The following is a 288,358-nucleotide window of genomic DNA, read 5'->3' as shown; positions in this document are numbered from 1 at the left end:
TTTTGTAACGTAGCTGTAAGTTCACGTAGGGTGATGTTCTGTAACAAAACTGAAGATGACCGTGTAGAATCGTTGCTTTTAGGGATAAACTGTGGGACCACCGTATTCGGAGTAAATGAGTAAAGGAATTGTTCGAATATATCGGGCTGAATTAAAGGTCTAGTAATTTGTGTGGAGACAAGCGTCAGTGCTCTGACAGCGTTCCATAAAGTTGTTATTGATATGTATTTATGGAAAGATGTAATAAATGTTTGCCAAGCTTTTCGTCTTTCTTGGTGGAATATGCGGCGTAGTGTAGCAGTATGGTGTTTCAGCCGAATATAATTCGCTAAGTTTAATGTTTTTCAATAGATTTTAAAAAGGCGTTTCCGTTTAAGAATTAAGTGGTGGCATTCATCATCCCACCATCTGAGGCCACCAATATTGTGGGACTGTGCGTTAGGTGTTGACTTAAATGGGTGATAACATTCTAGATATTGATATATCTTTTGAAAGAGAGTATTGTAATTAAACTCATCGTCTGTATGTTTTTCAATCTGATTGAGTATAAACTTCTTGAACGCCTCAGGATCAAACTTATGCAACGAGCGTGTTGTACTCGTTACTTTATGGGACCATGGGGGTTTCACTATTGATTCGGAACCATGAGTGATAAATATTGGAAAGTGATCACTACTATGGTTATCACTTAATGTACGCCAGGGAGTTGTGGATGCTCTATTGTAACTGCATAATGAAATATCCACTGCACTGGGAGGTGCTCCAGCGGGGTTAGTCTAGTCGGTGACCCATCATTGAGTATTACTAGGTTACTTTGTTGTAGTGCTTTCAAGAAGTTAGTTCCCCTAGGTGTATCAACTTGGGAACCCCACTGGGTATGGTGAATATTCATGTCCCCTAAAATAAGTAGCTGGCTGGTGTCGGGGAATTGTTTAAAAAATTGTTGCCATTGCATATGTGATATATATTGATCAGGTGGGCAATATATGTTTATGACATGTATATTGTTAGATATTATACCAAGTACATATGTGTTAGGTATTTCGTATTGGGGATGAAATAGCTGATATGATAATGATTGATGTATTAGAAATGCTACTCCATCATACCCCGGGCCGTCTTTGCGTTCAATTTGGAAAGAAAGTATAGAACAAATGTTATCGGGCGCAAGCCTAGTTTCTTGTAGGACTACTATAGCCGGTGATGATTCTTTTATCAATATTCGCAATTAATGATATTTATTCAGAATACTTCTAGCATTCCATTGAATTATCTTCATTGTCTTGATTGAATAGGAGCTGGAGGCTGTCGCAGAATTGTCCAATCATGGTCAACATATAAGGTTGATCCTTAAGTAATGGTGGTAGTAGCAACATGAGCGTATGTAGGCGCATGTATGCAATGTAGGACTTGGTCCTTTTGTGTATCACGTTGCGAGGGCAAAACGGCTTGGTTTACCGCTTGGTGTGTCCGACTCGTTGGCTGAACGGTCAGCGTACTGGTCTTCGGTTCAGAGGGACCCGGGTTCGATTCCAGGCCGAGTCGGGGATTTTAACCTTAATTGGTTAATTCCAATGCCACGGGGGCTGGGTGTATGTGTTGTCTTCATCATCATTTCATCCTCATCACGACGCGTAGGTCACCTACGGGTGTCAAATAGAAAGACCTGCACCTGGCGAGCCGAACCCGACCTGGGATATCCCGGCACTAAAAGCCATACGACATTTCATTTTACCGCTTGCTGTGATGAGTGTTGTCTCGATGTAGATGGGATCGGCTGAGGATGTGAAGGGGGGCTTTGCTGAGCCGGTATCGATGCATGCCGAGGAAGTTGATAGTGTTGCAGAAGTTGCATATGCCCCATACGATCGTAACCGGGAGTTGGTTTGGGTGGCAAATCTTGAACAAGAACCTGTGTAAACTTCCGCTTACGCGGAGCTTCAACAACAGTTGGAGCCGCATGAGTATGTAGGGGGGGGGTGTATTTTGAAGAGTATCTTGTGGAGCTATTGGCTGTGGGATGGACGCGAAGAAGCCTCAGAAAATGATACATTCTCCAGGCACATAAGTTTTTTTATGTCCACTTGGCGTTTGTGTACCTCACATTCAGTCAAACCCGATGCATGTTGCTTATTGCAATGCAAACATTGTATTACATTAGATAGACAATCAGCTGTCGCATGATACAGTGCACAATTCCTGCATCTATAGTGGAAGATTGACAATTTCTAAGCGTGTGGCCACATATTTGTCATTTCGCACAAATAATTGGATAAAATGTAAATGGAGTAACTTCTAACACAACCTGGAAAATGGAGACATATTTGGGAAGATGTTTCGCACAAAAGACAACTTTGACTGAGCCAGTCGGCACATATACTACCTTCCCCATCTATAGACTTACGATTTAGCCTTTGTACAGAATGTATCTTTATATCACTTTTAATTAGTGCTAATATGGCTTCTGTAAGATTTTTCTCAACCCCTCTAATTATACCAATCCGAAATAGGTTTGAATGTGGAATGAATGCATGTAAATTGTGTGAGGCAAGAAAATTACTCTGTAAAAACGAGTTAGTATGTAAGGCAGATTGAAAAGTGATCTGAATCCTGTTTCTCCCTTTTGGTTGAATGGAGTGAACATGGAAGTTACTTTCATCTAGAAGTCTTCCAAGTGCCATTGGGTGTAGGTTGCCAATGTTATTCGTATTTTTGGCGGACACAAATACAATATATGAACCTTGGTGATTGGTAGGGTAGCTATATGAAGCAAACTTGTTGTTAGTGGTTTTAGTAGTTGAATTATGAACATTATTAGTTGGAGGATTATTAGCCACGGTGGTATCCTTAACTTTCTTTGCTGAATTTTGATTCGTCTTCATTGTTTCTTCATGATCTGCGTTATCGTTAGCTGAAGGATCAGGTTCTTCACCTCCGCCACTGTCACTAGCCATGTTGTCCCACACTGTGCACTCTATCACTCTTCAAGCACTAAGTAGAAAATTCTAGAACCGACTAGATACAACCGCACGCGCTATACAACCGCACCACTCAACAGAGTGAACAAGACTGACGATCGCCTTCTACTATGTCTGCGCTAATACGCCTTCCCAATCAACGACATTAAAGATATATAGCCTGCTAAACATACTCGTTACAGCGCCCCTGTATGAAGCTCAGTGAACTACGGCCGCTATGACAGTTGTAGGCAAGAGAACTTGACACTTCGAGACTGGCCAAGCCACGGTCACTTTAGCCTCAGTCGTATTATCAGTTCATGAGTGGATGTGGTTATTTTTGTTGCAAAAACAAAGTCCTATTTAAAAATAGCGAGTCCAGACGTTTTGAAGACCCTGTTGACATTAATTATTAAAAGACTTTTAATGAAATAAGCCCACAAAATCTGGCGGCCGTTTGGTTGGAAGAAGATAAACAGTAGTATGTTGTAAAAATACGAGTTTTTATTTTTCAAGATGCCCACGTCGTGCGCAGCATTTAACTGTACCAATCGCCATCAGAAAGGGATTAACGTTACATTTCACAAGTATGTATGAACAATTAGGTATTTGCGAATTATTTCAGTATAGGCCTAAACACAATTTCATATCCCATAGGCCATTCTAATCATGACACATTTTTTCCTTCAAGGTTTCCTTTGAACTATACACCTTTGTTAAAGAAATGGTTGATTGCAGTAAGGAGAGACCACTGGGAGCCAACCAATGCAAGCAGATTATGTTCAGATCACTTTATACCTTCAGATTTCAGGTAAAAATTATTATTAGCCTTCAGCAATATAAATTCTTATTAGGGGAAAAATGCTTAGCTCCTCCAATATGTGGAGCCTAACATGTAAAATAGAGAAATGAAATATAGAAGTTAAACTCTTCATTTATGAATTAATGAATTTAACTTTAAGCTCCTGTTGTCAATCAATCAATCAATCAATCAATCAATCAATCAATCAATCAATCAATCAATCAATCAATCAATCAATCAATCAATCAATCAATCAATCAATCAATCAATCAATCAATCAATCAATCAATCAATCAATCAATCAATCAATCAATCAATCAATCAATCAATCACTACTGATCTGCATTTAGGGCAGTCGACCAGGTGGCAGATTCCCTATCTGTTGTTTTCCTAGCCTTTTCTTAAATGGTACTAATCACAAGTAATCACTTGGGTTTTTAACATCACTTGGTTGCCCCCTTTAGTGGGCTCTTATGACAGGCAGGGGATACCATGGGTGTATTCTAAATCTGCGTCACCCAACCACAGGGGGGAAATCTAATTTATGGTTCATTTGAGATATTGCATTAGTTTTAATTATCTGATTTGTACTTAACTGAACTAGCCGTTAATAATCTGATGTTAAGTTCAACCCCTTACATTTGTATAGGCCTATTTGTGTGTATGTAGATGCCAAAGTATATATGGTGTATATTAAATTTGTACAATTATTTTAGTTTTAGTTTTTTATTATGATCAGGAACTGTCTCAACTGTACTTGGAGATTCTACAGTAGGTAGGCACTTACAAAACAGTATACATTATGTCAGTTATAAAGTGATATTTTCAACAGAAATTGTGCTTATAATATTGTTTAAGGTATATTACTTTTGTATATTTGTGTTCAAAATCTACAAGAGGATTAGACATTTCATTCTACTATACTAGAAATAGTTTGTTTGTTTACATTTTTATATAGGCTACAGCCGACACAGTATCATACCAAATTCTCCCTTAAGTATTATGGAGATGGCACTTATAATCTACTTTTGAATACCCCTGCTTGTGTATATATAGAGACCACAGTGTAAAATATGGTGTATATTTGTACAATTATTTTAGTTAGGTTTTTATAATGAGCATAAACTCTTCCATCTATACTTAGAGGTTATAGGTAGTACAATAGAGTACAAAATTATGTCAATTATGAAGTGATATTTTTAATAGAAGTTGTGTTTATAATATGGTTTATGGTGTATTAATTTTGTATATTTGCGTTCAGTACCTACAAGATGATCAGATATTTCATCATATTGTATTAGTTTGACGTTTTGTTAGTTTACATTTTTGTATGGGCTAACAGCTGACATATCCTAGCAAACTGTTCTCTAATGAACATATCTAATAGCATTTCACGGCACTTACGAGTGAACTGGCGATGGTTGGCTTGTGTACCGTAACCCCCTACTTACTTTGAGCATTCAACATTATTTCATTAAATATTGCCAATTACAGGAATCTGGAGCTACCTTACAACCAACAGTCTATTGTCACACAACCACAAATTAATTATTCACATTCGTTAAACACTGTCATCACACAACTTCTACTGTACATTTAATACATGTATTTAAAACAAGATTTTTATCATAACTAAGGCCGATTTTATTGCATGAAATACAAAGAATAACGAATTTAACGTATACGTCTATACAAGTACCGTCACTCTGCCATGACACATGTCGTTTGTTTTGCCTGCAAGTGTCATGGCTGCCAGAAGTTCAAAGTGATTCAAAGATGGTCGGCAGATAGCAGTCTATACCTTTCATATCGTTGTTCCCAATACAGCAATATGAGCGATATCACGGCCGACTTGATGCGTCGCTCTAGCTAGCTCCTTACCGCCCTTGACAATCGGTCCACGCACTGTAATGGGAGTAGTTACACAGCTCGACACATGGCGCTGGCGGCCGACCCATTTGCGGTAGAAATGCATACTTCTTTATGGAAAATATATTGACTTTGATTGCCGATTTATCATAATTTAGAGGTATTGAAAATGTTACATAGGTTAATACTGCTAAAATGATTAATCCTAAAGGTTACTTTCGTTGATATTTGCCAAAATGATGTCGTGAAATGAAACTGCGGGGAGATGACTTAGTACAGCTGACGTTCTGATATTGACTCTGATTGCCGATGTATCTTAATTTAGGGAATAAAATAGTATGTTACATTGACTAATATAGTTAAAATGATTACTCCTAAAGGCTACTTTCATTGATATGTGCCAAAATTACGCTGTGAAATGAAACTGCGGAGGATGAAGTGGTCCAACGGATGTTCCTTAATTGTGAGGAATAATAGTAATCGTTTTATTATCATGGTATTTAGATACATAGCAGAACTTACCACAATACTCTTGTCTTCTGATGTTAATATTGATATTAGGAGTCATCGTTCTATTAGAGTTATAAAAATCTTCAAGCACTGCTCTTAGGAAGGGGGCTGGACAAAACATAAAAGTCTTACTTTTTCCATATTCGTTGTATGCATAACATAAATATTTAGACTCAACATGTTTAAATTTTAATTTCAATATATATAGTTTCAAATTATATTTCACTCATAACTTTCACTAGAATATTAAATACCGGGCAAGTTGGTCGAACTCAATTCAGACAAAAAAATTTACTTGAAATACAGTAGGGTGAAACATGTTGGCCGCGCGGCGTGCCGCTGTGAGCTTGTGTCCTGGAATAATGGGTTCGAACCACACTGTCGGCAGCCCTGGAGATGGTTTTCCGTGGTTACCCATTTTCACATCAGGCTGTACCTTAATAAAGACCGCGGCCGGTTCCTTCCGACTGCTAGCCCTTTCCTATTCCACCGGCGTAAGACCTAGCTGTGTCGGTGTGACGTAACACAAATAGCGAAAAAGAAGAAGAATTTAAAATAAAAATTCGGTGAGAGAAAAGTCTTTTGAGTAAATAAATTGTAAACTGTTCTCTGCTCGATGATGATGCTTGTTGTCTAAAGGGGCCTAACATCTAGGTCATCGGCCCCATTGCTCAGGTAACAATACTTCATACTGAATCCTTGAACTTACCATTCCATCGTTGGTCGGCCACAGCTGCTACAGCGGAGCAATATTGAACTCTTAAATCATGGGTCGTTGCGGGAAGAAATTCGGTCACGATCTTAACCAAACGATGGGGTTCAGAAGAGAGCCTAACTACTTGAAATGAGGAGCAAATATGTCCTTACTAACTTTTATTAAATTCGAAATGGCACGACAATATTATTATTTTATATAAATCCTTGAAATAATAAAAAAATTATAAACCATTTATTATAGAATGTTTCAAACGCAGTCACATTGCATAGCGTTCATTTATTTCTCACAATATCGAAGAGTTGCTTCGGGGAAAGTAATAAATTAGTGGACAGCGAAACTGAAAAACTGAAAAAGGAAAGACCTGAAAACCTATTAATCCAAACGAGAACTGAGAATTAATCCACCCGATCCGTGGAAAATCTGACTTTCAACAAGTAGAACGCCTGATTTCCTCTCAATTAAGGTTATCCACCAGTCGAATACCCTTGCGGATACGGAACACCCGCCGAATGGACCCTTAATCGAACCAAATTGACTATCAGTTGCTTTTGATAGGTTGCGAAATATTATGGGAAAGCATGGTGTTCACTACGAGTTCAATTGTGAATGGAAATAAAATTCCACCATGTATTTGTCATTTCATGACACCCTTAAGTGATAAAATAATCCCGATGCTAAATGTGCATCACCCAAACAGCTGTTCAGAAGGAACCAACAACAACATGATCCGCGAGGATCTTACGTTACCTCGTTCTGAAGGAACAGAACTGCGAAATGCAGGAAACACTTATTCATCACGCATTTAGAAGAAATGCCAAACACAGAAGTTAATTAAAAAGTGGTAAATCACTTCAAAAGTATCATTATCAAACCGATTTTCAGATTAGAAATGGTTATGTTACGCTTAATAAAATTACCAGTCCACATTGAAAAATACAACAAACTTAAGGAATTCTTTCCTTTCTTAAACAATGTCTACCATTACAGATCCATCTACTTATTGTTTGTCCCAACACACTACCCACAAAGTTAGCACTTAATCGAACTCAACTACGTATAAGAAATGAAAGAACGACAAAGATTGAAAATAAAAATAATATTACTGGCTGACGAATCGAAACCACATTCGCAACTCAAGTCTCACACTAATACATTGAGTGTCAATATGCACACTATCAAAGCGAAACGGACGTCATAATGACAAAACAATTAAGTCCGTAAAATAAAATAAAATAACGAATTTATTTAAACTCAACACGCATGGAGAATTACAGTAAAATATTTAATCACCCTTAGGTCGATATCCAATGTTGGGCAACCCTCATTTGCCGATAACGGTCCCATATCTTAGAGAGCACCTCCCAGCTGTTGGGAGCTGCGCACGAGTTGGCCTTATTATTACCGATCTAACTCTCTTCATATTTCATATTTTATTGTAGATGCTACCTTCGCCCAGGTCACTTCGCAAAAAAAGAAAAACATCTAATCCGAGACTTGAGTATGTACAGCTGACATCGCAGACCTATCGTCGGGCTTATTTAAAATCTGTACACCCTAACACTAATCTCTATATACACAATACCTTCCTAATTCTATCGTCGAGCTTGAACTGGGACGTCTCATCATCAGTATACTCCTAGGATAACATGTGATGTCGTAAATCCATTATCGGGCGGAAACTGGGTCGTGTTATGCTTCCCCTGGCATATCAGGCGAACTAGGAATTTTAAACAAACTCTGACATTTCAGTAATAACCTGGTCAGACTAATAACACACACGGAACAATGTCTCTTACTATTAAACGAATGCAAGTGGGAAAATGCAGTAAGTCTTTATCTCGTTACAAAATTTGAACTCGAAAATAAATATTACGTGACGAACAATCCCCCAACTCAAACGCGATCTCAGAATGCGCAGTGAAGTTTTAGGGAAGAAATAATAATTCCCGACACACGTCTACCATTCAGTGGATGTTGTCCAAAAATAATAATCATCACTACCGCATTGGAAACCCTCAAATCGCCTACCGTCATTTTCAAATATTTATATCCATGACTATCCAAAGAAACGAAATTCAATAAATTTACACGGTCACACAACACCAACCGTGTATTCTAAATGCTCTTTTATCCTTGAGGTCACATTATCCTACTATTCATACTGACTTCACGTAACTGGTCGCTTGACTTTTACTACCAAGATTCTTAATCTTTACTAGAATCGTTTTTCACTTGGGATCTTACTAGTAATCTACGGCGCCTCGCAAAGTAGTCGTCTCAATTTTCGGATTGTTAGCGGAATACAATACAGCCTGCCTCAATACAGCCTGTCTCACAAATCCTTCCTCGGCAAACAGCCTGTCTCAAAACTCATTCTCCTCGCCTTATCCCAGCGGTATTACTTAAAATCCTGGCTCCCTTTCCCCTTCAGTATTCCTATCACTCTCATCTCCACTTATATAAATTCTTCGCTCTCAATCCATTTTTCTTATATTTCCAAGACCCTTTTCAATCCTCTTGTGAAAAACAATAACCATTACAAAATACACCTCCTTATTTTACTGTTACTACAACTTTCGGTCCTCGAGAATATAAGAACACACCGCGACATACACTATTGCACCCATCAGATGAGTCTGATTGGCTAAATTTTAATAATTGTATTTGGTAATTAGTAGTAATAGCCCGGCGGGTTAAAGCATAGGACAGCAGTAGAAAATGCTGGTAGCCAGCGCGTGTGAACGAAGCCTTGATAGGAACCCACGCTTCTTTCTCTGCTAAAAATAAATTAATGTCTCTGGGACACCTGTTATTGCATCATCTTTTGAAACTGCGTAATAGGAGTGGAAAAGTACTGGCAGGAGTGACTGAGATGGAGAATCGTGGTCCTAAATACCCGAATCCACTCATTTTGAAATGGACCCGTCCAAATAGATGAACATCGGAGTATGCGCTCCAATCAGATTACTGCATTTAAATAATTTCAAAATTAGCGCGACCAAATGATATGTGGCTTGTAATTAATCCCTGTCAGTATTTAAGGAAGATTATATCAAGAGGAGATGTCAGTAATTATTGTAATAATTCTTGACTAACTTACTGGTTTGTGGGAAATGGATTGGAATATTGTGTACCCAGGTGTTTGATATCAACAGCAGTGGGAACCCCTTGCCAGCGCGGAGAGTGGTTCACCAGCGCGGCAGAAGATATAGTCCAACTAACGCCTACTATATTGTAAGAGTAATTACGAACAATTCAAGAGTCACGGTGCATCATGGCAGTAACAAGAATTTATGCAGTTTGTGTGTACAAGGCATTTCATGTTTTTAGTAACTTTGTTTTGGAGCTACCCAGCACTACTTTAATTGGGATTTTTGGTGGCAAGAATTAGTGTTCCTACGCCGATTAGTGCGCCAACATCCCCGAGCAGTAGCTTCTCACGAGTCAGTCATCATCCAGAGTCTTGTGGCGGTCAGACGTGTCTTAACTTTGCTCCGTATTCAAGTATAAATGTACAGAATTGTGTGTATTTATTGCTGCATTGGAGATGGAAATAAGTTTTATGAACAGGAATTGAGTTGGTAAAGTGTTTGAAACCACGTAAGTGAGTGGATTAACAAATTAACAGATTTTACAAGTGTCCAATCTACGCAGGGTAAAAATGAAACTTTGAATTATGCAGTAGTTGCATCTTATGTGACGCAGTTTCAATATGTAGCCCGCAGAGCAACGCAGACAGTTTAATATGTATTGGTAAGCCGTAGGAGTGGAAAATATTTGCTCGCTACAGCTGAGCTGTTAGTTGTGTTTGAAACGTTGAGCGGAGAAAATACTTTTACTCTCTATAAGATATTTAGGTCAAGTGAGGGTAGATGTTTTCCCCAGCAGCTTGGTCTACACAAAGGGAGCGGCTGAGCCCACGAAAGACTTCGCTACATTAGAAGCAGCTGTGTGTTAGAGCATAGTACGTGAAATCAGGCCTAAGTTACAAGATAATCTGAGTACTGCGTGTGTTGTATATATATATATTATAGTATAATGTCAAGTGTTAAAACAAGTTGTCGTGTTTAATATTATGAGCAGGAAATAAACGTGTGTAAAGTGTCAAGCAAGAGTGGAAATTAGTAATATAAGCCAATGCCGGATACAGCAAGAATGATCGATGATATTAACATGTTTGTCATGAATCTGTAAGACAACATGGCTGCCTTTAGTCCTGGTGATCCCGAAATGCCATCAATGTGAGTACAAAACCTCATGTTTAATTAGAATCTAAAGCTTTCCTTTGATAATGGTATCTTGATGTAAATAGGTATGCGAGTGACGATGGTATAACTATAAAACCCGAGTACACAGCCAGAAAATTAGGATAATTCTGTTTATGAGTAGTGTAAATATTATTATTATTATTATTATTATTATTATTATTATTATTAGTCGTGTGTGTACTAATTTGATCGGTCAGTATCGAACAAATTATATTTTTGAGGCAATTATAATGAACAGTTTGCGTATATCTACACTATTATTATTATTGTTATTAGTATCATTATCAGTATTTCATTTAGGCAGAATTTTATTTGTTTGACGCAAGCATAGACACCGTGGTGGATGAGTGATGAAGTCAATTAACGATAATAAACATATATATATTAAATAGTTACTGTCGAAAATTCTGGTTGGACGACAGTAACACTGATACATCCATATATTTTTGTTGCTATGGCAAGTAACGTGGTTAGACAGTTGGGTGAACAGTGCTAAATAAAAGGATTTTTTTGGCTCAGATGAATCGAAGTGTTGTCAAACAGTAAGAACGATATTGAGTGACGGTAATTTGTTTGAGATGTTTGAAGGTCCGTAGTTAAGAGTATATGGTAATACATGATGTTATTTACCTGAAGAAAAGTATGTAGAACAAAGAGTATGGTGAACATATTCTCGAAAGGGGACTGGAAATGTAGGTATTCAGCGTGATAGCTGAGAGGTGATAGAATTATGCAGAATAAAAATGATAATGACGTCGTACAATGAATAATGTAAGAAAGAATATAGGCCAGTCAAAGATGGTGTACGAGTTAGAAGGACCAAATGATACGTATAATGGTTTAGCCGTGACACAATATCGTTTTATTCAGAGGAAAGTTATAGTACGCATTTGAGTGACATTTTAAAGTTAGGTTGTAACATGGGTCACCCAACTGAGCTGGTGTGGATGCTTGCCAGTAGGAACTACTTTTGTTGGTTTTAACAGATGATGATGATTATTATTATTATTATTAAATATATTTAATTATTTTTTGCCTCGTATTGACCATCATTTAGGTACATTCTTTTATTGTCTGTGCATTGTCTGTGTATTTTATTGTGAGGAAGCCACAGTAACATTTGCACTGGGTCATGGTTATGTTTCAGCGAATTATAATGTATTGGGACGCTGAAATAAGCCAAAAATGTGGTATGTGCATATGATAAGGTTCATCTATGTATATATTAGTGAAAATTTAGGTATTAGGTTAGGATTTCTGGCTGCGTTATCTCGCTTGGTGTACATAGTAGAATAAGTTATAGTATATTTTATTTTAAGTAGGAGAGTTTGTCTTCTCCAGATTAATTTACGGTATCTAAGTAAGGGTCACTTGCATATATATGAAAGCAAAGCTTTAGATTCTTATACAACAACAACCAAGGTCCATTATGTGAGTTAAAAGTTACTGAATTCTCAGGTTAAAAATTATTGTTTATTGCACCTGGAAGGAGGATATTGAAATTATGGGAACTCAGTAACAGTTTTGATCAGAGAAATGTTATTATTATTAATAACGGTAAAATCTATTATGAGAAGTTTTGTGGTTACGCCTTTACACAGTGAATCAGGTATTTCATCAAATTATAATTTATTCTGGCAAATATGGTTTTATAGATAAAGAAAACTCAATAAGCACTGTTAAGAAAGATTCTATTCCAATGGTGTTATTTATGGTAAATGAATGTTCTAAGATAACAGCCACAAACACGTTATAGTTTATCAGGATGGTGGATCAATATTACCGTAATTACAGGTCAGGTTAAAATATTATTATTATTATTATTATTATTATTATTATTATTATTATTATTATTATTATTATTATTATTATTATTATTATTATTATTATTATTATTATTATTATTATTATTAATATTGGATCTTATTATTTAACATTTTACCAATGCAATTCACAGGCTATTAGGGAGTCCTGACGAATACAATATTAATCACTTGTGTCAGTCAATTGTGGATTTATTAATTAATTAAATATTAACATTTTATATTTTTTAAATCCAATTTTATCGACGATTTGGTTATCAACAGTATTGGATTTTGGTAGGCGAATATTAATTCTTAAGGATTTAGTAATGATATCCAATATAGAAATAATATTCAATAAGTGATATTATTATTATTATTTCAATTATTATTATTTTTATTACTATTATTATTATTATTATTATTATTATTATTATTATTGCAATATTATTATTATCATATCAATGCATTGTAAATTCATTTGATATCACTATATTGGAAGATTTGAGTCACAAGATAATGGTTTCCAGTAGTCAGTTAGGCAATTAATTATGTAATTAATAAATTTGATCGCAATTAAATTAGTAAAATTAATTAATTATTTTATTATGGTAACTTCTTGTATGTTTGTTTGTAAACTTATTTTACATATTTGAGGGATTATTAATGACATTTCTAGATTTTGATTTGCGCAAAATCGTCGTATTATTTCAATTATTATTATTATTATTATTATTATTATCATCATTATTATTATTACTATTATTATTATTGCATTACATTTTCAGGTTGGTTTTCCAAGCTTTGTATACGCATTTAGGATACACTGTGGAAACATTTCCGATTCCTTTTAAATAGTTCACAATGCAATTCAATGATATCAAAATAATTTTATTAATCAATTAATATCAACATTTTATTTACTTTTAATATCTTAAAAATATCTATTATAATTATTTTGACTGATGGCAAGTGGTATTTCGATGAATAACTTGAGTTGGCCACATAAAAATTTATTCACATCAATATTATTATTATTATTATTACTATTATTATTATTATTATTACTAAATATTCTCATGATTATTATTGTTATTCAATTGGTCCACCTGGTATATAAACAGTATTATCCTAGTAAATGTGTACAGTTACACAGACATCATGTAATTAGATGAACAAATATGGAAAATATCATTTGATATAAAAATTTAATGATAAATTATAAATATTTTTTTATGGATAAACGAGGTGGTCATGTGTGTCATTATGAGAATTCTGGTTGTACAGTCTCATAAGGTAATAATGTAACATTAACAAAATCTTATTTTACATTTTATAATATTTATCTATACTTTTCCTTCTTTTGATTTTTATATAATAAATTTTATATACATATTTAAATTTAAATCAGTCTGAGTCATAAATCATTGTAGTGAATAGTTTACCAAACGCAATATCCCTATGCATCCTGATTCGACGACGGGGACTGATCGCGCCTGAGAAGAGGATCTCACCCACCTTCGGTAAGTATTTTATTTTTTTAGGGCAGCCGAGGCAACAGTGAAATCCAGTCAACACCGAAGGAACTCTGCAAGGGTGCACTATGTCACAACATTTTACTTCCCATGAATAAAACATAACTCTATCGAATTTCACTGGAAATTTTTTAAATGCCTGTGATCCTTGTAAAACATACTTGTTAAATGCACTTTTAACATAGGAAAATTTTTATCCCGCGGTAGATATTATTATTTTTTGCTAGGGGCTTTACGTCGCACCGACACAGATAGGTCTTATGGCGACGATGGGATAGGAAAGGCCTAGGAGTTGGAAGGAAGCGGCCGTGGCCTTAATTAATGTACAGCCCCAGCATTTGCCTGGTGTGAAAATGGGAAACCACGGAAAACATCTTCAGGGCTGCCGGTAGTGGGATTCGAACCTACTATCTCCCGGATGCAAGCTCACAGCCGCTCGCCTCTACGCGCACGGCCAACTCGCCCGGTATTATTATTATTATTGTTGTTATTATTATTATTATTATTATTATTATTATTATTATTATTATTATTATTATTATTATTATTATTAATTTCGACAAACATTTCTGAATTCAAATGATATATGAAATTAAGACATTCGCCACGACTACTTTACCATTATCGCTTTCCTAATTTTCCTCACTTTGGACAATATCTCATAGAATATTAACACCAGATTTAAACGCATTTTACAGTTTCTTGACGTGAAATTTTACAAAACTAAAATTTTCACACGGTGACCAAAATTATAACACTTTTCGCCTGATAATTACAAATATCAACCCGACACTGGTCTTGAAAAATTGGTTGGGACAAACAATTATCTAACTGCAACATAATACAAAATATAGACAGACCTGCATTGACGTCATCTCCAGTATTCTGGCTACATTTTGCCAGCTGACCTCGTGCTTAGCCGCACATTGGTACAAGGAACATCTTCTTAAACATATCTATCTTACAGATACTGCTTTTTCACACGTTATTAAATGACAACACAAATCACGCACTTTCTGCGTTATAATTTGTACAGCAAACCTCCTTCGTTCTGCAGTCGACTGCGACTGTCTCCCTTCTCCCCAGACTCCGCCTTCATTCACCCTAATACAACGGGTGTTCAACAGATAACGAAATCAGAACTACTCTGACTAGCTTCCCAACTCCCTTAACACTTTCCAACACACACTAGGTGATACAATAAAATCTGCTATGTACTTTAACAGACGCCTTTGTTTTCACAGTTTTGTCGTCGAAAGTTCAGAAAGATTTCTATCACCTTCCTTTTCTAACAGAAAATGTAGACCACAGCCACGAGCAGGTACTAAGTTATTTGTAGATCAATCTTATACAATTTTCTGTTAACGACGGGCGTAAGCTTCCGCTGCTTCAGAAACCAGACCGACATTGAGAAATATGCAGAGGGGGTTTCTTTTATACTCTTAGGAGGTGACGCTACTCAAACCACTAAGCTTGATTATGTAATCTGGTAATTTCGAGTCCAATAGACCGATTTTCATGAAACTTGTTCCAGAATTCCGGGCAGACTTGCGATTTAATTAGATGTTAATCTCATAATTTTACCACACTCGCAAAAGGTGAAATAAATTATTTCTGTCCGGGCGTTTTGCGGGTTTTCTTCATCCATTGACCTTGGCACGTGGAACTAGTTCTCGGATCTGACGCTGATTTGTACTTATGCTTAACTGCATGTATATTTACCCTGGGGGTTCTGTCTTCACGTAGGGTTTAAGAATAATTTAGATTATTTATTTCTGTATTTACTGTGTTGCCAAAATCTCTCGTTAAGCAGGATTCCGTGAATTTGAAGAATTGTTGGGTACTCGAAGTCCACCGAGTTGTCACGGTATTTCACGAGCATGCCGCGGGTGAGTTCGTTCCCACGCGACAGCGAGGCTATGGAAGTTCAACATGGCTGCTCTCAAACATAAAAGTTGCTTGTTATTTGAAATAAATATTGAGAAAAATAAAAAATAATTTTCTCATCGTAGAATTATGGGTTCATAATCCACCTACAACGACGAAATGTTTACCCAGTAATGGGAAATATTTATATACGTATATATTCCTTCAAAATTCTGAATTGTACATGGGAATTTTGATACAAATGAACCATGATTCTACGTAAAATTTCCCAGTCGATCTCACTCCTGACGTAGGGCTCTGTTGCTTTCACGTATTTTCCTGTGTTCTTCTTCCAACAATAGAATTGCGTTACATATGTCATCAACAAAGTCTTCTCTTAAGAATGAACACTGTAAGCATTCAGGGTCTCCCTCTTGATTACTGCAGCTGCCTGCCTGTCCTTGGTGTGGTGTCTCGACCTGTGTTGACGTGACGATCATATTCACGGGATGTGATTCTTCTTCTTCGTCTTCGAGTGGGCATAAACGAATCGAAAATAATGGTTGGAGGGAAGGAGCAGAAGTAATGGGTGCCTTGACTAAAGGGAGAAGCCTGGGTTTGAAGGAGCTATGGGGCAAAACGGGAGAACCTAATGAAGGAGTAATTACGAGAAGCAAAAAAGATAAGTGGCAGTAGTAAGTAATATGGATTGCCTTCGAAATGATTAGTGTAGCGAAAATAAGAGTGTGACTGTATACATGCTTAGAGAGATATTGAGCGTGATTTGTCTGATAAAATGTAATTGTATTTGAAATGTCTAGTGTCTTGTGTATATAGTACAAAAATGAAGCTGTATTTGGTATGTAAGTGAACGGTGGTGTATGGTGAATGTAGGTGTATTGGTTGTGAGAGAGAGGTTGAGGATGAGGTGGAGCTGGATGTATATATTATTGAGTCGGTAAATGTACGTAGAGAGTTTGTTAGTGTGATAATGTTATCTGTATTGAGGGAACCCATTGAAATGTTTAAGTGTAGAGATGGAGAAGTGATGGAATACAGAATGCCAGAATTCAAGAGATGAGAGGGAGGTAAATTGATAAGTGGTGTTTTTTTTATAGGAAGTGTGTTTGTGTTTAGTTTATTGAGTCGTAATGGCAAAATTTAATGTGGAGATGGTATATGGTGATATAAGGTTGAGAAAAGCGAATATTTTGTGTGATGATAGTTGGTATATGTCGGATGTGTTGTTTATTGAATTAAGAGTGAAGTATGGCAATTCTAATATGGAGTCTGGCTTGGTATTTTAAGGTAATTTGTAAATGTAATTAGTTGAAGGGGAAGAGTTTGACTGAGGTGGATAAGTATATTTGATTGATGAGTTGACGCGTTGTTTGGTGTTTTAAGGTAATTTGGAAAAATAATTAGAAGAAGTATAAGAGTTAGGGTGAATTTACTGGTGAAATGTGGTTTGGAGATGTGATTATGGAGGTTGGTGCCTGTATGGTGAATTCAAGGATGGTGAAGTGTGATTATGAGAAGTTTGTTTATAGTTTAGATGGTATATGGTGGTATAAGGCTGAGAAAAGTGAATATGTTGGAGGTGTTGTTTGTTGGATTTAAGAGTGAAGTATGATGGTGTTAGAAGGCTGAGAAAAATGAATATTTGGGGTAATGTTGGTTGGTATATAAGTAGATAGGAAATCACAGTCACGCAGTGATCGTTGTACGGTACACTACCTTAGTTGTGCGAGTCAGTGGTGCGCGGTAGTGGTAATCAATTGTGTTTTGCTTAAGTGTGGTGAAGGAGTGAGAAGTTATGGAGACCGACAGTGGCGGAACGTTGAAAGTGGCCGGGCATAATCTACGAGTGGAGCGTGAGATTGTCGTACCCATGGATGAGGAATCCATAACTGATTTACCTAGTAATACGACAAAACAGCAAGGTTCTCAGTCATCTGAGACTAATGTACAGCGGCGTAGTACGGAAGTGGCAGACCGTTCTAATCCAAAACTACTTAACAAACAATCCGAGGTCTCCCCAGTAGCTTCTCCCCCGGAATATTATAATCGCTTTCATCATGGACCCTTCTTTGTATTCGTTGAATCTATTAACGATCAAAACATAGGCATTTTACACCCTATGGCACTTGGTCGCCGATTCTATGAAACTAAGCTCAACGTCAAATCTATCCAACGAAAGGGACGCAATAGACTACAAGTCACTTTCCATACGGCTTCTCAAGCCAATGCCTTTTTGAGTAACCCTATTCTTGAAACCCTAAAAATTAAAGCTTATATTCCATCTTCACAAGTGTTACGAGTAGGAATTATTCGTGGAGTTGAAAACGGCCTATCGAATGATGAAATCTTACAGTATCTGGAATCTGAGGCACCAGTTAAAAGCGTGCAACGTCTTAATCGTCGTGCAATTCAAGATGGAGAAACCCAATACCTTCCTACAGGTTCTATAAAAATAGTTTTCAGGGCTCAAACGCTCCCATCCCATGTAGTCTTATATAAGGTGTATATGGCAGTTGAACCTTACATCTTTTCACCTATTCGCTGTCGCAAATGCCAGCGCTATGGACATACAATTCGGCAATGTCAAGCCAAAAACGCACGTTGTGGGAAATGTTCGCAGCAGCATGAAACCCAGGCTTGTACTTAGCAATTCACGCAATTCGCCTACTGTAAGAAAAATCATGTTACGGGTTCCTCAACTTGTCCTGAACACAAGTATCAAGTTAACATTAAAAGGTTAATGAGTACTGAATACCTGCCTTTCCCGAAGCTAAATCTCGAATTGCCCTTCCAATTTACCATTCCGAACAACAAGAACATCAGTTCCCTCCTTTACCATCGAATCCCTCATCTCCTCCGACACCAAACCCCCGTTAACGTAAGTTTACTCAAGTCATCATGCAATCTCTCCCTCCTACACCCGAGCCCGGCTTTGATAGGCAAGGATACATGGCCATCCTGCGAAATGAACATTCGGTTCCAGTAAATTCATTCCCGTCAACGAGTGCCATGCAAGAACCTCTGCAATTATTGCAACCTTACAAAAAGAACACTAAACATCAAAATGAAAACCAGCACAATACTTACCGTAAGGGCAGTAGTACAAAATATGAAGCCTGGAGGACATAAGCATAAAGGAAAAAGGCCAGGGTCTTACATAAACGTTGATAGGTTGCCAGGTAAATATTGCTAACTACCAAATGAGAGATCAGATTAAATTTTAAAATAAGGAAAATTTACTTAGTAAATAAAATTTGAAAATCGGTATAATATAAGAACAGTTAAAAATAGATAACACAATTAAACTATAAGAGTGAAACAGGATTTTAAAATAATATGGAAATCAAGGTGAAATGAAGCTCACATTAAATATAGGCTTCCACCAAAATTAAGGTTTGAAAATTCATAAATAACTTGTTACCTGACGTACAGAAATATTAAAAATTTATTTAAAATTAGGTTGCAACCGATATGCGGGCCCGCGATATAAATTCTGTTTAAAATTGAAATTTGCTACACTACAAACAGGTAAAAGGATACACGCACAAGAAAAACACACACAATAGCCTACAATTAAAAATCAGTTGCTCCAACCGCGAATAAAAAACTACATAATTAAAGGAAACCAGATTAAATAATAATAAAACAAGGTGGGTAACTATCCCAACCAAATTAGAAAATATCAATGGAAAAGATACATAATGTGTTCCCACATAATAATAGAACTCGGAGCACACCCCAGGACTGACATTTACAGACGCCAAGCCATCATCTCATCATAATCATCAAAGCCACCAAAATAAATAACGTGTCATCAGATAAGATAAGGAAGCGGTGATCATCATGCAGTAATAACAATGGCAAGAAGCCGCAAACAAAGAGCAGAATGAGACAGGCAAACGTTAGGAGTTAGGCATATGTTGATAAACGGGGTTAAAAGTCAGGTTGTGAGTTTCACAAACAGGAAAAGTCCTCTCAGTTTTAATTACTGCGTTGATGGGGTGAAAGTTCCTTTTGGGGATCATTGTAAGTATCTAGGTGTTAATATAAGGAAAGATCTTCATTGGGGTAATCACATAAATGGGATTGTAAATAAAGGGTACAGATCTCTGCACATGGTTATGAGGGTGTTTAGAGGTTGTAGTAAGGATGTAAAGGAGAGGGCATATAAGTCTCTGGTAAGACCCCAACTAGAGTATGGTTCCAGTGTATGGGACCCTCACCAGGATTACCTGATTCAAGAACTGGAAAAAAATCCAAAGAAAAGCAGCTCGATTTGTCCTGGGTGATTTCCGACAAAAGAGTAGCGTTACAAAAAAATGTTGCAATGTTTGGGTTGGGAAGAATTGAGAGAAAGAAGAAGAGCTGCTCGACTAAGTGGTATGTTCCGAGCTGTCAGCGGAGAGATGTCGTGGAATGACATTAGTAGACGAATAAGTTTGAGTGGCGTTTATAAAAGTAGGAATGATCACAATATGAAGATAAAGTTGGAATTCAAGAGGACAAACTGGGGCAAATATTCATTTATAGGAAGGGGAGTTAGGGACTGGAATAACTTACCAAGGGAGATGTTCAATAAATTTCCAATTTCTTTGAAATCATTTAGGAAAAGTCTAGGATAACAACAAATAAGGAATCTGCCACCTGGGCGACTGCCCTAAATGCAGATCAGTATTGATTGATTGATATATTGTTCAATATCGACCAGCAAATTTCAATCTTTTACAGACTCAGCCTTATTAAAATCATAATAATTCTTTTCATTACTCCCATGAGTTACAATACGAAATTACATTTACTTTTGTTAAACAGTACGCCAACTGCTTAAATAATTTAGAATCGAGGGGGCTTTGGATCACGCCAAGATGCATATATGAGGTGTCATTTAATTTAAGTCCCAACAATGCAATTAACGATCACATCAAAATAATAACCAAGTAGAGGCAATAGTAACAGGTAGAAGGTAAATACGAACAACGTAGATAATTAGGGAGAGAAATAAAATTAAGTGAACATAATAATAATAATAATAATAATAATAATAATAATAATAATAATAATAATAATAATGTCGACAATAATAATGATAATAAACACCACCAAGAATGTGTAGGCAAACAAGATACGAACCACAACACAGTAAGTTTAAACAACACCCACGAACTACAGCCTCATACACGCATACCTAGCGATTCCAAGTTCCCGTAAAATTTTGTTACATACTTTTACAAATTTAAATCCTATCCGTTACAGTAAATTTTGTTACCAGACGTTTACAGCTTTTGATTAACCAACAGACATTTCGAAGATGTGCTCCTTGGCTGTACAAGCTCACTTGAATAAACTATACTTTACAGTACTTACTTGTGTAGAGTTAAGATATTCAACTTACATCACATTTTGCACATCCCATCTAGTTAACGGTAAACACTCATATGGAGTTTTTTCTTACACCAATAACAAGGAATTAACGCTGGAGCACACTGATAAATATTTTTTAAAAAATTAAAGGGCATAGCCCTGAGGTTGTCGAAGTTTTCCTCCAGAGTCAAGCTTCATTATTAAAGCGCTGCGATCCCGCAACGATGTCACTTCAGCAGCTCGGCTTGACGTAGCCATGTTGAATACTCAACCACCAGAGCCCGACAGGTCTCTCTTACAGAGAAGGCGGAAGTGGCAAAATTCCCATGATTCAAAGCCCGCACCGCGAAGGCGCGCAGAAATCAAACGGCAATTCAGCGAATCACATTAATCCAGCCAAATGTCCAGCAAATACGTAACATTTAGGGATATAGTTTTGAATTAAATGCTGATGGTAAATTCCACAGTTAGGCAGCAGTTCCAACAATGGCCGATAATGTAGATAACGGCTAGATACGCAAGCAGACATGCCAGGTAAATAAAAAATCTCGTAAATGTTTTGATGTTATAATTCAGTTATGTCCAATAAATATTAGTTCCCATTTTCACGTCACACTTATCATACCCATTAAGTTCGTCACCATCTAATGGGCAGCAACCTTCCGCAGCCCCCAAGACATAAGCTATCCTCCTACCAAGGAACGACTTCAACAAGAAATCCAGCAATTGCTGGTAATGTTAATCCAAAGTATGAGCCACGAGCCCCAGATTCACCATGTATTATATAAACTACGAGATTCTATCAAGAACATTCTTGCATGATTACATTACTCCAATGGAATTGTAGAAGTGTCACCTCTAAACGACATGAGTTACAAATATTAATAAACGAAACGCAAACTAATATTATTTGCTTACAAGAAACGTGGTTTCAACCACATTTCATTTTCAGATTAAGAGGTTATCAAGTATTCCGATACGATGGTAACGGTTTTGATGGAGTCGCCACATTTGTACAAACTTCATTACCCTTTACTCAATTACCTTTGCAATATTTCATCCCACACACTTATGCAGTAGGGATAGTACACCATAATACTTGTTTTATAAATATCTATTGCCCCCCCCCCACATCTACATTACTCAGAATTTTTCCAACAATTTGAAACATTCTAACACCTTTTCATTCTCGGTGATTTCAATTGCCATCACACTGAATGGGGGTGTATCATAGATACAATAAAAGGCTCCAATTTACTTGCTACCTCAAATCATCAGAATCTGTTTATTTTAAACGATGGTTCCCCGACCCGTTTAACTCCGCCTGGATCTCCACCCAGTGCCGTAGACCTTACATTATGTCGCCCAACCATGGTCCCTGTCACCACCTGGCACACATTATCTGATACCTACACCAGTGACCACTTCCCCATCAGCATAACATATGGTAATCGCCCAATAATAATCCCAGTTTAAGACACCTTCATGTATAAGTAATGTCCGATCTTATAAAAATTTCAATATTTCAAACTATCAATCATATCTCAATCATATCTTGCAGCAGGAACCCGAGTCACCTATTACCTTTCCAACCTTACTCCCTTATTTAACCCAATATTTAAATATGTTTCATCCGTGTCGACCGCTTAAATTGACGACCCACCCACAGGAATACGAAACAAAATGGTGGGATAAAGAATGTCACGATCTCATTCATCAGCGAAAACAATTATTTAAACAATACCGCCAATCAATGACTCAGCAGCATTATTTCCAATTGCGAAATCATATTGCAAAAACAAAGCTTGTCTTTAATACTAAAAAACGAAAAGCTTGGCAGTCTTTTATTTCTACATTAACTCCTCAATTACCAGCAGCGAAATTCTGGAACGTGATCCGCATGATAACGCGAACATTCCAATACCAAACTTATTCTTCCTATCCGCGACAAGTTTTAGAAGACTTTTTATATACCCTCGCCCCAGTATCGGTAAATCCGCCATTTCTACCCACCTCACAGGATAATTCTCGTTCTTTTACTTCGTTATTAAAGCCAATTACATATAACGAACTACAATCTGTATTATGTACCGTTAATAGCTCGTCCCCAGGACCTGATGCAATTACTTATCTCATGCTCAGGGCCCTACCCCCTCACGCCCAAATTTATTTACTACAATATTATAATAGTATTCTTGAGACATTACACGTACCAACAACATGGAACGATTTTTTCATAACTCCTATTTTGAAACCTACAAAACGACCTACTGAACTTGAAAATTTTCGTGGCATAGTTTTGGGATCGTGTATACGGAAAGTCTTCTGTAAAATCCTCATGAAACGAATGGCGTGGTTATTGGAATATCACTCGCTATTACCTAAGTATCAGTTCGCTTTTAGACGTGGTAATAGTACACAAGAACCTATCATTATTTTCCTACTCGACATCTTATTGGCAAAATGGCGGAAACAATCTACCGTGGCAGTCTTTTTGGATATTAAAGGTGCCTATGATGCTGTGTTATTGCATATTCTCTGGGAGAAATTATTTCTTTCTGGATTTCCCATCAAATTCCTTTCTATTTTAAATCAACTATTTACCAATCGCCGGTTAACCATTAAATCAACTCAACACACAATTGAAAGCCGCTACACATCACAAGGATTACCACAGGGTTCGATATTAGTTGGAATTTTGTTTGCCCTTTATATGAAAGATCTGGAATCTATTGTGACTCTACACTCTCGAATTCTAGCTTACGCGGATGATTATGATATTTATTGTTCTCACTCCAACATTGATCATTGTAGAGCCACATATCTCGTATTTTAAGTTTAGTCCTTCGGGGGCTAACAACCCATGGACTTTCACTTTCAATCGCTAAATGTGCAGTGATGATCTTTACAAATAAACGAACCTATGATAAAAGCCCTATTAACTTTGACACCTATAGCATACCTTTTGTCCCACAACACTTATATTTAGGCATATATATCGACCAAAGACTTACATGACAACCCCAAATACAGTATTTAATTCGGAAATCTGATCGTTATATTTCTATCTTACGAACGGTAACGAAACGTGCATGAGGTGCTGACCCCTTATCAGCATTACAACTATATCGAGCAACCATTCGGTCCATACTTGATTATAGCGCCCATATTATTGATTTAACCGCTAAACACAGTTTACTAGCTTTGGATCGTCTACAATTTTCAGCACTACGTATCAGTGTGGGTGCCCTCCGAACAACACCAACTAACGCTTTACTAGTAGAAAGTACAGAAGAACCACTGTATATTCGCAGGATAAAACTTTCAAAAAAATCCTACTTAAACATATTAGCAGATCGAACTCCCTTATCGTCCCTAAATTAAAATTATTATACGAATATTATCAACAGCGTCCTCCACCTCATCATCAGTACCCCGCCATATATATGGCGTATGCTGAACTGCACCATCTTATTGAGACTATACTTCGCACACCACGCGTAAATTTGTATTCATATGACTATGATATTCAAACAGTCCATCCTTCTATTATCATTGCCCCTTCTGATTCATTAAAACAATCAATGTATTCACCTCATCCCAAATTATACGCTCTTAAGTAATTTAAAAGTTCAATAACCTCACCAGATTATCTTTTTACCGATGGGTCAAAATCGACTACTGGAGTCGGAGCAGCATTTTATGATCCACAAACACAAACTAGCTTGAAATATCCGTTGTCTAATAATTTAACTATCATTACAGCAGAATTATATGCCATATATCAAGCTCTCATATATGTCCAACAGCTGCAATCCAAAAAATAAATATATTCAGCGATTCTCAAAGTGTATTGCAAGCTCTCCATTCCTTCGGCCATAGTCAAAATACATATGTCTACGAAGTTAAACACCTTATTTTTCAACTCGAAACATCCGGTTTTGTTATAACGTTAATATGGATTAAAGGGCATAACCGACATGTAGGAAACGATATGGCCGATATAGCAGCAAAAGAAGCCAGTGCAGATACCGCGAACTTATTACAAATCAAAATCCCGCTTTCTGAATTCTTTCCATCTATTAAAAATGAAGCTAAACACACATGGTGCACAAAATGACGTTTATCAGATAGTACGTAAGGCCACTATTACTATCAAATTAAACCGAGTATTCCCACACTTCCGTGGTTTGCAAATGGTACGTATACACGACGTCACATTACTAACATCATCAGACTACGTTTTAATCATGCCTTAACCCCGGTATATTTATCTCGATTTCATATTACGAACGACCCAACTTGTTCCTGTGGAGAACCTTAGGGCGATAGTGACCATTAATTTTTTCATTGCCCCCAATATGCACGCCAACAGGCCATTTTAATGCAGAAATTAATAAACGTCCACGTACCTTTCCCTACACGACTTTCAGCTTTGTTGTATCAACCTTCGCCTATGATCATTGCTATCTTAAACGAATACCTTGATAATAATCACATCAAATTGTAATTACGATCTAGATTTTCAGTTGTTTTTCCGACATGTTTGTGAAGTGTCATTTCTATATGTTCCGGGTAAGTGGATCTCGCACCAAGAGTTTTTATTACTCTCCAATCTTGTACAGTGCAACACGTTTCAATTGCCCAAGATTAATAAGTTATGTGTGTATTCGACCAGTGCAGGTAGTTTAATACTTTCATGAACCTACATATACACGATATAATACTGCTTCTTTCAGTTCACCTATCTAAGTGTAATCGTGCTAAAACCGGCCATTAATGATGTAAAGGTGTGCTGTTGTGATATAAGTGAAATATTTCATTGGACTCGTGACTGGGAAAGAATATATTGAGTCCCAAATAAATATCCACAAGACAAGACAAGACAAGTAGATAGGAAATGGGGAGACTGGACCATGGGGAGCCTAGACCAGCCGCTGCCTCTGCGCGTGCGCGGAGCGCTTCCCTCCCTGAGGGCGCCTCTCACTTGCCAAGGCGCGTGTGGAATGTACTCTCTTGTACGAAGGGGCCTATTGCTGTCAAGGCTACACACAAGTGTGGAATGTCGCTCCTTGCGGCAGCTTTCTACTGCTATGCCGATGTGGGTGGGTGTGATAGGTAACATCAATGGTTATGGTGCGTAATTGAGTATCCTTTACTGAAAGGTATTGTAAGAGCAAAACAAGTTAACTATTAACCTTACTCTCCTAGTAGAGATTAAAACAAAAACACTATTGAGTGTAATTAACTGCTTAGTTCAATTACAAAAAATCTACCCTTCTTACCTATTTGATTAGCTCTTAAATTATTTATGTTGGTGACAGGAAGGACATCTAGACATAAATCATCATGTTAGATAATCACATTGTTTACTAAATTTATATTTTTGGGGAGGCCTCTCACTTGCTGGGGCGCATGTGGGAAATATTAACTACACTTACCAGGAGGTCTTTATGTAAGAGGTAAATATTTCTTTAAAGGTGTTGGCAAGGTGCTGTGAGTGGATTTGTTTCTAAAAGTTACTTGCTGGAGTGCCACTCACTGCTCAAGGAGGCCAGTTACATGTGAAATAATTGCAGCAACTGGATTTGTTTTAAAACGTTACTTGCTGGCGAAAGGTGAACAGGATGTTAGTTTTTGTAAAAAAGAATCTCCCTCTCTTCCTCCCCTATTGTGAGTGAGGTGAAAACACTAAGGAGTGGTTCAGTGCAGCTGTTACTAGCCAAGATTTGCTTTGCTGTCTGTTGAAGGTTATCTCTATCATGAAAAGTAAACAGGATGTTCATGGCAGGTTGTAATTTTAAGTGAAGGTAAACCACTATCGACTCCAGCCCACTGGTGAGGAGTGAAGGTGGTGACAAAGTGCTTAGTTTAATCAAATAATATTTTTTTCTCAACTACATACCTTTTATTATTTTCGTTCTTGATTAGCTCTTAAATCGGTCATGTTGGTGACAGGAAGCACATCCAGCCGTAAATCTTGACGTTAGATGCACGAATTGTTTACTAAATATTTATATTTTTTCTCTCTTATACTAACCTTAAGTGAATAAACATCTATGAAATATCACTGTACTAGTTAAAACAAATAAAACTCAGATAGAGTCTGAAATCGGATGTTGATTAAGAAATTCTATCGTTACAAAATAGGTATACTAGTACGAATTTTTATATACGGAATAAAAAACAGGTCGCCATTTTTGCTATAGATTTCGCTGGATACGTCATCAACTGTTTGTACTCTTCGTGGTCAAACAGCCCATACATGAGAGTGTCATGTCTGTGATTTCTTATTATCTTTGTCCAAGATGGCTAACACAAATATTTTTGTTTAAAAATGCATTATGATCTCTGAACTAATAAATTAGTTAGGCTGACACATGATGTGCTATCTCATCAAAAATTATATCGAATATATATGTTTAGCACGGAAGATGAAACAATAAATCGTCTAATGAATCAGTTAGAGGCACGTGAATTGACCGCGAATTAAATGATGTAGAATAAGAAACGACACCAAAGAACTTCGGTGAACAAAGACGTCAAACACGACAGTGTTTTAACAAAACAAAAGAACACGTTGTCACGTAGCAGAAATATTGTTTGAAAAACTGTAAAGCATGGCTTCTTTAAAATAAAATATTACGAATTATTCCTTAATCAAACCTCTGACTTGAGACAGTGTGTTTGTGAGTAAAAGCTATAATTTGTCACACCCACACAGGTAGGTCCTTTGATGATAGAAAAGAATTCTGGTAAAGGAATCGAGGTTATAGCATTTGGTTGGTGAAAAAACAAAAAACAAAATATGTGTCTACGTATATAGGTTAGGAAAAAAAAAAGCAACTCGAATAATAAGTGGAACATCACAGTTTTATTTTCCTGTTAGTTCAAAATAAATGATTAAATTCATTCCTACATACCTCACAGTCCTTAATCATTGGATTCGGGCTGTCAAAATAATCAACGGGCCGGTGACCTTCGATGTTAGGCCCCTTAAAACAACAAGCAAGCATCACAACAAAATCATCAACGTCATCTTCTCCTCTGTAGAAATAATGTCTGACACATCGCCTGCAAACTGCTATTTCCAGTTTCGTTTTAGTATAGAAGGGAAGATTCTCCCGTGCCTCATCTAAATCTTTAGCAGCATATGTTGAGAGAAACCCAGATGGTAAATAGTTAATTAGATGTTGTGGCATTCGAAGTAAACTAACGTGTGTATAGTATGATGTAATAGACTCACTTACTTGTGAGAAATATATTGTACGTAAAGGATCAAGTTTAATATTTGGTGTACAAAGTTCACATTTATACTGGATGTTACTGTTACGGTTTTCTTCTCACCAAACTCATTCTTTTCTTGTCGCTCCATGATTGTTGACACACACTGTTGCCAACGATGTCAACACCTTACTATTTATTCACACACCTTTTTCAATAGTGTGCTACAATTAACATTACGTCACACTGACATGTCGTATAGTCCAGTTAGCTTTAAGGTACACTTCACTTAGCAGTTGCCTAGTGTGAAAATAGCGAACTAGAGAGAATTATTTTATGATTGCCAACGAGGAGGATCGAACTTGCACTCTTCTAGCTAGCTAACTAAAGATGTGAGCGAATTCTCTTTTTTATAAAAAAATTAATACTAGGTGTAAGATAATCTCACACTATATTACCAGACGCGACTTTATTGTGTGTAAAAATATTATTTCGTACACATATGTTTGAAGCAGAACGTCGCTTCGTAGTGAATATCAAACCCGGATGTTTCCTGCAAGCAGCTTTCGCTAAACCGGTTAACGCCTTACTTCTTTCGCGGTCATTGCTGGTCATGGCCGTGCTTCGACCACGGTTTCATCCCCTCAGGGTACGAAAAAGAATGCGTAAACTGAGATGCGGCAAGCCATGCAGGTTACAACAGATGTTGTATCCAAGCATTTTTTGAAACTAGTTTTTCTTTTCAAATTACATGTCGCCGTTAGAACGGGTATATATAGTGCGAATCGCTTGCTGTAAGTACGTCAAAGTCTCGAAAAGCTTTGCAACGTGTCAACAGTGCAAAGAGGCCATTTTGAAAAACTGGTAGCGCTGCGGGAAGTAGTCAGATTACAAGAAATCTGTGAGTTAAATATTATTGCGGAAGTGGAGGGGCCGTTTGAACGCGCTGTTGTAAATAGGATGAGGGATTTGAGTCTGTACACTCGCATCGTTTCACGGCGTGATAGTCCTCACTTCCCACTATTTTTTATTCACAAATGTTGTTACTTTTCCTGCAGCGCTATATTAATAAAGCTGCGGGAAATAATAGACGCGTATGAAAGTGATGATGATATAATTGGTGAGTTTCAACTCTTTTAATTTCAAGAAATCGTCTATTGTAGGATCGGGAAAGATTTAATTTTACTTTAACTTTTTCTTTTGATATAGTAGAAGAATAAGAAGTGGGAGAGCCTGGAGGAGGAGGAGAATTTAATTTATTTAATCGGTTATAGATGAGTGTAAATATTATTTTCTTGCTTTCTTTTTTTCTGCTCTTAGGAAGATAAACTAATTAAAGAAATTATTTTACGTCGCACTAACACAGATACGTAACAGAGTAGGAACCGTAGCTAGATGTATATATTTAGGAAAGAAAGAATGGAGTCTATTTTTTAGGAAAAAAATAAATATAAGAGGTTATATTTAGTTAAATTTTGTTTAGTTTTGTTTGATGTAATTTATTAAGATACATGTTACATAAATGATTCGAATTAATTTTGCATAGTTGAGGTGAAAATTTCTTCTTGCTTGAGGTAGTGTCCAACGTTGTCATCATCAAAACAAACAGCACTGTTTCCTGAGCAAGGGAAGTATGCAACAATAGAGAGAGGTCACTATAAGATGGTAAATCTATCAGACAGAAAGAAATTAAAAATATCTATATATTATACTAGCGTACTTACTATTGATTTTTTTTTTCGAATACATATTCCTTCGTAATCCGTGAATTATGCGTAGCGTCGAAACCTAGCCAAGAGGTATATTTTAGGATGTTTTTTCTTCTGCAGTTCTTGTTCATAGAACGCTCCATATATTGGTTTATTTTGATAGACGTGAAGCAAATAAGTTCTCGGTAATGTTTCTTTTACTTTTCTTACAGTAAATGATTCATTACTCCAATTAGGACTATAGACCTTTGTAAAATATCGCTTAATTTTACTTATTCGTACTGTGTCACCTACTTTAAATTTTGGTGGATAAGGAGACTTCTTTTTCTTCATTTCTCGTAATTTGTACACAATTGCAAGTTGTTGTGGATTACTTGTTACGTCTATAGGTTTCATACCAATCGTACGATGTTTTGTATTATTATATTCATATAATAGTTTTGGTAGCATGCGAAGCCAGTAGTATGATCCACATGCCGAGAATTTCCTCCACATCCACTGCTTCAATGTTCGATTGAAGCGTTCAACTACGCTTGCCTTCAAGCTGCTCCCTGTCGAATAGTGTTTAATTTTTCTTTTTGTAATCCACTGTTGAAAAATCTTATTATAAAATTCTTTTTCCCTGTCAGTTTGAAGATGTTTTGGATAACGTTTTCATTTTGAATAGATGCGTTCCATATTTTCTACTACTTCGTTTGCTGTTTCTGTTTTAAGTGGAACTGTCCATGCATACTTTGAATAAACATCAATAACAGTTAACATGTATTTATATCCACTATTAACTTTCGAAAACAGAGACATATCAACAAGATCAGCCTGATGCAAATCATCTCTTGCCCGGCTAATGACGCTCCGTCTTTCAAAATTCTTTCGCACTGGAGCGTGGAGTTCATTCGCTATTTCTTCTCTGATTTTGTTCATTAAGTATGGGTAAAAGAATTCGTTCTGTGTCGTCTATTCGTTTCTTGAATCGGAGTCGATCTATAGCCAGTTATTTCTTCTGTCTTCACATCAAATTTCATAGATTACTGAAATATCCTTAGAGAATCTAACCGCTTTAAATATATTTGCGAACGTAAGTTCGTCCCATCGCGCAGTGTTCATTTATTCGATAAACCTCGATTTTCCAAGTTCTTCTTCGATTGTCAAGATTTCGTTTTCGTGTGACGAATGACCTGCACTTCTAGATGCTATTAACTTTTTCAGTCTCTCCACAAGATTGTTTGGATCATTCCAATGAACTAATTCTATCTTCTTTCTTTGTTCAATTTTCCACTTAGCTACTTTTGATCCTCTTCCTGTACGTTTGTATTTGTGTACATTCACGAATTTTGGTGTGCTCCTTCCTTTTTTCACTTTTGCATCTTCTACTAATGGTTTGATAATTTTTTGAAATTTGAGCGATTTTGTGCCTCTCATTTACACTCCAGCGTCATACTGTTTCCTGTGCACGTTAGTGTAATTTAACATATGACTGTAAGCCGACAGATCGTTATCATCATACAACTGTGCGTCCGGATCTTTCTGATATAGTAATTCAAGGAGACCTTCAGTTCAAGGATAGTTAAAATTGTCAATTATGAGATTGTTATCGCGAAACAGTACTTTTTACTGCCTAAATAATGTTCTCCATTGAAGTACTCGAACTCCAAATATTCTATCAAATTTGTGTCTCAATTATGGGTTAAGATAACTTTGCAGGAGAGTCGTAACCTTTCTGTCCAGAGCTTCATCTTCTGATTCTTCTTCTTCATCACTTGTATAACTATTTAATTTTCGGTTCTTCTTTGCATTTAATCCATTCGAGTTAACTGTAAGCTGCTGCAGTTTATTTAATGGTTCAGTTATTCTAACTTTAGTTGGTTTAAAGCCATATCTGCTTTAAGAGAGTTATATTTTTTACATCTTTTCTTAATTTTGCTAGTTTATTCTTTACACGTGTTTTTCCATTATGTTCGCCTGCATTTTTAAACTGAAGTGTAACGTCTATTGTTTTACTCATATATAGTATATTCAAAGAGTATATGGAGCGGAAGATCGACACTGTTTTATTCTGCTACCAACTATTTTTTTCTCCTCTGCAGATCTCTTCTCATGATGCGCACAACATCAGCACCAACGTCGGAGCTTGATATTAGTTACTATTTCAACAATTATTAAGGTAAAGGAAAATAAATATTAGTTTCCTTTTTTCTGCTTGCTTTTTCTGTTTTATTCTGCTATCAACTAATTTTTCTTTCCTTTTTCCCTCTGCAGGTCTCTCCTCGCGGTGGCAGTCAAAGATTCAGTCTCTGCAGATCTCTCCTCGTGGTGGCAGTCAAAGATTCAATCGAAATTTTATATCAAAAACAAAAACCCTGTAGTTTCTCATTCAATAAATTTGATTGTAAAAAGGAATATGTTCTCTTTTCTTCATTCTCCTACTCCTAATTTAGTTAGAGTACAAGGAATAAAAGGAGAGGCAGCGCAGGATAGTTGAAAGAAAAACTTTTTAACAACTTTTTGATCATCTAGTTTGGATTTTTATGTTTTCGAAAAAGAATATGATTAAATAAAGGTTTACAATGCACTTTAATATATATATATAGAAAGTTAACTTACAGTACAATAGTATACAGTGCACTTTAAAAGAGAAAGTATAAATAAAGTGCAATACATTGAATAAAAGAAATAGCGAGTGATATTCTTAAAGACTACATTTTTTCTTAATCAAATACAGAAGAAACAAAAGTTTCTAAAATAAAATTAGTATACAGTGCACTCTAAAAGAGAAAGTAGTACAATACATTGAATAAAAGAAACATTGATTGAAATGTTTATCTAGTTTGAAATTCTATAAGATCACATTTTTTTCTTAATCAAATACAGAAGAGTTTCTAAAATAAAATGATTAAAGCAAACACATAAGAAACAAGAGCTTCTCATCCTATTACTTAATAATCACCTAAGAGTATATTACATTATTTTTTACATACGGAAGGGTAAACTGATGAGGAAGTAGAGGAGGTGCTCACAAAAAAAGCAAACCTACTATGCAAGATAGCTATACATTGATTAAACTTCTTTTCTCTGCAAGACTAATGTCCAAATGGTAATGTATTAATTTTGTTATCTGTGATGTACCTTTTGTCATTATTAGCTGTGAGTGCCAGTTTGTATTGACGAACCGTGAACACAGATGAGAAGTGGAAGTGATGCACACTTGTAGTTTAGTCACTCGCTCACCTTCATACAGACAACGTCTATACTGATAAATTGTAAGGTGATCAACAACATTTTTGACACCCTTAGCTTTACATGTTGGTTTCTCTTTATAACATAACATAGTAGCATACGTCTTTGGTCGCAGAGCTACAAATTCTTCAACAATACTTCCATCGTTTTCATCCTTCATTAAACCTACTTCACCTGATTTTTTCTTTCAATTTGGAAAGGATTATTTTCATCATAATTTCCTGTGTCAAACAAAACTGAATTTTCCTTCACAAACTCGTATATACCAAATGAAAAACTGTATATCAAACTATCGGTGTCAGTGTATAGTAGTTGTGAGTTTGAATCACTGTTTCTCAAAATAACGTTATAGTGAAAATCGTTCATTTTCATTTTCATTTTTGACAAATCTAAAATTGTAGCACCGAGGTAAACCGGTTGATTGTGAAAAATTTGAAGTTTCTTCATTTCGATAATCATGCACTGATCGTCTACTATAATACGACGTTTGAAGTTTGCTCTTGAGATCAACGTACGTGCACCAGAGCGACCCTCCCACTGTGTGACCCATCTGACGTCGTGCAGCTTCCTTACGTTCATTAATGAACGACCAAAAATTGCGTTATTCATTAATTTATAGAAACTTTTCTCGAAATCATTTTTGCTAACTTTCGTTTCTCTGTGTTCAAATCAATGTAGCGTTTTAAGCATGCGCTTTGATTAAACTGAATCCCTCTGTAAATGTGAGCTACTTTCATACCTAATTCTATACACTGTTTTAACAGCCTATAATGAAGAACATACCGTTCCTTGTGATAAAGAGTGCACATTAGTTTTGTAGATATTTCAGGGCACAATGGATAATCGGCATGTTTATCATGAAGTTCTGGGGGTAGATTAAATCAACCTCCACCATAAACGCAACATCTGATTCATCTCTTACAATCATAATGTCTAAATTCTCGACGTTCTCTACCCATTGAAAGCCGCCCGTTGGAAGAAACTGTTGCATAGCGAATCCATACAAATTGTTCACGTCAAAGTACATTATGTATAATTCCGGTTTGGACTCATCGTATGTTAACATGTACTTCTTATTTGCTACTGCATGCCGCGTAACGCATTGCACAATACCACCGCGTTTGGAGCGTTCGAAAAACTGCAGCATGTCGACATCTTGAAGTAATTCTAGCTGGACAGCTGTTACTTTTTTCATAGCACCCCATGCCATAGACGGTACCGTGTAGAAATTAGCGGCATCAATACCATATGTATCTTTTCCACTCAATCTAAAGTTTTCAAATATATCGGCCAAGAGTAAAGTATCGATTTTCAACTAAAGATCAGAATATTCACCCAACGATTTACAGTTAAAATTATTCCAAATAAGGTGATAAAACGCGCAGTTTTCTTCCGAAACAGTTTCACCCTTTAAGGAGCTAAAGAATGAACTCCTTGGCGGTAAACTAGTGTCGTCTAACACCTCCATACTAGTGATATATTCGTACTGAAATATCCCTTTCCGAGAAGCGAGTTTAAACTGTAAATCATCGGTGAAATACCGTCTCGTTACAAGCTCTGACTCGTCACTAAGTAATACTGCCATTTTGTCCAGCGAAAAAGGAATGAAGTTGTAAGTGTCTATAAATCTTAGTTCAACACATTGTCTTTGGTTATAACGTATGAAGTTTGAAAATCCTCTGTATCGCTCCATGTTCACTGGTAATAGTTTAATGTTCGCTCTGAGATTCGTCACAACATCCCCTCCCTTCCTATGCAGTTCTCTAATTATAAAATGACCATCATAGGTTGTCAAATTATGGAATGATACCGGCAAGACAGAAATTTTACGATACTGTAAGTTACACGAGTGATGTGCTGATCCCCTGTAGACACCCGTTAAATGACAATGATCGCGAACTTTAATTTCATTATCTGCGATTTCCTTCTCACATATGTGACATAATGTAGACGAGAGAAATTTACTTTCTTGCTCAACAGTCAATGGTAACATCGGTTTCGTTTCAAAATAATAGGGCGCAAGCTTGTCCACTAAGTTATACATCTCATCTACGAAACATTTAACACAATCACTACCTCGATAGAGTTTGAAAGAGCACAAATCTCTGTCAAAACTACAGCGTAAATAATATGCTACGCTGTATGGCACATGTTCGTGAATTGGAGTTGAATGCGACGTGCTATCATTTGGAAAACAAGTAGACACAGGTTTCAGTATGCATTCTGTGTCTGCATACACAATAAAAGGCACTGTCTCTTTAACCTTATACTTCGCAGAGTACACTAGCCGATCCCTATCCGAAGGCATTATACATTTGCCCACCGGAAATTGTATACAGCATTACTATGCAAAGTTAAGTTTTCCTCATTTTGGAAGTAAGACAAACACCGTCTGCAAATATAAATTCTATTCCGGTTCTTCGTAAGAGATGAGCGCACAGGACGTGGAAGATTTTTAATTAAACAGAAGTGATACTTCTCACTGTCGCCAATCTGAAGCATTAGAAGGTCAACTTTCTTTTCGCACGTTTTATGTGAAATGTACAAAGGTACAAGAGTAAACTCTTTTTTGTCATCTTTCTGTCCTATGCACACCCAGTTGTTCTCGTCGTACTGCACTCCGAATACATTGACAGAGATTTCGTTTTGTTCTTCAAATTTTCTCATGTATCTCATTTCCATCGGGATTGGTATCTTTTAAATTTAGAATTAAATTATAATGTGGATAAGAAGAAATGCGATCTACATGATGTTTAGCTGGAACTAAGCCAGCAACTACACTCCACGCTAAGCAAGCATCCCGTGTGTTCTGCAGTTCTTGTTTCTAATTGCTGCTGGCAACGTTAGAATAGTTGGCGACTTGCCTACGTGAAAACCTACATTTTTATTAATGTTTATTCGAAATTCGCGAATTCGTAGCAGAGACCAACCCGAATCACGAGCCTCGAACTCTGATAAATTTTTCAGAATCGGTTTAGTTACATGCTCGTTGTACCATTCTCTTAAATTAGTACCGTCAGTAATTTCTGCATTCCTTGAATGAATATTTGTTATCGATTTTATCATGAAGAACATGTTGTGTGCAGAGAACGGTATTTACTTTTAATGCTTGTGTGTTAAGTGCATTCTTCACATATTTATTAAACCACACGTAAGATTTATCTAGGAACTCTTCGGGAAGTAAGAAATCATTGTTAACATTTACCACCGCTAGTGTGTACACTCTACGCCGAAAAGCTTCCTCGATTTGTTTACACTGGAAAGCAGACAAATCTTCTATCTGAAAAGTTAGCCCATTAACAGTGCGAGCGTGAAAATAAATTTCTAATATCCGATTACGCATTTCCTCTAGCTCGTTAAGATTTTCAATCAGCTTGAACTGAGCTTCTTCTCCCTCCTCGCTAGGTTCGAACCGATATGAAATTAGTATTGTACCATTGCATTGCCCTGGTCATTTAGAATCGCGACATTGAAATCGTCATTTGCCGAGAATAGCGGTAAAGTTCCGTAAATCGTGCTGCAGAAAGTTCGAAGTAATGAAATACAGACTAATGGAATCCATGTGGCCGCTAACATAAGGGAAAATATACAGGCAAACGGAATCCAGGTAACCGTGATATAAGAAATGTTCACTATAAACCAACAGTATAGTAATGGGAAGGAGCAGTTCACCTGTGGGAACTAGTTCATTTACTCTCGCTCCCAAGAAAGAACTACTTCATGAACTACTTCACCAACTACTTCAAAATGTTTAACTTTCCCGCTAGAGTAATCTGCAACCGCTGAAGTAGTTCGTCCGCGAACAAGTTCTTTCCCATTCCCTTCACACTCGTGAAGTTCTACAGTTCGAGAAGTGGTTCTCGAGAGACGAGTAAACACTTCACAGTTCGTGGGAGTGAAGTAGTTCACGAGAACTAGTTCGTTCGCGAACTACCCATCACTACAACAGTAGGAACATTCGAAGATCGTAAAAAGGAAGAATATACACAGAAGATTTCAAGAAGCTACTGTATAAAGAAATAGCAGATTTTAGAGAGAAGATACTAACATTATCGGAAGAATTAACAAAAATACGAAGTCCAAATGTTATATTTCTCGTAAAGATATAGGGTCATAGGCAAATTACACTGCAATTCGTGTTGTTAAAACTGCAATAGTTGAATTTACGTCATCATATTCTCCTCATAAGATCCTAAAGAATATAAGAAGGCTTTATAACTATGGAGACCGTGGAATTAATGTTATATTTATCTATGTTTTTCATGCATGTACGTGAAAACGCTGTGATGGCCTGCTAAATGGAGATGGGATTGGCGACAGACGGGAACCGAACCGGCCCTGCCCGACAACACAAGTCCAGCGATCAAGACTCGGAGATGCCGCAGATATAAACCAGAGATGATCGCCACATAAGAGGACGAAATTACAGCAGTCCCAGCCCAAAACACAGGCAGAATAAGATAAGTTTAAAAACTGTATTTTTTTTCTTTTCAAAAGTAGATATTTGTGTAGTATCATGTAGTAATTTGTTGGTTGTGTTGATGTAAGGAATGGATCGATGTATCTTCGAGAGATGACTTATAAAGATAGTTTCATCGCGAACGTATTGATAATGCTGTTCAGATGAAGGTGTTTGGTAATCTTCAAAAGCAGATAAGAACTTCCATATGTAGGAAATGTCGCATTCGCCAATGAAGCACTATAATAACGTCTTGTCAGTCGATTTTCAAAGAGTTATGCCATAATCAAGCCGTTCAAATGTACTTGGAGTAAGTAAATACCGGTAATGCAGATCGAATCGTAGGTTACCTAGATCATCATTAATACCAACTTATTGCCAAACGTGAATAAATATGGGTTATATTTATACATATATATTTTGACAAATCAAGTGCATATTGTCAGAAATAGATGTTGTCGATCCATAATATTGCAATTTCATTGGGATATGGAATTATTCAAATCGAGCGTTACATTGAATAGATCAAATGAAGTTTATGTATGCGGTGATGTAAGGATATGATGGAAATATGAGATAGGGAGTGCGAATAATAAATAACAGATATCCTTGAATATTTGTTTGGGGAATGATAATAAATGGAAGGTCGTTTGAGGAAAGAATCTCACGTATAAGTAATTAATGAGAGTGTATGTAACGCAGTGTAGAATTAAGGTTTTATTTAATGCTTAAAGCGACGTAACCTCGAATAATCTATATGTGACGTATTGGCAAATTGAAGATGGGTTCACAGGATGTTAATGAAGTATGGTCATCGGAAATTAATCTCAATTAACCTACAACTCAGGCTATTATGGCAACCTCAAAGAAAATTTCCACATCCTATTTGATATTTAAGTTGATTTAAGCTGAAACACTAGATTAGTGTCGGCAGGTATGAAATTAGTGTCATCGTAATATTAGCTAATCACTATTAATGGCTTAGGAACTGTCATCTAAGGTATTCCTTGACTTATTGTAAACATATAATTGAATTTATTAAGCGGTGCGACATATTATAACCTGAATGCAAATGTGTTGAGTCTATCTTGAAGACTTTACAGGTTTCGTAGGAATATTTTGATCACATCTAGTCATGAATAATGATATATATATGTGTGTGTGTGTTTATATATGTATATATTAACGTAGGTAGCTATTACGAGATACAATCATGAAACATTTCTTATTCTGCGTGTGTTTTCTGAAAGATAAAGTTAGTTGAAGAGCCCAGACAGATAATTAAGCTTACTTACCAAAAGTTTAAAAAAACCAGGAAAAAAATATTCTCGGATTCTTAAGTTTGAAACTTTGTAGAATATCAATAACCGAAAGTGGATGTATGGCAGAACTCGACATTCTGCTGGAGCTTAACAGTAGAATCTTATATTTCACGAGAATTTGACTTTATTCATGAAAGTTCCACTTTTATTTTACTCTTGTTGTGTCATTTACACAATTTCAAGCTAATTCATTAATCTAATTAATTTCTAAATGTCAATATAAAGAAGTATACAATTATAATTTTTTCAATAAGAGAATGAGAATATGAAGATAGATTGTAATTCATGAAAAGTCAGGATGAATTCATCAAACAATCGTAATCCATGAAAAATTTTAGGAGAAGAATTATTTGGTAGGATGAGACCATAGGCAATAATGAGGCAGTTGTTTTATTAATTATCATGGACTTCAAGGACTAGTTCAAGATTTTTTGTTTGGATGAAATACCAATGTACATACAAAATATTTAGAAAACAGTTAGCTCATCTGAAAATATGATATAATTTTGAATAAATATTAATAATTTAGAATTTAAGTGATTTTATATTATTTATAGATTATAAGATTAATTTAAGGTAATATCTTACCTGATGATGGTAATTGAGTTTGAAACCGAGTCTTCATGACCAAATATTCCAATCGATGTTCGCATATAATGAAAGGTAGAGAGGGTAATCCCAGTCGGATTCACGGTAAAAAAGAATGCTGATGTAACTTATTCCCTGAGATATTGTTCGAACATTGAATTTTCTTGATTGCTGAGTAGGACCGAAAGGTGGTATAGGCACTGTAGCACGGTTCTAGATAAATAGTCACCCATAAGAACAGTGCAAGAAAAAAAATTGTTACCCACTCGTAGAGCTCGAGAGGAGAAAGACGCCGCGGGACTAAGCGTTCGATTCAGGAAAAAGGTAGTCGCCCACTAATGGCAAGAAAATTTTTCCCTACTTCGGTTCAAGAAAAATTGGCGCCCATCGTTGGAGCAAGACTGAGGATACCCGACGTGGATACAAAAATAAATGTTAGGCGTAACGACAACAAAAAGTCGATGCCTAACAGTACAGCAGGACTGAGAGATTGGAGGATGCCCAACAGTGAGGCAAGTCGTAGGAAGAGGATAACATGACCAAGAGAAAGAATAAATAAGAAAATTTGATACATAATTTTGAAATGAAACTGAGATGAATGCGAAGTTAGCTGAAATTTGACACTCATGATTGAGGTCAAGAGAGGAAAAGGAGAGTAGAAGAACAAAAATTATGTAATACTACGGTATAGAAGAGTGAGAAAAGGAGGACAAATCAACAGTCAAGAGAGAAGTCCTGCAGATGCATACAGAAACAAAAGAAGAAATAGATAATAATAAAGATTAATTAAAGTTACAATAATAATTTGAATAATTGATAGGCTAAGATAATTAATAGTATTATTTTAGATTATGGTATGATTTAATATTAAGATAGATATAGTTAATTAAACAATAATTTAAGAAATACCGAGAATATTTTTTTATGAAGGGCTCGGACAATAGGATAGTCGGTTTATTGGTGAATGTCTGGTCGTCAATCCCAAATTGGATTGAAGTATTGATATAAGTGTTGTAATTATAATCTATACATATATTGAGAAATTGGAACTTTAGCGAAACTTTATAGTTCAAATATTAAAATGTCCAATATAAATCAACTTCGCTCACAATTCGAGGAGTATCAGAGGGAGCAGCAAGAGAGATTACAGGAAAAGGATGAGGAGATAGAGAAGATAACCGAGGACTTAGAAAAGGCAAAATAAGAGCAGAAAGGAATAATAGAAATATTGAAAGAGATGAGCAGAAAACAAGAAGAAAAACAAGAAGAAATGATCAGAAAACAAGAGGAGAGACAGCAGGAAATGATTAAGAAGCAAGAGGAGAAAGAGCAGGAAATGATTAAGAAGCAAGAGGAGAAACAGAAGAAGCAGTTGGAAGAATTATTTGGAAAATTCCAAGAAGAGTATCAACAGAAACAGGAAGAGCTGCAGCGAAACCAGATGGAAGAGATAAGAAAAATGGAAGAGAGGCAGAAGGAGATGATGAAAACAGAAATTGGTAAAATCGGAAGAGAAGTTTTCGAAATAAAAACTGGATTAACGAATCTTCGAACCGAAATGATTGAAACAATGGAAAATAAGAATAAGGATTTTTGAAGAAGTAAATAGAATCAGAAGCGAATTAACAGAAAGTAAGAAGTATATTCAAAGCTTGAAAGAGGATGAGATCAAGAGACTAACTGACAATATGGAGTCAATAAAAATAGATTCACAAGAAAAATGGAATCAGTACGAAGGAAAGATAGAAACAATAAACGAAATTGTACAAACGACGAACAAAACAATGGAAGTGAACTTTATAACATCGCGTGACCAGATTGGAGACAAAATAGGTATCATAAAAGAAGAAATAGAAAAGAATAAGAATGAAACCGAAGAAAGAATGATTAGGACAGAGCAAGGATTGGATCAGATGAGGAAGGAGATCCAAAATATTAAAAATGAAATCCAGATAACAAAATCGGTAATATCCAAGCAACCGAATGAACAGAGGATGGTGGAAGTGCCGATTAATGAGAGAGAGGGAACACCGACTGTATCTGGAGAAACAGACCAGAGCAATAAAAACATCATAATAGGAACTAACGGCAATGGACATCCAGCTATCATAAATATTATTAAAACTTACGATGACCGACCTAGACATTTCAACAATACCGCAGCCATGTCACCAAAGAGATTTCTGCGTGAAATTGAGGAGTATTTCCGAGAAAACAGGATACCAGATGAGAAAAAGCTCAGGGTATTCGAGAAACACCTGGACGCCAACCCAAACCTTTGGTATCAGGCTTTCAAATATACTTTTCACGATTATGAAGAGTTCAAATTAGCCTTTCTAAAACGATTTTGGAATCCTGAGATTCAACAGAATCTCAGATTAGAGTTGTATTCAAAGAGATAATCATCAACAGCACAAACTCGATACAGCGAGTATTTTTCATACCAGTTCCATAGATTTCAAGATCTGGACTCAGCGCCTAGTGAACTGGAGGCGATAAAAACTATACAAAAACAATTCCCTCTAGAGATCCAAAGGCTACTTGCGGCTGAAAATGTAGAGTCGGCAATAGAAATGGAGAGTATACTCAGACAACTCGATATGACATCTAGTCATACAACGAATAGAATAAATAGAAGCCCGAACAATGAAGAAGTAATAAATGTATTGACTCGGGAAAACGACAAGAGGAAATCGTTTACCGAAAGGAGAGAAAATGATAGGGATCCTAGAAGAAGAGAACGGAAAGAAGATGAGGAAAAGATGAGGGAAGAGAGCCGATGCAGGTGCAGGCAGGAGTGTCACGAGGTCGGAAGGCAAGATGGAAACGGAAGATTTGTGCCATATCATCGACCATATAACCAATACAGGATTAGTGGAGATAGAGGCAATTATAGAAGGAGACCTATGTATCGAGGAAGACAGATTAACAATTATGACGGAAGAGAAAACAGAAATAGGCAATACATTCAGGATCTGAGGAGAGAGACCCAAGAGAAGAAGAAATGGGAAGACACAATCAAGGATCGGAACATAAACGGAGACTTAGAAGGACCCGAGAGCTTGGAATTACAAGAGTATAAAAGAAAAAAAGAGATGAACAAAAGCTAAACCCGGAAGCCCAGGCATATGAGTTGGATACCCGGAACAAAAAAAACGCCAATTTTAGATTAGGGAATGAAACAAATTGTATGAAGGATAAGCTAAATCACCAAATTGAATGCAGGTATATATTACAAATCGAATCGTGGGATGTAGATCCAGATGAATTATTGGAGGAAACACATAGAGGTAGTGATGATAAGAGAGCACGCTTACCCATTATTGTCGTGCGGGTAAACGGGCTAAGAACGCATTGCTTAGTTGATTCTGGAGCGAGCATAAGCGTCATATCGAAAATATTGTTTGATGAAATCAACCTGAAGGATAAATTACCTGTAATACCTGTTGCACAGACTAAAATACGAGGAATAATACCAGATAAAACAATTGAATGTAAAATACAATCATACTTGAAGGTAAAAATTGGCAGAATGATATTCGAACATCCATTTATGGTTATGAACAAGATAAAGTACAATATAATCCATGGAATTGATTTTATGATAGCCACGAACATGACCATTGATTTAAGGAAACAGGAAATAAGATTCCCTATTATCGAGGTAGATGGAGAGATAACAAAAGAAAGAATCAAACTGAATGATGAAACTCAGGATTCAGGATTTATGAAAGTTGAGGGAATTAAAATACAAAGACAGGCGGAAGATTATACAGCACAAGGGAGGCTGTGTGAATCGGAAGAAGGAGAGGAGATAATGCAAAGCTTAGAAAAGATTTTGGGTGTTGAAGATGAAAAGCAAGAATCAAGCATATGGGAAAAGATAGCTGAAACCAAGTTGAATGCAAAGGAAAAACAAGGATTGTATGCAATTTTAGAAAAGTATTCTGAGATATTTAAGGACAAACCTGGCCAAATACCAAATTTTAAGTACAAAATTGTAGTGAACGACTGGACTCCGTTTAAGGGAAAACTATATGACGTCCCTGAAAAATATTTTCAAGATTTAAAGAGGCTAATCCAAGAAATGGTCAATGATGGAATAATCGTTAAGACAACAACGCCATATTTTAATCCGATTGTTATTGTAAAGAAAACTAACGGGAGTTTGAGAATTTGTCTCGACGCTAGAAAATTGAACGAAAAACTAATACCGGAATATGATCAAGTCCCGAAAATCAAAGAAATAGTGAAGAAATTCATGAACATGAAATATTTTACAAACTTGGATTTCACATCATCATTTCACCATATGATATTAGAAGAAAAGTCAAGACTTTTAACTGGATTTATGTTTGATAATCAAACTTACGCATACTGCAGATTACCGTTTGGATTAAAAAACAGTTGTGCGGTGTTGATAAGAGCTTTGGACAGGAATTTATTGCCTGAAATAAAGGAGTACGTAACATGCTACGTAGATGATTTGGTATTCGCCAGCGAAACTTTCGATGACTATTGTGATAAGCTCGACAGATTGCTAGAAAATTTGGAAAGTACTGGTTTCAAAATTAATCTAACTAAATCAAGGTTCTGCCAAGAGCAAACACTTTTTGTAGGGCACGTTATCGACGGAGAAGGAATAAAACCGAATCCTGTAAAGATCAAAGCGATATATGATTTTCCCCGTCCGACGCGAATCAAACAAGTCAGACAATTTTTAGGAATGACCCAGTTTTTCGCAAACATTGTAAGGGATACACGGATATAGCAGCACCATTACAACAATTATTAAAAACGAATAACAAATGGAAATGGAATGATAAGGCTGAGCAGGCATTTCTTGCAATGAAAAGTTTACTGGCTCATAGTATCAAACTGGGATATCCAGATTACACCAAAGAATTCGTCATTCAAACTGACGCTTCCAAAATTGGAATAGGTGCTTGTCTATATCAAGAGGAAACGGACGAAATAAGGAAACGAACTTACTTGGCATTTGTCAGCCGTAAACTGCGAAAACACGAACTAAAGTACACTACCACCGAGCAAGAACTATTGGCTATTGTCTACGCACTGCAACAGTGGAAAAAAATACGGATTCCCCATAACAATTCGGACCGACCATAAAGCCTTGGTATTCGGACTCAAAGCGGCGATGACAAGTGAGAGGATCACACGCTGGATCTTATTTACCCAGCAGTTTCAAATTAGAGTGGAACATTGTAGTGGGAAAAATAACATCTTAGCTGATGCTCTAAGTAGGAATCCTGTAGAAGAGGAAGTAATCCAACAGATTGAACTGGCACAGCAGGACGAAGAATTTCTAGAAAAATTAAGGAATATTACCCTTTTGCAAAGATCAGATGAGAAACTAGCACAAGAAGTCATAAGAATAGAGCATAATAATCCAGAAGATAACGGGCAAGCAAATAGAATGGGTCAATATGTACTAAAGGATGGGATGTTAATGAGTCATATCAGCAAGCATAATATTAAATTAAGGATAGTAGTACCGCAGGCATTGCAAAAGGAAATGGTTTGGCACACTCATAGGATAACAGGACACGGAGGAGTGGACAAAGTAACAAAAACGATATTAGAAAGATTCACATGGAAAGGGATGAGAAAAACAATCAGGAATATCGTTAGGACTTGCGACACTTGTCAGAGAACGAAACACAATTCATTCTTAACTAAGCACAAACCAATTGCCATATTGCCGACAGCCCCATGAGAAATATATGCAATAGACATTTTTGGTAAATTACCATTTGCTACTAAAGGACGGAAGTACATTGTAGTCATCATGGACGTATTTTCAAAATTTATAACATTCCAGCCGATTCAGAGAGCCACAACCAAGCAGTTACTGAGGGCAATAAATAAATATGTAATACCTAAAATGGGGAAGCCGAAGGAAGTACTAACTGATAGAGGCACCCAATTTACGTCGGCTGAGTTTCAAGAAGCGATGCATGAGATGCAAATTAAGCACATATTATGCTCAGTTAGGCATCCATCAGCCAATCCTGTGGAACGATGTATGAGAGAGAGAGCAAAATTTTGCAGGATATATTGTTCTGAGAGTCATTGGAAATGGATTGACGTTTTAAACATAATTGAAGAAAGTGTTAACAATACTGTCCATGAATCGACCGACCAGATACCTAGTGTTGTGCATTTAAATCAATATCCGAAGAGGCCATGGGATACAATATTTGGAGAGAATGACGAACAAAGACCTAGTAGCGGAGAAATCAACCAGATGGTAAACGAAAGACTGAGGAGACAGGCTGATAGGCGACAGAAAAGAGTCCAAAATAAAAGATTTCATCCACCTTTCAAGAGTAATGATATGGTGCTGAGAAGAAAATCACCTAGCTCAAATGCACCAGAACGCATATTTTCCAAATTTGTCCATTTATTCGACGGCCCATACATCATAAAGAAGGTATTAGGTAACAACGCCTACATTATAGAAAACTTGACAGGTACATATAGAAACACACATAATGCCATCAACATGAAATTGTACCATGAACAAGACCAGGAATAGAGCCTAAAATATGATGTTAAAATTAAGAAAATGATAGAATAATACAAATAGGTCAATGAAAAGTTCCATTTGTATGGAAAATTGGAATGAAAATAAATATACTGCAAGCAGTACATTTATTTACCCAGAGCAGGGGAGAAAAAATGTACCATTTCATTGCCCTGGTCATTTAGAATCGCGACATTGAAATCGTCATTTGCCGAGAATAGCGGTAAAGTTCCGTAAATCGTGCGGCAGAAAGTTCGAAGTAATGAAATACAGACTAATGGAATCCATGTGGCCGCTAACATAAGGGAAAATATACAGGCAAACGGAATCCAGGTAACCGTGATATAAGAAAAGTTCACTATAAACCAACAGTATAGTAATGGGAAGGAGCAGTTCACCTGTGGGAACTAGTTCATTTACTCTCGCTCCCAAGAAAGAACTACTTCATGAACTACTTCACCAACTGCTTCAAAATGTTTAACTTTCCCGCTAGAGTAATCTGCAACCGCTGAAGTAGTTCGTCCGCGAACAAGTTCTTTCCCATTCCCTTCACACTCGTGAAGTTCTACAGTTCGAGAAGTGGTTCTCGAGAGACGAGTAAACACTTCACAGTTCGTGGGAGTGAAGTAGTTCACGAGAACTAGTTCGTTCGCGAACTACCCATCACTACAACAGTAGGAACATTCGAAGATCGTAAAAAGGAAGAATATACACAGAAGATTTCAAGAAGCTACTGTATAAAGAAATAGCAGATTTTAGAGAGAAGATACTAACATTATCGGAAGAATTAACAAAAATACGAAGTCCAAATGTTATATTTCTCGTAAAGATATAGGGTCATAGGCAAATTACACTGCAATTCGTGTTGTTAAAACTGCAATAGTTGAATTTACGTCATCATATTCTCCTCATAAGATCCTAAAGAATATAAGAAGGCTTTATAACTATGGAGACCGTGGAATTAATGTTATATTTATCTATGTTTTTCATGCATGTACGTGAAAACGCTGTGATGGCCTGCTAAATGGAGATGGGATTGGCGACAGACGGGAACCGAACCGGCCCTGCCCGACAACACAAGTCCAGCGATCAAGACTCGGAGATGCCGCAGATATAAACCAGAGATGATCGCCACATAAGAGGACGAAATTACAGCAGTCCCAGCCCAAAACACAGGCAGAATAAGATAAGTTTAAAAACTGTATTTTTTTTCTTTTCAAAAGTAGATATTTGTGTAGTATCATGTAGTAATTTGTTGGTTGTGTTGATGTAAGGAATGGATCGATGTATCTTCGAGAGATGACTTATAAAGATAGTTTCATCGCGAACGTATTGATAATGCTGTTCAGATGAAGGTGTTTGGTAATCTTCAAAAGCAGATAAGAACTTCCATATGTAGGAAATGTCGCATTCGCCAATGAAGCACTATAATAACGTCTTGTCAGTCGATTTTCAAAGAGTTATGCCATAATCAAGCCGTTCAAATGTACTTGGAGTAAGTAAATACCGGTAATGCAGATCGAATCGTAGGTTACCTAGATCATCATTAATACCAACTTATTGCCAAACGTGAATAAATATGGGTTATATTTATACATATATATTTTGACAAATCAAGTGCATATTGTCAGAAATAGATGTTGTCGATCCATAATATTGCAATTTCATTGGGATATGGAATTATTCAAATCGAGCGTTACATTGAATAGATCAAATGAAGTTTATGTATGCGGTGATGTAAGGATATGATGGAAATATGAGATAGGGAGTGCGAATAATAAATAACAGATATCCTTGAATATTTGTTTGGGGAATGATAATAAATGGAAGGTCGTTTGAGGAAAGAATCTCACGTATAAGTAATTAATGAGAGTGTATGTAACGCAGTGTAGAATTAAGGTTTTATTTAATGCTTAAAGCGACGTAACCTCGAATAATCTATATGTGACGTATTGGCAAATTGAAGATGGGTTCACAGGATGTTAATGAAGTATGGTCATCGGAAATTAATCTCAATTAACCTACAACTCAGGCTATTATGGCAACCTCAAAGAAAATTTCCACATCCTATTTGATATTTAAGTTGATTTAAGCTGAAACACTAGATTAGTGTCGGCAGGTATGAAATTAGTGTCATCGTAATGTTAGCTAATCACTATTAATGGCTTAGGAACTGTCATCTAAGGTATTCCTTGACTTATTGTAAACATATAATTGAATTTATTAAGCGGTGCGACATATTATAACCTGAATGCAAATGTGTTGAGTCTATCTTGAAGACTTTACAGGTTTCGTAGGAATATTTTGATCACATCTAGTCATGAATAATGATATATATATGTGTGTGTTTATATATATATTGTACCAGGAAAAGTTGTGGGCAAAGGGCATGAGTAGGACCTCAGGGAGTGGAACTTGGTTTTGGAGCTGATACAGAGTAGGATAGACTCGCAGAGCGAATAATAGATTGTTAAAAAATCTTTTTCAAACAATTTATTAATTCTTCACCCTGCGATATGTTTTTTTATTCAAATCTGGCATTGAAATTAAAAGTTTGAAAGTAATCTTCCTGAATTCTGTTCATGAAAATGGCATAAATACTACTGATTTCAAACTCTTTCATATGTGAGAATATGAGGTATTGATTTTCCACCTAAAGTCTTTCTAAACCTAAGCACACTTATAATTGTAAGTTGATATGAGAAATTAAATTTTGGTTAATAGTTTTCAGTTCTCAGTTCGTCACCCTTGATATATAGCACACTTGAAAAGCCTAAAGTCTTTCTACGAGATATGAAACTGAAATTTGAAATTAAATTAATCACTTCTGAGAAATTATGAGAACTCTGAAATATTTGTTCACACGCGGCACTGAAGTTTCCACTGTTCACAAATTAATGAAAAAGAAATTTTAGTCAGTTTGTTACTACTCACTTATGGCAAGAAATGTTACTACAAAGTCGAAGGATGGACATCTGGAATGTTCCGTGGAGAATCAGGATCGGCGATGTTCCCTTGACACACCATGTTGACGTCCCCGATGAGGTGATGACGGCTGGAACTGGATCATGCAGAATTGCAGCTCGTTAGGGTGAATTTTCGCACACGAAAAATTTACTTAGTGCGAGTAGTTAACACTGACACTGTCATTGACTGTTGAACACTATTTATGGCGTAATTGAAAGAATCACAGTCCTTCCTGTATGAATTACTATTTACAGTCGTTATTGAAACGTTCATAAATGCACAGTTCACACTTGAAAAGGCAAGTCGATAATCACAGTCTTTGAACACAGTCATTAAATCACTAAGAATTATTTTCTGCTTATCTTGTTCCTATAATGTTATATTACCTCAGAAAAGTTCTTAATTTTCACTCAAATTACTGTGAGTCGTATACTGACGTGACATGAATAAAGGAATACAGTTCAATACTCGGAAAGAAACGAGTTCTGGGGATTCTACACATTAGTTTCTGCAGAAGTTCAAAATCATAAGTCTACACGTAATGACATATTCTGTGAACGTAAAATATTTAATGTTTGCACTTCAATAAGTTCACTCGTATTACATTCTTAAATGTCTTTAGGATTAGACTGTAGTCGCGACGCGATATACTAAATATAGTGCGACGTCTTTTATAATTCTGTCGGCGATATAATTTCGCGTTCCGGAAATACGACGGAAAGTACTTTCACCGTGACTGCGCGAACATACTGTACGCGGGCCGGTCTCTCCTCTGTCTCACTCACACAGCTGTCTACTCGTCCTTGTACTGCTTGCTGGCTGGCTGGCCTTGGCATATATAGATACCAGCGCTGGGAGGGGTAGCATCTCTCTCGGCCATGTGACCGTGATTACGTAATTTCGTTGAAACTTTAAATTATTATAACTCAACAACCATGGGATGAATTAATTCGAAATTCACAGGGATTAACTTTTATGACGTCCGCTATAATTCAGCGTTTGTCCCGTTGAAATTGGTTAAGGTGTTAAAAAGCTGGTAAAAGAAAAATTCTTTCGAGAAATATCTCTAGGGGAGGTGAGCTTCAAGCGACAGGTGACGTCACTTGACTCCGCCTAGTGCACTCGTAGGGTCTGGCACATACTGGAACATTCTTTACATAGATGTTCGTACGTCGGTCGGATCTTTTATGCTGGAATAACGTTTCTTTCAATTAATATGGACCAGGACCTAGGCTTTCCTGGTACAATATATATTAACGTAGGTAGCTATTACGAGCTACAATCATGAAACATTTCTTATTCTGCGTGTGTTTTCTGAAAGATAAAGTTAGTTGAAGAGCCCAGACAGATAATTAAGCTTACTTACCAAAAGTTTAAAAAAAACAAGGAAAAAAATATTCTCAGATTCTTAAGTTTGAAACTTTGTAAAATATCAATAACCGAAAGTGGATGTATGGCAGAACTCGACATTCTGCTGGAGCTTAACAGTAGAATCTTATATTTCACGAGAATTTGACTTTATTCATGAAAGTTCCACTTTTATTTTACTCTTGTTGTGTCATTTACACAATTTCAAGCTAATTCATTAATCTAATTAATTTCTAAATGTCAATATAAAGAACTATACAATTATAATTTTTTTCAATAAGAGAATGAGAATATGAAGATAGATTGTAATTCATGAAAAGTCAGGATGAATTCATCAAACAATCGTAATCCATGAAAAATTTTAGGAGAAGAATTATTTGGTAGGATGAGACCATAGGCAATAATGAGGCAGTTTTTTTATTAATTATCATGGACTTCAAGGACTAGTTCAAGATTTTTTTGTTTGGATGAAATACCAATGTACATACAAAATATTTAGAAAACAGTTAGCTCATCTGAAAATATGATATAATTTTGAATAAATATTAATAATTTAGAATTTAAGTGATTTTATATTATTTATAGATTATAAGATTAATTTAAGGTAATATCTTACCTGATGATGGTAATTGAGTTTGAAACCGAGTCTTCATGACCAAATATTCCAATCGATGTTCGCATATAATGAAAGGTAGAGAGGGTAATCCCAGTCGGATTCACGGTAAAAAAGAATGCTGATGTAACTTATTCCCTGAGATATTGTTCGAACATTGAATTTTCTTGATTGCTGAGTAGGACCGAAAGGTGGTATAGGCACTGTAGCACGGTTCTAGATAAATAGTCACCCATAAGAACAGTGCAAGAAAAAAAATTGTTACCCACTCGTAGAGCTCGAAAGGAGAAAGACGCCGCGGGACTAAGCGTTCGGTTCAGGAAAAAGGTAGTCGCCCACTAATGGCAAGAAAATTTTTCCCTACTTCGGCTCAGTATTGATCCATTTACCTCCCTCATAAACTCACAAAAGCGTTCAAACGCTCTATCAAAATGAGCTTTTATTCTTCCCTCATCTTCATCTGTAAATTAATGTCTAATTTTCTACGTTTGCTCGAAGGAAAAACCATGACTAAAGAAAATTACGTTCTGGTGCTAAATTTTTCTGCGTTCTGAAGACAAGTCCAGCAGTTGCTGTAGCAACGACTTATCAAGAATGTACATTCCGTCATCACACAATATAACCAACGAGCTAGCTCACTCCCTGCTACATCGAGTGAACAGTGAACAGCTTCGCTTGGAAACTCGTCCTGAAGCTTCCCTAACAATGTATTCCGGTAATAGGAAATTTTATTCGATTCTTGTGAAGAAAAGGAAAATTCAATCCTGTAAATATCTTCGAATGTATTATACCCAACAAATAGTAAAAAATGTTCATTACTTGAAAATTCACTCAAAAGACATCGCACTACAGCAGCTGTCACCTCCTGCTGGCTTCCATATGCTTGTTGTTGTTGTTGTTATTGTGCGCTCAGTTGTCCCGTTTCATCTTCAACAGGATGTGCAGTAGCGACCAGTACCTCCTCTCGATGTGCTTGGAGACGTCGACTCTGTATGCTTGGATATGCTTAATGTTCAGTTCCTGGCTTAATCTTAACTTTCTTCCACTTCATCATAGCAACACCACGGACTTGAAAAGAAGCAGCACATACTGTTTTCAATTAACAAATCAATTATACAAATACGGTGAAAAAAGGTACATATAAGAACAAAAATGCTATCTGCATACTTAGTTTAAGTGTCGTAACTGTTGGCATTCTACTGTAGGAAGCACACTTGATGGTAGCACCTCTCCAAGCCTTTGTACATTATTTTCAAGTTGTTTTTTAATGAATTTATTTCTTCTATTTCTTCTGCTGAAAGATTTGCGAATTGCGCCGGCAGGAAAACACTCACGGTCTCCTCATCTTCCCCTTCTATATCAACGATAATTTTCCTTCCGAAACGTGTTTCCACCGCTCGCAGCGCTTTAACCTTAAATGGATGGTTAATTTGCAACTCGCTTAGTTTTCTATTATGAAATTGTGGATCCTTTGCAATTTTGTTTAATTTCGTTTGTGTATCCATTCTGTTGAAGCTGCTATGTCTTTTACAATTAACAAACTAAATAAACCTACACTTACTGAAGAGGAAAGAAAAGTAGTAGTAGTATTAGAGAAGTTCTCTTCCAACTAGATGATAATTTTCATGTCGTGCTCTGCTCCTTAAATACTCCCTGCCACCACCTTCACTCCTCACCAGTAGGTTGGACTTGTAGCTGGTTCACCTTCACTCGAAATTACTACCTACCATAAACATTCTGTTCACCTTTCGTGATGGAGATAACCTTCAACAAGCTACAAAGCAGATCTTGCCTAGTAACAGCTTCAGTGTTTTCGACTCAGCTACAGTAAGGGAGGAGGGAGGGTACATTTTTACATAAACTAACATCCTGTTCACCTTTCACCAGCAAGTGACCTTTTAAAGCAAATCCAGTTGCCACATAGTCACTGTTCCTCGCCCACAACAGTAATCTTTCAAGAAATTAATTACCTCTTACTTAAAAACCTCTGAGTGTGTTGTTCTCATTCCACATGTGGTTGACCCCCTTAGCCAGTGAAAGCCACGCCAGCAAGTGACCTTTTAAAGCAAATCCAGTCACGGCACCTTGCCCACACCTTTCAAGAAATAATTATCTCTTACATAAAGACCTCCGGGTATGTGTAGTTAACATCCCACACGCGCCTTGGCAAGTGAAAGGCGCTCTCGGGGAGGGAAGCGCCCCGCGCACGGCTGGTCTAGACACCCCATGGTCCAGTCTCCCCATTTGCTGTCTACTTATATGTTAGATGTGTTGTTTATTGAATTTAAAAGTGAAGAATGGTAATTTTAATATGGAGTACGGCTTGGTATTTTAAGGAAGAGTAATTAGTTGAGGGATAAGAGTCTGATTTAGGTGCATAATTATAATTGATTGATGAGTCAATGTACGATGTATAAAAGATGGACTTGGTGGCATGGGTTGGATGGCGATTTTAGATTATTTGTGTGTTTGTTAAGCAAAGAAGGAGGCATTGTTTTGACGAGGAAGTAGTTCAAGTGCTGGAACGTGGGGGCTGGATCAGCAGAGTAACTAAGTCAGGAGATATGACAATAGCTGAGACGGAATGCGCCGAGTCGGCGAGGCCAGTCAAATGGGAGGTGTAGATCATTCAATAGCTGCATGTGCAGTACGACCGATGATATATTATAACTTTATTTATAATTATGTGCCTGTATTTTGCAAGAGCTAACGGCTCTCCGGAAGTGAGTTGGCCGTGGGCCATTTGTTTATTTGTATTATTATTTTAGTTTCTATTTCATTTTAATTTGCCTTATTAATACTGCCATCTTATTTGCACTATAATTTTGCCTGTTGTTCATTGTTCATCACATATGACGTTTGCCGCAATGCCATGGCCACTGGACCTCCGAGAAGGAGCTGTTCAAGGGTCACATATCAGTAAGAGTTGTTCATTCCATTGTAACCTGTCCTGGCGTATAGGCTGTTTATTACTATTTTTCTCATCCAACAGGCCAAATGGGTATTGTTACTGTAGATCTGGAGAAAAAAATAAAGAATATTGAATATATTTCTGTTCAAATATATAGTCAGTCACTCAATAAACAGATTTGAATCTCACCTTACACCTTAATAAAGAAATTTAGTGAAGAATGTACCCCTCTGCAGCAGAAAAACCGTACAAAATAATGTTAACCGTGGGTAGTAATTACTGTAGAAAATAAATAATTTCACACACTTTTCTTTTTTGAGTGTTTCGCGTTCTCGCGTTCAAATGTTTCAAGGATCTATGTTATTTATGTGACTATGTTATTTAAGAATACAGGAATAGCACACTCGCAAATAACTTCACTAATAACTATGAATGTCCGATTTCAGGACAACTGACCTGAGGAAAATCACGCAACACGGGCACAGAATTGTCACTCATAGACACAACAGGATTTTTATACACAAATGGCTGTGCTTTCAATACAAATTCATGAATAACTTTCAAAATCCACAGTGGCAAATCAGATGGATACTGCAACCTGCTGTTTTAATCTCTTTTATAAATCAAGTTCATTAGCACTGTTGAACATCTTGGTCTTGTCAAAAGAATCAAGCATCTTGTCCGGCTGCAATGTTGCTATATTTGTGCTACTGGCACGTTGTCGAATCAACTTTTTATTGATAACATGTATTTGACAGTGGTACCTGCATTAAAAATTGTGCATATCTGTATACGAATGGTCTTTTAAATATTCTAGAGCAGTTATTACTTCAGTCGCGAAAATATCTTTCTCGCGCCGCACATTCATTTTCTTAAACTTAGACTGCTCGATGTTTTTGCATGTAAGGAAAATTCATTTGATAGTATCTGACACAGTTTCTTGATAAAATCACCATATATATCCTGGGAACCATCAAACATAATTTTTTTGAGTAAAGAATAAGAAGACATTCTTCTTATCCTGCTAACATTAGTCTCATGATTATCACTCACAATGCGCAACACGAAGAAACCGTAAGCTTCGACTTCCTTTATTGTTTTGAGTGTTAAAGTATGTATCTCTGTACCTAAAGGCCTCTTAAAGAAGAAAAATGCTGCTGTAACCTTTATTTTGTAGTCACAGCAGAAATTATAAAACAGAAAAGGTTATTGCCAAGGGTCATTCAATTTCTACTTTCGCTTACATGACAGTCACCTTGAGTAGTTTTTATTCGCTCAACATGGAATGAAGCATCTCTCTGTTGATAGAAGGTGTCGAGTTTCTTGTCATATAACATCTGCTGTTCGATGGACTACCAACCATCACAATCTCTCTGCTTCATTTAGGCAGTGACTTTCTGCTAAGAGGTGCTCCTTTACTAAGAGTGTTATTCCAGTCTCGCAGTTTATATCTCCTACGTAGCGTGAAAGTGTGGATTTATTCGGTGTGGCAAACATATTGTTTCGATGACCTCGAATTGAAATTCGGCGTGAAATCCTTTCTTGAAATAACATTTAGCCATTTATGACGCTGTTGCTCGTTGAGAGGAAATTCATGAAACGAAATCTCACTTCCCGATCTGCTTTTCATCTTACATTAAGGCACACAGCAGTAAACAATATTATGTATATACACATTAAGACAGTTCATGACCAAAGAAACAATCCAAATGAGGTAAGCACAAGCTCAAATTACACCAGCACTCTTGGTAATGATCACCGAGCGTGTCTTGTCTAGCAGACTAATGCCTCAAGCGCTTAAAGACAGTCCTGTGCTATGAACCACTTCCAATGTGCGCATGCGTAACACAGCAGGCAGGGAGCGAGTACCAGCAAGCTACAGGCGCGCATTAGGACATCAGAAAGGAAACAAATAAAAAGCAATAGAGTGTACGCAATAACTGACGTCGGTAACGTTCCGTATAATACAGTACAGGTACTTAGTGTTTTCAAGCTGGGGAATGAGCACAAATATAGCACACACTTATAGTCGACGGGGAGTTTATTCAGAAGACAGCAAGCCACACAAACAATTGTGAACTTTTGAAACGATCACCCACAATTTATTAAAGAAAGTGAACATTTTATCTACAAAAAGGTATTTTATAAATTCTTTGAAAATACGAAGCTAATTAAGGACACGCCGTATTAGAGTGCTGGTTACGCTGATGCCGCTTCAGGCACGATTGCTAAACGAAAGTTTTATTTATGTTACACGTATGAATCACACTACCCTGAGATTTATGTGAGTTTGGCGCTATCTCTTCCAGTTTCAGAGGGTTTGTTTTGTTTTACATACCTCCTCAAAGTAGTTCTTGCTTCGTACACACTACCACAGTGACAGCAAGTAAACATACTGAATTTATAGAGAGGCGTAATGCCTATCTTCTTATTCACAAAAAGAACCACAACAAGAACTAAAGAAAGAAAGAAAAGAAGATCAAAACGAAATAAAAGCACCGAATAACGATAGTTACCTTACGATAATAGCAATAGTTTACTCGAACAGTTACATTAGCGCGATTTCGTTCAGCTAGAGGTACAGCATGAAAGTGCGCATGCGCGTTTCATGATTGGTTCATAGTACGATACTGTCACTAGGCGCCAGGACTAATGCTAGCTTCTCAGCGCTCCAAGCGCCTGAACTGGTAACTACGCCGTGTTCGCTCGTTTACATGTGTGACTGGGCGAATGAGAAGGCATATTAGCGCAGTCATAGTAGACGGCGATGTTATAACGGTGATTGGTTCACGTAAGGAAGAGGATGACGTCACTGACACCTAGGATGAGGCCGAGAATTAAATAAATAAATAAATAAATAAATAAATAAATAAATAAATAAATAAATAAATAAATAAATAAATAAATAAATAAATAAATAAATAAATAAATAAATAAATAAATAAATAAATGTTTTATTGCGCTCCAAATGTGCATGGACAAAATTTTTATGGACAATCGTCTGTAGAGGCCGAGAATTTGTTTTTTCTTCTGCAATGGTTGGTAACGGGAATTTGTCACCAACCATTGCAGAAGAAAGTAAATTAGGAACAGAGCAACTGCAGCCATAATAGCCATCGATGACACCCAACTCCTGCGCAGACTCTCTGTACCCACTGCCATAAAGATCTTCAACACCAAGATAATGCCTATAGTGACATACGGACTAGAATTAATATGGACACATCTCACTAAACCAAATCTCAAAGACTTCGAGCAGATCAAAGCAACATCTCTTAAGAGACTATTATGTGTATCGAAATTCACTCCCACTAGACTAACATACGAGCTTGTCGGAGAACCTTTCTTCATAGAACAGTTAAGACAGCAAAAGCCCCTACCATCCACAAAGGCATATCAGGAACTGTTAGAAGAACTTCAGAACAAGAAAAAAAAGAGAGATATCTGGAATTCCACTCGACCAAAGCAATGACGGCTACAGACTGGAAACGTGCAGACTACGATCTGCGCCACACGCTGACGCGATTCGCAGTGCACGGGTTCCACCATCGCTTATGCAAGAAAAAGGGGTTTCCACACTCCAGACGAAGTATCGTGTGTATGTGAACAGTGCGATAAACAGTGTGATCGGTATTATGCGCTATGGTGTCACCAGAGACGTACATCCCCAACACAGCTTTGTTGCGAATAACTGTTATATGCAGAACATCTATGCACGTCGTGCACTTTTCTCTCATTATTAAAACAATTATGAAGCAGAGAGGGAAGTTTAAAATAGTCACGGCGCGAGAAATAAAGGTCATTTATTAGCTTTAAGGTATTTTTGCACCTCGAGGCCAACCTCTGTCATGAGAAAAGTGGCCCTTTTGGGGCCACACTCCCTTCGAGAGGCTCTTTTCTATCGCCGCGACACGTACTGTCATTTAGTAGTTGTAAAAAGCAAGAAATACTTATCAATAACCTCACTTTTCCTCAAATCCTCCTACCTGATGCCCCAAGACCCCCTTTGCTTTACTGAATTAATATTTAAAGTGCAAGAAATACTTCTTGATAACCTCTCTTTTCCTCAAATACTTCAAAATCTATTAATAATTGAAACAAACATATTTACACTTCACTCAATGGGGAGGAGGATATAGTTCATCAGCGGCCTTAAAGAACTCGTGCACACGAGTATCTAACGGAAAGTTGGATTTGAAGAGGAATTCGACGAGATACTCAACAAAGTGCGCCTTCTTCCTACCAAATCCTTGAACTGAGAAACTCCCATGCTTCATGTGGCACCACATGTTTTCAATGTTTTGAGTGTGAACAGGTGGCCTTTCATTAGGCATAACCCTCCCATTCCGCCTGTTCATACGTTCGCTGCGACCACTGTCTATTAACTGAATGGAATGGCTAACAGTTCCTGGCAAAACCCATTCTTGAATAAGTACAAGCAACGTGTTCTTGTCACGTCTTTAGGCACAACAAAAAAGTTTTTGCAGTTGCCCCGTTCAACACCACCAAACACCCACTGCCCCTCAGTATGTCGTCCTCTGTAGTATTTCGTTTTACCGAACTTACTTTCGTCGATTTCGACGCAGGGACCACCAATTTTCTGCTTGCTGGCTATAGTGTTTGGAGATAAACCTAATTCTTGCCTGATGAACGCAGTAATAGGCTTGGGCAGATTGCACCAAAGTACACAAAATAGTGCGATATCAAATATCGGCAGTGTTGCCAACTTGTATTTTTAATATCCGCCAACTACTACTAAAAGTCCGCTAAAATTCTGCCAAGAAATCCAATCTCAAATAATGAGCAATAATAATAATTAATAATAAAAGTAAATGTCTGCACTCACCTGATCTGTGAGTTTCACTGGGATTAACCCCCTGCCTGCGAGCCGGCGAGCTAAAACTTGTAGGCGTTATAGTGCCGGGTGCAAACTAGGTGAATCCCCTACCTCAAGGGCCACACACAGAACTGGCCAGTTCATTAAACGGTCTCCCTTCATAGCATAAATATAAACGCTACTCTCTCAAGTTTCATTATCTGTCGTTGTTCCTCAACTAAGAGATACGTATCCTTTCCCCACGCATTACAAATTTATGATAACATGATTTCATAACATCAAATCCAAGTAACATATTTTCCTCATGTGACTGCTAGCTCCTGACAAGAAATGCGGAATAAAATGGATAAAACACTAAATTCCGCTATAATAAATCTAGAATTCTGCCAAAAAATTCGCTCTCCGCTAAATGATATATTTCTCTGCCGACAGTCTCCTAATTCCGCCAAATTTAGCGGATGATCCGCGAAGTTGGCAACACTGAATATCGGAAGTTTTGAGTCAGGAAAGAATGTGTTCTTTCTCGCACTTAGGGAAGGGTCCAGTTAGTTCATTCGCTTGAACTAGTTCATTAGATACCGTTTATAGTCTTGAGTCGTTCAAATGAACTAGTTCAAATGAATGAGGTAGTTCATGAGGTGATGTCATAGAATCAGCCCTCGCGGCACTTCGTTCAAATGAACGAGTAAGTTATTTTTTATGAGCACGAACAGAAAACAGCTACACAAAGCCGCCGCCAGTCTGCTTACGTGAAGAAATGGTATCTACGAGAGACGGAGAGGCAGATAAACTTTCTAATTTTGTATAACTCCTCCCCCAGTTGAGAAGTGTAAGAGATATGCTGTCACGTGACCATTAGCACGGCACGCCATTGGCCATTCGCGTGCAAGCTTATTTGTAGTTCAAATGAACAAACTAGTTGATCTGTGCTACCTTCATGGAAACAGCTATTGGGGCACTTCGTTCAATGAACGATGTCGTTCAAATGAACGAGGTAGTTCATTTGTGCTGTCTTCATGGAAAGAGCTCTCGCGGCACTTCGTTGAATGAACGAGGTCGTTCAAGTGAACGAGGAAGTTTATTATGAGCATCTTAGCAACAGCATAGCGGTGCGAGCTAGTACGTACATTTTACGATAGATGGTGCTTGCTTAGGTCTTCGTCCTCCCTTAATATGAATGACGAACCATATAGTCTTCGACCACACCCCACCTCTTACGCTATTTAAAGCTCGGCGGTTCGAGGGGCGTATGAATCAGCTGTTTGAGAGAGAAGAAGCTATTTACCGGTTTTATCCACGGGAAATCATTTCTCTAAAGTGATAATTGTCCTTTTTAGCCGTTAAAGAGCTGGGGAAGACGAATCCTGTGGAAACGTCCTATTAATAAGGAATGTTCCTGAATAACTAACTAATATTACAATGCTAGATATAAGACTTTTCAAGTGTTTACTCTATAAACCCAGTGTTTTTCTTTACGCCTGACACTACACTCATCAGAGTGGGATGTGTCAGGCCCTACCCACTGACGGTAGGATGTATGCAGGTGAATTTATCAGAAACCCGTTAACTTTTGATATGCTCTATTGGTGTGTAAAATCTAATTCCCTTAATATTACCATTAATATTACATTGTAATAAGGGTAGTAATGACTGAAATTACCGGTATGAACTATAGTTTTCTGTCGATCACCACATAATTTTAACCACTACTACATACATCTCATTTTACACATCATTACACATGAGACAGGACATATAGTGACCGAGAATAGGAATCGTCTCACACGAAAAAGGGTTGAGCTACTATTATTTCTGAACAGTAATATCGGAACAGTTTAACGGCCCCAATTTATTGTTACGGTTTCCATGGACGTCGAGGTGCCGAAATTCTATCCCGCAGGAGTTCTTTTACGTGCCAGTAAATCTTCTGACAAGAGCTGTCTATTTGGGCACCTTGACATTAATGAGCGTCTTCTATGTGGTATGAACAATTTTAACATATGTAGTTATTTTAGTTGATTGTTCTTCTGCGTCGATACACTCATCTTAAGGTAGCCTATGCGTACTGAATACAATACCGTAGTATCGTGTCGGTTACCATGTGGTAACATGATTTTTCTACTCCGCTCCAAGTGCGTGTGATTTCGTTGTGCCTCATGTTGTTAACATTGATTATTTTGTGTGTAGACAAAGTATTTATTTACCAGTGCCCGTGTATAATTCCCACAACTGTCGTGTATTATAGAACGCTTACAGTACGTAAGTGCCAGACTGTAAACACGTTCTTATTTTTTGCGTGATGTTTTAAGACGTAAACCAGCGACATTATCACCCCATTGTGAGTATTGTGGACTGCATCTTGCATAAGACACGACTCGAACAAACATGAGCTCAGTTATAGGTAGCAGGCGAGTACGACATTCTGCTAACTTGGAATTTGATTGTCGTCTTTCGGAGCTCCTAGCACGAACAGAAAACAAGTACTCAACGCACAGCGCCACCGCCAGTTGAGAAGTGTGGGAGGAAAGAGGAGGTGAGCTGTTATGTGATCATTAACACTGCACGCCATTGGCCATTTATGTTCGAGCTTATTTTGTCGTTCAAAAGAACGTGGTAGTTCAAATGAACGAAGTAGTTCACTTGTGCTACCTTTATCGAAACAGCTCTCGCGACACTTCGTTCATTGCTGTATCACTGCCTTCGTAATATACCAACACCTCCTAGATAATAAGGCCTAACAACAGCGTAGTGACGTGTCACTAAGGAAGCAATGGCAATGCAGAAAAACGCGGAACATGGTTAAACACAAACATGATTTTAATATTTTTTTGCCAATGGAATAATTTATTTACTAACAAATAGCGTTTCATATTTAAAGGATATTGAATTATACTGTCGTTATTACCGTATTTTAGTGACTCTGCCATTAAATAAAAACAGCAAACACTTGTAAAACACGACATCATTTTGCAATGTTAACTTAATTAGGCCAAATTGCTAACAGCACAGCAGGATGTTACAAAGATATTTCAATTTAAATAGGCATTACATGATCTTAAAAGAAAACTAGCACGTACCGTATAATATAGTCCTAACATCTAAGCTGATGTAGCATCACTGGCAGTATATGCACATGGCCTACAATGTTTCCTCCCTTGAAGTTCATGTATGGTTTAATGAGAATTTCACCTACCATCGATGTTACCAATTTGTAATTCTGTTCGAAACCTTTATGTATTCCAGAAAGTATGTAAGTTTCTGACCGGATATTGGCCTACCATTCAGACTGGAGCCTACTCTTTTTAAAATATTGATATGTGGCAACATTACATTGCTACTATGTCTAATAAATTTGTAAAAATCGCACGGCGCAACAGCCCTGAAGGGCTTGGCCTTGGCCCTGCTCAGCCCGAAGGCCTGCAGATTACGAGGTGTCTTGTGTTCGGCAGGACGAATCCTTTCAGCCGTTATTCTTGGCTTTCTAGACCTGGGCCGCTATCTCACTGTCAGATAGCTCGCAAATGTAATCACGCAGGCTGCGTAGACCTCGAACCAGCCCTAAGAGCTAGGTAAAATCCCTGACTTTGCCGGGAATCGAACCCGGGACTCCGGGTAAGTGGCAGGCATTATGTCCCTTCACCACGGTGTCGGCCATAAATTTGTGAACATGAGGATATATCAGACCGAAGGTAGAACAAATAACAAGAAAATCATGCACATACTCCTTTATGAACTAAGAAATGTTTTAACTATGACTATTAAATTAACTGTGGGGACATCATCCTCGGAGACCAATTCACCAACTAGGACTAGAACTAATTTATTAAATCTTTCTACACATTGTTACACTCATTCCTTGTGATGCAGCTATGATGATTTGTAACTAAATAATATGGCAAAGTCATCTCCGTACAGGCCATGAAGGCCCTTGGAGGGGTGGAAGGTAAAGGCTTGCACTATTCGTAACCTCGGCACTTGATGGGGTACAGTGGTTAGCTCTACGCCCGACCGACTTTGCCCCCAGGAATTAACCTGTTACTCATTTTTGGAGTAGGCTGTGTGAACCTCAGAGCCATGTGCACCTCCGGAAGTGGAAGTCTCATTAGTTAAATTTTACGACTTCCTGACGGGGATTCGAACCCGCGTCTCACCGGGCGAACCGAGCACGCCTTTACCGCCTCGGCCAGGCAGCCCCTAAAGAATATAAACGCATTTGTATTAGTAATTTTTTCCACATGTACATTAGAAATATTTTTAATAAAACCCGTTTAGAATAAAGGGCATGTCCTATAAGATGATTATATATGCCATGCAGTATGGTTGCCTTGATGTATCGACGTACAGAAAAATTACTTACGTTCCCTTCATCACAGTACAACAACCATCAGGTAACAACATGTTTATTGTACTTTTCAGCTGTGTTGAAATTCTGTGTATGAGATACGCAGGGGCGTATTCTCCTTGAATGCAAGGCATTCATTGCATGCGTTATGATAACACAAAGAACTGTCTGATGTACGATTTTAGATTGTTTCAAGTCAAATATTAATGATTTCATCTCTCAGAAGTTCAAAATGTCCGCGCAACTGTACTGGTTCCGTTGCTTGTCTACGTGTGGTGCTGGTGTAGTCTCGCCGTCTACTCCACTCTAGGAAGAAAGAGACAGCGAATGGAGGAGTTAAGGATGTAAGGCATTCAATCTTAAAATTGCATTCGGTGGCAGACGTAGTTCTGAAACCCTCCGAACGATGTCGCTGCAATTGAAACTTGGTCAGAATTTGTCACCCCATACCCGTGCTACCCTCTGCCATCTGTTAGCAACTTGGAGAAAGTCGGCATCTTTACAACGAACGGGACCCACAGACAAGACCAACTACAATTACATCAGACCGTAATCCAGAATAAACATGGCGGACATCGGCGTGCGATATGAGAGGTTGAGGGAAAGAATAAGGTTATGCATGTTTGTTTCGAGTCACCTAAAGAAAATATCACAAGTCGAACGTCATGAAATGCAACTCACTAACTCAAAATATGAATAATTAAACACCAAAAGTAGCGTTATAGCGTATTGTAAGTCTAAATGAAATTTCAGAGGGAAAATAACGGAGGGAGAATTATTGTATCAACGTCAGGTTGAAACAGACAGAGAGTATAAAAATATTTCACATATGAATCTCCGGTCAGCAAATACGATATATAGATTTCACACCACCATTAACCACAGCCCATTATGTAAAACACGCAAACAAATTTCTCCAACAAAATTTCAACCCTCCAAAATAAACCTGTAGGTTGAGTAGGTACAAGCGATATTTGTATGATACACTTGACCATCTAAAGCACTCGTCAGCTTAAAACTCATCAGAATTGATGGCATAATTGTATTTTATATAAAAGAACACATTCCTCATGTTCACTCTACGGGAAAGGGGGTTAGGTTTAGTTTACGCATGTTCATTGTAAAACGTTGAAAATTTTTTAGGCCTACATCATTCTTGCGCCACCGTTTAAGATTAATTTAGTCTCTAAATCATAAATTTTAGTCATGATTTCTGGGACTGATTTAATGTTCTTTGTAGTAAGGTACGTTGGCTGATAAGGCAAATGCTAGGATAGGCATCATTAGTTTAAACTTCGGAAGTTTGCGCGGCACTCGAATTAGATCACCATCTTCTATGGGTATATAATGTATTCCCTAACAATACATTTGATTTCAAAAATGATAACATGATTAATCCACACAACATTGTTAGTCCTAGGATGCTCTTAACCTAATTTTGTTTTAATACTAGGTCTTTTGGAAATGGGAACACTGAAGCTCTTACTTACATCCAGGCACACAGCACATTAAACTATAAACATATTGCATAGGTAATTAAAAATGAAGGAAAAAACTTTCAGAGAAGAACACGAGAATCAACATTAACCTTATCACCACCGATATTGTTGGAATAAATAAGCTCTTTGAGAACAAATAGCTTCTTACGGCACTGAAAGATGATCTGTAACCTTCTTAAGACTATAAATATTATATACGATTAACCCCTCAGCGCCGACCTCTATACGTGGTATAGACCCCCTTTTCCTCCGTAGCCGCCGACCTCTATACGTGGTATAGACCCATACATGGTTTCGCATTTACGGCTATAGCGCGAAGAATTTTGGTGTTATGGATATGCAAATTGTTTTGTTTCCAAGAAGACATTTTCGGGTTTATCAGTGTTCTAAATAAGAATTGAAAATCGTTAAAGTGTAGTTGCTTTTGCAAGGATAAGTATTTGTCAATTATGTCTGAGCACCAATCCCTGCTTTTTTAATAGTCCGTTTGCTTCATTCATTCCCACAGAATAAAATAAAGAAATGATGATCTGAGAAGTTTGTCTTTTCGTGTGATGTTCTTTGCTCTAATTTTGTATTAAGAGTGCGGTTTATTTATTATATTTGTCTTTATTTCTCAGCTTGTAGTCTTTTCGTAACTCTCCACGAGTGCTCTGTGCAGGCATCAGTTAGTGCTGCTTTCTGTCATACGACACGAGAAGCACTTGTGCATGGTATATATCTCGTTTGAAAGACGATGTATCGACCTTTTAATCTGAAATATGTATCGAGTTGGTTTGATTCGTCATAAATGTTATTCCTCTCATTCAGTTTCGTCCTGCCGCTTTCGGTACCGCTGCAGCTTCATCAGCTTGTGTGACGCACCGCGCTCAATGGCTGGCTCCTGCTGAGAGTAACATGCTTGAAATATAGTATAATTCAAATGAAAGTTTGGTCGGAAGTAGTAGTGGCAGTATTAGCAGTAGTGATAATGAAATAGATGATGTGGCTGTGGCCGATGCAGTGGTAAATAATGAGAGTGACGATGAGGAGGAACCAGTACTTGGAAATTTCGTGTAGGAGACTATAGATACGCATACATGTCAAAGGGAAGTTTTCAACAGTGAATTATGATTCCTAGATTCTCCAATAATATTTAGACAAGTCACAGGGACAAACATTCAGCAGTTATCTTATCAGTTTGAGCTGATGGAAGGTTTGTTTACGTAGTACAAAATACGCTTCTCGGGCGGGAAACGAAATATTCAAGGCCGGCGCGCATCAGATAATACAGTTCCAAGGTTGCAGGAAATACGTTTTATCAGGAAATTAGCACCCAAGAGTGAGAAATCCAAACCTCAGAGACGTTGTATCGCGTGTTCAAAACACGGTGAAAAGAAGACGTCGGTGTACTTCTGCCAGGAGTGTGCCTTATGTCTCTGTCTCGAAGAGTGCTTCGAACTCTATCACACGGAACTAAATTACTAAGGAAATGTGAAACAATTATGTAATTATCTTCATGTACATAGTTCTACCATAAGGAATTCCAAATTTCGTGAATATCGGGCCACTCTGATACTAGTAGTAAAGCTTTAAGTGAATCAATGTATTTCAGTCGCGCGTAGTTGAAATCTCATCCGGCCGCGGGATAGGAAGCTCTTTAAACGGCTGCGACGCTGAGGGGTTAATAATATTCAAATTTCTGTAAATATTTGGTAACAACACGGCTTACACAAATCAAAACAAACGCATGCTAGCACTCCAGCTGCCGCCATTATGGACAGTTTCGATAGGTCGGTTAAGGTCTCATATATTGTAGTTGGTCTTGCCACAGATTACCCCCCAGCGAGAACCCAACGTGACGAAACTGACCAACGCCACTGGGGTGACTTATCTCCAGTGCTTGAGTTGTGGCTAACTAGTGAGTTAATTCATTGTGTTTTCGATGTTTTATTATATTTTGCGCACATGTGGTATTAACGATGGATGAGTCTAAAACGGATATAATTGTAAATCAGTTTGAAAATCCATTTACTGGCCGTTCGTTTGATGAAAAGATTCAAATAGTTAAAGCCGGGAGACCTCTAACTTCCCTCGAAAATTTCTTCTTCTTCTTCTTTTTAATCTGCTTGCCCTCCAGGGTTGGCTTTTCCTTCGGACTCAGCGAAGGATCCCTCCTCTACCGCCTCAAGGGCAGTGTACTGGAGCTTCAGATTCTGGGTCGGGGGATAAAACTGGGGAGGATGACCAGTACCTCGCCCAGGCTCCCTCACCTGATATGCTGAACAGGGGCCCTGCGGGGGTTGGGAAGATTGGAAGGGATAGACAAGGAAGAGGGAAGGAAGCGGCCGTGGCGTGAAGTTAGGTACCATCCCGGCATTCGCCTGGAGGAGAAGTGGGAAACCACGGAAAACCACTTCGAGGATGGCTGAGGTGGGAATCGAACCCATCTCTACTCAGTTGACCTCCCGAGGCTGAGTGGACCCCGTTCCAGCCCTCGTACCACTTTCCAAACTTCGTGGCAGAGCCGGGAATCGAACCCGGGCCTCCGGGTGTGGCAGCTAATCACACTAGCCACTACACCACAGAGGCGGACCCTCGTAAATTTAAAAACTGAAAACAAGAATTGTGTACGCACGTTCAATCCCGAAACTTACAGTAAAACTGTTTGGCTCGAGTTCACCTACATGTAATTAGGGTGAGTAGAATTGAAATTTACTTAATACATTGTGTTAACTGCATGGTTACTAGTTGCATGCCTCAGTGGAGATTCCAGGATACGCCACTGGAGATACGTACTATCTCCAATGGCTCTGTTTACTGCTCCTCTTTCTATTCTACATTTTTGCCTGATTCTTCTCTTCAGCTGCCAGAATGTGACTATAAATATGATGGGCACTTGGGAAAGATATAAGCCACTGCAGTCTCTGACAGTCATGGTCTTGGGAGAGGAGTAGTTAAACGATTTTCCTGAGGATCAGTACCAGTTACTTCCCATAAAATATCACCGACTTTGAAATGTTTGTGGCATACCTGTAAAATAATGTATCACCTTGAGCGAAATTCGTGCATTTACAGAGTGAATCGGCCTACACCAGCAGCTCTTGTAGGTGGTTTGCTTTAATGCGTATCATAATAATAAAAATAATAATACTGTTGAAATAATATATCCCATGATTGTGAGCTAACATAACCTTATATCATTGAAGAGTAAATATGCCTACATATCACCAGCTGTTCCGTGTAGTTAAATACGTCATAGGCCTATACTCATTATGATTGTGTGAGAATGTAATAATAATAGTTACTTACCATTGAGTTATTAGTAAATCTGTAGTCTTGTCTTGGAATTGCACGTAAACATATTAGCCGCATTACCTCGTCTTTCGTAAGCTTAACGCATGCACATCGTTATCACTGTCGGAATTCTCCTTAAAGTTGAGTACGCAACAAATCAGTACCATTACGTACAACGGTATTAGCAATTGGTACCATTAAACGAATTAAAACTCTTCTAATTTCAGCGTTACATGGCCAAACTCATTGTTGTGTTATTACGGAAAAGGTTCAAGCTTACCTCCCGATTCTGACGTCACAGTATATTCCCAGAACAGTTGTGAGGCCTTATATATCTAGGAGGTGTTCAATATACAGGCCGTACTGTAGAAAGCGCGCCAAGCCAATCAGCTGATCAATTGAGGCGAGCTAAACGAGTGTTACAAGTTGTATTTGTGAATGTAATTCAAAAGAACTGGGAGCATTGTTTGGATAATTGTGACTGTGAAACACAGAACTTTATATTTAAGTATATTGCCTGTTTGTTCTTTAAATTTATCACATCAGGATTTACGTAAGCAGCTGTTATTAAGACAATGAGACCTCATAGTTTAGGTTAGGTATGGTATCTTCACGTGATGAGTAATATAAATTTAATGAATTAATACTTCTCGTGGGATTCATTTAATTGTTATCGTATAATACATGTTTTTGGAAATATAATGTGTAGCGAATTTAAATATAGTGTGTGGAAGTTCGCAGTTGTCACAATGCTAAGAACGTGTGCGTACCACGGTGAAAATACAACTATACAAGTAAATATACACTAATATTTTAATTTTATCCGTATGAGGGCATGATATCTTTATGAGAAAAGAAAATCCCAACCGAAACTGTATCTGTTACGAAGAATAAAGGAGTATGTTTCAATCATTTTCCCGAGCTGATGATGAGTTCTGCTTTTGACTATCTTGTTACACAGATTTACAGCAGGGCGTTTAATTGTTGATACAGAATATACATAAAATGGGCTTTAACCAATATACTATTGTCGGTAGATAACATGTAGATGTTAGAAGCAATGCAACTTAATAACTAAGTAATACTTAGAAATTATCCCTCGGCAATTTCCGTGAATGTTCGAAGTAATTAACAGATCTTCCTGGTCATTACATTAATATTTGGGAAAAGATGGGTTATTCCTAAAAAAAAGTTATATAAATGTTTGTGTGGAAGAAAGGGTCTGAAAGGTAGCGCCAGAAGCATTAAGAAAAAAACAAGAAATCTGCTGTATTTATGGCCATCTAGAGGTATGGAGATAAAATCTGCTATTATTGTACGTTTGTTGTCTCCTAATTATTTGTTGGGTACATTGACGAGTAAAACTCTCGAGCTTTGACCGCGTGAATCACACTTCAAACCTACATCTCCTAAAATTACATAGACCTGACTTACGAGTTATGAGGCGATTGTAAGTGTTAATAATCACACCTGTTATATTGATAGAACATTTGTGAAAATTTCATAATGTTAATGTACAGACGTATCATGTCCTTGCATTGCACGGGTCGTACGGAGGAAGCAGTTCGCCTCTTTATGTGACGTGTACTCAGCTATAGTTCGGCCCAAGGCCCCACACCGCTGGATGCGCAGAAGCGTGTGACTGGGGAAGACATGTCCATGCGTGTACCGCCATGTTGCGGGCGCTCCTCAGCTTGACGCAGAGATCGTATGGAATTCATGCTTTAACTTACATTTCGCACACATGAAAATATTCGCATTATAAAATTAATGACAGCCTACACAGACTACCGTGTACACACGCAATAAATACATATAATATCAAGACTGTGGTAATATTAAAATGTATATATATTAGAGTCATCAGTACATAGACTGGTTTGATGCAACTCTCCATGCCACCCTATCCTGTGCTAAACTTTTCATTTCTACGTAACTATTGCATCCTACATCTGCTCTAATCTGCTTGTCATATTCACACCTTGGTCTACCCCTACCATTCTTACCACCTACACTTCCTTCAAAAACCAACTGAAAAAGTTCTGGGTGTCTTAAGATGTGTCCTATCATTCTATCTCTTCTTCTCGTCAAATTTAGCCAAATCGATCTCCTCTCACCAATTCGATTCAGTATCTCTTCATTCGTGATTCGATCTATCCATCTCACCTTCAGCATTCTTCTGTAACACCACATTTCAAAAGCTTCTATTCTATTTCTTTCTGAGCTAGTTATCGTCCATGTTTCACTTCCATACAATGCCACGCTCCACACGAAAGTCTTCAAAAACATCTTTCTAATTCCGATATCACTGTTTGAAGAAATCAAATTTCTTTTCTTAAGAAAGCTCTTCCTAGTCTGCATTTTATGTCCTCCTTACTACTGTCATCGTTAGTTATTTTACTACCCAAAGTAACAATATTCATCTACTTCCTTTAAGACTTCATTTCCTAATATAATATTTCCTACATCACCTGCCTTCGTTCGACTGCACTCCATTACTTTTGTTTTGGACTTATTTATTTTCATCTTGTACTCCTTACCCAAGACTTCATCCATACCATTCACCAACTTCTCGAGATCTTCTGCAGTCTCAGATAAAGTAACAATATCATCAGCAAATCTCAAGGTTTTGATTTCCTCTCCTTGGACTGTGATTCCCTTTACAAATTCCTCTTTGATTTCCTTTACTGCCTGTTCTATGTAAACATTGAAAAGGAGAGGGGACAAAACGCAGCCTCGCCTCACTCCTTTCTGAATTGCTGCTTCTTTTTCAAAGCCCTCGATTCTTATCACTGCAGACTGATTTTTATACAGATTGTAGATAATTCTTCGTTCTCGGTGTCTGATCCCTATCATCTTCAGAATCATAAATAGCTTGGTCCAATCAACATTATCTAATGCCTTTTCTAGATCTACGAATGCCATGCACGTGGGCTTGTCCTTCTTGATCCGATCCTCTAAGATCAGACGTAAAGTCAGGATTGCTTCACGTGTTCCTACATTTCTTCTGAAGCCAAATTGATCTTCTCACAACTCAGCTTCAACTTGTTTTCCATTCTTCTGTAATTAATACGTGTTAAAATTTTGCAGGCATGAGATACTAAACTAATGGTGCGGTAGTTTTCACACCTATCAGCACCGGCTTTCTTGGGAATAGGTATAACAACATTCTGCCGAAAATCGGATGGGACTTCTCCTGTCTCATGCATCTTGCAAACTAAATCAAATAACCTTGCCATGCTGGTTTCTCCTAAGGCAGTCAGTAATTCAGAGGGAATGTCATCAATTCCAGGTGCCTTGTTCCTATTTATACTCCGCACGGCCTTACTTCTAAATTGAAGTTTCGCAAAACAAATGAACATCGCATTTCCTCTGTTGTCAGCGCGCTACACCCGCGAGAACAGCGGATGCAATACGACCGCGGTAAACAGCCCTTGTCAAATGTAATACCGTACTCAGAAAAACTAATGAATATGGATTGAAAACAATTTCACAAAAACTACACTTGCTAACATCTGACACTAAGAGAGAATATATTATTAAGAATAAAAGAGAATGAGGAAATAACAGATCACTCACCGCTAATGGCTGGCACAGAAAGAGGTTATGGCCTACAAAGGGAACACTCTACTGATCTCAGAGTCACTGGAACCCTCCAACAGTATGAAAAACATACTAATTACTGAAGGAAAATGTAAAAGATCGCGAACCGTACCGAATAGCATACACGCTGAGCGAGATAGGTTAACCACGTGGTGAATGTAAATATTAGAGTTGGCAACTGGGTTTCGAGATCGTGCTCTGCCGTAATAAATTGATATGAATGGCAGCTTGGGATTGGTTGGATGTCTATGCTTCAACGCATAACCACCAGACGGAGCCAAATTCTGCCAAAACGTCAATTTAGAATTAGAGCCGTTCGGAGTATAGGTCACTCACAGCTCTGTAAAACTCTGACCTCAAAATTGAGTCTCCCATTTCATCAGCATCAACAGCCTCTTCATGTTCCAGAACCAAATAATCTAAATCTTCACCTTGATACAACTGTTGGATATGTTCCTGCCATCTCTCTGCTTTGTCTTCTTTCCCTAGAAGTGGCTTTCCACCTGAGCTCTTAATATTCATACTCCTAGATTTCCTATCTCCAAAGGTTTCCTTGATTTTCCTGTATGCAGCATCTACCTTTCTCTGGAACATACAGCCTTCGACATCCTTGCACTTCTCCTTCAGCCATCTTCCTTAGCTACCTTGCACTTTCTATCCACTTGATTCTTTAATCACCGGTATTCTTTTCTGCCCTCTTTCTAGCATTCTTGTATTTTCGTCGTTCATCAATCAGGTCTAGTATTTCCTGAGTTATCCACTGATTCTTAGTTGAACTTTTCTTCCTTCCTAACATTTCTTCAGCAGCCCTACTGACTTCATTTTTCATGACTCTCCACTCCTCCTCTATAGTGTTTCCTTCAGCCTTTTCATTTAGTCCTTGTGCAACATGTTCCTTGAAACAATCCCTCGCACTCTTTTCTTTCAACTTGTCTAGATCCCATCCTCTTGCATTCTTTCCTTTCTTCAATTTCTTCAACTTCAGATGGCATTTCATGACCAACAAGTTGTGGTCAGAGTCCACATCTGCTCCTGGGAAAGTTTTGCAATCCAACACCTGGTTTCTGAATCTCTGCCTAATCATAATGAAGTCTATTTGATACCTTCCAGTGTCTCCAGGTCTCGTCCACGTATACAGCCATCGTTTGTGGTGTTTGAACCAAGTATTGGCAAGGACTAAATTATGATCAGTGCAGAATTCAACTTCCTCTTTCGTTCCTTTGTCCCAATTCAAATTCTCCTACTGTACTACCTTCTCTTCCTTGGCTTACCACTGCATTCCAGTCTCCCATCACAATTAGATTCTCGTCACCTTTTACATATTTTATTAAATCTTCTATCTCCTCGTATATTCTTTCGATTTCTTCATCATCCGCTGAACTAGTAGGCATATAAACCTGCACTATTGTGGTGGGCATTGGTTTGGTGTCTATCTTGACGACAATAATTCTTTCACTATGCTGGTCGTAGTAGCTTACCCGCTGCCCTATTTTCTTATTCATTATTAAACCAACTCCTGCATTTCCCCTGTTTGATTTTGTGTTGATAATTCGGTAGTCGCCTGACCAAAAATTTTGTTCTTCCTGCCAACGTACTTCACTTATACCAACTACATCTAACTTTAGCCTATCCATCTCCCTTTTCAGATGCTCTAACCTACCACAACGATTCGAACTTCTAACATTCCGCGCTCCGACTCGCAGAATGTCAGTATCCATCTTCCTGATGATCGCCCCCTCTCGTGTAATCCCCATCCGGAGATCCGAATGGGGGACTAATTTACCTCCGGAATATTTTACCCGGGAGGAAGCCATCATCAGTACATCATTCATACAGAGAGAGCTGCATGTCCTCGGGAGTTAGTTACGGCTGTAGTTTCCCGTTGCTTTCAGCCGTGTAGTAGTAGTAGTACCAACACAGCTAAGCCATGTTGAGTATTATTACAAGGCCGTATCAGTCAATCATCTAGACTGCCGCCCTTGCAACTACCGAAAGGCTGCTACCCCCCTATCCATGAACCATTCGTTAGACTGGTCTCTCAACAGATACCCATCTGATATGGTTGCACCTGTGGCTCGGCTATCTGCATCATTGGGACACGCAAGCCTCCCCACCGCGGAAAGGTCACTTGGTTCGCAGAGGGGGATAAAATATACTTCTGTATAAAACTGAACAGTCTAAACGAATCCTTTGGATAGCCTATAGGCGGCGCAGCTAAAAAAACCTTTAGCAGACTGAATAAGAAGACTGAAAAATACACTACTACAAAAATGCACTAGCGGTACTTCGAAAATGGTCATGTCGCTCACTTTAATATAAGGGTCATGTTTGTAACTGATGTGTTCGAACATTATACGCATGGCAAGAAGGCCAGACTCAAAGGACGAGAATCATGTGGCAATCTGTCTCTTGAGAAACCTAGGATCAACAATTATTTAGCTTTATTGAAAATATGAAGACATATTCAAAAAGCGGTCTTCAACTTAAGTATGATTATCGTGAGATAAAAATTACCTGTCTCTCAGCAGACTAGAGAACACATAAATTAAATATTTACAAATTCCTGTACCGATAACAATAATCTTCAATATCAACAAAAAAAAAGGAAACCTGTGAAATAAAATGTTTCAATGAAAGGTACATAGCTTATGATTCTTCCCAGATAAATCATTACAGCATTTTTTTGCTAGTGGCTTTACGTCGCACCGACACGGATAGGTCTTATGGTGACGATGGGATAGGAAAGGCCTAGGAGTTGGAAGGAAGCGGCCGTGACTTTAATTAAGGTACAGCCCCAACATCTGCCCGGTGTGAAAACGGGAAACCACGGGAAACCATCTTCAGGGCTACCGACAGTGAGATTCGAACCCCTATCTCCCGGATGCAAGCTCACAGCCGCGCGCTCCTAACCGCACGGCCAAACAGCAATCCCCGGCCACTCAGCATACGTGATTACAATTGTGGAGCTATCTGACGGTGACATAACGGCCGAGAAGATTCGCTGTGCTGACCACATCACGCCTCGTAATATGCAGGCCTTCAAGCCGAGCAGCGGTCGCCTTTCGGGCCTGTTGTGCCATGGGGTTTGGTTTGGTTTGGATGAGTAGAAGCTAAATTATCATGTTTGTGTGATTTGGATTTAGGTAAATGCTGCCTGACATTCGTTACACTAGTGCTAGTCTTAGTATCCAGTATTCGGGAGATAGTAGGTTCGAACCCCACTATCGGCAGACCTGAATATGTTTTTCCGTGGTCTCCAATTTTCACACCAGGCGAATGCTGGGGCTGTACCTTAATTAAGGCCACGGCCGCTTCCTTCCCACTCCTAGCCCTTTCCTGTCCCATCGTCGCCATAAGACCTATCTGTGCCAGTGCGACGTAAAGCAAGCAGCAAATAAAAAGTGCTAGTCTTCATTTGTATATTTCTTAATATGAAATTAATGTCTAGGGTTAGTTTGAGTTTCTCTGCGTGGTTTAGGCTTAAGTTTTATTTTTTGCAATTTGCTTTACATCGTACCGGTACAGATAGGTCTTATGGTGACGATGGGATAGGAAAGGCCTAGGAATGGGAAGGAAGAGCCCGTGGCCTTAATTAAAAGTAGAGCCCCAGCATTTGCCTGGTGTGAAAATGGAAACCACGGTAAACCATCTTCAGGGCTGCCGACAGTGGGGTTCGAACCCACTACATCCCGGATGCAAGCTCAAAGCTGCACGGTCCTAACCGCACGGCCAACTCGCCCGGTTAGGCCTAGGTAAGAATGTTATCATTTAAGATGTAAAACCCTCCTCATAATATTATCTCCTTAAATATGACTGCGTTTTTTTCTATTTGTTTTACGTCACACCGACACAGGTAGGTCTTTGGCGACGATGGGATAGGGAAGGCCTAGGAAGTGGAAGGAAGTGACCGTGGCCTTAATTAAGGTACAGCCCCGGCATTTGCCTGGTGTGGAAATAGGAAACCACGGAAAACCATCTTCAGGGCTGCTAACAGTGGGGCTCGAACCCACTATCTCCCGATTACTGGATACTGGCCGCACTTAAGCGACTGCAGCTATCGAGCTCGGTTTGACTGCTTTTACAAACTCATTCTGAATTAACATTATCTGAGCACATAAAAATTGAAAGTGTGTTCTAATTTTTCTCTAATATGAGCACCATGATTTACACCAGAAATAAAATAAAATGAAATTGAAAGTTATGCACTTGTAAAGAAAAAAGGTTAATATCATAGTGAAAAGTTAGCGTTGATAAGCGTTTACTAATGCAGACTAGGATTGACAAGATTGTAATGAGCTTTGTTTAGACTTTATATTGTCAGATTTTTCTGGAATAGCGTATTAACAATTGTATTCTTTTATTATAAAGCAAGTGGGGAAAATTGGAGAAATTAAGACACGCGATACTAAGAAATCATTATTTAGATAATTGATAATTTGAAGCAATACCTTACCCTAATATTAGAAAGTTTTATTAAATTGTAACAATCATATCTTGCGGATTCTAGGCCTAGGTTTATCAAATTTGTAATACCGCTACACAGTTTGTATGAAAAATATGTAGTCTTTTTCAGAACAGCTTTTTAATTCTAAAAAATTATCCCCGGTGCATTGGAAAAAATGCAAACAAGGAAAAGAAGCCTAAATATTCTAAATTTCATGTCCATGCGTTCTCTGAATCAACCAACCTATAACGTGATTAGTTCTCGATTATGTTAAATGAAAGTTATTTTTTAACGGTTCAATTTCTACTCACATGTGAAAAGAAATACCAGATCCCTTCTGACAGCAGTCTGTACAAATGAAGGCTGCACACGAATTGACCCTCGTGAATATCTTTCCATTCCACAGGTAATGCCTAACTTTAGGCCTAAGCCGATCAATTTAACTAACGTAATGTATCAGCTCTCACATTCCTTGAAAATATTTGACAATATATTATCACTCCGTCACATTTAATACCAAACCAGATCCACTAACAGGCATGATTCAAATCGAAAACATGCAAAGGTGTGTAAACATTACCATGTGCTAGCCATACATTCGAAGCTGAAGCGCCCGCAACCTGGCGATGCGCCAAGTGTTCAATATTCCGCTTAGCATCAGCGCGCTCTGTGAGTCTAGATAAGTAATATTAAAGTCTTTGGTACGGCCAGTACATCACGAAGGCAGTGGCTGTATGGTCACGTGAACGACCCGTTCAAAATATTTGAACGAACTCGTACCAGTTCAAATAAGAGAGTCGTTCAAATAAACTAGTTAGTTCATGAACGACCCAACTCTACTCGCACTCTCTTTCCACCCGCACTGTTTCCCGCCTTCAACGCGACGACGGCACGCAAAAACAATTCGTTTGTCTGTAAGAGTACTCAATTTCATACTCCGACCGCACTTGCCGCAATTCCTGGTCGTACTAATTAAATTATGTCCTTTAAGAATCAGAATTAAATTATCCTGGTTTTCCTTAAGATCAATTGAAAATTTGTTCACCTTCATGTCACAACCTCCACAAAGAGAAGACACAGCTGTAGGACAGAAAGGGCCCCCAAGCAACAGTTGGCAGCATTGTCGTTCCTCTTGGCCACTGCCTTCGTAATGTCCAGGTCGTACTATAGGTCTGATGACGTCACGCTTTGGGGGATTTGAAGGCGAAACGCATACGCTCCTCTTGAATAACACACTATTTTAAATTACTTAAAGAACTGTTAACACCTTATAAAACTAAAACCTCACCTCAAATATTTGTTAATTCTGACATACAATTCATATCCTTCCCTGTAACATTATATTTTTCGCGTACGTCCGTTCGATTGCATAAGTACAAGATGACACGTTGAGACATATTATTGCGATTTTATCCATTTTCTGGTCAAGTGGAATATTTACATCATACATACTGACAGAAAACATGCAACAAAATACCAATAAAATATACTACAAAATAATATGAATTATTTCTTTACCTCACTATTTCCACTCCATGAACACTGCAGCTTTCCTGGACCTCTTACAGGAAGTTACACCTGTTTCTTCTCTATGGAGTAGGTCTGCTCTCTTTGAAGCACTTTGTTGAATACACAAGTGAGTGAGAATTTTGGAAAAGTTATTCTAAAGAATATTCACGCAAATATCTATACAATGTCAAGCCAGGTCTTCTGATTTCTTCCCGCAGTCACAAATGACTGACGAATCTGTCAACAGCATTGACTCCAAAGCCAAGGATTTTGTGACACACTTAGGATTGTCTGAATTTAGGAATACCATCTTAAATGTATCTGCCACTAACACACAAAATACTTTGTACACCTCAATTCAAAGTTCTATCGACATGTCTGATGGGTACTTTAAGACCCTCGATTTAGGAAATTCAGATATCTTACTTCTGGAGGTAATTTATAAATAATATCTGAATCTGTCAGGAGATAAGATTTACATAAATCATACTGCTGTGTGATACTCACTTTGAAGCCTACATAACCTGCAAGAAATATAATTTCTAGTGTTGAAGAATCTACTGCTGCTTGTTGGGAAATGTTTAACGTATCATCAAATTGCTCTGGCAAAGGGCAATCATCACCTACTCCATTCTCTGAAGCAGTGTTGATGTCATTTATTATCTGAGCTATACTTAGAGACTGTCTATTCTTTAACTTTAATAAGCTTGTCACTTTGATTTTTCTTTCAGACTCTATAACTTGCTGAACTGAGATGTTATAGTTACAGCCACTCATCTGCCTGTATTTACCAAACCGTCTTTCCAGATCATCTGCCTGGAAAACACCTAACATAACATAACACAGCTTCATGTCATTCAGGAGGTACGCACACAATTTAATCAGGGTCTCAGTGGTGTGTAGCAACGCTGAGAATGTCTGTCTGCTCAATTTTCCACAATGCTCCGGACAGTCCATGACAACAATATCATCCCAAAACTTCAGCTAAGAACAGAAAGAACGCAAATACTCAATGTTTTCCTGTTCCATACTTCTTATGGGTTCACAAAATTTATCTCTTAAATGAATTCCTTTTCTTAGGATGTTTTACATTTACAGTCATCCACCAGTTTCTTATAATTTGTAGCCACTCTTTTGTACCATCTGAATCTTGCACTGTGGACATAGCTGCAATAGTTTTATCCTCAAACAAGGGAACAACAAAACTCACATTCTGCCTTTCTAAATTATTTGGAAAACACACACCGTATGACAGCCCAGGAGCATGCTTAACAATGTTCTGCTTCTGGGCCATATAAACTGACCCAACATCTTGAAATTTACTCACTTTAATGACATTACTGTCATTTATTGATGGGTAAATAAAAGTGCTGTCCTTCTCATTCAACCAGTTATTTCTAATGTTTTTCATAAATAGACTGTATCAAAGAGCAAAAAGCATTTCTTTTCACTATCACTAGGATGAGCAATATATGGGTGAATGGCATTATCCTGACATCAGTGGCGTATACTGAGGGCTACTAAGACTCTCAGTGAAGCCCAAGCCTCAAATGAGAACGATGGAAATCTAAATGTTATTGTAATGTAATCATCTGACACATTCTTCCATTTACAAAACTTGAAAGTATTGAGAAAGAACGTCGCTCGTATTTCTGAGAGCAAGGCATCGGAGACTAACATCGCAGCCCTGGCCTTCGGCCCACTCCCCTCGACCCGCCGAGCGAGGCTTGGTGGCGAATGTCGGAATGGTGCGGTGAACGAGGGGATGCTAACCTTGAATTGTGCTAGGCTTCGGTCCATCAAATCGCTGCCGCTAACGAGAGAGACAGCGGTGGAAAAAGAAGGCCCAAAGACTCGAAGTTCTCCGGAAGTGTCCGAATTGATGGGATTCACTCATGTGCTACAGTATCACGAGTTTGTTTTTGCATGTGCAGGACATCTTACGGGTTGCTTATAGTTGGAAATTATTGGTATATTTCAGTTGATCTCAGAACAATTTTAGTTTATCTGAAGTTATAGTGTTTAACGTGACTGTGACCTTGTGATGTTACTTTTGTGAAATGGCTGAACCGTGTGTAAGTTATTGGATAATCCATTCTCGCAACTGAAATATGAAGATAAATTGCTGATAGTTAAAAATGGTAAGCCTACCCCACCTCCTACACAGTTACAGTGTGAACAGGAGGAGAAAACAAGAATCCATACAAAGGGGTATTTCAACTGAAAAGTATTTGTGGTTATGTGGCTCATGCGAATATCACAAACTTTATTGTTGGCCATGCTTATTGTTTGCAACTGAGAAAATAATAATAATAATAATAATAATAATAATAATAATAATAATAATAATAATAATAATAATAATAATGTCCGCCTATGTGGTGTAGTGGTTAGTGTGTTTAGCTACCACCCCCGGAGACCCAGGTTTGAATCCCGACTGAAAATAAAAACATACAACCTGTTTTCCAGTCATTGACCGGGTCAGGGATGTAATGAATGAAGCAGATATAGGCTGTTAGTACGATGGGGTCGCCACTCCCAAAGTGATTTATTAATGAATGATAGATGCTATGAAATGAGAATGGAGAGTGTTGCTGGAATGAAAGATGACAGGGAAAACCGGAGTACCCGGAGAAAAACCTGTCCCGCCTCCGCTTTGTTCAGCACAAATCTCACATGGAGTGACCGGGATTTGAACCACGGTACCTAGCGGTGAGAGGCCGACGCGCTGCCGTCTGAGCCACGGAGGCTCTCGAATCCCGACTCTCCAACGAAATTTAAAAGTGGTACGAGGGCTGGACCGGGGTCCACTCAGCTTCGGAAGGTCAACTAAGTAGAGGAGGGTTCGATTCCTACCTCAGCCATCCTCGAAGTGGTTTTCTATGGTTTCCTACTTCTCCTCCAGGCAAATGCCGGGTTGGTAACTAACTTAAGGCCATGACCGCTTCCTTCTCTCTTCCTTGTCTATCCCTTCCGATCTTCCCATCGCCCACAAGGTCCCTGTTCAGCATAGCAGGTAAGGCCACCTAGACGGGGCACTGGTCCTCCTTCCAAGTAGTATCCCAGACCCAAAGTCTCACGTTCCAGGACACTGGCCTTCAGTGTAGAGGTGGGATCTCTCGCTGAGTCCGAGGGAAAAACCAACCCTGAAGGACAAACGTATTAAGAAATAATAATAATAATAATAATAATAATAATAATAATAATAATAATAATAATAATAATAATAATGCATAGACTCTGAAAAGGCTTGATGGTGACCTGATGAAATGAATGGTGAAGACGTCATAAGCACCCAGTCCCCGAGCTAGGGGAATTAAGAGTACGATGAGCCTGATTCGTTGGCTTCCATCTACATTGATCAGGTGTTGAGTATTGGCAGTAGCAGAGGCTAGGTTTTGTGAACCATCCTTAACACAGCAGGCTACTCCGATGGCAATTAGCTGCAGCTCAAAACCCTTAAGGCTTGACGTTCACTAAACCAACTATCGAAACTGGGTAACCTAAGTCTAGTGATAACCCATGTCTTGATTGCAGCATACGCCACTGCCTGACATAACAATTTGAAACATTTAACATTTATGTTAGCATTATCTGCAACAACAGCAGTAACCTCATACCCTGCCTGATGAAGTACTGTACCTTCAAAACAGAAAGTGTTGATTTTTTAAGAAAATCTGCATTAGAATTTTTAACCGGAGTCAGTGCCACATCATCCTTGTTTCTTGATTAAACTGAAGAGCTCATGAATGTCTCAATAGTAGTAGCTGGTGTCAGATCATCTACGTTTTTTGTCATACCCACAACTTTGTTAGCCTTGTAAGTTATTCTAGGTTTGACATATATTTCATTTAAAAGGAGACATACCAGTTTCTCATGAACTTTGAGGGTATCACATTTCATTTTTAGATACTTAACAAGAGATTGATTCACATCACAGTTAATACTGGAGAGATTGACTGTTTTAAGATATGAAGGATGTGGAAACACAACAATCTGTGAACTCCTAAGAAACCTGTATGCAGCTGGAAAAGACAGGAAAAAACTGCAGGCAAAAAAAAGAGTATCTGGAGAATACCTCAACTGGTTAGAAGTTAAGAGGCGCAGCTGTTCACTAAAAGATTCAAACCAACTTTCAACTTGCTTTCATCACAATTTTCAATACACTTTTTTATAATACTCTGAATATATTTGATGTGGTCAGGTGCAACATCATTTTGTTGCACGTCATTTATGGCAGTTAGTAGGTTTTCTAACTTAGAATAAACATTACAGACAACCTCTGAGCCTAAAATGGAAGCAAATTTCTGAACATTTATGTTTATGCTATCTGAAATTACTCTGACACTCAAATCTGTATCTATCACAAGGGTCTTCTTAAGGGTGGGACATTCATTAAATTCAATTTTTAGGAAATAAACCTTTTCACAATGTTTTTCCAGAATCCAGTCAGGATGTTGGGGGGTAAATTTTCTCTGTTGGCCAAAATATCCTCTACACATGAAATATTATCCTCTAAAAACTATTCAGCATGTTTGCGATTTTCATACTCGGTATGCTTTCTCCTTCTGTCCTCCGGATCACTACGAGTCACAGAAGGATCCGATGATAGATATTTTGGTAAGTTAGGGAATATAGATGGTACAGCACTAGTTTTCAGTTCCAGTCTTTTGCGTGGCATCACCAATTCAGTACCTACAAGAGAGATTACAAATAAGCTAACCTCCAAAATTACCCCAAAAAATACTTTCCCTGTCATGAAATTAAGTTATTGTTAAAAATGTAGATTTTTAAACATCAAATAACCCGTATGCAATTATTTTCATATTCCATTTTCATGGAATAACCGTGTACCATTGCCTATGATATGAAGTTTGATAGGAAAAATCTCAGCATTCTTTTTCCAAAATACATTTTGAAAATGCACAAATTGGAATTGAATTTTCAAATACACCGAATACAGATAAGCCGTAGACCTAGGTCTGATTACACAAACATATAGGACCTACCCAATATTACCCAAGTTTATGATATAATAAAAAAATTTAACTCACCATCTGGACGAGACACTCTTATTTCGTTCAGGATTTGATTTTCAGGAAAGTGCTTGATACACACAACTGTGTTGCGGTTAACTGTTAAATTCTCCCTGGGAATAGCCTTCTTCTATAAAACTCTTTCTTCATCAGAAGGAAACCCAAATACCGTAGTGTACTCTCCTTCTTTATAGTTGGCTTTGTAGCCAGGCACACAGCAACTCTTAGGCATGGTAATTTCTCTCACTGATCATCTTAATTCAAGTAAATACACATCGTGGGTAACAATAACACACAGAATTCACTAACTCAATTAATTTTACACTATAAATATAAATTTACACAAATAAACTACAAAGTTAAAACACTGAAGAACGATCTTCTTAACCTATAGCTTCACATAAATACACGCTCACACTAAGTTTTCTTCACTAATTAACGACTTTCCACTTAATAGTGCAGTTGATAAGGAACCAGTCTCACATATATCTAAGTGAACATGCGGCCAAAGTTAAAAATTTCCATAAAACTGCGAAAATTTAGGTTTAACTCTGCTAACTCAGCTGATTGCTTTTCCGCGCTCTCTACAATACGGCCTGGACATCATGAAGGCAGTGTCTTGGCGCTCCCTCTCAGCACTACTAGTGCGACAGTGAACCAGTGTTGCGAACTACTAAGTCCAAATTCCCCCCCCAGATCACTTCTATAATCCCTCTAAATGAGGCAAAAAATCCAAATCATAATTATTTTCGTCACCATCATATTGATCAAACACAATATTTTCAAAAATCTACATAAATACTACGGTACACAAAAGGATGATTGCAAACATACAAGAAAATTATTAGAAAACACGCGTGCTACTGTTTAAGAGAAAATTACTCACAAGTTTGTCTTTCTTCCCTTCCTGCTTAATGATCCTGCAAAAGTCTTAAAATTCGCTGAGATCCTCTAACACTTCCTCTTCTTCTCCTTCACTTATTTCAACGTTTTTGTTATGATACAGCGATGCATTGAACTTTTTCATCATTTGAGGGGATAGTTGTAAACGAGTACAACATATATTTTCCCTAATTAAATAATATCTAGTTGCAAGTAGAGAATTTATTAGTTCCAAAGATAACCTGTTCCTTAATTTGTTTTTTATAATATAAAAGATTGAAAATGCGTGCTCCACTGTGGCATTTGATACTGGTAACGTTAGCAGCCTAATTGAAAAGTTACCAATATTACAGAAACGATCATTTCCAGCTGCATCTTTATCCTGCAGAACCTCAGCCCAGAAAGCTGTAGTACTTGATGTGTTGTGCCTTTGTTTATCTTGGAGACTGTTCCACTCCGAGACAATCTCATCTACATTCCCAGCCACTTCAGGACCACTGAAATTGGAGACAAGTTGAAGTATTTCAGGTTTCTTCTGTGATGTTGCTGTAGAAGGATGAAGCACTGCCATCGTCTGTAAAGTTGCTATATTTTCTGGCAATCTTTCCTTAAGTTCCTTGCACGGTTAAATTAAGAACTTCTTGCATCTTTCATGAACGTCGTTGCATTCATCAGGTTTCAGAGTTTGCGCCAAACATTCAAAATCATATCCCAAATACATGCCTGAAGTATGCATCACGTACTTCTCAAAGTCAAAGTATGGGAGATCTACATCTTTCTGCTTTTCCAGCTGACTGGAAACAACAATTTTTTCAGTACTGATTTAAAGAGTAGAAAGACATCCTCCAGTGCTTTCTCTGCTTCAACTCGCTCACTTTGAAATATCAAATTAATCCTGCATATAGTTTTTAACTCAGTTTTGAGGAACACCAGAAGGGGTTTATACACAGAGCAGTCCATTATATTATAGAGTTGTTCAGCCATGAAACATTTGTCCTCAGAAATTTCAGTTCTTCCCATTGTTCCAGAATTGTTTCAATGGCAGCATATCTCGCGAACCACCGGGTGCCACTAAGCCCTTGAATCCTTTTGGGGTTGCTATTGTTATTCATTGTTCTAAACAGTTGTTTGTAATGACTTAGTCTCTTAAGACTGTAGGAAAACCAGTTGTAGGTCTCCCTGATTAGAAACTTCAACTGACTAAGAAAAATTCCAGTAGCTTTTCCGGCACAAAGATGGAGAGAATGACACACGCACTTCATGACAATAAGGTCAGAGACAGTGCGTTACAGAAGAGCTGTTACAGAATTATTGATCCCTACCATTATACTTGCACCATCCACCCCAGTGCCTACTAAGTTTTCAAGTTTAATGCCATCACTTTCAAGCTTTCCTTTCAGTGAATTGTAAATGGTTTCTGCATCACAACTAGTGTACCAGTAAAAGAGCCCGACTTTAAGATTTATTTTCAACGTAAGCATGAAATAGTTCTCAGGGCTAAACTGGATGAATATTAGCTAGGGCTTGGTAGAGGAGGCAGGGTCCTATCTACAAGACAAGTTTGAATCTGATTTGATAAGAGTTTATTCATGTAATGCATATTAAATTGCACATCACCTCATGGTAGATAGGGTTTTGTCTTCCACATTGTCCTTTAAATGGCCCGGGTCTCCAGCTCACCAGGCCGCACCGGCTGGAACACGTTCCAGAAGATGCCCACGTACTCCGTCAAGGTGCGGACGGACCATCCAGGTTGGCTGCATGGAATACGCCTCAAATTCCCGATGCTCGGGATGACCTCCGATGGTTCCTGACGATGTTGCAGGTAATCACATTACCAAAGTACAATGAGGTTGATAGAATCAATGCCCACAAAACTCCGAAAATGTGTTCTTCGTCACTCGCAGAATTTATAAGTCAAAATTCATGAAAACCTTGAATAATGTTTCCTCACCACTAGTAAAATCACCAGTCAATGTTCATAAAGACTTTCAAGAATTCACTCTTTAACACTCATGAAAATGACAAGTCCATATTCATGAAGACTTTCAATAATGTTATAGTTCATCAATGGCAAAAATCACAAGTCTATGTTCATGAAAACTTCGAATAAATTTAGAGTTCATCACTCGTGAATATTACAAGTCTTTGAATAATCACTGGCGAAAAGTTAGAGTCCAACACTGGTAAATATTACAAGTCTTTGAAAAATCACTGGTGAAAATTTAGAGTCCATCACTGGTAAATATTACAAGTCTTTGAATAATTACTGGCGAAAATTTAAAGTCCATCACTGGTAAATATTACAAGTCTTTGAAAAATCACTGGTGAAAATCACAAGTCTATGCTCATGAAAATTTTGAATAATGTTAGAGTTCATCACTGGTAAATATCACAAGTCTTTGAAAAATCACTGGTGAAATTTTAGAGTCCATCACTGGTAAATATTACAAGTCTTTGAAAAATCACTGGAGAAAATTCAGAGTTCCTCAACACTCGTAAATATTACAAGTCCCATTTATAAAGACTTAGAATAATTCGTTCCTCAACACTCGTAAATATTACAAGTCCCATTATAAAGACTTAGAAGAATTCAGAGTTCCTCAACACTCGTAAATAAAGACTTCGAGGAAATTCAGAGTTCCTCAGTGAGACTATAACCACACGAAGATAGCCTCCGACGATTATGGCAGTGAGTAGAGCCACGCTGACTACTCGACTGTGACTGACTGACTGAGATATCAGGCTATATTGAGCCCACCTTATATTCGGTTTGGGGACATCTACGTCACATATGCCGTGAAGCTGGTTATCTCCTGAATCCCTCGACGGATTTTCTTGAAATTCAAGCATTGTGACGTTTATGTGATTCTCTTTAAAATGACATGTTGCTCAAGTCGCTACCATAATTATTATAGGAGTTTTACATTTTTTCTCCGTCGAATGTTCGGGAAGGTGTGACGCTTGAATCTAGAACATACGAGTTCAGGCCAGCTGCACGTGGCATGACAGGCGGGTGATCTAACTAGCCCCTGCAGCTACGTCACACATACAGGTGTCCTCAGCTTGCTCGCTCGTCCCGCTGAATGTAAACAAACCAGGCTTGCACAGAGTAATGCGCGTGATGATTAAATACAATTAACTCTCAAAAAATATGCATGTACAGGTCGTAACCGGTACAGTAGTCAGTTCCAAAATACAATAACATGTAGAAACAATGTCCTTTTTAACAACAGAAAAGTACCGTAACATAACGCAAAACAGCTTTTGAGTTGTGAAATCGGTACTTTCATCAATAATAATGGAATAAGGGGAATTTCCTATTTCGAGGACAAAATCTTCTTGCAGAGAAGGGCCTATAACGTTCTTAATAAGCATGGTACATTTTGTTCTGTGGATCATTATACTTTGTAAAGTAGTAGAAGTAGAACACTCTAAGAGAGGAAGAAGTTCCCCCAGGTGATCAACACTCCTATTGGAAGAATGTTGAGCCCCATAAAGAGCAATTTTAAGTTTTGTCTGTTTAATAGTGCTGCCAATTTCTACATATTTGATCTTTTGGCATGATTTTGCGACCCTCTCCATCTGAACTTTATCGAAATGCTTTTTCATTTTTGCATGATCTAACAAGTCCTTCTTATGAGCTTTGAGACTAGCGTGGCAATATCTGCAGAATGCTTTGGAATCCTGGCCAGATGGGTCGGGTGCTAACCATTCTGAAGAGTGATGAAGAGATTTGTTACTCACTAATTATCAAACATGCAAATGAACATGGTTATAAACTAACCATAACAGCAAAATTGACGGTTCTAGGACATTTCGTACCACTTGACCGGTTGATCACCTGCGAAGTGTCAGCTGATGACTTAAAAGTATTTAGGAGAGGACATTCCGTACCGCTTGAAAGAATGGGAAGTATTGCGAAGTAAAAACGATATCCTAAATAATGCATTCATTACCGGGCGAGTTGGCCGTGCGTTTAGGGACGCATAGCTGTGAGCTTGCATCCAGGAGATAGTGGGTTCGAACCCCACTGTTGGCAGCCCTGAAGATTTTCACACGAGGCAAATGCTGGGGCTGTATCTTAATTAAGGCCACGGCCGCTTCCTTCCCATTCCTAGGTCTCTCCTATCCCATCGTCGGCATAAGACCTATTTGCGTCGGTGCGACGTAAAACAGATTGTAAAAAGAAAAGAATGTATTAATTTGTGTATCCATTGTCCACTACTGGAGCAGAAGCCTCCTGTTTCCGCATGAACTTCAAGCCCATATCGACGAGTTGATCAGAATATTTTATTTTACTTACTTGATAATGAAATAATGCAGTAGTTTTTAAATATTCACAATAATAGTAATATTACCCATTCTTATGCTCGTCAGGCACATTGCGCCCGAATACGATGTATATTTCTATTGTATTGTTTTGTTTCAGAATTTATACTTCAAACAATCGACTTCCTTATGTTAATATTTACGTAAGTATAAGTGATAAGTTAAGTGCGGCCAGTATCCAGTATTCGGGAAGTAGTAGGTTCGAACCCCACTGTCGGCAGCCCTCAGAATGGATTTCCGTGGTTTCCCATTTTCACACCAGCGAATGCTGGGGCTGTACCCTAATTAAGGCCACGGCCGCATCCTTCCCACTCTTAGCCCTTCCCTGTTCCATCGCCGCCATAAGACCTATCCGTGTCGGTGCGACGTAAAGCAACTAGCAATAATAATAATAATAATAATAATAATAATAATAATAATAATAATAATAATAATAATAATAATAATAATAAGTGATAAGTATAGTTTAAATGGCACTTATTAAAATAATATAGAAATTTTCTTCAGCAAATGTAAATTTTTTTGTTTCCGATTTCTAAAGTGTGTCTGTCAGACTCATTACGCCCGCTGGCGTGGAAATGGAATACCAATTTGATATCAAGTGGTACGGATTGTCCTGAGTTAAATATTTTGGGATTACGGGAAAACCGTTCGCAGGTAGATAACGACCTAGGTGGTACGAAATGTCCTCAAAAATCAAGTGGTACGGAACGTCCGTGGTACGAAATGTTCGGGCACCAAACTGACTCCCTGTATCCGTGTAGGGTCTACTGATGAGCGATTTACAGTAGTATCTACAAACATCTCTAAACAGCCGTTTATAATGATCTAATCTCTTATGACTGTAGGAAAATCAGTTATGGGTTACACTTATTAGAAACGTCATGTCTAGCAATATCGTATCGTATTTTTTAAATGTACACTTTTCTGCTTGAGATGATAACAAAATACATATTCCATGAGGGAATTTTTAACGCGGTATTTAACACATTTTAAGTACCGGTATACTCAAATTTTTGAAATACGTAACCTTCTACCCTACATAAATTTCATATAGAACTTACCTTTCAATACGGGATCTCTTTCCCACGTCTTTGTATACTTCTGCACGTATTTCTTCTTCTCTTTGGATGCCATTATATATTACACCGCTACACATTCACAAAAAAGAATAAATCACTGCACAGAATTATTAACAGGTCACGCAAATAAGCTTCCCATATTAACGAATGGCAAATAAGTTAATATGGGAAGGACAGCTGATTCAGAAAGTGATGGAACCAACCAGAGGGAAAAATATTTTGGATGTGGTGCTGATAAAACCAGATGAGCTCTATAGGGAAACTGAAGTAATAGATGGTATTAGTGATCATGAAGCTCTTTTTGTGGTAGTTAAAAATAAATGTGATAGAAAGGAAGGTCTTAAAAGTAGGACTGTTAGGCAGTACCATATGGCTGATGAAACAGGTATGAGGCAGTTTCTAAAAAGTAACTATGATCGGTGGAAAACGGTAAATAAAAATGTAAACAGACTCTGGGATGGGTTTAAAGAAATTGTTGAGGAATGCGAAAACAGGTTTGTACCTTTAAGGGTGGTAAGGAATGGTAAAGACCCACCTTATTACAATAGAGAAATAAAGAGACTAAGAAGGAGGTGCAGACTGGAAAGAAATAGAGTTAGAAATGGCTGTGGAAGTAAGGAGAAATTGAAGGAACTTACTAGAAAATTGAATCTAGCAAAGAACGCAGCTAAGGATAACATGATGGCAAGCATAATTGGCAGTCATACAAATTTTAGTGAAAAATGGAAGGGTATGTACAGGTATTTTAAGGCAGAAACAGGTTCCAAGAAGGACATTCCAGGAATAATTAATGAACAAGGGGAGTGTGTATGTGAGGATCTTCAAAAGGCAGAAGTATTCAGTCAGCAGTATGTAAAGATTGTTGGTTACAAGGATAATGTCGAGATAGAGGAAGAGACTAAGGCCAAAGAAGTAATAAAATTTACGTATGATAACAATGACATTTACAATAAGATACAAAAGTTGAAAACTAGAAAAGCGGCTGGAATTGATCAGATTTCTGGGGATATACTAAAGACAATGGGTTGGGATATAGTACCATATCTGAAGTACTTATTTGATTATTGTTTGGTCGAAGGAGCTATACCAGATGAATGGAGAGTTGCTATAGTAGCCCCTGTGTATAAAGGAAAGGGTGATAGACATAAAGCTGAAAATTACAGGCCAGTAAGTTTGACATTCATTGTATGTAAGCTTTGGGAAGGCATTCTTTCTGATTATATTAGACATGTTTGTGAAATTAATAACTGGTTCGATAGAAGGCAATTCGGTTTTAGGAAAGGTTATTCCACTGAAGCTCAACTTGTAGGATTCCAGCAAGATATAGCAGATATCTTGGATTCAGGAGGTCAAATGGACTGTATCGCGATTGACATGTCAAAAGCATTTGATAGGGTGGATCATGGGAGACTACTGGCAAAAATGAGTGCAATTGGACTAGACAAAAGAGTGACTGAATGGGTTACTATATTTCTAGAAAATAGATCTCAGAGAGTTAGAGTAGGTGAAGCTTTGTCTGACCCTGTAAAAAAAAAATAGTTGAGAGGGGAGTTCCTCAGGGCAGTGTTATCGGACCTTTATGTTTTCTTATATATATAAATGATATGAGTAAAGGAGTGGAATCGGAGGTAAGGCTTTTTGCGGATGATGTTATTCTCTATAGAGTGATAAATAAGTTACAAGATTGTGAGCAACTGCAACGTGACCTCGAAAATATTGTGAGATGGACAGCAGGCAATGGTATGTTGATAAACGGGGTTAAAAGTCAGGTTGTGAGTTTTACAAATAGGAAAAGTCCTCTCAGTTTTAATTACTGCGTTGATGGGGTGAAAGTTCCTTTTGGGGATCATTGTAAGTACCTAGGTGTTAATATAAGGAAAGATCTTCACTGGGGTAATCACATAAATGGGATTGTGAATAAAGGGTACCGATCTCTGCACATGGTTATGAGGGTGTTTAGGGGTTGCAGTAAGGATGTAAAGGAGAGTGCATATAAGTCTCTGGTAAGACCCCAACTAGAGTATGGTTCCAGTGTATGGGACCCTCACCAGGATTACCTGATTCAAGAACTGGAAAAAATCCAAAGAAAAGCAGCTCGATTTGTTCTGGGTGATTTCCGACAAAAGAGTAGCGTTACAAAAAAATGTTGCAATGTTTGGGTTGGGAAGAATTGAGAGAAAGAAGAAGAGCTGCTCGACTAAGTGGTATGTTCCGAGCTGTCAGCGGAGAGATGGCGTGGAATGACATTAGTAGACGAATAGGTTTGAATGGCGTCTATAAAAGTAGGAAAGATCACAATATGAAGATAAAGTTGGAATTCAAGAGGACAAACTGGGGCAAATATTCATTTATAGGAAGGGGAGTTAGGGATTGGAATAACTTACCAAGGGAGAAGTTCAATAAATTTCCAATTTCTTTGAAATCATTTCGGAAAAGGCTAGGAAAGCAACAGATAGGGAATCTGCCACCTGGGCGACTGCCCTAAATGCAGATCAGTATTGATTGATTGATATTGATTGATTGATTGATTGATTACATCTGCATGAACTGCACAGTCACAGTGAAAACTGCTTCGAGTTACGCTATCAGACTGCTACATTCACGTACTGCGGGGATTTTCCTCCCAAATGACGTTTATTCTACAAAACGGACCAATGAACTATGTGCAATGCTCGAAGTCTGCGCTTTCCCTCAACATGTACCAATAGGATAGGAATCAATGCTGCTGCGGTTACCGAGGAGAAGGAGATACAGACAGAGAGAAAGTGAGATATAAGCATATCTGTAATGTTTTGATGTATCGGTAATTTGTAGCTCTAATTACTGAAAAAATCAGTAGATTTTATATAAATATACCTCTCCGCTGGTGGTCAATAACAATGTAAAGAATAAGGCGGTTGCTGGGTTCGTAAAAGAGGCGAGAAGAGGGAATAAATAAATAAATAAATAAATAAATAAATAAATAAATAAATAAATAAATAAATAAATAAATAAATAAATAAATAAATAAATAAATTGTCATTCCCATAGCCCTTCAAAATTCCTCAAAAAATAATTTTCCCCAAAAAATTCCCCCTGACTATTTTACCCGCCTCACCAACTTGCCGTCTAAGACGAATCAATCCCCCTAAATTTAGGGGGGAAACCCCGACGTTGGCGACACTGCGCGAACTGGCGTGCGCCACCTAGCGGTCGCTCGTGTTACTATATCTTGAGTACCGCTTACTATAGTTTCGCCCTCTATTGAGATAATGACGTAATTTTGAATTGTTAATTGAATATTCGTTCGGAAATGTAAGTAGTGAGGTTAAGCATCATATTGGTTCTTTGTATCAACGCTGCATGACTGGCTTGCAAAATCAGTTTTTAAAAGGCAGAAGTAATAAAACATTAAGTTAATTCAGCTTCATATCTTCTAAAAATGTATGTGTATTATTTAACGTATAATCGATCATTTGACTGTACAGTAGAATCTCATTAATTAATAGTAACCGAGCTTGAGAGCTGCAGTCGCTTAAGTGCGGCAAGTATCCAGTATTCGGGAGATAGTGGGTTCGAACCGCACTGTTGGCATCCCTAAAGTTGGTTTTCCGTGGTTTCTCATTTTCACACCAAGCAAACTGTCTCTTAATTAAACCGTAAGAACCGAGGACCAGTCGGTGAGACTGCCGAATGTTTTTTACATTTTAATACGTGTGTAAATTCTAACGTCTAGAAACGTTACCAGTTCTCAATAGTGACCTTTCCTGATGGGGAAATACGCAAATAGTAATGGAATAATCTACGGCTTGATGACAAATCTTTTTAATTATGACGAAAGGTAGAAACACAGAAAAGACAACAATAAAGGAACTAAGGAACAATACGATTTATCACTAAGTAACATGAAAAATTCTACTGCAGTCACTTAGAACAGTCATGACTAACCAGAAATGGTGGAAATTAATGAAAATTATTAACAGGGAAAAAATCTGCAAGGCAGAAACTTAGTCCTCATTTCTACTTGTACTGAATGCAGCAAGTACATACTTCACTAGTTCACTCCAAACAGATTGGGTTTTTTTTTGTTTTTTGCACCCATGGCACAAGTACGAGGTTTCCCTTTTCTTCTTTGGGTCACACAGGTAACACGTTTTCCTTTTTCGCAACTTTTCATTTGAAGGTTGTGGTTCTTCATCTGGCATACTCGTAACTCTGCGGATGCAAGCTCTCAGCTCGAACGTGAGATGAAAATCGTTCACTCTTCTTTCCATCTGTGATTTCACAAGAGAGGAGCCTAGATCCAACATGAATTCTGACCTAGTTCTCACAGGATTATCCTTGAAGGCATTGTACATGATGAAGGCATTGACAGCACTGATGTCCAGGACCCTGTAGAAAATGGCCATGAGCCACCGTCGTGTGCGCCGTCCAGTGCAATAAACCATACACCTTTCATCCAAGGCATCTATGCCTCCTTTGTTGCAGTTATAGTACATTGTAATTTCAGACTTATTGGTCTCAGCATTAATTGCACTGTCATGGTGTATAGAAGATAAGTGAATCACAGCTCGCCCCTTCTTTGGGACTTCTGATACCAAAGTAATGTCTCTGGTAAATCCAAATTGACACGATCCTACTTCTCTCGTCTTTGATGGCAAAAATGCCGGTGGAATTTCCCGTTTATTCTTTTTCCTACGTATGTAAGTTTCTTGTCTTTCAGACACTTCACAACTTCCATTGAACTATACCAGTTGTCTGCAATAATATTTCTGTTAGATCTGTATAGGGGAGCACTGAGCTGAAGTACTGCTTGAGTAGGTTTCGAAAGATGACGTTGTTCTACACTAGTGTTAACCCGTCCGAGTTCTTACCGCAGTAGATGTACCCATTATAGAAATAATTGTTCCTAGCATCAGGAAGGCATATTAGTTTTAGTCCATACTTGCATGACTTACTGGGCATATACATCTTGAATCTACACCTCCCCCTGAAACTGACCAGCATCTCATCAATACACACAGAAGATCCAACACTGAATGCACTCTCACAGTTCCTGACAAATACGTCAAATACCTCAGAAATTGCTGCTGTAGGATCGATTTCTTTGCGTTCACTTCTGTCGTCAGGGTTGTCAAATCTAAGGTTTGAGAGAAGAGTTTCAAATCTGTTTTTACTCATCATGCAGCGGAATATTTCCCTCCCGGTACTATCTGTTGCAAAAATTGACTTTGTGCTTTCATGATTGGATTTGAAAGTTGCAGAGTAAAATAACAAACCTAGGAAGGCTTTCAGCTCCATCATATCTACATTTCTCAAGTCTGTTTGTGATTTGCACTTGTTTCTCTGGTGAGTTTTACATTTGTCGATCAAAGAATGATACCGAGAAAATCATCCGTTATAAGAAGATTCCATACATATACGGGGTCAGCTTCATTACCAATTTGAGCTGCATGTCGTAAAGCTGGGAGTCTCAAAGTATTGTGTTTCAGTGTCCGAGAATGCTTAGGGTCGCAGGGTTTTGATGACCATTTATATAGATTCTTGCCGTAATAATAACGAGGTTGAACTGCGTCACTATTACTTTCTGTCGGAAAATTCACTCACACTATTTTCTTCTATCTCATCGTTGACTGCACTAACTACTATTTTCTAGTGATTTTCACTAGTTTCCGAGTCCGAACTATGATCACTATGAATTGTGATATTGTCTTCACAGCTGTCTCCATCACTACAGTCCTCTTCAAGCCACTCTTGCACAACTTTAGTAAAGCTTTCACTTGTAACACATATCCTGGAAGTATCCATAGCATTATTATTTGTGACACTAGTTCCTGCAAGACTATTTGTAGCATAAACCTCCTTCATAAAGTGTTATCACTGAGACTGTTCACTTCACACTCACTGATAAATAAAACAGCAAGATGCGGTTTCACGGACCGCTTGTATGCGATGGATGATGACTGATTGCTGAGACAGTTCACATCCACTGATAACGTAAATACCGAGGTCCGGTCTCACAGGACGCTTCCTGAACATCAATCACGACTGCGTGTAACCTTGAACTTGTTACTGTCATACTACAGGGGTGAAGTTATTTTCAGAACCCAATAATAAGGTAGCTAGCAGCACAAGTTATTGCAACAGCAGAGTTTCCAGATATTTAAAGTCAACCATGCTGTAGCGGTCTTGGTGACCGGACTTCGGTACTTGAGGGTTAAGGCCACGGCCGCTTCCTTCCCACTCCTAGCCCTTTCCTGATCCATCATCGCCATAAGACCTAACTGTGCTGGTGCGACGTGAAGCAAATTGTAAAATTAATTATAAGGAAGGTGCGCTCAATGGGCATGAGAGAGTACGTTACAAATTATTCTAAACAGAATTGTGTTAGTGATGCTGTTTTTTGCACATTTCGTGAAGTGATATTTTTCACACTTTTTTCTGCACAAATCGCAAATGCACTCTTCCGTTGCCTCGTGGAAAGAATTCAGTCTGCAAACTCGATGGTGGAAACCGTGCATTGCCAATCATGTCACTAAGTGCCTCAGCTCGTATTTTGCTTCTATCCAGTCTTTGGTTAGCATAGCCGTGGTGGTGTAAAATTCTTTGTTAATGTTATTCTGTTTTATTTGTAACTAGGCGAGTTGGTCGTGCGGTTAGAGGCGCGCGGCTGTGAGCTTGCATCCGGGAGACAGTGGGTTCGAATCCCACTGTCGGCAGCCCTGAAGATGGTTTTCTGTGGTTTACCATTTTCACACCAGGCAGATGCTGGGGCTGTACCTTAATGAAGGCCACGGCCGCTTCCTTCCAACTCATAGACCTTTCCTATCCCATCGTCGCCATAAGACCTATCTGTGTCTGTGCAACGTAAAGCCAACAGCAAAAAAAAAAAGTTTCATTTGTAACTCTTGTAGGAGGTCCGTGTATGCAGCTGTAGATGGCAAGAGCAGTTGTAGCCTCAGGTCCTCTGCTAGAAATGTTTCCCTCACCGGTATATAAGTGTAGCGAGACTGCATGTATTTTGAAAGTCCTAGAACCTTTTTCAAGTATCTCACTTTTAGATTCCCAACCTCCCTTAATTGTTTCTTCCTTGTTAATTCAAGTCCATAAGTAAGCATGGGAATCACTTTCACCTCAAAAAAATAATTTCAATGCCGTGGTTACCGAGATTCTCGATATGTCTGGTGTCGCTTATGCTTTCTATAGCAGCAGCTAGTCTTTCCTTTATATGAATTGAGAAAGCTGTTGCGGTTACTTGGATGGTGATGCCCAGGTACTTAAAGTGATTCCTTGGAGTCAACATTTGACCTTTGCATGTTATAGCTTCTCTTCTGTGTAGTCTACCTCCTTTTCTAAAAGTTACAAATTCTGTCTTTCTTTCATTTATTAATAAGTCATTTTCTTCTGCCCACTCTGTAATGAGGTCCATCGCTTTCTGCAGATCTTCTATGTTTTCTGAGGCGAGGGCCATATCATCTGCATAAATGTAAATATTAAACAGTACTGGACTGAGTGGGTCTTCCTGTAGCACCCCAACCGTTTAACTCATCCATTTTGATTTTGATGGACCATCCCACACCTGTATTTGATTTTCTGCCAGTATATTTGATATTAGTCTTCTCAGCTCTGACTGCCCTACTAGGTTCTCCAGTTTTTCCATAAGCGCACTCCTATTCATTGTATCAAATGCTCTGCTTAAGTCGAAGATGGCAAACATCTTCTTATGGTCCTTAATCCTCTCTTGAATGTTTGTGAGTAGGTTTCCAACAGCCATCAAGGTGGATCGACCATGTCTAAAGCCAAATTGTTCTTCTGGTAGAAGCAGGTCCACTATGGTATTCAGCCTTTGAGTCAGCAGTCTTGTCAGCAGTTTAAAGGGCTATGATTCTAGTGCCTTATTAATCTCATTAATCCAGACAGCCGTTTAATAATAATACATAGTACTGTACATAAATGCAATTACAGAAAGCTCTGAAAGGAATGAATATGACTAGGACAAAGCAGGTGATATTATTAACCCTAAGCCATAACTTAGTAAAATTGAAGACCATTTACAAATTGTTAACACTGATGCTTTCACGGTCTGTACTTGTAGACATGATATGGGCTTTTGGGCTTATGCTGTGTCGAGAAAACAAGGAGAAACTCTTTTTCACAAAGAACTTTGCAACTTCCGAAGAAAATCTCAACTGTTCCGGAGGAAGTCATTTACAATAATGAGGGTTTGAATTTAAGATTGTTTTACCATTGGAGCTGTAATGGTACATTCGTTCGTCACCAGGTGGCTCGCTGTCTGCAGGCACAGCGCTCCAAGTGGGAGCTGACGACAACATAAAGCTCCAATTAAGATGTTCTATCACATCGTGTGTGCCTGAGAAGAAACAGAGAGGATATCAGACGAATCAGGGACAAATGCGGTAGAAGAAATAAATAGAAACTAATAAAATAAAATGCAAGAAAGACACCAGAATAGGATAGAACAGAGCTGAAGAATGGTTAGAAAGTATGTGGAGAAAACCAAAGGATGATAATAATGTGTGGTGGCATCAGTGGGGGGGGGGGGTATAACAGGTGTGCACACATTATGCAAGTAGGACATTAATACAACATACAGCTTGGAATGAACCATATGGTGATGACGTTATAAATTTGGAAAACACCGAAACAAAATAACATTATAGAAAGGACAGGGAAGAGAACTACCTACATAAATCCTTAATGACCGGGCGAGTTGGCCGTGCGCGTAGAAGATGGTTTTCCGTGGTTTCCCATTTTCACACCAGGCAAATGCTGGGGCTGTACCTTAATTAAGGCCACGGTCGCTTCCTTCCAACTCCTAGGCCTTTCCTATCCCATCGTCGCCATAAGACCTATCTGTGTCGGTGCGACGTAAAGCTCATAGCAAAAAAATCCTTAATGGCTGGCAAGCACGTATTACTTAATTGATAGCCAGTATAATTCTAGACCTGTAGTGTTTAGTGTGGGTGAGAGCTCGAACATCTTGGGACATGACATCATGACCCAATGATAGGATGTGCTCAGCTATTGCTATTGTCTGGCTGGTTGAGACGGATATTTCTTTGGTGTTCCTTGATGCGAGTCCCATGTATACCTTGTCACAAGTACAGGGAATTTTGTACACCCTAGGGTGTAATAGTGGGGACAATTTGTCTTTGCTTTTACCTAAACTGTTAGCAGTTTTAGTGACGCGCCAAACACGGTTTTTATAATGTGCTTGCGGAAGATCTTGGCAATTCTGTGTGTGGTATTGTGAATGTAAGGCGGGCAGTGGCGGCTCGTGAAAAAATCGTCCTACGTGCTACAAAAAACAAGCTAAATACGCTGTTTTAAATCTGCATATTGCCATGATGAACAACGCATACTTCAAACTTGGTACTACTACTACTACTACGACTACTACTTCTTTTCTCACAATTTATAACTCAGAACAAACAAAAACAACATTAATTTGGAAGCAGATGAATTCTTCGACAACTGTCTACGAGATAAATAATTCATTCGAGAAATATTGTTTTTACTAACCTAATGGCGCAACTTACATCAGTGCAAATGGAATCGTGGGAATATAGATCCCCACTAAGAACACTAATTTAATTTCACTTTATATACACTGCAGTTAATAAATAATTTGATAAATCTTCGTATAAACTTTAGCACTAACACAATGACAGAAAAAACACGCACCAGTAATATAACTGCGAGATTAAAAACCGCACGAAGCAACTGAAAGAGCTGCCAACTGATTCATTGAGACCTCCCCTATTACCAGAGTAAATGTCCGGCTCCATGGCTAAATGGTTAGCGCGCTGGCCTTTGGTCACAGGGATCCCTGGTTCGATTCCCGGCAGGGTCTGGAATTTTAACCATCATTGGGTGTACGTGTTGTCGTCATCATCATTTCATCCTCATCACGACTCGCAGGTCGCCTACGGGAGTCAAATCAAAAGATCTGCATCTGGCGAGTCGAACATGTCCTCGGATACTTCCGGCACTAAAAGCCATACGCTATTTCATTTCACCAGAGTAAATTACATTGTAATGCGGGATAACCTTTAGGGTCAGTCAAAGATTCTTTGACTCACCTACGAATTCCTTATTTTTGACACAAAAGGAAGATGGATATTTTAATAAGCATGTGTGAGATAGATTGCCTCCACTTACGCTTTACTTTCGAACCCAGACGATGCTACTCTCTAGTGGCAGATTCGCTTACCACGTTCAACATAAGCACGGCCGATTGGATCCCTCACTGCGCTCCGGGTAGCAGGAGACATCGAGTAATTCTACCCCCTTGCGGGAGAGGAAGTAACTATAAACGGGATCAGTGAAAGTTGATCCCGGTTTACGGTATACTCCGCCGGCTAGGGGGAGTGTTGCAAGCTTGGCTGCGCCTGCGTATTGCTTCCTTCAGGCTACAGGCAAGGGCTCACTTCACATGAGCACGAGCCTTGTTCCCCGGGAGAACGGCGCTAGGTGTTCGACAGATCTCGTCCTGATTTGCACAAAACACAAATTCATATCGTACTCAAAACAACGAAAAGGCACCAGGATAATTGTACTGTACATAAATAATATTCCTTACAGTTCCAAGCTACGTGCTGGAGCCCGGTAGCACGTATTGACCGGCCGCCACTGAAGGCGGGTAGGCAGTTCCCTTCACTTCTTGTTTCCGTGAGCTTTGCTTAGTTGTCCCTCTGGGATGCAGGGCTCTATGAATCTGTACATTGTTGTAACCACTACCCTTGAACGGGACTTTGAGTCTGTCCATCTCTTGGATATTTGATGGCTCACAAATTCGTGTCGCTCTCATGGTGAGTGTCGTGAGGATGCCCTGGTTTTGTGCTGGATGGTGATGAGACTTTGCATGGAGGTAGCGATTTGTGTGAGTAGGCTCACAATAGACGGTATGTCCTACGGAGCTGTCTGGTTTCTTTCTTACTAGTACAGCCAAGAAAAGAAGGCATCGTCCGACTCCATCTCCATAGCGAATTTAAGTGAAGGATGTTGCTGATTTAAGTGGTTTAAGGGTACATGGAGATTCTCAGGACCTTCTGTTGTTAGATCGGATCAGCATGTCCACACTGAGGGGGTTTGGGCAGGTAGTGAGGATGGAATCAACAAGGCCAGCATATGTTTACTTGGAGAGACATGTGGCAGGGAAACGGATGGTGGGAAGACCAAGAACCCACTGAATGGACATCGTAAAGATGGACATTGCAGATTGGGGAAGGACACTGGAGGACGTCATTAACAACAGACCGTATCTTAATAAGACAGAATGGAAGAGGCTCGCCAATAGTACCCGGGAAACTGGAACTGTAAAATGATAATGATGATGATAATTATGTTTTCAGCCAAAAAAACTTCATTGTCTTTATTGAATCGTTAACTTTATACTATTTCTGACTCAAAATGAGAATACCATGGTCTGAACTACAATAGTAATAGTTCTAAAAAAGTGTGGACATGAATTGACCCTTTTTTGGTCCACACAGGGTTAATTGGAGCTTGATGTTGTTGTCAGCTCCCGCTTAAGCACTGTGCCAGCATACAGTGAGCCACCTGGTGATGAATGTGCATATCACTGCAGTTCCAACAGTAGAACAATCTTAAATTTGAACCCTCATTATTGTATAAGACTTCCCTCGGGAACAGTTGAGATTTTCTTCTGAAGACGCGAAGCAAAGTCCTCTGCGAAGCATAAAGGGCTGATTGCAGAAACGATGGCTAGTTTTAAGCCTTAGACAATGAATGTGTTGTATGGGCCATATAGATGTGGCTTGCATTTTGGAGATTGTAGGCTCGAAACGCATCTTCAGCAACCCTGAAGATTATTTTCCGTAGTTTCCTTTTTTTTTACACCAGGCAATTACTAGGGCTGTTAATGTGGCCACGGCTCTTCTTCCTGAGTCCTCCTCGGCAACTATGTTATAGGAAAAGGCAAGTTGTGATGATGGTGGTGATTATTGTTTATTTACATTGATGCTCATGCGAGCATTGCCTTACCTATGTTGCCAGCACTCTGCTGTTGCGAGAACAGCTAATGCAATATGACCGCGGTGCACAGCTCTCGTAAAATGTAATACCATACTCAGAAAAACTAACAAATCATGAGTGAAAACAAATTCACAATTAAGACCTTCTATCTTGTTGAATACAATACATGTTGAGTGGGATAGCTTAACCACGTGGTGAATGTACACAATATAGTTGGCAACTAGATTTTGAAATTGCTCTCAACCGATATAAATTGATACGAATGGCAGCTTGGGATTGGTTATATGTTCATGTTTGTGCACACAATCACCAGTCAGAGCCTAATTCAGCTAAAATGTGAATTTAGAAGCTATAATGTTCAGAGTATAGTATCCCAACCAATATTGTAATTAACTGCAGCATTCAATTCACAAATTAGCTGTGTATGTAAATACATGGCTGCACTGCTACATTGACTGTGCAGTGACCTGAAATTTAAAAAAAAAAAAAAAAAAAAAAAAAAAAAAAAAAAAAAAAAAAACAGGTTGTGATACTGAAATTTTATAGTCATTTAAACAAGAACACAAAATAAATAAACACATTTTTCAATGTTTACATTCAAACAGGTCTATCTCAAGAACCATTCGCTATAGATGTCTTATGGCTAGTCCACACCAAAGTTAATAAACAATGTTAACAAAACAAAGTTAATAAACATTGTTAACGAAAACATTTCTCAAGATGTTAATAAACTTTTGTTAACAAACTTGTTTAACATTGTGTCCACACCAAACAAACTTTTGTACACAAACTTTTTTAACATTGTGTCCACATCAAAATATCTGTTTGTGAGGTTACAATGGATAGGGTCAGTAAGAAGAAAATACTTACAGCTGCATCTTTCATTATTTTATTGAGTGCAATTAGAAAAAAGTGCAGATGCAAAGTGTAGCAAAGAAAAATATTGAAAAAGCGTTCAGAATTAAGTTTGGAGAGGACACTTATGTCAGAACTTTTAATTCATGATGCAGCAGACTTTCAGAATTTTCTGAGAATGTCCTCACATGTCTTTCAGTTCTAGCTGACAGTAATTGGGCCTGAAATTGCATGAAATGATACAAATTATCGGAATGCCATCTCCATTAATGATAGGCTTGGTATAACTTTAAGATTCCTAGCAACTGGTGACTCCTACACTTCACTTATGTATTTGTCTAGAGCAGGGATGGCGAACCTTTTCCAACTAGTGTGCCATTTTAACTCTGGTTTATTATTCTCAACTGTTGACTGTGCCACTTGTTATTTTCCTTTAAGGAATGGCTACAACCTACAACAACCCCACCCCCCACCCCAATCGAGACTTCCTCTCCAAATTTCCAATTACGTTTCATAATATGTTATTTATTTATTTATTTATTTATTTATTTATTTATTTATTTATTTATTTATTTATTTATTTATTTATATTTTGTAAATACAGTTGTTTGCATGATCAGTGGTCGTACTTTGCAAATACTGAAAATATACATTTTAAATATGTAAGTTTTGAAAATACCTATTTTTATTTGTAAATAAATCAATAATAAGCTCCAACTGTACCACACTTCGTTATTAATTATCATTACCTGCATTACCTGGCAAGTTAGGGTCACGCAGCTGTGAGCTTGCATCCGGGAGATAGTGGGTTCAAGCCCCACTATAGGCAGCCCCGAAGAATGTTTTCCGCGGTTTCCCATTTTCACACCAGGCAAATGTCGGGGCTGTATCTCGATTAAGGCCACGGCAGTTTCCTTCCCACTCGTAAGCCTTTCCTATCACATCGTCGCCACAAGATATATCTGTGTCGGTGCGAAGAAAATCAGATTGTACAAAGATAAATATTATTAGATATAAAAATCAAAATAAGCCTCCGTGTCTCAGGTGGCAGCATGCCGGCCTCTCACCGCTGGGTTCCGTGGTTCAAATCCCGGTCACTCCATGTGAGGTTTGTGCTGGACAAAGCAGAGGTGGGAAAGGTTTCTTCCAGGTACTCAGGTTTTCCCTGCCATCTTTTATTCCAGCAACACTCTCCAATATAATTTCATTTCATCTGTCAGTCATTAATCATTGCCCCAGAGGATTGCGTCAGGCTTCGGCAGCCGGCACAATTCCTATCCTCGCCCCTAGATGGGGCTTCATTCATTCCATTCTTGACCTGGTCAAAGGACTGGAAACAGGCTGTGGAATTTCATATTCACAAAAATCAAAAATACTGCTATTGGCGATGGACTTCACTTCCTCCTTTAGCTTCATTATCTTGCCATATTGTCGTAGTTCGTATGCTCAACAATTTAACTAATTTCTACCTCATCACATTTCTGCAAGAAAATCAGAAAAAAATAGCTATCCTTGCTTGTAAGGTCACATCCATGCTTTCATCAAAACGCACTGCATAAATCTGGGAGTTAATCCAAATTAGCTTTCAATTACTCCGAAACGTATTCACTCTTTTTTATTAATCTATCCCTGTTAGCAGTTCAGTTGGCTGGCATTCATTTCATTCTGTTAATTATTTGATTATTAGTTAGGTTTTCAAATAATGTGTCGGACATCAATAAGGAAGTTTCTTTCAAGAACTCACTATCAGAAAACTGTTTCCCATGCATGCTGGACTATGCAGTGAGACAGATGGAAACAGACGAAGTGATAATATTCCTTGGCAGGAAAGATGATACAAAAGAACTAGTTTGTTTTGTGTAATGTTCGATATTTTGTGACACGAACTCTATTTTTCCTTCATTTGTCATGATCAAACATTTGAGTGATTAGTCTCGAAATGGCGCCTTACATTAAATGTGAGGGATACAATTGTGTTCGATCACAGGCAATACACCTTTCTATCAGTCCGAATTCCCTTGTCCACTGTTCTTGAAAAATCTGGTGACTACTTTTGTTAAGTGTGTTCTTTTCGGCACCGAAAATATGTCTGCAAGGTCCGCATACAAAACCACCAGAAAACGACACTGTTATCTCACTTGACTTTCGGACCTATCAGTGTAGCAGTGGTTTCATATTGCACGTTCGGATGGAATTAGTATTTAGATTCTCGATATTTATTTCTTACACGTGAAACACTATCAGATATGTATTCTATGTATTACAAGACGTATATGAAAACAATATGTTCATGTGGCGTGCCACCAAACTCATGCTTACGTGTCACCTAGTGACGCGCGTGGCATAGGTTCGCCATCCCTGGTCTAGAGTATCGAAACAAGCAATTTCAGTTATTGTGCCTGAGGTGTGTGAAGCTTTATACAAAAATCTCAAGGAATTGGTAAAGGTAAGAAACCCCACCCTATACTACACCAAGACTTGTAACATTTCACATTGATGATGCACAAGTGAACTTCGACCCTGATGATACCTCACAACAAATTCAACCCAAAAGAAAAAAGGAAAAGGACTGGTAAAAGCACTGATGATATAAAATCAGAGGTTTACAGTGCATTTCAGCAAGTGGCACAAGCACCAGTGACACCAGAGGATGGCACACTAGCAAAGTCAACAGTAACTTAGAAGACAAAATACTGTGTAGTCGACATACTTTGTCCTTGTGGCAGCCTCCGCATGCGGGAAGTTGTAATAATAACATATATATATATATATATATGTTACTACATGTGTGTTTGATGTGAAATGTTACACGTTACGGTAAAGGATTACAATACAAAATTTTAAAAAATTACAACATAACAAGAAGAGAAATACATTAAAACATAGCAGATTAATTACAATTAAATATACAATTTGAATATAGCATAAAAATTACTTCACATTATGCACATTTTGAAGTTTGTTCACTTGGAATTTCTAATAATATAGCTTCACCATCTTCATTAGGAAATTGTTCCATTGACGCTTTAAATATTATATTGTGCATTTCAAACTTCACTCTTGCCAGAAGATGAGGATTGTTTTTAAATTGGCGCAGTTTATTGCCAATGAAACGTCCATACACATCAAAATCATCCTCTGGTGTCACTGGTGCTTGTGCCACTTGCTGGAATGCACTGTATGCCTCCGATATATCATCAGTTCTTTTCCTTTTTCTTTTGGGTTGAATTTGTTGTGAGGAGGTACTGCTTCCTTGAGTACTCCCCTCCATTTCCATCAGTGGAGGAAACTGACTTTTGGTGCTCACACTGCATATATCGTCAGGGTCAAAGTCCACTTGGGTATCATCAATCTGAAATGTTACAAGTTTTGTTATAATAAATGTTGAAACACGATCTGTTCTTGACATTATCATAGGCATACTATTTTCTTTGGTCTTAAATTATTAAAAGGGCACTCAAGCATAATTTTTGAGTGTAAGTTAAGGTACTATGAAACCTTTATTTGTTTGCTCATTTCAGGTTCCACAAGTTGACACAGACTGGTTAAGAATAGAGAGAGGATTTTCTGGAGTATGGAATTTCAGTCACTGTATTGGGGCAACAGATGGTAAACATGTGGTACTACAATCCACTCCAAATAGTGGTAGTCACTATTACAACTACAAAGGCACCCACAGCATAGTCCTTTTGGCTGCAGTGGATGCAAATTACATGTTTACTTATTTTGATGTGGCATCTAACGGGAGATTATCAGATGGTGGAGTGTATGTCGATTCTAGTCTATATCCGGCAATTACGAATGACCTATTAGATATTCCGAAACCCTGCCCACTTCCTGGGAGAGAGATTGATACTCCCGTATGTATTTGTAGATGATGAAGCATTTCCATTGTGTACGAATATCATGAAACCATTCTATGGTAGTTTAGAAAGGGATCACCTGAAAGGATCTACAACTATCGGCTTAGCAGGGCTCAGCGGGTGGTTGAAAATGTGTTTGGAATAATGACAGCAAAATTCAGGGTATTCAGAAAACCAATAATGCTTGTTGCAGCTAAAGCTAGAATTATTGTGACTGCATGTATGGTACTTCACAACTTTTTGCGTAGAAATAAAGCTGCAAGAAATACATACACTCCTCCAGGTTCGTTTGATATTGAAGATACTGAAAATGGGACAGTCACTCCAGGTTTATGGAGACTGGATGAATTTGAACTGCAACCTATACAGGAAGGACAAGGTAGACCAGCACAAGATGCTAAGAATGTGCGCCTTGAATTTACAAATTACTTTTTGAGTGAGGAAAGAAGTGTGCCATGGCAAGATCAATGTGCATAAATCTGTTTTGGTTAGTGCAATGGGATTGTTATCCTTCTATGGTATATTTGTTTACATAGCTCATTAGTATAATAATATAATCACAATACTGTTCTTATGATACATTAATTTTTATTTGACTCTTACATGCTAATAGAAAAATAAGTGTGCTACTATGTTGTTAACTCTTTTGAAACCAAGGGGTCACCTACATATTGAGTCCCCTGACAGTAATGTACATATATTTATGTTTGAATAATCTCAATGTTAAGAATTATATATGTGTAAAATAATAAATAGCCTACATGTTTACTTACCTATACCTGTAGATTGCTTATTGTGTTCTCACTATCTTCCTCCCTTACCATAAACGCTAGCATGCTCTTATATGCAAACCATTTTGGTGTATAAAACAATCTGGACTGCTCCCACTTTTTTTTTACTTTTCTTGACTTTCAAAAATTCTCTGTGGAACTGACCTCTGAGTTTGTTAATTTTATGCTCAATATCATGTTGAATGCAATTAAACTCAGAGGCCAGTTCCGAGTAACTAGCCTTTCAAGCATTCCTGTCCTTGTGGTTTGGATGCCGACTGTCCCACAAAGCAGGATAATTCTGGTACGATTCAATTAGCGCCAAGACCTTTCATTTGACCACTCCATTTCAACAAAATAATATTGTCATATACTTCCTGGTATTTCGTAATTCTGCGCAATATACGAGTTGCTTGTGATTCGATAGTCGATTTAGAGAAACAAAAAAGTATCGTATTGCGCGCTACGAGTTTGCGTGTACTAATTACATCTTTGTGCATGTGTGAACCAAAATGTTAACGAAAACACGAAAAGTTAATGAAAAGTTTCATTCACAAAAGTTAAAGAAATTTAATGAAAAGTTTCATTCACAAATAGTTAAAGAAATTTTGTTTATCAACATGCTTGAAAAGTTAATGAAAACACTTTTTTTTTTTTTTTTTGCTAGGGGCTTTACGTCGCGCCGTCACAGATAAGTCTTATGGCGACGATGGGATAGGAAAGGCCTAGGAGTTGGAAGGAAGCGGTCGTGGCCTTAATTAAGGTACAGCCCCAGCATTTGCCTGGTGTGAAAATGGGAAACCACGGAAAACCATTTTCAGGGCTGCCGATAGTGGGATTCGAACCTACTATCTCCCGGATGCAAGCTCACAGCCGCGCGCCTCTACGCGCAATTTTTTTTTTTTTTTGTTTATTAACAGAGAGAAATGTTCATTAACATTGTTTATTAACAAAGTTAATGAAAATATCTTGATGTAGACGTACCTCTACTCATATGAACTATCTTGTTCACAATGACCAGTATTAACATCCCCAAGAATATTACCCTTTCATCCTGGGACACACAGTAGAGAACAGCTCAGCAGGTGACAGTTCAAACCACTGGCGGAGGTCTTCTAGTTGGATCATAGGTTTGAATCTACTGGCAGAAAACTGAAAATGTACCCATGATTGAAGGCAGAGAAAACTGTTTCAGTGCCACACTTTAATGTCAGAAGACACTGTCAATGCATTTGGCCACAGTACCTCCTCCAGAAATACTTTCAAATTTTCTTTGGTCATGTCCACTGATTTGCTTGCATAGGCTTACACATTACGTAATTCATCTGTCATGCTAGCTGGAAATTGTCCACTGGGCTCCGAGACAAGAATATACATACGTGGAATTAGTGTGCCATCCATTCCTATAATTGGCATTACCACATGTGAATGTATAGTTGCTGCAATGGAACCCACAGCACCACAGACCATTTTTTTCCCTTTAATGGCAAGAGTTCATCCAGAATGTAACTCTTTATCAAATTGAGATTGATCTGTATTAATTATGTGCTCTGGAGTAAAGTTGTGCTAGTTGTACATGAACTGCCATATTTCACTAAAAATTCTTTGGCTTTTTTATGAATGACAAAATTTTCAATAGAAAATCTTTTGCTGACTTCATGTGTAATTTTTCGAGAAACTATTTTAGTTTTGATCTTGAATTTTTTGATCCACGTTGTGGACAATTTAAATAATGAAGTATTGTTTTGGGTTAACATGTTTCTTGATATTCATCACCCAGGTATATAACATTCAGTCATAGATAATTGCGTGTTCTTATCATTTTGCTAAGAAAAGATCACATACTTCTTTGTTGATTCTTTCTTGTAATAGAACTGTGCTTGCCTGCAAGAGGTTTGGAGCATCTACTCAAATTTCTACAAGACTGTCTTATTTTTATCCTCCTTTTCTGTACCATCATGGACCTAAATCTCACATGAGCATGGGGCAATATGTCAATTGCTAGTCAAGGAAGAGACAGCTGGGGTGGGTCGTTTCCTCTCTGCCGCTTTGTCCAAATTTTATATGCATCAGTGAAGTCATTTTCAGGGAATTTTGTTCTCTCTTTTCTGGTGGTGATGGGGCATGTGAAGAACCACTGCATGATGGATTTCAGTCTGTACACTGCTCTTTTCCAATTTGTAATGATGAATTATCTTCAAAACCACTACCGCTTCCGTCATAAGCAGTGCCTCCTTCGTTTACCAGTGGATTAAACTCATCAACAATAACATTCTCTACCAGCTGCTGTTTAAACTGTTCCAAACATATAAATTCGTCACTTGTCAGAATTTCCTCTGAAATACTAAGGTAATCAGCCAACAACTTGACAGCCAGAGCTTGTTAGATTCTGTACAGTGCATTATATGAACTGTGATTGCATCTACTGCACACAACGAGACACAGGTCTGGACTGGGGAGAGCTTCCTCTTCGCCCATATGCCTGCGCTTTGTATGTAAACTTTCCTCTCACCTCCTTCTGCCACTAGTTGTCCATAGCATGTACGGCTGGGCTAAACATCTATTCGTTAGTTATACGGCACTAGCGCTTTGCCCGCGGCTTCGCTCGCGTCATAGTTATGTCCCATTATATTATTTTATTTCCCATTTTCTTTTAAAGTCCACCAAACCAACTTTATGCGTTCATCAACTTTTCCTAAGAAATGTAAGACGTAAACGTAAATGATGTGTTTTCCCGTCCCGACTTCGGCCGGAATTGAAAAGTTTCACGTGTATTCAGAGTTCGCTGTTAAATGAAATTCTCCTGGAGAACACCCTGTAATAACAGTAGCTTCTATTAGTTTTTTTAACCCCGTCACAAGTAATCTAGTGCCACTGCACAACTTAGGTGGTTTGAGGTTACGTAACAACATTACAGGTGCTCCTACTTTCAAACAAAGTTTATGAGATGGGAATCCTGGAGGATTATTAGTATTTAGGAATTCTACTGGATAATTGACTGGATCGTCCGTTTGTAGTACCGTGTCGACCGATTTATACTCTCAAAATATGTAAGCAATGCTTCATTTATTTCATTAGCCATCTCATTAAAGTAAATCTGCAAAAATCCAGGATCTTGATGAGCATTTGGCAATAGACTGCCTATGGAATGCTAAATTTGACCTTGTATTTTGAAAGTTGGCATAAAGCCGGGTTGGATGACTTGCTTAGCACCAAACGATCTCATTTGAATACAGCTGCTATATTTTCTAATTCGATCAAAAAATGACCATGATTCAGGTGGAGATTAGAGTGGTGGCAGCTGAACCTTGCCAGAATCGCAGCACATGCCTGGCGTTTCATCTTTCCACTTGAGAGCATTGCAGAATTGGCATTTATGGATCATTGTACCAGTGGTTATCAAGCTGTTATCTTCCTAATTAATTTCAGGATCGTAAGACATCCCGGAACGAAACTTAATTTTACATGGACGCAATCGTCTTTCTTTTCAGACCCCATGGTGATGTTGCTCTTATCACGTTTGAATTGTCCTGTGATATTCGCGATTATTTTTCTGGTATGTCGGTGCCGCTGCTCTATGAACCTTGGGGTTATTCTTCTGGAACGCGACTGCCGCTGCTCTATGAACCTTGAGATTATTCTTCTGGTACGTGTCCGCTGCTGCTCTATGGAATTATGGATTTTTCTTTTGGTATTTATTGCAGCAATGGTATGTGCGGAAGGATTATTCTGTTAAAATGTGGCTGCTGCTTTTTTAATTGTATTTTTCTCGTAGCATTTGAGTATCGAGTACGACTTTTTCAGAATCTTTTGTAACAACGAATGAAGCACTTGTTTCTTCACAACATTCATATACAGTACTTCAAAATGTCCGTTAGAGAGATTACCAGTAAATCGCAATTTTTTACGGCATTACCTTCATCACTAAATGTCCAGTATAACTTTTGATAGCGATAAACTTCAAAGCGGAATGGAAATATTTTGCCTGCTACCGTCAACTCACATGTTTCACCATAAGTTGAATCTTCTGACACGAAAAGTCGGCACTCTTCTGAGGAGGAATAGTTATTACCAAGATGATTTTCGGACAAAATGGAGACAACTTACGAAATAATAGCTTGAACTTTTTTATGCCGCAACTGAGTAGACTATAAAATGTAAGAAAGAGATCTAAATTGACACGCACCGTCACCTACAATAGAAACAATGTTATGTGGCAACACTTCACCATTAATGTTTAGATAAGTTACTGCCATTATACTGTGTGCGTGAAAAAGATGTTATCGCGCTGCAGTGTGTTATTTAGCTATGTCCTTGAAATATCACACACCAGTACGTTGAATCTTCTGATATGAAATGTTGGTACTCTTCTGAGGAGGAATAGTTATTAGCAAGGATTGCCAAGGTTCAAACTCTTATTGCTCAAGAGTTCTATCACACACACTTCATTACTGGTCGACAATATTATGCAAGTTGCCTCCGGTCTCTCCTTCGTCAATATGAGTGACATATCTTCGAACCATAGACAGCTTTGTTAATGACACAGGCGCGCGCCAAACTGGTACTGCTTTCGCCTAGCCTGTTTTACCCGTTGTACGGATGAAACAATTCATTTAAACTGTAAGCAGCTGCATAGCTCACTAACAAAATATAAAACTGTAATAAATCTCCTTGATAAAACAATATTCCTGTGTTAAGAAAGGCCGCCAACAGGCAGATTCGAACCTGCATTCTTGCAGTCTGTAGTCCATTGACTTAACCGTTGAGCTATCAGCGCAGTGTGAAACAACTTCTCATGATTTCACACACAAACATTCGTATATGTAGGCCTATATACTGTTAATTTTATTTTATTTTCTTTAAGGATTTGGTTTATTGCCGTCTTAAAATACACGGAAGCGGACTGAATTGGCGCATACAATTACATGTTGGAAAGTGCCACGGCCATTTTTAATTGGCAAAAGCCAAAGATTCATGCGCGCAAGGGAAGTATTTCATCTGGAAAGTCTTGAAAATAAATATACACTGACTGACAGAGCAAATGCAACACCAAGGAGGAGTGGTTCGAAAGGGATGAAAGTTGGGGAAAAAACAGAGACGGCACGGACGAATAATTGATGTTTATTTCAAACTGATATGCAGGTTACACAATGCGCACGGCATCGACTCAGTAGGATGTAGGACCACCGCGAGCGGCGATGCGCGCAGAAACACGTCGAGGTACAGAGTCAATAAGAGTGCGGATGGTGTCCTGAGGGATGGTTCTCCATTCTCTGTCAACCATTTGCCACAGTTGGTCGTCCGTACGAGGCTGGGGCAGAGTTTGCAAACGGCGTCCAATGAGATCCCACACGTGTTCGATTGGTGAGAGATCCGGAGAGTACGCTGGCCACGGAAGCATCTGTACACCTCGTAGAGCCTGTTGAGAGATGCGAGCAGTGTGTGGGCGGGCATTATCTTGCTGAAACAGAGGATTGGGCAGCCCCTGAAGGTACGGGAGTGCCACCGGCCACAGCACATGCTGCACGTAGCGGGGGGGCATTTAACGTGCCTTGAATACGCACTAGAGGTGACGTGGAATCATACGCAATAGCGCCCGAAACCATGATGCCGCGTTGTCTAGCGGTAGGGCGCTCCACAGTTACGGCCGGATTTGACCTTTCTCCACGCCGACGCCACACGCGTCTGCGGTGACTATCACTGACAGAACAGAAGCGTGACTCATCGGAGAACACGACGTTCCGCCATTCCCTCATCCAAGTCGCTCTAGCCCGGCACCATGCCAGGCGTGCACGTCTATGCTGTGGAGTCAATGGTAGTCTTCTGAGCGGACACCGGGAGTGCAGGCCTCCTTCAACCAATCGACGGGAAATTGTTCTGGTCGATATTGGAACAGCCAGGGTGTCTTGCACATGCTGAAGAATGGTGGTTGACGTGGCGTGTGGGGCTGCCACCACTTGGCGGCGGATGCGCCGATCCTCGCGTGCTGACGTCACTCGGGCTGCGCCTGGACCCCTCGCACGTGCCACATGTCCCTGCGCCAACCATCTTCGCCACAGGCGCTGCACCGTGGACACATCCCTATGGGTATCGGCTGCGATTTGACGAAGCGACCAACCTGCCCTTCTCAGCCCGATCACCATACCCCTCGTAAAGTCGTCTGTCTGCTGGAAATGCCTCCGTTGACGGCGGCCTGGCATTCTTAGCTATACACGTGTCCTGTGGCACACGACAACACGTTCTACAATGACTGTCGGCTGAGAAATCACGGTACGAAGTGGGCCATTCGCCAACGCCGTGTCCCATTTATCGTTCGCTACGTGCGCAGCACAGCGGCGCATTTCACATCATGAGCATACCTCAGTGACGTCAGTCTACCCTGCAATTGGCATAAAGTTCTGACCACTCCTTCTTGGTGTTGCATTTGCTCTGTCAGTCAGTGTATTTCCGTTGACTTTTCAAGAAATGCAAGATATTCGCTGTACTATTGAGACGATTTGGAAGACTGAATGAATACATATGTACAATATTGTTCAAAAAACGGAGATATTGAACACAAATGTAAAACCATATATCACCCCTTTTCACTCCTTTAAAATCGGAATTTTAAAAGTTTCTTTTAAATAGTACCTATTTACGATATATGAAAATAAATATATGAATGAATATAAGTACAATATTTTTCACAGAAACGGAGAAATTCAACAAAAATTTAAAATCACATTTCACCCCTTTTCACCCCTTTAAAATAGGAATTTTTAAAAATCCTTTCTTAGTGCGCATCTAAGCTACGGTAGGAACATGTCCTCAAATTTTCATGCAATTATCTCCAGTAGGTTTAGCTGTGCGTTGATTATCAGTCAGTTAGTCAGGACATCTTGTTTTATATATAGAGATTATTAGGTAGGTCTTACCCTTATCAGCAACAACCACAGGCCCCTCCCTTGTGAGATATTATCTTTGAAGGAATCTTGAAGTATTGTCCATTCTGAAAACTCAGGAATCCAGCAGATGTAGCTCTGCTACAGTCCTCACTTAATGCCCTGTCGAACTGGTGCCGTACTTGGAAACTTATCTCCAATCCACAAAAATGCAGCCACATGACCATAACACTACGTAAATCTCCTCTACCGACATCATATTACCAACTCGACAAGCCTGTCACTGCAGTTATGCAACAGCGTGACCTAGGTGTAATATTCAGTACAAAATTACAATTTAAGACCCACATAGAAACATATACAACCAAGGCTATGAAATTACTAGGCATTCTCTATTGCTTCACAGAAATTTCTGACCCCATTGCTCTTCGTCACTTCTTCCTCACGATCATTCAACCTCTCTTAAACTACTGCTCTCCGATTTGGACAACAGCCTCCCCCTCCGATACTAAGCAGTTAGACAGAGCAGTGTCCTTCTTTGCTGCAATTGTAAGGAACAGAAACCCCAAGCTCAGAAATCTGTCTATGCAGCAGGTATTAATGGCAATTAATATGTCACCGCTGCACATCAGGCAACAGGTAGCTGACCTGAGTTTCCTCCACGGGATCTTAAATGGGCATTACCGCTCGGAACATCTTGTCTCACTCTTCTCTCTCCGTGTTCCTTCCCACTCCACCAGAACCAAAGACTTTCTCCACATTCCCCACACTCAGCACTCAATACTTCAACGATCTTTCCTAATCCACTCCCAACACTCTTTAACAATATTAATAGGATACAAGAGCTTGATGTACCATCAAATAAAAGCATATTTGAGAGGGGTGTAAATAATCTCTTAAAGATAAGTTGATGTGAAGAGATTATACTGTCGTCTTGACCCACGACGACTTGGCTATGAACATGGACATTCTCATGGTTTTCGATTTGGACAGTTGTTATTAGTAGGCTGTATACCTGATCTTGTTATATTTTGTTATGTTTGTTATATTTTATTATGAAAATTTACGTTTGTTAAATAGTCTGTTGACAGTGCAAATAAAATTTGCTCAGTGTAGCTGTATCTTGTGCTTCGTGAATAAATAAATAAATAAATAAATAAATAAATAAACTTTTGCCTAATATTACTAAACATTACATTTTATATATCCAGTTCATGCTTTAAATAAAAGGAATTCATTGTTCTGATTGATATCTTCAGGGTCACTCTTTGTTTCAGCTTTTATTCAGCTTGAAGTCATACTTAATTCATTCTTTTCTTTTTCAGAACTCACAATGGATGTCTTGAAGCCAGAGTTAATGTGGATTGAAGGAATATGTTATAGGATAAATTCCATAGATCCTATATTTAGTGGTACAGCAGAAGACGATGAATATGATGAAGAAGATAATTATCAAGGTATCCATAATTTTTGATACAGGAATAAATGTACTTTGTAGTACACTGCAGATTTTCTTTTTTTATAGCACAGATAGTAAGAGCTGCAGCCGAAGGTGCTGCAGTTTTGAATCCTGACTAGGATAGTGACTATCCCTGGATCTATCTATTCTCACTCTTGGCTGAAGCTTGTTCCAGAACATTTTTCAATGTCCCAGTTAATTCCTATTCCATTGAGTAGAAGGAGATGTATGCATAGTTCTTGGTGCTTTTGGTTGCAAAGCTTTCAACTGTTAGTTGTTGATACAATTTTCTCATTTCATCTGTTACTTGTATCTGTGTTTTGTCTTTCCGATAAAAATAGGTACTTCTGTAGAAAGCAGCTGACTTCTTAAACATGTTCATAGCAGAAATCTGGCATTTGCAGAAAAGAGAACAGGAATTGTTGGAGTGGTTGATGATGGTTAAGTCACTTAGAGAGATATTACGAAATGAAGTGCCTAAAAGCTGGAGTGGTTGTCATCACCAAAAAAGTAGAATGAGGTGGTATGAACAGATCATCGTTGCGACTGTAATACAGCGTATCTGTCAAAAAGTCAAAGTCACAATTTTAGATTTTTCATCATTGACATTACTGTACAAATGCACAGGAGTGGAAAAAGTAGTATAGTGGAACTTGGATACTTCGAACCTCAAGGGACCATTAGAAAATTTGAATTATCCACAAATTTGAATTAAACAAAAGGGTTATAAAAATAACTCCAGAATGAGATTTTACAAAAGAAACTTCATCTTAGACACTGTTGGTGTATACATACATATGTTACAATCTACTGTATAGTTTATAGATACAGTGCAGTATACATTAGGCATTAGGTAGTTAATGAAAATACCGTTCGTATTAGTCTGAATGCTGTTAGAAATCAAATTTGCTCTTTGTTAAAAAAGTCAGTGATCATAGCTTGCTTTCTTGATTTAATTCTCTCACCCATGATGTATGAATATGATTTAGTGACTGAAAAATAGAACCACTTGAATTATTCTGAGTTGATGGATGTAATTGGATGCCTCACCCACGCTGAGGATCAGTCTTTCCTGATTCTCTAAAGAATAGAGGTCCTCATCTCCAGACGCGCCATCTGCAGCTTGGTGAGAGTTGCCTTGGTGATTATGTCCTCCGGCATTTTCCGTCTTTAAATGCTAGGGTTTTGTATGGCGTGCACTTAAAGAAAAGACCTGTCTCATCAACATCGAAAATGTTTTTAGGCTCCGTGTCCTCAATCACATCTTGCAGGTTTTTCTTCCATTGTTCAACTTCACACTGATCAACAGCTGCGCTCTCACCACAAACAGATTTAAAAGAAATTTTGTTCCGTTCCTTGAAACCATCCAGCCGCCTTGTGCTGGCTTTGAAATAGTGTTTTCCCGATTCAGAGGCAAAGTGTTCAGCCTTTCCTCGTAAAATAGTGCCACTGATCGGAATTCTCTTGTCTCGCACCTGCTTGAACCATTTCAAAACACAGTTGTTTACATCTGGGTTGTTCCGTTCTCTTGTCCTTTTCCGGCCTTTCCCACTGACAGTTCCACTGCTCAAAATTTTGTCTTTATTTTTCAAATAAGTAGATAGTGTGTTAGGTGGGGATTTCTTATTTAGACCCTTTTCTGCTTCCGTAATCACTGCTACCTTTTCAGCTAAAGTAAATGATTTGTACGTCTTAGATTTTGTCAAGGATAAGAAGAGATAATTGGGCCCTATAGTTATGGAAACCAAGATGAAGAAGGAGATTTGGCAATAGATTTTTGTAGAAGGAATGGATTAATTGTTGGCAATACGTGGTTTAGAAAAAACAACTCACAAAAAATAAGTAGGTATATTTGGGGAGATAGAAAGACAAAGACAATGATTGATTTTATTCAGGTGGAGAAGGAGAAATGTAGACATCTGGAAGATGTGACAGCAATGCCAAGAGCAGATTTCGTAGGAGACCATAAAGTGGTAGTAGCCAAATTAAGACTTGGTAAAATAACAAAGTTCATAGAAGAAAGGGAAAGAAAAATAAAGGGATGGAAGTTAAAAGAGAAAGATATAAGGGAAAAGTTTCAAGAGGATCTGAAGAAAGAAATTCCCAAAGATGACGTGAACAGTGTGGAAGAGGAATGGACATGTTTCAGAAATGGTTTTGTAAAGTGTGCAGTAAACACCTGTGGAAGACTATCAGGAAGGAGAAAGGAAAAGGAGACTCCTTGGTGGAACAGCAGGGTAAAGGAAGTAGTTAAAGAGAAACAAATGACTTGGAGGAAATGGATAGGCAGCAGTAGTACAGAGAATTGGCAGAAATATAAAGAATCTAAAAAGGTATATAAGGAAATGATACAAGAAGAGAAACTGAAGAACTGGGAAAGTTTCACGAAACTTTACCGAAGGGTATTAAGGGAAGTAGAAAGGTTTTGTATAGTTTGGTGAAAAATAGTTTAAGAAATAGAGAAGATACAAAATTTGTAAAAACTGAAACAGGGCAGATATTGACGCAAAGAAATGACATACTAAAAAGATGGGAAGAATAATTCTCAAAATTGCTAAATATTAAATATAGTGAACTGATAGATGAGAAGGAGCAAGAAGAAACAATGGGGAAAAAAGAAGAACAAGAAAAGGAGATATTGATGTTAGAAATAGAGGGAGCCATACAAAGGATGAAGAGCAGTAAAGCAGCAGGAGTGGATGAGGTAATTAAGGAAATGATAAAACCAGCAGGACCAATCTACAGTGGCTGTATAGATTACTTAAAATAATGTGGAGGATGAAAGAGATCCCAGAAGAGTGGGGAAAGGGTTTATTACGCCAATATTTAAAGAAGGTGATAAAAAGGAATGTAATAACTACAGAGGGATCACTCTTATTGCCCATGTAGCTAAGATATTTGAGAGAGTATTGGAAGGAAGACTGAGGAGGAAGCTAGAAGGAGAAATAGAAGAAGAACAGTATGGTTTTAGGAAAGACAGATCAACAATCAATCAATACTGATCTGCATTTAGGGCAGTCACCCAGGTGGCATATTCCCTATCTGTTGTTTTCCTAGCCTTTTCCTAAATGATTTCAAAGAAACTGGAAATTTATTGAACATATCCCTTGGTAAGTTATTCCAATCCCTAACTCCCCTTCCTATAAATGAATACTTGCCCCAGTTTGTTCTCTTGAATTCCAACTTTATCATATTGTGATCTTTCCTACTTTTATAAACGTTTATCAACGTTTGACCTGATCTTTACATTAAGTCATATGATGGAGAAAAGACGGGAGTTTGGAAAAGACATAGTGATGACATTTATTGATATTGAGATAGCTTATGACAGTGTGCCCAGACAGTTGGTATAGGACACATTAAGGGAAAAACAAGTTAACAGAGTGGAAGTGCAAATGATAAAAGCTATGTACAAAACTTGTGTTAGTAGTGTGAAGACTAGTATAGGAAAAACAAAATGGTTTAAAGTTGAAACTGGTCTCTGACAGGGAAGTGTACTATCCACCATACTATTCATGATATTCATGGATGAAATTCATAAGAACATTAAACAGAGATTGGGAAGACAGGCAACAAAAGCCATGTTTGTTTGCAGATGATATAGTGATATGGGGTGAGGATGAAACGGAAGTGCAAAAACAAGTAGATGTATGGAATGAAGAGATAGAAAATTTTGGGATGAAAGTAAGCACAGAGAAAAGTAAACCAATAGTTATGACAAGGGGAAGGAAGGAAGAGGAAAGATAAAACTAAATGGTAAAATTCTGGAAGTGGTTAAAAGTTTCAAGTACTTGGGAAGTGTGATCACAGAAGATGGAAAGACAACCGATTAAATTGGGAAAAGAATACAACAAGCAGATAGCTTCTGCCAGAGCATAAGGCTGCATACACACTGAGTGCGCTTCATATAGTGTGTAGCGTGAAGTGCTATGCATAGGACAAGGCGTGCTTCCTGTTCACACCGAAAGTGCACTCAGCTTAGTTCGGCGTGAGGTGTTGTAGGGTGGTCACAAGTTAGTGCCATTATCCAATTCACTGGAAACAGTTGATTGATGGATACCATTTACTCAAAATTGAAAATGAGGAAGAAGAATCAAAAGTGGGTTCATGAATTTGATGAAGAACGAATTACTTTCGGAGAATTCTATTGTTTGTTGCAAAATTATAAACCAGTATGACAGAGTCTGGGAGATTCTATTCACTTTGTCTCAAAGTGTCCGGCTCTATGGCTAAATGGTTAGTGTACTGACTTTTGGTCACAGGAGTCCCGGGTTTGATTCTCGGCAGAGTCGGGAATTTTAACCATAATTAGTAAATTCCGCTGGCACGGGGGCTGAATATATGTGTAGTATTCACGATCATTTCATCCTCATCACGACGCAGGTGACCTACGGGCATCAATTCAAAAGGCCTGCACCTGGCAAGCCAAAATTCTCCTCGGACACCCCCGACACTAAAAGCCATACGCAATTGCATCCTGTCACAATGTTAAGCCCAGTAAAGTGTGACAATAGAAGTAATATTACTGTATTATATGTTTACTGTCGGAATGCATAAAACTGTTGTAGATACTTCAGTCCACTTATTTTGCAAAACAGTTAGGCTACGTTTTTATCGTTTTTGTGGCTTGGGTTCCAAATTTCTTCTCTTTGAAACACTGCATGAATAATTTCTTCTTCCATAGTTTCAGAAACAGCTAGGTAACGCTAAGCAATTAACCAACACTGCTCGTTATCAAGCGCTTCGCTTAGCTTTAGGGTAGGTGTACTGCGTAGCAGGAGTGCAGATGGTGTGAACACCTGGCTTAGGAACAAAGCACTGGTTATTCTTAGTGTTACGGTTAGTGTTGAGCAACACGTGACACACTATGCGAAGCACGCTTGGTGTGCACACACCCTAAGAGGTATTTGGTGGAATCAAGATGTCCCGAAGAAATGTAAGAAAATATTATATTCAACCTATTGTGAACCCATACTAACTTATGCAGCTGGATCGTGGACTACAAAGGAGAGTAGAATACAGGCAGCGGAGATGAAATTCCTAAGAGGTATCGAGGGCAAGACCAGAAAAGATAGAATTAGAAATGAAGAGATAAGGAAAAGGACAGGAATCTTGAAACTTCAAGACAGGATAGAAACAACAAAGCTACAGTGGTATGGGCGTTTTGATGAGAATGAGAGAAAGGGTGTGCCAAAAACTTTTTTTCAGAAAAGTTAACAGGAAAGATACCTCGAGGAAGATCTTGAAAGAGATGGACAGATTCATTGTGGGAGTGCATAGAGAAGAGGAGAGGAAAACCAGAAGATGTACTTAAAAACGAGAAGAGTGGTGGAGAGACAGACAGCAATGGAGGTCCTTGATACACAGCCCGGCCCGGGAAGCTGGAAATGGGAAATGAAGATGTTGATGATGGTCACACAATCCATATTCAACAAAAGATCAAGTAAAAATGCTCAAACAATGCAGTCCCTCGTAACAGCGCCATAATCACTAAGCATACTAGACCACTTAACTCTGTGACGCAACAGTCAATTCTAAATAAGGGTGAAGGAATGTTCGGGAGGGGCAGGATGGGTAGGACACTGACTTCACAGGTGGCCTGGAGGGATAAGGAGGTAGAACTTTACTGCCTTCAGCCCATTCCAATACATTATAGCCTATTGTTGAGAAAACACGAGTTGCAAAATACAATACTATGCTGTATCGTTAAGGTAAAACATTCAAATTAACCTAAATAAAATTAGAATTATCCATGATTTTTTAACATTGTTTACATACAAAATGCTAGGGACTTACCAAATATTCAAATTAAAGACGATTTCGAATTATAGACATTCGAATTATCCAGGTTCCACTGAATTATAAATAGATCCTCTGTTGGAATATTAAGATTTGCAGTACCGCGGAACAGAAGTGCTTTTAAATGTTGGAGCATTATCGTGTATCTGCTTGATTTAACTCCGCAAAGCTGTATGAAACTCAGTATGCAATAATATTTACTTACTTACTTAGTTAGTTGGTCGGTCGGTCGGTCGGTCGGTCGGTCGTAAGATGTGTGAAAAGTCAGTGCAGTATTACAGATGCATCGATGATATTGTATACACGGAACTTGGTATACAAGGCACAACATAAAAGTTTATTGCTTCAACACATTTATATAATATGTACATGAAATAGAACAAAACTTTTCTTGAAGCTTGTGGATGTTTGATGTTGATATAAGGTAGTAGGCTGAGGGCCTGAATAATATTTACATTTGAGATTCCTATATACATTCAATCTTGTCTTGCAACTACTGCAAGCTATTGAAATACTGAACAGATAAACGTTGACTCAAATAAGTGTAAATAACAAGGATAATGGGCGCCACCTGCAAAACAATTGCAGGAATATTTAATTATGTAGAGCAACGAGCCACTCCCTCTCCCAAGGCGACGGTCATCAGGCTGACGAGGCTCCAGACTTACTTTATAACCTTACCTGTTGCTATATAACCCCTGAAATTAAATTTGGGTAACATGCCAGGTTCAGCCTTACTCCACTGACAAAAGACTCACTTTAAGTTTGATTCTATGACTTTACTCCCAGAATAAGAACTAATATGTGACAAACACCAACAAAAATCAACACTTATGCAACCCACTTAGTGCTTGCGGTTTACATAGAGCAAATATACACAATACTACCCAACAAAATCATATCTTCACGAGATTTACTCGTTTGTCGTTTACAAAGGCCAATTACAAACCACTAAAATCACCAATAAAATAAAATATCATTTAACGAGACCAACTCGTGTTTGCCGTCTACGAAGGCAAATTACAAACCACTAAAATCACCAATAAAAAATAGAACATCATTATACTTTTAACATACCTCCAGTTAAGAGCCCCATTGCACTCCACTGTTACCGTGAATCCTAATCTGGTAGAGAAAAGTACGACGACTATTTCTCTACATATGGATGCAACCTGCTTTACGAAGAGCATCCCTAACCTTATTTACACTTCTTCGTCGACATCTTGAATCCTTTCCAATTGCCGGCTGGACAGAAAGCGTTACATGTCTGGAGGCAAGCAAACAGCAAAATTCTCCATCAACTGAAGCTGCATACTCGGCTGACAAGTTACAAACAAACACTTTCTTTTACAGAAAGTCCACTGCAAAGCCGGTAAGTCGTTGTGATTATACCATGTTCACTCCGTAACAGATACTCACGAACAATAGCAGATCGCATAGCAAACTGCGCAAATACGTAGCTCCCGCAGACTGGTACAAATGAGAAACACACAGAATCAGCATCAGAGTCAGAATCAGAATAAGTATCAGAATCAGAATCTCTCGCCGCACACGCGTACACACTTATATAGGCTTGCTACACGTGGTTATAGCAAATAGCTTAATATGATAATAGTGGAAACTCCTGCGAGAAATTGGCGACACCGCTTCTGCGTGCCATCTAGCGGCTAGAGAGGCTAACTACTCTTGCTACGGCTGTCACCTGTGTATGCCAGAAGTGTCTTATTTGTACTCCAGATAGTTTTATGCTTGTTATATATCACGATTTTGGAAATTGCAGGAAGAGGAGTTATTTGTGCTATGCATGGGTGTTTTCATTACAGAAGACAAAGTAATTGCAAGCCATTTTACAGATTTCCTAACAACAAAGTGCTGTGAGTATAGGCCTACCTGTTAATGTTTACGTGCCGGTATTTTTTTCTATCTATGACAACATACTTTCTTTAAAATATTGTTATGATTAAACCTATGCATTTAATCGATTTTTAGGTGTACTCGGTGAGTGAAGCGCAGAAGGGCAGATTTAGATGAAAGGTATGAGGGTATGTTTAGCCACCAGAGTCCTCAGCCATTCTGTAGCTTCTGGAATGCTAGTTCATGTGTCATTCAATTCTTTGCAATCAAGTGCTGCAAACACTGCAGAGTTTATAGAAATGTGTGATACTTTATCTGATATTTTTAATTCTTCAAGTCTCAGTAGCCCCAAAGAGTACAGGAGACCTTTAAGCAATAACTCAGGGCATATGAAAAAGCTTGATGAAATTTGTGATTGTCTAAAACGACTCAAAGTTTTGAATAACCGCAAAGGCAACCCTCTCTGTATTCAGGGTTGGATAGACAATATTTCTGCACTGAAACTATTGTGGTCTGAATTATATAGTGATTATGGTTTCCATTATTTGGTAACAAGGAGGCTCACGCAGGACTGCATTGAAAACATTTTTTCGATCATCAGACCAAGAGAAGGTAACAATGTAACCCCAGATGCAACAAAATTTCGCAGTGCCATAAGGAATGTTATGATAAATCAATTGCTCTTTGCTTCTGATGACAGCAATTGTGAATCTGATGTTGCAGACTTTCTACTGACTCATAATGATGTGATGAAGTGCAATTTTGATGCTAATGTCTCTCGACAGTGTGAGTTAAGTGATCAGGTAGCTGATTATGACATGATATAATAAGAAATTGCAGACAGTTATGTTATGGGCTGGGCATGTAGCAAATTTCCCCATGCTGAGTGTAGGGATGTACTGTCATCTTATGATAATGATTATAGCATGGGAAACTTGCACATAGAAATGAAAAAGTATGACAATTCTAAAATTATGTTTCCAAATATTTGTGGGGAAAAGTTAGATGCTAAAATATCAAGAACATTTGAAGAGTGGTGGTGGTGGTGATTGTTTTAAGAGGAAGTACAACTAGGCAACCATCCTCTATATAACACTAATCAGAGGAAAAAATGGAAGGGATCCGACACTTCGAAAAATGAAGATATCGGCTAAAGGAAGACAAGGGCCACGAAGGGCGTGTAAATGAAAGACTCCCTAGCCCTCACAAACCTAATAGCGTCGGGGTCGGAAAAGAACAAGTTGACCAAGAGAGATCGGATAGGATAGATGAAAGTGAGGAGCCTGGCACAAGTAAGTGGAAGCAATGCCAGGACTCAGCTGAGGGCCCTGTGGTCGCCAATTCACGCTCCAAAGTTCAGAGCCCCTGGGCCCCCTTTTAGGCGCCTCTTACGACAGGCAGGGGATACCGTGGGTGTTATTCTACTGCCCCCACCCACAGGGGGATTTGAAGATAGGTTTTTAAAAAGTTTTTGTTAGAAAGCAAAGATGGAATTAGAAAAAAATTAAATGACAGGTTTTTGTCATTGAATGAATGTAGTGTAGGCTTATGTAACAGCTGTGTAAAATTACTGACTGACAAACAAGTATTTCAAAGTCCTTATAAAGGCATATGTGAATAGAACCAATGACTCAACAGTGAAAAATATTGCCTGTAAAAATGCCAAGTTTAAAAATATATTGCATGTGTGATTTGCTCTTGAAGAATGTAGGCCCTAGTCATAACACGGCGATCTAATGTTTTAATTGGATATTACATTTGTTTTATTCTTATCACTGGTTCATTCAGATCAACATCCACCTTTTTCCTTCCCTATATTATGTTACAAGAACGACGCAAACGTCTTAAAATCTGTATTTCGTTGGGTTGGAAGTCGAAATGTGTAGTGTTTGAATAGCGCGTTATGTTAGTGTTCCCTGCGAGCCGCTGGATGGCAGCACTACGTGCTGTCGCCGCTGCTCTGCGTGCTAAGTGAGGAGAGTTTCCACTATTATCATATTAAGCTATTTGGTTATAGCGTCCTGAAAAGTTTACTGGTAGCAACGCTCTCACAGGCACTTCTTCCCGTGTCACTCAGTCAACCCAAACCTCGCTCAAAACAAAGCCCCCTCATTGGCTATCGAGTATTTGATGTGACATAGAATGTCCACTCATGCATGTCCACATTGATCCACTCCAATTCTTCAACCGATACAACCTGCCGTACCCCGTGTTTCCAAGCCACTTAGTTGCAACACACACAACTGACCTCAACCATCCTTCCCGATATAGTCGCTGTTTTCCTGGTTGCACAATCCTTACGGCTAGGCCATATTTACAGACTCTTACCCAAACGGAAAGTTACACCAATATAAAGATACACAGATACAAAATTCCCTAATACCAATTCTTCTTATAATGTTCTTTACATGTCAATTTAAAACTCACAAAATATTTACTACTTTATATAAAAATTATTTTATGAAAATTTTCTAACCTAAAAACTCGGGGATCGTACATACGTACGGTTACAGTCTTGAGGAGACAGTCTGTTCAAATGAAAGAATGTTCTTGAAAGTCGAAAACTATCGGTCATGTATAATAACAAGTGGAACTTGTAGAGAGAGTTCGTATTAGCAGAATGCTAACAGGAGGAGTATAACTTGCAAGGAACTTGCGTCTGGTGTTCATATATAACAGAATGCTATTGTTGGAGTCGGAGCACTGTAGGGGACTTGAGTGAGTAGCAGAATGCTTGGATGGGTGCTCGACGTGGCTACGGGATGCAGTATGAATGAGGCAATGTCCAGAGGTGAAACCTCACGGCCAGGAATCAGTCCACCTATTCAGAACACATTTTTAAGAGGGTGCCTCCGTGTCTGACTTGTGGTGTAGTCTGGTCGTTGGACACTGTAGGAGTCCTGGAGAGGCGAGAAACGTTGCTCCTTTTATAGCGCTGGCTGACGTCACCGACGATCATGTCAGCGCACTGCAGTCTGCCTCGTGGTCTCTGGAAACATCTATGTTCGGCGGGCTGCGGAGCTTGTAGGTGCGGAGGACACACACAACACCCTCCCCTCCTAATTACGCCAATACGGCGCGAAGCGGCGGCAGCGATGCTGGGCTGGAGAGTCGGCCGTGTCTGTTGTGTTGTCCGGAGCCTGGTCTGGTCGAAGGAGCGTAGAGTCGTCCTGAAAAGAACCCATGTTGATTAATTGGTCCAGAGCTCGGTCTGCAATGGATTTTTGAGGTGTTACAATGGAATAAACAGAAGGAGATGGACGATAGCGGAGCCGTATCTGGTCTTGGTGGCGGCAGATGCGTTTCTCGGTGGTCTGGATGTCGTAGAGATAATGGCCCAAGGTACGGCAGATGATACCAGGTATCCAGGGAGGATTGGACTTGAAAGTCCGGACATATACTTTGTCGGCGGCGTTGAACTTCGGTTGCGAGCACTGCGGCTGGGCAGGAAGAGGCTGCAACAAAGAAAGCAAAGTTCGATGAGGGCGTCCATGGAGCTTGTGAGCTGGAGTGAGGTTGTCGGTACCAGGCATAGTCCTATATCTTCCTAGGAGTTGTAACAATGCTTGGTCCTTAGTTAAACCTGAAGATACAGCTTTCTTTATGCTTTTCTTGAAAGTTTGGACAAAACGTTCAGCTTCACCATTAGATTGAGGGTGAAAAGGCGGAGCCAGAATATGCCGAATGCCGTTATGAGTTCAGAAGTTCTGGAAGTTAGTGGCAGTAAATTGGGGTCCATTGTCTGAAATGAGCACTTGAGGTAAACCTTCATTAGTGAAAATCTTCTGAAGTGCGCAAATGGTAGCTTCTGTAGTAGTAGAATGCATTTCTACAACGTAAGGAAAGTGGGATAGAGAATCTATCACTATGAGCCACATAGAGTTGAGAAAAGGTCCAGCGAAGTCTATGTGCACTCTTTCCCAAGGAGAAGTAGCAGGAGGCCATGGAGCGAGGTCAGATGACGGTGCGTTCTGATGTACCTGACACGGGTCGCAGTGGCAGATGAGTTTCTCGATGTCGGCTTCAATACCGGGCCAATAGCAGTGTTGACAGGCGAGTTGCTTGGTGTGTGATATTCCCCAATGATCTTCATGTAACAAGTCGAGAACTTGTTTGCGTAGACTAAGGGGGATAACTACTCGGAATAGGGTGCCTGTTTCTAATAGGATAACTCCGGCACGAGTCGTGAGATGATGCTGAAGACGATGATAAGGTGCAAGGCTGGTAGGAAACTTGGTTTGAAGAGGCCAACCGTTGCGGATATAAGTACGAACTGTAGCTAGTGTACTATCCTTATCAGTCGCTTTGGCGATGCAAGTAGCGTCAATGGGAAAACTGGAGACTGCGTCTTCAAGTTCTATGTTTATCTGAAGACATTCAGATTCTTGAGAATCGAAAGTAGTATCAGGACCTACAGGTAAGCAAGAGAGAGCATCAGCATTACAATGCTGGGATGTGCTACGATAGCCAATCTGATAGGAGTAGTCAGAAAGAAATATGGACCATCTTTGAAGTTTCCTTAGAGCATGTTCAGGGATCTTATTACCAGGATGAAATAAGTGAACAAGAGGCTTGTGATCAGTAATTATGAGGAAATGGTTGCCATAGAGATATTCGTTGAAACGGCGAATACCAAATATAATAGCTAAAGCTTCTTTCTCTATCTGAGAGTAGTGACGTTGATGCTCGTTGAGTGTCTTGGAAGCGAAGGCTATAGGATGTTCTTGTCCGTGATGATCCTTCTGGGAGAGAACGGCGCCGAGTCCATAATCAGATGCGTCCATGGCGAGAGTGAGGAGCTTACCGGGCAAAAAATGAGTAAGCTTGACAGCATGGACAAGAGCCTTGTTGATAGTCTGCCAGGCATGTTGACATTGCTGAGACCAGTGAAATTTAGCACCTTTCTTGCGTAAGGCGTTCAGAGGAGCTGCTACTGAAGTGAAGCGTGGAATGAACTTGTTATAATAGTTCACTTTTCCTATGAAGGATTGGAGCTGTTTGATGTTCTGCGGTGCGGGCATGTTGACAATGGCAGAGACATGGCGTTCGCTAGGTTGAATGCCAGTCTTATCAAGGATGTGACCTAGGTAGTGAACTTGAGGTTGAAAGAATGTGCACGTAGCGAGATTAGCACGTAGGCCATTTTCTTTCAATTTGGTGATGCAGATTATGCAGGTGTTCTTGATGATCTTTGCCGGTCACAAGAATGTCATCAAGGTAATTAGCACAACCAGGAATGGAGGCGGTAAGCTGTGCTAAATAGCGCTGGAAAATCGCAGCGGAGGAAGAGACACCGAAAGGTAGGCGCTGGAGCTGTAGAAGTCCAAGAGGGGTATTCAGTGTGAGGCACTGCTTGGATTCGTCTAAAAGTAGCTGGAGATAAGCTTCTTTGAGATCCACTTTAGAGAAGAACTGTCCACCGGCTAAATGGCGAAATAAGTCTTCAGGACAGGGAATCGGAAAAACATCGGTTTCAATCTGTGAGTTGATTGTAGAGTGAAAATCACCACAAATGCGGATATTCCCATTAGCTTTTTTAACTACGACGAGTGGAGTAGCCCACTTACTGGAAGTGACGGGAACGACTATACCGGTTGCTATCCATCTCTGTAACTCTTGAGTAACTTGATCTTGAAGTGCAAGTGGGACTGGACGTGCTTTGAAAAAACGAGGCTTGGCTCCTGATTTCAGCTGGATATGAGCTGTGTAGTCTTTGGCTGTGCCTAAAGTAGAGTCGAAGACTTCTGGAAACTGCTCTAGGAGATCGGTGACATCAGAGGTAGGTTGTAAGTCTGAGACTACATTGACGTTGTCATGTATTTGAAAACCAAATAATTTGAAAAGATCCATGGGTAGGATATTAGATGCAGTGTAGTCATTGACCACCAGTAAGGTAACGACCTTATGAATATCTTTATATCTTGTTGGAATAGTGATTTGTCCCTTAATATCAATTTTCTTCTTGTTAAAAGTAACAAGTTGTACATCAGCAGGAGAGAAGGACGCTGATCCTAAATTGTGATATGTAGCCAGATTGATGATGGAGACAGGCGAACCAGTATCTAACTGAAAATCAGTAGAGTGATCTGGGAAAGCGATCGGAATGATGATCTTACGAGAATTTCTTGTAGGAAGAATGAGGTTGATTTGATCAACTTCCAAGTCCTGTTGTGTCTTCTGAAGAGTTTTCTTCGCAGAATGAGTACTGGCAGGGCGGGACGTACTTGATGTGTCCTACTTTATGACAGCGATCACAGGTGGACTTGAAGAAGCGGCAGTCACGGCGGTCGTGATGCTTAAAACATCCTCTGCAGGAAGGTAGGAGCTGAGGAGTTTTCATAGAATTGCGGGTCTTCGTAGAAGAGCGCGGAGGAACTTGTTGGGAACGCTTGGCAGGGAGCGAGCCGACCTGGCAGTTCGAAGGAGCAGAATGCTGGCGGGCCGTATGGGATACGTGAGCGACTTCATGTTTAGTAGCTATTTCAGCTGCAGTCTTGGTAGTCATCTCATAGACTGTGGGAAGACGCTGGACTTCTTCCAAAGAAGGGTTACTACTCTTGACAGCATCGAAACGAACTCTGTCTTGGGGAGTATGGAGAATAACCATGTCCCGAATGAGTGAATCAGAGTAGGGCACGCTACAACCATCCTTAGAACAGTTAAATTTGCAATGCTTGGCGAGACCAAGGAGTTCCGCAATCCATTCCGTGTGAGTCTGGTGCGGCTTCATTCTACATTGAAAGAACTTGTAGCGAGCTGCTACGATGTGAGGATCCTTGGCATAATGTGCATTTATGTGAGCTGGGAGCTGTGCGAAAGGAACTTCCGAAATCTGTTCTTCGGGGATTAATTTCTGCAGTAATTCGCAGGTAGTATTTCCTACAGTACTGAGAAAATGAGCTCGTTGGCGCTTCTCATCCGTAATGGAGTGGCAGATAAAATGCTGTTGAAGTCGAGCTAAATACACTGACCAGTCTTCTTTCTCTGGGTTGAAGGCAGAAAATGGAGGAACGGTGGTGTTATGTTTAAATTTAAACATAGGAATTTCATTTTGTCCGTATTGAACTGAGAAAGGATGTTAGGAAAAACTTAAAACGGTCCACCTTTTCAATACAAAAATGTTATATTTATTTATAACATGTATTTGCACTTGGAACTAGTTTCGATGCTGTGTTTGCGTCATCATCAGCCAAAATGTGGGAAATAGGCAAGATGTAGGCATTTATATTACACAAGGCGTTACATTAAACAATACACATCTTATAAGGAGATAAAAACAGGGACGAATATAGAAACAAATGAATCGTTGAGAAAACAAAAGTTATACATATTAAAAATAACCTTAACCACATATCTTGCAGTGCGAAAGTGTTCTTCTTGAATGATTCCTGAATATAAAAAAACACACGCGCACACATTTCTGGAGAGCCAGCAGGCAGGACAAAGTAAAGTGAAACCTTAAGAGTTCTTCTGAGAAGAGTTCCTCATTTTTTCTATGTTCCGACTAACTAATGAAGTCTCCCTTGAGTTCCTGATAAACATACATAACAGGAAATTGTTCCTGATGGATTTATTTGATGAGAATTTATAATGTTTATTAAGAAATTGTTGGATAAATTGAGATAATTTATATAAGGGGCTTGGTCTGTAGTTTATTATGGGTCGAATAGGGACATCGGTTTTGTGGATTTTGGGTAGTGCTTTAGCTGTTGGTAGGCCTGGGTTCATAGTAATTAACTTTTGTTTTTCTTGTTCAGTGAGGAGAAAAGATGTGCTCTTTAGAATTTGTTTCAATTGCCTTTGAATTGATTGTGTTGGGTCCTTCTTGACTATTGAAAAGGAGTCATTATCTAAGAAAGTTTTGGTTTTTTGAATGTAATCTGTTTTATCCATAATGACTGTTGTGTTGCCTTTGTCGGCCTTTGTAATGATGAGGTGGTTGTCTTTGACTTTCTTTTTAAGATTGAGAATTTGTTTTCTTTCAGTAAGGGAGTCTTTGTTGATTTTGGTGATAGGGGTCGCAGTGTGATTTTTTGAGAAAAAACTTTTGTTTAATTGTTTTTTTTACGTCCATTCTGAGTTTGTCTTGTAGTTCATATGGCATTTTGCTGATAGCAACTTCTGATTCAACTACGAGTTTGGAGGCTGTAAGGGCCGAGTTGAAACAGGGCCAGTTGTGCTTTGGACCTTTCGAAAGAATTCTTATATCGTCCTCATCTAAGTTGGTGGTGGAAAGATTAATTACTGGTGGGTGGAATTGTTGTAGAGTGTCATTGTGAGGTTAGGTTTGCTGTTAGGTTTTGGAGGGGAGTTGCTGTGTTTTTCCTTATTTTTAAGTGCTACAAGTTTTTTCTCTAGTGTTATCTGTTTTTTGGACAAAATATTGAACAACTTGATTGGGACTTCGTCTTGAAAAAGATTCCACTGAGCATTTGAGAGTAAGGTGGCTGCCTCTAAGTGAGTTTCATATAAGCGATGATTTAAAAACGACTTTTTCTTATAGAGAAATTTTAGTTCATTTTCTAACCAAAGTTTGTTTGTCCTAACCTGAACATCTTGTTGATGGGGAGGAACAAAACGTTGTTTCGTGACGCTTTTTAGAAAATTAGGGGTTAAATTCTGTGTAATGCACTGTTTGATAAATGCTATATCCTTGCCTATTTTCCCAATTTCGATTTTTAAGCCCAAGTAATGATAGGCTAACGACTTTGCCTGGTTGGCTGCTTCATTTAAACATAGGAATTTCATTTTGTCCATATTGAACTGAGAAAGGATGTTAGGAAAAACTTAAAACGGTCCACCTTTTCAATACAAAAATGTTATATTTATTTATAACATGTATTTGCACTTGGAACTAGTTTCGACGCTGTGTTTGCGTCATCATCAGCCAAAATGTGGGAAATAGGCAAGATGTAGGCATTTATATTACACAAGGCGTTACATTAAACAATACACATCTTATAAGGTGTTATGTGCGGAGGAAGAGAGAGCCTGTATGGCCGTAAGCAATGCGGACTGCTGCTGTTGCATGAATTGCTGTCGTTGCTGCTGTAAAGCTTGTAATATAGCTGCCAATTGCTCGGTACTAGCCATGTTGACTGATGAGACAGTGAGCACAACTTGCGAGACAGCGTGTAGAGGGACCAGCTGGAAGCTTGACCTTCAACAATCGCCTGTGAGTGAGAGAGAAAGAGAGCGCGCAGCGAGAATGCAGTGGAGAACAGGTGCTGCGTGCGCCGTGAAAGGTTGGTTTGATGTCCTCAGTTCGAACGGGGCGTACACTGGGAGGAATGGCACTGCAAATACAAAATGGGAGCAAAGCGTTGGCGTGGCTAACTTTTGTCCCATAGCTATTTTGTTGATATGGCGCAACCACTTGGAATGTTTGCTTGTCGTCAATATTGTGTTATCAAAATCAATTCAAAATTTCTTTATTTGCAAATGAGGTGTCTACCTCGGTGGCAAATGGTACACTAAAATACATTATTGTCAAGCACTAAATATTAAATTGACAAGTGAAGAAAATTTTCCTATAATACAGTATTATACAATTTACGCTAACAATGTTTTCTATTAAACACACAGGTCATCATTAATAAATTTATGTTGTTTACAAAATTCTACTTATAATATCTCCTGTGCTACTTACAAATATAGTCAACTGATATACAGTATGTGGAATTACTTCAAATGATACTATACAACTGCTATAAGATTAATATTTACATTGCATTTACTTATTTACTTTTTTTTTTACCCGTTCTGGATCCTAAGTAGCATAACGACCTGCTGCGTCTTAACCAGAGCCCCTTTTGCCACCACTTTTCAGAGTTCCTGAAGGGCCTTCATAGCTACCATAGCGGTCCCAGGGCCCTCGAAGTCCCCACTGTACTTCACCCCTACAGGCAGTCCCCTACTTTGGCTGTCTAAACTCCTTAGACCAGGGGATGGAATTAATTTATTCACACACATTTTTTTATTTATAATAACCTGCACTGGTGGAATGCCCTCTAACATTTCATTTATTTTCTCTGTTGCTGTTTATTCTCTTCTTGAATATCTGTACAGATTTTGGAAAAGGATCAAACACTACCCCTGGTAAACTGTTCCACTCTTTCACACCCTTCCCAATGAATGAAAATTTACCCCAATCGCTTCTGCTAAAATTTCTTCTAATTTTATATTTGTGGTCAGTTCTGCCGATATAATTATTTTCCAACTGAAGCCTCTCACGGATATCTCCCCATGCTTCTTCTCCTGTATAGGCTCTATATAATCCTATAAGTCTAGTTTTCTCCCTTCTCTTACTTAAAGTTTCCCACCCAAGTTCCTTTAACATTTCTGATACACTACTCTTTCTCCTGAAATCCCCTGTTACAAATCTTGCTGCTTTCCTCTGCACACTATCTATTTCTTTTATTAGGTATTCTTGGTGAGGATCCCAAACACTGTTTGCATATTCCAATAATGGACGAACCATACTCAAGTAACTTTTTTCTTTTAATTCTTTGTTGCATCCTTTAAGTAGCCTCATTATGACATGTAACGATCTGTATGCTTTCCCAACAATGTCATCAATATGACCCTTCCATTGCAAATTACTTTCAAATCTCACACCTAAGTATTTGCACTTGCCATCTTTTGGGATAACTACCTCATCCAAAGTATATTCAAATTCAGTTTTAAAGCTCCTGTTTGTAAAAGTTGTAACAGTTGATTTGCCTCCATTAACCTTCATATTATTTTCTTCAACCCATTGTTGGATACTTTCAAGGTCCCTTTGTAATTCTTAACAATCCTCAGGGTATAGTGCGCATTGGTATCACCTAAATATCACTATAAAATTTGTCACAAATGGAACATAATAATTACTTTTACACATATCAAGTGAAAAATCCCTGGCAAATTAAGAAATATATGTTTTTTGGAGAATATTAATACGTACTTTACTACTTTGCAAGTACATTTGGTGTTGCGCTCACAGTGACACACGTATGTCTTTTGTCTTACACTTTCAACAATTTCGTGTGTGATATCTGTGTTCACTGAAGTTCTTTGCTTTCGTTTCATTCTTCACTTGTCAATGACATCATTTCATGAATTGTATCGCGATATGCAATATTTAATAGGCGACAAAATGATATGGCCAATGTACGTAAGAAAAATTCAGTGGACTAGTGATTTATTGGTCCAGGGATCGAGCTACTTTCGTTCGAACAGAAATAAAAATATTTATTGGTCCAGGGATCATGCTATTTTTCTTTTGACCTCCATTTTGCTGTTTGTACTGGCCAAAGATAATGAGAATCTACAGACATAGCACTCCCATTCCACGGTGCTAGCCCTGGACCTGAATAAAGTAACAAAAGACGGCACCAGCAGCGAATGGACAAAGATAATGAGAATCCACAGACATAGCCCTCCCATTCCACGGTGCTAGCCCTGGACCTGAAGAAAGTAACAAAAGACGGCACCAGCAGCGTAGTACGACATAAACCAGTCCTGTCTACAAGCCTTAAGTATGTTTTCATATTTCTCAAATAACGACGGTATTTCTTAATTTGCCAGGGATTTTTCACTTGATATGTGTAAAAGCAATTATTATGTTCCATTTGTGACAAATTTTATAGTGATATTTGGGTGATACCTTTGCGCATCATACCCCAATCCTCAATGTTGTTTATTTCCCTATAAACAATTATGTCATCTGCATACAATCTTATTTTTGATGTTATATTGTTCCCTAAATCATTTGCGTATATTAAGAAAAGTAACAGACCGATTATATTACCCTGTGCAATTCCCTTCCAAACTTTCTCTTCCTGAGATACATTATTTCCTACTTTGACTTTCTGAACCCTTGAATTTAGAAATGTTTTTATCCAACGTGTAACCCTTACGTCCAATCCTATTCCCTCCAATTTCTTTAATAATATTCCATGTTCCACTCTATCAAAGGCTTTGGAAAGATCTATGGCTATGCAATCTAACTGGCCTCCTGAATCTAACTGATCTGATATGTCCTGCTGAAATCCCACCAGTTGTGCCTCGCAAGAAAATTTCTTTCTAAATCCATACTGGCTCCTCATGAACCAATTTTTATCATCACATATCCCTCTGATGTACTTTGCTATTAAACTCTCCAGTATTTTACTAACTATACTGGTCAGGCTGATTGGTCTGTAGTTCTCTGGTTTCCTTTTATCACCCTTTCCTTTATAAATTGGTATTATTATAGATTCCTTCCATTCTTTTGGTATTACACTATTATTTATGACATAGTCAAAGAGAAATTTTAAATAAGGCACTATGTACCACCCCATTGTCTTTAATACCTCCCCAGTAATTTGATCACTTCCTGCTGCTTTTCCTTGCTGAAGCAGTTTGGATTTCTCTGAAAATATCTTCGTTTGTGAATGAGAAGCTTCTTGTTTCCCTCTGTCTCTCTCCCTCTCTATCTTCTGTTTCGGTTTCCAACTCTTGACAATCATCTACTGAATCTCTAAATTCCCTACTAAATTTCACCCCCTTCTCCCACCATTGTAGGAATTTGGATTCCTTTTCCTTTTTGATTCCTGATATATGAATACAGCTTTTTCCATTTCCCTTTGTGGTCATTACCCTCTTGAAGTATGCCATTCATATAATTCTCTTTTGCTTCCTTTTTCACTCTTTTCAGTTCCCTCATTAGCTGTTTTCTAGTTTACTCTCCCTACCCTCTTTGATTTTCCTGTTTACTATTCTACATTTTCTTTTTAATTTTCTTATTTCCCTTGTATAATAAACAGGGTCTGAGGTCATTTTACCCTTCTTAACAGGTACAAATCTCTTCTCTCCTTCCCAAATGATTCCTTTAAATTTAGCCCAAAGTGTATCCACGTTACTCCCTTCACTTATCCAACAACTGAATTGTGATTTAAGGTAAGTCCCAAATTCATCAACTTTAGTTTTTCTGTACAATTTCTTGTCTTGTGTAACCCTCTTATTAAGCCTTTTTGGTACGAGTCCTACATCCATTATTATAGCCTTATGGTCTCCTATTCCTTCAATTACCTCAGTTTTATCAACAATTTCCCATGGTTTAACCAAGAATACATCTAGTAAGTTATTGAGACGAGTCGGTTCTTGTACTACTTGTGTAGATCCTCCCTCCCAAATTAACTTATTTGCCAGTTTCTGTTCATGGGCTTCACTTGCAGCTCCATTCCATTCAACTTCAGGCAAATTTAGATCTCCCCCAATTATTACCATATCATTATTATTGTTTTTACGAGTATAATCTATTATTTTCTCAAGGATTTCCATGTCTCTTTCCTCTCTTCCAGGCCTGTATGTTCCTATAATTCCCACCTCCATATTATCACAAACTAATTTTATCCCTAATATTTCATCCCTTTCATCGGTAAACCATTCATGTGAACAGTAAGTTTCCTTCACCAGAATAAACACCCCCCCTCTCCCTTTTTATCTCCTCGGTCTCTACGATAGACTGTGTACCCTTCTGGAAATACTTCTCTATTACCCACCCCTTCTTTCAACCACGATTCCACTCCTATCACCACATCAGTCTCATAAGATTCCATCAATGTACCGAATTTTAATTGTTTATTTACTACACTTTGACAGTTTACCAAGAGCAATCTCAGACCCCCTTCCTCCCTAAAACTTGACTGTTGCAATTGGGTAACTTGAAATTCCTTACTATCCTGAGTTTCTTTTTCTAGTTGACTGAGCCAGCTTGAAGTACAGCTGGCTCTTTCTACTAGTTTTCCTGGTCATTATAATAACTCAAAGGAGTTGCCTGTTTTACAGTACCGGTACATATCTTAAGATTAATAAAATCTAGAACAATATTTGCTATCTTTCGTTTACCTGAATTGTTTAGATGGAGGCCATGTTTGGTATAACAGTATCTCTCAAAACTGCTGCATTCAATAACCTGAGTATTCCGAAAATGTCTACAAATTTTTACAATATCTGTATTGACCTTGTCCACTTCAATGTTCACACACGAGTCTCTGTTCAAATCATGCCTGTGGGGCACGTTCACTACAAAAACGTTAGTGTGGGTCAGCTTCCCTAGTGTATGTTTAAGTTGTGTTATTGGCGGGGCTAACGTGTAACTTTAAATTAAATAACTTTTCCTCGTCGCCAATATTGTTGGCGATACACACTAATAACGTTTTCCTCGTCGCCAATATTGTTGATATTGGCGGGGCGTACGTGTGAGTGTTCCTCGTTGCCAGTTATGTTGGCGAGACCTACTACGAAGTTTTCCTCGTCGCCAATTTTGTTGTGTTGTATACAAGGAACTTGGTATACAAGGCACAACATAAAAATTTATTGCTTCAACACATTTATACAATATGTACATGAAATAGAATGAAATTTTTGTTGAAGCTTGTGGAGTTGCACACGTTTGATGTTAATATAAGGTAGTAGGCTGAGGGCCTGAATAATATTTACATTTGAGATTCCTATATACATTCAATCTTGTCTTGAGGAGACAGTCTGTTCAAATGAAAGAATGTTCTTGAAAGTCGAAAAGTATCGGTCATGTATAATAACAAGTGGAACTTGTAGAGAGAGTTCGTATTAGCAGAATGCTAACAGGAGGAGTATAACTTGCAAGGAACTTGCGTCTAGTGTTCATATATAGCAGAATGCTATTGTTGGAGTCGGAGCACTGTAGGGGACTTGAGTGAGTAGCAGAATGCTTGGATGGGTGCTCGACGTGGCTACGGGATGCAGGATGAATGAGGCAATGTCCGGAGGTGAAACCTCACGGCCAGGAATCAGTCCACCTATTCAGAACACATTTTTAAGAGGGTGCCTCCGTGTCTGACTTGTGGTGTAGTCTGGTCGTTGGACACTGTAGGAGTCCTGGAGAGGCGAGAAACGTTGCTCCTTTTATAGCGCTGGCTGACGTCACCGACGATCATGTCAGCGCACTGCAGTCTGCCTCGTGGTCTCTGGAAACATCTATGTTCGGCGGACTGCGGAGCTTGTAGGCACGGAGGACACACACAACAGATATTATGAGGAAGCAAGAAATGGAGTCTATATAGAGAACCTAAAATTCACTGTCAAAGAGAAGAGGCCAAGAAGAAGACAAAAGTTGTGATGCAAGAACAGGATTGAAAGTACTTGAAGGAAAGAGGATGACAGAAATGGAGGAGACTCATCGTTGCTGACTCCTGAACTGGGATAAGGTGTTGAAGAAGAGGATAATATACAATGAGGATTTGCATTGAGACATTTTCCTTCTGTTGCTCCTTCTTCCCAGGTAAACCTGTTATTATTGTATTTGTCCTTTATGTATGTTCCTATTCACCTTCCTTGTTTCCTGTCTTTGTATACATGGTTGTTTTCTTTCCATTCCATCCATCTGTTGGGATTACAGTCCACTTTCTATATTCAACCTTTGCAGCATCCACTCCTCTATGCAGTTTCTGGATTCCATTGAGCATTGTCCACGTAGTGCAGTTTGTAACACATCTTATTTTTCAGGATCATTTTCATCTAGTCTGATGACCATCCAATAGAGGTTACTCAAATTTATGAATTTCACAAAATCTGTACCACAGAACTGGTAGTTTAGTACATCATACATATTACGTGGTGCCATCTTTCTTCTTCAAATGCTGCATAATTGTGTACAGCATCTTTCCCAAAAACAACCTAGTGATGTTTCTGTGTCAGATTTTGATTATGTGGATGTCTCTGCTTCATATATTGGTACTGGCCTTATTAGGGTCATATAAAGGTGTTTTGATGCTTCCGCATAGTTATGTGAATTTCTTGTACTTTAGTGCAATCATAATGAAACATACTTCTAAAGCCCTGTCATTGTACTTAAACCGTTTACCCTATGAAAACCATATCCTCCACGAGAAATGGTGTCAGAAGGTTTGTAGTGTATTTCACTGAGTATGTCAATTCATCTTCTTTTTTACCTTTTCCCGATTGCTTGGAGTTAGCACAAGATGTGGACATGACCAAGTTTTACATCCAAATTTTTTTCCTGGTGCCAATTCCCTATGGAGGGATTCTCTACTGTTTTTGCAAGGTGGTTGGTAAATAGTCATTTTAATTTGATGCCATCTGGCTGTCTGCTTGTCAGTTTTGATGCTCTGTTTTACTCTAGGCCTACTAGATGAGAGATTAAACGAATCTCTCTTGGGCATCTATGGCTGCGTTTTAATTAATTTTGTCGGGTAAACACCAAATGTGTCATCAGAGCTCTTTACGTGCTGACATTGTACAACGTGGAGTGTCAAATGGAATTTTTTATGCCCTTGGGATCCAGAGGCCAACACTCTACCACTGATCTACAGAGGCAGCTGGAGGTTGGTAGTGGGATGTGTTATATGTAAGTGAAGATATGTATTAAGATGATCACGAACACCCAGTTTCTGAGCTAGAGGAATTTGTCACATGCAGCTAAAATCCCCCACTCAGCCAGGAATCGAACCCGGTACCCTCTGAGCCAAAGGTCACTATACTGACCATTCAGTCAAGAACCCAAATCACTGAGTATGTAGACTATTTTCAGGAGTAAGAATTATATAGAGAAAGAAATAAAGTAAACAAAAATTTGTGGAATCCAATGAAAATCATGAAAATTATGAGGAAATATTAGATATAGTCGTAGAAAAACCTTTCTGGAGTATAATAACCTCTGTTTCTAAGATAAACACTGAATTTTTAGTTAGAAGCCATTTTTGTAATATGTGATTTCCATGTGGGAAACATTTAATCCATTCGTGAACCAGTGACCAGGTTCTTATCTGTGTCCTCATTATTTAGAGGGGTGTTTTATTTTGTAAGTACCGTTTCTGTATATTTCTACTGCGATTGTGATGTTAAGTGTGCGCAATGGCTTCCTTCATCTGTTGACACGCCACATGCAATGTTGGAGATATTCACATAGTGTGGTCATCTTGTAGTGAATGTTTAAAATGTTAAAGTCAGTAGATCAACTCACCAACTGCAAAAAACGGTCTGTGATTCATTTCTTGAATGCACGAAACATTAAACCAGTTGACATTCATCGCCAAATGTGTGAGGTATATGGTGAAAGTGCAATGACAGATGGAATGGTGAAAAAAATGGTTCAAATGTTCATTGAAGGGTTGTCGACATGTGCCTATCATCCCATGTAGTGGCCACTCGTCTGTCGTCACATATGTTTGGTTTTGTGGTTGAAGCAAAATTCTTGAGGACAGACAGCACACAGTTTCATCACATTCTCTGCTTTGGGTGGCTTTCATCATAGTCATCCAAAGATTGGTGCCCCGTTATGACAAGGGCCCTTATTATGGTGGTCACTGTGTGGAAAAGTAGTTTAAGATGTGTAGAATCCAAACAAAATACAATATTTTCAAAATAATGTTGTGTTCCTTTGAAAAAAATGTTTGTACAGTACTTATAAAATGCACTTGGTATTAACTGTTCTTTATTAACAGTCTCTTGTTTCATAAAACAATATTGATGTTTCTTAAATTTGCTTTATGAAATATAGGAAAATATTTTATTAAAAATTCTGGTCTTCCACAGTAGTATGAAACTAGATTTCCTGGCTGGTAAAAAAACACAGCATCTTAAAACTATTAGTAGCTGTCATCACTCCACTAAATATTTTAATGAAGTACTAGTATTATATTTGCCCATGTATATATTCATTTTCGTTTGCATGTATTTTTTAGATGAAAGCTGTGCTCTTGACGAACCATGTGATGAATTTGAGCTTGAAGTAACTGAAGGTGGACGGTATCGGACAACCTTTCATGTTGCTCGGTAAGATATTGTAATAAAAACAATTGTTTATTTTACTTTTGCCTTGAACCTAAAACTATTTACTCTAATTTCAGTCTAACATTAGAACAGATTCATGAAGGATGTTAGTTACAGCTTAGTGGCTCTGCATTATGTAGGTACAGGAAGGTGGTTGGTTAGGTTAACGTTGATTTTAATTATTTCTTTTGTACATAATGATTTATATCAGTGTTCTTGATGTTAATTCTGTGTGTTTCTTGAGATCCATTGAAAAGAATAATTCTATATTTGCTTATGTATAACACTAGTTTTCTCCAAAAACTGAAAGTGAAAAACAGAATTTGCATGAAACATAGACATATTTTTGCAATTCATTGTTGAATGGTTATATCACCTGTGAACAATGGTACTGTAGCATACAATAAATATTTATTTGATCATATCGGTTTAAACAATTGTGCCCAGTGCAATGGAATATGACATCCAGTGAATTTATAAAAAAAATTACACATACATATTTTTTAACAGGGGTTAGTATTTAGAATTGGATAAACTATTGTAACATTATAGACCCAAACAACTATCATCAAATTTCAGTCACTTAATAAAATTCTCTCCAAAGCTGTCCTCAGCCATGCAGAACCCCAACTGGATCCACAATTCTGAATACCACGGTGAAAGTGTCCTCGGACACTCCCGGCACTAAAAGCCACACGCCATTTCTTTTCATTGTTATGAGTTACTTTATTATTAACATAACACTTTTTGTTGTTGAATTCCTTTCCTTTGATTCATGTGATGATTAGTTTATCATTATAAGTATTCTACCCCACCTGCGTCCAAGTTGGAGTGAAAGATAATCCCGGTAGCATCTCAGGAAAAAATTTATCCCAGCAATATTCTATTTATTCATCATAGGTTCCGAGAGAGATTGCCTCCCAGTCCTCTAAGTATCACTCAATAAATCATATTCTTGTTGGTGGACATCCCCATTCGACGTTCAGTATCAATAACCCTCCACGCAAATTAATATTTGACCTTAACTCTACCTATCTTATCCTATCTTACATAAATAATAAATCCAACTTATCATTTATACTAATTTATTAGCATGCTAATCTGAAGAAAAGTAAATTATGATAATCTCGAGAAAAGAACAATGTGCTTCTATACAAAGTCAAAAAAAAAATTCTGGTAATCAACTGTGATACCATATTTCTTATTTACATTATTTTTCTCTGGCAGTGACTCACAATTGAAATGGGATTTTCTTTAGGATATAAACTTATCCATCCAATACTGAACTTCATGACATTGAATTATATAATACCATCTTGTAGCATCTAAACTCCTCTGTCAGGAAAAATTAAGTTTAATGTTATGAAGAAGATGCCCTACTGAAAATATAATTCATGTAGTTTGGTTAGTTTTCATCTAACTTCAATCATATTTGACCATCCTGACGTCCATACACAAAACCATCTGTATTATATGGGAATTTTCATAATTGGAGCCCTATCATGTCCAATTTTATTATTTCACATATAGCATTTGGGTTTCTTCTTATGACTTTATTTTAATTGTGAGATTCAAGATATTTGATAAGTTTCCTTCATATGGCCAAAATATGTTGCCATGCCTTCAAAAATGTTATTAGAAATGAAATATTCATAATTATATTTCTCCTATATATTAAAGTTCATCAGTGATATTAGCAAATAGAAACAAGCTAAATCTACCTTTCATTAATCATCAATAGTATAGTAAACGAATGTATGTGCCGAACAATCATCAGTCATTTCATATTCTGCCATGCCATTCATTTGAATTAGCTCAATATCTCAGTCTACAGATTGTTTGGGAAAGAAAGACACTAAATACGTCGATTACTCTTATTATATATCCTTACATCTTCACCATTATGCATGCGGAGTCTAACAACTACTCATATGTCACTATGTGTTCCAAATTGATATCAAATCAGCTGGTCTCTTGGTAATACACTGTTCTCAACATGAGCCTAACCCTATAATAGTTATCCAGTACGATCCTCTATCGATGTACACTGACTGACAGAGCAAATGCAACACCAAGAAGGAGTGGTTCGAAAGGGATGAAAGTTGGGGAAAAAACAGAGACGGCATGGACGAATAATTGATGTTTATTTCAAACCGATATGCAGGTTACACAATGCGCACGGCATCGACTCAGTAGGATGTAGGACCACCGCGAGCGGCGATGCGCGCAGAAACACGTCGAGGTACAGAGTCAATAAGAGTGCGGATGGTGTCCTGAGAGATGGTTCTCCATTCTCTGTCAACCATTTGCCACAGTTGGTCGTCCGTACGAGGCTGGGGCAGAGTTTGCAAACGGTGTCCAATGAGATCCCACACGTGTTCGATTGGTGAGAGATCCGGAGAGTACGCTGGCCACGGAAGCATCTGTACACCTCGTAGAGCCTGTTGAGAGATGCAAGCAGTGTGTGGGCGGGCATTATCCTGCTGAAACAGAGGATTGGGCAGCCCCTGAAGGTACGGGAGTGCCACCGGCCGCAGCACATGCTGCACGTAGCGGTGGGCATTTAACATGCCTTGAATACACACTAGAGGTGACATGGAATCATACGCAATAGCGCCCCAAACCATGATGCCGCGTTGTCTAGCGGTAGGGCGCTCCACAGTTACTGCAGGATTTGACCTTTCTCCACGCCGACGCCACACTCGTCTGCGGTGACTATCACTGACAACAGAAGCGTGACTCATCGGAGAACACGACGTTCCGCCATTCCCTCATCCAAGTCGCTCTAGACCGGCACCATGCCAGGCGTGCACGTCTATGCTGTGGAGTCAATGGTAGTCTTCTGAGCGGACCCCGGGAGTGCAGGCCTCCTTCAACCAATCGACGGGAAATTGTTCTGGTCGATATTGGAACAGCCAGGGTGTCTTGCACATGCTGAAGAATGGCGGTTGACGTGGCGTGCGGGGCTGCCACCGCTTGGCGGCGGATGCGCCGATCCTCACGTGCTGACGTCAATCGGGCTGCGCCTGGACCCCTCGCACGTGCCACATGTCCCTGCGCCAACCATCTTCGCCACAGGCGCTGCACCGTGGACACATCCCTATGGGTATCGGCTGCAATTTGACGAGACGACCAACCTGCCCTTCTCAGCCCGATCACCATACCCCTCGTAAAGTCGTCTGTCTGCTGGAAATGCCTCCGTTGACGGCGGCCTGGCATTCTTAGCTATACACGTGTCCTGTGGCACACGACAACACGTTCTACAATGACTGTCGGCTGAGAAATCACGGTACGAAGTAGGCCATTCGCCAACGCCGTGTCCCATTTATCGTTCGCTACGTGCGCAGCACAGCGGCGCATTTCACATCATGAGCATACCTCAGTGACGTCAGTCTACCCTGCAATTGGCATAAAGTTCTGACAACTCCTTCTTGGTGTTGCATTTGCTCTGTCAGTCAGTGTATATCATACAACTTAGTAATATCTTCTTCTTACATATAACCTCTTGAAATATAAACACTTAAATCTCAATATTTCCACTAATACACAATTGAAATCTATCTCTTCTTAGCCATCATTCTTCTCATTTCATTATTCCTCCTTATAACATCTCATTTGTTACGATAATAATCTCCCTCAACGATATTACTTCTGCAGTACTCATATAATTCAAGTAGGATCCATCTCTTCCTTTAATTCTTATAGGCATGGTCATGTTTATCAGTATAATTGCCTCTTAGAGCTCATCTACGTCTTATATAACATGCATTCTTTCCAATGTTTTCTGAATCATAATTGAATAGCCTTTTCAAGTAGATCGGTATCATGTATCGATATGTAATATACTCACTAAAAGAATCAACATAACCATATCACTTCACATATCAGTATATATGTCAATTAAAATAAATAATATTCATAGTTTTTATGACCAAGATCTGCTATTGATAGTTAGAATTTGGCACATAGAATAAATCTGACTGAGAATTTTGTTGAAAGAAAATATTTCTACCTAATGATATAAATACCATTAAACAAGAAACTTACCTTGTATCTTGTCACTCTTCTGGAACTGCCTCCTTCTTCTCAGATGTTACATGTTTCATGCGGCCGGTTACCGCCTTTCCGGATGTCACCTCTGGTCCCCATGCATTGATGCCACTATGCTTCGTTATGGCATCCTAGGTAATCTTCTCCCTCAGCTTAAACGGATTCCATGATGTTACAGTTGTTCATGAAAGTAGAAATCAACATTGGATTGGCATAATACGTATTTAAAATACTCATTTAGCCTCTTAATATACTATTATTGTTGCTACTTGAAATTGCATAATCTATTACTATCTATTACAGCTTCTTATTAGTAAATATATCTTTCCCAGGCTAATATGGATTTCAATTGCTAATCCAACTTCTCTTCTATGTACTACATTGCCTGAAGTATGGAATTTTGCCCTCTTGCTTCTTCTCTACAGCAGTCTCAATACCACCTTCAGCCGGTATTTAAATTTGACGATATCGGATCTTTTCCGTATTTCAATTTCTTTTTCTATACTATATAGCACGCAATTCTTCTTCAGTCTTATATTTAAATTGTTCTTTTGATCCGCAGTGATGACAGATTCAGTCTTCCTTCTTCTCTGATGGTTTTTTTGTATTGTAATTTTTTTCTTCCCTTAAAGAATGAATTAGGTTTAAATTATTTTTTCAAAACAATATCTGTTCCATCTCAACCTTCTTATAATTGGCCATTGCAATTCCATGCCTTCTAAACTTAAGTTGATCTGAGTTTCGGTGACATTTTTCACATATTTATTCTGCCTGAAGTTGCCGTGCGTCATTTTACCTGTTCCCTTTTCCTTCATATTTACATCTGGACTGTAACGTAATGGTACAGTGTCAGTATGTAATAGTTGTTTTTTTTGTTTTGTTTTCCATCTTGCTCCTCTTTAATATATAATTATTTTATAGTATTGTTTCTGATGCCAATCAGTCCATCAATCAGTCAATCCTCCATTATTTTTTGAGACTCATCTATGTATAAAGAGGCCTAATTCCATCAATTCTTTTCTCTCTAATAAATGTTCTTGTTCAGGTCAGGAGTTGGTTAATTGTTATATATCATCATCCAATGTCCCAAAATAATCTGCCATTATTCCAACAACAACTGATTGTCAAAGTTTTCTTTACATTGCAGAAAGAATCTAAGAATCAAACATCCTTATGTACTCATGTTGAAGTTGTGACAAATTTACATTTAACAAAAGCAATTTATGAATTCTCTAACACAGGCTAAGTATAAACTAACATCATGTGTTTGTGGTGTCATTTTATTTGTGCTCTTGCAGTCAGTCTTCAGAATGCATAATTAGTGCATTAAAAATCAATCAGAAATTTTTCTGTTGTGTTTTGGTACACTGGAAAATAAATAGAAAAGATAAATTAATAGAAACTGGATCAAATGAGTTCATGTATTGATCTTGATACCCTACATTTTGTACATCAGCATATCTTTTCCAGCTTTTCTGAGGGACAAGGTTTAGTTGGTTCTCTCCTTAGTAGTAACACTAAGCTATATTCATGTACAAACTCACTGCTGTTCAATGTAACTCCTGGACATTTTTTTTCCTTTATGGATGTTTCCTTCAACTTAATTTGGAGCTATACTTGCCTTCACATATCTTGAATGTTCGTTCTGCATAGAGATGGAGCTAGATAGAGAATGAGGTACACCTGTACATGGAAGTGTTGTGTAAGCCAAAGGTGAGAGGGATTATGGGCTTTACTGAATTAATGAGATTGACTCTCAAGAAGTTCTGCCTCCTTCCTGTGTACTATGAGCATTTTCTCATCTGCCAAGTTATCTGCAGAATAGTATATTAAGTTTTCACCTTTTATGTTTTGCTGTGAATAAAGCAGCAATGGAATGTCAATTTCTTGTATATTCTGTAATCTGGAAACTGTTTCTTTGACTGTGAATAGCACAAACTGTTTCTGAATTTGTCAGACAGCAGTGGAGTGCACTATACTTGGAATCATCCTGAGAGAGCAAAGAGGAAATCAGGAGACAGACTTGAGTCACCAACGTGGCGGATTAAGGGGCAAGACTAAACTGAAGTGGAGGTAGGCAGGCCATATAGCAATGAGGGACCAAGGCTTTGATGGAGTAGAGACCACAGGAGTTGAGGAGTGTCCGCAGACTACCTGTTAGATTGAGAGATTACATCCAACATCATGCAGGAAAGAACTGGATTCTCTCTGGTTGGCCAGTGGAGGTTGATATGGGGGATATGTTCAGAAGTGGACGTCCAGAGAGGAGGGGGGTCATATTTTTTTATATCTCTTGCTGATATTAATATTTCATTTATGATTATCTTTCCAGGTCCTATTTCCCTTTCATCATTGGAGCAAAAGGAGCAACACGGCGTCGACTGGAAAATGAAACCCGCACTCAGATCCGTGTTCCCAGACAAGGACAAGATGGAAATATAAGTATGTTTATAATGAGATAACAGTTTTCTAACCTACAGTACTTCTCACCCTCTCACTTGCAGCTTCCTTAAGAAATAGGTATTTACAGTAGTGCCAAGAGACCATTTCCTCAAATACGTCAGCCTCGTGTCGGTAGATTTACTGGCACGTAAAAGAACTCCTGCGGGACCAAATTCCGGCACCTCGGCGTCTCCGAAAACCGTAAAAGAGTAGTTAGTGGGACGTAAAACAATTAACATTATTAAGAGACCATTTCACATACTCTTCAGGCATCAACAAAGGCATGATGACTGAGTGATTAAGTTGTTAGCTTCTACCTGCAGCAACTTTCAAAACAAAAATTCATATTCTGCTAATTTAGATTTTACAGTTATGTTTTTGTAGTTTATGTCTTGGCCGGCCCCGCGGTGTAGGGGCAGCATGCCTGACTCTTACCTGGAGGCCCCAGGGTTCAATTCCGGTGAGGTTGGGGATTTTTACCTGAATCTGAAGGCTGGTTCGAGGTCCACTCAGCCTAGGTGATTACAGTTGAGGAGCTATCTGACGGTGAGATAGCGCCCCGGCCTAGAAAGCCAAGAATAACGGCCGAGTGGATCCGTCGTGCTGACCACACGATACCTCATAATCTGCAGGCCTTCAGGCTGAGCAGCGGTCTCTTGGTAGGTCATGGCCCTTCGGGGCTGTTGCGCCATGCAGTTTGGTTTGGGTTTAGTTTATGTCTTGAGATCTAGTCTCATTGAATCAAAACTTATTTTAGATGACACCCAAAATCTATTCAAACATTTCTCCTTATTTTATCCTCTCATTCTACAGTACTTCCTTCTGGTCTATTTCTAAGGAATAATGTTGCTGTTGTTGTTGTTTTAGTCATCAGTCCATAGACTAGTGTGATGCAGTTTTCCATGCCACCCTGTCATGTGCTACATATAAATTGTAAACATGAAAATGTTCCACCTATTCAATACCCATGTAATGTAAATACACGCAGTGTAAATAAAACTATGTGTTGAACAGGTGGAACAATTTTATGTTTACAATTTTTATGTAATCTCAGTTCAATACGGACCAAAAACTTGAAGTGTATAACCTGTCATGTGCTGACCTTTTCATTTCTATGTAACTACTACAGCCTACATTTGCTCCAATCTGCTTGTTACATTCATACCTTGGTCTATCCTTACCGTTCTCACCACCTACACTTCCCTTAAAAATCAACTGAACAAGTCCTGTGTGTCTTAAGATATGTCCAATAATTCTATCTCTTCTTCTCATCAGATTTAGTCAAATCGATCTCCTATCACCAGTTCAATTCAGTATTTCTTCATTTGTGATTCGATCTACCCATCTCACCATCAACATTGTTCTGTAACACCACATTTCAAAAGTTTGTAGTACCTTTCTTATTGAACTTTTTATCGTCCATATTTCACTTCCGTACAATGCCATGCTCCAAACTAAAGTCTTCAAAAACAGCTTTCTAATTCCTGTATCAATGTTTGGAAATGAGCAAATTTCTTTTCTTAAGAAAGGCCTTCCTTGATTGTTATAGTTTGCATTTTATATCCTCCCTACTTTTGCCATCGTTAGTTGTTTTACTACCCAAGTAACAATATTCATCTACTTCCTTCAAGACTTCATTAACGGGCGAGTTGGCCGTGCGGTCAGGGGCACGCGGCTGTGAGCTTGCATCCAGGAGATAGTGCATTTGAATCCCACTGTCGGCAGCCCTGAAGATGGTTTTCCATGGTTTCCCATTTTCACACCTTAAATAAGGCCACGGCCGCTTTCTCCCTATCCCGTCGTCGCCATAAGACCTATCTGTGTCGGTGCGACGCAAAGCCTAATTAATATTTCCTGCATCACCTGACTTCATTTGACTGCACTACATTATTTTTTTTTGGACTTATTTGTCTTCATCTTGCACTCCTTCCCCAAGACTGTGTCTATACCAATCAGCAATTTCTTCAGATCTTCTTCTGACCCAGATAAAATAACAGTAGGCCTATTATCGGCAAATCTCAGGTATTTTATTTCCTCTCCTTGGATTGTGATTCCCTTTCCAAATTCCTTTTTGATTTCCTGTACCGTTTGTTCTATATAAACATTAAAACGCTTGGAGGTTGGGGGGGCGGGGACAAACTGCAGTCTGGCGTCACTCCTTTCTGTATTGCTGCTTCTTTCTTCAAAGCCCTCAGTTCTTTATCACTGAAGACTGATTTTTATACAGATTGTAGATAATTCTTCTTTCTCGGTATCCGATCCTGATCACCTTCAGAATTCCAAATACCTTGGTCCAATCAGCATTATTTCTAGATCTCTGAATGTCATGTACATGGTCTAACCTTCTTAACCCCTATGCACCCGTAAGTGGACTGGTGCGCGCTCGAGCGGCTGGGGCACGACTCCACAAGCGGACTGGTATGCCGGGATGCAAGGTTGCATATTGGAGACATTTGTGACATCTGTTGGCTTTTTCCGGAAACATTTCTAATTGAAATCTGTTCTTGGTGTCTCAAAGTGTCACCCGAGTGCTCTAGTATGCTTCTTTGGCAAAGAGAATTGATTAAAATATCGATCGAGAAATCTGTATTCTGTTGTTGAAAAGATGGCTGAGAAGGAAGTTGCTTGCTCGCGCGAAATGCTCAGTAATAGCGAAATTCAAAGCATATTTTATGTTTTACGCTCTAATTTCAGCAGTGTTAGTGAGGAAGAAGTTATTAGTGATCCTGTGCATGAATGAACACGAAATATATCACCAGAGATCTTTCGCGTAGTAACATCGTACGACATGGAATGCCGAATGAACTTTCTCCCGCCCCTCAAGATCCGATTGCAACTGCCGGGTTTGAACCTACGATCTTGGTGCCTGGATGTGAACACTTTACCACTGATCCTCAGACTGAATCTTAATAATAACAATAATAATAATACACCAAGTGAGACATACGGCTGTAAGTTCGTATTTGGGATATAGGTTTGAATCTCATCATTCGCTTACTCGTGACTTGTTTCCCATTAGTTCCTTATTTCCAAATCAGGCAAATGTTAGGCTCATGTCGTATTGGTTTCCTATTATTTCCTTATTTCAAAATCAGGCAAATGTTAGGCTCGTGTCATATAATTAAGGCCATAACACACACTAAAGAACTTCCGAGGTGAGATAAGTTAATGAAAATTTTAAGATTTCAAAGGGATTTTTTATGTGTTATATTTCTTTATTGTTCTGTTTTTTGTGTCATGAGCAATAGTGTGGAATTTCTCAATAATATAAAACAGGTCCTGTGATAATATGTGCAGTCGATCACCCACTATACTGTTTTAACCGAAAGCTTGCAACACCCAGGTTGCGTACTAAAATGTTGGCGGATTCCTAGCAATGTTAGAGCAAAGGGCGGTTGGGTGCATATGGGTTAATTCAGTCTTTTTTTGTTTTGCTAGTGGCTTTACGTTGCACCAACACAGATAGGTCTTATGGCGACGATGGGATAAGAAAGGCCTAAGAGTTGGAAGGAAGCGGCTGTGGCCTTAATTAAGGTACAGCCCCAGCATTTGTCTGGTGTGGAAATGAGAAACCACGGAAAACCATCTTCAGGGCTGCTGACAGTGGGATTTGAACCGACAATCTCCCGGATGCAAGCTCACAGCCGCGTGCCTCTAACCGCATGATCAACTCGCACGGTAATTCAGTCCTCTAAGATCAGATTGCTTCACGTGTTCCTACATGTCTTCTGAAGCCAAACTGATCTTCTCCCAATTCAGTTTCAACTTGTCTTTCAGTTCTTCTGTAAATAATACATTTTAAAATTTTGCAAGTGTAAGAAAGGGCCTACTAAACTAATGGTGCAGTAGTTTTCACACTTGTCAGCACCGGTCTTTTTGAGAATAGTTATAACAGCATTCCTATGAAAATCGGATGGCACTTCTCCTTTCGTCTTCTTCTTTTATGATCACATAGGATCACTTTAGTCAGTCCGTCGTTCAGGTCTTTTTGAAGGGATTCTTCGGGCTTTGCGGTCCTCCCAGTACTTCTTCAGACGCTCCGATCTTCGTGCCCTTTCCTCAGTTGAAAATATGCGTGTTGTTGGTTTGTTTTATGTAAGGGTAAAGCGGAGGTTTGTATTCTTGAGTTTTGTATTCAATTTTATCTTATTTGTGGTGTCTTCCGTTGCAAGGCCTATTTCCTTCAGATCCTCTCTTACTTCTCTTATCCATTTACATCCTGTTGTGGTATTTTTTGAGACGAGATTGTGTTGTACTAGTTGTTTAAGAAGTCACGAATCCTGCATCCTCATGATATGTCCAAAGAATCCCAGTCTCCTCTTACGCATAGTATCTGTAATGGGTTCTAGCTCTTTGTACACGACTTTGTTAGGTATTTACCGCCACTGTCCATCTTTCTGGTATTTTTTGTTGATGCAGGTTCTTCCAATCCTCCTTTCAATTTTCTGAAGTCTGTCAGTCTTTGATTGTTTATTCAGGTAAAAGTGTGTTTCTGCTGCATATGTAGCTTCCGGTTTTATAACTGTGTTGTAGTGTCTTATTTTTGTATTTATTGATAGACATTTCTTTTTGTAGATATCCCATGTTAATTTTTGTGCTTTAGCTAATCTATTTGTTCTTGTTTGGATTGAGATTTTTTCATTCAGGTTATGTGTTATTATTTCTCCAAGATATTTAAATTGAGTTACTATTTTGATTTTATTACCATTTATGGTAACTTCTTTTAGTTGTGTTGGTTTTTGGGGCATAATTTCTGTTTTTTCAAATGATATTTTGAGGCCACTTTTATTTGCAATGTTTTGAAGTTCTGATATCTGGGTTTTTGCTTCTTTTATGTCCACTGCTAGTAATGCTAAATCGTCAGCAAAACCCAGGCAGTTTGTTTTGATTTTTCGACCAATCTTTATTTCTGGGGGACATTTCCTAAACCATTCCCTCATTATAATTTCTAGAGCACAATTAAATAGTAGTGGTGAGAGCCCATCTCCCTGCCGTAGTCCAGTTTTAATCTCAAATGTGTCTAATGTTTCACCCCTAAACTTCACTTTTGATTTGGTGTTAGTGAGAGTCAATTTTATCATGTTTATTAATTTGGGGTGTAGTCCAAGGTGTCTTAAAATTTTGAACAGAGATTCTCTATGAATGCAATCATAAGCTTTCTTGAAATCTACAAATGTTATCAGCATATCTCTGTTTCTTCTCCTGTTGTAGTCCATTATCAACTTAAGAGTCATGATCTGATCAGGACAGCTCCTCCAGGGTCTGAAACCTCCTTGATATTCTCCTAGTTCTTTCTCAAGTTGTAAACTTATCCTATTAAGGATGATTATTGAAAATATTTTGTATGTTATGTCTAGCAGCGAGATTCCCCTGTAGTTATTAGGGTCGGTTTTGTCTCCTGTGCAGTGGGTGAATGAGGGCTGTTGTCCAGTGTTCTGGTAGTTCTTCTTTAATCCAGATAGAGACAAGTTGTTGATGGAGGGCAACTTTTGCTGATGTTCCTGCATATTTCCAAATTTCCGCAAAGGTTGATCTTCTCCTGGCGCTTCGTAGTTTTTTAATTTATTCAGAGCTTGATAGACTTCCTTTATTGTGGGGGGATTGATGTTCTCTGGTGGTTATTTTATCGGGGTGTTGGTGTCCAAATGAAGGAGTTCTGTAGGTTCCTCACAATTTAAAAGCTTGTTGAAATATTTAGCCAGAATTTCTGCATTGTCTTAATTGTTATGAGCCAGCTTACCATTTTCATCCTTCATCAGTAGGGTCGGGGGTTCATATTTTTGGAGCTGCTTTCTGAAGGTTTTGTAGTAGTCCCTTGTTTGAGTTTTATTGAATTGTTCTTCAATTAACTGCAGTGTGTCCTTATGATGTTGTCTTTTTATTCTTCTTAAGACTTGGGTAGTTTCTTTTCTCTGTTTTACTAGATTTTGATAAGATATTTCTGTTTTTTGGGACTGATGTAACAGCCATGCCTGATGTCTTTTCTCCACTGTTTCATCACATTCACTGTTCCACCATTGGTGTTTTCTACGTGGTTTAATTGGAGCCAGGTCTTCTGCAATTTGTTTAAGGTTGTGTACTAAGTCTTCAAGTTTATCTGTGATTTTTATTTTTTCAGTTGCTTTCTGGTAATTTTTGTTGTTGATTAGCTGGGTATGATCTATTTTTCTTTTAGTTTTAAGGGCTTGCTTTTGCTGTCTCCTCTGGGGAGTGAGTTTAATTTTAATTTTAACTACGTAGTGATCTGAACCTGTGTCTATTCCTTGAAGGACTTTATGGTGGTATTTGTCCATGCAGATGTGATCCAGTTGCCATTCTCCTTTAGTGTAGTCAGGATGTTTCCATGTTTTGAGTTTTTGGGTTTCCTCTTAAAACATGTAGATTTTGAGACTAAATTATGGTTTCTACACAGGTCAACTAGTCTCTCTCCATTTTTATTTGTTTTCTTGTGTGCTGGCCATTTTCTGATGATGTCACGGTATTTTCTTTCTCTGCCAGGTTGAGCGTTGAAGTCGCCTATTAATAATTTTAAATGGTGTTTGGGGATGTTATCTATGGCCTGGTCCAATAGGTCCCAAAATTCTTCTTTTTCCTCATGGTCTTTTGAAGAGTTGTTTTTATCATTAGTGGGAGCATGGGCATTTATTATAGTATAGATTTTATTAGATGCCTTTAAGGTGAGCGTTGAGAGTCGTGTAGACTATGATTTGAATTCTTGAACTGAGTTTAATATTTTAAGGCTGACCAAAAATCCTGTTCCAAATTGTGGGACATTCTTCATCACTCTCTTCCAGGGTATAAGTTTGTACCCTTGAGATTCCTGTAATCCCATGATAAGAATTTTGTGTTGGTCTATTATGTCGGTGATCACTTTTAGTTTACCGGTTTGCATGAGTGAATTTATATTGTGTGTAGAGAAGTATGTTATCTGCTTTGGTTTGATTCTTGATTTTGTCTCGTTCGTGTATGAAGTACTGGGGTATTTCAGTGCCTCCGACTTCACAGTATCTTTTAGGTGGCAGCCCACCATATCCGAATGCTGCCTTCTCTGAACTCTTGGTTCAGCTGGTGGAGTATTCCTTAAAAGACCTTCCATGGTTGACTGTCAAGGTGTCACCTGTGTGGGACTAGGTCCCAAATTACAACTCTAGATGTGATCCAGTGAGGTGTTAATGAGGCCGCTCCTCTGGAGTACAGACGCCTTGTGCAGCCGCCCCTAACCTGGAGAACAGACGCTGCATAATGGGTTCCAGTGGCATTTCCTCCACTGTGGGGACCATCACCCAACCTAAAGGGGCTCATTCGCCCGAAGCCGTTGGCCCCTTCACTTCTCCTTTATTATGCATCTTACACACTAAATGGAATAACCTGACCATGCTACTTTCTCCGAAGGCAGTCAGTAATTCTGGTATGTTATCAATTCCAAGTGCCTTCTTCCTATTTAGGTCTCTCAAAGCTCTGTTAAATTCAGACCTCAGAATTGGGTCTCCCATTTCATCAGCATCATCAGGTTCTTCTTGTTCCAGAACCTTATCATCTACTTCTTTCCCTTGACACAATTGTTGAAAATGTTCCTACCATCTTTCTGCCTTGTCTTCTTTTGCTAGAAGTGATTTTCCGTCAGAGCTCTTAATATTCATACACCTAGTTCTCCTTTCTCCGAAGATTTCCTTGATTTTACTGTATGCAGCATCTGCCTTTCCTATGACCCTACAACCTTCAACATCTTTGCACTTCTCCTTCAGCCATTCTTCCTTAACTGTCCTGCACTTTCTATCTGGGTACTTTATGCTTCAATCACCTGTATTCTTTTCTGCCCTCCTCATGTTTGCATTCATGTACTGTTGTCGTTTGTCAATCGGGTCTAAACCGGGCGAGTTGGCCATGTGGTTAGAGGTGCACAGCTGTGAACTTGCATCCGGGAGATAGTGGGTAGGAATCTCACTGTCGGCAGCCCTGAAGATGATTTTCCGTCACTTCGCATTTTCACACCAGTTAAATGCTGGGGCTGTACCTTAATTAAGGCAACGGCCGCTTCCTTCCAACTCCTAGGCCTTTCCTATCCCATCATCAGCATAAGACCTATCTGTGTCGGCACGACATAAAACCACTAGCAAAAAAAATAAATAAATAAAGAAGCTCCCATCTCCTCGCATTCCTTCCTTTCTTCAATTTCTTCAACTTAAGATGGCATTTCATGACCAACAAGTTGTGGTTAGAGTCAACATCTGCTCCTGGGATCGTCTTGCTATTCAACACCTGGCTTCTGAATATCTGCCTAATCATAATGAAGTCTGTTTGGTGCCTTCCATTATCTCCAGATCTCGTCCAGCCGTCATTTGTGGTGTTTGAACCAGGTATTAGGAGAACTAAAGTGTGGTCAGTCCAGAATTCATCTAGCTGACTTCCTTTTTCATTCCTTTGTCCCAATCTGAATTTCCCTACTGCTTACATTTTCTTCCTTGACCTACCATTGCATTCCAGTCTCCCATCACAGATTCTCTTCACCTTTTACATATTGTATTAAATCTTCTATCTCTTCATATAGTCTTTTGATTTCTTCATCTTAAATAGTAGGCATGTAAACTTCCACTATTGTGGTGGGCATTGCCTTGGTGTCTTTCTTGACATTAGTAATCCTTTCACTATGCTGGTCACAGTAGCTTACCTGGTGCCCTATTTTCTTATTCATTATGAAACCAACTTATGCATTTCCCCTGTTTAATTTTCTGTTGATAATTCTGTAGCCACCTGACAAAAATCCTGCTCTTTCTGCCAACATACTTCAAAACTTCTAACATTCCATGCTCCAACTCGCAGAATGTCAGTATCCATCTTCCTCGTGATTGCCCCCTCAGGTGTAGTCTCCCTCCGGAGATCTGAATGGGGGACTATTTTACCTCCAGAATATTTTACCAGGGAGGAAGCTATCATCTGCACATTATTCATTCAAACAGAGTTCCATATCCTCAGGAGTTAATTACAGCCATAGTTTCCCATTGTTTTCAGCCATGTATCAGTATCAACACAACTAAGCCGTGTCAAGTATTATTACAAGGCCATATCAGTTAATCGTCTAGATTGCCGTCCTTGCAGCTTCGAAAAGACTGCTACCGTCCTTTCGATGAACCATTCGTTATTTTGGTCTTTCAAGAGATACCCATCCAATATGGTTGCACCTATGGCTTGGCTGTCTGCTTCACTGGGATTCACAAGCCACCCTACTGCGGCAAAATCACATGGTTTGCAGGGAAGGAATTTTATCCTCTCTTATGTATTTTCTGTGTCTCTTCACCCCTTTCTTGATAGAAATAAAACTTACTGTTCATATTCCTCTGACTGATGAATATTATTATTTCAAGGGATAGTTCAAAAAGGAATATATATTGATTCCAGAATTACCCACACACTCACTTCATCCCCCTCTAGGGACACCTAGACCGTGAAGTCAGTGTGGGGGCTTGAGTGATCGTTGATTCGGATGGCTGTGCCTGGTCATGGTCACCCATACTGGATTGGCCTTGGAATAGGGCCAAACTAACTGGTGTCCACCGAGTGGTCTGAGAGGTTTCTCTGTTCTGTTTTCATTATTTCTATTTCTTTCTCTTCCATCCTAACCCCTCAATTTTCATCTCCCTAACTATCCAGCCAACCTCTCTACCTCGGGTGGTGTGCTTGTATATAGAGCATATGTGCATTTGTTGTGGTTTCATCCTTTTCCAATCACAAGCTCCAGACCTTGGCAAGATTATACATGGGTGCTGGGTGAGCAGTCGTTAGCGACCAACCTCCAGATAACAGGTGTGCTCTGGATCATTTAGCCTTACCTTGACATGCAGGGCTCTGCGAAGGTTGACCGTTTAGTTCCCTAGCTACTCCTGGGACCAAAGTCAGAGCCTCCCATTTTCTTTACAGGTTGGCACCCTCAAAATATTGTATAAAAATGTCAAAAAAAGAAGGAAGTTTACTCCTATTGAAATCTCACTGAAGGTGACAAATGTTTACCTCGATTCCTGGTCACGTCTACGGTCGATGGGCTGAGTTTTCTCCTTGCAAGTCCTTTCCTAATCTGGAGGTTGAAGTGGCATGTTAGTGATAGACTGTACAACACAGGCGCTTTTATCTTGACCTTCGATACCCAGTCATTTTCCGAGGGGAATGCTGGGATTGAGTACACACCAATTGTGTATGTCAACTGCATAGGTGAGCATGCTCCAAAATTCAAAGACGATCCCATTTTCAAGGAGAAGAAGATTCTGGAGATTACAACTCTGGAAATTTTTTTTTATCTTATCCAGAGATCTGGAGAAAGTTCACACCTATGGCAGCTCTGGAGTTCTCCATCTTCTTTGATGAAAAGGTCACAAAAGTACAGATTCACCAAAGGGCTTTGTACTTTCCACCAGTACCCTGCAAGTATTGAAAAGTTTAACTACCCCCCTACTGAATTCTGCAATTGAAAGTTATGACAGTTCCAAGAAGGTACCTCCTGGAAAGCCATCTAGCATGTCATTCCCGAGATCATCTGGTAAGTCCTCCCCACCGAGGCTGGGGTAGACTTCTACAACTACGGCTGGAAAATCTTCCAGCCAGCCCTCCTACCAATACCCAGGCCAGTGAGAAGGAGAAAGGGAAGGGTCAGCGCTTTCTTATAAAGTTGGAGAAGAAGCCATCTCTAAACCGATCAGAAATCACAGCATTGCTTCATTCCTTTCTGGGGAACCTAGTTCTCCCAGGAAGAAGCCCACCATTCTGAATCGGTGAGTTTACTGTCTGCGGGATGCTCGACCTCCACATCTCTCTCTGCTGAGGAGAACATGGAGGCTGAGCGATCCATCTCTGTAGATGATGATGACGATGATCACACATGGCAGGAGTGTGAAGGAAAGGAGAACAAACAGTTGTCCTAATTTCGTGCTCCTGTTGATCCATTCAGTGGCACCTTCACCTAGCTGAGATACATCAGTTAATATCCTTCTATGCAGTTACCATAGTTGTCTACAGAAATCCTTTCTGAGACCTATACATGGCACAACTACGAGGGATACTGTCTTTATTCCAAAGACCAATCAGCTATGGATGTCTGCACATTTATCCGCTCTGATATCTTCAGTTAGATGTGCCACTGCGTACTCAGCTGGAGGCAGTTGCAGTTTACATTCCATTGCCGGTAAAGACAATGGTGTGCAACAAGTACATTCCAGCAGTTTGCAGTTTTAACATATAGAGCCTTTCTTCTTGCTGGAAGATGTGAACCCCCTCAGGGACTCTCGATCTCCCTGCACTAGGGGAAGGATTCCTCTGTTACGGTGGCGAGTACATGATGACCTCTGTGAAAGTGACCATTTCCCTATAGTTGTCACGCTCTGGAAACAAAAACAGTCCGGCTGAGTGGCTCAGATTGTTGAGGCGCTGGCCTTCTGACCCCAACATGACAGGTTCGACCCTGGCTCAGTCCGGTGGTATTTGAACGTGCTCAAATACGTTAGTCTCGTGTCGGTAGATTTACTGGCACGTAAAAAAACTCCTGTAGGACTAAATTCCGTCACCTTGACGTCTCTGAAAACTGTAAAAGTAGTTAGTGGGACGTAAAGCCAGTAACATTATTATTATTGAAACAAAAACAATGTCTCAAGCTTGGATCATTATCAAAGTGTTGCCTTCTTGCCAACAAACTGGCCAGAGTTTTCAAAACATGCCGCGATTGACAATTAGGTGCTGGAGTCTGTTGACAATCACATTCATTCCATTACAGCTGAAATTCTGGCTGCTGCAGAGGAAACAGTACCTTCTTTTACGGCATTCCATGGTGGACGAATAAAATTGCAGCAGTCATACGAGATTATCAATAGGCTTTTAAGCATTATTGCCACCAAACATCTGGTCAGGCTAAAAAGTACCATTCATAAAGCATTTCATTGAACAGACCACTTGATCATGACCTTGAAAAGGCTTTTATAATACTACTTGGCTGTGTGGGATTACCTCCACCCTAAACCATTGGGGATTCTGGGGAAATTTGTCCATGTTTATTGATAACTTCATGTCCCTCTGGTTATTTTGTGCCCAAGTAGGGAGGGCATATTTTGAATATCACATTCAAGAAAATGGAGTACCTCAAGGTTTTGTGTTGAGTGTCACGCTGTTCACAAATGGTCAACGGCATGATTGCCACTTCTGGGCCTGCAGTCGTTCCATCGTTGTATGTAAACAGTTCATGTAACTCTGGCCGTGTATTCTGCTATGGTAATAAGGTAAGTCCGTACAGCCAGCAACTCAATGCTGAATGTCGGGCGGCAGTAAAAAAACTCGGCTCTCTAAAGGTACCCATGGCTGTGGGCGGATGAGCCCCTTTAGGTAGGTTGATGGTCCCGTCATTGTAGGAAATGACACTGGAACTCATCACAGGTGTTTGCCTCAATGGCGAAACGAGCGGAGGAGGAATCCGGTACTCTAATGGTTCCCAACGATCGTGAAGGCAGAAAAGATCATGCCAGACGAACTGGCTGTAAAGGTGCACCTCAGTACTTTGAGTCTATGGCAGTTCATTGCAGTCTCTGTCTTTGATCTTGCATTTCCCATTCCGTATGTGCTGCAGGATATGGGTCCGAGATCACAGTGCGTGGGTTACTTCCTGGCAAGCTGAGATCTACCCTGAACAAACCCACGCCAGTGGTATTTCTTCCAAATGTCACGTACTCCTTCCTACGTCCAGCGGCGATGGGATATGGATGACAGGGGCAGGTTACGGGTGAAACTGAAACCCCCTAGTTCGGACCTGCACATTGGCAGCAGATTTGTGATGGTCATCTCCCTGTGACCCTGTGGCTACTCAGGAATTCGGTCTTGCATCTGTATTTCAGCAGGTCGATTTAGGATTACCGCTGCTCACACCGCATGGGGAAGGCACCAGGAAAGGTGGGCTAAACATCGGAAGTCACATTTTATGTCCAGCTGGGCAGCTGCACCCTGTGGGTCACCCCTAATGTGGTCAGAAATCAAAAGCAGGAAAGAGCGACACTCTGAAAATCGGAACATAGAATATGAGAACTTTACTTGACGTGACAGATAATGACAGACCTGGGAGAAGAATATCTCTTTTTACTCATTAGTTCTCTAGACTCAACATTGATGTCGCTGCTTTGAGTGAAACCAGACTGTCCACGGAAGGTAAACTTACTGAGTTTCGTTCAGAATATACCATCTGGAAGGGAAAAGAGGAGAATGTTACATCCATGGTGTGGGATTCGCTGTGAAGATTAAACTCGTTACTGATCACCAACTTACTCCCACTGCAATCAGCGAAAGACTTATGACTCTCCACATTCTATTGCCAGGAGGACTTTTATGGGTCTCATCTCTGCCTATTTTCCAACCTTAAATGCTGATGATAATGTAAAGGATGAGTTCTGCAATCAGATAAATACGATGATCACCAAAGTACCATCTGCAGATAAGCTCTTACTCCTTGGTGATTTCAATACCAGAGTTGGGAGAGATAGACGGCTATGGGAAAATGTGACTGATAAACAAGGAGTTGGCAATTGTAGTGCAAATAGACTATTGCTTCTCGGTCTATGTACAGAACATGAACTCTTTATCACCAACACTCAGTTTCAACTGCTTAACCACTTCAAGACCATGTGGATGCATCCTCAATTTAAGCATTGGCACATTCTTGATTACGTCATTACATGGCATTGTGAAAAGAAGGACATATTTATTACCAGAACAGCAAGAAATATTGATGATTGTTGGACTGATCACAAACACCTTATTTGTCAACTCAGGGTCTCCATATGCCCTAAACCACCTAGACATCTCCAAAACTTGACCAGAAGAAAGTTTAAGAAGTTTAAACTTCAGGATGAATCCTTTGCCACAGAATTTCAGAATATGATTAATGTACAGCTGACAGTTAATCTAGTTAGCACAAATGATGTTTAGAAAGAATGGGCCATTTTACAAAAGATAATCACAAAGTCAGCCGAGGAAACCATTGGTTTTGTAAAGCAGAAAAGGCAACACTGGTTTGACGATGACATTGAGGAAATTTTGTGTCTCGTCAACGCAAAAAGCGAAGCCTGTCTATCCCATCTTCAAGATTCATCCTCCAACAGGATGAAAGCACATTTTTTAGAACTCAAACGAACATGTCAGGCAGAGATAAGAGAAATTAAGAATACCTGGTGGCAACAGAAAGCTCAGGAATAGACTATCTGATGCTCGGGACCTGAGGAACTTTTAAACAGGAATAAAAGAGCTGTATGGTCCATTTCTCTCTTCAACAGGTACATTGATAACTGCTGACTACTCTTACCACTCTTGCTGACAGCCATGAAATCCTGGAGTGTTGGAAGGAGCATTTCTCGTTTTGGTCTCACCATTAATGTTCAAAAGACCAAGTCTTGGAACAATCTTCACCAGGCACAATCCTTCTACATTTTAATGTCTCCATCTCAGATACTCCACTGGAGCAGACAGACCACTTTTCATACTTAGGTGTGAGCAAGATGTGGAGAAGAGAATTGTTGCTGCCCATGCCCCATTTGGACGACTGTCACACCGGGTGTTCATGAATAAAGACCTGACCATGAAGATGTCAGCTATCAGCTGAAGCTTGTCTGCATGTAAAGACATAACATGCTTAAATTTCTCAGTGGCACTTGTGGGAGGTTGACCCTGCACTAGTGCTATGTTATTACATGGCTCTGGTTCTGTTTGGATTATGGTAGTGTGGTGTATAATTCAGCTACGACATCTGCGCTGAACCTTAGAATGGTAAACACCATAGTGGAGTTAGGCTGGCAACCAGAGCTTTCTGTACTACCTCAAATGCCAGGCTTTGCTAAATGAAGATTTCCACGTTTAGAAAGAAGGTGACAGCAGATGCTTCTAACATATGCTGCCAGATATCCAGTTTTACCAGAGGTATGAAAACCAGTCGAGAGCCCCACAACCAGTTGGAGTTCATATTTGTATTGATAGCTTGTGTTGTGAGTATGACGTGATTTGAGGCGGTTGTCTTGTGAGGACCCCTACAGTTCCACAGCCGGATGTATGGCTAGATGTTCTCTGTAGATCTAAGGTGAACACGGGTGCCTGTGTTCATCAAGGGTATTTCCAAGACTTCATTCGCCAATATCCAGACAAGTGACTTGTCTTCGTGGTCAGTTCTAAAGTAGAAGAAAATGTTGGATCCTTGTTCGTATTCGATGATATCAGCACCAAAATTCGCTACGTGTAACCTATCTCAAATGCCCTGGCAGTCAACAATAACAACTCGGCCATGTGTGTGTTGCAGTACTACTTGCATAAAATCATCAGTCAAGAAACCCCGAGATCGATATAGTTTGAATAACCTGTAATTGATGATGATGCTTGTTTTTTAAAGGGGCCTAACATCTAAGGTCATCGGCCCCAAACCTGTAATTAACATGTTATGAAAAGAATAAAACATTTAAACAATCACCAAAATGAATTAAGAAGATATTCAATATAATTCTGAAAATTAATGTACTCAGAATTTTAACCGCTGGAAGAAAGAAGGTTAGGTACTCAATGCTGTTCATAGCGTCATAATCACTGTCAGAGTCGTTCACGTTTACTACGATCCTTTCAAGGGCATCCTCTACTAACCGATCTGCCCCACATTATTTTTTCTTCCATCTCGATGATGTGTTTTACACACATTTTTCAACATTGAGAAACTACTAATTCCATCCCTTTCAGCATGTTTTGTTGTTACAACCCTCATGACCCTTTGCTTGGCTCCACACACTTTCAATGGGATTCAAAGAACAATGGTATAGGGGTAATCATAAAACTTGCCTTCTCGATTGCAATGCAAAATCATCTACCTGGTACGCCGCATGAGTCTTTAACACTGTAGGATGGCATTAAAGAAGTTCGAACTTAATGCTGTTTAGTTTGTAAGGAATTCCCTTCCCATCCAAATAATTATATGCCCCTTTCTTCACTGTTAGTTCAGCAATTTCTCAATTCTAACCAAATGATAAGGCGAATTGGGTTCAAGATGAGAGAGAATATTAACAAAGCATTATTTGAATACATCTTCATTCATTTCTTCATGATAACTTATGTCTTTCTTGGGGTTAGATTCAAAACATAGTACCAGTAATTCTCCTTTCAAAAAACTTTTATCATTGCCAATATGAGTAATTATAATGCATTACTCTCCCCTGAAGGATTATTTAATATTCAGTATTCTTAAATATTTTGTTATTATTATTATTAATAATAATAATAAGAAGAAGAAGAAGAAGAATTATGTGAATACCAAGGAGGCTTCAGACCTTGGAGAAGCTGTGCAGAACAAATCATCACTTTAAAATTAGCCATAGCATATTACAAGAAGCAAAACAAACCTCGTGGACTTTAAAAAAGCTTACGACTGTATCCATAGACCTTCAATGTTGAAAATATTAAGAAATTTCGGGCTCCGTCCAAAATTAATCAAATTGATTGAACTCACTTTAACCAATACTAAATCAAAAGTAGAGTTCAGAGGGGAATTCTCTGAGCCATTCATCATAAAAACAGGCTTAAGACAAGGAGATTGCTTGTCACCACTGCTGTTCAACTGTGCCTTGGAGTATATAATGAGGGAGTGGTACAAGAGTAACCCAAAGAACATCCGAATGGGAAGACCCAAAGACAACATAAGTTTAAATTGCCTAGGGTTTGCCGATGACCTTGCTCTCTTGTACAACAATATTCAGGAAACCAGACAACAAGTTATATCACTACAGGAGATAGCACAAAAAATTGGTCTTGGAATATCTTTTGAAAAGACAGTAATCATGTTTACTGACCACCACTCATAAACAAAATTGCCATAGGAAACCAAGAAATCAAAATTGTAGATAAATTTAAATATCTGGGAGAAATCATAACATATAACCTCAATGAAAAGCCAGCGTGGCTTAACAGAATAAATAAACTGACCAGAGCACAATATGTCACCAAGAATACCTACAACAAAAAAGGCCTGTCAATAGCAACAAAATTAAAACATTACAAAACAGTCAGTCAACCAGAAATAACATACGCAAGCGAAACCATCTTCAAAACAACTAACACTGCACAAATAGACAAAATACTCAAGATAGAGAGAAGAATCATTAGAACGTGCATCAACAAATCATACCAAAAAGATGGACACTGGAGAGTAGCTTCTAATGCAACAGACAAGGAAATAGAACCAGTAATGAGCTCAATCAGGAAGATACGCATTTCATTTTTTGGAAATCTAATCAGGACACCAGAGAACAGGATCATCAGGAGAATAATAGAAAAATTATGGAATAGTAAGTGCAACATTAAGTAGATTACAGAAATCAAGGAAGATATGGATGAACTACAAATTACAGTGGAAGACCTAAGAAACAAAACCGACAAAATCAAGAAACTCACAGACAAACAAACAAGACTGCAAATCAGAATCAACAAACAGACAGTAAGAAGGGTGATTTCCGATGAAGAAAGAAGGATAAGATCAGAGAGAATGAAGAAGTACTGAGCTGACAGGAAACTAAAAAATTCTTTGTATAAAGTTGGCTAGAGTGGTCCAATGAAGCCCATAAAATGTAAATAATAATAATAATAATAATGGAAGCTTTCTGTATCCTGTCATGCAACCTAACAAGGTCATGAATCTGCTGGAGGTGATAAGAATACCAAAACAGATGATGGTGATGAAGTTCAAGGGAAGGAGAGCAAGAAGGAGACCTGGAAAAAGGGGGATCGATTCAATAAATAGGAGTCCAAGAAGTAGAAACTGGTGTGGGACAAAATGGTCGAAGCAGAGAGGAAATTGAAGAAGTGTTATAAATGCCCCGACCCAGTAGGAGGTGGATAAGGGGAAATGACAACGATCATGATGATAATGATGATTCTTAAATTTTTGTGTGATTATAAGATTGACAATTAAGAGATGAAAGTATATGATTTTCCACCTGTTCAATACAAATTCAAATGTGATATACATTGAAATGTCACATTTTATTCATAAATATTAGGGTCCGGTTTTGGCATATTTATGCCATCATCAGCCTAAAGTAAGATAAACAAGGACACAAGTAAATTACATACATGTCAATACACAAATAAACTTTCTACCATATTGGCAATTCATAATAGCGTTGATATGTACAAAATTTTGAATGTATAAAAATTCTCATCTGTTCCTCTTATAAAATTTACGATAAAGGTAAAATTGATCTATTTACAGTTTTATGATATCTGTGATGTTTTTTGTTACAATTGTGTGTAAAATAACAAAAGACGTCTTTTAAAATACTTCTGTCTGAACAGCTTATACACCTAATGAAATTTGGAGTATTGACATTCCTATAGTATTTTTTAGACGTTCTATCATGTAAGAATATCATGTAAATAAAATTAGTAACAGTGTCCAGTATTGTTATATTATAAAAGAGTACAGCTATTCGTTATTTAATGTTTGTTAAAAATAGTTCCTCATTGGAATATAGGCAGTAAGCCAAGTTAAATTGGTCTGCTTTAAGAATCAAATAAATCTTGTTTGAAATATAGCGGTAGCTTAGTTGTCAGGTTGCAAGATGGTTTTAAGTTTCTAAATCTCAGAAGTAAAAAGAACATGTGAGTGGCTGAGGCCGTAGTTTGAGGAGTAAATAAATATAAAATCTATAGAAAACCGACGCATACAGCTACAACCATTCATCAAGACTCTTCACATCCCCCTTGCCATAAACGTGCCACCTATAATAGTCTAGTACACCGTGCCTATAATATCCCCATGCCCAAAGCAGATCTTAACAAAGAACTTAATACTATACGTAATATTGCACTGCATAATGGTTTTAATCATGGTTTCATAGCACGTATAATACGTAAATTTAAACACTGACCCAAAACTTGCCTACAGAAAGAAAAAACGAAACCAGTAACATATGCAACTTTTACATTTAACCCGGATATTTACCGTGTAACTAACCTATTCAAAAAGAAGGACGTGTATATCGCCTTTAAAACCAATAACAGAAATCTTGATATATTCCACAACTCCAGCCGTGTCAACTTTCTTAACCCTTTCGACAGGTCAGGCATATACAGATATCACTGCAATGACTGTTCCAGCAGTTATTTTAGACAAACAGGGAGATCCTTCAAAATTAGGTACAACGAACATATTAATGCCATTAAATACAAAAGATTTTCAGCCATAGGACAGCATACGCACGATTACAAACACAGCTTCTACGGGATTGACAATGATTTAGATATCATCGAAGTTATGAATAAAGGGCTTCTTTTAGACCTTACAGAGCAGTGCTTTATTCATTTGGACCAATATTACAACCCTAATTTTAATCTCAACGAGATATCTGAAAAACCGACTATCTTATTCGACATACTTATTTCAATTATTAATAAGCTCAAAATGCCTAAAGATCAGCCATTATATAAAACAGTTTGCAACATGTTAGCATATTACCCCTACTGAAATCCACGCCCTCCCGACCCCTACACGCCTCTTCCTGCAACCTCTCCCCCTCCACCTACATGACACGCCCCGATTCCCCGCTAGTACTTGCGGCTTGTTGCCTGACACATCGCTCGCTAGTATCCCGCGTTAGTTCCTCTTTAGCCTTCTGCTGGTTATGTGGTGCATGAGGTGAGTTTCTATTTCAAAAACTGTTTATTTCCTATCGCGATCTCTTTACGTTATATTGATACAGTTTTCAATCTTTTTTAGGTCCGTTTTGAATCAAGATCCCTCTAGAAGTGCATTTGACCACCTGATGACATAGTGTCTTGTGAACTCGTACTCCTCAAACTACGGCCTCAGCCACTCACATGTTCTTTTTACTTCTGAGATTTAGAAACTTAAAACTATCTTGCAACCTGACAACTAAGCTACCGCTATATTTCAAAAAGATTTATTTGATTCTTAAAGCTGACCAATTTAACTTGGCTTACCGCCTATATTCCAATGAGGAACTATTTTTAACAAACATTAAATAACGAATAGCTGTGCTCTTTTATAATATAACAATACTGGACACTGTTACTAATTTTATTTACATGAGTATTCTCACATGAAAGAACATCTAAAAATGTTAATACTATAGGAATGTCAATACTCCAAATTTTATTAGGTGTATAAGCTGTTCAGACAGAAGTATTTTAAAAGATGTCTTTTGTTATTTTACACACAATTGTAACAAAAAAACATCACAGATATCATAGAATTGTAAATAGATCAATTTTACCTTTTATCGTAATTTTATAAGAGGTATATATGAGAGTTTTTATACATTCAAAATTTTGTACAAATCAACGCTATTATGAATTGCCAATATGGTAGAAAGTTTATTTGTGTATTGACATGTATGTAATTTACTTGTGTCCTTGTTTATCTAACTTTAGGCTGATGATGGCATAAATATGCCGAAACCGGTCCCTAATATTTATGAATAAAATGTGACATTTCAATGTATATCACATTTGAATTTGTATTGAACAGGTGGAAAATCATCTACTTTCATCTCTTAATTGTAAATCTTTTTTCAATACGGACCAATTATGAAGTTTTTAACATTAAATTCTTTCCTGTAGGAATTCAGTGCTGAAAAACATGATTCGGAACAAATCGTATTGTGCGCACCACGGCGAACGGTTCAAAACTTATTATGTTCACGATAATGTATTCCAGCCTGCATTTATCCCGCTCTTTTGTTGGCTGTTCCCACTATTTTTATATCGTACTTGACATTGTGGTATTGCTTGCATGCCCTTTCACTTTCGATCACCATGGAGGGCTACTTACTCGTAGGAAAATGTTTTCACGGACCTGAAAGTGAAAAAGTGATTCTTCTAGAATATTTTCTGTACCAGTTCAACATTGGGTTTGGGATACCATCCGCGGATACTCGTAGTTAATGCGCTCGAATGCTCTTTCAGATTAAATATGAAAAAGATAATGATAAAAAGAATCGTTTACTAGCTGATATGGGAGCAGATAAAATTCGCTCACAGGGTTTTCACAAACTTATGAGGGAACGACCTGCTAACACAATGTTCTTCTGCTTTGATTTGCAACTGGTACAACCGCTTCCTAAATTATAAATTGGCGAAGCGTTCTATTCGCTCCAAATATCATGTTACGTACTGTGTGTTAGCGTTGTCAATATTCAGAATCCGAAATTTTATGTATGGAATGAGACTGAGGCTGAAAGAGGGCCAAACAAAGTGTCATCAGCTGTTACTTCGTTTCTAGATGAGGTACATTTCGATAAATCAATCACCTGTATCAGGCTGTTCGCAGACAGATGTGTGGAGGCCAAAACAAGAACATGCATATTATCCATGCTCTAGTTTATGGCTACAAACCAAAGCACCCGCTAACATTGCCATCATTGTTGTCATCTTTCCTGTCATAGAACATTCCTTTTTACACGCAGACAAGGTTTTTGGTGTTGTAGAAAAGTTTCTTCTTAAGTGCTCTGACATCGTTACTCTCGAGGAATTCCCAGAGATGTATCAGTCTGTGGGGACTGTAAAACATCTAGGAAAAGATTGGGTTATAAGGGACTACAAGATCATCGCCAAGCATTTTAACAAATTGGACAGGATTAAAGAAACGAAGACGGTGATTCTGAAGAAAAGCGAGAAAAGTGGTCAGTACCATGTTACGTAAAGATGGAACTGACGTACAGGTTTGATGACCCCTCAAAGCGATTCGCAACCCTTCTGAAATGAGGCATAAGGCTGGGCCAGCTACATGAACCTCCCGTAATCAATAAACCGAGAGCATACGTCGAACCTGCTGAAAACCAGATTTGGAGACAACTTGAAGGAGTTCGACAGTTTACAATTTTATGTTTCAGCACTAAACATCGGTTCAACGTCAGATACTGGTAGGCCGATTCATAATGATGACTGTGACTGTTTGCTTGAGGAAGAAGGTTTACTTTCAAGACTGTAAACATCCATATAGCATTAACAATATGTTAATAATAATTTAATTTACTGTACATGATGCACTGTAGCTAACAATAAAGTCAATAACAATCTTTGGAATCAAATGAACGTTTCAAATCGTATTATGTGAATAAAAGGTTGTATCAAAATGTATTTTGTTCAGCGAATTGGTTTAAAACGTATTAAGTAAAATTTGATAATTAGAATGATGCCTTCATGTATTGGGAAATGATTTGAATCATGACTCATTCGGGAACATAACCTCAATACCTAGATTTTGCTGTTTAGAATTTTGACATGTCTTATTTGGTTAGGAAGTAAAACATTTTTTAACTTTCTGTAAAATTATAGTCTGTGCACTTAATACGATTTGAAACGATGCTCCTCATATGTGAATATATTGAACTATGCACAGAAAGTGTTACAATGGATAGATGAATTGGAAAAGGAGATGAACAGGAAGAAAGAAGCAGGTGAAGGTTCAGATGATGTAATGGTCAGTTGCAGTGATAATGTTCAACGAATTGAATAAAATAGCAAACCTGAGTTTTCTGGAATTGAAATGCAACCTGTTGTTGGAATTTCTGACCAAATGGTTCGAAATATACCCTTACACGCAGGGAAAGATGGAGTTACCACATGGGATGTACACTGCAGAAACACAACACATCACAAACATCTCTATTATGTGTGACTCTTTTATGCATTTCTGCCAATTTGAGATTGGTTTAATGCACAGTTTGTTTTATAGTATCTTTAGGGAAAAATAAATGCCATGCTTCCATTGCCTTATTTACATTTCAATCAATCACTACTGATCTACATTTAGGGCAGTCGCCCAGGTGGCAGATTCCCTATCTGTTGTATTCCTAGCCTTTTCTTGCTTGTCTTCTGGCACCTGGTATATATCTCACGAGATTCCTATGTCTAACTTAAACAAGGTAGAATAGCCTACATTTGTGACTAAAATATTGCAAAACTACAATAATTCTTATGGAAATAAATACTGAAAGTTTCAATTAACCATTCAAATCTAAAACTGTATTATAAAGATGGTTTTCTTAATTTTCATGAATGAGGGAAAATCTCGCTTCTGCTCCATGTGCCAGGTTAAGAAGACAGCAGGGTGTGCGGTCCTTTATGGAGAGGGGCTATATAGTTTTGTGCAGATTGAGGATAGGTCTTGGAAGATCTATGCACACTTACTTCCTTTAATTTCAAAATTTATGATTGAATATCTATTTTAAGATTTCTTTTCACCTTTAGCTTTTAACACATTCACGCCCATCATCTGAGCTTCTATTTAAAGGGCTGGCCCAGCTATTCCAGCTGTTAGTGGCAGAGCAAACAACAACAACGAATTCTTTTCACAATAAGTTCTAAACTTAGAAGTCCTCTAGTATCTCTGTAGGGTGTGTTAGGTAATGTCACACTTTCCACAAAAATAGCGTGTTTCACTAATAATTTTATTTTTGAAGCACACTTTGCATCTTCTTCAGGGGAACTTGACTATATTTGATGGTGGAAACTTCAAGAGAATATGCTCTTTTCTCTTCCCATCTAACCTAAATGATGTATCATTGGCTGGTACCCTTTTTGGCGGCAAAATCGCGGGACGTTGACCTGGAGCTGAGATTTTGGAGAGAGGTGACTGTACTTTTATGTCGGGTTCACTTTTTCCCCTGTTTGAGAATTTCCTGGTGTTCCTTTAGATCTCTTGATACACCCCTATTTGACCGTATTGTTCCACATACGGCAGTGTTCTGTTCCTGTAATTGTTTCTCGAGTCTAACGCTATTTGTAATAATTGTCCATATAAACTGTATACCCCTGGCCAAGATAATTTTCAAGCAGCTGAAAAACTGCTTTGTAAATTTACATCACTTGCATCATTTATATTGTCCCTACACGCCATGGTTACACTTCAGAACGCGATTATACACACGCTTGTGCAATCACAAACCAACTACACAGCTAGTCGTGCCAGTGCTAGGCTACCTTCAGAAACAAAACAAAGAAAGTGCATTGGGAGGGAAAATCGCCATGGCCATGTGGTTTTTGGTGAGTAGAAGCATTCATAAGGGTATTACTTTCATCGCTCTCGCACATATTTGTGACCAAAATAGATCCCAGCTGCATAGGAATGGCTCCAGTTCAAGGTTGCGCTTATCCTGGCTAACTTGGATACGGTCCACAGCATGGTCATGCGCTATAGGCAATAACTCGGATACAGGCGTGAATGTGTTAAGAGAGGATGGTTGCCAAGCTGTACTTCTTCTTGAAACAACAATCATTACCTCTATTCATCATTTGGTACCCATGCTAATTCTCTGGTGACTACAAATGTACTGTAACATTGTACCAAACTTTGTTTCAAACAGAATATTTATGTATTCTGCAGACTCTTCTTGGTGTAGAGAATTTGTTATACAGAGTAATTCAAAAGTCTGGCATCGTGAGATAACTGTGCCACTAGTGCAAATAGCAAAATATTTCAAAGAGGAGGAAGTTGATGTGGTTATTCATTTTATCAATGTGCTTGAAAACACGCTGAAATGAAAATCTGGCTTTGTACCCAGCCCCCTTCCCTTCTACTCGATGAACACTAAGCCACGGTAAGCGTGGATGCACCTGGGATGGATGGTACTCAATGCATTTACTTGGGCAGCAAAATATAACATAAACAATGCAAGAGAAAGTGTGAATCATTCCCTTCCCTTCTACTCGATGAACACTAAGCCACGGTAAGCGTGGATGCACCTGGGATGGATGGTACTCAATGCATTTACTTGGGCAGCAAAATATAACATAAACAATGCAAGAGAAAGTGTGAATCATTCCTATGCATGCAGCAGGCATGTGTCAATGGGAAGCGGCAGAAAAATACTATGGGTGGCATTCACAGACGTGCCAACTCCCCCGATTTAATCGGAGGCCTCCCGGTTTTTCCTCTTTCCTCTCACACTCCTAATCTCAGAGGCTTATCTCCCGATTTTCAAAGTAGATTTAGTATTTCTGTATTGTTGGAACAATCCCAAGTTTTCCTTGTTCTTTATGTACTTGGAGAGAATTGATGTTCATTGGGCATTGACAGGGCAGATACGTGATCGTAAATTTGGCAGAATCTCTGATGTAATGCTGTTTATTCTATCATTTTGACATAGCAGTGCTGACGATGAGGCTAAGTTTTAGCATATCTACTAGAACAAAAAAAAAACAGTTCAGATCAATGCTTCCCGATAAAGAATTCTGGGAAAAAAAAGAGTATCCTTAAAATCATTGCCATTAGGCTTCGAGCATAAATTTAGTTCAGAATTTTTGAAGAGGCCAAAGGCAGTTACGATGAAGAGTCGTGTTCTAAAGTTCAGATATGTGCAGTATTTTAGTATCTATATAAATAAAATCATAACGATCGTGTCTCTGTACATTGACTGTTTTGGCGAAATTTCCGTACAGTTATCTGTTTCAGGTGTAATAATGACCATTGCATTTTTTTTTAAGCTTCGGTGCCTGTGTATAACTTGAAAACTACCGGATATATTTCTGCCAAACTTCATATTTAGAATCCCCCTGTCCTTGGGTAGGTTTTAGGGCCAATATTGTTTCTAAATCCCTGAACTGACTGGGAGTTTATACAAAACTGAAACCGTGATTTTGCACTCCAACAAAATATACACAACCAAACTTAATGGAAATCAATTTCTAAACCATTTTTTTCTCATGTGTATCATTTCGATACAAGGAATAAGGGAGATATAATTAACAGACCGTTTTTCGCTACAAGTCCCACTGGACTTAACTCAAAAGCGGGTGCGTGTAAAGCGTATTTCTTATAACTTGAAAACTACTGAAGATATTTCAACCAAACTTCATATTTAGCATTCGCCTGTTCAAAGGTAGGTTTTAAGGTCCATACCATTTCCAATTCCCGGAATGGACTGGTGGTTTATAGGGAACAGAAACATTGATTTTAGTCCCACAATATATACAAGACCAACCTGACTGGAAATCGACCAACCTTGATGGAAATCCATTTCTAAAACATTTTTTTCCATGTGCAGTTTTTTGATGGGAGGATTAATAAGGGAGATATCATGAACGGTCTGTTTTGAAGGCTAAGTCCAGTGGACATAGCCCAGGCCTTGAGGCCTCAAAGACGACTTACTGGAGGAAATCAAGTTCATTAAGGGTAAGTTCCTTCCTCTCAAAACTATTCCAGCCTATAGATCAGCAAGTCATTTCGAACTTCAAGAACCTATACACCAAAGCACTATTTCTGCGATAACATCAAAAATAAGATTGTATGCAGATGACATAATTGTTTATAGGGAAATAAATAACATTGAGGATTGTTCAGAATTACAAAGGAACCTTGAAAGTATCCAACAATGGGTTGAAGAAAATAATATGAAGGTTAATGGAGGCAAATCAACTGTTACAACTTTTACAAACAGGAGCTTTAAAACTGAATTCCGAGTTGGCCGTGCGCTTAGAGGCGCGTGGCTGTGAGCTTGCATCCGGGACATAGTAGGTTCGAATCCCACTATCGGCAGCCCTGAAGATGGTTTTCTGTGGTTTCCCATTTTCACACCAGGCAAATGCTGGGGCTGTACCTTAATTAAGGCCACGGCCACTTCCTTCCAACTCCTAGGCCTTTCCTATCCCATCGTCGCCATAAGACCTATCTGTGTCGGTGCAGCGTAAAGCCGATGGCAAAAAAAAAAAAAAATGAATTTGAATATACTTTGGATGAGGTAGTTATCCCAAAAGATGGCAAGTGCAAATACTTAGGTGTGAGATTTGAAAGTAATTTGCACTGGAAGGGTCATGTTGATGACATTGTTGGGAAAGCATACAGATAGTTACATGTCATAATGAGGCTACTTGAAGGATGCAATAAAGAATTAAAGGAAAAATGTTACTTAAGTATGGTTCGTCCATTATTAGAATATGCAAACAGTGTTTGGGATCCTCATCAAGAATACCTAATAAAAGAAATAGATAGTGTGCAGAGGAAAGCAGCAAGATTTGTAACAGGGGATTTCAGGAGAAAGAGTAGTGTATCAGAAATGTTAAAGGAACTTGGCTGGGAAACTTTAAGTAAGAGAAGGGAGAAAACAGACTTACAGGATTATATAGAGCCTATACAAGAGAAGAAGCATGGGGAGATATCCGTGAGAGGCAGGACAGACCACTAATATAAAATTAGAAGGAATTTTAGCAGAAGCGATTGGGGTAAATTTTCATTCATTGGGAAGGGTGTGAAGGAGTGGAACAGTTTATCAGGGGTAGTGTTTGATCCTTTTCCAAAATCTGTACAGATATTCAAGAAGAGAATAAACAGCAACAGAGAAAATAAATGAAGTGTTAGAGGGCATTCGACCAGTGCAGGTTATTGTAAATAAAAAAATGTGTGTGAATAAATTAATTCCATCCCCTGGTCTAAGGAGTTTGGACAGCCAAAGTAGGGGACTGCCTGTAGGGGTGAAGTAGAGTGGGGACTTCGAGGGCCCTGGGAGACGCAGCAGGTCGTTATGCTACTTAGGTTCCAGAATGGGTAAAAAAAAAAGTAAATAAATGCAATGTAAAGTTTAATCTTATACCAGTTGTATAGTATCATTTGAAGTAATTCCACATACTGTATATCAGTTGACTATATTTGTAAGCAGTGGCGAAGCGTGAACTAAGTAAATGGGTAGACAGAGATTTATTTTATTTGAACTGTTTTAATCATATTATTATATGGAATTTTGTTTTCGACGCATACATCTGTATTCAGTATTATATTAATGACTCTGAAAATAAGACAAACCCTATAACAACCTATAACCCTACGTGCACTTGCTTTATTTTTAAATATAGATGAAATAGGCCGCGGGAGTTATCAAAAAACAACATACTTTTAGAAAAAAAATAGCAATATATTTCATTGTTATGTAGATTTAATAAGAGAAATAAGAAATAAATAGTTGTTCGTACAAGTTACCTTAAACAATATTCTTGTAAATGAGTTTAATCCGCCTGTCCTTCATTTCGGCAAATATATCTAATACTCTGGTCTTGAAGTCAGGCGTCTTGCTAAGATTCCATAGAAATTTCTTCTCTATAGCTAGAGTTCCCACGTTAGACAGTCTCTGGTTGGTCATCCAATTCCTTAAAAACGTTTTAATTCATTTGAACGCACTCATCGCGCGTTCACTAGAAACTGACTTTAACGGAATATACAGTATCAAGTTAAGCAATTTTTTCCGTATGCGTACTCTGGAGTACCAGGGTGCGAAATCGCGGGGGGAAGGGAGGGATCCCCCCCCCCCGCCGACGATTTTATCTCAAAGGACCCCCCCCCCACTAAAATTGCCCGGGGGGATTCTTTCACTATAAAATAATGAGGAAAATATAGAACACGTATAGTTTATTACTGAAATTAATGATTTTTACTGTGCATATTTTCATAGAAACATCAGCAATAAATCAAATGACTGCAAGAAAACAACGCAGCAGTGGCAATCCGCTTCTGCAGCCTATTGTTCATCTTTCACTCTGGCAAGTCCATCTGAAATGCGAGCAAAAATGTAAATGACTTGAAGCACTGCTCCCTTGCCAATGCTCTAAGCAGCTCGAACTTACACCATTCCTGTACTTCTTGGAGAGGGTGTGTTTCCGATAGGTATCAACAGAACAATATTCACTTAAAGTGTGTACAAACCAACAAATTTGTTCCCTCAGCACTTAGCCCTGGTAGACGAAGTTTCCGCTAATAAAGCAAAAGTCAGGACAAATCGCGCCTCGTCTGGCCTTTCATAAGAACGGGACAGTCTATCATAAACTTCTCAGCTGGTTGGAATAATTTTCTAATGTTTATCATTCTTGTTATCACAACAAAATTCAAACAAAAAGATCTACAATTTACATTTTTCTGTGGGAGGAGATATTTTATTTACAGGGGAATTTTATACCCCCTTCCCCGCCGGATACTACCTGAAATAAACACCCGTATCTAAGCCCTATGTTCATTCTCCCGCCCATTTCTTTCTGATTTCGCACTCTGGGAGTACATTATTAAAACTGGAAGCCAATAGTTGTTGGGGTTATAATACCGCAACTAATATTGGCGGGCAAGAAAATGCAGTACTTGATGCTGTCATTCATTTATTAGGTGTAAGTTTACTATACTTCGTATTTAAATATTATTAATTTATTTTTAGACGTGTCTTATAATAAAGTAAATTCAAATTAGTAACATTAAAAGTATGTCTAAGATGGTAGCCAATAAGAGCACCTTTATAAGAGAGATCCAAATACTAGCCAATGAGAGCAAGAAGAGACGCTGGTAAGTCTGTCTACTGGGCGGAGACATCTCGCTAGAGGAAAGTCATAGTTCCACAGTCAGCATCTACAGATAGCGTTAGTGTTGCTCTATCTGAAAGCTTTGAAAATCAAAGGGAAAATACACAGAATGGACAGCGTCTACTTTCGCCTACGTGCTTCATGTAACTAACGCGAGCCTTAGCATTGCCAAAGTGAGACGAAAATAAGTAAAGCGGGGAATACAATAATGTAACGAATCTGGAAATAATTAATGTTCTAAAAAGTAATTGAATTAACTAGACAATATTCCTTTCACAAAATGTTAAGGGTAAACGCTGTCTACCGTGTCTCCCCTGACGCTTCGCCCCTGTTTGTAAGTAGTACAGGAGATATTATAAGTAGAATTTTGTAAACAATGTAAATTTATTAAGGATGAGCTGTGTGTTTAATAGAAAAAAAATTTAGCGTAAATTGTATAATATTGTATTATAGGAAAATTTTCTTCTCTTGTTAATTTAATATTTAATGCTTGACAATAATGTATTTCAGTGTACCATTTGCCACCGAGGTAGACACCTCATTTGCAAATAAAGAGATTTTGATTTGATTTGAAAAGGTGTTGTACGTGGAGCAGATTCCTTATCTATCTATATAAATAAAATCGTAACTACCGTGTGTATTGGCATTGACTAGTTTGGCAAAATTTTTGTACAGCTATCTGTTTAAGGGGTAATAATGACCATCTGCATATGTTTTAGCTATAGTTTCCTGAAAGTCCTAAATTTTATTCCCCTTCACCCAAAATCAAGATTGCAGCACAATCTGCCAGATGAGCTAGAAAATTGAAATTAGGCAAAATTATACGTTTTAGCCCGTAACCGACGGAAAACTTCCAAGATCTTTAAATTTTTCACTTTTTTCCCCCAAAGAATATCGAAATATGGCGGCAATCAAGCACTACTTTTACTGAAAGAGCAATAAGCCTACTCGAAAAAGGATCCAAATTCAATTGGCCTATCCCACATATAATGGAAGATATGATAACTACAATAGCAGAAGCAGAGTCTAATACAGTGAAACCTCGGAATGCGAGTAACTTGGTCTACGAGTGTTTTACAAGACGAGCAAACATTTTAAATAAATTGTAACTTGATAAGTGAGTGAGGTTCCGCAATACGAGCGTCACGTGCACCTACTTTTCCCCCTCCCCTGTGCCTTTGTTGAATGGATGAATGTGGTCTTTGGTCCTGTAGTGAAGACATACCTTTCAGAAAATAATCTGCCGCTCAAGGTCTTGCTGATTATGGACAATGCTCCTGCTCATCCTCCAGGCCTTGAGGCCTCGAAGACGACTTACTGGAGGAAATCAAGTTCGTTAAGGGTAAGTTCCTTCCTCTCAAAACTATTCCAGCCTATGGATCAGCAAGTCATTTTGAACTTCAAGAACCTATACACCAAAGCACTATTTCAGCGATGCTTCGAATTGACCGAAGGAACAAACCTTACCCTCCGTGAGTTTGGGAAAAATCATTTCCCCATCGTGAACTGCCTGAAGATCATCGATAAAGCTAGGGATGGAGTCGCCAAGAGAACTCTCACTTCCACTTGGGGAAAGCTGTGGCCTGACTGTGTTCTTGGACGTGACTTTGAGGGGATTGTTGGTGACAATGAGCCGCCGATTGTTGATTAAATTGTGTCCTTAGGGAAGACTATGGAGCTGGAGGTGAAAGACATGGACATTCAAGAGCTGGTGGAAGAACATAGCCAGGAACTGACCACCAACAAACTGATGGACCTGCATCGCGAACAACAGGAGGATGTTATGGAGGAGATCTCATCTGGGCAAAAAGAGGAGGAAAGGTCATTGGAATCTCTCACTTCAACTGAGATTCACAAGTGCAAAATCTGGGAAACTGTGCAAAATTTTGTAGAGAAACACCACCCGAATAAGGCTGTAGCAGTGCGAGCGATGAATCAGTTCAATGACAATGCAATGTCACATTTTCTTGAAATCCTCAAAAAGAGGCAAAAGCAACAGTCATTGGAAAGGTTCCTCATTCAAGTTACACGAAAAGAAAAAATTCCAGTGAGCCTACAGGTAGCAGTGATTCCGTTTGTGAAATTTTGTGGTACACAGTAACTCTTCGCATGTCATCTCTCGTCACCCTCACACTAACAATGATTCTATGGTAAGGTAAAGTGCACTTTAATTTGTTTTCCGTTATATTTTGTTTTTTTTATTATTATTATTATTAGGGTTGTTTATAGTCGCTTTAACTCCAAGGTCTTATCGCGACTCTTACATATGATTACAGAATAATAGTAAATATAATAATAATATTGTAATTATAAAAATGTAAAGAAAAAAAAGTATAATGTAATTACATTTTGGAGTGCAAGCCAGTGTCTTTGAGGAAGTTGATGACTTGATGACTCAGTGCTGGAGAAGACAGTGTCAGTTCCATTTCCTTAGGTATGTTGTGGTGTTGGCGCCAATGGTCAAACAGTTGACATTCTGAGATGATATGCTTGACAGTGAGAGAGCAGTTACATTTGCTGCAGGTGGGAGGTTGTTTCTTTTCTAGGAGATAGTTGTGGGTGATCTTCGTATGTCCTATTCTTAGTCGGGAGATTAAGACTTGTTCATGTCTGGTGAGGTTTTGGAGAGGATATGTTCTCGTAGATATCATTTTAATTTTTTGGAGGTTGCTAGTGGAAGTTTTAAGCCAGTTCATTTTCCATTGTTCGTGTAGTTTGATTTTGATATAAGCGATGATATCAGAATGTGGCGTGGCAATTTGACGGTCGTTGATTGGAAGACTAGTAGCTTCTTTTGCTGCTTGATCAGCTGATTTGTTGCTTGGTATTCCTCTGTGAGATGGTATCCACATAAAAATAACATTTTTTCCTGCAATCTTGATCTTGTGGTACAGCATTTGAATTTCTTTAACAAGGAGGTGTGTTGTTGATGGATTTTGTATTGAAGTTAATGCACTTTTGGAATCAGAGAATATTATGAATGAGTTATTGTAGCTTGTTTTTGAAATATGAATCATGACCTGTTTAAGAGCATACAGTTCACTTGTAAAAACTGTGAAAAGATCTGGTAATCTGTATAGCTTACTATAGTCTTTATATTTCACTGCACAACCATTTCTCTCATTGAATTTTGATCCATCAGTATAAATTGCACTATATGATGAGTATCTATTACAAATTTCATTAAATAACTGTTGGAATTTTGCTGTGTCAGTTTGAGCTTTAAGATTGTTGTTCAATTCCCAGTTGACTGGAGGCAAATGAGTTTTCCATGGAGGGGTGTCTAGTGAGTTATGTGGAAATAAAATGGGTGGAAGGCTGAGGTTTATTTCTTTGAGAAGATTGGATATTCTGATGTTAAAGGGTTGGGGTTGAGATCCAGTTAGTTTTCCTTTATGTCTCTTTGAAATTAGGTGTTTTTTCAAGTGTTGGTTTCTTGTACCAGCTATCTTGAGTGCGTATGTCAAACTCAGCTGTTTACGTCTGATTTCAAGTGGTGGTTCGTTGGCTTCAATCTCTATACTAGCTATGGGGCTGGTGCGGTGGGCTCCTAGGGCAATTCGAAGAGCTGAAGATTGGATGGTATCAAGGATCTTAAGAGTAGATGGTCTGGCAGAACAATATACTATACTGCCATAATCCAGTTTGGCTCTGATTGTGGCTCTGTATGTGTTCATTAGGACATGGTAGTCTGCTCCCCAGTTTTTTTGCTGAGAGAATTTTCATGATATTCATTCTTCTTTGACCGGGCGAGTTGGCCGTGCGCGTAGAGGCGCGCGGCTGTGAGCTTGCATCCGGGAGATAGTAGGTTCGAATCCCACTATCGGCAGCCCTGAAAATGGTTTTCCGTGGTTTCCCATTTTCACACCAGGCAAATGCTGGGGCTGTACCTTAATTAAGGCCACGGCCGCTTCCTTCCAACTCCTAGGCCTTTCCTATCCCATCGTCGCCATAAGACCTATCTGTGTCGGCGCGACGTAAAGTCCCTAGCAAAAAAAGCATTCTTCTTTGACACTCGTCTTTAAGATTTTTAAGGTATAGGGTCCAGGTGAGCTTGTTATCAAATAGAAGTCCTAGAATTTTAATAGTTTTAACTGATTCAATTTTATGGTCTTCCATATATAATTCAGGGTTAGCGATGGTATGTTTATTTTTGGAGAAGAGAATACATTTGGTTTTAGTTTTAGAAAATTTGAATCCTGTGGTTTTAGTCCAGTTTTGAATATTTACAATTGATTCTTGTAATAGGAGTTGAGTCGTCATAATGTTTTTCCCTGGGCAGAAGATTATCAAATCGTCAGCAAAAAGGCAACACTTAACTGGTGAGTGGATGTTAGAGACTATACCATTAATTGCCACAAGAAACAGTGTTACACTGATAACTGATCCTTGTGGGACTCCATTGTTGATTACTACCTCCTTTGACAGCATTCCATTTACTCTAACTTGAATTCGGCGCATTTGGAGAAAATTATAAATGAAATATAGGATATTTCCAGATATATTATGTGTCATTAGTACTTTGATTACATAGTCTTTCCATACCATGTCATATGCCTTATTAATATCTGAACTGACTGCTATTAGGTGTTGGTTATTGAGGAACGCTTCCTGTATTTCAGATTCCAGACTTATCAAAGTGTCTGTTGTGGAGTGTGCTTTACGGAACCCGTTTTGCACATTACTGAAGAAATTTATGTGCCTAAGATACCAGCGCAATCTTTTGTTGACTATTTTCTCCATGAGTTTACACATCGCATTAGTTAAAGCAATAGGGCGATAATTTTCTGCAATTGTGTTGTCTTTCCCTGGTTTGGGTATTGGAACTACAATGGCATTTCGCCATTGGTCAGGAAATGTCTTAGAGCTCCATATGTGGTTGAAAATGGCCAGAAGATAATTTATTGCACTTAGTGGAAGCTGTTTTAGAAATTCATAAGGGACCGTATCTGGGCCAGGACTAGATTTGCCACATTTGTCAAGTTCAGTAATTATTTCCTGTAGTTGAAAAGCATCGTTTAGATTATAGTTGGGGTCAGAGATGGCTTTCCTTAGATCAACGGATTCACTGGATTTCTTTGTATGGAGAAATTCGGGATCATAATTTTTGTCACTAGAGATCTCGACAAATGTGTCAGCTAATTTATCAGCGATGTTTTGAGGTTTGTTTATGAAGGTTCCATCAACAGAGTTTCTGAGGGAAGTAATGTAGAAGTGATTATATTTGCCATTTATTCTTTGAAGTTTATTCCACATTTCCTTTTGTGGGGTTTGGGAATTTAGCGAGGAGACAAATGATAGCCATGAATTCTTTTTGCTGAGTTTAATTTCTTTTCGAGCGATTGCTCTATACTTCTGAAATTGAGCTTTATTTTCAGGTATTGGTTTTCTTTTGTAGAGGTAGAAAGCATGATTCTTATTCTTAATAGCCTGCTTACAAGTGTCATTCCACCAAGGTACTGTTTTCTTAAAGGAATTTGAGATTACTTTTGGAACACTCATGTCCGCAGATTTAACAAGAACTTCTGTGAAATCTTGAACAATGGTATTTATGTGCTTAGAAGGGAAATCATTTGGAGGGGTTAAATCTTTTAAGTGATTATTGACTGTCTGCCTAAATTTCGTCCAATCTGCCTTATTTAATTTCCATTTAGAGTTGTTAATAAATGAGGAGTTGACAGAAGAATTTTCATTATTGATTAGTATCGGGAAGTGGTCACTATTTCCTTGGACTGTTGAATAAACAGACCAGTTGAAAAGGGTTGCTACGTCCGGTGTGCAGATGGTTAGGTCTATACTACTACCGGTGCCGTGGGCTATGTCAAAGCAAGTTGGAGCAGTAGAGTTCATTAGAATTAAATCAAATTCATCAAGTATCTTTTCTATCTCTTTTCCTCTTGCATCAGAACTATGGCTACCCCATAACGTGTTGTGGCTGTTGAAGTCGCCTACTAGGATGAATGGTTTAGGTAGTTGGTGGATATGGTTTCGTAGATCGTCACCTTGAAACAAATAACTGTTTGGAATATAAACATTGCAGATACATAGAGAAAGCGGTAGATGGACTGAAATTGCTACAGCTTCCAAATTAGTGTTAACAGTAATTTCTTTGGCATAGATATTGTTTTTGATATAAGTAGCTACTCCTCCACTCGCATGATTCACATTAGTTCTATTTTTGTGGTAGACACTGTAGAGTCTTAGATTGGCAGCAAAGTCGTTCTGAAAGTTTGTTTCTTGGAGACAGATAACAGATGGTTGGTGTTTGTTTATTAGGAGTTGTAGATATTCTAACTGTGATCGATAACTGTTAAGATTCCATTGGAGTAATGTTGCCATAATAATGATCAAAAGCAGAATGAGGTTTATCTCCATTGTTATACTGGGAAGGAATTGTCGTCACTGGAATAGTCTGGCGTTACATTGATATGCGTTGGGTCTTCACTTTGGCTGGCGGATTTCAGTAGTTTTTTTACTATTCGAGTGCTTTTGTTTTTTATGCTTTTATCGGTATAGTAAGGATAGAGTTTTTGAAGGGCTTTAGCAAGACCTTCTATGTCTTGTGTGTAGTTTGAAGCAATTTCTGATATGTCCTTGGCACCAACTGTATTTTCAAAGAAGGACTGGAGCTGTAGGTAGCTGAGGGGGAATATTGATGGGTCGGCTTCCAGAACTTGTTTTACTGGCAGGAGCATATCACTTATTGATTTTTGCATGTCTGTCTTGGGTTTCTTGGAAGTGTGATTTGTCTTACGGTTTTCGATTTGTTCAGGAGAGGCCAGTGTGGATTTGTTGCTATCAGGAGGATTTGTATTAGTTGTTTCACTGCTAGCTAGTGAAATTGGCCTTTTACATCCAGGAAAATTCACTGTTGTAGGGGTGGCGTGTGTTTCCATAGGTGCTGCAATTTCTCTCTCAATTTGAATTCTGGAGGAGGGAGGATCATTACAGACTTGGCTAAGTGCTAAGTCAGGTTTGGTCATTGAAGTGGCTTCTTGAGTAGGCCTATCTTTTGGGAGTGAGCTAGAAGAGCTAGAAGTACCGATGTCTGTTTTGGGGTTTTCGACCTGTGACTTTTGTGAAATCTCTTGGAGCTGAGGAAAATTATTCGAAGAGGATTCATCTTTTGGAAGTGATACGTTGTTAGGACAATCTTTGGCCAGATGTCCTTCAGTATGGCAAAGAAAACAAGTGGGTGAGTCGGATGATAGGTAGATCCAGTAGTTTGTACCATCGTATTCAAGATGAAGGGATTCGGGGAGTTTATCAAAGTCTTCATTTTGAATGTACATTTGTCTTCGAAAGCTTAAAATGTGGGAGAATCCTGGAATTGACAAACCTGCTCTGATTGGGGTAATCCTGGACATGATTTTCACACCGAGTTTTAACAATTCCTCTTCAATAACATAGTTTGGGATCACAGGACAGACGTTGGATAATATAATACGCTTGTTTTTTGTTAGAAGGGGTCGTATTTCCAGTGATACATTGTTTATTAAGATCTTAGGGTTTGTCAATATCAGATCTTCGACATTTTTCTTACTAGAGAGAAAGATGCATATCCTTCCGTTCGATATACGTGAAACAAACCGAATGTTGCTAGGTGTTGTAAGTTTACCTATAGCTAGCACATAATCCTTGATACTGATCCCGTCATGAGATTCGATTACAATAGCTTGTTCTTTGGAGGGGTACAACTGTATTGCAGCAGAATAGCTTAACCTTGAATTACGTTCGTTACTAGGCCTACTTATGACGGTTGTCGTTTGGTACCTGATGCACTGTTAGGATGTGGAGGGTTATTTACGGTGTTGTTATTATTATTTGTTGGCTTGCATGGTGTCTGTTCAGGAAAAATATCATTGATTTTTTCATTCATTGAATTCGATAGATGCCGGCCTCTATCAACAGAGGTGGCCATTTTGAGTAGGTCAACAAGGGTTTTAGGTTATCTGTATAGTTCTTCACTAAACACAAGGACCACGGAAATAATGTCAGGTATCTTACTTACAAGAATGTAGTAGGTGATCTAAATATTTACTTCTGATCACTCTTACACTAATGTAACGATTACGAACCTCTATTATACACCAAAACTTGAGCAAGGTAATTACTCGCGAACATCATCAGTCACTGCCTTCTCGATCCTATGTATTTTGTTTTTTGAAATGGTATGCGAATAAATATTTTTGTGTTGTGGACGAATCATCCACATTTCAATTGTTTCTTATGGGAAAACTTGCTTTGATATATCAGCGCTTTGGATTACAAGCATGTTGCCGGAATGAATTATGCTTGTAATCCAAGCTTCCACTGTATAGGACATCTACCGGTAGATTTGCAAAGTGATACTAGGTATGAAATCAAAAAGAAGCTTCCTCCCTTAGCTGAAGAATTAATCAACAATTAAAATCCTACTCTATCTAAACAGATTACAAATTTAAGAACTAAAATTAATGAAAACAATGTAATAGTAACTAAAGCTGACAAAGGTGAAACCACAGTTCTATTAAACAAATGTGATTACATTAATAAAACAGAAGCATTTTTTTCAGATAATAATTACTTAGTAACTAAAAAAGATCCTATAAATAAAATTCAGAAGAATTTAAAGAACATACTTAAAAATTCCTCTTTTCTTTTCAACGAACAAGAGTACCAAAAAATTATTAACATGAATCCTAAATTACCAACGGCTAAAGCTCTACCCAAAGTCCATAAAGCAAATATGCCTATTAGACCTATAATCAATAGTAGAGGTAGTCCCACTTATAAAATTTCAAAATTTTTGCACCAATATTAAAAAAAAAAACACTATAAATTTAACAGTGATTCTACAATCAGTAATTCAATTGAATTTTGTGAAAAATTAAATAATTTCAGCCTACAATCACATCATAGGATGTGTTCTTACGATATAACCAACATGTACCCTAGCATACCTATTAAAGAAATCATTGAAATCATCAAATCCAATTTTGCCAAACATAGCAAATTAAGTATATGCGAAATAGAAGAATTTATAAGTTTATTAAATTTTGTTTTAAACAACAATTATTTTACATTTAACAGTAAAATTTACCAACAGATTTACCATACCTCATCAAGATTGTGAATTTCGACTTGTATCTATGTTCTTGAATACTACGAAGAGTACTAAAAGATTTTTTCTTCTCATATATTCCCACAGCTAAATGAACAAAAGTGTTTTAAGGAATTTCTAAAAACATTTTTTTTCATAGTGTCAAACTTCCGTGTTTGAAGACCATCTTTAAAACAACTGTGTTTAAAATACGTTGTTCTACAGGCGATATGGCTGAAGATTACCTTTAAATAGGTTGAAACTAGACCCATTAAATGTTTATTTAATAAACACTGTTTAATTTGTATTGAAAAGGTGGATTTAACGGACTTATTTTAATTTGGTTTAATCTAAGTTCAATACGGACTCATAAAATGAAATTCATTTGTCTAGACATTAAAATAACATGAACAGAATTAGACCTTCAAATTTATAGAAAGCCATCTTACGTCCCATTAACTATTAAAAAAAGAATCTACACCCTAAATCACATAAACAAGCTGCTCTTTTTAGTCTGGTTTACAGAGCTTTTAAAATGCCTCTCACAGAAAATAATTTAGAGAAAGAACTTAAATTCATAAAAGACTTTGCATCTTTAAATGGTTATAAAACAGAAATTGTCAAAAAATAATTATTATTATTATTTACATTTTATGGCCTTTATTGGACCACTCTAGCCAACTTTAAACAAAGAATTTCTCAGTTTTCTGTCAGCCCAGTACTTCTTCATTCTCTCTGATCTTATCCTTCTTTCTTCATCGGAATATACCCTTCCTATTGTCTGTTTGTTGATTCTGATTTGCAGTCTGGTTTGTTTCTGAGTTTCTTGATTTTGTCGATTTTGTTTCTTAGGTAAAATTGAATTTGGCCAGTAACCTCACTCCGATCAAAACTACAAAACCTAAGTTTGCAACATTTACATTCACTAATCCTACTATACACGAAATCACTAATCCTATTAAAAAACGAGAAATTAATATTGTTTTTAAAACTCGAAACACAAATCAATTTTTTTCTTTCAACCATAACATAGTAAATTCACATAATAACCCATACCAATGTTCAGGAATCTATAAACTCACTTGCTCAGAGTGCAGATTTTCGTATATATGCCAAACTGGCAGAAGCTTTATAACTAGATACCTAGAACATGTAAATGCCTCTAAACATAATAAATATTCAGCTTTGAGTAATCACATGCAAGAAAACGGGCACCATTTTACGACTATTGAAAGTGATTTAAAAATAATCAGAAAGATTGAAAAAGGAAAACTGATTAATGAACTGGAAAATATATATATCCACTTAGATAAACACTTCAACAAAGATAAAAACTTGAATGATGAAATCGAAGTTAAGAACCCTTTAATTGAACAATTACCAAATTTAATACAAACATTTAAACTTTATAGACAAAAATTTTCAAATATTTTCATTCCTGACAATATAAATAGTCAGTCTAAGAGAACAAAGACCAAGCTCAATAGCTGCAGTCGCTTAAATGTGGCCAGTATCCAGTGTTCAGGAGATAGTAGGTTCGAACCCCACTGTCGGCAGCCCTGAAGATCGTTTTCCGTGGTTTCCCATTTTCACACCAGGCAAATGCTGGGGCTGTACCTAAATTAAGGCCACGGCCGCTTCCTTCCCACTCCCAACCCTTTCCTGTCCCATCGTCGCCATAACACCTATCTGTGTCGGTGCGACGTAAAGCAACTAGCAAAAAAAAAGAGAGAGAACAAAGACCCTCTCCTATACTACTTCCGGATATTCCCCTCTACAAAACACTCCACCCGTTATGACGCCACCCACTGCTACTTCCCCCCTCCCCACTCCTCGCGGCTACTTACCCACACATACAACACAAGGATTGCTTGTAGAACGACAGGCAGTCGTCATACAGCCGAGAACACTAACAGATACGCTGGCAGGAGTCGAAGGGGTAAGTGTTGATCTTTTAATGTGAGGCCTCGATATTATATCATATACAGGGTGGCGTACAAATAGTTGTCACATTTAATTTTAGAATAACAACTTTATTTTTTACAGAACACTAATGAAATTTTAAACACAGGCAACTTGGAAGCTGGAAATATATTTCACTATATAACATGTTCAATGTGGCCTCCGCTGTGGCGGACAACCTCTTCGAGACGAGTACGTATGTTTCTGGCAACTTTGCGGCACAGTTCTTCATGAATTTCACTGCAGAGCTGCACAATCTGAGCATGCATTTCCATGCAGCTTTGAGGCCTTGAAGCAAAGAGTTCTTCTTTCAAATACCCCCTTAAAAAGAAATTGCAAGGATTGAAATCTGGGCTTAAAGGAGGCCAGAGGAATTTGCCGTTATCGTTGTACTATGGGTAACAATGAGACATTACACGATGTTAAAAATTAAATAAACATTACACGATCACAAAATATTCCCCTCAAAAACTCGTGAACATCATTAGCTGTGTGAGGTGTTGCACCATCTTGCATAAACCACTGCGTAACGATAGGGATAGCGAGAATTTGAGGCATGAATTCATTCCCCAGCACGTCCTTGTATCGCTGTGCATTAACTGTCTGACTGAAGAAAAATGGTACATTTAACCCATGACCTGACAGAGCTAAGCAGCTTAAGAAGCTTTTCCCATACGTGTTCTTTCGTGAATAATGTCTGGTTTTTCTGTAGCCTGAAACCACATATTTTGTTTATTAACTGCCCCGTTGAGATGAAATTAGGCTTCATCAGAGAACCAAGTGTTAAACAGTACTTCATCTTTATCTTGAATCCATAAGGCATAATGCAAATTCTTTTGCCTGTGAAGATCAGTTAGCTAGTGTACTACAGCCATTTTGTACGGGAACAATTGAAGGTCACCGTTTAACATTCTTTGAACTGAACGGCGCGATATTCCACTTTCTCTTGAAGCTCCCCCAGCTTGACATGTGTGGGCTGCACAGCATGGCGACCCTCAGTGCAGCGATGTTCTCAGGAGAGCAAATTGCTGGTGCACGTAGTCGCTTTTCTTCCTTCACACTGCCTTGTTTTTTAAAGTTTCTCTATAAGCGATGGGTGGTGTTCCTTGTTGGTGCCTACCTATTCTCAAATACAGCTTGAAATTTGCTTTGTGTCACCATAACACTTTTTGGTTCGCAATAAAAAATAACTGTTTTTGCATGCTGCTGAACGAAGAGTCGGCCGTGGTTGGCCATGGTAGAAAGCTCACTGGAATGCAGGCATTTGGGGACAAAGCAGCAGTGTCACATCTGCATATATTTCCATGAAACAGGAAAGGTGTGTGTGAAATTTCAACAACATAGTACATAGGTCGCATTTTATATTTGCTTTTCAAATGTGTCAACCATTCGAGTGCCACCCTGTATAATATCCTTACGAATTTTCCCTTGTTACAGATATGTCAATAAGCTCATTGCATAGTTGGGAGAAATCACAATTCAGCTATCAACACAAAGCTCGAGAGTCCCCATCAGACCTGGGCCCTGCTCACTTACACAGGATATTTAAATTTTGAATAAGATAACAGTAAATGTTGAGTTTAACAAGTTTCAACAAATGTTAATTTCAAAGTGTGCAACATCATCACCTATAATAAACTACGGCACATTAGAGTGTCAGATATTATGATGACGAACACAATAATAATTGCGTCTGATCTCATAATGTGTTTTGAGAGTGTAATATAGTATATTTCTCAAGTTTATATGAAGTGACAATGGTAATTCAAGATTTTAATAAAACATTTTAAGTTCAAACAACAAACTTTTAAGAAAATTAATAGTTTTAATTGAATGTGAAAAATTGTTACACTAGACCAACTAATTGTTGTCACATACAAGAATATTGTAATAGTTTTAATTTCAATGTTAATAATTGTTATATCCTATATCACAACCAAATGATCTAATATATAAGATAATTATATTTAATCAGGTTTCTTAAACATTGTAATATTTAGTTTTGCTAATGACAAAAATCATGTATACAAATTCAAAATCAGTGTTCCTAATTAACCTTGTGATGACAATATGGCTGAATATGCTCAGAAAATGAGTGAAACATGTACCATGTTTCTAATAATGTGGCAATAAAATAAGGATGAAATCCTAATTTTGTATGCTACTTAAGTAATGAATAGGTGAAAAACAAAGTTTTATTATTCTCCTTTCAATTGATTTTCAATATGGGATCTAAAATGAGAAAAGTGTCTTGCAATGTAATGGCCAACCAGGCTAAGGTAAACATTAAGAACAGATTCATAAGTCTCAAGGTTAAAATAGGTGAGATCTTGAAGGACATATGGATTTTGAAGAAATGTTTAAAAGACAAACTAGTACCTAAGTTTTAAAAATCTACACAAAAACGTAATTTGTGAACACAAAACTTAGTACCGGTACACTCATAAAACAAGGTGAATGTGATATGGCTGAGAGATGAGATCAAAATAAACTATGGAAAGAAATCGTTTTTGAACCTACAACTATATTGTATACATTTAGAATTATCTCAGCAATTATCCCCTTTAGAATGGGGTTCAATCCAACTGTTTACCAGTGAGAAGCTTGTTGACATATTTGATAAGAAACAAAAGACTAGAAAACAAACTTATACATTTGAGAGAGATTAAATTAAATCCTAGGGATCAAATAAGAGTGAAAAAATCTACACCAGATTTAAAAGATATACCCAGTACTATAAATTTACCAAGCACTACTTTTACTGAAAGTGAAATAAGCCTACGCACTAAAATACTATATTCAATTGGTCTAACCCACATATAATGGAAGATATGATTACTACAATAGCAGAAGCAGAGTCTAATATAAGTCAACTACCGGTAGATTTGCAAAATGATACTAGGTATGAAATCAAAAAGAAGCTTCCTACCTTAGCTGAAGAATTAATCAACAATTAAAATCCTACTCTATCTAAACAGATTACAAATTTAAGAACTAAAATTAATGAAGACAATGTAATAATACCAATATAAATGGTCCGTTATTCGACATTATAAACTTTCCAGCTAACTCATTCCTGGTTGCCAGCGTTTCGCCCTCGTGTGCTAGGGTGGGCTCATCAGTTGGTACCCAGCACACCTACCAATACGCTGGCTAGTGCATACCGTGGAGGCCACTGCGTAGGCTAACTGGAGCCACCGGCAGTGCCAATGCACTAAGAGACTAGCCAGCGTATTGGTAGGTGTGCTGGGTACCAACTGATGAGCCCACCCTAGCACACGAGGGCGAAACGCTGGCAACCAGGAATGAGTTAGCTGGAAAGTTTATAATGTCGAATAACGGACCATTTATATTGGTATTATAAATTTACTCATTCAGGACAAATATTTCTGGTTCCCTATGGGAATCAACATCTATAGACAATGTAATAGTAACTAAAGCTGACAAAGGTGAAACCACAGTTCTATTAAACAAATGTGATTACATTAATAAAACAGAAGCATTTTTTCAGATAATAATTACTTAGTAACTAAAAAAGATCCTATAAATAAAATTCAGAAGAATTTAAAGAACATACTTAAAAATTCCACTTTTCTCTTCAACAAACAAGAGTACCAAAAAATGATTAACATGAATCCTAAATTACCAACGGCTAAAGCTCTACCCAAAGTCCATAAAGCAAATATGCCTATTAGACCTATAATCAATTATAAAATTTCAAAATTTTTGCACCAATATTAAAAAAAAACTATAAATTTAACAGTGATTCTACAATCAGTAATTCAGTTGAATTTTGTGAAAAATTAAATAATTTCAGCCTACAATCACATCATAGGATGTGTTCTTACGATATAACCAACATGTACCCTAGCATACCTATTAAAGGAACCATTGAAATCATCAAATCCAATTTGGCCAAACATAGCAAATTAAGTATATGCGAAATAGAAGAATTTATAAGTTTATTAAATTTTGTTTTAAACAACAATTATTTTACATTTAACAGTAAAATTTACTCACAGATTTGTTGGGGGATGGAGATCGCACATCAGAAATATTAACCGATATTTATATGGATCACTTGGAGCATAGCAAAATAAAAACAAACTTAAAAGGACTGTGTTTATGGTTGAGATATGTAGGTGATACCTTTGTTATAATAGTAAACATAATGACAGTGATAAAAAATTCTAAACTGCTTAAATAGGCTAAGGAGGAAGAAAATAATAATTTCAATAAACTTTTTGGATATTAAAATAAATCAAATTAAAATAAGTGAATTAAATCCACCTTTTTAATACAAGTTAAATAGCGTTTATTAAATAAACATTTAATGGGACTAGTTTCAACCTATTTAAAGGTCATCTTCAGCCATATCGCGTGTAGAACAACATACTTGACACACAGTTGTTTTAAAGATGGTCTTGAAACATAGAAGTTTGACACTATGAAAAAAATGTTTTTTAATTTCCTTAGAACACGTTTGTTCATTTAGCTGTGGGAATATATGAGAAGAAGAGGTCTTTCACTATTTAAAGAAAGAACGTAGATACAAGTCGAAATTCACAATCTTGATGAGGTATGGAATTGGGCATACAACAACATGAATGCATATACATTTCAAAATTCTTGCACCAATATATAAAAAGAAAACACTATAAATTTAACAGTGATTCTACAATCAGTAATTCAATTGAATTTTATGAAAAATTAAATAAAATCACCCTACAATCACATCATAGGATGTGTTATTACGATATAACCAACATGTACCCTAGCATACCTATTAAAGAAACCATTGAAATCATCAAATCCAATTTGGCCCAACATAGCAAATTAAATATATGAAAAATAGAAGAATTTATAAGTATTAAATTTTGTTTTAAACAACAATTATTTTACATTTAACAGTAAAATTTACCAACAGATGCGTTTGGGGATGGAGATCCCACATCAGGAATATTAGCCGATATTTATATGGATCACTTGGAGCATAGCAAAATAAAAACAAACATAAAAGGACTGTGTTTATGGTTGAGATATGTAGATGATACCTTTGTTATAATAGACAGTAAACATATTTACAGTGATAAAATTCTAAACTTCTTATATAGTCTCTACTAAAGAGTAAAATTTATTAAGGAAGAAGAAAATAATCATTCAGTAAACTGTTTGGACATTAAAATAACACAAACAGAAAATAAATTTGACTTACAAATTTAAAGAAAGCCATCTTACGTCCCAATAACTATTAAAAAAAGAATCTCTTCACCCTAAAACACATAAACAAGCTGCTTTTTTAGTCTGGTTTACAGAGCTTTTAAAATGCCTCTCTCAGAAAATAATTTAAAGAAAGAACATTCATAAAAGACCTTGCATCTGTTAACGGTTATAAAACAGAAATTGTCAATGAAATAATCAATAGAGTAAAATTGTGAAGTTAGCCACTAACCTCACTCCGATTAAAACTACAAAACCTAAGTTTGCAACATTTACATTCACTAATACAACTATACTCAAATCACTAATCCTATTAAAAAATGAGAAATTAATATTGAATTTAAAACTCTATAAACACAAATCGAAATATTTTTTTTTCAACCATAACATAGTAAATTCATGTAATAACCAATACCAATGTTCAGGAATCTAAAAACTCACTTGCTCAGAGTGTAGATTTTCGTATATAGGCCAAACTGGCAGAAGCTTTATAACGAAATACCTAGAACACGTAAATGCCTCTAAACATAATAAATATTCAGCTTTGAGTAATCACATGCAAGAAAAAGGGCACCATTTCACGACCACAGAAAGAGATGTAAAAATAATCAGAAAGATTGAAAAAGGAAAACTGACTTTACAAAAGAAAATATTTATAAAATCCTCCTATCAATACAAGTCAAGTCATCTGTTAGATGAAGCAAAGTCTATACATGTTTCAGCCTAATCTCAAGGCCATCTTCAGTAGTAAAACAATGATTACATAATATACAAACAAATTAAAAATCGTAATGATGTGAAGTGACAGTGATCATGATTAGTGAGTTAAAAACACATTGAGGTACAAAGTCCTCCCATCTAATAGATCTAGCTGACTGTTAAATAAAAACACTATGCTGAGGAGTGTAGTGAGACCGTCAATACTACGAATAAAACGTGTATAACATCTGTAATGAATATGACTTACTTGTAACTAAAAGTTGTCGTCTCGAATGGAGATGACCTTGTCGGTCTCAAGTCACATTGACAACTAAGCCTGTGTGTGGCTTACTGTGTATCTGTGTCGATGTGGTTGGGAAGGGGAAGGGCAGGGAGGGAGGGACGTTGTGATTCGCGGAAGGAGGGTGTTGATGGAAGGGCGGGTCTTGTTCTAGAATGTCGGTAGTGAAACTCTTTTTTATTAATGAACTGTTTGCAGATGAGCGGGACAAAGGTTTCCAATAAAATATTTTTCTTTTAGTTGATTTCATTTAAGTTATAGACGGGATTGTTATATTGGTCGATATCTATATATATATTCTCTAGTATATTAAGTAAGGGACCTTTCTGTTCGTAATGCAGGATCTTTAAATCTTGATCAATTGTTGTGTATTTATGATTTTTCTCTCTACAATGTTCGCTCATGGCTGAGTAGCGATTATACTTTAGGGCATTAAGATGTTCGGAGTATCTTACATTGAAACTGCGGCCTGTTTGCCCAATATACGTTGAAAGACATGATTGGCATTTCAATGTAAGATACTCCGAACATCTTAATGCCCTAAAGTATAATCGCTACTCAGCCATGAGCGAACATTGTAGAGAGAAAAATCATAAATACACAACAATTGATAAAGATTTAAAGATCCTGCATTACGAACAGAAAGGTTCCTTACTTAATATACTAGAGAATATATATATAGATATCGACCAGTATAACAATCCCGTCTATACCTTAAATGAAATCAACGAAAAGAAAAATATTTTATTGGAAACCTTTGTCCCGCTCATCTGCAAACAGTTCATTAATAAAAAAGAGTTTCACTACCGACATTCTAGAACAAGACCCGCCCTTCCATCAACACCCTCCTTCCGCGAATCACAACGTCCCTCCCTCCCTGCCCCTCCCCCTCCATTACCCCTCCCAACCACATCGACACAGATACACAGTAAGCCACACACAGGCTTAGTTGTCAATGTGACTTGAGACCGACAAGGTCGTCTCCATTCGAGACGACAACTTTTAGTTACAAGTAAGTCATATGAGTTTTCTTTTCGTACATCATTTTTAACTTGTTCTTCATCCACTCATATATTCCTTTTTTCTCATTACAGATGTTATACATGTTTTATTCGTAGTATTGATGGTCTCTCTACACTCCTCAGCATAGTGTTTTTATTTAACAGTCAGCAAGATCTATTAGACGGGAGGACTTTGTACCTCAATGAGTTTTTAACTCACTAATCATGATCACTGTCACTTCACATCATTACGATTTTTAATTTGTTTGTATATTATGTAATCATTGTTTTACTACTGAAGATGGCCTTGAGATTAGGCTGAAACATGTATAGACTTTGCTTCATCTAACAGATGACTTAACTTGTATTGATAGGAGGATTTCATAAATATTTTCTTTTGTAAAGTGATAACCGTCAATACGGAATGAGATTCATAACTTGCAAAGGAAAACTGATTAATGAACTGGAAAATATACACTTAAGAAAATGGAAATTGCAACACCATGAAGGCATTGGTCGTTTATGTTGCTTTTCAAGATATGGAATGATGCCATGTAGGTATGTAAATGATCTAAGTTTCAGACCCATTGGATTGTTGTTACAGGTCTCCCCATGTGATTGGTCGCGGAGGAATCAACTCCAGTATACGGACTGTGGTGTAGCGTAGTTGACTTGCAGTCTGTGCAGTGAACTGTTCCCCGTCAAACATGCCTCAACGACAGAGAAGAGCACGCTCTCAACAACTGTCGCCGTTTGAGAGGGCTCGGATAATTCGGCTGTGTGAGGATGGATTATCGCTAAGGACTGTCGCTGCACGTGTTGGTTGACGGGCATCTATGGTACAATGTGTATGGCAGCAGTGGTCAAATGAAGGTACCCACACTCGTAGACCTGGCACAGGCCCAGCGTGACAGACAACTGTGAGAGAGGATCGCCGCAAAATTTGGATGGCCTGGATGGAACCCCATGCAACAGCAGCGCAAATTTAAGCAGCTGTGACACCCCACGTTACACAACAAACAGTTGGTAATCGCCTGCATGCGGCTGGCTTACGAGCCAGTGTCCCTGCAGAAGGTGTTCCATTGACCCCACAACAGCGACGTGTAAGGCTGGCCAGGGGCCTGTTCCATGAATGAACTTTGCAACTTTGCACTTTTCACTTTTCAATTCTTGCAAAGTGCAAAGTCTTTCTGTTCCACCATGATCTAGGTTGTACTTTTCAATTTCTTCGCAAAGTGAAAAGTCTTTGCAAATGAGTGATCCGATCAAGTTTATTCCATGAGCAAACTGTATAGGCCTAATACTCTATGATTTTAATGCTTTACTTTTCGCGGCAAATTTGACGGTATAACTGTCGTACCGTTTATAAGTTTTTATCATGGGAAAGAAAGGTTAGTATTACAAGAAGCTGTCTGTGCTGAAAGTTGTCAAGGAGAAACGTGTGCTGAAAGTTGTCAAGGAGAAACGTGACATCCTTTTTGACAACTTTAAAGATAACCTCTCAAATGATGACACATCAATGTTAACGAGAGTACCGTCAATACATCCACGCACAGAAGGAAATTCACCCTTCATTAGAAATCACGTCACTATATTATGTGTATTATCAGGCCAACGTACTGTTAGGAAATATTACATTTACTATAACATCTACGACTTTGGTAACAGTTCTGCAAATAATTGATTTTGATGTCCCATGCATTGGTGCTACACCATGCAGCTGGGCACCATTTACTAACCAATGTAAGCATATAAGAATTTGTTCCTTTTCGGAGAGGAATTGACTTCTTTTTGTTACATGTTTCAATAAATATTCGATCATTTCAAGAATATAGTGAGCCTGTATTGGGGTAATACGAAATCACTTGCGAAAGTCCATCGAAGTGAGGTTATGAAAATTAATCTCGTCTTTGTACGTTCTCTTATTGGATTCTTCATCACTGTCCTCACTTGATGCTAATAAAAGCTCACGTCATAACGTGTTTATATCACAAAATGAAATTCTATACCGAAAAACTAGTGTGCATACTTGTTAATTAACAGATGAAAAGGGAATCATCTCTGCAAGATTTATGAAAACTTTTCACTTCATTTCTTTGCGCTTTGCATTTCTGTACCAATGGAGGAACATAACAGGCTTGAAAAGTGAAAAGATTCCTCACTTTTCACTTTGCAAGCTAAATCTGAAGAGTGATGGTCGAACAAAATCTGAACTGAAAAGTGCAAAATGCAAAGTGAAAAGTAGCAAATTTCATTCGTGGAACAGGCCCCTGGTGTCGAGAAAGATCGATGTGGGTCGACGAATGGCATAGGGTCTTCTTTAGTGATGAATCGCGCTTCTGTCTTGCCCGCAGTGATCGCCGGAATCGTGTGCGCCAACATACCGGTGAGAGGGGCCGCCCAGATCTTATTGTCGAGAGGCACACAGGGCCAACACCAAGCATTATGGTCTGGGGAGCTATTGGCTTTAATGTGAAATCACAATTAGTGCTTGTTGAGGGCACTGTGACTGCTCAACAGTACGTTGATAGGATACTCAATCCAGTGGTTGTCCCTATGATGGCGAACATTGCTAATGGGATGTTTCAGCAGGAGAATGCCGGGGTTCACACTGCACGCATCTCCAGAGAGGCTCTCCACGACATCACAACCTTAGACTGGCCCGCCAGATCCCCGGACCTCAGTCCTGTTGAGCATGTGTGGGACATGATGGGTCGATAACTGGCCAACAGTCCTCAACTACCTACAACTCTGGAACAACTGACCCGTGCAGTGCAGCAAGCATGGGGCACAATTCCTCAGAAAGCGATCCAGGGCCTTATTGACCCCATGCCCCGACGAATTCATCAATGTATTGCAGCTCATGGTGGGCACAGCCTGTATTGATTGCTGTCCAAACTTGCAGTCAGAGGGACCTGAAAGAGTAGTCATCGAATCACAACCGAACACTCGTCCTGCATGTTCAATTGCAGCAATGTAGCACCACTCCTTCTGGGTGTTGCAGTTTCCATTTTCTTCAGTGTATATATCCACTTACATAAACACTTCAACAAAGATAAAAACTTGAATGATGAAATCTAAGTTAAGAACCCTTTAATTGAACAATTACCGAATTTAATACAAACATTTAAATTGAATAGACAAAAATTTTCAAAAATTTTCATTTCTGACAATATAAATAGTCAATCTAAGATAACAAAGACCCTCTCCTATACTACTTCTGGATATTCCCCTCCACAAACCACTCCATCCGTTATGACACCGCCCACTGCCACTTCCCCCCTCCACCCCACCCCACTCTTCGCGGCTACGTACTCACACATACAACACAAGGATTGCTAGTAGAATGACAGCAGTCGTCGAACAGCCGAGAACACTAACAGATATGTAGGCAGGAGTCGAAGGGGTAAGTGTTGATCCTTTAATGTGAGGCCTCGATATTACATCGTATATGCACCCGCCCCCTACTCTCAGGGCTCCGGCAAAAATTCTACAGGGTCGCTTACAGGTTAAATGAAATGGGCGCATAACTCAAATTACCTTACAGCATACAAGGTAGGAGGAGATGGGGCATACTTAACTAGAATGAGAACACATTCCTATTAAGTTTAAAATAAGTCAAAATCGGTTTATTGAATCCTGATGATTGTGGAAATGAAACATATATACACATGAGGTACAAATCGATCCTACATTTCGTTGTGAATTGTTTAATAAACTCTGATGTTGTGGGATAAGCCCAAGTACTATCTATCGCGATGCAGTATGCCATGACTCAACGTGAACGGAAAACATTTATCATAAACACTGAAGCTATCCCATATTACTGGGCAAATAAATTCTACACTCCATGCGACAAGTCTGAGTGATGCCTACTCTAGAACACACAAATTATTTCCCAACGGAATAATTGAAGATAAATTATACACTCGGTACACAGCTCAAACATCGGGGTTTGAACAGAATGGAAATTCTAAGTTCCCATAGAGGGAATTAGATTCTTTTCCACCAATAGAGCATATCAAAAATCAGATCAAAAATTAGATGGATGGCTTTTCCAGCATTTGCTCTATTAACCAGCGTTTCGTCTTAGGTCTGACACTAGACTCTTCAGAGTGGGATGTGTCAGACCCTACCCACTGACGCTGGGGTGTATGCGGTTATCAGACTGTGCTTCAATAAATAAGCTTCTGATAAGTTCATCTGCATACACCCCAGCGTCAGTGGGTAGGGTCTGACACATCCCACTCTGAAGAGTCTAGTGTCAGACCTAAGACGAAACGCTGGTTAATAGAGCAAATGCTGGAAAAGCCATCCATCTAATTTTTGATCTGATTTTTGATATGCTCTATTGGTGGAAAAGAATCTAATTCCCTCTATGGGAACTTAGAATTTCCATTTGGAATTGCTAGGCGGGCATTAATTCCATTGTGGAGTTTTATCTCCCGTATGCAGTTATCAGACTGTGCTTCAATAAATAAGCTTCTGATAAGTTCATCTGCATACACCCCAGCGTCAGTGGGTAGGGTCTGACACATCCCACTCTGAAGAGTCTAGTGTCAGACCTAAGACGAAACGCTGGTTAATAGAGCAAATGCTGGAAAAGCCATCCATCTAATTTTTGATCTGATTTTTGATATGCTCTATTGGTGGAAAAGAATCTAATTCCCTCTATGGGAACTTAGAATTTCCATTTGGAATTGCTAGGCGGGTATTAATTCCATTGTGGAGTTTTATCTCCCGTATGCAGTTATCAGACTGTGCTTCAATAAATAAGCTTCTGATAAGTTCATCTGCATACACCCCAGCGTCAGTGGGTAGGGTCTGACACATCCCACTCTGAAGAGTCTAGTGTCAGACCTAAGACGAAACGCTGGTTAATAGAGCAAATGCTGGAAAAGCCATCCATCTAATTTTTGATCTGTTTGAACAGAACCCTCACTTGAATACGCAATTCGTCGTACCAATGGGACAGCACCATCGTCAACGCTAAACATAATCACTACATGTTTCACAAAAAATATCATACAATAATCACCCATTTTATATACATGAATCAGGTGAATACATGTCATTCATCCCACCACTGTGGAATGACTGTACACACGCCCAGGACTGATGTGATGACCCCAATGTCGCAGGTGACGCTGAAAATCCTAGCTCAATTTGTGTTCAAATAAATAATAATAATAAAACAATATATCAAGTATCAGTTACCAAGTCGCTTATTACCAAAATACACTAATCAGCTGTGCTAAATAACTCCATCTACATGGTTCGCGCTAGCAATATTCAGTCAGGCAAAGCCTCTCTCGGCCTGAGAAGTCCCTTCACTCGGAGAGCTTCACACACACAAAAAATATATCTGTTTCAAGGCTGACCCTCACCCCTGCTGTGGGCGGTCAGTAGCTTTGCCTCTGAAGGGCGTAAAGAACGTCTCTTTAACTATACATATTACTGCAGTGCACACTATAATACTGAGATCAGCTCCTCGTTCATAATTCTCTACCTGTGTGATTATACCACCTCATACCGTGAGTTCAAACTTCACATCTTCCAGACTTCAAAAATAGAAAGCAACCTCACTTCCTCACGTATTTTGCTGAATCTCTGGCTTCTAATGCCACTCACTCCTCCAAACATCAAGACACCAATTTATAATACTTTTTTTTTTTTTTTGCTAGGGGCTTTACATCGCACCGACACAGATAGGTCTTATGGCGACGATGGGATAGGAAAGGCCTAGGAGTTGGAAGGAAGTGGCCGTGGCCTTAATTAAGGTACAGCCCCAGCATTTGCCTGGTGTGAAAATGGGAAACCACGGAAAACCATCTTCAGGGCTGCCGAATGAATTTATAATACTAACATTCATATTACAGTGGAACCCTGGATTACGAGCATAATTCGTTCCGGCAACATGCTTGTAATCCAAAGCGCTCGTATATCGAAGCAAGTTTTCCCGTAAGAAACAATTGAAACGCGGATGGTTCGTCCACAACACAAAAATATTTGCATACCATTTCTAAAACAAAACGTAAAATAATTAAAGTGCACTGTTCCTTACAATTACTGTGTAGCATGAATTTCACTAACGGAATTACTGCTGTCTGTTGGCTCACTGAAATTGTTTTCTTTTCGTGTAACTTTAACGAGAAACCTGTCCAATGACTGTCACTCTTGCCTCTTTTTGAGGATTTCCCGAAAATGTGACTTTGCATTTAATTGAACTAATTCATCGCTACCACTGCTATGGCCTTATTCGGGTGGTGTTTTCTACAAAATTTTGCACCGTTTCCCACATTTTGCACTTCTCCCAAATCTCAGTTGAAGTGAGAGATTCCATTGACTTTTCCTCCTATTCTTCCCCGGACGAGATCTCCATAACCTCCTCATGTTGTTCACGATGCAGGTCTATCAGCTCGTTGGTGGTCAATTCCCGGCGATGTTCTCCCACCAGCTCTTGAATGTCCACGTCATTCACCTCCAGCCCCATAGTCTTCCCTAAGGACACAATTTCATCGACAATCAGCGGCTCATTGTCACCAACAATCCCCTCAAAGTCACCTCCAAGAATACAGTCAGGCCACAGCTTTCCTCAAGCGGAAGTGAGAGTTCTCTTGGTGACTCCATACCAGGCTTTATCGATGATCTTCAGGCAGTTCACAATGGGGAAATGATTTCTTCCAAACTCTCGGAGGGTAAGGTTTGTTCCTTCGGTCACTTCGAAGCATCGCTGAAATAGTGCTTTGGTGTATAGGTTCTTGAAGTTCGAAATGACTTGCTGATCCATAGGCTGGAATAGTTTTGAGAGGAAGGAACTTACCCTTAACGAACTTGAATTCCTACAGTAAGTCATCCTCAAGACCTGGTGGTTGAGCAGGAGCATTGTCCATAACCAGCAAGACACTGAGCGCCAGATTATTTTCTGAAAGGTATTTCTCCACTACAGGACCAAAGACCTCGTTCATCCATTCAACAAACAAACAGGGGAGGGGAAAACGTAGGCACACGTGACGCTCGTATTGCGGAACCTCACTCGCTTATCAAGTTAAAATTAATTTAAAATGTTTGCACATCTTGCAAAACACTCATAGACCAAGTTACTTGCATTCCGATGTTTCACTGTATTATTATTATTATTATTATTATTATTATTATTATTATTATTAATGTTCTCAGCTGTCACTATAAATCAAAATTAAATCACAATTAAATCATCACATGGTTATTAACTCATAATTAATTCACAATTAAATCAACACACGGTAATTAACTCATAATTAAATCACAATCATCCATGGTAATTAAAAAGCATCACACGCATCGATTAAGGCGACAAAAATTAAATTGAAATAGTCCCTAGCTAAATAGTTCATTGGAGGGATTGGGGTCTCAGTCCCATGGGCGTCTCGTGTAGTTCTGTCACTTCTCATGTAGCTTAACATACAGTAATATCACTACACATGCAAAACTAACTGCGCTGGATCAATTCCAGCCTATCTTAAATTATCAACCCTTGAATCTATCAAACTACTGGTCTTATAAAGCCAAAAAACTATGAACTTCCCAAATTATATCGGTAAATGAATTTCTTCTCCCGCAAATTAATTTCCCATAATTAAATATTTCCATATTTACAATTAAAGTCACTCAAACTTGTTACTAAGGAAAAACTACATGCTCATCTTTGGCACATCTACATTTAAATGTTTAAATCCCTAACATTATAGCTATAGTTTTACGACAAATAATTCCCGTCCCCTCTAGCCATGCACTATAATTAGAAAGTACTCAGCCTACATCCTTGATTACACCTTCGTCAGCTTGGGTGGTCCGTGCCGGGGTTTAGAACTGCTCCATCAGCCCTGAGGTGATCGCTGATAACACCAATTCTACAGTTCAACAATAATAAAGGTGTTTTAATTTGTTCCATCTATTCAATACTTATATTTTCACTTATAGTGGTTACATAAATATATTCTTTGTTACATGGGACATGTTTCGCCCTCAATTAAGGGCATCTTCAGCCTAAACACAATCATCAACATTACAACTAAATTAAAAGTGGAAGTTAAAAGTTTAGTCAGTTATTAAAATTCGGAACATAAAAATGTGAAAAGTGATACAATATATAAAGATGCTAATGGAAAACTGTCTTATGATTAAACCATAATCTTGTCGGAGACTAAAACTTCTTGTATTTAAAATTCTAATTAAAAACAGTTCATATAAAATATTAGTGGAAAACCAAAGTGGTAATAATATAAAGCCAACGACATGAGGGCGTGAACACAAGCATAAACTTGATTGTCATGAATACAATCTTTCCAAGGCCGCTGATGAAATTCGTCAGCAAGTGAGACAGAAGCATCTGTTGAAAAATTGTAAGTGGCCCTTAGCACCGATAGGTAATAAAAATGGCTGAAACTATGCCAGAAAATGTCAGTAGATGCAGAAATAATGATCGGGAGTATACAGACTCAAATGTACTCAGTGTAATTTTTCATATGTTGGACAGACTGGGAGAAGTTTTATGACAAGATACATGGAACATGTTAACGCGGAAAAACATAGGAAATACTCAGCGATGAGTTTGCATATGAGGGAGACTGGTCACAGATTTGAATCCATAGAGAAAGACTTAGCGATAATTAGAAACATACAAAAAGGGAGAATGCTGAACGAATTAGAAAGTTTATACATCTGTTTAGATCAGACGTACAATAAGCAACAGAATCTTAATGAAACCACGGACAATAAAACTATGTTACATGAATTAATGCCGAAATTATTAAAGTCAGTTAGTTCAAATAAATTTAGGATACCTAATATATCTAATTCTTCAAACTCTAATACTCCTCCCATATGCACAGATATTAGGCCTACTTCCAGCAATACAGTTGACTCCAACCCTTTGTCAGCCTCGTCAAAATTGACTCCACCCATCATCTCCTCCCTTCCGCACTCCCCTATTCCTTCCCCTCCGAGTTCACTGCCGCCTCTGCAGCACAGTTACAACACCAGACTCAGAGCCAGCAGACGGGCAGCAACCAACACAACAGTAGATAACAAATAACAACTTCCACTTACATGTAAGTCCTCATCTGTTTCAATTTTATGTAAACTGAATTCTCTCCTTACGTTCAATTTCTTATTTCTTCTTTTCTTTCTCTTACAGAAAACATTATTTCTGCATCTACTGACATTTTCTGGCAAGGTTTCAGCCATTTTTATTACCTACCGGTGCTAAGGGCCACTTACAATTTTTCAACAGATGCTTCTGTCTCACTTGCTGATGAATTTCATCAGCGGCCTTGGAAAGATTGTATTCATGACAATCAAGTTTATGCTTGTGTTCACGCCCTCATGTCGTTGGCTTTATATTATTACCACTTTGGTTTTCCACTAATATTTTATATGAACTGTTTTTAATTAGAATTTTAAATACAAGAAGTTTTAGTCTCCGACAAGATTATGGTTTAATCATAAGACAGTTTTCCATTAGCATCTTTATATATTGTATCACTTTTCACATTTTTATGTTCCGAATTTTAATAACTGACTAAACTTTTAACTTCCACTTTTAATTTAGTTGTAATGTTGATGATTGTGTTTAGGCTGAAGATGCCCTTAATTGAGGGCGAAACATGTCCCATGTAACAAAGAATATATTTATGTAACCACTATAAGTGAAAATATAAGTATTGAATAGGTGGAACAAATTAAAACACCTTTATTATTGTTAACTGTAAAAAAATTTCAATACGGACCTAAAATGAGGTTTATAACATGTAACACCAATTCTAGCCGAAATGAAATTCCACGGTCCTCGGTTGATGGTGACACTTGCAGTTACCTGGGCACAGAACACGTCACAAGTTCAATTCCACGATACGTACGACTGCTCCACCACACACGATCACGTGCGATCTCTGATATTAGTCCCGAATCAAAGATTACTGGTACTGGGTATCACGTTACGGGCGTATAGTGTATTCCGCGATTCAACATTGAGTTACCCTGTACCTTTCAGCCACTGTTCATTTATCACTATGCGTCGCGATCTTGGTGTAGTAATAATAATAATTTTACAAATTTCACAAGTCAACACAGTTTAAGAATTTTATTATTAGCGTTGTGCGCGTTAACATAATGCACTATTCACTCGAATTACTCAATTTCCTTTGAGTTTTTAGATTACAATTCACCTAACAAAGAAATGCGAGGAGCTCGACGGACATGGCTTCGCCCTCCACGAGCTTAAAGGTCCGACTGTGTGGCTGCTCCTTCTGCACTCCTTTTAACAGGAAGGAGGCTATCCCCCACTCAAAATATGCATATGACCTATCCACGTCCCAGTAGAGGTAAAACAGTGCAACAATTAGGTGACCAATATTCACCTCATGTCAATGAGACACATCCGTATGATTATTGTTCGTAGGATCTCTTGTACTTAATAAAAGTTTTTCCTCGCTCTCCTCACTCCTTGGAGTGAATCCCCACGTCAGTGAGGTGTGTTGAGACTAACTAGTACTTTTCCATGGTTATATAACCAAGTATTCTTCCTCTATCCATAAGTTATTAACAAAAAAGGACATTACACGCTCTAAATAAATGCCCCATTTGTAACTAGATCTTTGGAACAAAAAGCAACGTCGGAATCTGGATTTTATTAATTCTCACGGCGTAGACAATCAAGTTGGCCATGCTGATTTAAAGATGGCTCTCATATTCTGATTTGAAAAAGTTTGCCTCTACCGCTTTTCTTGAACATGAGGTGGGGGTAACTTCTACTAAGCTCCGTCCTGGTGAACCACCAGCTCAACCCCACCCATGACATCACAGGCTTAAATCATCCGCTCGTTTACCGCTGAACAAAGAAAAAGGTTACACAATATATCGCAACTACGGAAATGTTTCAGAATAAATTTAAAGACATGTTTTATCTGTCGCAATGATGTTGATATTTATTGATTTCAAGATTTCTCTCCTCAAAATAACATTACGTCTGCAATTTAGATGACCAGTCTTAACCAGAAACAATATTTTCCCTTGTTACAGATACGTCAACAAGCTCATTGCATAGTTGGGAGAAATCACAATTCAACTATCAACACAAAGCTCGAGAGTCCCCATCAGACCTGGGCCCTGCTCACTTACACAGGATATTTAAATTTTGAATAAGATAACAGCAAATGTTGAGTTTAACAAGTTTCAACAAATGTTAATTTCAAAGTGTGCAACATCATCACCTATAATAAACTACGGCACATTAGAGTGTCAGATATTATGATGACGAACACAATAATAATTGCGTCTGATCTCATAATGTGTTTTGAGAGTGTAATATAGTACATTTCTCAAGTTTATATGAAGTGACAATGGTAATTCAAGATTTTAATAAAACATTTTAAGTTCAAACAACAAACTTTTAAGAAAATGAATAGTTTTAATAGAATGTGAAAAATTGTTACACTAGACCAACTATTTGTCGTCACATACAAGAATATTGTAATAGTTTTAATTTTAGTGTTAATAATTGTTATATCCTATATCACAACCAAATGATCTAATATATAAGATAATTATATTTAATCAGCTTTCTTAAAAATTGTAATATTTAGATTTGCTAATGACATATCATGTATACAAATTCAAATTCCTAATTAACCTTGTGATGACAATATGGCTGAGGATGTTCAGAAAATGAGTGAAACATGTACCATGTTTTTAATAATTTGGCAATAAAATAAGGATGAAATCCTAATTTTGAATGCTAGTTAAGTATTAAATAGGTGAAAAACAAAGTTTTGATTCTCCTGGCAATTTTAATGATGGTGCAGACCTTCATTTCGAGGTATTTCACGGCTAAATGATAAGTCGTATCACAAAACAGATGGCATAATCTCAGTTAAATTTGGAGTGATCTACAACTTTGGTTCTATGACTTTTTGTAGTCTCTCTCTCCCCCCCCCCGTATACGTTAGATTTCTCGATTGTTCGTAAATGTTGTGCTTTTTACATATATATTACATAGTTTGACACATTTATAGGAAAGATCGAATTTGGCACGACATTGACACGACCAATGGCTATATGGGAACTAAATTTCATGATTCTAGCTTCCACTTTAGTATGTGAAAATAATGTAAAGTGTTAAAAATGTACCCAAATTTCGCCCCATTCAAACTGCGTAACTCAATCGAACCCATAGATATGGGAGATGTGGGAGTGCAAACCGTTTGTTGATATCATGTACCATTTAGGAGCAGTAAATCTGGAAATGAAGGTGTGGACATACAAACGTGCCCTTTCCTATTTATCATCTATATAAATAACATCATAACAACTGCATCTGTACACTGACTATTTTGACAAAATTTCCATACAGTTATCTGTTTCAGGTGTAATAATGACCATCTGCATATTTTTTAGCTTTGGTGTCTATAACTTGAAAACTACTGGATATATTTCTACCAAACTTCATATTTAGAATTCACCTGTCCTAGGGTAGGTTTTAGGGCCAATATTGTTTCTAAATCCCTGAACTGACTGGGGGTTTATGCAAAACTGCTACCGTTATTTTGCACTCCCACAAAATATACACAACCAAACTTAATGGAAATCAATCTCTAAACCGTTTTTTCTCGTGTGCATCATTTTGTTATGAGGATTAATAATGGAGATATCATTAACAGACTGTTTTTTGGTACAAGTCCCACCGGACTTAACCCATTCCAGTCTGGACTTTAATATCCCTAACAAACGTTCTGGACTGGGCATCTTTAAGGATATTTAAAATATTATATCTCTGTACTTGTAGGAGATATTTGTATGATTCTTTTTTCTTTGTGCTTTTTTGATCATCTAGTTTTGAAAAACGCTGTTTGTATTATGTCAACTATCACATGAGATTTTAAAATTGTTTATGTATTATATCATGTTTTGCGAATGGAAAAGAGGTCTGACAGATAACTAAGCATGTACAGTTTTCTGAAATACTGTTATATTTACCCTATTTTGCTAATATAAAATGTGCGTTGCAATTACAAAACAACAATAATGAGTATGATATAAAAATAATAATTTTTCTATAATAATAGTAATAACACAGTCTAATATATACAGTCGCGAAGCTCTAACAAGAGAAAGGTTCGTCCACTTGACAGCTTGAGCGACACTAGCACCTCTAGAAGTGAGGTAGAGGCAACTTGCTAGCAGACAACAGGGAACGAATTACCACTACAGTCTAAAATGGTCATAACTTCTGAACCATTCATGCAAATAATGTCCTGACAAGGTTATGGTAATCCTTATGAAATATTGGAGGAGGTCAAATAATTTCTTTCGATGAGGAGTTAGAGGTTAAAATCGAAATATTTATTGAATCTTATGTAGTTATTTTTCTTTACCACGGACTATAACACAAAATCGCTTCTAGAGGGCAGCTGGTTCGAAATAGGTATATACCATCCTGGACTTTTTTGTAGAGGTTTTTATGCTCTACAATTCGTACGCTTACACTTGGGATCTATTGTTGACGGTTCACGCAGCGTAAGCCAAGAAAGCAGTGACCGCCCGACATCGAAACTGCCAAGTTGGACTAAGAAGGCCAGCGCTCTACCATGGTCGGTCACTTGCTTTCTTGGCTTACACTGCCTGAACTGGCAACGATAGACCCCAAGTGTAAGCGTACGAATTGTAGAGCCTCTACAAAAAAAGTCTGTGATGGAATATACCTATTTCGAACCGGCTGCCCTCTAGAAGCTATTTTGTGTTATAGTCTGCAGTAAAGAAAAATAACTACTTAAGATTCAATAAATATTTCGATATTATCTTTGAACTCCTCATCAAAATAAATTGTTTGACCTCCTCCACTGTTTCATAAGGATTACAATAACCTTATCAGGACATTGTTTGCATGAATGGTTCAGAAGTTATGACCATTTTAGACTGTAGTGGTAATTCGTTCCCTGTTGTCTGCTAGCAAGTTGCCTCTACCTCACTGCTTGGAGCGCTGTAGTCGCCTCGGATGAAAAATTGTTATATTAGACTGTGGTAATAATTACAATAATGAAAATGGAAGTTCTTATGGCATTTTATTTTAATTGATAAATTTTGTCAAAAGTTACTCAAATGTAAAAACATTGATCCATTTACCACAAAAGACTTCTGAGAAAGAGAAAATACAGTCTTCTAAACAGACAACTTTACTAATATGTAGAAAATCTTACGTATTCACGCAAATTTGAAATACGCGGGGACATGCGCTAGGCCGTAAAACTAACTCCAATCATAATGAAATGTAAGAAGTTGTTTTGAATTCATATGTCAATAATATGTTCATTTGCGCATAAACTTATAACATATCATAAAATATTGAAAATTTCACTTTCGTCAAGCACATGTTTGCCGTGAGAAGCCATGTCTTAGAGCTCATTGAGTGACATCTACTGATGCATGTTGATCGAAAATATCGTAAATTCTCTGACTTAGACGTATAACACTGCCATCTGCTTAAATGCTTTCGTAACTAATACATGAAGAAACACGATGTAACCACCAGAATGCGTGCATAGCTCGTTCTCGATTTTTTGTAAATTGTCAAACCTTACTACGAGCTATGCCCGCAGCGCGGCCTGAGTGTAATTTCGGCCGCTGCGAGCATAGCTCGCAGGTAGACCGGAAAGGGTTAACTCAAGAGTGGGTGTGTTTAAAGCGTATTCCTTATTACTTGAAAACTACTGAAGATATTTCAACCAAACTTCATAGTTACCATCCACCTGTCCAAAGGTAGGTTTTAAGGTCCATACCATTTCAAATTCCTGGAATGGACCAGTGGTTTATAGGGATTTTACTCTCCCACAATATGTACAAGACCACCCTGACTGGAAATCGACCAACCTTGATGGAAATCCATTTTTAAACTTTTTTTTTTTCTCATGTGCATTTTCTCGACAGGAGGATTAATAAGGGAGATATCATGAACAGTCGGTTTTGCCGGCTAAGTCCAGCAGACATAGCCCAAAAGGTGTTGTACGTGGAGCAGATTCCTTATCTATACTTGCAATTTTAGAAAATCTTATTCACTGCATGTACAGTAATTTACTTTTATATCCATATACAGTGTAGAATACCATAGTGAAGTATGGGTACATTTGCTAGTTTATAAATAAATTAATAAATTGATATGTAATAGCCGGGCTGAATAGATGAGGTGGTAGAACGCTGACCTTCTGACCCCAACCTAGCAGGTTCGATACTGGCTCAGTACGGTGGTATTTGGTGGTGCTTAAATACATCAGCCTTGTGTTGGTAAATTTACAGGCACGTAAAAGAACTCTCACGGGACAAAATTCTGGCACCTCGGCATACTCGAAAACAATAAAAGGTTAAGATAGTGGGATGTAAATCCAATAACATTATTTATTCTTCGATTGATCCAAGTTATGTCATCAATGATGTGTTTTAACATGTTGCGATATGCCAGAAGAAATATAAGGCTCCTGCTTTTTGACTTCTGAAAGTTGGCACATCTGCATTCAGATGAACCTAAGGTACAACACTCCACTATTGAGCATGTACTGAAATGTTTCAAGGCCTCAGCCACATTCACAACAGACCACGTTCAGGGCAGCCATGTACAGCACAACACGGGAGTCAAAATTAGTTGACGTACTAGCAGTGCTGATAATCAGACCAATACGGTTAACAAGGAAGGTGGCACAGGTGGGTGATATCAGTCAAGTTTCCATGTCCTCCAAACGTTTTTGTCCTTATTGCATGCATTTTGTGCAAGAAATCCAAGGTGGAGGAGTTGCCCTATGGTACCGGACTTTTGAACCACCCTGTAAAAATGCCAGTAACTGGGCGGGTTGGCCATGCGGCTAGGGGCGCGCAGCTGTGAGCTTGCATCTGGGAGATAGTAGGTTCGAGCCCCACTGTCGGCTGCCCTGCCCTGAAGATATTTTTCCGTGTTTCCCATTTTCACACCAGGCAAATGCTGGGGCTCTACCTTAATTAAGGCTATGTCTGCTTCCTTCCCACTCCTAGCCCTTTCCTATCCCATCGTCGCCATAAGACCTGTCTGTGTTGGCGCGACATGAAACAAATTGTAAAAAAAAATTAAAATATAAGAAATGCCAATAACTGTCATTGTACTATTTCATAAGAGACGAATTTCTGTTGTTACAGTTATAACAGGAAGTGACAAGAAAGGAGTATCAGCTGCAAGGAGACGAATCAATCTCATTGTAATATCTGCTCGTCAGAAGCAACCCTTCACACACTTCTTGTCCATACCCATGACAGGGGAGAGTATCAAAGAAGGCTTCCTGAAATTCAAAGTTGGTAAAAATAAAATTCTATGATTCTTGATTTTTAGTTGACTTGCTGTGAATTTGATAAGAAAAGTAAATTTTTAAAAATAGAAAATGGGGTTAACTTTGTCCTGTAGGAGGAAGTGCTTGAGAAATGCAAGGATCGGAGTATTGATTCATCTATTTTCCAATCTCCTGATAAACTACACTTGACTATTGGGACCTTAGTGTTGTCAGATGAAGAAGAGCGGAAAAAGGCCGCTAAAGTACTGATGGAATGCAAGGAGACTGTTATTGAGTAAGTAATGTGTATCCAAATTCCTCATATTGAACTAGACTGAACTCTTAAGGCATGTTTCTAGAGGTTGATGATTCATCTTTCTTAAAATGAGGATCTTTTTTTTTAAAGGCACATAAAGAAAAGGTATGTAACTCTCTAGAGCCAAGTTTCACACTTGTGGATTCCTGTTAAATGGAGTTCTGAAAATTTTGCCGTTTGTTTTTAAAATAGTAGCTGCTTTTTAAAAATAATTATTAGTTTGTTCAGTGCCTGTCTTAATGTCAGATAGCAGAAATGAGGTTCCGAATGGTGGAGGCTGTTTGAGTAGGTTTTCTGAATATTTTATAACTCTGAAAGAATCTGAGTTTCTAGTGATAGTTAAATCTAGGAAGTTGATTTTTTGATTTGATTCGGATTTGAGTACCATATAATTATGAGGCAGGCTTCTGACCTATGTCCACTTGAGAAAGTCCACACTCAATACCACTGAGAAGTTCACCATATCATCAAAATATTACACTTTTTCATCATATTAATTCTCATTATTGAAAACTTTTAACTAAACTGAACACTGCCTACTCCCTCTCCATTTACCCTCTTGGCATGGGTTAGTGACTCAGCATTTAGCTTTGGACATTGCCTGGATCCTCATTAGTCCCCGCAGGTTCTGCTCTCAGCCACTGTAAGTGCTACCAAATCAAGATTTCAGAGAACATGTTTCTGTAAGTCATCAACTTTATAAGAGGATCTCTGCAAGAAAAATACTCTTGCTGTTACAATAATTTCTGCCTAGGATGTTACAGTTTATAAGTCCAGCTTAACACTATGTATCACTTTATAGTACAGGGTCTCTCTTATAAACCCAGACTGAGCGCACGGTGTTTGTACTCTGCACTATAGCAGCTGCCTCAGCCTAACTTAAGTCTCGTGCGGCCACCCTGCTTAAGCGTTTATACAATCTTATATGAAAGCCTATCCTCATTTTTCCGTATTGAAAGTCAGTTAAAGGAGAACAATAAAACTTTGATTTCCACCTATTCAATACTTCAAATTAGGATCTCATCCTTATTTTATTGCTAAATTATTAAAAACATAGGACATGTTTCGTTCAAATTTTGAACATCTTCAGCTATACACATTTTTGACAAGGTTAAAACCGGTAACATTATTCTATAACTTGCACTTATTGTTTACTGCTAACAGACTTAATCATAATAACTATTTAAATTCTTTTGAATATAAAACATTATATATTATGTCATCTAGGTTTGAGTTCCACCGAGAACTGACGGTTCCTGTAGCAACTTCAAATGGCAAAGGCTCTTTCTTCTTATGCAGGAAAGGAGAAGCACTTGTTATTACTGGGTCATAACTTAACAGAAGCCTATTAAACACATCTTGATTGTTGTATTCTCGAGACTATTTTCTTTCAAGACCCTCCCTCTATCGCCTAATGTGCTTATGTCTTGCCTCCTACTCTTCTTCACTCAGCATACCTATTGGCAGGATGGCCAATTCGATTATACTTCCTCCATGTATAAGGATCTCGTTCATGGTGGATGGAAGGAAAGACCATGGATGTAACTGAAAATACAGATGTGTCATGTTTGCGGTAAAGTTATCAAATTTATCAACATCAACAGGAAGTCCAGTTGATATGGCATGCAGAATCACAGCAAATCTCTGGATTATTTTTTCACTGATTATTCCGGTCATTTTAACTGATTTGACTAGATCATGAAAGAATCGTTGAGCAGTATTCCTGTCACTGAAATTTTCTACTCCTCCACATTTAGGCTGATCAACGATTAGACCCATGTCAGAGTGAAATCATGCTGCTGTCTGCTGCTTCATAACAACTTTGTTTTCGGCTTTTCTAATCTGCCATGCTTTTACATCAATACGGTAGGCAATATGCAGAAGGCATTCAAAAAATCTAATGTATGCATGCAGGGGGGAAAGACCAAATCTTTAATCTTAACTGAATATCATTCATGGTTTTAGGTTTAGCACCACAAACATAGCATTTTTGTGCTGGCATTTCACTCAAAAATTTGCAGACTTTACCATCAACCATAGTCAGGACAACATCAGTAATTACATGAAAATTCATGTTGTGAGCAACAACTTTAGTGGGAACCAAAGATCTTATTTGTTCTTCAATACAATGAACTTATCTCTTACAAATATCTGATGTCTCCTTTTCATACAGGATCTTGATTGGACAACAAAATCTTGGAGAGGAAGAACAAAGATTTTGCCATAGAACCCTTATTAGTTTTTTCCCCATTTGAAACGGAATGTAACTGCAAAGACACCACAGAAATAACAAATGTATCAAGAGTCAACTCTGTATTTTCCGACAGGAATTTTTGTTTGTAAACACTTTGATTACTTCTGCCGTCACAGCCCCACTTGAACACTGCTTTTACCATATCATTGTCTTTAATACATTGTTCTTAACATCAGCTTGCACACTTACAAGTCGATGAATTGTGTGGTCTACAATGGCCTGAAAAGTTAATTCAGCAGAGATCTCTGTCACCTTGAGAACTGCTTTTGGAGGGTAGCACTTCAGTTTCGTTCCTCTCACAATACTATACTGTAGGTTGGATAAATGTCACTGTTCCTTGCTTTTGCTCCAACTTGTATGTACTGTTTCTCTGAAAACTCATTATCTAATCATAAATCCTAAAGCTTCTTTTGTGCTATAATGCATGGGAGGCACTGATGGTGATTTGAAAGCTCTCTTATACCTCATAGCCCTTTGCAGTGATGATTCCACAATATCCTTAAGAATCCCTGCAGCCTCCCTCTTACCAGTGGACCTAGGTGATACCTCCGCAGCCAATACAAGTTTTTCGTGAGATTTGTCTTCTACTAAAGGCTGGATATGTCTGCATTTTGTTTGATCTCCACTTTCAGTAAGAAGCTTCCTTGTTCTTTCCACTCTTGAAGGATCAGGTGTCTCCGTTGCAAGTTCCTCGTCTTTATTAAATAATTGTACTTCTTCATCTAGTCATGCACTGCATTTGGTAAGAAAACTATCTTTCTTTCTACAACACTGCTTCCAATTTATACCTACATTACACTTAAAAGCACTTATATTTTTTAATAGTCTTTAAAATGTCCTTAGATGAGTTATCCAGAACATATTTGTGAACTACAAAATCGTATAATGCTTCAGTAAAAGCCTTAATACACTACCACCTCGAAGAGTTCCCGTCTTGTCCCCATTTGAAACAGAATGTAACTGCAAAGACACCACAGAAATAACAAATGTATCAGAGTCCTTTAACTCAGTATTTTCCAACAGGAATTTTTGTTTGTAAACACTTTGATTACTTCTGCCGTCACAGCCCCACTTGGACACTGCTTTTACCATATCATTGTCTTTAATACATTGTTCTTAACATCAGCTTGCACACTTACAAGTCGATGAATTGTGTGGTCTACAAGAGCCTGCAAAGTTACTTCAGCAGAGATCTCTGTCACCTTGAGAGCTGCTTTTGGAGGGTAGCACTTCAGTGGGTTTGCTTTAATATTTTTATCTGAGTATACCAGTATTTTATTTATAAGAATACTATTTTGTATAATTTTTTTATAAAGTTGACTTTTTTAGCTTTTATTTTTATCTAGGTTTCAAACCGAACTGTGTTATTTCCTATAAATATAGTAAGTTCATTAGAATGATATCAATCTCATCCTCCCACTGAGCATTCATACTCTGAATTACCTATATTAACGCGCCTACGAAGTTAGTTCTGTAAACAATATTATATTTATCAAAAAGGCGCAAATATGCACAACATTTTAAAGATGGAAAATCAAGAAGACACTATAGGCTATATGTTTTAGTTATGAATAAGGCTGAATTCTTACGAGATTTTTTTAATAAGTCTACAGGAATTTAATGAATTTGAAAGTGATCGTTACTTTTTCATTGGTCACAATTGACTCTGTATAACACAACGAATATAATTCCGATACTTATTATAGACATTAAATATATAAGTGCTTACCCATTGTGACAACCTAATACCAAGATTAAACTAATGCGTTTCTTCTTCATCGTGTTATCACAAAGAGAGTTCCTTGTCAACTAACGTATCAAGAGGCACGCTGACGAATCGCAACTTCAGTGTTTATTTTGTCTTGATTTATGACATTGAGAGTCAAAACGAACTCAGGCTAGTGTAGTTCAGACAGTGGTAGATGAAATGCATAGGGTAAAATATTGTTTCAATTACCTTCCCAAAACGACTTTTGTCCTGCTAGATATGATTCCACCGGGCGAGTTGGCCGTGCGCGTAGAGGCGCGCGGCTGTGAGCTTGCATCCGGGAGATAGTAGGTTCGAATCCCACTATCGGCAGCCCTGAAAATGGTTTTCCGTGGTTTCCCATTTTCACACCAGGCAAATGCTGGGGCTGTACCTTAATTAAGGCCACGGCCGCTTCCTTCCAACTCCTAGGCCTTTCCTATCCCATCGTCGCCATAAGACCTATCTGTGTCGGCGCGACGTAAAGCCCCTAGCAAAAATATATATATATATATATATGATTCCTGGCCCACTGTGCAATGTCATCTAGCTTTTCCTCTGTTAAAACTGTTCATGCATGCACATGTTGTTTGTTGAGCACTGAGCCAGTAGTTTCAAATTTATTTACAATTATAGTAATCTGTGCTTATGGAGATGGCACTTCACCAGGAAATTGCTGAACAAATGCGCCGCGTACCCATCGAGCCGACTCGTACTTAAAATAACTTTTACATCCGAAAATACGGTGTTGCAGTGATACCTGTCTCACGATATGGCAGCTGGGGTTCAAACTGGCTACTGATACTAGGTCAAACACGTGCACACTCCTTACAAGGTCAGGAACAATGCGCGCGCTTCCCGTACAGCTTCTTAGGTCTCGGAGAGTAGAAATGCTGCTGAGCGGTCTGGGTTTATAAGAGAGGCCCTGTATATGTTTGAATGTCAGTGGATGTGGACTAATGATTCAGGTTCACTATTCGTAGTTCACTGTTCACTACAGCTGATTCCACTAAAATCAGAGTCGACTGCTTGTATACTACAATAAGCAACTGTGCTATATTCTGTGAAAATAATTTAAAATAAATCTTACTCAGTTGTCTCATTAAAATGTTTATCACATTAATTCTAGCCCAATCTTGGAGCATCAGCCTCTGACTTTACGTATGGTTGGAGTGGAATATATGAATGATGACCCTGCTGAAGTTGATGTACTTTATGGCAAGATAGAACTGAAATCATCAGGTCTAATATTGCAGACATTATCTGATGGCATTGTTGACTTCTTTGCAAATTCTGGTAAAGATTATGAAGACATTTTATATTGCTTTTTAAATGCTCCATTACTGCATCTTAGTTTATATCTTTATACACACAAATGTGTTGTTCTTTCAGGATTAATGGAAAAACAATATGAACAAGTGAAGTTACATGTGACACTAATGAATACACTGTTCCGAGAAGACAAGGGTGGTGTGTCAGAGCACGAGACATCAAAAAGAAGGCATAAACCAAGAGAGTCATTTGATGCTACCAACGTACTTAAGGTAAGAGAATGTCTTCTTGTAAGTTCAGTGCTGGGTACAAATAAACTGGCCTGTCCCTTCTCATCTTACCAGACACTTCCCTGCTTTTAGTTATTCTTTTGTTCTCTTGCTTGTAACTAAATACAGTAGAGACAATACGCGACGCTCAGCGAGATATCGAGGGACAGCTATTAGAGCTCTCTCTAGCGGATTGACCTGAGAACTACTGATTCTGTCATAAGAGCACGTGAATTTGTGTGCGAAGTTTTTGGTGTTATTTATGCGTTTTCAGTGAGTTGACATAATTAAATAGTAGCGTGTGTCATTCCTTGATATCTCCTCTCAACATGAGGGGAAAGGTATGTGCTGTGTTTGGCTGCAGTAACTATGAAGTAGAGAAGAATGCATGGTCTTCCTTTCGTTTCCCTCGTGACAAGAAAATGTAAGTAATATTGTGTTTGCATATATATTCTTTCGGTGACAAAGAGATTTTTATAGTACTTCATAATCTTCTGACCTGCTTATAATATGCATATTTTATTGTATAATGAGAAGAAGAAGGTGCGCTCAGTTGAGCATCTTAGTCCTTACTGTAGTCTGTGATCGACTTTGTTCTTTTCGTGCACTTTTATTGTATTGTGCAGCAGTTAACCTTCAATACCGATGTGTTGTTGTAGTTTTGATCTGTGGATTTGATTTAATTCAGGAAAATACATATGCATATGAGTGTGGCTGGTTGTGTTCCAAGTTACCCCATTTGGAATGCCGTAATGCGTTGTCAAGCACTGAAGAAAATATGGGTGATTTAAGAAATGTACATATTTTGTTGAAACAATATGATGATGCAAATTTGCTTTACCCTATTGTAATGGCATTATGGCAAGTACAGCTTATAGGGAAAGTTTGAATGTTTTTGAGGCTAAATTTATAGATTTTCTTTCTGTTAGTAGGCTTCAAGTTAACAGGAAAATTGTCCAGCTCTTAAATGTAAATTCATTGAATCATGTGTGTAAGGAATGTGCCGATATCTTTGTTGACAAGTGTTTTAATACGATGATACAATGCTTTTAAATGAGAAAAAAAAAGAAAAATCTAGCCGTGAACATTCAGGCAGGAATTCTAAAGCTAAAGAAGTAATGCATAAATGAAAGATCAAGCCCGTTCACAGCAGTCCATTTCACATCTTGATTATATATCTAATTTCAGTCTTTAAATAATAACCTGTTAAATAATTCTTCATTCATTTATCCAGAATTGGTTTAGCAACTTTGAAGTTAATATCTTAGTAAAACTTTCTTTCTAGATGTAATGTATTTATCCATTTCCGTATATAAATTTCCATTGATATTTGAATTTAGTGCGAATTTTCAGGTCAAGCCACTAGGAGCGCCACCTGCAACTTGTCTCCCATTTTATCAAGGCTAAATCCGGAAGTGTTGCGTATTGTCTCTACTGTATTTGTTGTAACATCTGTTTGTTGTTGTTGCTGCTGCTGTTGTTGTTGAGCATGCCATATTCAATACCTGAATGAGTATTCATTTTACTAGTCCTACGAAGAAAACACGGGAATTATTCTGGAGCTCATTACTGCTTCATCTAATGCCAATTTAAAATAAAAATATGATCCACCTATTTAGTACACTTTTATTATTGATGTAATTATATGAACATAAAGACTTTGTGGTACTAGTTTCACTTAACAATAAGGTCATCTTCAGCCATTTAACCTTAAAATTGACAAACACATGACAAATTATACACAGTAAAACAAGTATTGAAACCTAGTCTTAAAAATTAATTAAACATGCGGCGTTAAAACTTTGTGGTCTCTTCTTGTGAAGGACAAGAGTTAATTGCAGTTCATCCGATTAAGATTACATCCAGGTGATGTGTCTTGAGGTGCTTAATAATTGTAGAAGTTAAAGATGAAAACAATGTGATTTATCTTCAACTAGGGGACACCTTAATGTTTAGACAAAAAGTAATATTGTTCAAAAAAGTTGGTTTTGTTTTCAACACGCATCTGAATAGACATATTACTCACCGATACCTCTCCCGGGCCTACTCTCTGAGGAAAACCCTTATCTGTCGTCGTCCTTGACCCACCTATCTTTCACAACATCTCCTCTTCCTTCTTCTCGCTTTTGCCTACCCACCGTATCCTGTACATTGATTGAGCGAGACCTATCTTCATTCCTGTCCTCAGTTACAAGTCTAATTATCTCACTCAAACTGCTGTCTCTTCCCTCATCCTCCTTAGTTCCCACTCACACGCACAGTCCTTACACCTGCCTATCTCACCCATTTTTTTTTTTTAATCTTTTCATCAATTCACTGTTTACTAATTCAGAAATTAGGTACTGCATGATGATGTACAGGGAAGTCTTTGAAAACTGCTAATAAACAATCCTCCTCACTAAAACACCAACAAATATGATGTTTTTTAAACTTTCAAATACCCCTTAACTACGTAATATGTCTTAGGTTTTGCAGCTGTAGAAGGTTTACCTGAAAAGCTTGTAAAGATCATCTAGCAAACATTGCAAACTTTCAAAATTATGAACAGCATTCACAACACTAAAAACTTGTTCTGTAACAAGGTCCATTCTGTGGGCCATAAAATGTTCCTCCTTATTCTAGCTGCAACATCTTAATTCTTACCGGTAAATACTACCACTCCAGCTGCCTCTGAGGATCAGCGGTAGAGTGTCGGCCTCCGGACCCCAAGATAGTGGGTTCAAACTCGGCAGAGGTAGTTGGATTTTTGAAGGGCGGAAAAATGTCCATTCGACACTCCATGTCATACAATGTTGGCATGTAAAAGATCTCTGGTGATACATTTGGTGTTTACCCAACAAAATTAATTAAATCTCAGCCATAGACGCCCAACAAAGTTTTGGTTTACTCGGTCTACCATCTAGTGGGCCTACAGTAAAACGGAATGTCGAGCAGATGGCCAGATGGCATCAAATTGAAATGTTTGCACACAGTAGCTGAGTCCATACGATTATTATTATTATTATGATTATTATTATTATTATTATTACTACCACTCCATCCAAACTAAATCCCACAAGTTTTTCGTTAAGCAATTCAACACTTGTGCCATCTTCCAAAAATGCTTGGACCATTTTTGGCATTTTCTACAAGTACTAGTGTATAGAAATAGCAGCAAGGATCATTTTGTTCGTTATCATACGTAACATCCAAAATTGAATGTTTTCCAGAAAACCTTTCCATAGACTTTTGCACAGAAATTGAAAACCGGTCAGTGACTTTGTTAAAACTCACTAATATAACACTTAATTGTTCTCTTATAAAACGAGTCATTGTTGCTGCAGTCTTATTTGTACGAAGATGAGTTCCCACGTCTAAGCCATTTGCAATTTTTAGACTTACAAGCTCCAGATATTCACGGAAACTCCACTCTCTTTTTGCTGCTAAATAAACTGACCTTAACCTTGAATTAGTTGCGCACAGTTGTAATACCGCATTTAGTCATGAACGGTCTTAAATAATGCCATGAGGCTTCCAGAGAGGTCATTCAAGTTGACGCCGTACAGGCAATCTGCATGTCTGTGAGGATGATGCCCTACCTAAGATAAATTCTAATGCTGAAGACAGTACAAATACTGAGCCCCCAAGCCATAGGACTTAACTAATGAGAGTTAAAATCCCTGACCTGGTCAGGAATCAAACCCAGAACCCCTTGAATCTTTCTTTTGAGAAGATAATGTAGATTTCGTACCCAGTCTTTAAGACCATCCATCCACCTCTGTAGAGTAAATCTGTCTCCATGCTAACCATTTAGCCATAGAACCAAACAAAAATTAATGTCCTGAGGTGATGCAGATATTTTTAGGCACATCCACGTTGGAGGTGAACTGCATGTACCATTTTAACCACATACCACCTCTCCTGCCATTCTTAGATCTCTGGCAATACTGAGAATTGAACCTGGGCCTCTGAGAACGGCAGCTAATCATGTTATGGAAACAAATTTACTCTACAGAGGCGGATGGATGGTCTTAAAGACTGGGTATGAAATCTACACTATCTTCTCAAAAGATAGAAGACTGTATGAAATATAAAAGGATCAGCATACATGATAAAAACAATCAATAGGAATGACTAAATGCACTTTGACTCTGTGTTCATATGCACTCATGCATGCTCATGTGCACATGCACACATTTTCTTGATCTCATTTACACATTCCTTTGACCACAAATTTGTTTTCCATGTTTGGAACCTCATCATCATCATCATCATCAATTCCCCTTTTCCAGCTTACACCAGGTGGAGGCAAATATGGTTCCTCTTCACTTCGTCCTATGTTCCCACCATTCCTCGTCCAACACTGTGTTCCAGACCAGGTTCTGTTGTCCTATGCTGTTCTTCACAGAGTCCATCTATCGTAAGCTTGGTCTTCCCTGTCAGTCATCCGTCTTTCATCTGTTTGATATGTTCAAACCACCTCAATCTGTTCTGTTCCAGTTTGTCATATAGTTTTTGCACATTTAGCTTTCTTCAGAAGTCTTCATTTTTCACTCTATCACTCCTTGTCTTCTGTACCATACTCCTCAGGAATTTCATTTTAGCCTCCTGTACTGTACACTGACTGAGGAAATGTCATGGGATAGCAGAGCATTGATGCGCAGGTGTGTTGTCTGCACACCACACGCCCCCTGTGCCAGCGGCAGTTGTATAGGAGACCTTGCGAGCAGTGGCTGTGCTTATGACAGGTGTAACATGGAACGTCGTCGTAAGCTGACACCGTTCGAACGGGGTATGGCGATCGGTGTCTGACGGATGGGAAGTGTGATTTCGGAAGTGGTGCGGGAATTTGGCTTCACGCGATCAACCGTGTCCAGGGTGTATTGTGAATGGTTGAATGCGGGTGTCACCGTCCACAACAGACGAACAACCGGCCGTCCAGCCACCCTCGATGACCGTGACCGGCGACGTCTGAGACGGATTGTCAGTAGTGACATACGGGCAACCGTGCAATGAATCACGGCTCAATTCAACACAGGCCGTGCTAGACACGTCTCCCAGTGGACAGTCCATAGGAACATGGGTTCTATGGGGTATGGGAGCCGGCGCCGCACACGCGTGCCACTGTTAACCCAACGTCATCGGGCACGACGCGCATTTGTCGCCAGTCACCAGGGATGGACACTGGAACAATGGCGTAACATGATATGGTCAGACGAATCACGATTTCAACTGCACCATGCCGATGGGAGGCACCGTGTATGGTGCAGACCACATGAAGCGATGGATCCCGCCTGCCTCGAAGGTGTGGTCCAGGGCGCTGGTGTCTCTGTTATGGTCTGGGGTACATTTTCCTGGTATGGAATGGGCCCCCTAGTTATTCTGGAAGAGACTTTGAATGGTACGCGGTATGTTGAGCTGCTCGGAGACCATCTCCATCCATTTTTGGCCTTCCAGCACCCAGACGGTTCTGCGGTGTTTCAAGATGATAACGCGCCGCCACATCGCTCTCGCATTGCCCGGGAATGGTTCCAGGAACATGCAGCGGAGGTCCAACGACTGCCATGGCCACCCAGGAGCCCCGATATGAACCCTATCGAGCATATCTGGAATGTCCTGGAACGCAGGCTCCGTGCCATGGATCCTGCACCCACGAACAGACCAGCATTGGCGGCCGCTCTGCAAACGATTTGGTGTCAGCTGCGTCCAGAGGACTACCAGGGACTTGTCAACTCACTTCCATGGCGTCTCATTGCAGTTCGCAGGGCCAGAGGAGGCCCCACACGCTATTAGGTGACTATCCCATGACATTTGCTAAGTCAGTGTACTCTCAGGTTTCTGCTGCATATGTCATCTCTTGTACATGACTTCTTTAGCCTTCATTAGTACATCTTGATTCCATATTAATCTCTGTACCCAGTTGTAAAAGGCTCTCCCCAGTTGTATCCTCCTACTAATTTCCATATCCATTCTTCCATTTTCTGTCAGTTCGATGCCAAGTATTTGAAGTGTTATACTAATTTCCAGTTCCTTGTCTCCATTGTCTCCTTGATAACTCCATTTCCTTCTTTACTTCCTCTACTCATCACCATTGTCTTGCTCTTCACCATGCTGATCCTCAATCCCCATTGTTCAATCCTTCTATTCAGTACATTCAGTTGTTGTTGTACCTCCTCCTCATCTTTTCCCCAGATCACATCATCATCCGCAAACATCATTACGTTCATTCTTTCCCCTCTGTAATCTTCCTTTGCTGCCTTTATGATGTCATTCATTATCATTATGAACAGCAAAGGTGACAACACTCTCCCTTGTTTTGGCCCATTGTCAGGTCCAAACCATTCTGTTCTACCCACTGTTGTCTTCACACAGCTGTAACAGTTATGATATATTGCTTTTATCATTGTTACTTCTTCCTTGCCAATGCTTCTGTGCGTTAGGCTTTCCCAGACTTTTCTAAGTCTACTATAGTCTTTACTATATCCTTCCCATATACCCAGCTCTTTTCCATGATCTGTTTCGGAATGAAAATGTGTTCTACTGTTGATCTTCCACTAGGATAGTCTTTACTATATCCTTCCCTTATACCCAACTCTTTTCCATGATCTGTTTCGGAATGAAAATGGGTTCTACTGTTGATCTTCCACTTCTGAATCCAAATTGTTCCTCTTGTAACTGACTTTCCACCTTTTCTCTAATTCTTCTTTCCAATATCCTTTCCCTTATCTTGGCAATGTGGGAGATGATGGTGATTTCTCGGTAATTACCGCACATCATCTTATACTTTCTTGAATGTTGGTATTACCCCCTTTTCCCAATCCTCGGGCACTTTTACTCTCTTCATACACACTTGAGTATTCTACAAGTTCATTGGAGTCCCAATGGTCATCCAGCCTTGATCATTTCTATGGCTACTTCATCTATTCCCACAGCTTTTCCCATCCTAATTTTTTTAACTGCCCATTCCACTCTGTCATTGTAATGTATGATTCCTTCTCTGTTACTTCTATTCCTGCTGACTGTATACCTTCTCCACATGTCTGGTTTTTCACATTCATCACTTCACTGAAATATTCTTTCCATGTGTTCATTATCTCTTCTGATTTTGTCTGTATTACTCCTTTATTCTTTACAAATCCTTTGTTCACCACTTCATTCCGACAGTTTCTTATAATTCCAAATAATAACTTTTTCCCACTGTTCAAATCTTCCTTTACTTCCTTGGTGAATGTTTCCCCAACTTTTCTTTGGCTGCTACATTTTTGCAAACTCTTTTCGTTTCCAGTCTTCAGTCTTTGTGTTTTCCATTCTTTCCAAGTTTATTATTTTTCCTTTACTTTATCTTTCACTCTATCAATCCACCATGTTGTTGCTTTCTTGCTTACTTTTGTGATTCTACCACATGTTTTCTCTGCACTTCTTACAAATTCTTCTTCTTGTTCTCCTTCATGTCCCATATCCGGTCCCCCAGGCATTGGCGATCACCCTGGAGAAAGCATTCCTTTGTTTAGCTAACTTAACTCTTGTCTAGTCGCACAAAAATGATTACGTTACTATTCGCACACGGAGGTAACCTTTGGAGTTAAAAATGCACGTCATTTTTGTCCTTTGAGATGTTGTTTTGGCATGTTCGTTTGCAGTATTCTTCAGTATAATTAAAAGAAACCCTTTTAAGTACTTGTAGGTTATTTTTACACAGTTTGTTTGATCTAAAAGCAGAATACTGTAGATCTTAACTATGTCGAATGATCTTGTGATATTAAATTCATGAGACTCGCAATTACCTACGACGATCACATCATATGAAATATGAAATAATATTTTTCTAAAATAAGTTTAGAAGAACAAAACAAAAAGGTCATCCACCTCCAAAATAAAAAAATATGCACTAAAATATAAGGTAATTTACTTAATCGTACACGGAGGAAACATCCAGGCAATTTCACTCGTCACAACAATGATCCCACACTCGCACACAGGTTGCATGATCGTGCCAAAATGCTGACAGGACGAGTCCAAATGAACAAAGAGAAAGGTATAGGGAGACCCACAGTTCAACTGGGAAGTTCAGTACCGTGCAAAATGTAATCGGCCCCGAGGAAATGACCGTGAGGGACTAATTAAAGGTTAAAATTTGCTTGGGGTGTTGTTGATGCAAGTCCAGTCTTTGATGTTTTGGAGCCAAGGCATTGGTGGTCTGTCAGCTCCTCGCTTGCCTTCTGTCTTTCCCTGTAATGTGAGGTGTAGAATCCCGTACTTTCTACCTCGTATAACATGGCCTAAATAAGCTGTTTTCCTGGCTTTGATGATATTTGCCAGCTCATGCTCAGCTCTAGCTCTCCTTAACACTTCATTACAAATGCACTCATACAATTATTCCATTCCTGTTCAACATGTGTAATATCTGTCCTTGGTATCAGTTTTTGTAATTCTTTCCTAAACTCATCCTGAACCGCCTTTTCTTTCAATACCGAGCTCGATAGCTGCAGTCGCTTAAGTGCGGCCAGTATCCAGTATTCGGGAGATAGTGGGTTCGAACCCCACTGTTGGCAGCCCTGAAGATGGTTTTCCGTGGTTTCCCATTTTCACACCAGGCAAATGCTGGGGCTGTACCTTAATTAAGGCCACGGCCGCTTCCTTCCCACTCCTAGCCCTTCCCTGTCCCATCGTCGCCATGAGACCTATCTGTGTCGGTGCGACGTAAAGCAACTAGCAAAATTTTCCTTCAATCTCCAGACTCTAATCTTTCTTTCTCATTGTTCTTATAGTTTTGTGTCTTTGACTAGTTTCAACTTGCTATCACTGCTATATGGTCATCCCCAAAAGCTTCCTCAGGCATAGCTGTAACCTCCATAAGATCTTTCCGATGGCCTGTTTCTACTAATATGAAGTCACTAATATGAAGATTAAATCCTATGATCACTAATATGTAATCAGTCAACATTTGTATTCTTCTGTCTCCCCATCCACACCTGCTAATCTTCTGGATATTTTTCTTCCCAAACCATGTGTTTCCTATTTTTTGTTGGTTCCTCTGGCAGAAGTCCATTAACATATCCCTTTCTTGATTCTTGCTGCTATATTCATATGGCCGCAGAATCTCTTCTCTTCCCGGTCTCTCTCTTTCCACTTGTGCATTCAGATCTATTATAATTACTTCCTTGTCTTCAGTGTATTTCTGTATGTACCTCTTCAAGGAATTGTTCTGTATTCTCTCCTATATTTCCAGTTTGTTGAGCACATTATTCTTAGCGTATGGCAAGGAAATTATATTCATAATATACAATATATACACAATAACAAAAACATTGATTCACTTCAGGCATTAGTGTTATCTGTTATATTTGAATGTCCAACTTTTCAATCCACTGTAGTGCATCCACTGTTGGAGATAGGAAGTCTTCCAAACTACCTGGATAAGCCTGTAGTTGACACTCGCTTACAATGTGGGGAATAGTCTGGCGAGGGGCTCCACAGTCACATTCTGGAGATGGTAGAAAGTTCCACTTGTAAAGAGAATCCCTGCACCTTCCATGACCTGTCCTGATCCTGTTCAGTCTGGACCAAGTTGCACGTGGCAGTTGGGATCCATTTGCATTTTTTTCCCCTCTGAAGATGTTATGCAGGGGCACGTCGGGAGAGATATTCCAGGGGCCTTTCCACTCCTCCAAAGCATTGAAGTTGGTGGATGTCTTCAGAGCAGCATCACAAAGGGGTGGATGTCGTGATTTCAGTCTTTGGAGACTTAAGAGCTGGTATATCATTTAGAACAGGTAGCAGAGGATTCTTGCAGATCTTGTTGTACTCTCGAACAAGAGCTCTGGATCTTCGTAAGTCAGGTGGCATTATTCCTGACAACAGTGGGAGCCAGTGAACTGGAGTTGATCTGATGGTGCCAAATATAAGACGCATGCTGGTATTCAATTGTGGGTCAATATACTTTGTATATGGGCTATTAATCCACACTGGAGCACAGTAGTCAGCAGCAGAAAAAACCAGTGCTAAGGCTGAAGAGCGTAGGATGTTTGCAGTAGATTCCCAAGTAGTACCAGTTAGCTTCTGAATAATATTGTTTCGGGTTTTCAATTTCTTCGACAAGTTCAAAAGATGTTGTTTGAATGACAAAGTCCGGTCCAAGGTAACACCGAGATATTTTGGATGCCTGTTGTGATTAAGTACTCGATTGGAGAAGGTAATATTTAGTTTTAAGTTAGCGAGCCGGTTGCTCAAATGGAAGCAAGAAACCTCTGTTTTGGCTGTACTGGGTCTGAGTCTCCATTTCCTGAAATATTCTGCCAATGTGGATGAGTCCTGAGTCAAAATGTCTTCAGTTTTCTCAAAGATCTTGTGTTGTGTGGCCAGGGTCAAGTCATTAGCATAGCAGAACTTCCTGGATATTGTTTCTGGAAGATCAGAGATGTACAGATTAAACAGTAGTGGTGATAAAACTGATCCTTGGGGCAAACCATTATGCAGTTTTCTCACTGAGCTTTTCTTTTCACCTAAACAGACCTGGAATTTCCTGTCGCTGATCATGTTGTTGATAAGCTGTGCAATCGTTCTGCAGGGTATAGCTCTGAGTAATTTATAAATCAATCCTTCCTTCCAAACGGTATCAAAGGCAGCAGTGAGATCCACAAAGACAGCAGATGTTTTAAGCTTTTGCTGGTATCCGGCCTCAATGTAAGATGTTAATGAAAGTACTTGATCACAGCAGTTTCGGTTAGGTCTGAAGCCTGCCTGATCCACAGGAATGAGTTCTAAAATGGTTGATCCAATTCTGTTGTAGGTAAGCCTTTCAAAGAGTTTGTAGCAACAGCTAAGGAGAGCTATTGGTCTGTTTTCAGGTTTTCCAGGCTTCAATATGGAAATAATTTTAGCTTTCTTGAAGTCAGGTGGGATTTGTCCAGTCTGAAGAATGTCCGTGTAGAACTGTGCCATCCATCTCTTTTCATTGTCTCCCATATGTATGAGGAATTCTGGATGAATTCCATCGAATCCAGGTGCCTTACCAGGTTTTAGTTCTTTGAAAGCCTCTTGAACAGCAAGGGCTGTAAAGGGGCGTGAATAACTAGAAATGCGAGGTGCTGATGATTTCAGACCACAAAGCTGGCATCTAACATACTTTGTATGCTTCTTATCAGCTGGAGCTCGGGAAGTTGTTACAATATGGGAAGCTATTTGGTCAGTTGTCACCTGAGGTTGACCCTTCACTACTGGTGCACCTTCTTCTAGAATTCTAAGAAGGCCCCAGACCTTTCTGCTAGAATGAGTAAAACCTAAGCTTTCGACAGTTTCAACCCACTTTTGTCTGCGGCGATCATCCAAGCTAGCCAGAAGTTTGTTAGCAGTTTCTGCATCTCTGTTTTGTTGGAAATTCTTAAATAATTCCTCATTCTGGGCATTCCAGCCAGGAACATATTCTTTCCGATAACCTCTGGGCATACATTTCTTAGCAGTAGATATAACTGCGCCAACAAGACGTTGATAACTTTGGTGATTTGGGGGAATCCAATGAATGCATTTATCTAGTTCTACAGAGAATGCAGACCAATCAGCTTTCTGGAAATTCCATCGGGGACGTGGCGTTGAACGTATAATGGGAATTGTGACACTAAATTCGAGTATTACTGGTCTGTGCTGGCTATGAGGGAAATCTCCCATCACTTTTCATGTAGTGTGCGAGGGATTTCCATTTATATTGGAGCTGACAAAGCATAAATCTGGATTTGAATCTCTACCCCATGCAGCTGATCAAAAAAATCGAGTTTTAGCATCAAATACTAGATGGAGGTTATTACTTTCGCACCAGTCCATTAATTTAAGTCCACAATCATCTGTTTTAGAATACTTCCAGAGTTGATGATGACTGTTGAGATCCCCCACATAAATTGCAGGATGTTCTGCAGTTGGTACAACATACTGAGGCCATAAAATGCATGGTGGTTAGTAGATGTTGATGATCGAGACATTATTCAGTCGGACGACAACCTGATGGACATTTTCTTCTGTGCTTTGAGATGGTAGCTCAGCTTCTTTGACGTCATTACGGACATGTGTGGTCACTCCATATGCTTCATGGTAATTTTCTCCTAGTGCTGTGTACCCAGCAATACGACCTCTAGTACTGAGTTTTTCTTCATTAGCAACATGCGTCTCTTGAAGGACAACAACATCTATGCTGTTCTCTCTGAGTACTTTTGAGAGATAATCACACTTTGCTCTGCTGATACTTTCTATATTGAGTTGGAAAATATGAATAGTGGGACCAATGTTTCTTGTTAAAGAGCTCTGAGAAGAGCTGTTTTCACATGGTGTCTTTGACATAATTTGATAGCCAGGAGATCCTAGGATAGACTGGCTGCCTATTGCTGTTGCTCGCTTAGCACGTGCAGGGTAATGTTAACTGTATCTTTGCTATGATCATTCTGTCACTGATCTTCTTCACCTGCTCTACATATTCCAGGACATCCTTTCTAATGATCAATCCTACTCCATATGCAGCATCCTGTCCTCCACTGTAAAACAGCCTGTACCCTTCATTCGGTTTTCTTTCCCCTCTTCTTCTCCATTTTGTTTCACTAAGACCAAGGATGGCTGTCCTTCTCTTTCATGAACTCTATTTATAATGTCCAATAACGGACCATTTATATTGGTATTATAAATTTACTCATTCGGGACAAATATTTCAACTTCCCTATGGCAATCAACATCTATATCATATAATGGCCAAGCAGGCATCAATTTTTGGAAATGAGACAAAGTCTCTCATAGTGCATTGGCACTGCTGGTAGCACCAAGTAGCCTACGCAGTGACCTCCCTCTCCAAACTCAGAAACGATCACGCCTATTTTTATTACGGCAGGGGAACTCCTCATCTTTAACTTCTGTACCCTGCCGTGCTGACTAGAATAATTAGGCCAGACACCAAAAGGAAGTCGGCGTCCCCATAATGCCTAACATCATCCTCAAAGGCGTTGATCTCAGCCTCACGGACGAATCACTTCTCCGTTCCCTCCGTAACAGCGGCGTTCCAGCCACTAATGCCTCCAGGATACTGGAAAACCACCTGCCAACTGACAAATTCCTGGTACAACTAGCCACCCCACAAGACGTCCATCAGGCACTGTTATATGGAATATACATTCATGGACGGCAGTTCATCACGGATCCATGCCCGAAACATCTGGAACAGGAATTTGAACCGAAACCGGGAACCCAGCCGCCTGCTTACACTCCTCCTCCACCATCACCGAAACCTTGCACCCAGCCACCTCCCTACATCCCGCCACACCAGCTCCCGTCCTATACGTATACAAACCCAACGACAACCATTACCACCGCTACCGCTACCTATCTAACCCCCACCTCCTGCAAAACCCCCATAACCACCACAGTCCCGTCACATACCTCCCCTATAATGATGTCTCCCATCTCCCCAATCAGCTCACCCAACCCAGCAGCTCGGCCACCCACACCCACCAAGGAAGCATCTGAAACAGCAAGACCAGCAACACCACCACCGCCCGAATCCAATAGAAGATCACCACCACCGGAATGCAACCCCAGCTGCGTTGTGAGGGGCGTAAATCTAGGAATACCAACAAACCTCATCAGCCAGGAACTGCGCCTCGCCGGACTCCACTTAAAACGAGCAACCAGAATCCACAATGAAACCGGGCCCACCTTCATGCTGTGACTCCATCTCCAAACAACAGAGGAAGTCCAGCGACTTATACAGCAGGGGATAAAACTTTTCGGCCACCACCACCAAGTGGAGCCATCTCGATCTCCCCCGCAACCCTCCTCCCACCCCACCACTCCGCGAAACCGTGCCCAGCTTCCCAACCCTCAATCCCACCCGTCCAACCTACAAAACCGCTCCTACCTTCTCCAGGTACTCCTCATATCCTTACTAAACTTCTCTTCCCTTTACCAGCAAACCTTCAACTTACTTTTCCCAACCTCCCAACAGTGACTAATTATATCTGTACTGTAACCATATTGTAACTCAATGTAACCAAATTGTAAATCATAATGTAATAACCTTTGTAACCAAAATTCAATAAAAAGCAAAAGAGCAGATCTACACCCTTAGCCAAGAGGCCCCATCATCACATCACCAAACTAAAACACCCTTCTTTTATCATCAAACCCCATCAAATCCCCAAACCCTGCCAAATCTCCTGGCCAGAGAGAAGGCGTAACCTTCTAGGTGGCCCGCCCCTTCCCTTGGTCCCTTGGTCCCTTGGTCCTTGGCCTCCATGGTATGCACTAGCCATGCGTCTTGGTGGGTGTGCAAGGTACCAACTGATGAGCCCAATTTAGCACATGGGGGCGAAACTCTGGCAACCAGGAATGAGTTAGCTGGAAAATTTAGAATGTCCAATAACAGACCATTTATATTGGTATTATAAATTTATTAATTCAGGACAAATATTTCAAGTTCCCTATGGGAATCAACATCTATATCATCTCTATCAGCTCTTCGGTCTTGCCTGTCAGGGTTAGGATGTTGACTGTCCCAGTTGTGATACTGGTCTCCCACTTCTCATAGCTCCCCCAGTACCTGGAGAACTGCGTGTCTTCTGCAGGGGATGTCCTAGCATTTTCCAAGGCCGCACCAAATTCGCATCCATTTTTAGGCTGTTTTTATAATGTATTTGCCACTTCCAAAGGCATTTTAGAGCGGCTGGCAGCACGTGGAGTACAGACACCTTCTGCAGCCACCCCTAACCTGGAAACAGATGCTGCTTGATGGGTTCCAGTGTCATTACCTACACTACGGGGACCATCACCCCACCTTAGAGAACTCATCCGCCTGAAGCCGTTGGTCCTCTTAGGAGGTCAGGTTATGTCTCTCCGCCTGACACTTGGCGCAGATCAACAAATTATTAAACAAATTAATTTAAAACACCACGTAACCGATACTTGATTTCTTGCCTTTGGGCAGAATTATTAAAACACTTGGCGCAGAGTCGCTAGCTGTACAGTCTACTGTATTACTGTAGTGGACTGGACTGGCCAGACTATGTTCACTTAAATATCAAATTCCTATAGCAGGCCCCATGGTGTAAGGGTATACCTCTCAACCGGAGGCCTTGGATTCGATTTCCAGCCAGGTCAGGTACTTTTACCTCGATCTGAGGGCTGTTTTTAGGTTCACTAAGCCTATGTGATTACAATTGAAGAGCTGATAGTGAGATGGTGGCCCTGATCTATAAAGCCAAGAATAACAGCCGAGAGGATTTATCATGTTGACCACGCTTCATTTCGTAATATGCAGCAGCCCATTGGCTGAGCAGCAGTTGCTTGGTAGGCCTAGGCTCATCAGGGCTTTTGTGCCACTGGGCTTTGTTTGGATTATATTCTTCTTGGTTTTGAATTATAAAAGAGATACAATCCACTGTCCATAAAGTTCCGCTAGTTCTTCACTGGCTGTCGTACTCATCTGTCAGAAGTGCACACTTTACAGTATGCTTCATGCAAATGTACTTTTGACCATTCGTGCACATACCACTTATCTTACTATTCTGCTGCCATGTACAAAAACTGCATCTTCCAGGTACACCTGTGGCTTTGATGATTTTTGTCTGTCAGGAATGCCAGCAAGCTGCTGGACTTGAACTTTCACTTGCTGAGGGAGGCTCTCTACTGTAACTCTACAATTTGAATGTTAGGCACATACAGATTGAGATTATATCGTGATGTTCAGGAAGAAATGTAAAAAACATGGGGAAAAAAAGGAAAAGAAAACCAGAATGACACTCGGTAATTGCAATGTTAACAGCAGAAAATTCAGCAGCCACAGTTAGTCGTACATGGAAGTTATGACCGTGTTGATACAGTTCTACAATACACACATACCTTTACTACCACATTCTATAATTGAGCGTAACCAGCCTGAGTTATCAACAGTGAATGCAGGGAAAGGTACATGACATGGTGGTTATATCTTTTGCTTGCAAAGCACATGAGAAATAAAATATAATACATAGAGTCTGAAAGACAATGCACAACTAATTAAGGGTCGACACCCTAACCATTGTATCGAATTATTCCTTTTGTTTTTTTTTATGAACAGTTCATTAACAGCTTCTACAGACTTTTCTAGGATCTGGTTTTTAAGCATTTCATCCTGCTGCAAACAGTTAGAAGGAACACTTTTTCATGTTTATATGTAGCATTGAGGTTCTTTTATTCTTCATTACACTGTCTTTTGCCTGAGGTAAATCGCCAGATGAGGTTCTAGCAGTTTTACACACTTCTGAATGTGTAAAGGCCGGTCTCCACTGATTAACATTTAACACCAACATGTTAAATTGAACATGTAGAATTGACATGTATGTTGTCATTGCGTCTTCCAATTGACTTTGCATGTTGTTGAGGTTAACACTTTTAACATGTTGGCATGTTTTTCTCTCCAAGTGGTAAACTTGTCAAGTCAATTCGTTGTTTGTGAGATGTCGGCACAGTTTCGACAACTTCCGTGATGTTTCTATGCCAACAGATAGCTTAAATGACATGCTTCTCATGAAAAGAGTAGGATTATAGTCACAAGCTACAAATGCAGTACACGCACATGTGTTGTTCTCTCTGCACTATACTAAAATTTAGTCAGAAATGAAGTGCAGCAAGGAGACCACTCTGGACTTAATTAATGATATAATAGAAAGGCCTTCCATGTGAAATGTCTCATTGAAGGAATACCGACATAAAACGAGGAGAGCCGACATTTTCCAGAAATTACATAAAATCAGCTTCATGGTCCGTATCGCACTTCAATAGATTCACAATTAAGTATTTGATTTATTTTCCACCTAGTCGATACAATGATTGCTTAAGGCAATTTTTAATGGTCAAAAGTGGTACATGTTTCGTATATTATCAACATCTTCAGCCACATAACACTGTTTAGATGAAAAATATATAAAACTGACACAGTAATGCTTTAGAGGAAGTGTCCTTAAAATTAACATAAAATTAATCTTATGTTAATTTTAAGGACACTTCCTCTAAAGCATTACTTTGTCAATTTTATAGGACACTTCCTTTAAAGCATTACTTTGTCAATTTTATATATTTTTCATCTAAACAGTGTTATGTGGCTGAAGATGTTGATAATATACGAAACATGTACCACTTTTGACCATTAAAAATTGCCTTAAGCAATCATTGTATCGACTAGGTGGAAAATAAATTAAATACTTAATTGTGAATGAATTTTCCAGAAACTCGAAATTACCTATAATTGCTCCTGCGAGTGTATTGAAAAAAAAAAAAAACCTAGCCTCCTTCCACTCCCAGTACAATCGGTAATTGTAAAAAGTTCAGAAAAGTCAGAAGTCACGGATGGGAGTGGTCGAAGTTTATACTGTGCGAAAAAAAGAGTCATCCCAAGACGCAGGTGAAGTGGAATAGCTGCTCGTGACTGAGTGTCCTCCTTTCTTATGGTAGGAAGTATTTTTTCCAAAGCTACATTAAAATCATGCTCAGACATCCTCAGAAATTTTTTTAAATCCAAACCTGTCTTCTACTTTTAGCTCATTCAGAATGTCATCCACATTGTTCCTTTTATAGAGGTATTGTCTTACTCACATTCTCCTTTCCTTCCTTCTCAAGGTCGTGTAAGAAGCAACAGTGGTAATAACAAAGGCCAAATCCTCTTCATCTGAGTCCATTGTCCTTGTTTGAAAATACAAGACACCACCTGAATGTATTACCACAAACTGATATGAACTACCTGTATATAAACAAAGGACGTCAAGTTTAATAATAATGATATTTGCTTTACGTCCCACTAACTACTATTACAGTTTTCGGGGACATCGAGGTGCCGGAATTTTGTCCTGCAGTTCTTTTACGTGCCAGTAAATCTACTGGCACGAGGTGACGTATATGAGCACCTTCAAATACCACTGGACTGAACCAGGATCAAACCTGCCAAGTTAGGGTCAGAAGGCCAGTGCCTAAACCATCTGAACCACTCAGCCCGGTGAAGTCAAGTTTAACATGTTCATAAATGTGGACACAATATTAAATGAAACAGTATTTAACATTTAACAGTTAACATGTTGATGGTGTCACCAGTTAACATAACAGTTTAAACATGTTGTTATTAAATGTTGATCAGTGGAAACTGGCCTTTATACAAACACTGCATAACATTACTTGACTGTTATTTTCATTAGTAGTGAACCTTAACTAGGTCCAATTTCTTTAACAAGACGTCAAAAACTTCTTGGTGGCTACCGTCTTTGATGATCCAGAATTATCTTCATCGCTGTGAACAACACTGCATTATCACATATGCTTTTTAGATGTTTTCTGCACGTCATCTTCATTCACCAATGGATCATATGTTTTCGATACTGGTAACAACTGTATATTTCCATTATCCTTTCTAAAAATAGTATTAAACTCTATTTCACTGTATGGCTTGTTATGGAATACAAGTTTTCAGACTGAGTGGCCAGCAGTTAATATAAACTTAAATATCTGAAACTTCATTGCTGCTTGCTGTTATAGTATGAACATTGCTAGAAGTAGAATTGCCTCAATGTGGATGGCTGCACGGTATAACTACCACATTGTCATTTTATAATTTGTATAAAACGTGTATTATTGCTGTTATTTTCTTGGAAATACATGTAGTAAAAAACATTATTTTCACCAACATCAGTTTTGTTGTTTATTGGAAATTTTAGTAAGGGGGTATTTTTCTGAATAAAGTCTTTGTCTGTATGGCAGATTGTGCTGATAAACTGCAATCTAATATCTCGGAGCTGGAAAAGAGGTGCAGCGAATATGATATGAAAATTAGCCTTTCCAAGACTAATGTAATGTCAGGTTGGAAATAACTGGAGCAGGTGGATCATTTCAAGACTTTCATGACAATAGTATAGTGAGACTGAATTAAGTTGCATCAGATCTAAAGAAGAGCTGGTTTGATAGCTCGGACGGTAGAGCGCTGGCCTTCTGAGCCCAACTTGACAGGTTTCATCCTGGCTCAGTCCAATGATATTTCAAGGTACTCAAATACGTCAGCCTTGTGTCAGTAGATTTGTCGATGATAATGTCATCCGTTTAATCGAATCCGACCATCAGCAATTCTATGAATTAGCGCTCTCCAAGTTGTCCTGTTCCACAATGTCTCCTTTAGTTGTTCCAGGGTGAGGGTGGTGTTTTTTTTTAATGGTATCTAACCATCGATTCTCTGGCAACCTGGTCTTCTTATAATGCTGATCATTCCTAGCATGATTGCTTTTTCCAGTGTATCTGTTCGCATAAACGTGACCAAAGTATACTAATCTCAGCTTTGTAATCATACCATCCAGTGACATACTGAGCTTAATGCACTCTAAATGCCTTACTGGTGATTTTTTCAGTCCATGGTATTCGTAAGAGTCTTTTCCAACACCAGAGCTCAAAAGCATCGATCTTCCTCTTGTCTGCCAGTTTCAGCATCCCGCTCTGACATTCATATGTGAACAGTGGGAATATAATCGCATTGACTAATCTGTACTTGGTAGCCAAACTGATATCTCTGATCTTCCAGATCAGGGACATAGTTATCACAGCAATTTGTCCAAGCAAAATCCGTCTTTTAATTTCAGGACCACAATCTCCACTTTTACTGATTTTGACTCCCAAGAAGATGAAATCCTCCACATTCTGTATCTCCTCCCCATTTAGCCTTAGACAAACAGTACCACACTCATCCATAGTCATAAATTTGGTCTTTTTAATATTGAGATACAGGCCCATTTTTTCACTTCCATCTATAATGCAGGAAATTAAAAGCTTCAGATCTTCTGTTTCTGCTAGCAGGGTTGTATCATCAGCATATCTCAAATTGTTTATAGTTCTTCCTCTAATCTTCACACCAATGTCGAGTTCCTCTCAATTTAACTTCCGCATAATTATTTCTGTGTACACATTGAAAAGGAATGGTGAAAGAATCCAGCCTTGACAGACACCCTTTTCAATTTTAAACCATTCATTGTCACCATATCGTGTGCGATCTGCTGCCTCTTGTTCTGTATAAAGCGAATGTATCATCTGAGTCAGATATAAGGGTACCCCCAAGTCCAGCAAGGCTTTCCATAGTTTGTCATGCTCAACACAGTCAAAGGCTTTTCTATAGTCAACAAAACACATGTAGACTGTTTTCTGGTATTCAAGTGCTTTTTCCATGATCCACCGCAGATTAGCAATATGATCGCGGGAGCCACAACTTTGATAGAAAGCAGCTTGAACATCAGGTAACTGAGCTTCAAGGACGGGTGCAAGATGTTTTTGTATGATTTTTAGAAGAACTTTGCTAGCATGTGGAATCAAAGCTATAGTATGATAATTTGAGCAGTCACTGACATCTCCTTTTTTTTAAGCAGTGAGATAAAGATTGATCTTTTCCATCCCCTTGGCCAGGTGGTAGTTTGCTATATCTTCTGGCACAAAGCAGTGATAGCGGCCAAAGGGACAGGCTTTAGCAGTTCACCTGGGATACAATCGAAACCAGGAGCTTTGTTATCGGGTAACTGTTTTAGTGCCCATTCCACTTCTTCATGCAGGATATCTGGTTCTAATTCACATGGTTCAACGCTACATGGTGGAACAGTTTTGCCATTGTGGGAATATAACTGTTCAGTATCAGTGTTGCCAACTTATATTTTCAAGATCCGCTAAATACTACTAAAAATCCGCTAAAATTCCGCCAAGAAATCCGATCTCAAATAACGAGCAATAAAACGAGCAATAATAATAATAATAATAATAATAATAAAATGGCGCATGGTTTTTAGTGCCACAAGTGTCCGAGGAAATGTTCGGCTCGCCAGGTGCAGGTCTTTTGATTTGACGCCTGTAGGTGACCTGCACGTCGCGATGAGGATGAAATGATGATGAAGACGACACATACACCCAGCCACTGTGCCAGCGAAATTAACCAATGATGGTTAAAATTTCCGACCCTGCCGGGAATCGAACCCGGGGCCCCTGTGACCAAAGGCCAGCACGCTAACCATTTAGCCATGGAGCCGGACATAATAATAATAATAATAATAATAATAATAATAATAATAATAATAATAATAATAATGAAAGTAAATGTCTGCACACACCTAAAAAAACCAAACCAAACCCCAAACCCCATGTCACTATAGCCCTTGAAGGGCCTTGGCCTACCAAGCGACCGCTGCTCAGCCCGAAGGCCTGCAGATTACGAGGTGTCATGTGGTCAGCACGACGAATCCTCTCGGCCATTATTCTTGGCTTTCTAGACCGCTGCACACACCTGATCTGTGAATTTCACTGTGATTAATCTCCTGCCTGCAAGCCGGCGAACTAAAACTTGTAGGCGTTTTAGTGCCGGGTGCAAACTAGGTGAAATCCTGAATCCCCTATCTCAAGGGCCACACACAAAACAGGTCAGTTCATTAAACGGTCTTCCTTCATAACATAAATATAAATTCTACTCTCTCACAGTTTCATTATCTGTCTCATTCGTCAACTAAGAGATAAGTGCCCTTTCCCGACGCATTACAAATTGATGATACTGTGATCTCTGATCTCATAACATCAAATCCAAATAACATGTTTTCCTCGTGTGACTGCTAGCTCCTGACAAGAAATACGGAATAGCTCGGACACAGACTGGAATACAAATTTTAAAACACGTGAAATGGATAAAACACTAAGTTCCGCTATAATAAATCTAGAATTCCACCAAAAAATCCGCTGTCCGCTAAATGATATATTTCTACGCCGACAGTCTTCTAATTCCGCCAAATTTAGCGGAATATCCACTAAGTTGGCAACACTGTTCAGTATACTCACGCCATCTGTTCTTAATACTTTCTTGTGCAATCAGGATCTTCCCATCCTTGCATCTTATTGCTTCTTTACGAGCACTAAAAGGAGTTTATAATTTTCATGTTCCATATTGATGACAATATAATTATTGTAGATAAATGAGGTAATCCACCTAATCAATAGAATATAAAATTAGTACTTCAATTTATTTTAATTATGGTACTAGTTTTGGCCTATTTATATTAAGCCATCATCAGCCATAAGGTCTTAAAACACTTAAAAAACGAATTGGCCATACATACAATAAAAATAATAGCATAATACTTGAAAATCGTTTGATCTAATATTCAATATACACTAAAATAAGTCTTGAAGTAGTAATTTTATATTTAATAATTAGGTGGATTACCTCATTTATCTACAACAATCACTAAAAAGAGTTCAAGCTTTCTTTACCTGCATGAAAAAGTTCTGATTGTGACCCTTCTTGGAGTCCTCTTGTAATTGGTGGCACTGCTGACTCCAGTCTTGTCTTTCCTTGCAGCTTGTCAAAAATCTGCATTCAGCTGTCTAACCAGATCTCTATTACCATTAGCCTTGACTGATCTGTAATCTATAGGGTATGTGCAGAGAGCCATTTGTGACGCTTCTTTAGTTTCTTGTACGGTATGTGTTCTTGTGCTGTTGAACTAATGATGGACTCTATTTCTTGCCACAGCTCATCAGGATGCTTTTCATCAGTCTCAAGCAATTCAGATCTGTTCTTAAGCTCAATTGAGTATGAGGTTTGGACCTTAGAGAGATCATACTTTTTTTGGAGGAGCAGGCTTCTTAATTTTGCAAAATTTAACTCTAATTTTGGCTGCAAGTAGTTGATGATCTGAGTCACAGTCTACACCAGGAAAGGTTTTTGCAGAATGGATGGAGCTACTCCAGTGTTGGCTGCATAAAATGTAATCTATCTGGTTGCGATATACACCATCAGGGGATGTCCAGATATACAGCCGACGGTTAGGTTGTTTGAACAGGTGTTGATGATGCTAAACTGATTTTTCATGCAGAACTGGAACAGTCGGTCACCAGCATCTTTGCGCTCCTCTAGAACAAAGCTACCAGTGATGCTGAGGCCTCTTTGTGCCTCTATTTTTGCATTGAAGTCACCCATGATATAAATGATATCCTTTTTAAGCATCTAGATTTTCTTCTAATATAGAAGAGAAGGATTCAATTTCATCCTCTGATGCCACTGACGTTGGAGCATAGACTTGTAAAATAGTGATATTGAGTGGTTTCCATCATAAACGGATGGCTAAAATATGGTCATTAACTACAGTTGCTGCAATTTCCTTGTTTGCAATGAAAGCTACACCATTCTGATTTCTGTTGTCATTTCAAGAATAATTGATCATAGATTTACTGGCATGTAAAAGAATTCTGGCACCTCAGTACCTTCAAAAACCGTAAAAGTGCAGTTAGTGAGACGTAAAAATAATAACATTATTATTAGAAAAACAGAAAAATGGATGACACAAAGAGAGAAAACATTTTATAGTACTGTAGTTTAGACTTAGTTGTCCATTTTCTGACCTGTGGCTGTTCCTTCCCCTTACTCAGTATTGCACATCTTTGAGGGATCAGGACTTTCCTTTCTTGAATCAGGAAGCTGATGAACTGCTCTACATACAGTATATTGACTCTTTAAAGTCAATTATTGAACAATCACCCAACCATATGTGGTACGTTGCTTTTAGAAATGGCAAGGCAGCAAGAATAGTAATTTAGCAGGGTAACTCTCTCTCTCTGTACTGACTTGTTTTTAATGAGTACCATAAAATACATCAGTATTTAAATATGATGGAACTGTTCTTATATTTTTAGATGTTTGAAAATTTCAACTTTGGCGAGCAACAAGTGGACAATATTCATCTATCGCAGAGGTACACTACTTCAAATACTGATGGCTACTACAAAGCCTCCGCAACCATCAGTTTGACTTGACTGGTGGAATAAACACAGTATTTTCATATGAGTGTCTGTAATAATGTGGTTTGTCATGGTAAATGTAAAACAATGATTCTGATATAAAGTAGCCTACTTTTATATATATATATTGGTTTTTGTTTCTTAATGTATCTTTTCTAAATCTGAAGATAAATGTCTGTTGGTTCATCACCCTAGCCTAGTAGCTCCTTTTCGCTTCTAATAATGTACTGGCAGTGCCCTTACAGCAGTTATGATGTCAGATTTTTACTGATTACTGTCTAAAGGCAAGATTACTGCTTTGGATAGAGAAATGAAGTTCTCTTATAATTAAGATATAAATGTGATTCTTATGTAAGTCTAGGAAACAGATGGAGAGCAGCAACTTACCAAGTAAGACCGTGTGAATAGAGTATACATAAGAGAAAAACATTGATCCAGAATTTTCAACTGCAGCCTTTGTAAGTGGAGGATAGAATAAAAATGGGAGAGGTCATTTTTGGCAAGTAGACACCTTGTGAGATGAAAGGAGTGGGGGGGGGGGGGGGCACAGACAGACTAGAGGATGAAAAAAAGAAGCAGTATCTAATGCTAAGGTCAGGTGCTTCCCTGGACTTGAGCATCAGTTGATGTCCAACTGCCAAATCTCTAAGGGTGAGAGACTGGGAACTGTAACTGAAATTAAGAAAGGACCCAAGAAAAACTGACGGATTGTCAGGAGGCCTGATATTTAGTCAGCCCTCCTGACAGTCTTAAATGTCTGGCAGTACTGGGAATTGAACCCAGGTCTCTGAGGATGGCTAATAATGCTAAATGTTATACTACGGAGGAGAGGTATCTTGAAAGAAATTGCTGTCTTTTATACTCATTATTTTTTGTTGTCCCAGAACATGATACAATATTCCTTGTTTGCAAACAGGTATACAGCAAACCAAGCTCCCAAGTTCTCATTATCTGAAAAATTTTGTCTGGAAAGAAACCAGGAACAAGATAAGTACAGTGTCAGTGTTCTCCTTCAAAGATGCAGACAACAGTGCAAAGATGTAGGTATTTGCACATTTCATTGACTATTAAAAGGCATTCGGGGGTCAAACACAAAAAACTGATCTACATCCTCCAGCAGAAACGGTTAGACGTAAAAGATTTCCGCATCTTATAAAATCTTTACTGGAGCCAATGAGCCAGTCAAGATTGGACGAACAAGAACTTCTGGTCAACACTGCTTCTTCCATGAACGAATTAGAGACCTCTGAAATGTGGTTACTTCGGAGAATGCTCAGAATGCACTGGACAGATTCGTAACAAATAATAAAGTATTGAGGAGAGCGTAAGCTGGCAAACATCATCAAAGCCAAGAAAACAGCTTATTTAGGCCATGTTCTACGAGGTAGAATGTGCAGGCTACTACACTTGATATTACAACACAAGCGAAGAGCAGTTAGACCACCGATGTCATGGCTCTAAAGACTGGACTGGCATCAACAACACTGAAAAACTCTTCAGATTAGCTTAAAAAAAAATTTAAAAAAAGGGATTATTTCTCCAGGGTGATCGCTAACGTGTAAGGAACTGGGTATGGCATTTGAAGATTATTGTCTATAAAGTAACTTGTTAAGAATTAAATAGTGAAACTTTACTGTGATTGTTCTTCATGTACAGCATGCAAGTTTATATTTTGGTAATACAATAATATAACCATAGTGTATAGAGGTGGTGTACTGACTCGTTTCTCGTATACAGGCCGGCTGCAGTGTAGCGCTGGTGTATAGCTGAGCTGTGAAACATTGTGCGCTTCCGCATACTCTGGTCCATAGCCATAGTGATTGAAATACTTCAACATAATGTTACATAAAGTATTCCAAACAAAGTATAAACTGAAGTACGTAAAAACCCAAAAGTATATTAACTTTTAAATGATTGATTTGCATACTCACTGAAAACTAGTTTTGAGGACCAAATTACAATCTTATGTACAGTGTCCGAGAACTCAAAAAAATTTCACTCCACATCTCATTTTCATGTTCTTGTTGGAGCTATCATCTGTTACTTCTGTGAGAATGTATTACTTGTGGATGTAGGGTTTCGTTCACATCGAAACTTTACAAAGTTCACAATGAATAAGTTTAGTAGAATATTTTTAAATGTATCCTGCCAAGTGATAAACTAAACATCTGTCCATTATCAAGCCCAGCAGTGGACATTTCAGATTTGGGTATGTGACTTCCCCAATCTTAACACTGTAAGTTCGAATTCTGAATTATATCTTTTAGCTCAACACTAGGAGAACCTGGAAAACAATGGTTGTACAGAGTACTAAACAAAATTTGGGAAGAAAATGAAATCCCAAGTGACGAGGAAGGGAGTGATTATTCCACTATTTAAGAAGGGTGACCGAAAGAAGTGTAACAGCTATAGAGGCTTAACCCTATCTCATGGGTTAAAAATGTATGAGACCATCCTGGCGAGAAAAATCAGAAAATTTGTTGAACCTAAACTTGGGGAAGAACAACATGGATTGAGTGAACAGGTCAATGCTAGACCTCATTGTTTCGACAAGAATGCTCTTTGAAAAATACTGGGAAAAGAATAGAATGGTTATAGTTGTATTCTTGGATATTGAGAAGGCATATGATCATGTACCACATAACCTCATATGGGAATCTCTGAGACATAAAGAAGTGGCAGATGAGATTATAGCTCAAGTAGAACAACTGTATTGAGAGACAAGGAGCTGTGTGCAAATTCAAGGAGGCAGGTCAAACTGTTTTGAACCAAGAGCGGAGTCCAACAAGGAACTTGTCTATCACCACTTCCCTTCCATTGCTATAATGGATGGGATTATAAAAGCAGTGAAAATGAAAGATCAGAAAACAAATGCACTTGTATTTGCTGATGATGTTATGCTATGGGGTAAGACAGAAACAGAAGTTCAAGCTAAACTAGATCTTAGGCAAGAAGAATTTGAAAGAACGGGAATGATCATCAGCCAAACTAAAACTGTCTGTTTAGTGATGAGTCGAAATCCTGAAGAGTGCATTATCAATAACTTCAAATACTTAGGGAACTTTGTTTCTTCTGACAATATCATAAACCAAGAAATAGACAATAGAATACAAGCTGCATCAAAATTCTACCACTCCATTCGTCAATTACTTTGGGATGACTCATTTCCCCAAGCTTGCAAGCCCACGTTGTACAAAACATATCTTGTACCAATTCTAACATACAGAAAGCAGCAACGTTGACTAGATCTTCACAAAGTCGCCTACAGGCCACTGAAATGAAGTTCCCACAGTCATATCTCCAAAAGACAAGGAGAGACAAAATAAGGAATGAAAGTATTCGGCAACAACTTGGATTGGACAGGAGCCTGTTGGAAACCTTAGAATTAAGCTGATTATAATGGTATGGACATATGACAAGGATGACTGCAATTAGGACCCCAGGGGCATACTATGAAAGGAATGTTGTTGGTAAGAGGCCCAGAGGGAGGCCTCATGATAGTTGGGAAAAGCTTATTTTCAAAGACCTTGCCAAACATGATGTAAATTGACAGCAAAAGGTAGAACATTAGCTGTGGATGGACAAGACGAACTGGAGGAGGCTCATAAACACCCGCACACAGCTTACTGGAGCGGAAAATCAATGATGATGATGATGATGATGATGAGCTCAAGAGTTGCTTCCATCAGCAACATACCTACTAAAGATTGAAAAGGAAGCTTTGTGTCTACTTTTTGGAATTAAGAGAGATCTAAATGAGTTTTTGTTAGCTTGGAACATACTCTAAATCCTGAAAATTCAGAAGTATCAGTTTCACAAAGCTTGAAATTTAAATTTTTATCTTCATACTGAAGTTCAACCTTATTGCAGAAATAATTCCTTATCCACTCCAAAATACGCACAAAAACTGTAAATGCTCATATTTTCCGTTTGTCATCTGCTGAATTTAATATAAAACTCTATTCTCTGCTTAATCCTAAGGCCCTCCATAACCCCTGTGGATGGGGGACGCAGACGAAGAATTCACCCACGGTATCCCTGCCTGTCGTAAGGGGCGACTAAAAGGGGTGACCCAGGGATGATCGAATTCGAACCATGAGACTACTTGTAATTAGTACCACCATGCGGGGAACACCATAGGCCACTTTTACTTGCACGTAGTACCACTATTACAAGATATTAGAATCATTCCGTATTGGCAGTTTTCACTTAACAAAAGTGAAAAAATTAATGTATCCTCCTAATTCAATACATCATATATTCCATCGTTAGACAGAGTAATCAAGTTCAAACATATTTCGGCATCTTCAGTGAAAAAGGGGGGGGGGGGGGTTGAAATTATTTACATAATACAAGCTAAAAATGCCAAAAAACATAATGAAGGAACAAATGAAAAAACGAAACAGAGTCTAGATGGAAAAAAAAATTAGCACAATATACAATATTTACATCATCATGTGGAGCAAAAAACAAATCACTGCCACAAAATTCAGTGAAACAGGGATTAATACAAAACATAAAAGATAATAATAATAATAATAATAATAATAATAATAATAATAATAATAATAATAATAATAATGCTACTTGCTTCATGTCCCACTAACTACTTTTACGGTGTTCGGAGACGCCGAGGTGCCAGAATTTTGCCCCGCAGGAGATCTTTTACGTGCCAGTAAATCTACCGACACGAGGCTGACATATTTGAGCACCTTCAAATATCACCGGACTGAGCCAGGATCGAACCTGCCAAGTTGGGGTCAGAAAGCCAGCGCCTCAACCGTCTGAGCCACTCTGCCCGGCAAAAAAAAAAACATAAAAGAAACGAACAAAACATAAACAAAGAAACTAAAAACTGTTTCTTTTCTGTTTCTTTTATGTTTTGCATTAATCCCTGTTTCACTGAATTTTGTCATAGTGATTTGTTTTTTGCTCCACATGATGTAAATATTGTATATTGTGTTAATTTTGTTTCTGTCTAGACTCTGTTTTGTTTTTTCATTTGTTGCTTCATTATGTTTTTTGGCATTTTTAGCATGTTTTATGTAAATTATTTCAACCTCCCCCCTTTTCACTGAAGATGGTTCAAATGAGCCAAAACATGTTTGAACTTGATTATTCTGTCTAATGATGGAATATATGATGTATTGAATTAGGAGGATACATTCATTTTTTCACCTTTGTTAAGTAGTACCACTATGTTAGATACAAAATAGGTTTGTGTTTAGTAGCAACAGAGTGCGGTCAGCTTTTTTCAGTGCCTGTGATTAGTACCACTATATGAGCGACACCATAGTTCTGGCTTGCCTATGATTAGTACCCACTATATGAAGAACACCATGGGATAGGTCTGTGTTACATGTGTGAATTTCATTACCTGTGAGTAGTACCATAATGTGTGGAATACCACAAGTCTACACTACTTTTGATTAGTACCGCAACATGACAAATACCGTGGTTCTACTTTCCTAGTGATAAGTACCATTATGAGGGGCCAATGACTTGGATTTTGGCCCCCTTTAGACTACAAGTATCATTGATTCAGTATTGTGCTATAGAAGGAGTCCCTTGGTCAGTAATACTATTGTTTTACATCAGTTTCTGTGAATCTGAGGCATTGCGGGTCGGATCCACTGATTGTTTCAAATTCATATCCATCCATTCATTCTTCGTCCTCACGTTTTGAATTCTGATCAGTGGAGGATTTTGGACTTTTAATCTGTTATTACATTTCGTCCCATTTTGTACCATTAGGGAGGCCAATGACCCCCTTTAAACAACAAGCATTGTCATCATCACCATCATCAAAGACCTCATTGGTTTTTTGTTTGGCTGACTTCCATCACATGAACCCATCACCTCTTGCGCCAACTTCTTCCAATTGCAAAATGTCCTGAAGAATAATTTTTTTCAAGGTTATCTGCTGGTGTTGCATTTCTACTGGCATAAATAACAACTGGTCAGACACAGTTTTACAGGAAGTGAATAAACTAAAGCATGGTTTGCTCTATCATTTGCCTCCGAGGGTGGAGTTAGGTCACTTTCATCAACAAATTTGTCTTTAACTTAATTCTTTCACTGCAGATTTCTGTACCTCCAGCACTCAACGATGAAGGCGGAAGATTGTACTGGGTGAACAAGTGTCATTCCGTCTGGCCTTTACCATCTGAGCGGCAACAGCCAGTGGGCTCTCAGATGGAAGAAACTTCTGTTGAAATCACAGCCTGCAGCATTTATAGTGGAGTGGCATGTGTCCAACTTTACTTTTCAAACAGGAAAGGCCATGGAGGCCACGCTGATCAACATAGGCACCACAAGCTGAGCATCGGTGAGGCTTGGAGATGGCTGCTCCCAAACGTAAAGCCACAGCGATACGGAAATTAAATTTGGGATTACATTTTTGGACATTGTAAAGGCCTATGACAATTTTCCTCGGAGCAAGATCTGGGAATGCCTGTAAGACCTCAGGGTACCCAAGTACGTGACTCACAAAGTGAAGATGCTCTACCAGCATCGCTACAGCTGTGTTCAGATAGGCAATGGAAGTTCAAAATGGTTTTAGACGAAGAGAGGTGTCCGGCGAGAAAGTGCCCTGTCACCACTCTTGTTCATAATAGTAATGGACAAAATAATAAAGTCTATCAAGAAAATGGACAATGAACCAAATGCCCTGGTATTTGCTGATGATGTACTGTTATGGGGAGAAACAGAAGCTGAAGCACAGAGAAAACTGAGTGGAACAATATGTTCAACAAATATGAGATGAAGATAAAGAAAACAAAGACTATAGAAATGACCAGCAACTGGAAAGGAACAAACTCAAACGTCTTTTTGGAAGGTGCAAAACTAGAATCACTTTCTCACTTCTAGTACCTCAGAAGCACATTCTCCAAAGACAACACTGTCAAGCAGCAAAAACTCAGCAGGACACAGAAAGCATCAGACTTTTACAGTCAAGTCAGAAATCTACTCTGAGACTGCAAAATACCACAAAAAAGCAAAAACAACCATGTACCACACCTACTTCGTACTGATTCTCACATATGGTTTAGAGGCATGTACTCTACAAAACAATGACTACAGCAGAATTAAGGCAACAGAAATGAGATTCATTAGAACTATAAATCAAACTACTCAAAAGGACAAATTCAGGAATGAAGTTAACAGGAAGGTCCCTATTACCAATGTAATAAAGAAGCATAGGCTTCAGGGGTTTGGGCACATTATGAGAATGAAGAGTGAGAGACCTGCCAGAAAATACTTTGACCTTACTGTCCAAGAGGAAGGCCAAGGAAATGCTGGATATACACAGTGAAATCAGATGTGTAGGAGAGAGGTCTCAAATCTGGAACAGAAGATGTATGCAGACAGGAAGAGATGGCAAGAGCTTGTACACAACACCCGGGAAAATGGAGTTGGAAAATAATGATGATTTAATTTCGTGTGGCTATTTCTAGCCAGAGTGCAGCCCTTGCAAGGCAGACCCACCGATGTGGGTGGGTGGCATCTGCCATGTGTAGGTGACTGCTTGTTATTGTGGTGGAGGATAGTGTTATGTGTTGTGTGATGATGATTACATCAGGACACTCTGAAATAGCAAGAAAGGGTATCATGTTTCTCCCTTATTGTTAAACGGTGTTAAACTTCAAATGTTCTTAACCCTTATTTGAAATCAAGAACTGCAACTACTTTTTCACCAGTGTGAGTTGAACAGGGTTCAACATGTAAGTAATTTTCCTCTCCTTCTTAGTTATATTTTACTGAGGCACCTGGCATAAGTTTCTCTTCAGTCTTCCATCATAAAATTGGTCATTTTCAAGGTTGCTTGGTAAATATTGTATAGTTATCTTGGTAGGTTGAAGACCAGGAGGCAATCTGGAGAAGAAACTAAACAGGACTTCTGCTTTTGAATTCTCTTTGTTCTGGTCAGTGTTGAAACCACCATCATGATCTAACTGTTTGTGTAGTTTTTGGGCCTCGTTCAATATTTAACTGCACCACTGTAGAACTGAGTTGAGGGCCCGGAAAATGATGTACTGTATTGAGTTAAAATCCCACTCCCAACCATCCTAGAAGTAGTTTTCTCTGGTTTCCTCCTTCAGCTGCAGGTGAGTATTGAACGGTTACCTTTCATACTTCCTAGTTTAGATATCTCACCAACACAGGTTAGAAGATGCACTTTATTTGCAGTAAGTAAAGAAGAATGCTGGCCAAATGCCTTAGAGGAAACAACATTAGAAGTGTATCAGTGTATCAGTCTATCAGTGGACTGGTGTTATGATAAGCTTTTTGAATTATATTAACTAATTGCACTGAAAAGACTCATTGTAGATATGAAACAAGGTATCAAATTCATGTTCCTTGGGACTGATGAAAATTTGTTGACCCTGGCTAGAGATTTTCATCTCAAAAATGTTGTGACATCAGGAAGGCATATGGTCTTAAACTCCCATTCAAAATCAACATTAGCCTGTGTGACGACCAGTGACCAAATAACCAGGATAAGCTGAAGAAAGTTTTATACACTAAAGAGATATGGAAATACAGTAGGCTACCTTCAAAATGAAAGATTAGTTTAGGAATAGAATAAGCTAAGAAATTTTACTACTGCACAGAAAAGAAAGTTGATGGTACACATTATGAAGACTTGTTACATTCCAAAACAGGTAAACCCAAATTGTTCAAGGGGGAAACAATTAACAAAATTTTCACAAATCCAGGTACATGAACTGTACCTCTAAAGAAAATCAGAGTACTGAGGAGTAAAATATTGAGGGAATGTGGATTAAACATAATGGTATTTGTGATGCATTCAGTAGATTTTTTGTTAATTGAGATCCAAAATTTGCTGAGGCTGTAGCCAAAACGTTTCTGCCCAAAAACCTGTCACTGGTACGCAGTAAAATCTGGTGTTCATAGACACTGTGATTCCAGATTATGAAGTAAAATATATTAATAAATTAAGAAAGTAATCTAACAAAGGATGGTTTAATAAATCAACTGTCTGTCTGTATAGGCACTATTGAAACTGCAAACTAATCCCTCTGCAAGAGAGCACCATAAAGCTTCTCTTGAGCACAAGCTGCTGCATACTTAACTTACATTACTTGCTCATTAATGCATTTTACATACAGCTAAAGCATATACTTTGCATTTTAGAACACAATTTCTCACATTTTCAATTTCAGTCGTGCACACAGGAATTCAAAGTAACTTTCAACTTATTAGATCATGTTCAGTACATATAGTAAAAATGGAGGAGATAATAAATACAGAACAACAATGGCCAACTGTACACCAGTTAACCCATAATGAGCGACTGGAATGCACTCTGCAGTTGTGCTGGCAATAATGCCAGGCCTGCAGTTCAGATCTGTTACAACAGAAAAAATTTGACCTAAGTCATCATAGCTCAATGGTAAGAGCATCCAAAGCAAAATCAGGAAGATTGTGGGTTCTGATCTGACCAGTGTCCGGTTGCCCATTTTTGTTCCGAATCTTAATATCTCTTCGGTATGTACTGTATGTACTGAACACACCTAATGAGATGAAAGTTAATTTATAGTACAATGTGGTCATGAAAATTTGAGTAAATATTCATTATATCAGGATATTTGAATACTTGTTTTAACTAAAAACATGCTAAATCCTGCCATTGCAGATTTTATTACTATTCATTTCAAAATAGCTCCATGCCTAGGAAGGGTAAAGTTACTAGAGTTATACAAGGAGGCTGTATCTCAGATTCATCGAATTACCAACTTTTCTATTTTACATGTTTTGTCTAAAATTTTGGGGAAATGTGTGAAAGACATATTTTATATACATATCTAAAGAAAAATAATATTTTATGTAAGCATCAGTATGGTTTTCAGAGATCATCTATGACCCTAGGTGCTGCTGTTGACAATTTTTTATAAAAATCAAAGCCCTGGACAGTATTAAACTTTCTTCTGGGCTTTTTACTTATCTACAAAAAGCTTTTGATATAGTATACCATTCAGTTGTATGAAATAGAGTAGAACCTTGGCACCGGTAATCCAAACTCCAAAAATCCATAGTTTCAGATAATCTGAACAGAATCCATAGTAGAGAAATAATTGCAATCCCACTTGCAAGGTAAAGAAATGATTTAATCATAGTACTGTATGATTATTTATGTTAGCATTTAGCAGAATAGAATTCAAATAACCGAGGAAGTGGCTGCGCGGTTTTGGTCGCGTAACTATCAGCTTGCATTTGGGAGATAGTGGGTTTGAACCCCACTGTCAGCAGCCTTGAAGATGGTTTTCTATGGTTTCTCATTTTCACACCAGGCGAATGCTGAGGGCTGTATCTTAATTAAGGCTACGGTCACTTCCTTCCCACTCCTAATCCCTTTCCAATCCCATCATCGCCGTAAGACCTATATATATATATATATATTTGCCTTTATTTGTAGTGGCGAAGTTAGGACCCATGGTCCTCTCTGTATCAGTGTGACATAAAAGCAAATTATTATATGTGATAAATATCATTTTTGATCCGTATTGATGATATTTGATCAGTATGGTTTTCAGAGATCATCTATGACCCTGGGTGCTGCTGTTGACAATTTTTTATTAAAATCAATATTGTATTGATTAGGTGGTCAAATGAATAAATTAACTTATTGTTATTATTCCAATAAAAGCAAATTGTAAAAACAAAATATTCAACTACAGTACAGTTTACTTATAATTAAGTTTTTGTTTAATGCAGCTCTAATAGAAGTTAAGCTATAATATAAATATGATAATGTAAGTAATTCTGTATTGTATATTGTATTATATGTTGCCTTGTGACTGCTTATACTGTAGCTTTAACTGTATATTGTACTCTTATGTGATTAGTTTGGGTTACTGGGAATCTAATGTAAACGTGAGGGTTTGGATTGGATTTGTTTAAAAGCAATCTGTACAAGTGCACCCTGTGTTGCTCAGTAAATTGAACTGAATATGATAACCTACCACTAGGTTGAGGACTACCTCAGAGATCAATTTTAGGACCACTTCAATTTTTATATATCAATAACATTTAAAATGTTCTCTCTTTGTGGTATTGCATCACTATATGCTGACAATATCAACACAATATGTCAGCCAGTGATACTATTTGTAAATAGAGAAAAGGAATCAGAAAAAGAGCACATAATACACTGACTGACAGAGCAAATGCAACACCAAGAAGGAGTGGTCAGAACTTTATGCCAATTGCAGGGTAGACTGACGTCACTGAGGTATGCTCATGATGTGAAATGCGCCGCTGTGCTGCGCACGTAGCGAACAATAAATGGGACACGGCGTTGGCGAATGGCCCACTTCGTACCGTGATTTCTCAGCCGACAGTCATTGTAGAACGTGTTGTCGTGTGCCACAGGACACGTGTATAGCTAAGAATGCCAGGCCGCCGTCAACGGAGGCATTTCCAGCAGACAGACGACTTTACGAGGGGTATGGTGATCGGGCTGAGGAGGGCAGGTTGGTCGCTTCGTCAAATCGCAGCCGATACCCATAGGGATGTGTCCACGGTGCAGCGCCTGTGGCGAAGATGGTTGGCGCAGGGACATGTGGCACGTGCGAGGGGTCCAGGCGCAGCCCGAGTGACGTCAGCACGCGAGGATCGGCGCATCCCCGTCAAGCGGTGGCAGCCCCGCACGCCACATCAACCGCCATTCTTCAGCATGTGCAAGATACCCTGGCTGTTCCAATATCGACCAGAACAATTTCCCGTCGATTGGTTGAAGGAGGCCTGCACTCCCGGGGTCCGCTCAGAAGACTACCATTGACTCCACAGCATAGACGTGCACTGGCATGGTGCCGGGCTAGAGCGACTTGGATGAGGGAATGGCGGAACGTCGTGTTCTCCGATGAGTCACGCTTCTGTTCTGTCAGTGATAGTCACCGCAGACGAGTGTGGCGTCGGCGTGGAGAAAGGTCAAATCCGGCAGTAACTGTGGAGCGCCCTACCGCTAGACAACGCGGCATCATGGTTTGGGGCGCTATTGCGTATGATTCCACGTCACCTCTAGTGCGTATTCAAGGCACGTTAAATGCCCACCGCTACGTGCAGCATGTGCTGTGGCCGGTGGCACTCCCGTACCTTCAAGGGCTGCCCAATGCTCTGTTTCAGCAGGATAATGCCTGCCCACACACTGCTCGCATCTCCCAAGAGGCTCTACGAGGTGTACAGATGCTTCCGTAGCCAGCGTACTCTCCGGATCTCTCACCAATCGAACACGTGTGGGATCTCATTGGACGCCGTTTGCAAACTCTGCCCCAGCCTCGTACGGACGACCAACTGTGGCAAATGGTTGACAGAGAATGGAGAACCATCCCTCAGGACACCATCCGCACTCTTATTGACTCTGTACCTCGACGTGTTTCTGTGTGCATCGCCGCTCGCGGTGGTCCTACATCCTACTGAGTCGATGCCGTGCGCATTGTGTAACCTGCATATCGGTTTGAAATAAACATCAATTATTCGTCCGTGCCGTCTCTGTTTTTTCTCCAACTTTCATCCCTTTCGAACCACTCCTCCTTGGTGCTGCATTTGCTCTGTCAGTCAGTGTAGGATGAACACAACAGTGGGTCCAGTGAGGGAAGAGAGAGCAACAGAAAGAGGGACTAGGACAATCTCCAGATCTGGCTCTCTGCTCATTAATCCCAGTTCCTTTCCATCCCTTCTCAGCCTCAGTGAGCTTGTTTCTGCTTCCTAGCTTCATCAGAAGGCTGGGCATTAATACCCACTGAGGGGCAGGATTTTAATCACATCTGGTTAATTCCTCTGACTCTGGGAATTGGTATTTGTGTTTCTTCCAACACAGTCCTTTCCATACACACAACACACCACAGAAACACAGTAGTGAATGCATCCTTCTACATTGGGTTGGCATCGGAAAGGGCATCCAGCTGTAAACCAGGCCCACAGTTCGCACCTCCAACCCCATCTAGATGAGGAAAAATGGTAGAAGAAAAATAAGAACATATAAAATGAAAATAAAGACTCTCAGATGGCATACATTTTAAAATTTAAAAAATCATTGTTAATAAACATACAGAAATATTTTCATGTTACCAAGCCACTAGAAGAGTACTCAGAAATGTATAAAACCCATAGACATTGTTAATAATTATAGTGAAAGTAGTTTTGTTACCATACCTCCATTTTTTTCTATTTGTTCTTCGTCATGTAGATAAGTCGTATGTAACTGTGACCTTAGTTAAGGTACAGCCCCAGCATTTCCTGGTGTGAAAAAGAGAAACCAGAGAAAACCATCTCGAAGGCTGCTGACAGTAAGGTTCGAACCCACTATATCTCGAATGCAAACTCACAGCTAAGTGACGCAAATCGCGTAGGAAACTCGCTCGGTACCTCCATTTTTGAAACAAATAGCAGAACTTTTGTGTCGCATTGCATCGCCCACTTGACTACCATGAATTGATATTTCCTCTTAACCTGTTGAGTTGTCAAAGCTACGGTACCACATATTAAAATATGTTTTGAAAACTTGGTTGTTCAATAAAATCTGTTTGATAACTATACATAGAGGGTATTTACGTATTTGCTGCGAGAGTTATTGTTTTTGGAAGTCTTCGTCTTAAAAGAAGAATTCTCACCACTCAAAAAAATATTATATATATCCTAGGTAGGTCCTTGCCAGAATTCTAGGATTTTCATGCCCGGGCTGATTCAGTATTTTTCTAATACTATCAAGGCGAAACCGGACACGTGTTGACTATATTATTTTCATAATGTCTCGCTTGTTTTTCTGCACGTTCAGTTCACAGGCAATGCCGGAACCGCGATTGAGCAAATGTGAGTCACGAACGGAGAAAATCCAAACACTGGCTTGCTAGCCCAGCAGTTCACATTAGTGTAGGGGGAATATGGATCGGTTTGCAGGGGAGAGGTTGTAGGTTCGATTACTACACAAAACTCAAATTGCATGTTTTACTACTTTTGTTACTTGCATCTTTGTAGTCAGACTAGGCTTCATATTAACTGAGATATTTAAGAATTAGATGTTAATGATAATAATAATTTGATTTATTTAACGTTTCTCCGATTGCTATAGACTTCAAGAGACGCTAGGAAGACGAAATTTTTGTCCCGAGGATAAAATCTTCCTTCTCAGAGTCTAAATAAATGCACATTTATACCACGTGTGATAGATCTACAGTTCAAACTCTGGATAATACAAACCAAACCAAACCCCATGCCACTACAGCCCTTGAAGGGCCTTGGCCAACCAAGCGACCGATGCTCAGTCCGAAGGCTTGCAGATTACGAGGTGTCGTGTGGTCACCACGACGAATCCTCTCGGCCATTATTCTTGGTTTTCTAGACCGTCGGAATGATACAGGGATCTGCAAATTGTTTTCAAAAACACACATTAGTCATTCTATAGGCTTTTTGGGCGTGTTATATATCATAATCTGTAACCTGTCAAACAGTCTAATTAACTTAGGCCTATACGAAGCGGACTCTCCTGCTTGAAAAATTAATCGCTTGTCTTCTTAGAATTATTAACAGCTAACCATTTAGCACAATTTACCGAAATGATATTCACTAAAGAAGAAGAAAATGTAATTTCAACAGAAGAGTAATGCAATCATTTTTGTAACAAGTTGCCTTACGTTGCGCCGACAGAGATAGGTCTTATGGCAACGATTGGAACAGGAAAGATTTAGTAGGTAGTGGGAAGGGAGCGGTCGTGGCCTTAATTAAGGTACAGCCCCAGCATTTGCCTGGTGTATAAATGGGAAACCATGGAAAACCATATTCAGGGCTGCCGACAGTGGGGTTCGAACCCGCTATCTCCCGAATGCAAGCTCACAGTTGCGCGCCCCTAACCGCACGGCCAGTGGGCGGAAGTTATTATGACAAGATATAAATCTTAGTGTAAGAGCTTTGCTTTGTGTTGAATGGGTGGTTGTCATTGGGTATTCGTGACAATTTTTGACTTAACGTGCAATTCAATACGGACCAACTATGAGAATTATTACATGTACGGTAAGTGGTATGTTCCGAGCTGTTAGTGGAGAGATGGCGTGGAATGACATCAGTAGACGAATATGTTTGAGTGGTGTCTTTAAAAGGAGGAAAGATCACAATATGAAGATAAAGCTGGAATTCAAGAGGAAAAATTGGGGCAAATATTCATTTACAGGAAGGGGAGTTAGGGATGGGAATAACTTACCAAGGGGGATGTTCAATAAGTTTCCAATTTCTTTGCAATCATTTAAGAAAAGTCTAGGAAAACAACACATAGGGAATCTGCCACCTGGGCGACTGCCCTAAATGCAGATCGGTATTGATTGATTGATTGATTGATTGATTGATTGATTGATTGATTGATTGATTGATTGATTGATTGATTGATTGATTGATTGATTGATTGATTGATTGATTGATAAACTCGCTCGGTAATAAATTTTTAAAATGGTAGGTACCGTACTAAGAAGCCTTCAGGGGAATGTGATATCATCGTATCTTGATTTTAATGATAACTGCGGTTCTCCTCTTTCGTATGTTGGTACCGTTAGCAATGAATAAGTGACCAGTAGGCCTAATCTACATTGAAGGATGTCGCCCGGGTGGCAGATTCCCCATCAGTTGTTTGCCTAGACTTTTCTTACATGATTTCAAAGAAGTTTCAGATGTATCGAACATATCCCTTGGTAAATTATTCCAACCTCTCAATTCCCCTTTAAGCAAATATTTGCCCCAGTTTGTTCTTTTGAATTTCATCTTCAAAGGCTCGAATCTCTTCCGCTTTCTGTTATGGTTAGTGTTGGTGGCTCTAGTGTTAAAGGGGTGGGGAGGGGGTAGTTGCGTAGTTATAATTCTTAAAAGGATAATCATCACCATAACGGTAACTGCAACACTTTCCAAAAGAGAATGGCAAAAGTTATAAAATAAACAGTTTATACTTTTCACTTTTATGCCACCACTTTGAATTTCATAATAGATCCGAATCAGTCTTTTTACAACGTCGTGTACAGTAGAAAATATTATATTTTTATTGCGTTTTTTAGCCGGCTGAAACTAGAAATGATGGGAATTATTAAAACAAGCAATTTGTAAAAGGCCTCTTCACTTATCAACTAACTACTTCCTTCATTTTCTTTAATTATTAACGAAATTCTTCGCGGAAATACGCAAAAAATGTCGTTGGTCGAGGCTAACCGATTTTTATAGCATCACAGCAAGTAATGGACACTTTGCATGTGCCGAGAGGAAGAGTAGCAGGGGTATATATATTGACAAGATCATGGACATAGGGGTAAGATTCACTCGCTTGCCGGGCGCATTCGTCACTGCAATTTAGTTGGTAAACTATTTTTTTGCTAGTGGCTTTAGGTCGCACCGACACAGATAGGTCTTATGGCGACGATGGGATAGAAAAGGCTTAGGAGTTGGAAGGAAGCAGTCGTGGCCTTAATTGAGGTACAGCCTCACTGGTGTAAATGGGAAACCACGGAAAACCACCTTCAGGGCTGCCGACAGTGGGATTCGAACCCACTATCTCCCGGATGCAAGCTGGTAAACTATCAACCTTTACCTCTCTGTAGAAACTCGCTCATAGAGCATAAAAACTTACTATTTGGAAGTCTGGTTTTATTTTTCAGTTTTGATGTACAGCATATATGCCCCCACCCGGCTATATAGCGCAAACCTGGGCACTTTTAGTTGTCTATACATTTTAACCCCCCGCCAACTTCTCATTCCCAATCACCGCTACTGGTTGTGTATATTCCATAGGTTGTCATTTACGCTTGCATGCCTCAAATTGGTTGGCCTTCTTGGTTTTACACCTGCTTATACAATAGTCTCAGCTTGACACAATCACTACAATCTACTTATCACTCGGTGACGTCACTCTTACGTAACCGTCAACAAGTTTACTGCTGTACCATGCAGTTCCATGTACTATCGAGGAGTAGAGATTTCTCTGTGTCTGTTACAAGATCTCTCTCTCTCTCTCTTTGTCGCCGTCAACCCCTCCATCATTTGTCGTAAGCGGTAGTAACTACTATTCTTCTTCTTCTACTGCTTTTCCCACACATGTGGGGTCGCGGGTGCGAACTGTGTAGCACATGTGGATTTGGCCTTATTTTACGGCCGGATGCCCTTCGTGACACCAACCTTATAGGCCTATGGAAGGATGTAATCACTATTGCGTGTTTCTGTGGTGGTTTGTAGTGTAGTGTATCTGAATATGAAGAGGAAAGTGTTGGTACAAATACAAACACCCAGTCCCCGAGCCGGGTGGTAATCGAACCCGGGACCCTCTGAACCGAAGGCCTTAACGCTGACCATTCAGCCAATGAGTCGGACAGTAACTACTGTTCAGTCAGAGCATAGGTAAATACACTGCCTCTTCTCAAGTTGTATCCATACCAGTCAACCGACTTCGGTGTAAAATAATGGTGTATGGCCTCTGGCAAGGCCGTACCGGTACCCAGGAATATTTTTCGGAGGAATAGGGGGGGGGGGGAGTTGTTAGGATCTTTCAGCGGGGTGGGGCGCTCCAAAACAAAAGCTATAGGAGCAATAAAATACCTTGTGGATGATTGATTGATTGATTGATTGATTGATTGATTGATTGATTGATTGATTGATTGATTGATTGATTGATTGATTGATTGATTGTTGTTTAAAGGGGCCTAACATTGAGGTCTTCGGCCCCTAATGGTACGAAATGAGACGAAATGAAATGACGACTTAAAAGTCCAAAACCCTCCACTGACCAGAATTCAAAGCGTGACGACGAAGATTGAATGGATGGAAGGATATGAATTTAAAACGATCAGTGGATCTGACCCACAGTGCCTCACATGTACAGAAGCTGGCCCAAAACAATAGTATTACTGACCAAGAGACCGCTTCTATTGCACGATGCTGAATCTATTATGCTTATAGTCGAAACGGGTCCAAAATCCAGGTCATCGGCCCCTCATGATGGTATTTATCGCTAGGAAACTAGAACCATGCTATGTGTAATGTTGCGGTACTAATCAAAAGTAGCGGAGTCTCGCGGTATTCCACACATATGGTACTATTCACAGGAGTGTAAAGCACATTGCGGCGCTCGTTCCTCACATAAGTGGACTAACCACAGGGACTCGTACTATCCCGTGGAATTCCTCACATAGGTAAGGCAGAACCATGATGTCGCTAATCCCATGGTGTCGCTCATATAGGGGTACGAATCACAGGTACTGTAGGACCCACCTCCTGATTCACACACTGTCGCTACTAATCACAAACCTATTGCATACCTAACATAGTGGTATTACGCGCAAGTAAATGCGACCCATGGTGTTCCCTGCGTGATGGTACTAATTTCAGGTAGTCTCATGGTTCTAATTGGACCATCCCTTGGTCGCCCCTTTTAGTCGCCTCTTACGACAGGCAGGGGATACCGTGGGCCAATTCTTCGTCTGCCTCTTCCACCCACAGGGGGTACCTTGTGGATAGGGGCGGTAAAATACACCCACGAAATCCTCCGCCTGTCGTAAGAGGTGACTAAGAGGCGTCCGGGGCTCTCAGTTTGGGAGTGTGGGTTGGCAACCACGGTTCCCGTAACTGAGTCTGGCATTGCTTCCACTTACTGGTGTCAGGCGCCTTAGTTTTATCTTTCCTTTCCGACCACCCTTGGTCAACACTTGTTTTCTTCCTACCCCGACGTTAAGACCTAGGAAGTCTTTCATTTTCACCCCCTTCATCGACCTTCCCTTTCTTTCGCCAATGCCTTCATTCTTGGAAGGTCGGGCATCTTCCACATTCCCTCTGATTAGTGTTAATGGAGGCTGGTTGCTCAGTAATAATAATATTATTTTGCTTTCGTTTCGGCCATCTATGGACTACGTTTGACAATATTTACATTATTTTTAGCCTTCTCTGCCTTCACACTTTGCCAGTATCTTTTCATCCTTTCTCCTACTTCCTTCTTCTGCATAGGATCTTCTATTCTCACTAGTGTCTCCCCAGTCTCCTGGAAACCGCGGAACTTCTTGACGAGTTGTCTGTATCGATTTCACTCCATTAAATCATCTTCCGTAACCTCCATCTTAGTCAAGTACAACCTCACTTCTCGAAACCATTTCATCTCTGTCTTCCTCTTCGTGAACAGCCTCCGTGGCTCAGACTGCAGCGCATCGGCCCCTCACCGCTGGGTTGCGTGGTTCAAATCCCGGTCACTCCATGTGAGATTTGTGCTGGACAAAGTGGAGGCGGGGCAGGTTTTTCTCCGGGTACTCCGGTTTTCCCTATCATCTTTCATTCCAGCAACACTCTCCACTAGCATTTCATTTCATCTGTCAGTCATTAATCATTGCCACAGAGGAGTGCGACAGGTTTCGGCAGCCGGCACAATTCCTATCTTCGCCGCAAGATGGGGCCTTCATTCATTCCATCCCTGACCCGGTCACTGACTGGAAAACGTTCTAGGTTTTCATTCTTCAGAGATTCTCTTCGTCGGTCTGCTATTGTTCATCTTCAGCAAGTATCCATACAACGGTACCCTTCTCTTCTTCATCATTGCAACATTCCTTCTGTTCTTTGATACAAATTTTTGTTAGATTTGAATCTCCTCTCCATTTTTACAATTGGACCTAGAATTTTTGTTAGTGATGGGACATTCATTTTACTGAATCGATTCATTTGATTCCGTTCACGTTATTGAATCGATACAGTGATCCGATTCACGGCACATTAGTCACCGCTCCTACTGCATCTGTGTAGTATGTGCTGGTAAGACAGCATTCAGTGCTCGCAACTGCCATCTGGTCTTCATACTATGAACTCCTTTCTTAGAAAAAAAAATGCTAGTCACTCTAATACATCGAATGTTTCCGGCGACGCAGGGTGGGAAAGGTTAGGATTAGGAAGGTAGCAGCCATGGCCTGAATTAAGGTACAGTCCCAGCATTTCCTGGTGTGAAAATGGGGAAACTACGGAAAACCATCTTAACGGCTGCCGACGGTGGGATTCGAACCCACCATCCCCCGAATGCAAGCGCATAGCTGCGCGATACTAACCGCACGACAACTCGCTCAGTCCTTTTTGAAAATATGTATTTTACTATAGGCTGAGGATTTTTTTAAATCGTCATATTTTGTATAGGCTACCCGAGATGTACAGTAGCCTGCTGGTTTTCTGATTCAACATACTGTTATTGCGTCTGTCCACATATGATTGAAGTCTTGTGCAACGATGTGACATATGAACTGAGAGAATCAATCAATACTGATCTGCATTTAGGGCAGTCGCCCAGGTGGCAGATTCCCTATCTGTTGCTTTCCTAACCTTTTCCGAAATGATTTCAAAGAAATTGGAGATTTATTGAACATCTCCCTTTCCCTTGGTAAGTTATTCCAATCCCTAATTCCCCTTCCTATAAATGAATATTTGCCCCAGTTTGTCCTCTTGAATTCCAACTTTATCTTCATATTGTGATCTTTCCTACTTTTATAAACGCCATTCAAACTTATTCATCTACTAATGTCATTCCACGCCATCTCTCCGCTGAAAGCTCGGAACATACCACTTAGTCGAGCAGCTCTTCTTCTTTCTCTCAATTCTTCCCAACCCAAACTTTGCAACATTTTTGTAACGCTACTCTTTTGTCGGAAATCACTCAGAACAAATCGAGCTGCTTTTCTTTGGATTTTTTCCAGTTCTTGAATCAGGTAATCCTGGTGAGGGTCCCATACACTGGAACCATACTCTAGTTGGGGCCTTACCAGAGACTTATATGCACTCTCCTTTACATCCTTACTACAACCCCTAAACACCCTCATAACCATGTGCAGAGATCGGTACCCTTTATTTACAATCCCATTTATGTGATTACCCCAGTGAAGATCTTTCCTTATATTAACACCTAGATACTTACAATGATCCCCAAAAGGAACTTTCACCCCATCAACGCAGTAATTAAAACTGAGAGGACTTTTCCTATTTGTGAAACTCACAACCTGACTTTTAGGCCCGTTTATCAACATACCATTGCCTGCTGTCCAACTCACAACATTTTCGAGGTCACGTTGCAGTTGCTCACAATCTTGTAACTTATTTATCACTCTATAGAGAATAACATCATCCACAAAAAGCCTTACCTCCGATTCCACTCCTTTACTCATATCATTTATATATATAAGAAAACATAAAGGTCCGATAACACTGCCCTGAGGAACTCCCCTCTCAACTATTTCAGGGTCAGAAAAAGCTTCACCTACTCTAACTCTCTGAGATCTATTTTCTAGAAATATAGCAACCCATTCAGTCACTCTTTTGTCTAGTCCAATTGCACTCATTTTTGCCAGTAGTTTCCCATGATCTACCCTATCAAATGCTTTAGACAGGTCAATCGCAATACAGTCCATTTGACCTCCAGAATCCGAGATATCTGCTATATCTTGCTGGAATCCTACAAGTTGAGCTTTAGTGGAATAACCTTTCCTAAAACCGAATTGCCTTCTATCAAACCAGTTATTAATTTCACAAACATGTCTAATGTAATCAGAAAGAATGCCTTCCCAAAGCTTAAATACAATGCATGTCAAACTTACTGGCCTGTAATTTTCAGCTTTATGTCTATCACCCTTTCCTTTATACACAGGGGCTACTATAGCAACTCTCCATTCATCTGGTATAGCTCCTTCGACCAAACAATAATCAAATAAGTACTTCAGATATGGTACTATATCCCAACCCATTGTCTTTAGTATATCCCCAGAAATCTGATCAATTCCAGTCGTTTTTCTAGTTTTTAACTTTTGTATCTTATTGTAAATGTCATTGTTATCATATGTAAATTTTATTACTTCTTTGGCCTTAGTCTCCTCCTCTATCTCGACATTATCCTTGTAACCAACAATCTTTACATACTGCTGACTGAATACTTCTGCCTTTTGAAGATCCTCACATACACACTCCCCTTGTTCATTAATTATTCCTGGAATGTCCTTCTTGGAACCTGTTTCTGCCTTAAAATACCTATACATACCCTTCCATTTTTCACTAAAATTTGTATGACTGCCAGTTATGCTTGCCATCATGTTATCCTTAGCTGCCTTCTTTGCTAGATTCAATTTTCTAGTAAGTTCCTTCAATTTCTCCTTACTTCCACAGCCATTTCTAACTCTATTTCTTTCCAGTCTACACCTCCTTCTTAGTCTCTTTATTTCTCTATTATAATAAGGTGGGTCCTTACCATTCCTTACCACCCTTAAAGGTACAAACCTGTTTTCGCATTCCTCAACAATTTCTTTAAACCCATCCCAGAGTCTGTTTACATTTTTATTTACCGTTTTCCACCGATCATAGTTACTTTTTAGAAACTGCCTCATGCCTGCTTTATCAGCCATATGGTACTGCCTAATAGTCCTACTTTTAAGACCTTCCTTTCTATCACATTTATTTTTGACTACGGCAAAAACAGTTTCATGATCACTAATACCATCTATTACTTCAGTTTCCCTATAGAGCTCATCTGGTTTTATCAGCACCACATCCAGGATATTTTTCCCTCTGGTTGGTTCCATCACTTTCTGAATCAGCTGTCCTTCCCTTATTAACTTATTTGCCATTTGTTGGTCATGCTTCCTGTCGTTCGCATTTCGTTCCCAATTTACACCTGGCAAATTCAGATCTCCCGCCACAATCACATTTCTTTCCATGTCATTTCCCACATAGCTGACTATCCTATCAAATAATTCCGAATCCGCGTCAGTGCTACCCTTTCCCGATCTGTACACTCCAAATATATCAAGTTGCCTATTATCTTTAGAAATGAGCCTTACACCTAGAATTTCATGTGTCTCATCTTTAACTTTTTCGTAGCTTACAAATTCTTCTTTCACCAGAATGAACACTCCCCCTCCCACCATTCCTATCCTATCTCTACGATACACACTCCAGTGCCGTGAGAAAATTTCTGCATCCATTATATCATTTCTCAGCCATGATTCAACTCCTATTACAATATCTGGTAAATATATATCTATTAAATTACTTACCTAATTCTATTCCTTTCTTTACAATACTTCTATAGTTCAACACTAACAATTTTATGTCATCCCTACTTGATTTCCAGTTCCCTGTTCCCTTATCACCGCTCCCTAGGCCATCCCGTTTCTCTGAATGTACCTCCCTATTACCCTTCCAAACAAATTTCCTAACTTATACGTACCACTGCGGTTTAAATGAAGGCCATCCGAGCGCAGATCCCTATCTCCTACCCACCCATTAGGATCTAGAAATTTCACTCCCAGCTTCCCACATACCCACTCCATAGTCTCATTTAAATCCCCAATCACCCTCCAGTCAGTATCCCTCCTACACAGTATTCCACTAATAACAATCTCCGCTTTCTTAAACTTCACCCGTGCTGCATTTACCAGATCCCACACATCTCCAACTATGTTGGTACTTATATCAGCTTGCCTTACGTTGTTGGTACCAACGTGAAACACTACCACCTTCTCCTTCCCCTCCTCCCTCTCTTCTACTTTCCTCAACATCTGCCTCAACCTAATTCCTGGATAACATTCTACCCTGGTTCCCTTTCCTCCACACACTTTCCCCACGTGTCTAACGATGGAATCCCCCATGACCAGAGCCTCAACCCTACCCACCTCATTTGATCCCCTCCCCTCCTGGTCAGCCCTGTCTTTCCTGATAGCTGCAGAAGCTACTTCCTCCTCCCTTTTCTCCTTCCCATGACCCTGTTCCACCTGTCTTTTCCTATCCTCTACTCTACATTTCCCTTTCCTACCTTTTCCCTTCCTCCTACTTCCACGCATCTCAGCAACAGTTCCCTGTCCCTCATCTTCCCTCTGTTGTTCTACCTGGAGTGACTCGTACCGATTTCGCACAGACACCTGTCCTGAATTCTGATTCTGAATAGAGCCCTTAGCCTGCAATCTCCTTCCCCTTAGAACATTAGACCACCTGTCTTCTACAACTCCTCCCTTTCCTTCCCCTCCCTCTTGTACACCTACTGTAACCTGTACATTATTTGAGGGAGTCCTATCTTCCTTCCTGTCTTCTGTGAGAATCCTAATTATACTAATTATACAGAATACTGAGCTGTTCTTCCCAATATAAAACAGGTACTTTTGAGTGGTCATGAGCATGACTCATAGTCATAGGCCAGGCTAGAGTAGAGTTTAATTGTCAAATGTCAACTAAGTTATAATACTAGGATTCATTAAACTAATAAATAGTATAACCTAATAGCCTACCTACTTACTAGCTACTTCAGAATTTTGTTTTGACTACCTTTTTAACGCTGCAAATAAAACCATCTATTATTTAAACCTCCCTGTAAGAAGAGGACAGTGAATGCAAATGGGTATTATTTTCAAATGAGCTGAGCTCGAGAATCCATTATAGCATATGATTCTTTCATTGTACTGTACCATGGCTCACTGTATGTCTCGCTGCAGCGGAAGCTCGGCTCCCCGTCAACGTCCAGTGAGTGCGCCACTCAAGCACTGTCCGCTGGGAGTAAGCCGAATCGTGTGCCGTGAGCTCGCCGTTCCTGTGAATCGATTCACTCGGACACTTGAATGAATCGATACACTGCTTCGAATCATGCATTCAGTAGCCAACACTGTTCCAGATGTCTTCAAGCCCACCGTTGCCAATCATATCCAATATTTCCGCTGCACACAGACAGAGTCTAAATACCTTAGTGTAGCCCCATACGATAGAACTTTTTTGTTGTACGTTTTCCTCGTCAGCTAAAATGCAATTTCCATTTTTCTCGCCCGCTCTTTAATGACATTTTCCTACCCATTATCTTGCAATATTTCTCCCAAATATTTAAAAGCTCTTAACTCACTTTATTTTTTTCGTCTCCTAACTTCAACAACTGAGGAGGCCTCTCTAATTTCGGTCATGAAATCGGTCTTCACTAAATCATCAGCGAATATCGAACAGTCTATACTTATACTCTCTTTTCCTCTCCCACTCTTGAACGTCTCTTTGTCAGAAATTCCCTTCTTCGATTTCCCAAATACTTTTTCCATAATAATAATAATAATAATAATAATAATAATAATAATAATAATAATAATATACAATCTACAACAAAAAATGCCTTTCCCAAAACACCAAGATACGTCACTATCAAACAGTTCTGAAGCCAGTAGTTCTATATGCAGCCGAAACCCTATCTCTAAATGCCAATAAAGGACTCCTTGAAGAACTGGAGAAAAGAGAGCGCAAAATTGTGAGAGGAATCTTGGAATCAAAGTACAAAAATGGAATCCATCAAAAGAGATCCAACGAGGAAGTCGTCCTCAGCCGTTGAACACCGTTGAGCTGTCGCTGTTTAGTTGTTCACTACATGTGACTTTGTGAATCACTGGACCTTCTCTGGAGTCGAACCAAGGAATAGTCATCGTGTGTTGTGTAGCCAGTACTGTGTTCAAACCCAGCGGTCTGCACATAGCTGCTGTATGGGGTGACTTGACTTGGAGAAGTGAAAGTAAGGGTTCTAGCCGTCCCCAGAAAATACCAACGGGCCGGACCGCCTGCTGTGCCGAAAAAAGAGAGACTTGTAAATAGACAGCAATTAGTAAGTGTGGCTATTCATGATTAATTAGAATCGTGCGTGTGTGTATGTGCGTTTATTGGGTCATCGTGAAATCAATTAGAGTAATAAAACTGACAGATATATACATATATTTTTACAATTTGCTTTACGTCGCACCGACATAGATACGTCTTATGGCGACGATGGGATAGCAAAGGACTAGGAGGGGGAAGGATGCAGTCGTGGTCTTAATTAAGGTACAGCCCCAGCGACAGAATTTTATTCGTAACAATACAGTACTTTCAGGTATTTTTTTTACACACTTATTCTTACTATTCTTCGTATAATGCTGTAGGCCTACATTGAATTTTGTATTTGGAAAAAAGTCCCCCTCTCCCCCTTCCCGCCGCCATAAAACGTTAGTAAAACACTCGAAAGAATTTCGTTCTTTACTCGACTTTAGCAATTTCGAACCGGCGAAACCCAGGAAATTCTCACGCTATGCCATTGAAGAAGACGAAGCGACAACGCATATGGATAGGCCAAAGGCTTCGGCATGGCACTTTGATAACTGAAGTGAAAGAAGGCAAAACACTAAGCAAGCTCCACCGAGAAAGACCAATAAAGACGTTCGTGAAGACATTTCTTGAGAACGCAGCCTGTGAGGCTCTGAAGAGGGAAAACGTGTTGTAATTCAAGACCGATTCAAATGGACAAACTGGTACAAACCCTTCACAGGACGGTAAAGACACGACAACGAATAACTTTTCGTTCCGATATTTCTGTGATTTCTGGAACACCTCTTGTGGCTGAGTTACTGAAATATCTTGTTTAAGGAACGAGGAAGAATGAGACTCAATAATAATAATAATAATAATAATAATAATAATAATAATAATACAGTATGCTACTTGTTTAATGTCTCTTTAATTGTTGTATATTTTTCGATGTCTGTGTGTCGGAGTTTTGAGTTAGTTAACATGCCAGATGCCGACAATGTGGAGCTGTAAAATAATAATAATAATAATAATAATAATAATAATAATAATAATAATAATAGACTAATAATAATGGATTCAAAAAGTCAAAAAGGACCCGGAGAAAGCCCTGATAGATACATCAGAAATATCATACAGGAATCTATTCAGCAAAAAGCGCTCCTGATGACCATGATCGTTAAGGCGTTGAAGTCTAAAGGGTCTAACACCGTGATTAGCCGGCTCGAGTTCCATTGGTCGAAACATTTTCACTATCAGAACGCAGGGTAGGGGAGGTAAGGGTATACAATTTCTAATCACTAGATTGCGTGCCAAAAGCCTGGATTAATTTCCCAGCTATTCCGCAGTGCTCACATGAAGTTAGGGCATATGGCGCTGTTGGTGGTGATTCATCCGTAGGATGGCGACGTTAAGCCGTGAGCGGACCCCTTCGTGCTATTCGACAGGAGTAGGCTATGTGCTGACACCGGGTTTCACCCTCTCCCTTCCTACTATCATATAACACGTCATTCATTTTATCTTATTAACTTCTCTTAATGCGGCTGACGTTAGGAAGGGCATCCGGTCATAAAAACCCGCCACGACATATTCATCTCACCTCATACCCGACCCCATAGAGAAACGAAACAAGGGTTGGACAAACAATATGTTAGGTCAAAAGGTGAAGAGATGGGTATTACAGCTAGAGAATGAGATTACAAGGGGACTACGAATCAAGTGGACTGAAGAAGGGAAGAGAGCCCATGGAGAAAAAAAGGAGAGCCCTAGAGAAGATTAGAAAGGCGAATCATAAAAGCACTGCTTATTCAACAGGGTCCATTCACAAATAATAATAATAATAATAATAATAACAAGTCGTGTAACTCATTGCTGAGCGTCGTGACCCCATTTGACTTTACACAATATTCTGGATTAAGCGGCGCTAACTTTGACGATGTTCAGCTTCTCTTAAAGCCTGTTGAAGAGTCAGATGGTGGTACGCAGAACTTGATCAATCCACCTACTCGATGTCCTTCCTCGTGGTCTTCTGCCGAAAACTTTGCCTTCCATGACACATTTATTCAATTTTCATTATCACGTCTTACAGTATGTCCGAAGAATTTGACGGTTCTCTTTATGACGTGAGGGGAGAGACGTTCGGAGATATTCAGTCCTTGAATAATAGATGCATTAGTTCTTCTTTCCGTCCAAGGTACACGGAGCATACTTCTCCAACACCACATCTGAAAAGAGTCGATACGGTACTTATCTCTTGCCTTGAGGGTCCAGGTCTCGGAACCATAAAGGAAGACAGAGAACACAAGAGAATCAACTAGTCTAATCTTTGTACTGTTTGTAATTGCTCTTCTCTGCCATATTTTTGTGAGTTTGCTCATGGCAACGCGCCGTAAGGTGATAAGTCTCCTAATCTCTTTGTCAGAACTTCCAGTATCAGAGATGGTCGACCCAAGGTATATAAAGTCATTTACCATTTCTAGTTCCCTTAATCGACCTGTAAGCTGGATCTGTGCCACTCTGTCAGTTATCATTAGTTTGGACTTGCTCATGTTGATCTCTAACCCATATTCTAAACTTGCATCTTTTACCCTTGCTAGTAATGCTGCAAGTTCATCTTCACTGCTGGCAAGGAGAGTGGTGTCATCAGCAAAGCGCAGATTACTGATTTTTCGTACATCAATTGATATGCCTCCAGTCCAGTCATCGAGGGCTTCCTTCATCACATATTCATCATAGATATTATATAGAATAGGTGATAATATGCAGCTGTGTCGGACACCCTGCGAAATACTGAAAAATTCTGAAATGTCTCCATTTACCTTTATAGTTGCAATGTTGTTTCCATACAGACTTTTCAGTAATGATATTAGATGTTGTGGAATGCCAAATTCACCAAGAACCTGCCATAGTTTATTCCAGACAACACAATCAAAAGCTTTCTTGTAGTCAAGGAACATGTTAGCACAAGAACACAGAACTCACGAGATTTTTCAATTATTTGCCTCATATTAAAAATCTGTTCCCGTGTTCCTTTTCCTGCAACAAATCCTGCTTGCTCAATGGATATGTGAGGCATTATGTAAGACTTGAGGCTCTGGTTTATGATGTACAATAAGATCTTATTTGTATGAGATATCAGAGCAATTGTACAATAGTTGGAACACTTCCTGACTGACCCTTTCTTGTGCAAGGGGATTAAGATAGACCTTGTCCAATCTTTTGTCCATTCTCTCGTCGTCCATATCCTATTACACAACGAGTGCATCACGTGCAACAGTAGCGTAGCCAGGATTTCAGTTTGGGGGGGGGGGCATTTATTTTGATAGGTGACCAAACTTCCAGAGTTTATGTGGTATAGAATACCTAAAAAGGAAATTAGTGTCCTTGGATCCAAGTAAGAGTGGTGGATTCGTGCGGATTCCGGAAGCTAATCATCATCATCATCATCATCATATTCTTCTTCTTCCGTTTTTCCTACATCTGTGGGGTCACGTGTGCGAACTGTGTCGCACATGTGAATTTGGCCCTGTTTTACGGCCGGATGCTCTTCCCGACGCAAACCTATATGGAGGGATGTAATCACTATTGTGTGTTTCTTTGGTGCCTGGTAGTGTAGTATGTTGTCTGAATATGAAGAGGAAAATGTTGGGACAAATACCAAGTCCCCAAGCCAGAATATTAATACGGTAATTTGATTATAATAATGGTCATGTGATAAGCTATAAAGAAGTGACATTTTATACGATTAATACGGCAAAGAAACACACACATACACGTCGAATAAAGGTTTCTCGCCCTTCTCCATGGCTAGATGTTGAAACCAAGAGAATGATGGCCCACCGTGACTCGTTATTTCGACATTATAAACAAACCTTAGATGACACAGACTTCGAATCTTACCACATCTTAAGCAATAGCACAAAGCAGTTAATCAGAAATAAAAAATGTGCATATTTCCGGAATTTAGCTAACAACTTTAATTCGAATCGCGCATGGGACCAATTTAGAGCTCTGGGAATAGGAAAACATCAACAGAGCCAGACAACTCCTGACATTCTACTTGACGAACTGAACGATTACTCTAGTAGAATAAATATTCAACCTACCCCAATTAACTGCACCGAATCACCGCCCTCCCCTTCAGCCAATCCACCATTCACATTTCACAGTGTCACAGAAAATCAGGTTAAAAAGGCTTTGTACTCGATTTAAGGCCACGCGTGTAGATGATAATCCTATTACTTTTATACATAACATTATTGGTGTTGTCCTGCCTATACTGACGTACATACTGAACTACTGTTTACTACACGGAATTTTCCCTACTGTCTGGAAAACAGACAATATTGAATATTATACTGGTACCTAAGAGTTTAGACCCACAATCTCTCTCTGACATTCGTCCTGTGTTCATACTCCCTGCGCTTTCTAAAGCCTTTGAACGTTTAGTATATGAGCAAGTTCTGGAATACATAAATAAAAATGCTCCTTTGGACCCTTTGCAGTCTGGATTTAAGAAGGGTCACAGTACCGCGACAGCACTTTTGAAGGTAAGAATAAACGCTATAGACAAACGACTGCTCACTAAACTTATCATTCTTGACTTCAGTAGCACCTTTGACACTATAGAAATTCCGACTATGATAAAGTAAATGGAACTGCTAAATTTCGACCTGGCTGCGCTTAAGTTACTTAGTTATTATTTGAGTAACCACCAACAGCGTCTAACAGTAAACGACAAGGCCTCTAAATGGAAAATGAAACTTAGTGGTGCCCCGCAGGGCAGTATTCTAGGGCCCTTACTTTTCTGTATTTATATCAATGACATACCATCCGTGACAAGAAATAACATATCGACACTGCAAGACAAGATATTAACAATGACCTCTGATGACTCAGTATATATGCACAACGAAATGCTCTTATACTAAACTCCACAAAATCTCAGGCAATCATAATTGGACCACGAAAATTACTGAGCTGCTCAAACAATGTCGCAATCCCGTCTATCCTACTGAATGGGAACATTATTCCCCACAGTAAACCGGTTAAAAATCTTGGCTTAATTATGAATGACACTTGATTGTTCTGGTCACACGAAAGAAATACGTAAAAAAAAGACTTTTGGAGTGCTTCACCCTCTTAAACGGCAGAGGGATACATTTCCATTTGAGCTAAAGGCAAAACTAATACAGACACTCATTCCCCCTATTCTTGATTACTGTTACGTTGTATTAGTTGATATGACGAGAGAAGAAACACTTACACTTCAACGAGCACTGAATTCCTGCCTGAGATTTATTTACAACATCGGGTACGATGTTCATACCATCCCATACTATCGGGCTGTCTCATGGCTGAAGCCTGATAAACGTCGGCAGCTACATACTTTAACGATGGTGTTTAGGAGTGTTAGCTGAAAGTCAGCCACTGTATATTTCTTCTAAATTCACCTTTTTATCATCATTTCACAACTTAAATACACGTTCTAGATCCTATCTTTCTATTCCACTGCACCGCACAAATACAATTAATAGATTATTTGTGGTGATCGGCGTCACATTATGGAATTCCCTATCAGCTCAGGTCAGAGAAACTAGCTCTTTATTAAGATTTAAGGTCACCTGCCGAGACGTCCGACTCGTTGGCTGAATGGTCAGCGTACTGGCCTTCGGTTCAGAGGGTCCCGGGTTCGATTCCCGGCCGGGTCGGGGATTTTAACCTTCATTGGTTAATTCCAATGGCCCGGGGGCTGGGTGTTTGTGCTGTCCCCAACATCCTTGCAACTCACACACCACACATAACACTATCCTCCACCACAATAACACGCAGTTACCTACACATGGCATTTGCCGCCCACCCTCATCGGAGGGTCTGCCTTACAAGGGCTGTACTCGGCTAGAAATAGCCACACGAAATTAAATTAAACCTGCCGAGACTACCTGCTGAGGACAGCTGACTGAATGGTTGAAGTGCGAATGTGTGCGTGCCTGAGGATGTCATTTTTAAGAGTTTTTAATATTGAAATGAAATGGCGTATGGCTTTTAGTGCCAGGAGTGTCCGAGGACATATTAGGCTCGCCAGGTGCAGGTATTTTTATTTGACACCTGTAGGCGACCTACGCGTCGGGATGAGAATGTAATGGTGATGAAGACGACACATACACCCAGCCCCCGTGCTAGCGAAATTAACCAATGATGGTTAAAATTCCCGACCCTGCTGGGAATCGAATCCAGGACCCCTGTGACCAAAGGACAACTCGCTAACCATTTAGCCATGCAGCCGCACTTTTCAATATTAATTAGTTTTAATATTAATTTAGTTAGTAATGTATTTAAATTTATTTTTAAAACTATTAATTTATGTAGTTTTAACTGTTTTACGTATCACAGTATTTTATTTAAGATTTTGATTAGTATGTGGTTAAGTATACGAGAGAGCCTCGAGCCCTAACTTCGCCATTAATGAATAAATAAGTAAATATAGAATGTAAGGGGTATGGGTATAGATATTTTGTTAGTTGGTAAAGAAAAATATATGTCACAACATATACTAGGGAGTGTTTACCTTGTCCTATTAGTTTCCCTAGCGGTTAGGGCAGCGCAGTTGTGAGCTTGCATCCGGGAGCCAGTGGATTCGAACCCTTCTGTCGGCAGCCCTGAAAATGGTTTCCCGTGGTTTCCCCATTTTCACACCAGGCAAATGCTGGGGCTGTACCTTAATTAAGGGAACGGCCGCTTCCATCCCACTCCTACGCCTTTCCTATCCCACCGTCACCATAAGCCTATCAGTGTCGTTGCGACGTAAAGCAAATTGTTAATTCGTTTCCCTCGCAAGCCTGGGGTGCAGGATATAGTAGCATTAAGTTACAGTTTTATGACGCTAATATTCGTATGTATAATTTTTATTAACGTGCCAGAAACCAACGACATGGAGCTGTTGCCATTTCAACACCGTTTTGGGGGCCACCGACCAAAGTCGGGATTTGAACCTGCGAACTCGTACTCAGGACAGCGACTCAACCAACTGAACCACATGAAAAGGAGGCGTTTGTGATTATTGTTATAAATAGATTCAGTTAGTATGTTTACACAGGTTTTATGAAGAGCATTTATTAAGGCGTACGTTTTCCAACTGTCCTAAATGCACACGAGACCGGACGGAAGAACTAGCTGGAAGCTAAAGAGCCTTGCAGGGGTGTCGCTTCCTTCTCTGTACACTTTTCCAAACCAATCTCCATGGCGTAACAGCCCCGAAGGGCCATCGCCTACCAAGCGACCCCTGTTCAGCCCGAAGTCCTGCAAATTATGAGGTGTCCTGTGGTCATCACGACGAATCCTCTCCGCCGTTATTCTAGGCTTTCTAGACCGGGGCCGTTATCTCACCGTCAGATAGCTCCTCAATTATAAGCTCGTGGGCTGAGTGTACCTCGAACCTGTCCTCAGATCCAGGTAAAAACCCTGACCTGGCCGGGAATCGAACCCGGGGCCTCCGGTAAGAGGCAGGCAAGCTACCCCTACACCGCGAGGTCGGCTTGTTACTTTCAGGTCACCTTATTTTAGAATTAGACTTAAGACATCCTGCATTCGATGCCCGCCACTGACAGAGTTAAGAAAGGCATGGGATCGGGAAGATACAGCCTTGTTTGTGGGTGCAATAGAGTTGGCCATGAGTCTCCCGTGATCGAAATATCTACGACCTGGCAGGTAGTCACCTTCACGGGGCGTCGTACCAAAGTGGTTCTTTTTTTTAGAAAAAAATTAAATGAAGATTCTACTTCCTCACAAACGAAGAACGATATTATCAATTTTACGAACAGTTTCAATAATGCAGCCGGTTTAGAGTACAGAAGCTATGATTTCGATTGTTGGATATAATTACATGGCAACAATCAAAACCATCAATATCTACCGAAAATCCGTCACCGCACTCGGTAGGACCGGCTTTCTTTTCATATCCACCGGGCGAGTTGGCCGTGCGGTTAAGGGCGCACAGCTGTGTGCTTGCATCCGCTTCGAACCCCACTGTCGGCAGCCCTAAAGATGGTTTTCCGTGGTTTCCCATTTTCACACCTTAATGACAGCTGATAATCGAGCTAGCGAAGCGAGAGGTTGTATTGTGCAGTGAGTGCTGAGTGAGAAGTATGAATATTGCTTTAGAGCAATATCGCGCGGCCATAGGTCGATGGCACGGGCGAGTGAAGTGTGTGTGTACGCCAAGTGATAAGGTGCATTTACGAAAATCTGGGCTTGAGGGAACTATGATGGTAGCAGCAGTGGTGGCAATTCTTCTGATAATAGGAGGCATAGAAATGAACCCTGGACCAACGGGTTCATTGAGCTGGGAGGACATAGATAAGATTAGGGAAATAGTCAGAGAGGCTTGCCAGTTTGAGCAAACAAGGGAGTTAATTCGCGAGCTGAGAAATGACATGACAGAAATGAAAGACTGTATAAAAGAAGAGAGAAGAATTATGACAGAAAAGGTGGTGGAAAACTCTAGGGAAATAGAATTATTGAAGTCGAATATGAAGGAGATTGAAGGAGAAAATGATAAATTAAAATGGCAACTGAAAATGACTATCCAGGACGCAAAGAGGAAAAATATTTTCATATACGGCATTCCAGAGAAGGAAAAGGAGGATTCGAATGATCTAACGAATAAAGTGTTGGATATTATAAATAACCATATCAAGATAAATTGTAAAGAAGAAGATATTGATGAAATATATAGGCTGGGGAGAGTCAAAGGGAAAAGACCTATTAAGGTTAAGTTGATTTCTGCTTTGAAGGCGAACAAAATTATCCTCAATGGGAAGAACTTGAAAGGAGAAAGGATTTGGGTAAGAAGAGATATGGATAAAGAGACAATCATAGAACAGAGAGTCTTGCGATTTCACCTAGTAAAAGCTAGGAACTATGGACTAAAAGCATACATAAGAGGCAGTAGCGTAGCCAGGATTTCAGTTTGGGGGGGGCCCATTCATCCAGAATTTTATTTTGATAGGTGTCCAAACTTCCATAGTTTAGGTGGTGTAGGATACCGAAAAAGGAACTGGGTGTCCTTGGATCCAAGAAAGAGTGGTGGATTCGTGTGGATTCCGGAAGCTAACAATAATGTTCTTCTTCTTCTTCTTCTCTCCCCCACCCCGCTTTTCCCACGTCTGTGGTATCGCGGGTGCTAACTGTGTCGCACATGTGGATTTGGTCCTGTTTTACGGCCGGATGTCCTTCCCGACGCCAACCCTATATAGAGGGATGTAATCAGTGTTGTGTGTTTCTTTGGCGGTTGGTGGTGTAGTATGTTGTCTGAATATGAATATGTTGGGACAAACATCTAGTCCCCAGCCAGAAGAATTAATCAGACGCGATTAAAATCCCCGACCCAGCCGAGAATCGAACCCGGGACCGTCTTAACCGAAGGCCTCAACACTGATCATTCAGCCAATGAGTCGGACTCAGTAAGCTAATATTAATGTACATTATATATAAAATGCTCAATAAAAGTACATTCGTTAAAACTCCTGGGGTGTCTGGACTTCTTGGGCGACAATCCCCCTCCCCCAAGCCGTCCCCCTCTGTTACTCCCATCCCAACATAACTGCAGCATTTCATATATTCCGAGTACAAGTGAAATGAATGCAAGAATAAACAGTTTGAGTAAGGATACAATATTCTGGTTTAGAATAAATACGGCAATGTTATTATAATAATGGCCATGTGATAAGCAATAAAGAAGTGACATTTTATACAAATAATGCGGCAAAGATATACACACACACGCGTCGATTACAGGTTTCTCGTCCTTCTTGTCCATGGCTAGATGATGAAGGTAAGAGAATGATGGCCCACCGTGACTCGTTATTTCTACATTATAAACAAACCCTAGGTGACACAGACTTCGAATCTTACCGCATCTTAAGAAATCGCACAAAGCAGTTAATCAGAAATTTTAAAAAATGTATATATTTTCGGAATTTAGCTAACAACTTAAATTCTAATCGCGCACGGGACCAGCTTAGAGCTCTGGGAATAGGAAAATATCAACAGAGACAGACAACTCCTGACATTCCACTTGACAAACTGAACGATTACTATAGTAGAATAAATATTCAACCTATCCAAATTAACTGCACCGACTCACCGCCCTTCCCTCCAGCCAATTCACCATTCACATTTCACAGTATCACAGAAAATCAGGTTAAAAGGCTATGTGCTCGATTAAATCAAAGACTACAGGTGTAGATGATATTCCTATTACTTTTGTAATAACATTATGGGTGCTATCTCGCCTATACTGACGCACATACTGAACTATTGTTTACTAAACGGAACTTTCCCTACTGTCTGGAAAACAGCCAATATTATATCGGTACCTAAGAGTTTAGACCCACAATCACCCTCTGACTATCGTCCTATGTCCGTACTCCCTGCGCTTTCTAAAGACTTTGAACGTTTAGTATAAGTGGAAGTTCTGGCAGAGGGATGTATTTCCATTTGAGCTACAGGCCAAACGAATACAGACACTCATTCTCCCTATTCTTGATTATTGTGACGTTGTTTTAGTTGACATGACGAGAGAAGAAACACTTAAACTTCAACGAGCACTGAATTCCTGCCTGCGATTTATTTACAATATCGGGTGATATGGCTGATGTCTGATAAACGTCGGCAGCTACACACTTTAACGATGGTGATCCGAGTGGTAGCTGAAAGTCAGCCAATGTATATTTCTTCTAAATTCATCTTTTTATCATCATTTCACAACTTAAATACGCGTTCTAGATTCATTCTTTCTACTTCACTGCACCGCACAAATACAATTAATAGACAATTTGTGGTGACTGTCGCCAGATTATGTAATTCCCTGCCAGTTCAGGTCAGGGAAACTGGCTTTTTTAAATCACGATTTAAGGTCACCTGCCGAGACTACCTGCTGAGGACAGCTGACTGAATGGTTGAAGTATGAATGTGTGCGTTCCTGAGGATTAGCCATTTTTAAGAGTTATTAATATTAATTAGTTCTAATATTAATTTAGTAAGTAATTTATTTAAATGTATTTTCAATTCTATTAATTTATGTAGTTTTAACTATTTTAAATATCTCAGTATTTTATTTAAGATTCTGATTAGTATGTGGTTAAGTGTACGAGAGGGCCTGTAGCCCTAACTTCGCCACTGTACTGAAGGCACTAATAAATAAATAAATAAATAAATAAATAAATAAATAAATAAATAAATAAATAAATAAATAAATAAATAAATAAATAAATAAATAAATAAATAAATAAATAAATAATGTAAAGCGTATGGGTATAGATATTTTGTTAGTTGGTAAAGAAAAACACGCGTTACAACATATGCTATGAAGGGTTTACCTTGTCCTAATAGTTTCCAACGCGGTTAGGGCCACGCAGCTGTGAGCTTGCATCCGGGAGATAGTGGATTCGAACCCCACTGTCGGCAGCCCTGAAAATGTTTTCCCGTGGTTTCCAATGTTCACACCAGGCAAATGCTGGATCTGTACCTTAATTAAGGCCATGGCCACTTCCTTCCCACCCCTAAGCCTTTCCTATCCCACCGTCGCCATAAGACCTATCTGTGTCGGTGCGACGTAAAGTAAATTGTTAATTACTTTCCTCGCAAGCCTGGGATACAGAATATAGTAGTATAAAGTTAGGGTTTTGTGACGCTAATATTCGTATGTATAATTTTTATTAACGTGTCAGAAACCAACGACACTGAGCTGTTGCCATTTCAACACCGTTTTAAGGGTTACCGATCCAAGCCGGGATTTGAACCTGCGAACTAGGACTCAGAAGGACGGAGACACAACCAACTGAGCCACATGAAAAGCAGGCGTTTATGATTATTGTTATAAACAGATGCAGTTAGTATTTTTACAAAGGTTTTATGAGGAGCATTTATTAAGGCGTACGTTTTCTTACTATCCTAAATGCACGAGGTCGGACAGAAGAACTAGCTGGAAGCTAAGGAACTTTGCAGGGGTGTCGCTTCCTTCTCTGTTCACTTTTCCAAACCAAACTCCACGACGTAACAGGCCCGAAACGTCATCGTCTACCAAGCGGCGGCTGTTCAGCCCGGAGGCCTGCAGATTACGAGGTGTCGTGTGATCAGCACGACGAATCCTCTCCACCGTTATTCTTGGCTTTCTAGACCGGGGCCGCCATCTCACCGTCAGCTAGCTCCTCAATTATAAACACGTGGGCTGAGTGTACCTCGAACCAGCCCTCAGATCCAGGTAAAAGTCCTTGACCTGGCCGGGAATCGAACCCGGGGCCTCCGGTAAGAGGCAGGCACGCTACCCCTACACCGTGGGGCCGGCTGGTTACTTTTAGATCTCCTTATTTTCGAATTTGACTTCAGGCATTCTGCATTCGATTCCCGGCACTGACAGAGTTAAGAAAGGCATGGGATCGGGAGGATACAACCTTGTTTTTGAGTGCAGTAGACTTTTCCTTGCGTCTCCCGTAATCGAAATATCTACGGCCTGGAAGATAGTCACCTTCACGGAGTGTAGTACCAAAGTGGTTCCTTTTTTAATAAGACAAATTAAATAAAGATTCTACTTCCTCACAAACGAAGAACGATATTATCAATTTTACGAACAGTTTCAATAATGCAGCCGGTGTATGTTAAGAGTACATAAGCTATGATTGTACATGGTAACAATCAAAACCAACAATATCTACTAAAGATCCGTCACCGCACTCGGTAGGACCAGCTTTCTTTTTATATCCACCGGGCGAGTTGGCCGTGCGGTTAGGGGCGCACAGCTGAGAGCTTGCATCCGGAAGATATTGGGTTCAAACACCACTATCGGCAGCCCTAAAGATGGTTTTCTGTGGTTTCCCATTTTCACACCAGAAAAATGCTGGGGCTGTACCTCAATTAAGGCCACGCCCGCTTCTTCCCACTCTCAGCCCTTTCCTTTCCCATCGTCGCCATGAGACCTAAAGCAAATTCTAAACAAAAAAATGAAAAAAATGTTCACACCCCGTTCCAAGGAAAAGTTGTATCCACACTACTGGCCCACCCACTGAAATTATTTTCTGGGTACGCCGCTGCATCCACTCACCATTTAAGGTACAAGATAAGTCCGAAGAATGGTTAGATACTCAACATACGTCGTCATAAATGATGCGATTCTGGCTCAACAGTGTAAGGAAACGTAAGGGACGGGATCTGTGTTTTAAGTAGAATCCGTATCAATAGAACGTGACTTCCCATTTTAAAAATGTTTCATGTATCGACTGCGATTCAAGCCTGGGCCGTCCTGATGAGAAGATAGAACCATTGGAACTGAGTTATCACGCCCGCCAATTACAAAATAGTTACCCGCACTTTTGATGGTGCCATTTGAGGTTCCAATCAGTCCCCGCGCATTTGACAAAATATATAGGCCTACCTATCGAACTTAGGCACGACTCCGCGATTGTCTTGCTATTTTAAAAGTAAAAAAATCTTTTTCATAACTTACCGGGGATGCACATGGTGTTGGCTTCTCAGTGATAGAACGGCCCCTCTTCAAAACAAGTTACTTATATGGCACAAAATGAGGAACTAACGTGCAGCTCACAATCCTGCCAGTCTTCCCAGCGCTGCAACTTAAATACAGCACATCTCTCAACCACGGTACAACCCGAGGATCCCTAGGACATTGTTGTTTCCTGGAACCGATATGCAAAAGCTGACACGATGTTGTAAGCTTGCAACTGTTTCTGGACGTGGCCCCCCGTTATCTCGGTGGTCAGGTTCCGGCCCCCTACTGAGTAATCCCTTGCTAATTGCCCCTTTCTTCATGTCTTGACATTTGTCAATACACGGTTACATTCTCAATACTGAGGCCTCTACAGGGAAATATCCCCGCGCATCACAATCCTAATTGTCTTCCTTTCATTCAAGCAGTACGAATGTGGAGAATTATGTATGGCCCTATTGAGCCCTGCTAGTACGAGTAGATTCTTGTCGCTACGTTAACTTAACATTTCGGCGTACGTTTTGAAGTTGTTCGTACCGTACGTAAAACAACGGCTGATCATCGCTCTAGTTTCAGGACATATTTTGGGGGGGGCCCGGCCCCACTGGGCCCCCCCCTTGGCTACGCCAGTGATAAGAGGCAAACGTCTTATAGTAGGTGACAGTAACTGGTCGCGGATCTGGTCAATTGCACAGCTACGAGAAATGGATAGACAGTTGAGTTCATCACACCAGGAAGTGCAACGGCCTGTAGAGGAAGGAATGTGTCAGTCAGCTGCCTGCACAGTGGCTGATAACGTACAATCTGATGACAACAGCGATCTGCATACTCTACAGAGGAACAGAAGACGGCAGAGGGACGAACACCTAGTGGAGGAGGATGGACAAACAGCTGACTGTCGAGTCGACACGAATCCAGGAAGTAGCGGCACACCTGATGACAGAACCAAGACTCTGGCTGGGAAAGATCTTCCAGCGGAGTTAAATAACAGTGGGAGGAACGACGAGGCGAGCCGGATGTCAACAGCGGCGCCGCGTGGAGGAGCTGAGGATACTTCCAGGCGTAGGTCAGTGAGTCTAAAAGACTTTTTTCAGAAGAAGGGGATGGGTTCAGGTAGTAGATTAAAACTCACAGAAGAACTATCTGAGAAGGACGTTATTTGCTCTCCGGAGGGAAGTATAATGGAAGTGGAAAGATCTAGAATAACTAGAAGTAAGTCAGGGAGTTTAGAACATAGAAGTAAAAAATAACTAGAGTTAAAGGTATCATGTGTTAACATTGAAGGAGTATGGAGCAAAATAGGTAACGAAGACTTTAAAGAGCTACTGGAAGAAATGGACATCCTTGGGCTTGTAGAAACTTGGGATGATTACAAGAAAGACTTAAAGATAGAAGGGTGTATCGTATGGAGTCAATATGGATCAAGGAGGTCCAATAGAGGAAGGTTATCGGGCGGAATTTCAGTGGTTATCAAAAACAACTTAAAAGATAGAATACAGCGGTTAGAATCTGAGGTTAAGGAATTAATCTGGATAAGAATATTAGATAGGGTTAATTGGAGGAATGAAGTATGTATAGCTTTTATATATAATCCACCTTTGAGCTCTCCATTTGCGCAGAATGATTTTTTTGAGAATTTAGCGACAGAAATTAGACGAATGAGAAGTACGTATGATCAGGCAAGCATTATTATTATGGGCGATCTTAACGCGAGGATAGGGGACAAGAAACCAGTTTATAGTCAACTTGAGGACGGGGTATTACTAGTTAATAGAAATAGTCAGGATAAAGAATGTAACAGAAATGGAGAAAAACTACTAGAGTTATGCGCGGTAGGGGAGCTTTATATATTGAATGGGTGGTGGTTTGGAGATGAGAGTGGAAAACTAACCTATATAGTAGAAAATGGGGGTAGTACAATTGACCTAGTTGTATGCTGTAGGGATAGTATGCAAACTATCAAAGAGATAAGCATTAAGGATTGGGCAGAGGCAAATCATATGCCAGTAACTATAAAATTAATTATTCAAGAGATAGGAGCGCAAGAGATCGTTTACGATAGCGTACAGGAGAGGAAAATAGCTAGGTATCGTTGGAGAGAAGAATTAGGAAATGAATTCAGAGAGTACTTCAATGGAGAAAATTTTGAGATTTGGAAAATAGGTATTGTAAAATTGATAGAAGAGAATAGAGTGGAGGAAGCCCTAACCAGGATAGAAAATTTAATAGGAATGGCAGGAAAAGGTATGAGGCAAAATCCAAGTAAAACGCAGATAAGAGGTGGATGGTATAATACAGAATGTGTAAAGAAAAAGTCACAAGTTATGAAGGCACTTAGGATATACAGGGTGGATGGTGGTCAAGTAGCTAGAAACGAATTTTGTAAAAAAAAGGAAAGAATACAGAGAATTGTTAAGAAAGACGAAGTTGGAATGGCAACAAAAGTTGGCTGCAGATATAAATAAAAAGTGCAAGGACAATGACAGTAGGAAAGTATGGGATAAAATAAATCAAATAACCAAAAAGAAGTCGGGCTCTGGGGGGACCAATATAAGTTATAGTACATGGGTCCAGTATTTCGAGAAATTATTGAATAAAGAAGACACATGGAGAGCTCAGCATGAGGGGATTACTGTTTCGAGGGGTTTGAGTGTCACTCTGCCTGAATTAGATGAGGCTATTTCGACTCATGAAATAAGGAATCTGTTACAACGAGCCAAAAAGGGAAAATCAGGAGCAATTTCAGGTATCACATATGAATTTTGGAAAGAGGTGGGAGAACGAAGCGGCATGTTGGAAATTTTGACAAAGATATTCAATAAAATATTCGAGAAAGGGATATTTCCAAAAGCTTGGAAAGAGGGGATTATATGCCCTATATACAAAAATAAAGGGGATAGATTAAATCCAGGGAACTATAGGGGAATTACCTTATTAGATACATTGGGGAAAGTATATACGGGTATACTAGCAAATAGACTAAGGAACTGGGCAGAGAGACATCCAATCCTCTCGAAATTTCAAAGTGGCTTCAGAAGAGGGAGAACAACACCAGATAATGTTTTTATTGTGAGAACTCTTATTGACAAATATGTAAAGAAAAAACGTGGAAAGCTCTATATTACATCAATAGATTTAGAAAAAGCATTCGATACTGTGAACAGGGGGGCAGTCGTTACTAGATTGAGACAAGTAGGAGTGTCATGTAAAATGATAAGGGCTATAGAAAAGATATATGCTGAAGTAAAGTGTACTGTGAGAGTCAAAGAAGGAGTAGTAGTAGGAGATATTATTTCTAAAATGGGTTTGAAACAGGGATGTAAATTGTCACCGATTTTATTTTTATTGTTCATTAACGATATACTAGAATTTGAAGTTGAGGAAAGATTAGCACTGCCGTGTTTAGAAAATCAGGATATTCCTGGTCTTGTCTTTGCTGACGACATACTCCTGTTCACACTAACGCCAGTTGCAATGCAAAAAAGTATTGATGGTATCGAGAAGTACTGTAAAGAGTGGAATATGAAAATTAACGCACAGAAAACTAGAGTAATGGTGTGCAAAAAAGGGAACAAATTAGCAAAAAAGGATAAATGGTATCTTGAAGGAGTAAATCTGGAAGTAGTTAATAAGTTAGAATATTTAGGAATTATCATATCAGGAAATGGAAATTGGTCTGAACACGTCAAGAGAGCAAAACTGATTGGTACAGCAGCCCTAGCTAGTATAAGAATATTAGATAACAGGATGCCTAATATTGATTTTAGGGTACAAAGAAATGTATACAACGCTGTGATTAAATCTAAAATGATATACGGTTCAGAAGTATGGGGCACAGAAAAGGAAATAGTAATGCTCGATTCAGTCACTAGTAGATTTATTAAAATAATTACAGGCTTACCAATAAGTACAGCGAATAGTGGAGCAAGATTAATGTGTAGGTACTGACATTAATATAAAAGTGGATATTCATTCATACTCTCAATGTGAGTATGTTGAGATATTTGTAGATGTTAAGGCTGGCAGTGTTTACTCCTTTACTCATTGGGTTGACTGTTCTGTGGGACAGCTGATGGCGGAGCTGTTGAGGATCCAACCAGCCTTAGGGCTGAAGACTGAACATACAACATACAATTAAGGCTACGGCCGCTTCCTTCCCACTCCTAACCCTTTACTTTCCCATCGTTGCCATAAGATCTACGGTGCGACGTAAAGCAAATTCTAAATACAAAATAAAACATCTTTTCACAACCCCTTCCATGGAAACGTTGTATCCACACTACTGGCCTAGACTTGGCCACTGAAATTATTTCGTGGGTACGCCACTGCATCCACTCACCATTTAAGGTACAAGGTAAGCCCGAAGAATGGTTGATACTCAAAATACACCATCATAAATGATGCGGTTATTACTCAAAAGTTCTAAAGAAAGGTAAGGCACGCGACCTAGTGTTTTAAGTAGAATCTGTATCAATAGAACGTGACTTCCCATTTTAAAAATGTTTTATGCATCGACTGCGACTCAAGCCTCGGCCGTCTTGATGAGAAGATAGAACCATTGGAACTGAGTTATCACGTCCGCTAATTACAAGATAGTTACATGCACTTTTGATGGTGCCATTTGAAGTTCCAATCAGTCCCCGGGCATTTGACAAAATATATAGACCTACCTATAGAACTAAGGTACGCATCTGCGATCTGTCTTGCTATTAGAATTTTAAAAAAATCATAACTTACCGAGGATGCACATTATTTTGCCCTTAGTGACAAATAAAGTTATTATATGGCACAAAATGAGAAACTAACGTGCAGCTCACAATCCTGTCACAGTCTTCCGAACGCTGCAACTTAAATACAGCACATCTTTCAACCACGGTACACCCCAGTTTCCTGGAACTGCTCTGCAAAAGCTGACACGATGTTGTTCAACTGTTTCTGGCTGTGGACCCCGTTATCTCGGTGGTCATGTTCCGGCCCCCTACTGAGTAATCCCTGGCTAATTGCCCCTTTCCTCATCTCTTGGCATTTGTCAACACATTCCCAATACTAAGGCCTCTACAGTGAAATATCCCCGCGCATCACAATCCTAAGTGTCTTCCTTTCATTCAAGCAGTACAAATATGGAGAATTATGAATGGCCGTATTGAGCCCTGCTAGTAGATTCTTTGTCGCTACGTTAATTCGTCATTTCGGCGTAAGTTTTAAGTTGTTCGTATCGTACGTAAAACAACGGCTGATCCTCGCTCTAGTTTCAGGAAACATTTTGGGGGGGGGGGCCCACTGGGCCTCCCCCCCCCCCTTCGCTACGCCAGTGACGTGCAAACCTTCTTCACTCATTCCTTTAAGCATCTCTCCAGAAATACCATCCAGTCTAGGGGATTTGTTTGTTTTCAAATGGTTAATGGCGTTCTTGATTTCGCTTTGTAGAATGGGAGGTTCCAATACAGAAGGCTCTCCTGGTTGCTGGACTGCTACATCATCATTTCTTCCAGAGTACAGCTTTTTACAGTATTGTTTCCACCTCTCTAGCGCTTCTTTTCTATCTCCAGTTAGCCATCCATTCTCGTCTTCTATACACCATGTGCGTGGTTTAAATTGACGAGTAATGCTGTTGATTTTGTTGAAGAGATCCTTTGTTTGATTTTGGTTCTGGTTTTGTTCTATTTCCTTGCAAACGCTGTGGATGAACTGTGATTTATCATTCTTATAATTACGCTATATCTCTCTAATAATAATAATAATAATAATAATAATAATAATAATAATAATAATAATAATAATAATAATGTCCGCCTCTGGTGTAGCGGTTAGCGTGATTAGCTACCAACCCAGGAAGCCCGGGTTCGATTCCCGGCTCTGCCACGAAATTTGAAAAGTGGTACGAGGACTGGAACGGAGTCCACTCAGCCTCGGGAGGTCAACTGAATAGAGGAGGGTACGATTCCTACCTCAGCCATCCTCGAAGTGGTTTTCCGTGGTTTCCCAGTTCTCCTCCAGGGAATGCCGGAATGGTACCTAACTAAAGGCCACGGCCTTCTTCCTTGTCTATCCCTTCCACACGGCCCCTGTTTAACATAGCTGGTGAGGCAGTCTGGATGAGGTACTGGTCCTCCTCCTTAGTTGTATCCCCGACCCAAAGTCTCACGCTCAGGACACTGCCCTTGAGGTGGTAGAGGTGGGATCCCTCACTGAGTCCGAGGAAAGAACCAACCCTTGAGGGTAAACAGATTGTGTATGTATGTATGTATGTATGTATGTATGTATGTATGTATGTATGTATGTATGTATGTATGTATGTATGTATGTATGTATGTATGTATGTATGTTGGGTATTCGGCCCGAAGGCTGGTCTAATCCTCCGCAGCTACGCCAACAACTGCCATAGATGACATAGGCATCACTGAAGAGGCGTACTAGGGAAATAGGGAGTGCGGTAGTTTGCCGTTGCTTTCCTCACCGAGCCAGAAGTTGCTCACATATCAGTCTGCCAAGCCCGCTGAAATGCACGCACCAACCGACCCTGTGAGTGATATTTTCGTACCATTGACCATTCATAATAGGGACTGGCTGCCTAAGGAATGACATTACTAACATCACTCATACCTCAGTCGCTTTCATATTGTCAAAGCCAAGGATGAGACTGAGACAGGTCAGTGAAAGTAATAAATTTATTCTAGCCCATACCAGAAGACAGTACACTGTAAACATTACATCTCGCCGGCAAGGGCATGTAAGCAGATTAATATTAATAATAATAATAATGATGAAATGAAATGGCGTATGGCTTTTAGTGCCGGGATGTGTCCGAGGACGTCGGCTCGTCAGGTGCAGGTCTTTTGATTTGACTCCCGTAGGCGACCTGCGAAGCGTGATGATGATAATAATAATAATAAGAAGAAGAAGAAGAGCATAACATTTGCCGGTAACTTTGGGGAGAAAAAAAATTGCCTAGCATTTTCAGACTATTTCGGTATATTGTCAGAAAACCTAACAAGTGCAACAACATAAATCAATCTCTTGGAAGAAATAGCCAACAAGACAGGTTTGAGAAACTCCGTAGAAAAAACAAAATTTATTACAAACATCAAAAATGCTCCAAAACTTTAGGCAACAGATATTGGTCCAGTAGAAAGAGTAACGAAATTCAAATATCTGGGAGAAATAATTCAAGAAAATGGTTTAGACACATCTGCAGTAGAAGAAAGGGTACACAAGATGGAAAGAGCATATGGTATCATAAAGAATTTTTATAACAAAAAGTGCCTATCTAAAAATCTTAAACTGCAGTCGCTTAAGTGCGGCCAGTATCTAGTATTCGGGAGATAGTAGGTTCGAATCCCACTGTCGGCAGCCCTGAAAATGGTTTTCCGTGGTTTCCCATTTTCACACCAAGCAAATGCTGGGGCTGTACCTTAATGAAGGCCACGGCCGCTTCCTTCCCACTCCTAGCCCTTTCCTGTCCCATCGTCGCCATGAGACCTATCTGTGTCGGTGCGACGTAAAGCAACTAGCAAAATAATAATAATAATAATAATAATAATAATAATAATAATAATAATAATAATAATAATAATAATAATAATCATCTTAAAATAAGGCACTACACTACAGTGGTGAAACCGGAATGCTTATATGCAAGTGAATGCCTGGTACTAAACTATAGAATAGAATATAAACTTGAGGTACTAGAAAGGAGAATCATGAGAAAAATCTTAGGCCCTGTGAAAACAACAGAAGTATGGAAATTAAGGTCTAATGATGAAATATACAGGAACATAGTAAACATAACAGAAACCATAAGAAAAAGGAGATTGCAATTTTTCGGAAATATTTACAGAATGGATGATTCCAGATTAACCAAAAAGGATTTTCAAGTACCTTTGGGACAAAAAGGCAACAACTAGCTGGATTCAAGAAGTAAGGAAAGATTTAGAAAGAAATAATATAAGAGAAGAAGAAACTATGGACACAGAAATTTTTAGAAAGAGGGTAGTAAGTATGGAAGGATTCCAAGGAAGATTGAACAAGAAACCTGGTGCGAAGTGGTCCGAGGACAGAAGGAAATAGCATAGTGAAAAGATGAAAGAATATTGGAAGGAGCGGAAGAGAAAACAACACAGTATGAAGAACTGAATTGAAATTAGAACGTGGTCACTAGCAGGCCTCATCGGAAAGAATAATAATAATAATAATAATAATAATAATAATAATAATAATAATAATAATAATAATAATAATAATAATAATAATAATAATGGGCTTTGTCCCACTGACTAGTTTTACGGTTTTTGGAAACGCCGAGGTGCCGAAATTTTAGTCCGCAAGAGTTCTCTTACGTGTCGGTGTAACCACTCGACTAAGCCGGGATCGAGCCCACCAACTTGGGCTCTACCATCTGAGCTTTTCAAACCGGCCGACATAACAAAAGGCAGTGCCGTAATTTTCCCCGTATCATTGCACGTGGTGTTTGCAATG

General features: G+C 39.0%; 1 protein-coding gene across 3 annotated transcripts; it reads left to right on the top strand.

Annotated features, from left to right (window-relative positions):
- Positions 1-92,664: 92,664 nt before the first annotated feature.
- LOC136877577 (activating signal cointegrator 1 complex subunit 1) lies at positions 92,665-240,936 on the top strand. 3 transcript variants are annotated; one of them, XM_067151730.2, is made up of 9 exons: positions 92,665-92,787; positions 115,185-115,316; positions 140,680-140,770; positions 147,150-147,259; positions 211,053-211,204; positions 211,315-211,475; positions 216,627-216,793; positions 216,890-217,041; positions 240,709-240,936. In XM_067151730.2, the coding sequence occupies exons 2-9, from the start codon at positions 115,193-115,195 to the stop codon at positions 240,826-240,828; spliced, it is 1,077 nt and encodes a 358-aa protein (XP_067007831.2). In that variant the 5' UTR covers positions 92,665-92,787; positions 115,185-115,192; the 3' UTR covers positions 240,829-240,936. The 3 variants fall into 3 exon arrangements, with proteins under 3 accessions (XP_067007831.2, XP_067007830.2, XP_067007833.2); XM_067151729.2 differs by lacking the exon at positions 92,665-92,787 and adding an exon at positions 92,799-92,872; XM_067151732.2 differs by lacking the exon at positions 92,665-92,787 and adding an exon at positions 92,809-92,916.
- Positions 240,937-288,358: the final 47,422 nt, after the last annotated feature.

Source organism: Anabrus simplex, chromosome 7 (assembly GCF_040414725.1).
Source record: "Anabrus simplex isolate iqAnaSimp1 chromosome 7, ASM4041472v1, whole genome shotgun sequence".
NCBI lineage: Eukaryota > Metazoa > Arthropoda > Insecta > Orthoptera > Tettigoniidae > Anabrus > Anabrus simplex.
Note: the sequence above shows the minus strand (reverse complement) of the source record. Positions and strands in the feature narration are given on the sequence as shown.

Excerpts from the sequence above, each read along its gene's own strand:
- LOC136877577 (XM_067151729.2), top strand. The coding sequence starts at position 92,836 with ATGACTGGCTTGCAAAATCAGTTTTTAAAAGGCAGAA. Across the intron at positions 115,317-140,679 it reads TGAAGAAGATAATTATCAAG|ATGAAAGCTGTGCTCTTGAC; the intron begins GTATCCATAATT and ends TGTATTTTTTAG. Across the intron at positions 140,771-147,149 it reads ACAACCTTTCATGTTGCTCG|GTCCTATTTCCCTTTCATCA; the intron begins GTAAGATATTGT and ends TTATCTTTCCAG.